Genomic DNA, 288,358 nt, shown 5'->3' on the forward strand with positions numbered 1-288,358 from the left:
GTCATAAAAACCCATCTGGTTCACTAATGTCCTTGAAGGAAGGAAATCTGCCATCCTTACCTAGTCTGGCTTACATGAGGCTCCAGGTTCACAGCAACATGTTTCACTCAACTGCCCTCTGAAATGTTCAGCTCAAGGGCAATTTGGGATGGGCAACAAATGCTGGCTTTGCCAATGACACCCACACCCTGTGAAAGAATAAAGACAAAAACTAGCATACTTTTCTTGATTACTGGCCTGCTGGAAGTCTTTTCAAACATAATTTTAACAATATCAACGTTTAATTTTAAAGTATGTTGACATAATATTCAATTCTTTAAATGTTATTTTTATCCATTTATGGGATGTGGGCGTTGCTGGCTGGGCCAGCATTTATTGCCCATTCCTAATTGCTCTTGAGAAGGTGGTGGTGAGCTGCCTCCTTGAACCGCTGTTAATAGGAACTTACTGAGTTTGTGATTTCCTATCTCATGGTATAATGAAGCTTAGTAAATATTATGAAGTAGCTGAATTTGGAAAAAATATTCAACAGATTAAACAGCTGCTATAAACTTACCGGAAACTGACACCAATGTAGATGCTTTGTTCATGTCTTTACAGGTTAAAGCTTACTCGTGGAAGAAATGGGCCAACATGTTGTCAGGCTGTAATTTCTGGTAAAATTATCTGTGGATACATAGATATGCAAGTAATTTGAGATACAACCGAGCATGTTCAAACAGGAACATAATTATTTTATGCCATTAATAATCCAGAACCAGCAACACTCTATTTAATTATATTCTCCACAGGAACTCCATCAGTATTTGTGAACTCAAAGGTTCACACTATTTTGTAATTAATTGCTGAAAGTAATAAAATCACGGACGCTTTTCTGAACATCAATAAACTGTCTCAATGGAGAAAAGGCGACTCTAATTAGCCATAGTTCTCAACTCTTGTTATTATCAGCAATTCTATACTCAGAGTACTATGATCATAGAAAATTCAAAAAAAATACAGCGCAAGTAATGGCAGTAAAGAGGTCAGCTAAGCTAGGAGGAAGAGGGGCTTGATGTTAAACAACAAGGATCCTATGATGAGGGCATCGATTGGTATAAAGAAAGACCATTAAATGTCTTAAAAAATACACAATAGGTCTTGTGGGGAAAAAAAAAACAGATCACATGAGCAGGGTATTCTGGAAGCTAAATGTGATCTGAAAATGAACAATTCCAGGTTTGCAATATGGTTATGAAAGTTGGATCCAGATTTAAGGGCTTGAAAATATATAGCTGAGCAATTATATGCTTAATCATCATCCTCTACGGGGATAGGCTGTATAACATGATTAAAAAAAAAACTCCCAGTGTATCTTAAAGAGTTCGAAAGGGAGCATTGCATTAAAAAAGAAGGTTCAACAGATTCCATTGGTGACAGCAGGATCTGAAAGTTACCAGGATCATCAATCTTTTATGTAAGAGCTCTGTTAAAATGAGGCTATTGCAACGTTGTGGAGTTCTCAGGCAGGTTAAACACTGGAACAGTTTGTTCCTTAAATTAGTCGAAATTTGTTACTTTGGCTGACAAAGGTAACTTTGTGTTGCAGATGACAGCACTATATCGGTCAATGTGGAAACTTTAACAAAGTTTGGTTTGTTTTTATTGTTAGAATCGAGTGGAACAGACAAAAGGTTATGGTATGCCCTTGATCATATCATTTCACACTCAGTTGGCAATGTTGCTAAAGGTCTAGCGAAGACAGTTCTAATGCTGTACTGACAAGGCTTCTTCAGCTTTTCAATTTGTAGCATGCAGTTTGTCATATTTGACTAGGATCTAGGCATCAAATTGCAAACCAGCAAGTACTATCAGATAAAAATAAAACACATTTTGACTTTTTGCTTTGAATTTCCAGAAAGTTATTAATATACAAGTTTCTGTTTGACCTCATAGCTTCTCCCCCTGCCTCCTAAGCTACATACTGATTTGATCGAAAGCTTTGCTTTAAGGCATTGTTAATTTAAGTACAATAATAGATTCAATGATAACTTGCAATAAGGACAAAGATACAAATAATTTTGTCAAACTAAGTTTCAAACAACCTTAAATTTAAGAAGACTAATTTTCTGCACTAATCTTTGCAAGCGTCATAAGATTCTATACTTATGAAGAGATCACTTCTCCACAAGGTCATCAAATTTAAACTTTCGGAGGTAAAAACAGAAAATGCTGGAAATACAGAGCTGGTCAGGCAGCATTTGTGGAGAGAAAAACAGAGTTAATGTTTTGGGTTGATGACCTTTCATCCTGGCTTTGCTGACCTTTCACTGCCATTACACGCACTGTTTTTTCACAAGTTCTATATGACAATAGCATATTGAGTATAGACTTGTTTGCAATAACAATAGCTGAGAACCGTGGCAAATTGGAATTATTCTGCCTCCGCTGAGACAGTTAACTGATGCTCAAAAAAGTATCTGTTCTGTTGAAAGGTCATTGAACCTGAAACGTTGGGCACAATTCAAACAAGGCAACGAGCGTCTTGCCTGCTGGTGGGGGAGTCAGTGTCACCTCCTTTGGGGAAGGCCTGCCGTATTAGGTGCCAATTAGGTACTTAAGTGGTCAGTTCTGGGCCTTCCCCAAGATCAAGGACTGCGGGGGGGGATCCTGCCCCTGCGAGCTGCCGGCCATTCAGCGACCGGTAGCATATTGCAGGCGTTACCAACGGGAGCAGTCGCGGCTGCCGGGAATGCACCCATTAGAGCCCCAGAATCAACAAGAAGAGTGAGGGGGGGGATGCAGGTTCGCGGGGTGGGGATTGCATGAGAGGGTCGAGGGAGGTTGGCAGCACTTTGTCGATGTCGGATCCCTCGATCAGGCACTGAGTACTTGACAACGGCGGACCCAGCCCCATCCCCACCCCCACCCAGGAGCCAGCAAGCAAACCCAACAGGGTTTTGCTTTGCAGACTTCCTGCACAGCAAATCCTCTGCCCGCTGTTCATTGGTTACATTAATAGCCCACTTAAGGATGTCAATTGGCATCAAGGTGGGAGGACCATCCACGAGCCTTCCCACCCTGGACTTAATTGGGCCAGAGACAGGAAGGCAGCAGGGTATCCACCCGGCACCTCCCCTCCCAATTAGATGCCCCCCCCCTCCCCCTGCCTCCCACTCGCCTCAGAGAAGTTCATGAAATTCCACCATTATCTGTTTCTCTCTCCACAGAAGATTCCTGACCTGCTGAGTAAGATTTCCAGCATCTGCAGTATTTTGCTTTTACCTTCTAGACTGTGTTTCTGCTGATTACTTTTTTGGAGTTTTCTTATTCCTACAGACCAAAGGTCACTACATGAATGTCCAAACTCAGTTCCCATTTCCTACAAACCATTTCTTCTCCGAAATAAGTAAATTGTGAAAAGAATTCCTGGTGAATTGTTCCTAAAATGTAGATGTCATTAAGTAAGATTGTTTTTTCCTGTTGAAACTGATTAACTCTTTGAGTAACAACCTATTATACAAGGCACTAGAGAGTGTTACCAAATCACACCCAGCTTTCTGTTTATTGTGAAATATTTTATGTGCTTTCGTTTTTCAGTGCAGATCATTATTTTTATAATTTGATGAAGAAATGCATTTCAATTTTATCAGCTGGAGGATGACTGTGCTCTCTATGACAGCAACAATACTGTTGAAATCTTGATAGTTACCCAGAAGAAGAAGCCTTACGCCACTCCAAAAATCACATAAGGCCGTAGAAACAGGAGTCAGCCATTTAGCCCCTCAAGCCTATTTCTCCATTCAGTGAGATGCTGGCTAATATGCAACCTAACTTCACATACTCAACTTTGCCGCATATCCCTCAATATCTTTGGTTAACAAAAATCTATCAATCTTAAATTTAAAATTAACTATTGATCTAACATCAATTAACCATACTTTGTGTGTGTAGAAGTATTTCCTAATTTCAGTCTGAAAAATCTGGCTCTAGATTCTAGACTATGGCTCCTAGGCCTGGACTATCCAAGTAGCGGAAATGGTTTATCTCTATCTACCCTCTCTGTTTTGTTTAATATTGTGAAAGCCTTGGGTGGAATGCGGAGAGCCGTTCAAAACTCCATTGACTTCGGCAGGACCATAAAATCCCACCGGTATAAAATTCCACCCATGGATCAAATCAACACTTAACCTTCTAAATTCTAGGGAATCCAATCCTGAGACGGAATTTTATGCCGGCGGGATTTTATGGTTCCGCCAAAGTCAATAGACTTTTGAACGGCTCACCGCATTTTGTGGCCCTGCCCCAGCCACGATGGGGCTATAAAATTCCACCCCTAGCTTGTGTAATATATCCCCATAATTTAACACTTTGAATCCAGATATCATCCTGGTAAATCTATGCTGAACTGCCTCCAGGTCAAAATATCCTTCATAAGATGTGGTGCCCAGGACTGCCAACAGTACTCCAGGTGTGATATGAGCAGGGCTTTGTATAGCTGAAGCAATCATCTACTCCATGGATTCTACCCCTCTAGACATAAAGGCCATTGTCATTTTTTATTTTTCTTTTGCATCTGTTTATCAAATGTTAATGTTTTAGGCACCTGGGCCCCAAGTCTCTTTGGGGCCTCCATTGCTTCCAACTTTCTACCATTTAGAAAATAAAAACTGAATTCAAATTCACAAAATGCCATGGTGGGATTTGAACTCACCTTCTCTGGATTATTAATCAAACCTCTGGATTACAAAAACCAAGCACCGTGGATGCTGAAAACCTGAAATAAAAACAGAAAATGCTGGAAACACTCAGCAGTTCTGCCAGCATCTGTGGAGGGAGAGAAACAGAATTAACGTTTTAGGTCAATGACCTTTCATTGGAACTAGAAAATGTGACAAATGTGACAGAGGCAAGAACAGCAGAGGGGAGGGAGAGAAAGAAAAGGGAAGCTCAGTGACAGGGTGGAAGGTAGGAGCAATTAAATGACAAAAGGGATAATGGTGCAAGGAAAGGAGGTAATAATGGGACAAGTAAAGCGAAACAAGAGGTAGGTCTAGAGTAGGTAGAAATGGCAATAGAAAGTCACCAAGGAATTCACCAAGCCTCCTTAGACAGCACCTTCCAAACCCACGACCACTAGCACCTAGAAGGACAAGGGCAGTAGATAGATGGGAACACTACCACCAGAAGTTCTCCTCCAAGTCACTCAACATCCTGACTTGGAAATATATTGCCATTCCTTCACTGTTGCTGGGTCAAAATCCTGGAATTCCCTCCCTAACAGCACTGTGGGTATACCCACACCACATGGACTGCAGCATTTCAAGAAGGCAGCTCACCACCACCTTCTCAAGGGCAATTAGGGATGGGCAATAAATGCTGGCGCATCCTGCAAAGCCCACATCCTGTGAATGAATGAAAAAAAAATTCTGTTGAAAAGAATGGCAGCAATGGTTATGATCTGAAATTGCTGAAATTGATGTTCAGTCCAGAAGGTTCCAGAGTACTCATCAAAAGTTGATGAGCTGAGATTCTGTTAAGCTTCACTGGATTAATGTAGGAGGTTGAGTCAGAGTGGACTGAGACTTCAAATGGCAAGTGACCTAAAGCGCAGGGTCATGTTTGCAGACTGAATAGAGGTGTTCAGCAAATCTCCATCTTTTAGAGAAAAACTTGGAGAAGGAGGGGCGGGGAAGGATCCAATTGTTGCGTTTCCTGAGTGTATGTGTACTTGCATAACCAGAGATTGCAACATTAATAGACAGGATCACGTGCAAAGTGGGAAGTTGATAATTTGGTGAGAGAGGGAATTCAGTGCTGAGAGGGAAGAATGTGCTCCTATTTGCCACTAACACCTGTAGTGGCTTGTGTAAGCTCGAGGTAGTAAGTATTAAACGTTTTGTTTAGTGTTTTAGCGCTTAGTGCAAGTTAGTGTGTTTAAAATAAAACAAAAAAAGACTAAAAGTTAATTACCCATCAATAAATCTAAACTAAGATATGGTAGAGACCAAAGTTAAAGAATTAGGGAAACTAAACTGGATTTCAAAAAGCGTGAGATTTTCCAGTGATGTCCAGTTAATTGGGATAAACAACCCTGAACCCTCATCCCTGGAACCTCTCATTAATCTTTTCTGCAGTCTCTCTAATGCCTTCACATCTTTACTAAAGTGTCCTTTTCAAGTTCTACACTATCCTCCTCATGGTTTACAATGCTTCCGAGTTTCGTATCATCCACAAGCTTTAAAATTGTACCTTGTACACCAAGGTCTAGGCCATTAATATATATCACGAAGAGCAAGGTTCCTAACACGGATCCCTGGGGAGCTCCACTACCTTCCTCCAGTCCGAAAAAGAACTGTTTACTACTACTCGCTGTTTCCTATCATTCAGCCAATTTCATATCCATGTTGTTACTGTCCCTCACATTCCATGAGCTATAATTTTGTTCACAAGCCTATTGTGTGGCACTTTATCAAATGCCTTTTAGAAGTCCATGGGCACAACATCAACAGCATTACCCTCATCAACCCGCTCCATTACTTCATCAAAATCTCAAGCAAGTTAGCTAAACACGATTTGACCTTAACAAATCCATGCTGAATTTCCTTAATTAGCCTGCAATTGCCCAAGTGACTGTTAAGTTTGTCCCAAATTAACGTTTCTAAAAGCTTCCCCACCACCGAGGTTAAACTAACTGGTCTGTAGTTGCAGGGCTTATCTTTACATCCTTTTTTGAACAAACGTGTAACATTTGCAATTCTCCAGTCCTTTGGCACCACCCATGAGTCTAAGGAAGACTGGAAAATTATGACTAGTGCCTCCAGAATTTCCACTCTCATTTCCTTCAGTATCCTTGGTTATGTCTCACCCGGTCCTAGTGCCTTATCAACTTTTAAGTACAGACAGCCTAACCAATACCTCCTCCTTATCAATTTCAAACCCTTCAAGTGACTGAACTACCACCTCTTCCAACATTACATAGGAAACATCTTCTTCCTTGGTAAAGACAGGTACAAGGTATTAATTTAATACCTGAGCCATGCTCACTATCACCATGTGTAAATCCCCTTTTTTGGTCCCTGAGCGGCCCCACTCCTCCTTTTACCACCCTTTTCCTATTTATGCGCTTATAGGACACTTCATGTTAGCTGTCAGTCCCTTCTCATACTCTCCTCTCTTATTTGCTTTTCAATACCTATCTGAACCTTGTATATTTGACTTTTTTCTCTATTGTGTTATCCGCTTAACATAAGGTTTCATTTTAATCTATGTCTTTTTCGCCATCCTGGGAGCTCTGGATTTGTTTCCTCTATGTATCCTCTTCATTGGAACATACCTTGACTGTACTTGAATTATCTCTTATTCAAAGGCAACCCATCATTCAGTTACAGCTTTGCCTGCTAATCTTTGATTTCAATTTATTTGGATCAGATCCATTCTTACCCCATTGAAGTTGGCTCTCCTCCAGTAATTATTCTTCTCTGGATTGTTCCTTGTCTTTTCCCATAGCCAATCTAAGCCTATACAATGATAACTGTCCACTTAATGCTCCCTTACTGACACTTGATCCACGTGGCCCATCTCATTCCCAGGAACCCTGGTCCAGCAATGCATCCTTTATTGTTGAACTGGAAATATTTTCAGTAGAAAATTCTCCTGAACACACTCTGGGAACTCTTGTCCCTCTCTGCCCTTTACACTTCCATTATCTCAGTCTATATTTGGATAATTAACCCCCCCCCCCCCCATTATAACTACTCAATAATTCTTGAACTTCTCTGTAGCTTCCTTGCAAATTTCATCCTCTGTATCTTTCCCACTAACTGGTGGCGTATAGGCTACACCGAGCAATGTCATTGGGCCTTTTTTGTTCCTTAGTTCTAGCTAAATAGATTCTGTCCTTGACCTCTCTGGGATCTCTGCAGCATTGCAATGTTCTCCTTAATCAATAATGCCACCCCAACTCTTTTCCTATCTTTACGGAACACCTTGTATCCAGGAATATTTAATACACAGTCCTGCCCTTCTTTCAGCCACATCTTCATTATCACCACAACATCATATTTCCATGTTTCTATCTGTGTCTGCAGCTCACCAATCTTATTTACCACACTCCAAGCATTCACATACATGCACTGTAATGCTAGTTTAGACTTTATTACTTTCCATCCTATGCTGAACCCATCTAATACCTTACTATTTCCTTCTCTAGTAATATCTGTTTCTCCTAATATTCTTTGCACCTTGGTATCCTTCACTAGTATTACCTCCTTGACCCCACACCTGAGCCAAGTTAGTTTAAACTCTCCCCAATAGCATTAGTAAATTGGCCCTCAAGGAAATTAGTCCCGGCTCTGTTTAGGTGCAACCCATCTGGCCAGTACAGGTCCCTTACCCCCAGAACTGACACAAATGTCCCAAGAATCTAAAGCCTTTCCTCCTGCACCTCCTCAGCCACACATTCATCTGCTCTATCCTCCTATTTCAAGCACATGGTGCTGGGAGTAATTAGCAAATTACTACTTTTGAGGCCCTGCTTGCTCATTTCCTACCTAGCTCCCTAAATTCTGACTGCAGGAACATATCCCTCTTTTTACCTATGTCGTTGGTATTGATGTGAACAATAACTACTGGATGTTCATCTCTCCCTCCAGGGAGCCATTCAGTGACATCCTTGACCACGGCACAAGGGGGCTATCAATCCATGCCAGATACACATCTATGACCACAGAAACATCTGTGTGTTCCCCTAATTATTGAATCTCCTATCACTATTGCTCTTAAAGTCTTCTTTGTACCTCCCTGTACAGCTGAGCAACTCATGACTTGGCTCTGGCTGCATTCTCCATGTTTAGAATTGAATACTGGTTGGAGAATGAGATGCACTCAGGGCTCTCCTGCACTACCTAATTATTTCTTCTTGACTGCCTGATGGTTGACAGTCCCTCTCTCTCTGTGCATGCTCTTATGCTGTGGGGTAATCACATCTATAATGCAGCTCACCACCACATTCTCAAGGGCAACTAGGGATGGGCAATAAATGCTGGCCCAGCCAGCAAAGCCCACATCCTGTGAATGAATAAAAAAAAACATGCTATTCAGGAAGCTTTCAACCTTGTAGATGCGCTACAGTGATGCCAACTGATGCTCAAGCTCCAAAAGCTGGACTTTGAACTGCTACAGCTGATAACACTTCCTGCACCTATGGTTATCCAGGACACAAGAAATATCATAGAGTTCCCACATGGAACAGGATGTGCACTCCAAGGGTCAGAACTGCCCTCCCATTCCTCTATCTACTAGATAATAAAACTTACTACTTAAAAAAAATAAAAACTCACCAGTTACTCACTTCTTGTCTTTTGTTGTCATGTAAATATAGGGAAGTTAATTTAAATGCTTTACTTAACTCATTAAAAAAATGAAATTTTTAATTTATCAGCTCCTTAGACTAATTTCCTAACTTTGAAGAAAGGGAACCAATGCTACATTAATCATTTTGGTCTTCCGTGATTTCACAATTTGATTTTTTTCTCATTCACTTCAGTGATCTTGATCTGCTTCACAGTGATCCTGACCTATTTCACACTCGTCCCAGTCTGCTTCACTTTAATTAAGTAAATATATAAAACATGGTTGAACAGAGATAGCTGTGTATGAGGTGTGCTGCATCTGCAGTATGTGGGACTGGCAATCATATCTGAAATAAGTATCTGCAACTTAGGCTTAGAAATGGTGATCTGGAGTCCAAGGTGCAGACATTACAATGCATCAGGGAGGAAGAGAAATAAATAGATATTTTGGCCCAGGAAGCCGTCCCAACCTTAGTGGTTTAGATTTGGTTCATTGTCAAGGACAATAGGATATCATTGCATCTCAGACAGGTGCAGATGCAACAACAGAGGCTTATTTAAAATTAGTTTAGCTGCTCTAAACCTCCATAGCAGCACTGCTATTGCCACTACAGGAGGGAATTTTACATCCAGAATAATGGATTAATCATGGTAATAGAGCATTAGCAAATAAGGCTACAATAGGGAAACACAGCCAAACTTAAAATTAAAATAAAATGAAATTAACAATGCTATAATGCAAGAAGAGGAGGTCTTGTGGCACAGCAGGTAGCATCCCTGCCTCTGAACCAGAAGTCCCACTTCAGGAATGGCTGGCCAAGGAAGGTGCACTCACAATGCAGCCAAAGAGGTATTAAATTGTAAATCCTTCTAACATACACCAATGGTAGGCGATAAGAATGGGAGAGACTCCTGGTCAGCCAGGAAGTGATGGAAAGAAATTGGAGCCGCTACCATCACTATCCATAGCTCCATGCTACAACATGTGTGTGAAGATGTATGTAACCACAGCAACTTGGACTCCTTGACGGGCTGGTTGTTTCAGTTGGCTGGATAGCCGGTGTGGATCAGATTGGTGCCAACAGCACAGGATTCGATCCCCATTCCAGATGGGGTGGATTTGAGACTTGCCTCTTTGCTCTACCCGTGGTGGAGATCGCAGTACTGTGGGTTGGACCTCCCTTCAGGCAGAAAATTCAAGAAGTTGATCATGCATGAAACATTCATAATAAGACATAACAAGAGATTAATGGGTTTGATCCAATAGCCATTACTGAGATGTGGCTGCAAGTGACCAGGGTTGGAAACTAAACATTCCAGGTACTTGACATTCAGAGAAGATAGGAAAAATGGAAGAGAAGGCGGGATATCCCTCATGATAAAGGCAGCAGTGAGAAAGGATCTTAGTTCAGAAAATGAGGATGTAGCATCAGTATGGATGGAGCTAAGAAATAACAAATGGCATAAAAACCTGTTGGGAGAGTGTTGGACAGGGTATAAATCAGCAAATTAGAAGAACATGTAATAAGAGTAATGTTATAATTCTGGGGAACTTTAATACACTTTAAAGGTCAGGCAAACCAAATTTGGAGGACGCGTTCATGGAATGCATTTAAGAGGGCAGAATCGTCGCTGAATTGCAGTAAGGGTGGTAGCGGGTGTGAAAAATAACACTTTACCTGTGGGCTGCAATGGCGGGTTTTCGGGGCATGTTGTTAGCTTCCCGGCGCATCCCACCTCATTAGTAATGCATTCTGAGGAAACACACCGGATGGCTGGCGGGTGGGCTTGGATTTTCCCGCCACACTGTGACCTCAGCGCTTCCTCGCTCCGGGCGCCAGACCAGGACTGCTCCAGGCAACAGGTGGCCCTGAAAGCAAAGGTCACGGCAGCCCCCAAATTTAGTGACGCCTCCCTGGGGCACTTGCTGGACACTGGAAGGCTGCTGCTCTGGCCGCAGGAAGTCCACCAGAGTCACCAATCCGGCCTGGGAGGCAGTGGCAGCAGTGGTCAGCACCAACAGAGGCAGTGCAGGGAGAGGATGAATGATCTCTTTCGTTCCACCTGGGTAAGTCAACCACTGCATCACCCTCAACACACACTCCCAAACCCATCACATTTTTTAAAAAATTACTCATGTGATGTGGGCATTGCTGGTCATGCCAGCATTTATTGCCCATCCATAATCTAAGAATCAACCATATTGCTGTGAGTCTGGAGTCACATGTAGACCAGACCAGGTAAGGATGGCAGATTTCCTTCCCTAAAGGACATTAGTGAACCAGATGGGTTTTTACAACAATCGACAATGGTTTCATGGTCATCATTTTGAGCACTTGGCATGTCATAACATTCAAGGTTATGGGCCAATTGCTGGTAAATGGGGTTAGGTAGGTGGTGAGGTGTTTCTCATGTGTCGGTGCAGACTTGATGGGCCGAAGGGTCTCTTCTGCACTGTGATTCTGTAATCAGACTTTTAATTGCAGATTTTTATTGAATTCAAATTCCTCCACCCCGGGTCCCCAGAGCATTACCCTGGGTCTCTGGATTACTAGTCCAGTGACAATAGCACTACGCCACTGCCTCCCCATATTCACTTTCACTGAATAATGTGTAATGTTGTCTTTCAGCTTCATTTACAGGCTTTGTGAGTGTTCCACCTGCACAGCTTTTCTAAAACTTATTCATTCAAATCATTTTTAGCACAAAGAATAGCTTTTGAATAATAAGTTGTATCAAATAATTGTTCTTGCCATTTTACCACACTTAACCAATTCCATCATCTCATCTACCCCTCCCTTGCCATCCCCATCCTATTATTTCCATTCATCTCATGCCACCCCCACTCCACTCTTTCTATACCCATCCCTCCCATTAATCCCAGTCTCTTCAGCCAGGTTAACTTTGTGGTTGGGCTCCCCTTACCTTCCGCTGTTTGTGTTCTTCATCAAAAACCCACCAACTGTTGGCACCTGCACATGCGTTAAGCAGTCCAGTAATCCGTGCACTTCATGTACTTCCACATGCCAGGCACCACCCACCAAATAAATCCATTAACAAGCATGACCCTTAAACTGTCCAACAAAACAGTTTGGACAGATGAAAACAGAATATTATTATTATAGAAGGTTTCATGTTAAATTGGAGAACAATGCGGTTAGTTCCAAAACTAGGGTCTTTAATTTAACCAAAGCCAATTATAGAGGTATGGGGAGTGAGTCGGCTGAGGCAGATTGGGAAATTAGATCAAAAGATACAATGGTAGACTGGCAATGGCTAACATTGAAAGAAATAATTCATAACTCTCAATGCATATGTACTCCCTTGAGGGAAAAGTGGAACAACTGCTTAACTGGGGAAGTTAAGAATAGTATTAGATTTAAAAAAGTGGCTTACAGTGTTGCCAAAAACACAGTAAGCCTGAGGATGCGTTTTATTAAATCACTATATGATGGACATGAAATTGATAGAGGAGAAAATAAAATAGAGTAAACTAGCAAGAAATATATAAACAGATTGTAACAGCTTTTACACAATGCAAAAGGAAGAGTTTAGCGGAAGTTAATGTTGTCCCTTGAGACAGGGATGGGTGTAATTATAATGGCACATGAATAAATTGTTAAGATATTAAACAAATATCTTGTGTCTGGCTCCAAAGTAAAAGACTCAAGGAATGTACTGGAACTTGCAGGAACCTAGGGTCTAATGAAGTAGAGAATTTAAAAAATAAGTATTAGAAAAGGTATGGGAGAAATTAATAGGACTAAAAGCTAACAATACCCTGAATGTAGTAAAAAACAAAAAAACTGCGGATGCTGGAAATCCAAAACAAAAACAGAATAAAAAAAAAACCCCACTAGAGCTATACCTTGAGTGCCCTACCATCCATTCTTAATTAGCACATTCGTTTAGATAATATCACCAACTTTAACTTTAACACCTATGTGTTCTATTGTACTATTGTCGTTGACATCTTTTGATGATCTGCTTCTTTCACTGCTTGTTTGTCCCTACAACCACACCCCCCCCTCCACCTCTCTCTCTCTCTATCTCTATCTCTCCGCCCCCCCACACACACACCTTAAACCAGCTTATATTTCAACTCTTTCTTGGACTCGAACTCAAGTTCTGTCGAAGGGTCATGAGGACTCGAAACGTCAACTCTTTTCTTCTCCGCCGATGCTGCCAGACCTGCTGAGTTTTTCCAGGTAATTCTGTTTTTGCCCTGAATGTAGTAAATGCATGGTTTTTGATCTTCTAGAATTCCCTAGATTTTATAACAGTCTATGGATGCACTTGGTGTATTGTTTTCCTCCTTCCTCGCTGCCCATTTGTTGTTTTTGGGGACAGCTGTATATGGGTTTAAATTCACCACTTCCCTGGCTCCTCTACACTTTTGCAGTTGCACTATTTTCCTGGATTCTCTCTCACTGCACCTTTACAGTCTATGGGTGCAGTTGCACTATTATCCTGAATTCTCTCTCCCTGAACCTTTGCAGTCTATGAGTGCAGCTGCACTATTTTCCTGAATTGTCTCTCTCTCCCTGCACCTTTGCAGCCTATGAGTGCAGTTGCACTATTGTCCTGAATTCTCTCTCCCTGAACCTTTGCAGCCTATGAGTGCAGTTACACTATTATCCTGAATTCTCTCTGCATCTTTGCAGTCTGAGTGCAGTGGCACTATTTTCCTGAATTCTCTCTCTCTCTCTCTGCACCTTTGCAGTCTATGGGTGCAGTTGCATTATTTTCCTGGATTCTCCCTCTGTCTACATGCCCTTCTTTTGCAGCGCTGCTGTTCCAGGGTTTGAGTCATTGAGCTGGAGGCTGGACTGATCCCAGAATACACTGTGAGTTCGAGCTGACAGCAGCAGCTGGAAATGGCTGAAGTGAGCAGCAGCCTCCTGGAGCAACTCAAATCCTGCATCGTCTGGTCCTGGACCTACTTGTGGACGCTGTGGTTTTTCCTGATGCTTTTTCTAGTTTACATCCTGCGGGTTCCTCTGAAAATCAACGACAATCTGAGTACAGGTAAAGGAAGGGGAGGCTCTGATCCTCCGCTGGGGAAAAGTTTAACAAGTTTTCTGTTGTGTTGTTTTTGTAGGGGAGGGGTGGGGGGGTGCTGTGAGACTCGGGGCTGGTAAAGTGTGAGCATCGCCTGCTGAAGCCTTCCCCGGACACACAATCGGCTAAATCACCGCCAGCCCCGCCATCACAACACAACTTCACTGAAACCAGTGAGTTTCACCAAAAAATAAAACTGGTTAAAGATCGATACAGCCGTAGATTGCAGCTCCCCAGCCGGGTCCTAAAGCCTGCAGCCAGCATTAAACCCAAACACTCCCCCTCCCACTCTCCATTCTCCCCCCCCCCTCCATCCCCCCTCCCTCCATCCCCCCAACTTTGCATTCCCCCCCCACTCACATCACCCCCATTCTCCAGCCCCACACACTGTCCATCCCCGCCGCTTTCCATTCCCCCCCTCACATCCCTCCCACTCTCCCACACCCCCCACTCTCCCAACCCCCCCACTCTCCCAACCCCCCCACTCTCCATTCCCCCCACTCTCCCACCTCCCTCACTCTCCATCTCCCCCCCACTCTCCATCCCTCCCCACTCTCCATCCCCCCGCTCTCCAAACCCCTCCGCACTCTCCACCCCCACGCCACACCCGATCTCCCCCCCGATCTCCCACCATCCCACCAAGTCTCCCCCAAACCTCCTCCCCCATACCCCCTACCCCATACATCCCTCCCTCACCACTCCACCTCCCTCTCCCCGCCTGCAGACCCCCTCTCCCCCCTGTGCCCCCCTCTCCCCCTGCATCCCTCCTATCCACCCCTTCACCCCCCTGCAACCCCCTCTCTCCCCCGCATCCCTTCTATCCACCCCTGCACCCCACCCCGGCACCCCCACACCCCTTCCTGCACCACCCTGCGCCCACGCCTCTCCCCCGCATCCCTCCTCTCCACCCCTGCATCCCCCGCCCCCCCTGCAACCCCCCCAACCCCCCTGCACCCCCCTCAACCCCCCTGCACCTCCCCAACACCCTGCACACACTCCACCCCCCTGCGCCCGCGCCTCTCCCCCGCATCCCTCCTCCACCCCGCATCCTGCACCCCCCCAACCCCCCTGCACCTCCCCAACCCCCCTGCACCCCCCAACCCCCTGCACCCCTTCTCCCCCTGCACCCCTTCTCCCACTGCACCCCCCTCTCCCACTGCACCCCCCCTCTCCCACTGCACCCCCCCTCTCCCACTGCACCCCCCTCTCCCCCACATCCCCCCTGCATCCCCTCCCCCCGCATCCCCCCTGCACCCCTCTCCCGCCCGCACCCCCTGCACCCCCCTCCCGCCTGCACCCCCCTCCCGCCCGCACCCCCCTCCCGCCCGCATCCCCCTCCCGCCCGCATCCCCCTGCACCCCCCTCCCGCCCGCACCCCCCTCCCGCCCGCATCCCCCTCCCGCCCGCATCCCCCTGCACCCCCCTCGTACCCTGCACCCCTTCACTCCCTTGCATTCCCCTTCTCCCCCCTTGCACCCCCTCCCCCTTTGTACCCCCTTCCTCCTAGTACCCCACCATGCACCCCCTTCCCCATGCACCCCCCTCCCCCTTGCACCCCCCCTTCCCCCCTTGCACCCTCCTTCCCCCTGCACCCACCCTCACCCCCTGCACCCACCCTCACCCCCTGCACCCACCCTCACCCCCTGCACCCCCACTCTCTCACCCCCTGCATACCCTTCCCCCCACCAGCACCCCCTCTCCACCCAGTACCCCCTCTCTCCCACCCTACCCCCCCCCAGCACCCGCCCCTCTCTCCCCCCCAGCTCCCCCCAGCATGCCCTCTCCCCCCCCCCCAGCATCCCCTCTCTCCACACAGCACGCCCCTCTCTCTACCCCCAGCACCCACCCCTCTCTCCCCCCCAGCTCCCCCCAGCATTCCCTCTCTTCCCCCCCCAGCATTCCCTCTCTTCCCCCCCCAGCATTCCCTCTCTTCCCCACCAGCACCCCCTCTCTCCACACAGCACCCCCTCTCTCCCACTGTGCCCCCCCCCCAGCAACGCCTCTCTCCACCCCAGCACCTCCCTCTCTCCACCCACATCTCCCCCGCGCGTCCCCCCCTCTGCCCCCCCGTGTATCCCCCACCTACCCCATGTGTGCCCCCCCTCCCCCATGTGTGTCCCCCCTTCTCCCCCATGTGTGTCCCCCGTCTCCCCCCCCGTGCGTCCCCCCTTTCTTCCTGTGTGACCCCCCTCCCACCCGTGCGTCCCCCCTCCCACCCGTGCGTCCCCCACTCCTCCCCGTGCATTCCCCCCTCCCCCTGTGCGTCCCCCTCCCCTCCACGTGCACCCCCTCTCCCCCCTGTGCCTTCCCCCCTCCCCTCTCCCCCTGCCTGTGCACCTCCCTCCACCCCCCCCATGCACCCCCTCTCTCCCCACCTTGTGCACCCCCTCTCTCCCTTCGTGCACCCTCCTCCCCCAGTGCTCCCCCTACCTCCAGTGCACCCCCTCCCCCCATGCATTCCCCTGTTGCCCCCCCCGTGCATCCCCCTCCCCCCCCAACCGTACATCCCCCTCCCCCCCACCGTGCGTCCCCCTCTCCCCTCCCCCCTCCCCATTCACTGGAATCTGGTTTTTGCATAATTTTCTTTTTCTCACTTTCTGTCTTTGTTCACCTCGTTGTCTCTTTCTGTACCCAGTCACATTTTCACATGTTCACCTTTTCTCCCTCTCAAACTTAATTGTTAATTTCCTTTTCCCCAGCATATTTTCTTTTGTTCTATTCTCTCTATTTTTGTCAGCCATATTTAATGTTACTTCCTCTCTCTCTCTCTCTCTCTCATACATTTTTTTTCCAGGTTAAATCTAATTTATCCTTTCAGATACAAGCTTGAGGTCATGTATGTTTGACTATTGCTGAGTTTGTGTTTATGTGCGAGCAGCTGGTGCTGTGGGCCACTGAGATTTCTTGGTTAGAATTGTGGAACATGAGGACCAAAAGCCCAGCAGAAATATTGTAGTTCTGGGAATGCAGCAGAAAGGAAAAGGGGCCCATGTGAGTGAAAGTTTGGATTGGCCTGAATTTCACATTTACAAGAAAGTGTTAGTGTGCCTCATGCCCCACAGTTTTATTGCCACACAGATCGCACCAATTGCAAAACATGTAATTACATAGATTAGTGGATTTCCTGCGAGTTATACATGGAAAGTCAAATTACACACTTTTTGAACAGGAAAATTATAAAGTAACAGGCGATGCATTATGCTGGGCTCTCCTCTCAGGTTTTGCTGTACATAAATCCCAATTCATCTGAAACTGCTGCCTATGTGTTGTCCCGAAGTAAAGTCTGCTCACTCATCATTTCATCCTTGCAGACCTCCCTGTCCTCGATCCATCAAATTCAAAATACGTCCTCATTTTCCGATCTCTCCATGGCCTCATCTCCTTCATGCCTGCCTTCCAACCCTATATTGCAGCTTCCTGTGCACCCACCTCACAGCTTCTCCTGCCACATTCTGTGGTGCTGCTCCTCTATTCATTGGAATTCCTTCAGCCATCTCGGCCCTACTTTCCACAGTTCCCTCCATAATCCTCTGCCTTGTTACTTCTCCCTCCAATTCTAAAACACATCTTTTCAACCAAGCATTCAGGTATCTTAGCTCTTTATACGAATGGGTTTTATGCAACAAATGTTCCTCCTCTGTGAAGCATCTTGGGATTGATTTCTATGCGAAAGGTGCACTCTAAATGCAGTTGTATTGCTGCTAAAATGAAGCAATGTTTAAACTGAGCTGTCCTTTTCAAAGCTCCAAAGTCTAATTACTGTAAATGCCCAGGTCAGTTGTTTGTGATGGAAATCTGCGTTGGCAGTTGCTTATAAATTTTTTGGGTTGGAAGGCAACAAAATGGAATTTTTCTCTAACATAAATTTTGACATTTTGAAATGTGACAACTGGAATGCGACAGACATGCAAGTTGCAAGACATATTATCTAAACTAAAGTATATAAATTAAAAGTACCATCTGCCTGGCGTTTTCAATACTTAAAAGTGTCTTCATTTGTCCTGCCTGAAATATTGCACTGAAAATGTTGTGATATTCTGTCATTTGCTGAATATTTTATGGACGATTTATGGTATTTTCACTTCTACCAGCTATAATAATTGCCTCACCGCTGACTGTCCCTTTCCCAAAGCATGCTGTGGGCGTTGTAGCAACTGCTTTGTATCATTAAGTTTGCAATGTGATGAGAAAAGGGTGGTAAATGGTTAGATGCTTCTGCTTGAGAAGAAGCAATGATGGTGTTGTGCCACCAAATAGTACTGTACTTCAAGCTTCCAATTTTAGACCTCAGCTGGTACATTGTAGAGTGATGTCTAACTAAGATTTTTCACTTTGTGAATGACGGAGAAAACGTTAAGAGAATCACTCTGGCTTACTTTCATGAGTTTCCTAACAGCTGGTTATGGAGATGAGGTGGAAAAGGCTTTAGACCAGGTTGCCTATCCCTTTGCCTTGTGATATACTTGGGGAAAGGACAAAGGTGTAAAAGGGGAAGAAAAAACCGAGTCAAAGAAGAGAGATTTTTTTTGTTGTATTTAAACAAGTGGCGCTTCATGGCAATGACAGCAAATCAAAAAGGAAAACCTGCCTGGTCAGTGCAGCATGGAATGCATTGTTGCTAAGAATCCCATGCCCAAGTACTGTAGTAATACATAAAAAGTGATACAAATAAAATTCCTTTTTTTATATTTATAATCTTCAGAGAATGAGCCCTTTATCCCTACTCTTATGGGCTCATTCTTTGACTGGCAGAATGCGACAAGTGGTGTTCCCCAGGGTATTTGCAGTGGGGTCTCGGCTTTTCATCATATATATGCTACGAGGTACAGTTAAGTTATGGACAGGAGTAGGAACTTATAAAGGAACATAGACAGATTAGATGAGTGGGCAAAACTATGACAGATTCAGGTTAATGTGGGGAACTGTGATGTCTTCATTTTGGATCTGAGAAACATGAATCAGAATATTTCCTAAATGTTGAGGGGCCAGAAGCTGTAGCAGAAGCAAGGAGATTTAGGTGCCCATGTATATAAACCACTAAAAGCTAGGGCGCAACTACGAAATGAATCTAACAGTCTATGTTTGCCTTTATTTCAAAAGGGTTTGAATACAACAGCGAGGAAGTGATGCTCCAGTTGCACAGAGCCTTGGACAGGCCTCAACTGGTGAACAGTATTACCAAACATTCAGTTTTGACCATCAAACTACAGGAAAGATATATTGGCCTTTGGGTACTGTGCAGGTTCATCAGGTTGATACTAGGGCTAAAACTTTGGGTTAAATGATGAGGACTGTTTCATAAACTTGGTTTGTATTTCCTTGAGGTCAGAAGGACGAGGGTGATCTGAACAAAGTGTTTAAAATGCTTATACCAGATTGGGTAGGGTAGAAACAAAGTAAAGATGATTTTCTCTGGTGGGGAAATCTGGAACAAGAGTGCACTAAATCTTAAAATTAGAATGTGAAATCAGAAAGCACCTTTTTTACACAAAGGGTAGTAGAAATTGGAAACTTGATGATGGATTTTGGGTCAAATGGAATGGATAGATTTTTGTTAGGTAAGGGATTCAAGGGATAGGGACAAATGTGGGTGAATAGAGTTGAAGGACAGATTAGCCATCATTTCTTTGACTGCTGGAAATATTGTGAGGAGCTGATGACCTACTCCAGTTTCTATGTTCCTATGTAAGCATAAATTTAGTGTTTGAAAGTTTAAGAACATCAATTCCAAAATGGGTGCCTAAATTGACTCATGAATTCATCAGTTTGCAACTGCCAATGAGGCAACACACCAAGAGATAATAATAAACTAAAGGGCTTCCGAGTGTGTGAGGTAACTTGGTGGAATCCAAGAACATGAGTTAAAAATAATCTGGGTGAACCATGTTATTTGAATTTTCCATGGTGGTTAGGGCAGTGCTGGTATTTACGTTTTCTACTGCAATATTTAGCTTTAACCTTCACTCATGACAGGCTTTTGGACCATTTATTGTAAAGTGGTGGTTTCAAATATGTTAACATTAAATTTTGCATGGATTTATTGGTGTACATTGATTCTGAAGTGAGAATTACCTTATGCTTCAAAGTGACATCAATTCCTATTCTGCTGGAGGGTGAGAAACAGTGCAGTGTAGTATCTTACCTTGCATTGGAGTGAGGCATTTTGTTTTTACGGCATAATCTTCTTCTTTGTAATGTAAAACACAAACATCCACTTATCTTAATGTGATCTATGTTGCTCTGTATGCATTTGTGTGAGTGTGTGTATGTTTATATCGTATACACAGAGTGCAGCTTTGCTTTATTAAGAACTCTCTGATTTTTGGTTATAATGGGTCTGGTCAGTAATTATTGCCAATTGTGTTTTAAAAGTATCAGAAGCTACATGCTTTAATTCTTTAGGGGAGGTCATGGCAACTAACATAATATCATACATCCAGTACAGATAAGAATATTTTAGCAGTTCAATTCATTGAATTCTCAAGGTGTTTTAATCTCTTTAACTATATAGACGGCCTGGTAATATATTATCTGTGAAGTTTCATTAACTTCCCTAGCATTGAATGTTATAAATTGGAATGTATGGAGTCAGGTAATATTTCTGAGAACTGTACGTTCCTTTAAATGTAATTATATTTTATAAGTCTTTAAGCTAATTATTGAATTCTGAGATGGGGTGGGGAAGTAACTCATTTAATTTTTTTTATAGGTCCAAAAGTCCTATTGTTTCCAAACTAAGTTTGCTTTCGGTTTGTAAAAAGCTGGCTGTCCATCACAGATGACTCACTGCAATGTTCTCATGACTCCACCTGTATTAATTAGACGCCACCTTGTGTTGTCAGACTGCTTGCCCAATATCCAGTTTTCACCAGTTAAAGATTGGAGAGACTAACCATCGTCATTGGTTCCACGCCATAAACTCCATCTCCCCATCATGGATTCCATCCCGCTCACCAGTCACTGTCTCAGATTGAACCAGGTTTTTAGTGACTTGGAGTCCTTTTCAATTCTGAGATGGATTTCCATCCCCATATGCTCTCCATATAAAACAAAGACCGCCTACTTCCGTCTCCATAACATCGCCTTCCTTAGCCTATATACTTCTGAAACCTTCAGCTATGCTTTTGTCACATTGCTGTCTTACTCGCTCATCCTCCACCCTCTGTAACCATTATCTCATTCAAATCTCTGCCAGTTGTATCCCAGCCCTGCTTACCCGTCATCCCATCCTTGGCTAATCTGCATTGGAAAGTGGAAACCCCAGCGTGTCAAAATTAAAATATTTGTCTGTGTTATATCCCATCATTGGCTTCGCCCATGTTTATTTCTTAAACAAACTCTGTTGTGTGTACAATTGTTACCAGGGATTTGTTTGGAAGAATTTGTAAAGCCTGTTATTCACTGCTGTACATGTTCTTCAGACTGTGTTGAATGCCCTTTGTAAAAGCTGTTACCAATGGCATTGTAATAGTTTATTTTCTGTAGAGCAGGGCTTAGCCTAGTCAGTGTTGAACAGACATTTTTATTTTTTTAATATTTTAAGTATTATGAATGTTTTAAATATTTTAAGTCACTTGTGCACTTATGAAATTTTAAATAATATGCTTCACTGCCTTGTGATTCTGATAAAGCAGTGTAGTGCACAGCAGTGCAGTGCATTGTCTTGTACTTGGCGATGATGACTCACCTATAATGTATGGTTCATAATTGTCAGGATACCACTTCTCCCCTTCCGGAATTAAATTGTGAATGGTGTGAGGTTAAGCAGCCATTATGTAAGATGAAGAAGGAAAGCTGAACGGGAGTATTTTCATTACTAAGTACTTCCCCACACACAATTCAAACAAAAATCATTACCTACTCGGGAGATGTCTTCAGTGACCAATTTTATTTCCTTTGGAAAGTGGCCGTTTGAACACTAAATTTGATGGATTACATATGGAATTGAGATCAGGTATCTGGAAATTCCATTACTTATTTGCCTAATCATCCTGGTAGAAGGAGACCTCAGATGCTGGGGTCTCCTGAGTTAAAATAAACACATAATGCTGGACTCGAGCAAAACTGTGGAGTTTCATACGTGTTTACTTACTCATGCCAGGGTGAAGGATAATATGGAGTGGCAGAAAAATGTTCAGAAAGAAAGAGAAAGGGGCCAGAAATGGCATCCATATTCAAACCAATGACAAAGATAGAATTATGTTTGAAATCTTGCAACAGGGTTGAAGAACAGTACCTCAACAGTTTTAATCTCTGGTTTGTATCCTTTGGCTTGTACTGGACAGGTTAATAGGAGCAAAAGGGAGGTGGGTGAATGGGACTTGGTGGATAAGTCACTGGGTCTTGATGGCCAATGCTATTATATATTATATATATCTTGATGCCAAAACAAATTAAACACTAGTGAGACTCCATAGGTAAATAACACAAGAACACAATAAATAGGAACAGGAGTAGACCACATGGCCCACTGAGCCCGCTTCACCATTTAATATGATTGTGGCTGATCTTGGGCTTCAACTCCATCCTGCTCCCCATATCCCTTAATTCCCTGAGAGACCAAAAATCTTTTTATCTCAGCCTTATCTGTATTCAACCATGGAGCGTCCACAACCCTCTGGGGCAGAGGATTCCAAAGATTCACAATATTTGAGTGAAGTTATTTCACCTAAATGATTGGGCTTGGGACTTGTACCCCGTGTGCTAAATTCCCTGACCAGCAGAAACAACCTATCAGTGTTCACCTTATCGAACCCCTCCAGAATTTTGTAGGTTTCAGTGAGTTTGCCTCTCATTTTTCCAAACTCCAGAGAATATAAGCCCAATTTACTTAGCCGCTCATCACAGGACAACCCTCTCATCCCAGATACCAATTTAGTGAACCTTCGCTGTACCGCCTTGAATGCAAGTATGTGCTTTCTTAAATGTGGAGACCAAAGGTGTACACACTACTCCAGATGACGGCTAACCAAAACCCTGTACAACTGTAGCAAGACCTCTTTATTCTTGTACTCCAATTCCCTTGCAATAATGGCCAGCATGCCATTTAGATTCCTAACTGCTCGCTGCACCTGCATGCTAACTTTGTGTCCCATGTATGAGCACACAGATGTCTCTTTGAACATCATGTTTCTCACTTTTTAAAAAATTTTGCTTTTTTATTCTTATGACCAAAGTGAGTAACTTCACACTTCCCTATGTTATTCTCCATTCGCCATCTTGTTGCCTACTCACTTAACCTGCCTATATCTCTTTGCAGCCTCTCTGTGTCCTCTCCACAGCTTACCTTTCCACCTAGCTTGGTATCATCAGCAAATGTAATGTCTGTCTCTTCACCTGAGTCATTAATATGGATTGCAAGTAGCTGAGGCCCCAGCATTGATCCTTGCACTACTCCACTATTCACTGCCTACCATCTTGAAAAAGCCCCGTTTATGACCACTCTATTTTCTATCCATTCACATATCCTTTATCCATGCTGGAACCTATCTAATCGAGTCCCATTCAAAAGCATCTTCCTCCTTCACGGTTTCACAGGAATGTAAACCCTATGAATAGCAGGACTTCACTGTACTTATAAAAGCTCTTGCAATCTGTTTTTATATTTCTGGCTCGTTTGCTGTCATATTCTGTTTTTTCCCTAAAGATGTAAGGGAGCAATTAAGGGTTAGGAAAGAGGTATACATTATATACACAGCAGAGGAGTGCCCGATAAGAGAGAATACAAAGAGATTAGGAGAGAAGTTAAAAAGCAATTAGGAAGGCAAAGATAAGTTATGAAATTAAGTTATCAAGGAACATAAAACAAAATACTAAAATATTTTATAGGCATAGCAATAAAAAAAGGATAACTGTGATGGAAATAAGACAATTAAGGAATGAACAGGATAATACCACAGGTAACAATGGAGAGATTGAAGAAATATTAAATAATTAATCTGCTTTTGTATTTACCAGGGAGATAGAACAGGTAGACATGACATTGAATGAGGGAGAGAATCTCTTAATGTCCTTTAGGGAAGGAGATTTGCTGTCTTTATCTGGTTTGGCCTACATGTGACTCCAGATCCACAGTAATGTGGTTGACTCTTAAATGCCCTCTGAGCAATGGCAATGCGGGATGGGCAATAAATGCTGGTCTAGCCAGTGATGCCCACATCCCATGAATGAATAAAAAAGAACAATGAAATAAATGCATCTAAAATAAAAAAGGGGCATATTGAATTTTTAAAAATTCATTCAGGGGATGTGGGCTTTGCTGGCTGGGCCAGCATTTATTGCCCATCCCTAGTTGCCCTTGAGAAGATGCTGGTGAGCTGCCTTCTTGAACTGCTGCAGTCCATGTGATGTAGGTACACCCACAGTGCTGTTAGGAAGGGAGCTCCAGGATTTTGACCCAGCGACAGTGAAGGAACAGTGATTTATTTCCAAGTCAGGATGGTGAATAACTTGGAGGGGAACTTCCAGGTGGTGGTGTTCCCATCTATCTGCTGCCCTTGTCCTTCTAGATGGTAGTGGTCGTGGGTTTGGAAGGTGCTGTCTAAGGAGCCTTGGTGAATGCCTGCAGTGCATCCTGTAGATGGTACACACTACTGCTGCTGTGCATCGGTGGTGGAGGGAGTGAATGTTTGTGGATGGGATACCAATCAAGCAGGCTGCTTTGACCTGGATTGTGTCAAGCTTCTTGAGTGTTGTTGGAGCTGCACTCATCCAGGCAAATGGAGAGTTTTCCATCACACTCCTTGTGTCTTGTAGATGGTGGACAGGCTTTGGGGAGTCAGGAGATGAGTGACCCGCCACAAAATTCCTAACCTCTGACCTGCTCTTGTAGCCACGGTATTTATATGGTTAGTCAATTCAGTTTCTGATCAGTGGTAACCCCCAGGATGTTGATAGTGGGGGAATTCAGTGATGGTAATGCCATTGAATGTCAAGGGGCGATGGTTAGATTCGCTCTTGTTGGAGATGGTCATTGACTGCCACTTGTGTGGCGCGATTGTTACTTGCCACTTGTCAGCCCAAGCCTGGATATTGTCCAGGTGTTGCTGCATTTGGACATGGACCGCTTCAGTATCTGAGGAGTCGCGAATGGTGCTGAACATTGTGCAATCATCAGTGAACATCCCCACTTCTGACCTTATGATGGAGGGAAGGTTATTGATGAAGCAGCTTATGATGGTTGGGCCTAGGACACTACCTTGAGGAACTCCTGCAGGTTTGTCCTGGGGCTGAGATGACTGACCTCCAACAACCATTACCATCTTCCTTTGTGCTGGGTATGACTCCAACCAGTGGAGAGTTTCCCCCCTGATTCCCATTTACTCCAATTTTGCTAGGGTTCCTTGATGTTGCAGTCAGAGGATAAAGCCCCTGGTTTAGATGGATTTCATCCATGTATTTTAAAATAATCTAGGGAAGAAGTAGCAGAGGAGTCACACCACACACTTTACAATTTATTAGAAAAGATGCAGTGCTAGAAGACTGATGGATGGTTAAAGTAATTCCTTAATTTAAGGAGAGGACAGAACATAGCCAGGGAATTATAGCCCAGTCAGCTTAAATCAGTAGTGTGATACATAATGGAATCCCTGCTCAAGGGGAGAATAGAAGAACATCTCTCTCTCTCTCCAGGTAACATCCTCATGGTCCGAGGGTTGCTAATCTTGACTTATGCCATAATATTCCTTTGGGTAAAGGCAAGGAGGCAGTCCCCAAGAACTACTGTTGTTCTGCATCACACTCTAGCCATCTAGCCAACTGATTCTGTTAAACATTGAGAAATGAAAATTATAATAACCATAAAAATATAATAATATAATAAATGAATAATCAGCATGGATTTCAAAAGGGTAAATCTTGCCTTACCAACCTTATTGAAATTTTTGAGGAGCTAATGGAGAAAGTAGACAATGGCAATGCAGTTTATCTCTGTCTCTCTCCCTCTCTCTGTCTGTCTATCTGTCTCTCTGACTCTCCCCCTCCCTCCCTAAAGGGGCAAGAGGCAAACCATTGTTTACTTTTTCCTTCAACAGGTTGTTAGCCTGAAGCCAGAAGCTATAGCTTGAGGGATGCCACTTCACATCAATCATGGCTGACCAGGAATCTCTTCCACTCTTACCATCTGGGCTAAGGAAGGATTTGCAGTTGATAATCAATCTCTTTGGCTGCCCTATTAACACATCACCTATGGTTATCAAGCACTGGAATAGGATGCGAACCCAGAGCATTTGGCTCAGAAGCAGGGAAGCACCCACTGTGCCACAGGATCCTTGCCCCAACTAGAGGAATAGAATTGAAAAGTTGGGAAGTTATGCTAAACTTGTGCTGAATTTTTGGTTAGACCACACTTAGAATACTGCGTGCAGTTCTGGTTGCCATATCATACAAAGGATTCCGAGGGACTGGAGAGGCTGCAGAGAAGATTTACAGGGATGATATGAGAAATGCGTGGATATGCATATTAGGAAAGCATTGACAGGCTGGGTCGCATTGTTCTTGAAGAAAGAACACTGAGGGGTGACCTAATAGAGGTCTTTAAAATTATGAGAGGTTTTCACATAACGGGTACAGAGAGAATGTTTCCTCTTGTGAGGAAGAGCATGATTATAGGCTGTCAATACAGGATAGTCAAGAAATCGAAAGGGGAATTCAGAAAGAACTTCTTTACCCAAAGAGTGGTGAGAATATGGAACTCACTGCTACAGCGAGTGGTTGAAGCAAATAGAATCAATATATTTAAGGGGAAGCTACACAAGAATATGAGGGAGAAGGGAATAGAGGCTTACAATGATAGAGTTAGATGAGGAAAGATGTGAGGAGTCTTCAATGAGCATAAAAGCTTGCATGAATGGCTTGGGCTGAATGAGGGCCTCCCAGCTGCCTGGTGACAGAATTAAATATCAGCTACATGGCATTCAACAGTCATTCATATTGACATGATGTCAGCAGCAAGTGAAATATGATCATGCCCATAATGATTACTTAAAACATTCTCACCTTGACATTTCTAATTCACGTCTTTAAAGTTCCACAGGGCCTTCAAGCATCCCGCAGGAGGGCTCCTCAGAGGAGGTCACTCACTCTGAGGGTGCACCATCACGGGACTCATGCAAACCATGCATCTGCTCAGGTATTCACACTGCGGAGGCTCCAGTAAGATTGATAGCTAGGTTCTAACTTGGTGACTCACAGATTACAAGTGAGCAAGAGTAGATTATACAGAGTCTGCTTGGGAGGTCACAGGACGCTCCCAGCTCTGCTCAGCTGGACGCAGATTCTGTGCCTCAGGTTCTGTCACTGAAAAGGATGTTTCTGGAGTGGCAGCAGAGAATGTGTGATATACTGGCAGGTATTGCAGCCTTACTGTACATGTTTATAGAGAGATTGGAAGGTTCTCTCTCAAGTAGGAGTGGCAGGCTGTCACAGGCCTTTACCGTGACGTCTTTGTGCATGGAAAGAGTGGCCTGCATTAGCAGTATCAGGTGCAGCAATCAAATGAATGCCCGCAGGGCCTCACCAATGGCTGGCACACTCTGAATGCCACCTTAAATAGGATGGATGGTGCCCTAATCTTGGCCATTCATCATACCACAGATCTGCAGCAAAGTGTTCTCCAGCTCATTGCTGCAAGGTAGGTGTGGCTGGGCCAAGAGAGGGAGAATGGTGGAAGGGGATATGGAAATGGGAACTCGGCTCAAAGTGTTTTGACTTTTCACCCATTGTTACCCCCCTCCAGCTCAGTTGGTGCCCCACATGCTGCCTTGTGTTGTGATGACCAAGCCAGACCCAGCACAAGTGCATGTAGGACAGTCTTTGGTGGGGCCCTCATGGGTTCAAAACCCAGAGGACGTCAACCAAGAGCATCTCGGCGGTCAGAGCCAGGACCTGAGCAGCCTGCCTCTCTCTGCTGAAACTACAGGGGTAGTTATGAAGAAGAAGAGTAAAGATTTGTAGTTGCACAGGGGTGTGCACATGGTTGTGTTGCACAATGTTGGATTGTTAAGTTTCTGGTTTATTTTTGAGCCACATAAATAGTATTTCTTGTCACCATTTTCCAATGATACCCGTTTTTGCTTCCTGGAAAGTGGCCTTTTATGATGAATGGTAGGACAAGAATCGACACCGGGAACTGGGGAGCTGTGATGCTTGTTTGTTTGAAGGTCTGCTCTGTGTCGGGGGCATTGTCCGGGGCGGGGGGTGGGGTGCAGTGTTGGTAGGGCATGTGTGTTGGAAAGTGGCTTTTGCATCTGATTGTCAGATGGGTGAACTGGTGAGACCTAAATGAACCTCACAATAATGAGGGCATCCCAGGCAGCAGGGAGCGCTGTTGCCTTGGCTGTGTCATGTTGCTTCTTCTACTCGGAATTGTTTGAAGAGGCTCTGTGCCTTATGTTTCCTGCAGGTCCAAACCTCACTGTTGTGAAATATTGTGCAGGTTGTAGCACTCCATGACCATTCTGGAAACCCTGCCTGGTGCATACTGAAAGAGGGCTCCAAATCTGTCCAGACATCTGAATCGTACCTTCAGCATTCTGAAGGTTCACTCAATTACATATCTGGTTGTCATATGGCTTTACATTGGATGGCTCCTGGGCCTCATAGATTGGGTTCCTCACGGGTATCATCAGCCACATTTTACTTGAGTAACCCTTTTCTCCGAGCAGCTAGATGGTAAATCTGCTTCGAGATGTGAAGATATTAGGGAGAGGTAGACTGCCGCAGGATGAAAGCATTGTGAAAGTGGCCTGGAGATCCGGTGCGCAGCTGCATAAAGAGCATTTTGCAGTTGCACACAAGCTGTACAATAATGGTGTGGAAACTCGTGTGGTTGGTGAATATTCCAGGGCGATCTGGGGGTGCGGTGCTGTAATTACCACGTGTGCAGTTGATGACACCTTTCACTTGTGGGAAACCAGCTAGAGATGCAAATCTGATTGCCCGCTCATTCTGATAGCATCATTGGTTGACCTAGTTGCTGACCCTAGCAAACAAGGCATCAGCCACCTGCCAATTGTGAGATCCTGCAAATGTTCCTGGCAGAGCCCTGAAAGGATCCAGAGGCAAAAACATTGAGAGTGATGGCGACCTTGATAGCGACTGGTAGCCAGGTCCAGTTGGCAACAGGTAAATGCTGCAAATGTCTGTCAAACATCTGGTGCAAGACTGCGAACCTCCTCAGACACGAGTTATGAAATGTTGAGGAAGTTTGTCCTCTGTCTGTACAGGGCCTTCTGTATACCTCTGTCGATCCCCTCTCTCTGGTGGAGCTGCAGGTCTGTAAACAGTAGGCTGTTGCTAATACTGCTGCTCCTGTTGCTGCCCACCCTGCTGGTGCTGCCCCCTCCTGCTGGTGCTGCCCCCTCCTGCTGGTGCTGCCCCCTCCTGCTGGTGCTGCCCCCTCCTGCTGGTGCTGCTCTCCCTGCTGGTTGCTCCTTGTGCTGCTGCTCTTGCTGGTTCTGGTCATTTTGGTTCTCGTCTGAGATCCAAAATAACATAATGTGCATCCATGGTGAACGGATGGATCGGATCAACAAAATGGAGATGAGACCTGCAAACCACCAAGTGTGTAAAACAATCTCTCAGCACAAGCGTTGTGACCAAAGTCTTTCGCGCAATCAGGCAAGAAAGCAGTTGTGAAGTTTTAATACTCATTGGCACATTTCCTTATCATGTCTTCAGCCCCCTCAGTTGCCATTATGCTCTTGCCCTGTTTTCACTGAAATGTCCACACTGTCAGGGAAATCTGTGGGAACGCAGTCAAACTGTAAAAGTCTTGTTAACCTCACTGTAATTGAGCACTTAACTGCTTGAACCTGACAACCTGCCTCTCCTAAGTGGGGTTCTCACGTGTGACAGAGTTGGAGCTGGCTTCCTGACACACTGTCAGTTTCCCTGGCTTTAACACCACTCCCCCCCCCACACCTCCACCTCCACCGCCACTGCCCAACCCACATGCTCCTGCACATTAAAATTCAGCCCATAGGTTCAAATGTGCAATTTTGTGAAAGCAGATTGATAAAGCTCTAAAAAGGTCTCAGTATTTTTTTCTTCTTCTTATATCTCTGTGGAGTTCCTTGGCACCTATTTCTATGTTAAAGCTGAAGTAAGGTTGCAAGTTGTTGTTTAGAAATGTGAACATAGAGTGTAAGAGTAAAAAGAGATTGCATTTGTACAAAATATTGGTAAGGCCACATTTGCATTATTGTGTACCATTTTGGGCACCCATTATAAAAGGGCATTAAAGTTGTAGAGAGTGTACAGTGTCCATTCATCAGGATGATGCCAGGAATAAAGGAACTATGGCTGCAAGTAGAGTCTTTCGATACTGAACCTGTTTCCATTGGAAACAAAGATGGTTAAGTGAAGATTTAAGAGGATTTTATGAGTTTTTGTGTATTCTGTGATTTTACAGCATTACAGGAATAATGTAAGAGTAAGAACAAAATTCACCCGGTAAGCCGGAACAGTCTGTGTCCAGTGAATGAGGATTTTTAATAAATACAACCTATTCTTAATTTAGCGATTTGAAACTGGCTTCTTGGCACACTCCTTTCATTATAAACTCTTTCCCATGTGAATTACTAATCAGTAGCATCTCTGTACATTTTCTTACATTTAGTCATGGGATGTGAGCATCGCTGGCAAGGCCAGCATTTATTGACTTTGAGAAGATGGTGAATTGCCTTTTTGAAGCACTGCAGTCCATTTGGTATAAGCACACCCACAGTGCTGTTAGGGAGGATGTTCCAGGATTTTGACCTAACGATAGTGAAGGAGCAGCGATGTATTTCTAATTCAGGGTGGAGGGTGTGTGACTGAAAGGGAACTGAAAAGGTGGCGGGTTCTCATGTGCCTTCTGCCCTTGTCCTTCTAGGTGGTAGAGGTCATGGGTTTGGAAGGTGCTGTTGAAGGAAACTTGAGTTGATTCAGTGCATTTTATATATGGTACATGCTGCTGTCATAGTGCACTGGTGGTGGAAGGAGTGAATATTTAAGATAATGGGTGGGGTGACAATCAAGCAGGCTGCTTTTTCCTGGATGATGTTGGGATTCTTGAGAATTGTTGGAGCTGCACACATCCAGGGAAGTGGAGAGTATTCCATCACACGCGTAACTTGTGCTTTGCAGATGGTGGACAGGCTGTAGGCATTCAAGAGGTGAGTTACTCGCAAATGAATTCCTAGCCAACTCTTGTAGCCACAATATATACCCGGTGTAGTTCAGTTTCTGGTCAATGGTAACCGCCCAGGTTGTTGATAGTGGGGGATTCAGTGATGGTAATGAATGTCAGGGGCTGATGGTTAGATTCTCTCTTGTTGGAGATGGTCATTGCCTGGCACTTGTGTTACTTGCCACTTATCAGCCCAAGCTGGAATGTTGTCCAGGCCTTACTGAATGTGGGCATGGACTGCTTCAGTATCAGAATCCCGAATGGTGCTGAACATTGTGCAATCATCAGCGAACAACCCCACTCCTGATCTTATGATGGAGGGAAGATCATTGATGAAGTTCAAGATGATTGGGCCTAGGACACTATCCTGAGAAACCCCTGCAGCAATTTCTTTCCATCATAGAATTTTATACTCTACTGGCAGTGAATGGTGGAGTTTCAGTGCTGGTGTGAAGTTGGCTTCAGACATGACCTGTCCCATTGTTTATCTCGAACCTGACTCTGAGCATGATGTACAGATGCTATAAAAACCTCAGTCACCTTTCAATACCTTAGTGCAGAATTGCTGTTGCACACAAATTGTCAATGAGACACCAGGAAGTGTGTGTTGCGCAACAATAGGCTGGATTTAATCCTTCCCTGCTGGTTTGTCTGAAGGCATGGGGTGCTCTTAAGTTGCAGTGTGTGGCCTTCCCACCCGCCCTGACCTGTCACCCATTTTACAGGGGCTGTGGGGGGGCGGGATTAGTGCAAGGTGGAGCCGTTGGGTGGCCCACCCTCCCTTGGGCCTATTGAGGCCCTTAAGTGGCCAATTAATGGCCATTTAAGTGCCTCATCCTGCTCTCGCCGCTGCTTTACCCTTGGGAGGGAGAGGCCCACAGCAAGCTGGTAGCCCGACAGCTTTTACTGGAAGGGCTGGTGCTGGGCGAAGGGTAGAAGATAGCCCCTTGTGGGGTCCCATGTATGTTTGGAGGCACATCCCTAAGGTCATATCCCCTGCTTGACCCGCACCCCAGCCTCTCAAACCTGACTCCCCTCACAGAGGCCTGTTAGCCGTGCCCTGTCAATACCTCGGATTTACCATCAGTCATAACCTCCTCTTCTTTGGGGATCAGTTGTAGTCCCAGCAGTGGGCACTGCTGTGACCCAAGGTGGGACTTCCTCCCGAGATGGTGGCAGCAGCCCCGCCCTGAGCCAGTTAATGCCCCCTGTAAAATGACTGCAGGCCAGTCAGCTTTTTGATGGGCGGGCTGCAGATCGACTTTTTAGTCTGGGGGTGGGTGGTATGGGGAAGACAGTGCCCTGGAAAAATCCAGCCCAGTATGAGACTGACAATTATATAGCAAGTGCGTGTTAGTTTCCTTATATTTAACATTGATTCAGCCCTTGAGATTGCTGGAAACCTACCACTACATTTGAATATACCACCGCCGACATAGCTGGGATATTTGTGGTCAAGTTGTCAGTACACACTTGTTTTTTTAAAGAGAAACACATACTGATCTGTATAGACTGCGGTTCTTTAGGCTAATGGATATCCTGCTGTCTCGGAATTAATACTGGGCAGTCCAACCTAACAGCAACAGCAGAATCAGGCACATTCATCCTTGTTGCACTGGGAAGTCATGCTTAGCTCTCCAAAGGATTATAGTAACTTCCACAAAAAAAAGTACATTTTAAAGTTGTAACTGAAAAGTCAGAGAGTTGTTGAATATTCTGATTTTTCTGTTCTAGTAATTTAATTTTTTTTTTTGGAGAGGACCTGCCCTAATAATCTGGTGCTGTGTGGTATAATGTTGAGCCATCTATATCAGGAAGGTCTCTGTTGTGTCCGCTGAACTCAGCTGGCTCTGTGGTAGTGGTGCTTTGGCTGGTTTCTGTGTCCCCCTGCTTTGGTGGGGGGTGGCGGGGTTTGGGAGAATAATTAATAAGGGTTCCTTGTTCTAATTGTATCCAGTGACCAATGCACTGTAGCCCGCGGCCAATTCATTTAAGTGCGAGGATCCTTTAAATTTTCTTTTGCATGCATGGCCAGTGAAAGAGGTCACTGTGTGCATGGCCTGCATGGGAACTTCCAGGCTGCTGTGTGGCCACGCAGCTTAGAGGGAACATTGCCAGTGGCTTGACGGAAAAGGCATTGATTCGATGTCAGGTAAGAACTTGCAGACATGTGATGCACTTCGCGGTTAAATCGTTCACTCGTACTTACTGTCTAAACTGGGATCTGTGAGTCACTGCCTTCGGAAGGAAGAAAATTAATCCTTCCTTTTTTAAGTACATCACCTATATGGCTGTAAAATCTTCTGTATGCTATTTGCACTTACTGTCCAACTATTTGCTGGCATGACTTTGGACTATCACTTGGGGAAATGTTTAATATTCAAACTGCCGATGTAAGCATCTAACGTAGAAATCTCATGTTTCGGGCTGTTGCCTGTAATGCCATAGTTACATGCTCTCACCAGGAGGTGGTGGTGTGGAGTGAATTTCTGAATTCACTGTTGTGTCATTGCCATTTTGTACATAATGAGCTTGTGTTTATCAAGTGACCATGGGAAATGCCAAAGGCAATTTAGCTGTGATAAGATCTCACTGAAAAGCACTGATATTGTGTGCAGTTTTTTTTTGTACTGGCTCTGTGCATTGGGCAACAGGAGCAGCCTTTGTGTTCCTAGCAAAGGTGTGTGTACCTGAATTACCTGTCTTACACACTAGCAACGCCTGTGTCAGTAAATGTTTCCATTACAGATATTGTCACCTCTGACATCTTGTAGCTCCTCCTGTAGGACTTGTCTCCCATTCATCTGTACAGACCTTCCTCAGTTACAAGGGACAGTTATCTAAACTAAAGAAAAAAGTTTAAAAAAGAGCTTGAAAGCACTTGTGAGCTGCAGTGATTTGGCTATATGCTGCTGTTTAGAAAAAGTGTTCAAATGTCATAGGCATTTGGCTGCCTGTGATTGATTTAGTGAAATTCTGTGTATCGAAAATGGGATTTTTTCAGATTATTTTTGACGATTGAATTCTTGCGATTCTGTTTATAGTTAGCATAATTGATTTCAAGTAACTGGATAGGTCAAATTATGTTTATGTGGTATGGAATTTTTCCTTCTGATTTGGACATTTTGTTTAGTTCCCCACCAGCCTCTTTCTACACCATACAAACTTAGAAATAGGACTGAATTCATTCAGGCTGAGAATGGCCATCCTATACCTTTATCTTTAAATTGTGTGCCATTTCTCTTTTTTTATTTATTCGTTCATGGGGAATGTGGGCATTACTGGCTAGTCCAGCATTTATTGCACATCCCTAATTGCCGTTGAGAAGGTGGTGGTGAGCTGCCAGGGACTGCAGTGCTTCAAGAAGGCAGCTCACCACTACTTTCTCAAGGGCAATTAGGGATGCACAATAAATACTGGCCCAGCCAGCGATGCCCACATCCCATGAACTAATAAAAAAAGAGACAACAGCACCAATAATAGAACTCATATCAAAGTACAGCTGAAGCAGAATGATTTAATACCTCCCTTGTGCTATAATACTACTGCCAGTAGCGGTGTTGTATTGTACTGAGCGGGTTGTCCTAGAGCAATTGAAGTAGCATTCAAGGGACTACAAATGTGCTAGGTTGCAAAGATAACTCACTGTTATTAGGGATATTCTAGCTTTCTATCTCAACAGAGATAGAGCAGCTTCTGGCAAACTACAGATCAGAGATGTGGTTTTTATATGTTGGTTGGAATCGGTATACACACAACGCGTTATCTGCAATTTAGCTGGTCTCCTGCCAACTCTCGCCAGGTAGCCTAGCAACACACACTTGTCAGTCAACATGAGCACAGATGAATTGTGTTACTGCTCAGACCTATGTTATGCTTAAATTGATAGGCAAGAATGGCATGTTCAGGTGCAACACCCTGATTCCATTTATTCCCACTAGGGCAAAATGGTCCTCTTCTGAACCTAACCCATACACCTAAGGGAGTGTATGGGGGAAAATATAGGGAACACTTGTACCCTGGTGCAGGAAATTAACACACCAACACACTGCACCAACCAGTCACCTCAAATAGTATTCAATTGAAATAGAGTCATATATCAGGAGGAGGAGAAAAAACACTAAAACATTACCTGTTTCCTTAATTTAAGATAATAAAATGTTCTTTTAGTCTATTTTGCCCCTTAAAATTAATTGAACTGGTTTCTTGCCCAAATGCACATGTTTATCTAGAACATCATTCTTACATCACCAGAGGTGTGTTGTATTGTATTGTACTGCTCTGTATTTGGAAATACAGAGCAGACCTGTCAACATGTCAAGGCATTCTCTATATTATTGCAATTATACATGCTAGTATACCACCTCCAAATGCGATTGACAGAAAACATGTAAATTTCCAGAATATAAACACCCCCACCCTGGGAAAATGGCGCCATTGCAGAGTCACTAAAATGTTTGTGCTAATGTGCAGTGGGAGCTGGTCTCTGATAGTAGCAAACTAAAAGTAAAATACTGAGGATGCTGGAAACCTGAAACAAAAACAGAAAATGCTGGAAAAACTCAGCAGGTCTAGCAGCACCTGTGGAGAGAGAAACAGAGTTAAGGTTACGAGTCCATATGACCCTTCTTCAGAGCCCTCTTGAGTTTTTCTCTATTGAAGCCTCCCTCGATCTTGACATCCTCTATTACGTCATCCCTTAACCTTCTCTGTTCCAAGAACAGCTCTGGCTTTTCTAACCTCTCCTTAAGGAGGTCTTAACAATTCACTTAAAAAAAATCAGAGTATAATTAGACATAGTCACACGGTTTTACAAAAGGGAAAATTGTGTTTATTAAGTTTATTAGTTTTTTTAAGGAAATAATTTGTATGATAGATAAAGAATAGATACAGTAATCTTGGATTTCCAAAAAAACATTCAGTAAGGTGTCACACAATATGCAAAATACAGGCTCATGGAGGTGGTATATTAGCATGGATGGAGGATCGGTCAATAGACAGGAAACAGAAAGTAGGAATAAATGGGGTATTTTCATGTTGACAGGCTGTAACTAGTGGAGTGCTGCAAAGATCAGTGCCAGGGCCTTAGAGATTTTACAGTCTATTTTAATGACTTGGTCAAAGAGACCGAGAGTAATGTATCTAATTTTGCTGATGATACAAATGTAGGTGGAAATGTAAACTGTGAGGAGGACACAGAGAGGCTGCAAAGGGAAGTAAATGGGTTAATAGAGTGGGCAACAGGATGGCAGATGGACTATAATGTGGGGAAGTGTGAGCTTCGGCTGCAAGCATAAAAAAGCAGGATCGAAAGATTAAATGAGGACTTAGTTGTTTGATGTAGATGGAGTGAGAAATAATGTGATACCCTGTTGACGCAAGTGAGGGCAGAGCTTATGAATTCTATCAATGCCAACTACTGAATTTCTATTTGTACTTGGTAGTGAAGAGTGGCACATATAATGGGTAATGAAGTATATCTGAAAACATATAGACGTGTTATGTCGTTCAGTACCTTTCCATGTCAACTTAAAGTTGTATGAAATTGTATTGGAGAGGGTGGAGGGCATGTTATCTCTCACTCCATCTATTTCATAAAATCAAGATCAAACATCAAACAGGTAAGTTCTCATTTAACCTTTTGATTTTATTTCATAACAGTGATTGTTCAAAGTAATGTGAGATTTTCAAAGCAAAATTCTGGCCTTGCAATGCCAGCTCAAAACAAATATACAGGTGCTATTACATTTAAAATTCGTATAGCGCACATAAATAACAAATCTAGTCAAATTTGTGGCTTCTAGAACACTTTTGATGTAATCTGTTGATAGGTGCACCTGTAAAAAAAAAAGATACAATAATGCCCAAGACTGTGCTTCACCTGTTTGTAAATCCAAGTACGTGTAGAAAATAGAAATATACTCTCAGACAGTTTCCCTTGCCTGAGGCTCAAGTTACTCCAATTCAAAAAGCAAAGAGCAGTTTAAGTCTTTCATTTTGAAAACACTATTCGTACAAGCATGTCCCTTAATTAAAGCAGACACAAGTGTACTTTCTAGTCCTACAGTAATGCCAGTAATGCTCCATCCTATGTGTTGCGTAATGTCCAGAACTGGGATCGTGGCTAACTTAGCTTTGGATGTGACTGCACCTCTTGTAGAATGAGGTTTGAACACATTGACGTCAATTCCAGCTTTGATCATGACGTGACATATCCATCTGGCTACAGCGTCCATTGTCCACCATTTTGTGTGGTTTTCTGAAATTCACGAAATAGTATTTAGCATCATTTTGAAGGTGTTCAGAACGAAGCAAATATTGTCGCAGATGTTTGCTAACACAAACATGGGTCTGATAGGTATGCTGTCAGCACAAGCTGGCAACCAGTTTGGTTTGCTTTGCTTCAAAAGACCATTCGCTTGAAAAAGAAAGAATTTGGGAGGTTTTTGCATATTGCTTGTGTCTGGTAGATGTATGGTCTGCTGACGCTTTGCAGGCACCAAGGTAATTAACATAAATGTTTTCATTGACAATTCTTGAAGCGTGAGTGGTGAACCAGGTGAAAGCTCTTGGAGGTAGCCTATCAAAGGCTTCACAGCCCGTGTGGCATTATATTTTGGCACTGGTGGTTTGAGGTTATACACACACCTCATGAAACAAGTGAGCAGTGGAAGTGAGCCCAAAGTGTGCCACTCTGGCAATACAGCCAAAGAAGACTTTGCTGTGTTCATGACACTGTAGCCCAGTCTGTGAAATAATTAGGTCAAAAATTCCAAGACAGCTTCCACAGATGTTTGCAATGGATTAATTTGTTGTCTACTGATAAACCCCATCTGTTGTTTGTTGGAAGTAACATACTGCTTCCTGGTCAATGGTCACCAGGCAGATAGGATGATGTCGACAGTTTCTGCTGAAAGACCCTTGTTTTATAGGTTTTTCCTGAGAACCTGCAGGACATAGAGTTAAGACACTCACAAAGTGGATGGGATGTTGTTGAATTAGTTGAGAAATTAAATGCTTCATTGTTAGGAGTATTTCTGGTTCTTGCATTAGCAAATTTAACAACCTTGCAAACCATGGCTGTGTTGTCTATCTTGGTAATATCATAAACCATCAGCTTCTGCCTTTCCAATTTTCTGTAAGCATTTACTCATCAAGCAAAACGGGGGAAATGCATAGAAAAAAACAGCTTTGCCAGGTGATTGAAAAAGCATCTGTTCCCATGGCATCCGGGTCTGGTAGCCAAGAAACATAGTTTTCTACCTGTGCATCTAAACGTGATGGAAAAAGATCAACATCTGGTTTCACATTCAGATTACATGGATGTAGGAAAAGAGTCCCATCTAACTTCCATTCAAGCTGGCCATTGAATACCCTTGATTTATCATTAGCTATTTGTTCCAAGTCACCAGGTCATTTTTTTTTTTGCAGTGACCCAGATGTTTCTAGATATGCACCACTCCCAGAAATTCTTGGCTAGTTCATGACATGCCTGTAATTTTGTTCTTCACATGTTGTTTATGAATGCCACTGCAGTTGTGTTGTCTAGATGCAAATCAATATGTACATGACTGTTGTGTGTTCAGAAACCTTGTAAAGCAAAGAAAGCTGCCTTCAATTCTAAGTATTTAATTTAATTTCTTTCTGCTTGTGCTTTCTCTTCAGCATTCCATCTTCCTCCAGTGTGTGCGGTACCATTGGATGCACCCCATCCTAATCCTGAGGCATTGCTTGTGATGTGCATTGTTAGTGTCCCCTTATCAATGTTATGGACTGTGGTTGACACATTGTCAACCCATCAAGTTAGCTCTTCACAAGCTGCAGGGGAAAGGATAATTTTTCTGTCAAAATGCCCTTTGTTTGCTTTCAAAGCCCTTGCCTTCTTTCTGTAATGTAGTGGCCCATATTGTACACCAGGGAAAGCGGCCACCAATTTGCCATTCACAGAGGAAACAAATTGTGTTGATGATGAATGTGAGGCCAATGAATGTTTGCAGAGACAACATATTTCCTCTGATTTTGCTTCAGTGAGGCTGACTTGCATTGTGGAGGAGTTCAATATAAATCCTAGAAAGGTAATTTTGTGTATTAGGTCAAGGATTGATTTGTGTGGCTGTATGATGAAACCAAGGATAGTGTTTGGGCACTTTCTTTGACCACATTCAATGCCTCCTGTTACGTTTTGGCAACCAGTAAGGTATCATCTATGTATGCCACTACAGTATGACCGTTGCTCCTCATAGTTGCAAATGATGGTTTCAACAACATTGTGAACACACGAGATCCTGAGCTCAGCCCATTTGGTAATCAATGTCTAAAGCATCCATTTTAAAATGGTGGTATTTTATATGTTTGTTCAGATTTGATAGATCTAGAATCATGCGATATCTACCATTTTTTCTGACAAGTGAAAATATTTGAGACAAAGTTTCCATGTTTGGGCATAGTCTTTTTATTCATCCCTTTGCATTGAAGTTTAAAAATGTCCTCATTAACAGCTTTAATTCGCTATTCAGATTGTATGGTTGAGGTACCAAAACGTGCTCGGCTGAGTTATTAACTTCAAATTCCAATTCATTTCCAGTAACAATGTTCAATATGGCTTGATCCGATGTAATAGTTTCCCAAGAATCTTTATGGTTGCTCTGTCGACCTCCAATGTGCTCAGTTTCAGTTGTGACAAGAAAATAAGGCTGTGCACTTTCACTTTTTTGAGGTGCATTAATACAGGCAGATTCTGGCTCAGCTGACGTCTGTCTGACGGCTAGTGGGTGGCGGGTAGTTTTCCACACTTAATTGTGCCTTGGGAGTCTTCCTCGCTGTCCATGCCTGTTTTGAAGATAGTGTGGGTGGCTTGATTGGTGTTTGACCCCTAAAAAAGGCTGAAGCACTTTCCCCGTGGACGGCACTAACCCAGAATCTTGTTATTGCTGGTGAGGAAAAAGCCTGCTTGGGACTGCAATATGGATTGTAGCTGTAAACTGAGTGTGCCTTCTCATCACACTTGCTGTCTTTTGATCCTCATCCGTTTCATTCACAAACTTATGGAGATCGTCTCCCAACAGTCGTTGTGTTGTCTTACAGTCGGTTTACAGATGTGTGTATCTCACTTTGAGATCAGGCTTTACCAGGTCTTTCCTGAGCTGATTCATCTTGAAGCTGGCGTTGACTAGCGGAGCAACAGCATCCTGTTGAGTTTCACTAAGGGTATTGTCACTTGTGGATTTCACGAAAGCTGTGATCCCCTTCACAAGGGGCCTTTGGCTCCTCTGAAGTTTCATGTCCAAACTGCCGACCGAGTGATTCAAGTTTTCCCAAATCGAGGGATTCACCTTTGGGAGGAACAGGTTGCAGTTACCTGGCTTGTTTCTGGCAGATTTCCAACATGTACTTCACCTGAAGGGGACATGTTAGAAGAACGTTCCCGCTCCCTGCACGTTCATCACTCAGAGGGTCTCCCCCTTCAAAGGGGGATGCAAATCTCAATGCAAAACCACTCAATTGTTATTCTTGCCGTTTTGTAGTTTTGTCACCAACAGCTGATTGGGTGGTCCATCTTTGATCAGAAGAGCACTAGATCTAGATCCGTCAGTATCAGCTGGTCCATCAGAATCTGGATTGGAACCATTGCTCCAGTGACTGCTCCACTTGGGGGTATGAAATAATCATACTCGTGTTCAGTGCTCCCATGTTCCTGTTCAACATAGACATCATAGGAGATCGAGTCAGAGTGTTGCTCATAATCAGCCAAGTCATAAAGACAGGCCTGCTTGACTGTGGTGACTTCTTCTCGTCTGATGTGACCGATTAGCACCACTTGCACTCCTGCTGGCACTGCCATGACTGCCACAGCCGGCACTGTTGTTGACGTAGAGAGCTTCAACCATTATTTTCAGCTGCTTGCTTTCCTGTCTTGACTCCAAAAGCAGCCCACGCCGAACGTTCCATGCATGAGTCAATAGTCCCTTTCTGTCTTTCAGACTGCTTGGGCCTGGCAGCTTTGACTTTGGTTTTCCCACCTAACTCCATAGAGCCAGTTGCTGCGGCCTTATCCTTTGGCTTTCCTGAGCCAGCAGGTGCCAGCCCGGCTGGGGGCTTGTGCTTCAAGCTGGCTGCTGACTCATTGCCTGGCTCTGTGGGGTTGGCCTTGCTCTGACACTTGGGCTCTGCTTGTTGTGCTTCTTTCATTGTCCTTTTCCTCCCTCAAGAACAATATCTCCAAAACATTGGCAAAGTAGCAACGTTCACCTCTAGTTTCCGCAAATACTTTGATAAAATCCCTCACATTATCCTGTTTAACATGAGTGAGCTGTCTGTGCGTGTGCGAATCGGGTATTACGTTATTTTGAATGAACACCATTACAGAATAAAATACTTCTTAAAGGTGAGAGACTTCTAAATGTTGATGTTCAGAGAGACTTGAGTGTGCTTGTACAAGAAACACACAAAGTTAGTTTGCAAGTATATGAAATAATTAGGAAGGCAATTGGCTTGTTGGCCTTTATTGCAAATGGCTTGGAGTATTTTGTATTTTTAAATTTATTTTATTTTAAAAGTTATTTCTTTACAATATAGAAATGTAGCAATGTAAAGTATTGCAACTTACAGGTTATAATGTTTTAATCTTTTTCTGATGAGGAAGGTCTTACAGAACTTACTTAAGTTTGTAGTTGTATTCCTGAACATCGCGACTTTAAGAAATGACTAAGTGAATCACATTTTCTCATTAAAACCGATGTAAAAGCTGTAGTTAGGCTCTGTAAGACCTTCCTCATCAGAAAAAATTAAAACGTTATACCCTGTAAGTTGCAATACTTTACATTGCTAAATTTCTATATTGTAAAGAAATAACTTTTTTAAAAATAAAATACATTTAAAAATACTTACGCTTCTTACGCTATCTCCGACTTGCCACAGATCCTGCTTCCTGCTTCCCGAACCTCCTATTTGCTACACATCCCGCTCTCTGACCCTCTGGTCACTGTGGACCCTTCCTCTTGCCGACTCTCTGACTTGTGGTCTCTTCCGCCCCCTAACTCACCCCTTTGCTGCTGACCCTCTGACTTGCAGCCTCTGCTGCCTCCTGACTTGCCGCTTCCCTCTCTTGAATGTACTTTCCTGTTCAAGTTCCAGACCCAGATCTGATCTGGAGTCGGAGCTCAGGAGTTGTGAAAAGTGCAGGTTGTGTCGTTGCAGAAATGTAAAGCCGGGGCTGTTATAATCCGTGTTTTTTTTTAAAAAATGATTCCACTCGCTGCTTCCCTCTCCTGTGAGCGAGGCCGCTGGAGATGAGCAGTAAGAGGCAGGAGGAGCAGCTTCGAGTCTAGTCTTTGACTCAAATCGCTTAAAAAAAAAAACCCTGTGGCATATTTAGCCTTGAATATCGAAAGGAGGAAGCTGGTTTGCATAGGGCTCGTGGGAGAATTGACCCTGGAAATAAGTAGCTGCGGTTGTGCTAGGACCCTGGGGACGTGACTGCTGTGATGAATGGTGGAACTGTGTACAGCAGACAGCGATATGGAGCAAAAGTATACTCGTTCTTGGTTTCTCATACTATTGTTTGCATCTTTAAAAAAAACATCAATTATAAGAGCCCCAGCCCAGCACTTCTGCACTGTCAGGACTTACACTTTCACAACCTTGGAGCTCCGGCTTCAGATCAGATCTGGATCTGGACCTAGGACCTTCCTTGAACGGGAATGCAGATTCAGGAGAAGAAACTAGCAAGCGGGAGGGTCAGGGGACAGGATGTTAGGTGAGGAGATGAGTCAGGGAGCGGCAGAGGCTGCAAATCAGAGGGTTGGCAGCAAGAATGTGGGCTGGGGAAGGGTAGAGACCACTCCAAAATAGCGCCAATCCGGTCATACAGCTCTATGTCAGACTTTAGAATAAATCTCACAATTCTAAATGAGAATACAGGCCTCATTAACTGAGCAACAATAAAGCAGAACAACTTCAACGGGGCAATATTAAACGGGGCCTCTCTGTAAAAGAATTAGGAAGTCTTGCTACAATTGTGCAGGGTTTTGGTGAGATCATATCTGGAGTGCTATATGCAGTTGGGGTCTCCATATCTAAGGAAGGATATATTTGCATTGGAGCCAGTACAGTGAAGGTTCATTAGATTGCTTCCTGGGATGAGAGGATTGTCCCATGATGAGAGGCTGACTAAATTGGGTCTATACTCTCTGGAGTTTAGAAGAATCAGAGATGATCTCATTGAAATATTGAACGTTCTGAAGAGGCTTGATAGGGTGGATGCTAAGAGGTTGTTTCCCCTGGCTGGGCAATCTAGCACATGGGGGCATAGTCTCAGGATCAGGGGCTGTTCATTTAGGACTCAGGCGAGGAGAATTTTTTTCACTCAGTGTGTTGTGAATCTTCAGAATTCTCTACCTCAGAGGGCTGTGGATGCTCCATTGATGAATATGTTTAAGGCTGAGATAGACAGATTTTTGGCGTGGGATTGTCCCAGATTTGCTCTAAGTGCAGTAGTGGGCGGGAAAAAGGTGGTTTTACCCGCTGGCCACCATGGTGGGTTTTCGCACCGTATCACCCCAATCCCACCTCATTAATCATGCATTGCCAGGAAACATGATGCTTCGCTGGCGGGCGGCCTCTGATTGGCCCTCCACACTGTCAGCTCACTGCCTCCTTACGCCGGGTGTCATATTTAAAGTGCAGCCACTCGCACACCTCTCAGTGCTTCCAGCCCAGGACTGCTGCACAGGAGACATGACCCCGAAGGCAAGAAGACTGCAGCCACCCTCCCCCCCTCCGATTCTGTGACACATCCCTGGGACACCTTCTGGAGACCGTTGGAGCCCACCGCGATGTCCTCTACCCCACTCTGGCCACAGGAGGCCCAACAGTGTCACCGCTCCAACTTGGGAGGCGGTGGCAGTGGTGGTCAGTGCCAGTGCTGAACAGAAGAGGTTCACCATCCAGTTCGGTAAGAGAATGAATGATCTCATTTGTGCCTCCACCCTCACCCTCTTAAGGCCACTCGCACAGATCAACACGCACCCTGAGATACCCCACCTTCCCCAATAATACCCTAGCCCTGCAGCCTCTTCCCTTGCTTGAGACCACTTTTCCCCCTTCCCTAAGCAAGTCGTAGCCCTGCAGCTGTTGAAAAGCCATCCTGCCTTATGGCTGGTCTCATAAGTAGAAACCTGTCCGCGAACCCCCTTAAAATCGATGTGGTGCTGTCTGCTAAGCCTAGCGTTGATAATTACAAGTGCTGCCCGAAGCAAGATAGGCAAACAAGCCTCAAATTCCTGAGTGAAGCACAGCTCCCCAGGTGCATATCGCTTATGTTCAGTTGTAAAGCACATCGGCGTGCTTGTGCCCAGGTGATCCGGGGGTGGGGCGGGGGTGATGATTCCGGTGAGCTGGGCTTATAATGATATGCAGACGTATTACGATGAAGTTCCCGACATGCGGCGGTGGGAAACGCTGCCCGCCATTAACGGGCGGGGCGGCCAATTGCAAACTGGTTGCAAGACATCGTGAAAGTGATGTTTGGCCTTCCCGTCATACTGTCCGCTCACATCCACCATGCTCCTGACGCCGTCGAGCACGGATAATTCCTTGGTCTTGGGCAATCAAGGGTTATGGAGAGCAGGCGGGAAAGTGGAGCTGAGGCAAGAGATCAGACATGATCATATTGAATGGCGGAAGTGGCTTGAGAGGTCATATGGTCTCCTCTTATTTCTCATGTTATTATATTCTGTCCTCATAACTGAAATCCCTCCACCCCCAGAACATTCTGCAAACTTTCTCTGCATCCTTAACATCGGTCCTGAAGTGTTCTGCCCAGAATGTTCCTGCTGAGGCCTAACCAGCAGTGTATAAAGCTCCAGCATGATCTCTTTGCTTTTATATTCTATACCTATCTTTTTAAATGCAAGTAACCCATATGCTTTTTTTAATCACCTTATCCACTTACTTGCCACCTTCAAGAATTTGTCTACATGGACAATGACCAAGGCCCCTCTGCTAATCTCCACATTTCAAAATTGTGCCATTTACAGTGTAGTCTTTGCACTTTAGTCTTCCTAAAGTGATCACTTCACATCAGATTTCAGCTTTTTGATGGTGTTCTTTATTTTAACTGCACGGCAATTTAGGAAAGCAGAAAATCTCCAACTGTTACTAGCGTCTCCAATTTTATTGTATCTGCAGTTTAAATGTATTTATAACTACGCCTCAAAGTATGTATTGACTAATAAATAGCCCTGGTCATGTTACCTTCCTGACAGAGCCTGCTGCCAAATTAACAGCCACTTGTCACACAAACTGGAGAAACTGTGTGACCCTGGCAGAGAGATGTTGGGCTGAAGAATGAAATGTCAGAGGGGAAAGGAAATAAGAACTACTGGCCTCATTCCTATTCCAATTGTGAAGTGTTTTAAACGGCCGCGTTTATAAATTGTGCAAGTCATGTTTTATTCAGTGTTGTATACAGAATGAGAACTGGTTCACAAACGCATTCAAGAATCAAATGACAATCAGATGCCGCATTCATAATGGTTGCACTGGGCCGCTTTGCAAAAAGAGCCTTGCGATTACTGCTGATCCCCCTCCACCTTTCACAATAACTTCTCGTATTCCCACAGGCATACGTTTTGAAGAAAAGTGTGATCCAAAATTTCCTAAAAATGACACGTCTGAAATGCAGGCTGAGAATTTTAACTCGACAAGGTGGGTGAATTTGTGAGTGGGCAGCAAGTTGAAAGAGCAGAATTTGCTGGTGGGTCAGGAAACTGACAGGAATACGTTGACTTCCACCTTTAACCTGAGTACAGTGTGCAGTACACAGGAAACCCCCGTGGGATAGGGTCGGTTATTTATATACCCGAGCTGCTAAGTATCTGCTTTTCTCGCTCTGAATTCCAACTTGAACCTTGTGTGCACAGATTTCCGGGGCTTCCTGGAACTCATCAGGCAAAATGAGGCGAAAGGATGCCGCGTATGCAGTTCACAATTGATGAGGCCATTCAGAATGAGAGGGTGCTCAGATTTACTCTGACTGGATTCCTGCAGGTCCAGGCAGTCATCGAATGCACACATATAGCAATCAGGTTGCTCCCAGATTGCTCTGGAGTCTCCGTCAAGCAAAAGGGATGCCATCAATGTTCAGCACCTGCAACGACCAAAAAAATCATCATTCATGTCCGTGCATGATCCCCACGGAGCTGCATGACATTTCACCCTGCACCAGCCAAGCCACCCTGGCCCCATGGTGACCAGGTCTGCCTTCTGATGACACTTGTGAGGAACCCCCACAATGAAAGGTACCACGTAAGCCATCTGACTACCAGAGCTGCTTTAGAGCAAGTGGTCAGGATGCTGAAGGTGTGCTTCAGCTGCCCAGCTGACCAGGGACATCCTTCAGAATGCAATAGCCAGGGTTTCCAGAATGATAGTGGTCTGATGCACCTTGCACATCATTGTAGAGCAGCGAGAACTGGAGATCCAGCAAGAATGAGATGCTGAGTGCTCCATCACTTTGGAGGAAGAGGAGGAGGAGTTTGATGCAGCAAGGGCAGCTGGCTGCCAGGGATGTCCGAGGCAGCCTCATTCAGGCATGCTTCGCTTAAACTGAGCTCATCGGACGCACACATTCTGCATCCATTGGATGCCTCCCCCAGCGCCAGCACAAAGCAGTCCCACGACCAACAATTCATCCCTTTCACAAACGCTCATTGCTCGTCTTTAATCCTGGCCCTATCATTCTTCATAGTCAGAAGGCCACTTGGCATGTGTCAAGCAAAAATGGGAACAATAGAGGAGTGAAGTAAATGTCATGGTGTGTAAACATGCAACAGAACTGTAACACTATGACACTATTATAATCACACAAGTGAACACTCTTGTGCAACTGCAAATCCTTTATCTCCCTTTTTTCCAATTACTTCTACGCAGTGCTAACTCTGTGACTTTAGCAGAGCTAGAGGCAGGCTGCTCAGATCCCTGCTCTGACCTCAGATGTTCTTGGCTGATGTCCTCTGGGTTTTGGACTGTGTGAAGGCCCTGCCAACGACTGCCCCACCGTCCCCTAAGCAGAGGCAAGCTTGGCCATCGGAACAGGGGGCAGCATGTGGGATTCTGACTGAGGTGGGAGGCAAGGGAATTAGATGTGGAAGTACTTTGGCAAGTTCCCACTTCCATATGCCCTTTTTCCATCTCCACCCTTATGGCCCACCTACACTTCCCTGCTGACCAAGGGCTGGAGGGACGCTTTGCTACACTACAGTGAGGCATTGAACAGCAAAAGTGAGGCTTTTCTCCGTTTTGAGAACTGGCAGGCCACTGGCGGGGGCCAATGTGATTGGTTACCTATCGCGTATGATTCTTCTTCAGGTGGCCACAATTTCTTTGGACGTGGATATCAGCGAGTAGGTCTGAGACATCATGGCATTCATGTGAAAGACAGACTCTCCAATCTCTCTCTAATCAAGCACTGTGTGGTTAGAAAGTCTGACAGAACCTCTCACATTTTCCGCTGCTGCTCCAGCCCCCAAGGCTCAGCATCTCCACGTAGCGGAGCAGAACCTGGAGTGTCTGATGCCCTTCAACAGGGGCTCTCCACTCTTCTTCCTGCCACTGTCACCTGCTCCTCCCCACTTGTGAAGTTTAAGACATGTGACAATTCAACTACCTGCCTTGGCTACCCCACCACGGTTTGCATATGGAGTTAGTGGGCGGTGTACTTGAGTCCCTTGATGTGCTTCCTTAGAGGAGTCTTTGACCTCTTTGCTCCTGAGGGGGCACTTGAAAAGCCTCTGGGAGATGAAAGGCATGAATTAGAACTGTCAAGTTGATAGGATTCGAAGTTATCATTGTACACAGTGGCTTTTTCAGTGGCTGCTGACATGAAGTCACCATGAGTGAGTGTTGTATGCCATGTGGCTGCGTGATATGTAATTCTGTCATCATGTAGCAGGTAGACGCCTATCACCGATAGCCAGGCATGCTAAGACCTGGTTTATCTCCAGCACTGCCTCCACATCTGTCTAGAGCTGACTGGAAGGTCACCCCCTAATCTCCGCCACTCCCTGGTTTTCTACGCTGTCCTCCTGCAAGGAGAGAAAGAAAAGACCTATGAGAGTGAGCTGTGAAACCTTTTGAGAGGATGGAAGACCAACATTTGTGGAGGGTCGCTGTGAGGGATGGGTGACATTGCATTAAGATGAGAGTGAGTGTCAGGGGTTGGTTAGGTGGAGATATGAGCAAGTGCCTAGACAGAGGATGGATGTATTAGCAAAGTGTGTTGGTCATTGGAGTAATGTACAGGAGAAGGTTTGGGAAGGCAAAGTGAAGGCTCTAGGATATAGTTTAATGCACTATGCCACTCACTTTTTTGCCTTGATTAGATCATTGAACCTCTTGCGGCACTATCCAGAAGCTGCCCATCTCCTCTGGCACTTCTGACCATGCCTGCCTGTTTTCAGAGGCAGACTTTATCCTCCTGTCTGTAGTGGGAAGATTCTCCCTGTGGGAACATGCAGAACACAGCATCACATCCAGAGACGTGTTACTGAAGCTTGGTGCTGCCTTGTTTCTTTGTGTCTCCATTGCTGTGGCTTCTGGCTCCGTCTGAAGATCTCTACCATGCATCAACTCTGATCCAAGCATAGTCCCTTTAAATACTTCACCTGAAATAGACAGCTGTCATTATGCTCGCTCACTCTAGTTGGGAACTCCGAAAGTCAGGTGCAGTTGCAGTGACTGAGTTTAAAAAGTCACCGACAAATGTGCAGCTGAAACTTCCATGATGCCAATGAGCTGCTTTTTCCCCCCACCCTCCACTGTGAGGGGGTTAGAGGTTTAACATTGAGCCCATTAACTTGACTCTACTCTCCATGGGCGCTGACTGATCTGCTGAGTGTTTCCAGAATTCTCTGTTTTTGTTCAATGCCTTGTTTTTTGTTTAACAGTTTGTCTAGTTCCTTTGTGATATGATAGGAGGTGGCCCATTCTTCAGCATGCAATGGCCAAACCCATTTTGAGGGCAGTACCTTTCTTAGAAGAGCCACATGTCTTTTGCAACCCTGCACAGCAAAGAAAGATGAACTACAGCCAGAAACAGTCCATTTTACCCATAATCAGATCTGTGAAATTGTTCAAACATTACATTTAAAGGATATGAATGCTCTCACTTTCACTTTGTGTAGCTGCTGGAAAATTGCACCAACCCATAACCAGGTGAGCCAATAGAGCCTTCCTCGATTTGTACTGGATTCACAACATTAGCTGTAGTAACGCTAAGGAATCCTCGCTGAGGTAAATAACTCCTTTACAAAACAAAATGTTAATATGGTGACATTTCACGTTCATTTTGTTTCTCCCGGAATGTGAAGGATGAAAGGCCTCAAGATGGCCTGACCCTAATGCAGGCGTGATTGATGCTTTTGGTGCTTGACTCTTAGCTTTTCTCGTCTGAACTTGCTTATAGTCTCTTTTCTTCCCCTTCCTGAGGCAAATCTGTCATCGTCTGTTACTTCTAACCCACTGAAACTTGCTCACAGACAAATTGTGCCTGGGGCAGTAAATCTGAAAAATTATCTAGTGAGGTTTGGAGTAAGTGGGTGGGCACCAGTGCTGGTTTAACAGAGTTTGCAAGAGTGATTCTTTGGAGAACTGACAGATAAAGGCCTAAGGGTGGTGGCATATGTCTGGATGTTAATTGAAAAGCTGATTGGAATGTCCTGGTATTTCATTTGGTCTGTGATTTACAGATGACCTGCTGAATTAAAGTTCAGGGACCCATCCTCATCTGTATGTGTCGGCCACTCCTTCCATTAATCAGCTGATCTATTAGGAGGGCCATGAAAGAGCATATTTGTGAACTGTTTGCACTGGTGCTGTGGATCACATCTAATTTCGTAAGTTCATTTGTTGAACCATGCCTATCAGTAAATGTAGCTCCTGAACTTATTATTTTTGCACTGAGCAGGAGTTTCCCCCCTCCCTCCCCCAATAAAATATGCATCTACTAATACAAAAAGAAGTACTCTTAAGTATAATGTGGGAATATCTAAAATATCACGCAGCAGGAAATACCACTAGCCTCGATAAATCACCATCTTTTAGTTTGAATCTTTAAAGGGACGTCATTTTTCTTTCCTGGTGTTGCAGAAAAGCTGAGTTCCTGCATTTACTTCAAAAAATAAGGCTGCTATACATACTCTGTTGGAAAAGTTTCCAGGAGTGGTAAGTTTTTAATAAATCATGAAATCAGTGGCAGAAATCATTGATGTGGTAGTCGTTAAGCCAAGAATCATAATTGTTTAGAAATATTTGGTACAGCTATTGTTTGGAGAGTTCTACTCTAATATTGTAAGGACTCTTGAATTTAGAGTATTAACTGGTACCCTCTACATTGGAGGGTATGAGGTTTCTGTCAGTTTATCAATCATAGATTGTACTCTTGGTTCCGATTGGAAATTGCACCCTTTAAAACTGCTCTTACTTTTAAAAACTGGAGTGTTAACCCATTTTGCCATTGAATGGAATTGATTAGAGATATATTAATTTTTACCAAGAACTGTAGTCCATAGATTACAAGGAGGTAGTTTGCAAGGAGAATATTGCGCATGAATTAGGAAAAAATTATGATTTATTAAATGTATGGGCCATGCATTGAAAGTTGTTAATGCCAACTTTTAATAGTCTGAAATGAATGCCTATACAGTAACGTTTTGTTGGTGCACTATGTATTTTATACCAGGTCTACTCTTAAGGAATTCCTAGCAGCAGACCACAGATATGTAGCCTGCTGTTAAAGGAGAGTTAATTTGACTTGGGAGGTGAAGCTACTTTTCCGGAACCAGCCGTAAACTAGTAATAGTTATTGTTAGTGAGGTTGATGTGCACTTCCATTGGGAACAAGTTCCCTTGATTGGCATGGTGAAGTTATCAATGCCTGTGAAAGTGAAAGTCGCCATAGTTCTAGAGGACCATAGGCTGCTCTCTCATTGCAGAGAGACGACTGGTGGTGAGTTTAACCTGAGGGTCACCACACCTCAGGTGAGGGGTGAGGTTGAGAAGGTGGGACCTTCATGGAAGACCCCAGCTGGTATGGGAATTGAATGTGCGCTGTTGGTGTCACTCTGCATCACAAAACAGCCATCCAGCTAACTGGGCTAACCGACCCCCTTTAAGATTGTTGCTGCACCTCCTTTATCTGGGGCAGATTGTAGCCTCTGTTCCATAGAAAAATCATGAGTACTGATCCACTATTTGCAATGCGCTTGGCTCATTTTTGAACATCAGTGCTATTCCAATGAGCCTGAATTGTTCAATCTCTTGATTGCTTAATTTGCAAAGTGCTAGTTCAGAAGCCTGAAGTATAGAGGAGATGCTTCACTAACAGAAAAAGGAGGGATGCATGCTTTATAATTGGAACTGGTGACGAGTTGCTCTCAATTGAATGGCCTCTGTTAATTATTCACACTCCTTTTGTCAGATTTATTCTCTACATTGAAAGTGAGTGGTGTGCAGAAAGTCTGCTTAATGTAGCAACTTTAACGGAGAACGTTTTTAAAGACTTTGGAAAGATGCATCACTAAATAATTACACAAACAGGGAAATGACAGGTTTTGTGCAGAAGTGAGGCATGTCTGCAAGATTTAAAATGAAAGGAATCTGAGGGCCACAGCATTCTGTGCTAAAAGCTAAATGTTTGTGTCTCTTTAGTTTTAGTGTTTTGGATATCTGTGTATCAATCCCATCTTTTCCTCATTTGTTTCCCTCTCCCTGGCAAAAGTCTGAGATTAAACCGAGCTGCTCATATCCTTGATGTCATATTTGACCCCGAGTTGAGTTTCCAGCTACACACATTCACGCCATCACTAAGATCATCTGTGTAACATCCCACCCAACTTTGCCATCCTTTGCCCGTGTCTCAGCTCATCTGCTGCTAAAGCCCTCATTCATGTCTTTGTTACCTCTAGACTTGACTATTCCATTGTACTACTGGCTGGCCTCCCACATTCTCCTTCTGTAAACTTGAGGTTGTAAAAAAAACTCTGCTGCCTGTGTCTTAATTTGCCCCAAGCCTAGCTCGTCTGTCACCCCTGTGCCTGTGGACACGCTCTGGCTCCCGGCCAAGCAAAATCTTGATTTTAAAATTCTTACCTTTTTTTTCAACTTCCTCTTTAGCCTTTCCGCTCCCTATCTCTGTAATCTCCTCCAGCTCCACAACCCTCCAAGACATCTGCATTCATCAATTTCTGGCCTCTTGTGACTCCTTAGTTTTAACTGCTTCACAGTGGGTGGCCATGCCTTCAGAGGCCTAGGCCTTAAGCTCTGGAATTGCTTCCCTGTACCTTACTGCCTTTCTACCTCACTTTCCTCCTTTAAGACGGTCTATAAAACTTAGCTCTGACAAAGCTTTTGGTCTTCTGCCCTAATAATTATGTTAACGAGTTAAATTACTTAATATAACTACAAATCATTGTTGAATAATACTTCTAAACTTGAAACCTAATTAGTTAAATAAAACAATAAAGATGGCAGGACAGGTGATGTGTTGCAGCTGTAGCATGTGGGGGCTGGTGGGCACTTGTGTGACCCATGGCAACCACAGCTGAAGTAAATGTCTGCAGCTTGAGGAACTTGGACTTGGAGTTGATGAGCTGGAGTCTGAGCTTCAGACACTGCGATACATCAGGGAAGAGGGAAGTCAGCTAGACTTCCAGGAGGCAGCCACACCTCTTAGGTAAGGTGCTTCTGACTTGGTTTGTGGTCAGGAACAGGAGGGAATGACTCCAAGTGAGGCAGGTATGGGGATCTGGAAAGTTACAATGAAGGAACCTCAGCCCTTGCACTTGTCCAACAGATTCACTGTTCTTGCACCTTGTGTGGACGAGAGCAGAGACTGCCAGGAGAATGAGCAAACTGCCAGGAAGCCATTCAAGTTGGGAGAGTTAAAATGAATGTAGCAATAGTAGGGGACAGTATAGTGAGGGAGATAGATGCTGTTCTCTGCAGCCGAGAGCATGAACCCAGAATGCTGTGTTGCCTGTTTGCTGCTAGGTTTAAGGACATCTCCTTGGGGATGGAGAAGAACTTGGAGTGGGAGGGAAACATCCAGTTGTTGTGGTCCACGTGGGTACCAATGACATAAGTAGGAAAGAGATTTTCTTAAGGGAATATGAGCAACTTCAAGCTAAATAAAAAGACGGAACCACAAAGGTAATAGTTTTTGGATTATGACCTGAGCCATGAGCAAATTGGCATAGGGTAAATAAGATCAGAGAGTCGAATATGTGGTTCAAAGATTGGTGTGGGAAAAGTGGGTTTTGATTCATAGGGCACTGACACCAGTACTGGGGAAAGAGGGAGCTGTACCATTGGGCTAGTCTGTAGCTGAGCCGCACTGGGACCAGTGCCCTGATGAGTCATATAGCTAGAGCTGTAGAGAGGACTTTAAACTAAACAGGGCAGGGGAGGGTTCACGTGAGGGGAGATTTGGAAAGTTAAAGAGAAAGTACAAATCAATAATGCAATGTAACAATATGGATAATGATAACCAGAGTGTGAAAGGAAGGGACAGTGTACAAAAATTATAGAGCACCAGCAAATAAGGTCAGAGTAGGGAAAAATTGTAAAAGGATAGAATTAAAGCCCCTTATTTGAATGCTCGCAGCATTCATAACAAGCTGGATGAACTGATAGCACAATAGAAATAAATATGTATGATAGCCATTAGAAAGATGTCGTTACAAGACTGGGACCTGAATATTCAAGAGTATTTGATATTTTGGAAGTGCAGGAAGAAAGGAAAAGGCAGTGGGTAGCTCTGTTAATAAAGACTAGAAAAGTACAGCCATAAAAAATGACCTTGGTTCGGAGGAGCAAGGTATAGAATCAGTTTGAGTGATGATAAGAAGTAGCAAAGGAAGGAAGTCACTGGTGGGAGCAGTTTATCGGCCCCTAGCTGTAGCTACAGTGTAGAATTGAGTATAAATCAAAAAATAATGGGACTTGTAAGAAAGGTACCCTGGAGGATGAGTTAATAGAGTGTATTTGTGAAAGTTTCTTGGAACAATACGTTCTCGAACCAACTGGGAAGCTGGTGATTTTAGACCTGGTAATATTTAATAAGACAGGATTAATTAATGACTGCATGGTAAAGGATCCTCTAGGCAAGAGTGATCATAACATGATAGGATTTCACATTCAGTTTGAGAGTGAGAAATGTGGGCCTAAAACTAGTGTCTTAAACTTGAAAATCAAGTGGTGACAGGGAGGGATGAGCTTAATGCAGTCACTATTACCAGGGAAAGGGTGCAAGGAAAATTCTTGGGCCTAAAGGCTAGCAAGTCCCCAGGTCCAAATGGCCTGCATCATAGGGTCTTAGAAGAAGTGGCAGCACAGATAACAGATGCATAGGTCATAATCTTTCAAAATTCCTTAGATTCTGGAAGGGTTCCAACGGATTGGAAACTGGCTAATGTAACACCTTTATTTAAGAAAGGAGGAAGGCTGAAAGGAGGCAATTATACAACAACAACAACAAAAATTGCTGGAAAAACTCAGCAGGTCTGACAGCATCTGTGGAGAGAAAGACGTTTCAAGTCTGTATGATTTCTTCATAGCTAGTAGAATTAAAAATGTGGCGAAGTTTGTACTGTTTAAGGGGGGTGGAGCAGGTGAAGCTGGATAGAAGGCCAGCGATAGGTGGAGGCAAAGGAGAGATTGCCAAAGATGTCATAAACAAAAGATCAAAGGGGTGTTGATGGTAGTGGTACTGGCTTAAGGGGGTGCAAATGGTGACATTAAGGGTAGAAAGCATGTTGGGACATTTGGACGGTGAAGAAGAGGGAGGTAAAGGGGCAGGTGTTACACCTTCTGCAATTGCATGGGAATGTGCTGTGGGAGGGGTTTGAGGTGTTGGGGGTGATGGAGGAGTGGATCAGGGTGTCCCAGAGAGAACGGTCCCTACGGAATGCCGACAAGGGGGGTGAAGGGAAGATGTGTTTGGTGGTGACATCGTGCTAGAGTTGGCTGAAATGGAGGAGGATGACCCTTTGAATGCGGAGGCTGGTGGGGTGAAAAGTGAGGACAAGGGGGACACTATCATTGTTCTGGGAAGGAAAGGAAGATGTGAGGGCAGAGGCGTGGGAGGTGGGTTGGACATGGTTGAGGGTCCTGTCAGTCGCTGTGGATGGAAAACCTCAGTTAAGGAAGAAGGAAGACATGTCAGAAGCACCGTTTTGGGAAGTGGCATCATTGGAACAGATGTGACGGAGGCAAAGGAACTGAGAGAATGGGTTGGAGTCCTTACAGGAAGCAGGGTGTGAGGAGCTATGGGAGTCAGTGGGCTTGTAATGAATACTGGTGGATAGTCCTTCACCAAAAATTGAGACAGAAAGGCCAAGGAAGGGAAGCGTGTTGGAGATAGACCACGTGAAAACGATGGAGGGGTGGAAATTGGAAGCAAAGTTGATAAAATTTTTACAGGTCCAGACGAGAGCATGAAGTGGCACAAAAACAGTCATTGAAGTACCAAAAAAAGAGTTGTGGGAGGGGGCCTGAGTAGGTCTGGAACAAGGAATGTTCCACATACCCCATAAAGAGACAGGCATAACTGGGGCCCATTGGGTACCCTAGCCACACCTTTTATTTGGAAGAACTGAGACAAGTTTAAGGAGAAATTATTCAGTGAGAGAACAAATTCAGCCAGATGGAGGAGAGTAGTGGTGGATGAGGATTGTTCGGGTCTCTGTTCGAGGAAGAAGTGGAGAGCCCTCAGATCATCCTGGTGGGGGATGGAGGTGTAGAGGGATTGGATGTCCATGGTGAAGAGGAGGTGTTTAGGGCCAGGGAACTGGAAATTGTTGATATGATGTAGGGCATCAGAGGTGGATGTAGGTGAGAAGAGACTGGACAAGGGGAGAGAGAATGGAGTCAAGATAGGAAGAAATGAGTTCTGTGGGGCAGGAACAGGCTGACACGATCAGTCTGCCAGGACAGTCCTGTTTGTGGATTTTGGGTAGGAGGTAGAAGCGGGCTGTCCGAGGCTGGGAGACTATGAGGTTGGAAGCTGTGGAGGAAAGATCTCCAGAGGAGTTGAGGTCAGTGATAGTCCTGGAAACAATAGCTTGATGTTCAGTGGTGGGGTCATGGTCCAGGGGGAGGTAGGAGGAAGTTTCTGAGAGTTGACGCTCAGCCTCTGCGAGTTAGAGGCCAGTACGCCAGACAACAACAGCACCACCCTTGTCGACAGGTTTGATAACAAAGTCAGGGTTGGACCTGAGACAACGGAGTGCGGCAAGTTCAGAAGGAAATTATAAGCCAGTTAGCCTACCATCTATCGTAGGGAAAGTGCTAGAATTCATTATTAAGGAGGTTATAGCAGGATACTTGGATAATCATGACTTGATCAGGCAGAGCCAACATGGCTTTGTGAAAGGGAAATTGTGTTTCACTAATCTGTTAGAGTTTTTTGATAAAGTAACATTTGAGATGGATCAAGGGGAACTAGTAGATGTGGTGTACTAGGATTTCCAAAAGGCATTTGAAAGCGTACCACATCAAAGGTCACTACACAAGATAAGAACACATGGTGTAGTGTGTAACATATTAGCATGGATAAAGGATTGGTTGGCTAACAGGAAGCAGAGTGTAAGGATAAGTGGGTCTTTTTCAGATTGGCAAACTGTAACTAATGGATTGCCACAGCTGGGTCCTCAACTATTTACAATCTATATCGATGTCTTGGATGGAGGGGCTGAATATTTGCTAAATTTGCTGATGTCACCAAGATAGGCAGGAAAGTAAGTTGTCGAGAGGAGGTAGAGAGTCTGCAAAGGGATAAAGACAGGTTAAGTGAGTGGGAAAAATTTGGCAGATGGACTATAACGTAGGTAAATGTGAACTTGTTCACTTTGGCAGGAAGAATAGAAAAGCAGTATACTTTTTTATTTGTTCATGGGATGTATTTAAGTGGAGAAAGATTGCGGAACTCAGTGGTGCAGAGGGACTTAGGTGTCCTGGTACATGAACCACATAAAATTAGTATGCAGGTACAGCAAGTGTTTAGGAAAGCAAATGGAATGCTGGCGTTTATTGCAAGAAGAATTGAATGTAAGAGTAGGGAAGTTTTACTGCAGCTGTACAGGGCCTTGCTGAGACCACATCTGGATTACTGTGTACAGCTTCGGCCTCCTTATTTTAAAAAAAATATGTAATTGCTTTAGGAGCAGTTCAAAGAAGGTTCATTGGAGTCATTCCTGGGATGAAGGGGTTGTCTTATGAAGAAAGATTGAACAGGTTAGGCCTGTACTCTTTGGAGTTTAGATGAATGAGAGATGGTCTTATTGAAGCATTGAGGGGACTAGTTAGGGTGGATACCCGGAGGATGTTTCCTCTTGTGGGGAGACTAAAACTAGGGGACACAATTTAAAAATAAGACATCTCCCTTTTAAGACACAGATGAAGAGAATTTTTTCCCCCCATAGGGTCGTTGGTGTCTGGAATTCCTGCTCCTGGAAAGTAGTGGAAGTTGGGTTATTGAATTTATTCAAGGCAGAGTTAGATTTTTGTTTAGGCAAGGGAGTTGAGCGTTACGGGGGGCAGAAAGGAAAGTGGAGCTGAGACCAAAACCAGATCAGCCATGATCTTATTGAATGGTGGAGCAGGCTTCAGGGGCCTAATGCCCTACTCCTGCTGCCATGTTCCTAAAGAGAGAGTTGCCTAAGGTGGACTGGGAAAATAGGTTAAAAGGTAAGATGATAAATAAGCAGTGGCAGACATTTAAGATGATATTTCATAACTCCTAATGAAGATATTTTCCATGGAGAAAAAAAAAGGAATCTATGAGAAGGATACACCACCCATGGCTAACAAAGGAAGTAAAGGATGGTATTAAATTAAAACAAAAGGCTTACAATGCTTTGAAGATTAGTATGCCAGACATTTAGGAAACCTTTAGAAAACAGCAAAGGATGACTAAAAAAGACAGAGGGAAAAATTAGAGTATGAAAGAAAACGAGGAAGAAATAATTAAATAATAATAAAAAGAATAATAAGAAATAATGGACAATAAAAGGTTCTACAAGTATGTAAAAAGGAAAAGAATAGCTATAATAAGCATTGGCCCCTTATGGCTTGAGACTAGGAAATTAATAATGGGAAATGGCAGAGACTTTGAACAAGCACTCATATTCATACTCTAAAATTATGAACATTTAAGTATACAAATAATTACAAAATAATTACAAAACATTGCAAAATGCAGGTCTCCTTAATAGAATAAAAATGAATGGTCTACTGCACTCTGCAGTTTTATTAAAGTCCATAGATCATACGTTGTTAGATTGAGTTCATTAAATGCTCAATCATTTACATACTATTTATGAGTTTTATAAAATAGGGGATTGGGCTGTTTTGTAGTCTGTTTGTTCTACATCTTTTTTGCAGAATGTGTCTTTTCTCCTTAATTCCATCATATGTTTAAATTTATGTGGTTTTGGCAAGAGAGAGTGCCAATGGGAAGTGGGATTCAAGAGTTTTCTAGCAAACTCCAAACAGAACTTTTCCACCCTTCAGTAAGGGAATACATGTTCAGTTGTTTGATTGTGTCAGAGTAGCTTTGGTTTGCATTACCCAGGATTGGTTTCAGTGCTTGTTTCTGTATGCTGTCAAGTTTGTTCACATGGTCTTTGTCCAACATTCCAAACAGGTGCGGTGTATTCAACAGTGACCGGGATTTTCCTGCCCCGACACTGACGAGTATTATGGCGGGCAGGACAGGAAAATGTGGAGAGCCACTCGGCTCTCTCAATTTCCCTATCCTGCCTGCGATGATGCCCGCTGCTGGCGGGACTGAAAATTCCTGGCCGTTGCCATAATGCATAACCATTAAACATAGTTAATAGGTCAGTTTGAGATGTATTGTGATGCTTCTGAAGACAGATCATGTGAAGTCTTCCATTTGTGCTCTCAAGCATTTCACACACTTGGTAGTCCCATTAGAGATCACTTTGAATGTAGATTCCGAATAGATTAATGCACACTTGTTGCACACTCTCAGCATTGTCCGAGTTGATGAGAGGGGAATCAAGAGAGTTGTGGATGAAGCACAATTCCATGACGTTGCACTTTTTGGGGTTCAGTCTCATGTGATTTGCTGGTGCCCATTGGCTCACTGAAGTGATTTCCCCTTGCATGTGAGACACGTCGCCTTGAACTCAACACTCCAAGAGAGTCAGGTCATCCACATGTTTATAGAGATGCATAGGGGTAATGATAACAATACAGGCATTGTTTATGATGGCGAAAAATATAATGGGCCTAACTTGGTTCCTTATGGGATCCCAGCATGTAGTGTTATCCAACTGGAAGCACTTGATTCATGTCGAATACAAAGTTGTTGGTTATTGAGAAAATCTGAGATCCAGTGTACCCATGATGGGCTCTCTCCTAATGGTAGCAGATTATTGATTGTGATGTGTTACTCATGACAAGTGCTTGTTGTGGAAGAATGAGTCCAAGCTAGTCTTTTCCTTCAAGCTGGTTTACTCTCAAGACAGCTCTGCAGTGTCGCAGACTCTCCCAATCCCTTCACACTGGAGTGTAACAGCTGTACCCAATTATACTATTTTGATAACTCTTTTTGATTAAACAATTAAACTAAATTAACAAAATAAGGGACAAATTAAAAAGCAGCCCCTTAAAGGGATACTGCAAAAAGAAAAGCAAAACCTGAAAGAAAACTTACAAACATCAAATTAATACATAATTAAAGGTTTCGCTGAAGCACCCTAGTCCCCGCGGTGCCCACTGAGCACAGAAGGCCTCAATCATGCCAGTAGGCACCACGTGCTCCCTCTCTAGGGACACCCGGGCCACGAATGCAGCCGCAGAAGAGGGTCAGACAGTTGGACCAGACAGCCCCCTTGATCACCCGGTGCCTGGACCTGTTGATGGCCAACTTGGCCAGGCTCAGGAGCAGGCTTACGAGGAGGTCCTACTCCCTCCCTGCCCTTCTCTGCACTGGGTGCTCGAAGATCAAGAGCGGTACCCATTTAGAGGCAAACCAATGCCCATCACCTGTTTTAACAAGCAGTTGTAGGAACAATGTAATTACTATACAAAGTAATTACCAGTCAACAAGAAGGTTATTATTGGACTTTAACAATATAAATATTGATAAATTGACACGATGTTATGATCTACACTGTCAAGTGCTTTGCTAAGATCGGTTAGCACTACTGTTGATGGTATTTTCTGTTTTGTCAGTGTTAAGACCAACAAGGATGCCTAGAGACAATCAGGAAGGTGGAGTTCAGGTCACAATGACATCAGCCATGGTTGTATTGAATGATGAAGCAGGCTCAAAGTGTCAAATGGCCTATTTCTCCTATGTTCTTAAATCTCCTTATGTGGCTTCGTACCAAATTTTGTTTCATAACTCTCATTGCAACATTATGTTAAAGGTGTGATGTACGTATAAGTTCTTCTTGTTTGTTGATTGAAGAGATCCACAAGACAGTGGATTGTGGACAGTCCCATTCTATTACCAAAATGCTCTTGGTCAAAATGTTTCTTAAAACAAACTTAAACAATCACTAAAAAATGCTACTGGGAAAATCTCTCCTTTGCTCCCTGCCTGAAGGCAGGTCCAACCCACAGCTCTGCGATCTCCACCACGGATATGGCAAGGAGGCAGGTCCCGAATCCACCACAGCCAGAACGGGGATCGAACCCCATTTTGTTGGTACCCATCCAATCCACATCGTTTGCTGAGCCAATTGGCTCCCCAAGGAGTCTGAGTTGCTGTGCACTTTTACATGCACGTTGTAGTCTGGAGCTATGAGTAGCGATGGTCGAGGCTCCAATTTTTTTCCCATCACATGGGAAGTCTTGCTGCAACACTGCAGGGGATTGATGAAACTATACCTAGGGGATTGTATGTAGTTTTGGTCTCCTTTCTTAAGGAAGGATATATTCCTATTGGAAGTGGTTCAGAAAAGGTTCACTCAGCTGATTCCTGGGATGTAGAGGTTATCTTAGGAGGAAAGGTTGAGCCCATACTCATTGAAGTTTAGAAGAATGAGAGGTGATCTTATTGAAACACATAAGATTCTGAGGGGCTTTATGTGTTAGATGCTGAGGGGCTGTTTTCCCTCATGGGGGAATCTAGAACTAGGGCACACAGTTTTAAAATAATGCATCTCCCATTTAAGGCTGAGATGAGAGGATTTTTTTTTCTCAGAGGATCTTCAACCTTGGGAATTCTCTTCTGCAGAGAGCAGTGGTGACTGGTCATTGAATATATTCAGGGCCGAGCTAGACAGATTTTTGATCAACAAGGATGCCTAGGATTATGGGAGACAGGCAGGAAAGTGGAGTTCAGGTCACAATAACATCAGCCATGATGGTATTGCATGACGAAGCAGGCTTAAAGGGCCAATTGGCCTACTTTTCCAATATTCTTAAACCTCCTTATGTGGCTCGGTATCAAATTTTGTTTTATAATTCTCCATGTAGCATCTTGTTAAAGGCGTGATGTAAATATAAGTTCTTATTTGTTTCCCACCCCACTGTCTCTTACACCTTGAATCAATCTAATATAGACTAAGTGCTGAGTAAAATGCCAGGGAACTTGATTGAAAGCAGAAAATTGAAAACTGAAGGCAATGGGTAAAAATGGAGTCAGCACCTCAACCCACATATGAACAGATTTGAAAGAATATAGCCATTTGTTACCATACAGTTAGAGAATAGTTTTACTTTACAGTAAATAGTTCATCCGCAAAGAAGGGAATTTTCTGTTCAAAAGAAGTATGGTGAGGAACAGTGGATTGGGCTGTACTGAAAGTAGAAGCAGTGGAGACTGATGACTGGCGCACATAGAGATACTGTACCCATTTTTGGCACTAAGAGGAAATTAAATCTGAAGTTCATTTAGTCCTTCACTGCAGTAAATAATTGATGAAATTTGAGTTGGTCAGGCTAAGAGAGGTGTTGCTGTTAAATCTCTGAAGTGGATGGATCCAGATTATCCAAATGAAGTGTTTTGAGGATGAGGGGGCGGATGAGAGTTTGGTTGCCTTTTTGTCTCTCATCAGCACTGCGGCCACCCCTCCCACCTGCAGGTTGGTGTGGTGCTTCAGGCTGTCAATCACCCTGAGGGTGGGAGCGACTCCACTGCAGTCATGTGTGATTTTATCTTCACCACAGCCTAAAGTGATCTTATTTTTTCCCCCTCACCATGACGGGGAGTTATTTTCTTTTTCTTTGCAAAAAAAGTAATAAATATTCATAATCAACTGGAGAGTTTCTGTGGGAGTGAAGTCCTTCTTTTGATGCCCCCATCAACTGACTGAGACTTGCTTTGTTTTTCTTCATTTCTCTTGATCTAATTTAAGATTCACATTCTATAGGCAAAAATTATGTAGTAAGAGGTTTCGTTTATCATTTCCCGCTGTCGTTATGAAGTCTGACAATTGTGGGTTGATTTCCTCAAGGTCAATGCCAAGACAGAGAGTGAAGACAAAATTGGATTCGGTCCTAATTTTTCATATGCATTGGCAAGTTTATGCAATTGGAAATGGGTAAAAAAAATTCATTTTTACAGAGTATGGGAGATTTATTTTTAATAAATTTAGAATGTAATGTTACGACATGAGTGTATCACCTAATAAAGGAGTTAATAGGAATGACAAAAGAACCCACGAAAACTAGAAAGTTTAAACTGAAACAGGATATTGATATTTTATCTTGTAACTCTCCTATTAACATACTTGAGATATATTCTATGTTCAGAGTGCTATATAAATGAAAGTTGTGGATAAGAAAATTAACACATCATTATATTTGAAAGTTAAGAAAATAAATGTGGTAGTTAATTTGGTACCACAAGTTCTCAGTCAGCTGACAATGCAGGGACAGATATAGTGGGCTATCTATATTGTGTCACGGCTAAAACCAGAGGTTGCGTTGAAAGAATGTGGGGCTTAGCTAATTAGTTACTTTAACAAGCTGAACCCATATTAAGCTTCCAATTTAAAGTATACATAAGTTTCAGGGATTTGAGGGGATAGAGAGATTTCCAGTCCAGGATTCTGCATTAGTATATTTGTAAGTGATAAGAATGTCCAGAGACTACATGCTACACAGCGCAAACCACATCAGGTTTTCTTTTAAAAGATGGTAACTGATTAAAATGGAGGGGAACGTGTTCCATCTTGGGAGATAAGAAGAAAAAGGTTGAGCTCTTCACTGTCTGCTCTAAATGCAATTATATTTCAGATACTTGCCTACTTTAGGTGTCAGTAAAGAAAGACTCGATGAATTGAGTAAAATGTGTACACCCATTATCATTGAGGCTTGAACTCTTGAACCAGGAGGGAAAAAACAAAATACAAAATGAGTAACACAGCAATAAAAAGCCAGTCTGATGTAAACCACTGTGCCTTGTTATATCGAGCTGATTTTTGTTGAACAACTCTGTCTGGTTTTCCTGAATAACCTTGCTCACCAACTAAATATTTTAAAGAATCTTGAACTCCATTTTGTGAGCATTGTGAAGAAGTGAAACTTGTAATATTGTTCACTACCAGGAAATGGTAGGGATAGTATCACTTAGCCTGGGTATTGTTCAATATCTGTATGCGGATGGCAGCATGTTGGTTATGGTATTAGACTAGTAATCAAGAGTCTTAGATTAATACAAAAACAGAAAATGCTGGAAAACTCAGCAGGCCTAACAACATCTGTGGAGAGAAAGGCAGAGTTAACGTTTCGAGTCTGTGTGACTTCTTCAGAGCTAAAGAGAAGTAAAACTGATGAAATTTATACTGTTTAAGGAGGGTGGAGCAGGTGAAGCTGGATAGAAGGCCAGTGATAGATGGAAGCAAAGGAGAGATTTGCAAAGATGTCATGAACCATAGGACAAAGGGGTGTTAATGGTAGTGGTGAGGGCGAAAGGAGGTGCTGATGGTGGCATTAAGGTCAGAAAGCAGAATGTGGTAATAGCAGGACAAGGGCAAGCATTCTGGAAAGAACAAGCATTCCAGCATCCGCAGTATTTTGCTTTGTCTTAGACTAATGGTCTGGATATATTTGAATTACACAATTGCAACTGGGGAATTTAAACTCAGTTAATTACATAAAATTGGAATAAAAATCTATGGCCCGGATTTCCCAACCCTGTGGCGGGTGAGAAGTCCATTGACTTGCGGCGAGACTGGAAGATCACGGTGGTGGGTGGGTGTGGAATATCCCGCCCTATATAACAGTGGGTGGCTGAGGGGGTTTCACTTCAATTTCTTTGATCCTGTTGACCAGCCAAATAATTCCCAGATTGTTGTAAAAACCCATCTGGTTTATTAATGCCGTTAAGGCAAGGAAATAAGCTGTCCTTACAGGGCCTGGCCTATACGTTGACTTTGAGATGGCCCTACAAGTCACTCAGCTGTTTTCAAGGTGGTAGCTCATCATCATCTTCTCAAGGACAGTTAGACATGGGCAATAAATGCTGGTGTTGCCACCAACGCTGACATCCTGTAAATGAATAAATGTGCTAAAAGACGCTGTAGAAATTTGGCTTATAAAACAGTGTCCATTAAGGTCTCCAGTTTAAGTAGTTAGAATTGTAGTACAGTCATATCCTGTCAAGTTAGCCAGCATAGCTACCATAGATACGGAATATAACCCTAGGGTGAGAACCTCCAGAATACATCGAAGAGGAAGTAAACTGCTTGGAGCCCAGCTGTGGAGAAGTTGGTGGGGCATGGGGATTGTGATAGTGGAATTACAAACTGGATTCCTTTCACATATATTTCTTTCCATATTTTTTCACAGTACTGCCAAATTAAATAGCCCCTTCACATTTCAGAATATCCAACAATGGTTTTGTTTAGGCATAGACGTTAATTTCTATAGCTATTAAATAAAGTTGGGTAATATTCCTTGGGTTGTATTCCTTAATATTTGGCCTTGTGGTCAGTAGAACTGCTAATATTTCTACAACTAACAACCTCCATAATGAAAGCACTGCAGCTGTCTCACAAGGATTGTCATATAACAGATGGATGGCTGAGTAGTTTTTCACTCTGACCCCGTTCCCCAGACAGCTCGTGGTACAGTCACAGATACAATAGGCTTACTTCACGACTGTGACTCGAAATGACCCTGAGGCCCGTAAGTCTGGCTAGACCTGGGAACTGAGTAATTAAATCTTTTTTTTAAAGAATATATGCCCAAGAGGAATAAGGGCAAATTAAATTTACACTTTGTACATTAAAAGGAACTGTTTGTCAGTTTTTCTTCAGATCACTGGATAAGCTTTGCTGTTAATTTTTAGTCGATTACCAAATATTTTATGATTTAAGTTTTTAATTAAGTTTTGTCTGATAGTTCTTAACATTGAAAGCTGAAATTTCATATATTGGCCCAGATTTTGTGTTGGATGGTTATGGTGAAACTGTCAGCATTTGCCGTCATTGTTCCACTGAAGCTGACAGCAGCTTCTGGAGTTTGTACATGCACAGAGCAACATGGAAATCCAGAAGGTACTGTCGGTGATTTTACACTTCTTCAGAGGGTGTACTGTTGAGGTTTCCCCGGAGAAGCATCTGGGGAATCTAGTAGATGGGGGTACAGTCTCAGGAAAAGGGGTCGATCATTTAGGACTAAGATGAAGAAAAATTTATTCGTTCAAAGAGTTGTGTATCTTTGGAATTTTTACCCCAGGGGGTTGTGGATGCTCCATCGTTGATCATATTAAAGGCTGGGAAGGACGAATATTTGGCCTTTCAGGGAAACAAGGGTGAGAAAGTGGAGTTGAAGCCCAAGATCAGTCATAATTGTATTGAATGATGGGCTGTATGGTGTTCTCTGGGTCCTATCTCTTGTGTTCCAAGCAATCAGTGAGTTGACGAGAACTGTACACTATAAACTTTAAAAAGCAATAAAATGTTATGCCTTATTGAATAAGGTGTAACTGAGATTTTAATGTTGTACTAAGTTCATAATTACTGCTAAGCACCCTCAATGGCCCTGGAAATCTGATTTTAGATTTGTAGAATATAAAATTTCTCCATATAATAAAGCCATTTATTTTTAAAGCATTAATTTTTGAGAAATGTTTGTACATGTTGCTATTTTAGCTTCCATCTAAATCCAACCATAATTATTTATTTTTCTACTTGAAAATTTCAATTAAATGTGAAAGATAAAGTGCTTTTAAATTCCTGGTTTGCTGTTGGTAAGAATACTTCAATGTGATTGGCTGCTTGCTGACACCTGGAGATCCCCTTGTCTTGATACCAGATATAAGCTGCCACTGAGAAGGGGAAAATCTATGCCACAGAGATCACTAGATCTTTAAGGGCATCTTCCTTCAAGTTCAGCGGAGAGTGGCTTTGCTTTGCCACTGATTGCAAAATCCAGCCCACTGGATTTTGAACAATTATTATTGAAAATCATAAGCAATTCCCAGTGAATAATAGATGAGTGAGAATGATAATTTACTGCTCACGGCATTTTCACTAAAATTATCATATATCCATATCAATCACTGCTTGGAGACATACCAAGCATAAAGGAAGATGATTGTGGTTGTTGGAGGCCAGTTACCTCAGTCCCAGGACATTGTTGCAGGAATTCCTCAGGGTAGTGTCCTTGGTCGAACCATCTTCAGCTGCTTCATCAATGACCTTCCCTCCTTCATAAGGTTAGAAGTGGGGATGTTCGCTGATGATTGCACAATGTTAAGTACCATTCGTGACTCAGATAATGAAGCAGCCTGTGTCCATAGGCAGCAAGATCTGGACAACATTCAGGCTTGGGCTGAGAAGTGGCAAGTAACATTCAAGCCACACAAGTGCCAGGCAATGACCATCTCCAACAAGAGAGAAGCTAACCATCTCCCCTTTAATTCAATGACTTTACCATCACTGAATTCCCCATTATCATTATCCTGGGGGGGTTACCATTGACCAGAAACTGAACTGAACCAACCATGTAAATACAATGGCTACAAGAGCAGGTCAGAGGCTGGGAATTCTGTGGCAAGTAACTTGCCTCCTGACTCCCCAAAGCCTGTCCATCATTTACAAGGCACAAGTCAAGAGTGTGATGAAATACTCTCCACTTGCTTGGATGAGACTGGATCCAAGGACTCTCAAGAAGCTCGATGCCATCCAGGATAAAGCAGTCTGCTTTATCAACACCCCGTCCACCAATTTTAACATTCCCTCCCTCCACCACCGATGCGCAATGACAGCAGTTTGTTCTATATACAAGATACACTGCAGCAACTCACCAAGGCTTCTTCAACAGCACCTTCCAAATCTGTTATCTCTACCACCTAGAAGCACAAGGGCAGCAGATGCATGTGAACAGCAACACTTGGCATTTCCCCTCCACGCCACACACCATTCTGACTTGGAATGATATTGCCTTCCCTTTACTGTTGCTGGATCAAAATCTTGGAATTTTCTTTCCTAACAGCATTGTGGGGGTACTCTCACCAGATGGAGTGCAGCAATTCAAGAAGGTAGCTCACCACCTTCTGAAGAGCAATTGGAGATGGGCAACAAATACTGGCCTTGCCAGCAATGCCAAGAATCCAAGAAAGAATAAAAAAGACCAAGCCCAGTTACTGAGAGAAGCTGGACATAAAAAATGTCACCAATGTATGAAAAAGCACAAAAGAACAATTCACTAGCCAAATGTATTCATATAGTTGTGATTTCTTTTTTTAACCTTACATTTTGTTTAAACTCTTGTTTTGAATATCAGAAATATCAGTTACTGAGGAAAAAATGTGAGAAAATTTTTTCAGAAAGCAGTTGGAATAATTTGTGGGCAAAAACATAATTCAGCACCAGCAAGTAATGTGGCAGCTGAGGGTTACAGGTAAATGTTGATGTTTTAACATTGGAATTCTCATTGGAAATGTTTTTGTATGGCAAGTTACAGAAGTGCATGGGCCCATGTCTCTTATGTCAGTGTGAAATGCTACAAACATGGTCTTCCTATTCCTCCCTCTGTGACATCCCTCCCTTTCTAAGGGACCTCTCATCTCCACACTGTCTCACTGCCCTTTCTTTTTGACCCCATATCCTCTCCCTCTATTTCACCCTTATCTGCTAAACTTTTTGTTATCCTAGGATCTCATCCCAAATGGTTTTAAGAAGAAATTAGCTCTTTGAAGTACTTAAATGCTAGAAGAGGTACTGCAGATACTTCTACTTTTTCCAAAGTGCTTGTTGTTGGCAGGAAATATTAATGCCAGTAAGACCAAAGAAGGGGAAACACAGACATCATTGGCTCAGTCGGGGTTGGAGAAACCAGAACTGACAAAAATAGGAAAGGAGCATCGAGGAACATCAGGGCAGAATGGGAATAGAAGCAGCCATCAGAGTTGGACACTTGAGCCAGCGGCATTGTTAGGCCAGTGGGAGTTACCGGAACTGGTCCCACTGAAGGTAGAAGAGGAGGCCAGGATGCCATTGGGTCCAAGGGAGCAACAGTAAGAGAGAGCAGGAGCAGACATTGAAGAAGGTGGAGGAGGGCTTAGGCAGCAAGGATTTGGGCAGCGATATTGCCCAGAGTTGTTTTTTTTTGAAGTGTTTCAAAAGTTGAGTGGATTGGAGATGAGCTTGATTCGAATTGTTGGAAGCTTTCAAAGAATGATAGGCTGGAGTAGCTCTTACAATTAGAAAAAACTATGAGAAGAAAGTGAATATATAAAGTTGTCTATACAAGAATTACTTGCCTTATAGATTGAAACCTTTCTTTTTTTAATTTGAGGTTGCCAGTATAACCTCTGTTTAAGTATCCATAATACATTATTGTTCCAGTAGCTTCTTCATCTTTTGTTCAACAAAGGCAAATGTTGTAATGCTCTGTTGCTTTTTGAAGATAGAATGAAATTGCTGTGGTGGCAGGAATAGTTAACAAAAAGGTTCTTTTTGTGGGCTATCAGAAAATTACCTAAGTATCAGAGGTGCTTGCGGTACTGTAGGGAGTTTAGATCCATCTATGGTGGAAGTCTACTTCTGCAAAGTGTACACTCTGTTTCCTGTACGGATCACTCCACTTGCTTAAATCCAGTTCTATGGTGCTTGGTACAGTTACCAATTTAGCTGTTGGGAGCCCAGAGATGCATTGTGCAATGGTGACTGGATTATTGTCTGTCTTTTTGTTTATTCAAATAAAGGTTGTGCTAATTAGTAATGAGATTGAGATTCAGATTCATGTCCAATATTCATGAAATACTTGTGGTGGAATGCCACTGAAAATGGTGATCTTCCTTTCTACAGGTTTGAATAGAATGGTTGCCTGTACAAAATGTCAGCGTTTAAAGAGGAAACTCTGGATTTGTCATCGAACTTCAGCTAAAGATGTCAAGTCTAGAGTTTCCTTGCTCATTATCATGGTCCCAAAAGATTTTGCTTAATTGAGAGGACCAGAACTCATGCCTCTGGAAGTTCTGTTTTATAACTAACTTCTAAAGGATTCATACAAGCGACCTTGGTAGTGTGTCATGCAGTTTTATCTTTCCCTCCTTCACTGGTTTCCTTCTCCCAGTAAATAACCTGATTTTGTGAATTAATGTGGAATTATAGGAGCAGATGTTGGCTGCATTAATATCTGATGTCTGATCTTAGCCATCGGACCAATTTCAAATTTATATTAGCCTGATATTAAAGCTAACTTGTCTAGGATGTAAGATGTGAAACAAAGGTATAGACAAATGTTGTCTTCAACAAAGTAAAGAGATTCAATGCAATTTGGATATGCTCTACAAAAACTTGTGCTCTTTATTAGTAGAATCAAATCTGTGCACATAGGCCTTGCACTATTGGGCTGCAGAGTCAGTGAGTTACCTGTGAGTTAAACTGTGACTTCAGTGTTCCTTCAAACCCAAAACTGCTTCACCAGTGATTTTAAAACTGCAGCGAATAAAATCTGGTGTCGGAATAGCAGGTTGTAAATGTACTGAAGTGATACTGTAGCTGTAACAATGCACTGGAGTACCATATGCAATCCTGGCCACCACTTTATCAAAGGGATGTGTAAGTATTGGAGAAGACTCTGAGAATAACAAGAATGATTCAAAATGTGAGGCTGAGGTGCAGAGGTGATGAGATATGTAGAAAGTTTAACAAAGTTGATCGCAACAGGAACAGGGTAAGTGGAATGTATAAAATATTAAAGAGCTTTGAAACAGTCTATGCAGACCATTATTTTGAACAGCGACAGGCTAGTAACACTAGAGATTGGAAATACAAACTACCGAAAAACAAATTTAGACCACATTAGCGGTATTTTTTTTCTCACAATGGGCTTCAGACGGCTGGAGTAATCTATCTGGCAGGGCAGTGTACAGAAACCGGTTTGCAGGGGATTCAAAATGTAGCTGAGGATTGGACAGGAAGAGTTGGGATACTGAAAGGACAAACTTTGATCTATATGGCACAAAACAAAAACAAAAATACCTGGAAAAGCTCAGCAGGTCTGGCAGCATCAGTGGAGAGGAGCACAGTTGACATTTCGAGTCCTCATGACCCTTCAACAGAACAGGATTTCCAGCATCCGCAGTTCTTTGCTTTGATCTATATGGCCTTCTTTTGCCTTTTGCTTATATTTGCATATTTAAGCCTCAATATTCTAGAGGTTTAAATAATCCTGGAAATATTTGATTAGACCATTGATTTTAGTTTCTCTCTGTCATGATCCCAATTTTTCTTCAGAATATCTGTGGCAATTAGTTCCATTAGGCAGGGGATTCCTAATGGGTGCAGGACTAATCTGAATGTTCTTGCAAAACGGCTAGAAGATCATGAAATAGTGTGGCAGGCAGTGCCTGCTATTTCTTCACCTCTATAACATTGGGTTTATTTAATCCACCTCCAAAAGGCAAAATGCGAGTGAACCCTACCTGGATTTGGACCCAGAATCTTCTGGTCCAAATCTGACGCTGAACCTGCTGAGTTACCTGACGACTTAAACATTGATTGAAAGAAGAACATTGGAAGTTTCTAGCACAGAATGAAGCTCAATCAGCCCAACATGTCTGTGCTGAATTCTTGTAGGAAAATTCAAATCTCATCCCACAGTCCTCCTATCTTCCCAGAGTTCTGTGCCTTCCTCTGCTTCAAATACTTATCCAAGTTTCATTAAAAGAAGCAATGGTGCAAGACGCAATCTCAACCGCTCCCTGTAGTGCAATATTCCATATGTGTTCCAACAAGTCTCTGTGTAAAAAGAAAATGCCGTAACCTCTTCGCACTCACCTAGTGATAATTTTAAAGTGGTGACCACTTGCCACTGATCCCAAACTTGATGAAATAGTCTTTCCTTATTTTATCAAAAAGCTCATAATGATAAAAATCTATATCGTATCTTATCATAGACTTCTCTGCACCAGTGGAAATATTTCCAGTATCTCACACTTTTACTTATAACTATAAGTTTCCCAACCCTACAAGCATCTTTGTGGTTCCATGCTGTAAACTCTCTATGGCTATAGTGTCCTTGCTATAATGGGGTGTCCGCAGAGTCTGATGATTCTAAATCTAGGCCTAATCATTGCTTCATACAAATTTATCAGCTTTTCTTTACTGTCATTCTTTATCTTCTACTTTTAAAACCTTAAATGCTGTTGGCCTCTGTTATGGCTCCATCTATGTGGACTATCGCTTTCAGGGAATGATGTATTTGAACCGCTAGATCCTAACTGTTTTGAAACTATGGAAACCTGGAAAAGGCTAGGAATGCCACAGCCCACATCTTTCACCATGTTTGGAAGCGAGATGGCATGGGCAGGTCTTATCTGTACCGGAGGCATGCAGAGTGGGCAGATTGAGACATCAATCAGCGTTAAACTCTGATTTGGTGCCCACTCTGCAATTTTGGACCTATTGATGTCCCATCTTAAACACACAGCTAAATATGTTTTCAGTTACATGTGAACACTATTCAAAATGAGCAGTCTGGGACTTTCAGGTGTGGTGCTTTGGACTTCCTTTAGCTGCTGCAGACATACCGGAATACTGTGTTCTGTGTTGTTGGAGGCGCTCATGTGAGTTGTTTGATTCAGGAGGAAGTGGTGCTGGACCCTTGCAAGAAGTTGACTGGTTTTTGAAGGCCCTTGTGTAGGAAACATGCGTTCACTCATGGAGGTTATAGTCGCAGTTCCTCTTGGGTGCAGCCCCACAGGGAGATGGAGCACGGGCAGCAAGCAGAGAGGGGGAAGCTTTTCACAGAGGGAGGAGGAGGCAGGGGAGAGGCATTCGGAACATCATCACTCCAACAGGCTTTCTGAAAGCGGCTCATCACACTCTGAATCCCCTGAGAACATCCACACATCACCGCTGCTCTACAATTCCCGCATTTCAATCCAATGCCACAGCGACCTGAATTTTACATTCCGAGGTTGGGCATGCACCTGACCTGAATGCATGTAAAATTGTGCGAATGACGTTGGGCGTGTGTCCCGATGTTGTTTCACACGTGTGCAATATTGAGGTTGGGAGGCGTGCGCAGGGGTCGTAGTCACGCCTGCCGACAATTAAAGGGCCAATTAAGGCCACTAAAAATCCTAATGACTGAGATTTTACATTGCCTGCCACGGATAGGCAGGCAGCACGTTTTTATCAAATTGTCAGCCAAGGGCAGGATAAAAGGCCCCTGGAGCACAAGCACTTTTGTTTTCTTTGCAGGTTTTACTGCTGTCATATTTCTGAGTTTTTCCAGATTTCCTTTTGATTACCCTAGCTTTCTAAGCTGGTTCACCTATAAATCTATGCCAAAGTTCTAACAAAATAGGGCAGCCTGTACAAACCATGGGCAACATTGTCTTTTACAAAAGATATTGGCATTGAAAATCCATGGTCATTTGGCATATTGCTACTGGAGTTATATTGGGGGGCGGGGGGCAGAGGGGGCGGAATACCATTGGACCCAGCGCCCAACTTGTTCCCACTCCTCACACCATCAGGCCAACTGGAAGACGTGTTTCACGCTAGGCTGGCCTTAATTGGCCACCCAGCGTGAAATTGTGCTGAGAACACGATCTCGCCCTGGAGCAGATTCTACATCTGCTTCCGGGCCCGCTGTCTTCGCGTGCATGCCAAGTGTGAAATTCAGGCCAGTGTCCTCTGGTCCAAAACCTTGCAATAAAAGGCACCACAAAAAAACCTTACTTAACAGCTTTATCCAAAAACACATCCAATAATATATACAAAAACTGAAAAATTCACCCTTGTGCGTTCCCTCAGTGCCTGTCTTGTGAGTGCCTTTGCCTGTCTTAATGTTCCTACACTGTGTTACCCCAGGATCCACAGCATAGCTGGTGCAAAGCTGCTGACTTCCACTGGGGGAGACTTTAGATGGCCTTGCAGGATGCCATTGAGCAGCTCTGGGCCTTGTGAGCTCAGCTTTGGAAAGGTATCGGCTGGCGGAGTGGCAGGATGAGAGCATGAATGTTGTTACTCCTGAGAGGACAGCAGCTTCATGCGCCAGAGAGTCACTGCCATTCCTCAGGGTCAGCACCTCAGCATTCTTAGTAATCTGCTGGAGCATAGATTGTTGGACCGTCACATAACCCTGCAAGTCCTTTTGAGCACGCTATCTGATCCTGCATGGTAGCAAGCTAGGCCTGCATGGCCCATGAGAGACCTGGTGTTGCAATGAATGTTGATACATCGACGACTGGATGTTGCATCATGGCTGGCTCCAGATTGTCCAACACTTACATGCTGGAAAGGATAGACTTCAAGCTCTGCACAAAGCCCTATGCCAATTTGGAGTTAGTCTCTTTCATACTCCTTGGCAGTGAAAACAGGTTTTGTAGCAGACTGCCCAGTGCACCAAGCATCTCCATTTGTATGCCCATCAACCTTATCCTGTACTCTACTCTATCCAAGTGCTTATCTGTGTACTTTGCGGAGGAATTTGTATACAACCTCACTGCCAGGGAATTGGCAAATGCACTATTCTTTCTTCCTGCAGCCCACTCTTGCCTGGTGACTCGTGGATGCAGATCCCACCTCTGTACTATCCTCTAAAATATGCACATTGCCAGTATCTGCCCACGAGCATCAGATTGAGCGATGGTGTTTCTTAATTAGGCTCTTCTTGGTCTTCATGGTGAGGCTGCACTGGCTGGCCAAGTAGCAGGCCTTGGGTAGCTGAAAGTATAAATGTAGAAGGGACGGGGTTGGAATGAGGTAAATGGGATAATATGGAAAATAAAAGGTGCATGGTCACGTCATCTGCAGCTTGTACTTCATGTGCCACATTGCAGGATGAGGGTGAAATGGGATTTTACAAGATTCATATGGAGGAGCATAACATCAATCTGAATCGTTTCAGTGATGCCACTCGCCACGGCCTCTGACTACCATGCCAGTGCTCTCAGGCGATGCCTGTCCACTGGTGGTTTTCTGTTGCTCCTTCCTCAAATGGGCCACCTTGGCCTGCAAGAGTGGGGGAAGAGTGCCAGTGATCATGTTGCAATATGTGTGGCTGAGCTGCGTTTCTTGGCTGAAAACGTGGAAGTATGTGGAGACTGCTGGATGTGGCTGTGAGGCTTGCAGCAGTGGTAAGTGTGTGAGGGTGGTGGATTATCTGAATGTTAGGCATTGAGTCCTGGTTGCTAGAGATTGCTGATGGGGTTGAGGTGCATTGAGCAGGGCATGAGGTTGCTGGTGGTATGGTGATCATGGAGGTGAGCAGACAGAATGACGTTTTTGTGCTGCCTGCATCACTTCAGTCGGGCACAGGGTCATTGAGCATTGTGATCCTTGTACCCGCAATCTGCCATATTGAATTTTTGGCTGTATTGTTCACCCAAATCCTTCAGCCTCTTTCTGTTGAGAGTGTAATCCAATTCTTTGATCTTTGAACTCTCAAAATATATTAACATACACTTAGCCACACTGAATTTCATGTTCTATCTATCCACACCTTGCTCCAATTTGCCTGCGTGTCTTGAAATATTTGGCAGTCATTCTTACTGTTTATCAAACTCCCTATTTTCATGCCACAGGCAAACTTCAAGCTTGTGCTCCATTAACCTAGAACAAAAGTGGACCCATCACAAACCCCTGGGTTACACCACACCCATTCTTTCCCCAATTTGAGCAACACTCACTAACTTGTGCTGTTTGTTTCCTCTCTGTTAAGCATCCCCCTATCCTTGTTGCCGTATTTCCTTTTACATGATATGCCTGAATTTTTCCAACAAGTCTCTAAGGAAACAACTTTCTGAAGAACCATAGGCTGGATTTTACGTGCCCCAGCTGGGCATTATCATGGTCAATTGGCTTGTTAACAAGCTCAATTGAGCCTTGATTATTTATTTAAATATGGTGGATGAGCTGCCAATTTCGGCACCCGCCCATCTGCTGTGTAATGGGGGTGAGCTTGGAGGTGTGGCAGGAAGGCACATAAAATGGGGCAGGTGCCCACCCACCACCTTCCTGCCACACCTCCAAGCTCACCCCCATTACACAGCAGATGGGCGGGTGCCGAAATTGGCAGCTCATCCACCATATTTAAATAATCAAGGCTCAGTTGAGCTTGTTAATAAACCGATTGACCATGATAATACATTGCCCATGCCATAATAATTTTGGCCTGGGCAGTCGGGCTGCAGTGGGCAGGCCCTTTTTTAAAAAAAGTTTTTGAAAGGGCAAGATACTATCTTCGATGGGTGCTCTTTGTGCATCAGGGGGCAGCCCCCCTAAAATAGTACAGCCCCTCCTTCCCACCCGCCTGCTCGCCAAAATCCACCACCCCCACTCACCTCACCCCGCTCCCTAACTGGCCATCCAATCCCCTAGACATACCTTACGCCAGGATCCATTGGGCTGCCTTCTTGGGGCTGGTCGCAGTCCTGGCAGCGCCCACTACATTGCTCTTGGCACTGCTGGAGCTGCCGGCTAATCCGATTGGCTGGCAGCTCCCTGGGGCAGGACTTCCTACCCAGCGACAGGTGGAAGACCCACTGGCAGGTGATGGAGCCTGGCCTCAGAGCGTTACGGCTGCAAGACAGGCTGGCGTGGAACACGTCAGCTTCCCACCGGCTTTGCTTCCTGGCTGGCAAGCCATCCGCGACCCCATAATATGCAGTCCCATATTTGCTGCATCGACTGAATATCCTTTCTGTAATCAGTTTGTCACTCCTTCAAAAAACTCTGTAGATTTGTCGCACATAATCATACCATAACAGTTCAGTGCTAGTTATCTACGATTATATTTTTATGTTCTTAAGCCATACGTTAATATTTGCTCATTAATTTTGTCTAAAATTATTTTTTTGTGATGACATTTATTTAGAAATCTCTAACTACTTGTAGGATTTATTTTAATGTCTTATCGGAGAAAGACTGATCCATTTAAACTATCTGCATATTGTAGAATTGACGAGGGAGTCTGCTTTACAAATAACAAGGGGGATTTTGAAATGCTGAGACCCTTGCACTGTGCAATTGTATTGCACACTGCACAGCATCTACAGTTTTCTTACAAGTTCTCTTCATTTTAGGAACTCATTAACATGTCCCTAATTATTTTATGGCTTTGTATGACTGAAAAAATATAAAATAGAAGTGCTCTGCAGTGGAATATATGTTCTCAGAGGAGAATGTATAGCCTTTGGATATTTTAACAACAGTCTGTCTCCTGAATCTCGTCTTCCATTCATTCTCTTTCGGCTGCTGGTCCTGGTTAGCAGGAATCAGTCTTTGCAGTAAGTGTCTTTGACGTCACTCAATGTATGCAGCCTGTGCTATTGTCTTACTCTGAGCAGTACTGTGTATCGTAGTGTCTGGGCTCAGCTCTTCATTCAGACTCACTGCAACAAGACAAGAGAGTACTTGGTCTTTCATTTCTGTTGAATTTCCAGCAGAAGCTTTTGGCTTTCACTTGTGAGAGAAGTATAAACAGCATTTTGTTGAGGGCTGCTGTGTGTTGTATCAGCTTTCAGGCTTGAACAAGGCAGCTGGCAGCCGCAGAGCCTGGGCTGCATTGTCTAGTCTCATGACCCCTGCTGTGTAGCTGCCTCATCTTTTTGCAGCATCTGAACCAGCCATGTTCGGCACGGAGTCCTCATGTAAGTACAGTATTGTAACACTCCAATGATTAGTAACATCTTTAACGTTGTGCCAAAGCTTTGTTTTATTGCACAGAACGCAGGCTGCGGTCAGGGCCACTTCAAACAATGAATTCACAGCTTCTCTTAGAATAGAATTCATGCAGTGTGAATCAGATCTGAAAGATTCATGTCACTGTATCTATTTTTGAGAATTCGAGAGAATTATTTTCTGGGTGATTTTATATGAAATGTATTAACAGCACAAATGCGATTGAAATGCACAAAATAACAAAAATATAAGGCCTTTCTGGCAAAAAGCAATAAATCACGGCAAGGAGTGGAATGGCTGACTTTGTTACAGAAGTGCACTGCATAGAATCCACTCGGTCATAAATTATACAGTGAATTTATTGAAATACATTTTGTTGTATAATCCGAGGCCTAGTAACAGGACTGAGTACGAGAGTTCATGAAGTTTAAGAACCCTAAAGCTCCTAATAAGATCTGTAACCTGCACCCATAAATGATCATATTCTCAGCAGAGAATTGGTGACTGGGAAACAGAGACTGCTCCCCCGGCCCCACTCCCACCCACCCCATTATTTTTACTGTTGTTGTTATTGACAGAAGATCGAGACGTTGTATACAGGACCCTGAGTGCTCTGGCGCCATAGTTGTCTGTTTGATAAGATGCTACAGCATGGAGTTGCATGGAATCGGTTGAGCAGCTGGGCAAATGATATTTGTGCTGTCGTGAGCTGTCCATCTTGAAAGAACACTGTTGTTTGCGTGAGGCTGGAGAGGGCCTGTTATCACAAAGTGAACTGTTATTTACAGCGCTCCCTTGTTTGATAAAGCTGTCTACGGTTTGCCCGGTACACCCTTGTGTTTGCTGATGTCTCTTGCTGCTGTGGTAACCAGATTGGGATGGCTGAAAATTAATATCTCCTGCAAGCTGGCATACTAAGTATGGGCTTTTGATGAAGTCCGTGGGTGTTAAATGGCCCTAGCTTTTCATCCGGGAGGAGGGAGTTTGGCTGCTCGTCGGCAATGTGGCTCACATTCAAAATAAAATGGAATCAGGTTGCTACATAAAATAGTGTTTTAGATATTGTTCACAGCAAAAATATTGTATTCTTCTCATGAGGTGTGATGATACTGTGACATAGGTAATAATTTTTCTCTTAATTAGAACAACCTGGATGAAATAGGAGGATGTGCAGAAATGTTTATACTGGTTTCGCACTTTCATCCTTTGAGGAGTGGAGGAACAATTTGACAAAATGGCAGGTTTTCAATGAGTTACTTTCACTTTTAGTCCTGCAACTGAGCTTTGACACATTTCTTTAATTCCGCCGTTAAATTTCATTTTCCAGACTTGCAGAAAAAAAGGTTTCTCCTGCTGTTCTGAAAAAAAGGATGAGAACCTCCATGTATTTAAAATCACGTAACAAGAACTCTGCTTAAAGTATTAAAATAGTGTCAGTTTCTGGACAGAATTGGTCAGACATGGTTCTCAGGTCTGACAGCTCCGACTTTTATCTTTTGTCACCCAAATAGGAATCCACCATATCCCTTTTCAAACAACACAAATGCCAATAAAAATGTCTGTTCTATATATATACTAATTCTTGCCTAATGTCTAGTTGGAGGGATCATAATGGAGACAGAAGGAAACATTTTATTGAGTGTTTATAAGTTTTGCATTTAATCTTTTTTAAAGAATGAAAATTACTCTGAACCAATGAATTACTGTACTTTCATTCTTAACTAATTGACTTTTCCTCATATAAAATGGTGCCTCGTACATATCCATGGCTTGGCATGTTATTTTCACTTCTGTATTTCAACTGCTTCTGAAAGAATGTAAAGAAATATAAGGTAAATTAGTGAAACAAAGAGCATCATCTTTCATTTGGATTGTTGCATTTTTGACGTTTGTGATTCGTGCTTTTTATTTGCACCAGCCCTTAGCAGGAAGCCAAAGGATAATAATTAAAATAGGTAGAAGCTAACCTGTCTGTGGAATCTCATGTAATTAAGTTGTTTGAACTTAGGCAGTTGAGTAAATAGTTGTTTTACGTAGGATGTGCTGAATGGTCACTCTGACCTTAGACTAATCAAGTGACTTATGGCGTGTTGGGCTATGATATAAGTACTGATTTGTTGTTGGGATCAAGCAGCCGATGATTGGTGTTCTCCAGCTTGTTTTCATGAGGATCATAATTAAAAAGATTGCCCCCATAAGTATTGAGAGTATAAGTTAAACTGAGAACACATTATTATTTTGTAGTGAATGTTAATATGGACCAGTAAAGTGTGTTGTGTCATAGTACAGTTTAAGTTGTTTAAATACCTATGTTTATGATGTAGAAGATTCATTCGAGATTAGACAGAATTATTGAATGAAATAGTGATAAGTCAATTGTATGCCTCCTGCTGCTAAACTGGAAGAACGTATATAATATTGATTTGAATTATGTTTATCAACTTAAAGTATGGTGATGAGGATTTAAAACCTGAAATGTCACATGTCTTCCCTAGTGGCTTAGTGTGCTCCAGTTGAAGTACAGGCATTACAAATGCTTCAGTCACTTGAGTAAGGGAGGAAAAATAAACCAGGTTTTGCTCTTGTGGTTACCATTTAGTGACCTGTGCTTGTGTCTTGATGTGAAGGGAGGATTGGATGGGCTCAGTCAACTATACTGCTCTTTGCAGTCAATAGCCTGCGGACACTCTCTGCCAAGGCTCATAAAGGAAAGTGGCCACTTGGGTGAGATTCTGGAGGATCAGTGGAGCTGATGGAACTGTAACCGAAGAAAGAGTCAACAGCTTCAGGAGAGGAGATAAGAGATGGTGAGAAAATTGATTAGAAAAAAGATACCTAAAATGGTTGTGACAGTGTCAAACACAAAATGTGAGATCAACTTCCTTCAACTAGATTTTTCTTATAGATATTGAAAACACTATTCTGGCCATTGTCTCTCCTGGAAAAATTCCAGTAAGAAGGAGTTACATAATGGAGGCTCCTGGGAAATGAGCTTTCCACATGGAGCATTTTATTGAAACGCAAATCCCAGGGATGATGGTGGGATTGAAGTAGGTGGAGTGAATGGGAAGCGTTGTGACAAGAGCTGAGGATGGGCTATTCATTGATGTGACTGCAAATGATTATACTGCACTGGCCAGGCTTGTTTGCAAACATGTGTTGATGAAAAAAATCTCAAGGAGCCTTCTTTGTAAAACAATGAAGAGGTAATGTGGGCCACTAGGGAAATTAAGCAGGATGTTAGGAAGGATATGCAACTTCTGTATTCCTCCCTGGTGAGATGTGACTGCTGTCTTATAACAGTCCTTACAGCGGAACAGATATGGATCTGGATGATTCAGATTTACATGTTCAGCCACGAAACAAGATCTGCCAGAGAATCTCAAAGATGCTTCTTCACTGAGAGTGTAAAAAAAGGCTTTAATTTGAACTATGATTACAGAACTAATATTGTGAACATACTACGGCTATGTTCACTAACAGTGGTATAACAGGAAATCCTCCTAGTTTAAGAAACATGCAATCAACTTATACCTGCTTGATCTTCTGTTGTTGACTTTACTATATTTAATGTGTATATAGTTGGCTGTCAGGGAGTCTATGTTTACTCGTGCTGTTAAATGAGGTATTTCTGCATCGCCTCCTGCATAGAACAATTTAGTAAGAATAAGTCAGGGAAAGACACAGAACTCTGTTGTATCACTGCAGCTTTTTTCACCCTCCAATATTTCCCTCCTTTGTTTGTTGAAGGCATCAACTTATGTTGGTCTGCTTTGCCATATGTATCAGCAATCCTCCCACATCGTGCTCAAAAGGCAGCTCAAATACGTTAGGTCATGAGGGCTGGATTTTCACTACTGAGGCGGGGGAGGTCTAATCAGGAAATTTCCTGGGTTGCCGGGCCCACCTACAGTACCCTGAGTCGTGCAGCTTTCGCTCTGGGAGGGTGAGTGCAGCATGGATTCCGGCCCGCCTACCCTGAAAGCAGTGTTTAGGTGGCCACAGGGATGGCCAAGGACTGAGGTGGGCTGGTTAGAAGGCCTGCCTCGGTTCTCAGAGACTTTGTCCCAGTTGTTTCAGAAGCTGTCAGGTACTCTAGCCTTCACCTCCTCAGGCCCTCACACCCTCACCCACACCCCATGGCCCCTCAAACCCTCCATGCCAACTCAAGCCCAGAAACCACCCTCCATGGCCCCTCATACCCTCCATGCCACCTCCATAGCCACTCACCCAGTAACCACCATGAGCAGACCTCAGGAGCCATGTGGAGATGAAAAAAGATAAACTTCTAACAATCTAATACAGTTCTTACCCAGGCATGCTTGAGAGTGAAAAAATGCCTCCCATTCATAGAACCCATTCAAATCTTTTAAATCTCTTCAAGTGGTTAATTTCTTATAAAAGCAAACTTTTATTCAGACAGAATATCAAAGAAAGCTGATTCTTTAATAGCTTCTTTAAACATTCAGTCAAACTGAGCTCAGAACCCCCTGCTGAGATAATTGCACCTTTAAAAATTCAGCCACTGTCCTTGGAGAATGTCAACAAAGAACTCTATTGAAATTGGGCAGCTGTAACTGCATTTTTCTAACCTGCAACAGATGGTCTGTCGATCAAAGCAGTCCAATAGAAGATTTTTTTTTAAACAACCTGTGACAGTTTCAGCCTTTGTTTTGAAAGTTAAAGGGCAAGGGACTTAAAAATCTTCAGATCATGACTGTTATCCAGACCTTTTCCACACTTCAAGAGTGTTTAGATTTATTCCATCAATTCATACCTTCCACACTGTGGATTAAGACCTTTGCAACAGTGAAAATGTGGCCTGTTTGAACTTATCACCACTAAGTTCAAATGGCCCTGCTGAGTTTGGCTTTCCCTCCTGTGTAAATCATGCCCGGTTCCCTTTTCCCTACAGGCAAAAATTGGACCTGACGGAAATGGGGGTGGGACTTCTCCATTGGAGTCCCAGCCACCATTTTTAAAAGTCCATGGAATTGGAAAGACTCTGAAAATCTGTCCCTGAGTGTTAGCAGGCTTTCTGACTGTGGATAAGCAGTTGAAAGCCGTACCCTCCTCACCCCAAAACCCATAGACAGTGCACTTTACAACAGGACAGTGCTTAGGGGTAGCATCCTTTCAGATCTCCAATTTAGCCTCAACACAGAAATTATGGAGACAATTGTTGATTCCCCACTATCTAAATTAGGAGTTTAGGCTCATATCTTCCTGGTTGTATAGCTCAGTACCTCATTCCAGGAGCCACTGGGGCAGCTCAGCTTTTAAATTAGGGTTGTGGTTTTATGCGTTTACCATTGAGTATTTTAAAAGCATTACATGGAGTTCCCTCTGATAGCTCAGCAGATTGAATTTATGAAGTAATTAGCTGGGTTTCATAAATCAGATAGGCCTCAGGTTCAACCCCTGTTCTCTGCTAAGTTATTTCTCAGCTTGGCTTGGTGACTGGATTCTACATTTGGCCCCAGAGCCCAGGGAGGGGCAAATCAATCAGTGATCCTGCAGCCAAGTGTTATCCATTGACTCATTCTGGAAGGGCATGTCTAGACACTGGATGTTTTAAATAGACAATTGTGATGACCACTATTCAGCTGACAGGAGGGCAACTGGTACCTGCAGAATAATATGTGAGCCAAGAGTCAATATCGTCAGCTTAGGAGGGGAGAAAATCATCAAAGAAAGATCCTTAAGAAAACCTCCTCCGCACTATTCATGAGGCCTAAGTACATGAATTGCACAATCCTAAAATGAATATCTACTGCAGAAATATGAATATCTTTATGATGGATTGCAGTGGGAGGATTTTAATAAAACATGTAAGTAGGCTCACTTTGATCCTGCTACTATACTAAATGGAGATGTTTTTATATTGCTGTTGAGCCTTTGTATTCCTTTGTAATAAGTGCATTTGTAGATTAATAATATCTATGAAAAGTATTATTTTAAAGCTAAACACCCAAGACCTGCATCAACATACCTGGCTATTTTACCTTTATAATGTTTTCGATAGGAACTCAAATCACATTTCCAGTCATTTTGTTTACTTTTTATGTGTCTTATCAGTATGTAGTCTCCTGTCTCTCAAATTATTATTGCAGATGGAAAAATGCCTGCTTGCCCCACAAATTTGTCCAGATCCTTGGAAAATCATTATAGTTGCAGCACCTTGCAATCGTTGCTGCCTTTCCATCAATGTGCGGGTAGAAGTCGAGGAAATGTTCCAGTTTGAATATATGTTGTCAGTGCCATCTGCTGACCTTTGTGGTGACTTTTTGGTTATGTCTCTGTAACTGACAGGAACCCTGGAGCGAGGAACAGAGGTCATTGGCAAAAGCGCAGTTTTGAAATTGATATCCAATGTTAAAACATGAATATCTTTATGGTAGATGCTGAGGAAGTCAGCTTATTAAAATAAAGACCTCTACTGCACCACCTACCTTTGTGCTGGAAGGAAGAGAAAGTGCTTTTCAATAATGGTGGGACATTGGTACATTTTAAAACAGAAATGCCAAAAAATCCAGGAACAGCCTTGTAAAGCTTAGTTCTAAGCTCTTAGTTTAGGGGAGTTTAAGCTGTAATTAAAATAATGATGAAAATACTAAAATTGTTTCCCTTTTGCAGTTTTGCTCTATAGATTGGGTTTGAAGTACTCTGAAATTTAAAAAAAAAAATCTGTGACATTCTCTCCTCTACTGAAGTTGGTGACTAAAAGAAAGGAGAGATCTTGTATTTAGAAGCACCTTTCATGACCTCTGCATGTCCCAAAGCACCTTACAGCTAATGAAATGCTTTTGAATGTAGCCATTGTGGTAATGTAGGGAAATGTGATGGCCAATTTGAGCACACCGAGCCCCCAAAAACAATAATCGGATACATCAGATACCAAGTAATCAATGTTTAGGTATTAGCTGAAGGATAAATATCATTCAGGACACCAATAGAACTGCCTGCTCATCTAATACTGGCACAGGATCTTTTATATCCGCTTGAGGGTGAAGACAGAGCCTCGGTTTAATGGCTTACCTGGAAGACAGCAATTCCAACAGTGCAGCACTCCCTCGGTGCCACACTGAAGTATCAGCCTAGATTACTGTATATACTCATGTAAAAGCCAAAAAATTGTGACTTTTTTTTTCAGACAAAAAATTAGGAGGTTGACTTTTAGACTGGTAATGTTTTTGAGGGGCTTACTTTCAACTAACAGGTAATGGGGAAAGTCAACATTGAGGCATACAGGAATGCCTAATCAGCACACTCATATTTTGGGTATGTGTAAACGAATAGTCCTAACCCATGGAACTTTGCTTCCAAACACGGTGCCTGGGCTTAATCGGTCCTTTGTGTGCCCAGATAGCTACCTCGTCACAGTGAAGATTCTTTTTCTCAGCCCTGTGAACTTTGAACTGGATGTAGAGCTCCCAGCCTTTCAGGTAGCATGGCACTTGGTTCTAGATTGATCCACTTTTACTGCGCTTATCGGGTGTCAGGCGAATGTAACCACTCATCAACATGGTGCTGTCACCAAAATCCCATAGAGGCCTCAAACTTGAGCTCACTCCCTCATGTGGTGTCATCAGGCTGGTCTGTCGCTTCAGGGAGCATTCCCCCCGCCCCCCACACAACTCAGGAGAGGAAGCAGCGGAACTGAGGCTGCGATTTCAATTTTCTGCAATTTTCTTCCTTACCCGAGGTTTTCCACCCATGGTGGTTGACAGGGCCCTCAACCGTGTCTGGCCCATCTCCCGCGCATCTGCCCTCACGCCTTTTCCTCCTTCCCAGAAACATGATAGGGTCCCCCTTGTCCTCACTTATCACTCCACCAGCCTCGCATTCAAAGGATCGTCCTCCGCCATTTCCACCAACTCCAGCATGATGCCACCACCAAGCACATCTTCCCTTCACCCCCTCTGGCGGCATTCCGTAGGGATCGTTCCCTCCGGGACACCCTGGTCCACTCTTCCATCACCCCCTACTCCTCAACCCCCACCTACGGCACCTCTCGGTGCAAAAGCAAAAGATGCAACACCTGCCCCTTCACTTCCTCTCTCCTCACCGTCCAAGGGCCCAAACACTCCTCTCAAGTGAAGCAGCATTTCACTTGCATTTCCCCCAACTTAGTCTACTGCATTCGTTGCTCTCAATGCGGTCTCCTCTACGTTGGAGAGACCAAACGCAAACTGGGCGACCGCTTTGCAGAACACCTGCGGTCTGTCTGCAAGAATGACCCAAACCTCCCTGTCACTTGCCATTTTAACACTCCACCCTGCTCTCTTGCCCACATGTCTGTCCTTGGCTTGCTGCATTGTTCCAATGAACCTCAACGCAAACTGGAGGAACAGCACCTCATCTTCCGACTAGGCACTTTACAGCCTTCCGGACTGAATATTGAATTCAACAACTTTAGATCTTGAACTCCCTCCTCCATCCCCACCCCCTTTCCGTTTCTTCCCCCTCCCTTTTGTTTTCAACAATAATTTATATAGATTTTTCTTTTCCCACCTATTTCCATTATTTTTAAATCTATACCTTTTATGCCCTGTTAGTCTCATTTCACCCCACCCCCACTAGAGCTGTACCTTGAGTGCCCTGCCATCCATTCTTAATTATCACATTCTTTTAGATAATATCACCACCTTCAACACCTCTTTGTTCTTTTGTCTGTGACATCTTTTGATTATCTGCTCCTATCACTGCTTACTTGTTTCCCCCCCCCCCCCCCCCGGCCCCCACCTTAGACCAGCTTATATTTCACCCCTCTCCTAATTTTACTCACTTCTGTTGAAGGGTCATGAGGACTCGAAACGTCAACTTTGCTCTTCTCCGCTGATGCTGCCAGACCTGCTGAGTTTTCCAGGTAATTCTGTTTTTGTTCTGCAATTTCAATGCTGCTCTGGGATCAGGGGATGGGAAGAAAAGGGGAGGGCCATGCCATTGGAATGCTTGAAGCTGATGGCACTCAAACCTAAGCATTGGTGCAGGGGCATTTCACCTGAGTTAGCATTTGCAAGTACAGATTTAATGAATGATGAATTGGGGTTTTATAAAAAATTAAGAATTTTAATAAAAAATTAAGGATTTTTTGGACAAAAGTTGGGGATCAACCTTTACACAGGGTCAATTATTACTTGAGTTTATACATCATATGCTCAGACCTCTCAAGTGGAATTTGAACTCACGACCTTCTGTCTCAAAGGCAAGTGCACCACCACTGAGCCAAGGTCGACTAGCTGCTTGTGTGCATCACTATTCTTATTTCTCGCCTACATGGTATTTTGATTCACCTGAGATGGGTCTGTAAATGTTCAAAGCCCACAAGAAATTACAGGGCATCTCAACTCAGCCTGACCCTGTCCTGAATGAGGCACCCACATAATTACACTTTCTAACAGCAATTACTAGATAGCAGTTGCTGGTGATATTAGTTTTCCTTTATCCCTTCCTAGCCTGTGCACGCTGCCACCAATTGTTGACACCATACCATCACCCTAGCTGATATCAACTTGAACCTGGGACCTTCATGGTATGGCATGATACTTCACCACATAGTGCTTTCATCTAATTAAAGGAATCCCATCAAAATTGATTGGGAGCAAGGAGAATAAATGGGATCAGAGCAGCCACACAGGATTACAACTATTGCTTGTGTGGAGAATGAACACCAAACCAGAGTGATTGAGTTTATGTATTTGGATGTAATTATTTTAAACGTGAATCAATGACAGATATCACCACTGTACCTTAAGATTACAGATTAGTAAGAGGCATGCACCCTCTGCCAGTTACTCAACATTCTCTTCGTTAGTACACATAGTGAGGTAATTAAAGTGACCTAAGATTTCATGGGTTTTTCTTTTGCCTTATTTAAGTTTGCATCTCAGTGGGACTTTGGGAGTGAAGCAAGTTTCTACAAGTTTTAGAATCCGCTCAACCTTGATTTTTTTTAAAAACAATAAAGACTGTGTCTATTTGTAATGTTCAAGTCCTTAGCGGGGAGGTTTCCACCCTATTGTATAACTAATATCTGCTGAAGTTCATCTTGCTATGTAGGGCTTGTTGAGGTGAATTTGCAGCCAAAAGGGAAATGTTCAGATGCCATCACTTCTAATAAATCCATTACTTTATAAACAGTGCTTCTGAATAATAAAAACATAAAAGTGTGGAGTAACTTGAATTGTTACTAATGAGAACCCATTTGTTCTTTTTCTTTATTGAGTGAGCAACTATTGGTTGCAGTAGAAAGTTGCTCCTTGATCTTGTGGGCTGTTTCAAACTTAAGCAGTGGAACTCTGAGGATCTGCCTGCATGCCCTGAATTTTGTCCTAGGCAAATGCTAAGCAACAACTAGAGATGCTGCATTTAAAAAATACTGTTTTCAGTCGGCATTCCATCCCAGAGCCTCATGGAACCACTTCCCCATGACCTGCATCCCCTTTCACCCAAATATCAGATAAAGTTCTGATTGTGTATAGATCATCATTTCTTATATTTCATGCTAGTTTTAAACTGAGGTGTAAGCACAGCATGTGTAATCTTGTTTGCTTATTCGTCCATGGCACACAGCTAGAGTCACTTCCTACATTTTACTGAGTCTCCAACCAACCGCCATCTCTCACCTCTCCTTCACGCTCTTTTCATACCAAATTTTAAAGTGTTATCTGCAGCTTCTTGCCCTAAAACCTGAAGTTCTGCATCAACTACTTTTTTTTAAATGGCCCTTGACAATGGAATGATGACGCTGGTTATTTCTAACACTAAAGTTTGAATCCAGCCTAAGCACAAGACCATAAGGTATAGGAGCAGAAGTAGGCCCTTCGGCCCATCGAGTCTGCTCCACCATTCAATGAGATCGTGGCTGATCTGATAATTCTCAACTCTGCTTTCCTTCCTTTTCCCCATAGCCCTTGATTCCCTTACTTATTAAAAATCTGCCTTGAATATACTTAACGACCCAGCCTCTACAGCTCTCTGCGGCAAAGAATTCCACAGATTCATTAACCTCTGAGAGAAGAAATTCCTCCTCATATCTGTCTTCAATGGGCAACCCCTTACTCTGAGATTATCCCTCTGGTCCTAGACTCTCCTACTAGGGGAAACAACCTCTCAGCATCTACCCTGTCAAGCCCCATAAAAGTCTTATATGTTTCAATAAGGTCGCCTCACATTCTTCTAAACTCCAGTGAGTACAGGCCCAACCTACTCGACCTCTCCTCATAAGAAAGTCCCTCCATACCAGGGACAACCTAGTGAATCTTCTCTGGATTGCCTCCAATGCCAGTATATCTTTTCTTAGGTAAGGGGACCAAAACTGTTCACAATATTCTAGGTGTGGTCTAACTAGTGCCTTGTATAGTTTTAGCAAGATTTCCCTATTTTTATACTCCACTCCCTTTGAAATAAATACCAACATTCCATTTGCCTTCCCAATGACCTGCTGAACTTGTGTGCTAGCTTTTTGGGATTCATGCACGAGGCCCCCAAATCCCTCTGTGCTGCAGCTTTCTGCAGTCTTTCTCCATTTAAATAATATTCAGCTCTTAAATTTTTCCTGCCAAAGTGCATAACCTCATATTTTCCCACATTATATTCCATCTGCCAAGTTTTTGCCCATTCACCTGACCTGTTATATCCCTCTGTGACTCTTTGTGTCATCCTCACCACTTAATTTCCCACCTATTTTTGTGTCATCCACAAACTTGGCTATAGTACATTCACTTCCTTCATCCAAGTCATTGATATATATTGTAAATAATTGTGGCCCCAGCACTGACCCCTGTGGCACTCCACTAGTTACAGTTACCATCCTGAAAATGCCCCCCATCCCAACTCTGTCTCCTATTAGTTAGCCAATCCTCTATCCATGCTAATATACTAACCCAACACCGTGGGCTCTTATCTTATTAAGTAGCCTTATGTGTGGTACCCTATCAAGCACCTCACATGTTTGTGAGAGCTTTATTTGGAACCTTCTATGGAATAAAAGCAAAATACTGTGGATGCTGGAAATCTGAAAAAAAAAACTCAGCAGGCCTTGCAGCACCTGTAGAGAGAGAAACAGAATTAATGTTTTGAGCCCAATAAGACTCTTCTTTGGAACTGTTCCGAAGAAGTCATACTGGATTCAAAATGTTAACTCTGTTTCTCTCTCCACAGATGCTGCCAGACCTGCTGAGTTTTCCTTTCTATGGGATAGGTTTCAAACCGTGTCCTAGGGATTCATGAGCGCACAACACAAATTGCACACTATCGAGAATGAAGTAGCAGTCACACCAGACAGATATGAGGATGGCTATCCATATGAAGGATAAATCAACCAATGAGGATTTTGAACACTGTCCATTGAGGGTTTTGGACTCCAGTTGTCACATGTTAATTTTATATCCAGAAATCTCAATGCTTTCAGTACTTCATCAGGAAGCTCATACAGTAATAGTGAGCTACATTTGATAGACAGCTTGAAAGTTTCATTCCTCCTTAGCTTTCCAGCAGATGTGTGATTATTATAAGCATAAGGTAACCACTGTTTGAGTTTTCAAATGACAGAAGTACAGTAGATGGTATGATCCTGGACCAGACTCCCCAAGTTTTTGGTACAATCCGGTTAGAGACCAGTAACTTTTTGTTTAAAGTAGACTAATTTTGAGATCCAAGACATTTGTTAAGCGAATAAAGCCACAAAATGCCACAAACATGAACAAACAAAATAAACTTTAGTATACAAGACCAGAAAAGTAAAACAATTTACAATATCTATCTTATACTCCAACATTCCAAAGGGTTACCTTTTCCCCAGTGGCCTGCAGCATGGAATCACCAACATCCTGATGCCTCCTCAGATCTTCAGGGCTTCTCCCAAGTCCTTGCTACTTGAAGGTCACTAACTGCAGCTCTGCTACTACTTGAAGCCTCTTTCTTTGCTCCCCTTCCTTGTGGTTCCTACCAGTGGTGGTCTTCTCTTCCCTGTGGTTCCTTCCCCAATTCGTTCCTTCTCTCTCGCTCGCGGGCTCTCTCTCTCTCGTTTTCTTGCGCTCTCTGGGACCTCTCCCTGTCCCATCTCCCTGGGTTCCCACTTTGGGACTGCTCTCTGTCCCCTGTCTGGTACTCCTCTCAGGCCTGGTGTCCTGCTCCTGGGTCATATGATCAGGGTTTTTGCACCATTTCCTTATTCATGCAAGCACCCTGAGAACGTGTCGCTGGCTCGAAGAACTCCAGATACGCCTTCGGCGCTCATGCACCAACTCCTGGGGGCTGTCAGGATTTGTAGTTCCCGACCTCCACAAGGTCAGTTTGGATCTCGTAACATAGGTCAAAAAAGCATCGCTAATGCGGACATTGATTTGTGAACTGGTGAAATTAGAAAAATATTGATATATTTTCTCAAAACCTTATAACTAGCGGGAGAACTTCCCCAGGGAAAAAGAAATGACAATAATACCGTGGAGACCAGCTTGAAAAAACAGTAACAGTTGTGATGTTAGAAAATTACTTCAGGAAAAGTCTATTTCAACACAAATTCATGCACATCATGCTTCAGTGCCGAAAGCAATTTGACAGCTGCCCCAGACATCCAGCACAGTCAGTTTTATGAGTTTAACCCTTTTGACTTGGTTGAGTGGTATGTTTTTATTGCCACAAAATATATAGAATGTTAAAATATACCTGCATTTATCAGTTTTGTCAATTAGGGAACAGGCTCATTTTAAACAAACAATGGACACCAAGTGCTCTCCCTATCTTTATTTGGCAAGACACTTCATACACAGATCATTAAAGTATTCGATCAGGTTTCATTTTTAAAAATTTCTGTACAAAATCATGGCAACAATCTAAAGCCTTTAAACTTCACTAACCCAGTGGACACTGTGAACCATTATTTTCTCATTTTTGTTCTCGACATTGTAGGACCAAACTCTACATCTTTATAAGTTTGCAGCTTTGGAAGAGAATGAAAGCCGAATGCCGTGCAATTGAGACAGCCTCCCCCCTTTTGGATGTGGTTTAATCCAATGTGACCTTAAAGCATGATTGATGTCAAAGCATCATCAGGCTGGCTCAGCTGATGCCTTTCACTCAGTTATGGCATTAAAATGGTCAGGACTGGGAACTAAACATATCAGATTATAAAGCCTACAGGAAAGAATAGAAAAATGGGAGAAGGGGAGGAGTATCCTTAGTGACTAACAATGAAATCATTTAAATGATAAGAGAGGAAATAATAAGAGATGTACAGGCAGTGGAAACTTTATGGGTATAACTAAGAAATTTAAAAAAATTTAAGACTTCAGTGAGGATTGACGCCCTGGTAAATGACGTGAAGCAGTTGATTTTATAAATGCAGAGATTAGACAAGCATCCTACATGAATGAATATAAAAAGCATGGAACAAGGGCAGAGTTGGTTTAATGGGGAATTTTAACTTTCTTATAGATTAGGATAAGCAGACTGGTACATGTCAGAATGGTGGTGAATTTATCAGGTGTTATAAAGGATAGCTTTCTGCAGCTAGAAGCAACAAGGAAATCAAACAATTGTGAATGACGACAGAGACAACATGAAACTAAAAAGAAAACACACACACAAATGCAAAAATGGTACAAATCCTAACAAATTGGAGCGATTCAAAGAACAGCAGAAGGTGACAAAGCACATTAAGAGCAATAAAAATAAAGTATAAAAAGAAACTTGCAAAGAATATAAAAATCATTACAATTTTCATTTCACAAATCTATAAGGAAAAGGAGGCTGGTCAGGAGCAATGTGGGCCCCTTAAACTGATAACAGTGATATTGCCAATGAAAATAAGGAAATAGTGTACATGTTGAATAATTACTTTGCATCAATATTTACAGTGGAAGAAGAGGTCAGCATTGCTGGACACGCAATGAAAATTAATACTGAATCAGGGACAGGAACTGACTAAAATTGAAGTAGGCAAAATAATAGTAATGAAGAAAGTAATGGCAGTAAAGAGTGACACATCTCCAGGACCAAATGGCTTCTATCCCAGGATTTTAAAGGGACCAGGTGTGAACATTGCAGATGCTGGAACTATAATCTTAAAAGTCCTCTAGATTCGGGAACTGTTCATTTAGATTGAAAAATTGCATATGTTACTCCTCTATCTAAGAAAGATGAGTAATGGAAACTAGCCAATTATAGACGAGTTAGTCTGACACCTGTTGTTGGGAAATTATTTAAAGCCTATAATGAGGTATAGAGCAGTTGAACATCATGAAATTTTTCAGATGCTAAGCATAGATTCCAAATATACCTTTCAAAAGCTTTACTGAGATAGATTCTTCTTTACCCTTTTTTCTAAAATGTCAATAGTTTGTGTGTTTGTGTGCATGTATGTTTAGTGAGTGAGAGAGGGAAAGAATAGCAGTGTTCTGAAATAGCTGCTGTGTGATAAAATATTGTGTTATTTATACAAATATAATAATGGATAACATCTACCTGGAAAAATCAACAACTTTGACACTGGACTGTTAGTGGAGATCAACACATATTTATCCTACTTAGTATTAGCTTCCAGCTGTGGCTCAGTTGGTAGTACTCTTGCCTGTGAGTCAAAAGGTTGTTGTTTCAAGTCCCACTCCAGAGACTTGAGTGCAATAGTCAAGGCTGACTCCCTAGTGCAATACTGAAGGAGAACTGGACTCTCAGGTGAGATTTTAAACCAAAGGCCCTCCTGAGCTTTGGAGTAGATGTAAAAGATCCTATGGTACTATTTTGAAGAAGAGCAATATTTATCCCTTAGTTAACTTAACAAAAACAGATTATGCTGTTATCACATTACTATTTATGGGAGCTAGCTGTGAATTTCTACATTACCGCAGTGGCAACACTTAAAAAATATTGGAAAACTCTGTAGTCCTGATGGCCTGAGGTCATGAATAGTGCCATACAAATGTAAATTTTCTTTTCTGTGTTCAAAAACTAGTGCTTCTAACTAACGCATTGCATATATATAACATTCTAATGTATTAAGTATAAGGGTCTGTTTCATATTAATTTTGTTTAACATAATGAAATGATTGCCCCTCAATACTATGTCCCTTACACGAACAATGTCAGATATTGTCAGTTCTTTCTCTCTCTCACCCACATTCTTTAAATTTTATAAAGGATAAAGCTGTGTGTGTGTGTGTGTGTGTGTGTGTGTGTGTGTGTGTGTGTGTGTGTGTGTTGGGGGGGGTGGGGGGGTCGCGGAGGAGGGGGGGTGCAGGTGGCAAAGCAGGGTGAGGAGAAAGTGTGTGTCTTTCGTTACAATCTCTGTAGAGACCAATAATTTTTAAAAAGAAATTCATACTTCAAGTTAGGAGCTGAAAGGATGGCATAAAAAGATTTAATGTTTTAAGACTTTTACTATAACAAAAAACAAAAAGCACCAGAGACGAAACACTATCTTTGTAGGCAACTTATACTTTAAACCATAAAAAAGAAAATTCCCCTTTTTCCTACGGCACAATGGAGAGCACATTTCACAGGTATACTTTACACTTCTCTTTAAGTAGACATTCAATTCTCCCAAAAGCACCCCAAGGTGATTCTTAGCTCCCAAAGGTCTTGTTCTGTTCTTTTCCTTTCTTCCTGGAGATTCTTCTTTTAGCACGAGCTAGGCAAAACTTCCAGCCTCATTTTAACTCCTCATGAATTTGGTCTTTTCAATCAGAATACGAGCTGCTTTTCACATTCCTGTGTTGTAAACCGTAATCCCTTGCTACCTATAGCTGCTCTCCTTCTTCTCCCGGATCTTGCCAGACTAACCTTGTCTGTGAGTTTTCAGGGATATCTTGGACTCTGTCCCTCCATATTACTTGCATTTATATGGCACCTTTCATGACTTCAGGGCATCAGGACTAAAGAGCTTTCCGGACATTTTTGAAGTGTTGTCACTACTGTAATGTAGAAACTCACAACTAGCTCCCACAGACAGTATTGTGTTAACAGCATAATCTGTTTTTGTTATGTTAGACCCATCTCCATGACCACATGAATCACATGGGCCTTGTATCCAGGTAGAAATGCTGATTAGCTACCCTTGAGACCCCAACTCTCTTTTATCTTGGAAGTAAATGGACAGCTTAAAGCACCACTGCTTACAACCCTGCATTCTCAACACCTTTCTGAGAATTTGAAGACTCACAGTCTAACCACTGTTAGCACACTCGCAATTTCCATTGCCTCCAAGTGTATACTTCTTGCAACTTCTTCCCAGTAAAACAGAATAGGCCCCCTATAATCTCTAACAATCAAACCAACCAGGCTTGCAATCAGGCAGACATCAGAACAGGTCACCTTAGTTCCCTGGTGCACTCGCATGGCAACATCTTGACCCCTTTCTGCCACAGGTGTATGTGAAGAGCTAATTCAAGTGTGATACCAGTGTGCTCAACTCCAGATCCTCATTCAGCAACAGTTCCACGCTCCTGTGTCGCTGACCATCTCTTGGTTGCATGCAAAAAACAATGCTGATGTAATATAAACATTCCAGACCAAATTTATGGCTGAAATCACGCCATATTGCTTATAAACTTAAAAGAAAAGCAAACTACTGTCGATGCTGGATATCTGAAATAAACCCCAAAAAATGCTAGAAATGCTTGGCAGGTCAGGCAGCATCTGTGGAGAGAAACAGAGTTGACTTTTCAGGTCAAGTTGACCTTTCCTTTGGTGCCCATCTTCCGCTTGCCTTTGCCTGAACCTAGTGTCCCTATGCAGTGCTCCTCCAGTGATGAAGCATCGCTGGTGGAAGGCTGCTGACTTTCAGTGGGGAGACGGCAGATGACCTTGGAGGGTGAACTTGCGCAGCTCTAAGCCAAGAAGGCCTGACTGCAGACAGCAAGATTTTGACAAAGGCACTAGCGGAGTGGTAGGGGGTGGGAGCACGAATGCTATCATCCTGAGAGAGGGCAGCAGGTTGTGAACCACGGACACACTGTCACCCCCTTGGGGTGGTGCTTCAGCAGTCCTAGAAGTCTGTTGGAGAACAGATTGCAGGATTGCTGTGACACCCTTCAAGACCCTTTGAAATTGAAACCTACAGCCATGATGACTGCATTCTATGCTTGCATGGCTACAGGCTGAGCTTCTGCTGCTGCACTCTGACTTCTGGTGGAAGTTACTTTACTGAAACGGAAGCTGAGACATTGGCCGTCAGATGCTGCAGGGTCCACAAGTTGCAAACAGAGCTGGTCACCACTACCATGCTGGAAAGGATGGGCTTCAAAACTGTGCTAAGTCGTGTGTAAAGTGATGGACTCCTTCTTACACCTGAACATTGACCACACAGGCTTTTGATCGGCTTCCCAATGGACCAAGCATTTTGTTTTTGTTTACCCATCCGCTGCCGCCTTCTGTAGCGTGCTCCATTTTGAGGTCCTCATTGGAGTCCTCTGCCACTGAACTTGTGTGCGATCTTGCCCTCTGTCGGGTTGGTACTTGTGTTGTCTTTGCCCCTGGTCCTGGCTACCGTGCATTTGCAGAAGATGTCTCACAGTGTGCAGATTCTGCCTCTAATCTTCTAAGATATGCATAGTATCAGTAACTGAGTTGACGGCTATGAGTGTGAAATCAGTAAGAGTGTGCTTTTATTGTCACTGCATTCTTGGCCTTCATTCACTGTCTGGTCAGGTGGTACTTTTTGGGTATCTGAATGGAAAAAGGCAGAAGAGAAACTTGGTGATGAGGTGAGGGAGAAAGTAGGAGGTGTTTGGTTACACCATCTGCAGCTTGTGAATCTAAAGAGATAGTGAGATGAGGTGGACATGGGATATGGGAAGGAGGATTAGGTATAGCTATACTGTCATCTTCAATGGATTCAGCCTTGCTACTGGCCATTGCCTCAGCAATTGCCCATCTGACAATGGCTAGCACTGTCTCCTTTGCAAGGGTTAGAGTGTACAGGCATGTTTCTCTCTTCCAGTTAGCTCCTGCTGCCTTTGGTTGTTTGTCACGTTGTCCTACAAGAGAGAGGGATATGTATCAGTGAGTGTCGTGTAATCTATTTGGCTGACGTGGTTGTCATGGTTGGATAGCTGGCAGTTTGAGCAAGTTGTGAAATGTGGGTGTGAGCTTGCAGCAGTGATATGTACGTGAGGTGAAGCATATGAATGTCAGTATGGTCCTGACTAACAGAGATTGTTGGTACATGAGTGATGGGAGACTCGTGATTTGAGCATTGGCTGAGATAGGTGCTGTTGCAGTTGGTAGGATATGGCATTTACAGATGCATTCACTCACTTTGACCACTCGTGAGGACATTAAACTTGTTGCAACATTTATCTAGGTCCTTGAGGCTGCACTTGTGGCATCGACCTCCACGGCTCTTTGCTCCCACTGCCTTTTCACATGTGCCTGGAGGGCCTCCTGTGGATGCCTCTCTTCCTTTCCACCTCCTCCTCTAAGACGTTCAGTGCATCATCGGAAAACCTGGGTGCCCATCTTCTCCTATTGAGCCAGCCTTCTCCCTTTCTCAGGTCAGGTTTAGCTCACAAAGGTCTCCCAGCAGCTGCTGCAGCCACAGTGCACCTCCTCTTTAAGCAGCTTTAAGTGGTGCTAACAATTTGCGTTTTAGGGCCCCATGTTGATGTGTGCAGGCAATCAACGCAGTTACCTCTGACTGCTCACAGAAATCATGATAATGAGCAGGCAGCATGCAGATGCTGTTGTGCCTTCATTATATCAAACAAGTCCAGGGTAATTACACATCAACCCTGTTTTCGGGGGCTATGCAATTTAACCCCCTTAATGTTTACAACGCTTATAGAATAGTTTAGCAAATTTTGAAAAAGCAATAGGAAACCTTGAGATCTGTCATTTTGTATTTTGTCTTCTCTCGCAGGGTAGTCCCTGCTGAACTCTGCAGTGCAGCCATTTTGTTGCTAACCAATTGAAGGAATTGTACTAATAAATATATTGTAAGTATTAATCACAAACTCTACTCTAGACCTATGGCTGTAAACTTAATACTTAATTTGATTAGTTCCACGTAGAGTACATTTATCCTTTGTCTATGACTAGCAAATCATTGTCTTGTATTTGGAATAACCATACGTAGAATGGATGACAGATTTGATTTACTTATAAATAAATATTCCAGGTGTCAATGTAGGGCAAATAGTTAATGCAGTCTCATATACCTTGTGGATGCTTTGAGACTATGAAAGGTCACTAGAACCATCTGACACTTATGACACCCGATTCACATGATTTCAGAATTGTGCTAGCGTTGCTGACAGAATTTTAAGGTTCAGAGAGGTTGCAATCCTCGGCATTTCTGTTGGGAAGGTAAGAGCCAAATTGCTGCTGTTTGGTTTGCTGTCCTGTAATCGAGGAATAGCATAGCGAAGTTTCTTTTGCTAGAGAAACAGCAAAGAATGGACTTATTCTAGATTTGCTTTTATTCAATTCTGTGGGGGCCTTGAACCTTGCTGGCTCCTTTCAGTATGGGGAAGGGGCTTTTTTGGGAGGTGCCAGTTTGAGTAGCTCAGCTTTGTTGTTGTGACCGCTGCCTGTCACAGATGTTATAAGATATATAAGGCCTGATTTATGGGCCAGTGAACTCTCAATCTTGCATTTAAGAATTGCCTTGTCTCCACCTAAAAGTTTGCTTCTTTTAGGCATTAACACAATTCATGTTTGTCAGTGAACCTTCAGCTGATTAATGACCTCTGTGTACTTGGAATAAAATTAAACCTAAAATTTTATGCTGCGTTAGTGGTTCTTAAATTACAAGTAGCACATTTAGAGCTGGCACAGTTACAATACTATCTCGTAGTGTCTGAAGCTACAGTCTTAATAGGTCTGCTTTCAAATACAGCACTTAGAGAGCAAGGGGACCTATTCCTCTGATCTCCTAGATAGGACCAAGCTCTGAAGATGTAGCTCCATGGCATTGCAACTGATGTTTGTTGTATTTATTGATGTGAACGAAGAGAGTTACTATCATTCATCAGTGAAACTATTCTAACTGTTGATGTTTCAGCTGCATGTTTAATAATTGGGACTCTTCATTTACTTATTGTGGGAGACATATATAAGTGGGGCAAGGGTTTGGACACTATTTCCTAATTTATTCCCACAAATATATTTGATAACTTTCAATTTATGAATGAACTCTGCACCCATGATAAACCGTATTGTAGACCAAAACAGAAAATCCTGGAAACACTCAGCAGGTCAGGTAGCATCTGTAGAGAGAAGAAATGAACACAAGAAGTAGGGGCTAGAGTAGGTTATTTGGCCCGTAGAACCCGCTCTGCCAATCAACAAGATCAAGGCTGACCTTCTACAGCAACTCTGCCTTCCTGCACTATCCCCAAATCTCATAATTGCCTTAATACCCAAAAACGTAAGAACATTAGAAAGAGAAGCAGAGGTAACGGGCTGGATTGAATGCAGCTCGTCATGTGGGGAACATTGGCGGCTGGGCGCAGTTAATTGCAGGAGAGGACCAGCATATGCCTCCCGGTGGGGCCAAAACCTTCCCCGCTTAATTTAGAGGGTGGAAAGGGCTGATGTGGGATTCCTGCCGCTGGCAGAGGGATGTCAACCTGGTCCATTAACCCCAGAGCCCACCACAATTCAGTAGTTGCTCAGGGATTAAATTGGAGCCGCAAGGCTATCTCATGCCCTCGGAAGGCTGTCCAGCAAATCCTGTCGGATTGGCCAATGGCCTTGTAGGGGGATGGGGGTTGTGGGTAGCTGGGAGGCCTTGATATCAGGCACTCTGTGTCTAATGGAGGGACCCCACATCGGGAGGAGGTGTGTCTGTTGAAAGCTACCCGCCTGCTTTTGCCTCCGAACCCGCCTTGGCACTCCACCCCGCACCCTCGCAACCCCTATCCTGCCTTCACTTACCTTTGGCTCATGGTTCCATGATGATCCTGGGCCTCTGGTGGGTGCATTGCCACCACCTACCACTACTCTGACTGGCACTGGTGTCATGGGGAGTTGCTGGCCTCTGATTGACCAACGTTGGGTGGGACCTGCACTGCTCGGTCCTCAATTTGGGGAAAGTCTGAAGGACACCTGATTCTGTTGCATCTCCCACACAGAACTGATCAGGGCTCCCCAACAGCCCTCCGACTGGTGGACAAGACCTCGACTCCATTGATCCGACAGAATCCCGGTCAATGTTTCAAATCGATGACCCTCGTCAAACGTTAGCCCTGTTTTTCCCTCCGCAGGTGCGGTCGAATATACTGAGTATTCTTTTCTTCAAATTTCCAGCATCCACAGTATTTGCTTTCGTATTGTAGGTCATATCACTACAAAGCAAGATAGAATATTTACAGCACAAATACAAGCCATTTGACCCAACGGATCCATGCCAATGTTTATGCTTCACACGAGTCTCCTTCCACTTTTCTAACCCCATCCATATATCTCTCTATTCCTTTCTGTCTTGCGCTGATTTTAGCTTCCCCTTAAAAGCATTTAACCTTCTCACCTCAACTACACCTTGCGGTAGTGAGTTCTATGTTCTAGCTACTTTCTGGGTGAAGAACGTTCTCCTGAATTCCCATAGAATTTATTAGTGACCCTCTTACAGTTATAGCCTCTCCTTCTTGCCTCCAAACGTACCTTCTCAAACCTTTCCAAAACCTTAAGAACCTCTAGCAGGTCACCCCTCAATCCTCTGTTTCCTATAGAAAAGAGCCCCAGCTTGTTCAATCTTTCCACCTGCGTAAAACTTCTTAGCTCAGCTAACATTCTGCTAAATCATTTTTACTCCTTCTCCAATGTCTCTAAATCTTATTTTTCTCATATGGAGACCAGAACAATTCACAGTATCTCAAGTATGGTCCAATCAATGTTAATGTAACATTTCTGCTTTTCAATTCTATCCCTCTCAAAAAGCATCCCAGTGTTTTGTCGGCTTTTTATGACCTTATTAGCCTGTGTCAGTACTCTCTCTGTGGCTGCTTTTGCTGATTGGAAAGTCTTGACACTGTTTTTGGTGATGAATCATCATTTTTGTCGTGATTGAGTGACTACTTCCCATCTGTTGATGTTACTAGATTAAGACCTTCATGGACATTTTGAGATTGTCTTTGAAACCTTTCCTTTGGCCTCCAGCATAGCTCTGAGGAGAACATCTTTTTGGGCAGTCTTGAGTTGTTCTGATGACATGTCCCATCCATCTCAGCTGATATGAGATTATCATGACCTCAATACTTGGCATACCTATGTGTCTTTGAGGATGCTCATGTTTGTTCTTTGGTCCTCCCACTGTATTTGCAAGTTCCTTTTAAGACACTGTTAATGATGTTGCCCTAGGGCCTTAATCAGTCATCCATTAAGTTGTTCAAGTTTCAACACTGTAGAGAAGTGTGGGCACAACCACTGCTCATTAGATTTTGAGTTTATTGTCGGGTCTGATATCGTGATTCTCAAAAACTCAAGTACATAATGTACCTTAGGCTGAGCTAGCTGACTGGATTTGGTGGTGCACCTCTTTGTCGATGTCAGATTTTAGGATAGATACTTTCCAAGACATGGGAAGGGAGGAACATCTGCAACATTTCACCATGAATATCAGTTGAGGGCATTGGATTTGATACATTTGATGTGAGTTGGGAGAGGACTTTACTCTTCCTGGTGTTCAGGGTGGGTGCCTTGCTTGCGTAGACTTCAGCGAATACGTCAACTATCTGTTGTAACTATTCACAGTCAGCACTAACTTCTGCATCGTCAGCTTATTATAGTTCTGTAACAGAAGTGGTTACGGTCTTGGCTTTGACACTCAGACAGTTGAGGTTGAAGAGTTTATCATAAGTATTGCTGAAAAAAGAGACCTGCCTGAGCTTTTCATGTTGCACTCATCAGGACAATGCTCAGCAGTTAACTGTCAGTCACCATCACTGGTGCATTCTCCATGGCAATGCCATTTGCCAACCAATCATCACACCCTTCTCAAACAGTATTAGTTCTTGTTTTCCCCTTATATTGGTATTCTTGCGAAGTCCCCTGATGAGCGCAAGACAAAAAGCTTAGGCATGTCTCTTTTTTCAGTAATACTCAAGTTCTGCACTCCAAACGACTATTAGTTTAGCATCAGTGAGATAAGTTGTTATCACATTTGGGGGAAGCCTGTCAGTAGTAAATTACTGCAAGAAAGATTGAGAATTGTTTTGGTGCAGTGACACACCCCTGTTATTGCCTGTTTTGACAGGGAAGGGTCCTTTAGTGAAGCCATTGCATAATGCTGTTATATGCATGTTGGCATGTATGAGACAAATTATGTTTTTGAACTTAGCTAGGTATCTGTACCGCTGTAGCACCTTCTAAAGGGCAGTTCAATTCACTGAACATAGGCTTTTGTGAGCATTCACCGAGTTGAAGGCTTTTGTGAGACTTTTCCAGCAAGAACCACTGGATATCAACCAGGAGCAGGAACCCTTAGTGATTTCTTCCCCACACCACTTATGGACACATGGTTAACTGTACTGACCTTGCGGTTATCCTGGCTGAGATGAGATAACTCCACACAAATGGAGAATCAAACTTAGGAATGTTCTGACATGTATTTTTTAGACATATACCAGACAGTTTTTCACCTAGTTAATCAAGGATGCCTGGAGAATATTACTCAAAGGTGTGTCAAAGTCAAGTTTGTTTTTAAAAAGGTGGCATTTTTTGATCTAGCTTGGAGCTTTTAATGCGGTTGTTAAAGGACCCAATTCTCTGAAAATCCGCTAATGTGCCTAAAGAAGCTAATCTAATAGTGTAATTGGCTTGGTATGGATCAGATTTCTGCTGATTAACCTTGACTATGCTTGGGGGTAAAGAGTAGTTGAAATCTAAACAGTCAGTCTTTCATAGACACAAACCTAGAATTCGGTTTGAAGAATTACTCCTGAACAGCAAGCCTTGTTTTGTTTTATTTGTATGTGTCACCTTAATTGAACAATTTTCTCAGTAAGATAGGAAGCAGGTCTATTATGCTAGGGTGATCAAATAATTGTTAAAACATGGCTACAATGCAGCAAAAACAACAATTTGCATTAATATAGTGCCTTTTAAAGTAGTAAAATGACCCAAGGCACTTTACAGGAGTGTTATCAGACAAAATTTGGCACTGAGCCACAAGTGAAAATGTTAGGACAGATGACCAAAAGCTTGGCCCAAGAGATAGATTTTTATGAAATGTCTTAAAGTAAAGAGAAAGGTTGAGGATAGGAGACAGCCATATCAATTACTGAGACTGCAGAATGCAATCAATTCTTTAATTTGCTCCCCCTCCAGAAGCACCTTTGAATTCAAAATGATTTTTGTGAATCTTGAAGATCTTATCGATTGTGTATGTGAGGGTGAGAATATTGTGATCTTGTTTTTAACTGAATGTTTTCCAACACTCCTGATGGAGAGGAGTTAGACTGCGCAAATGGTTGAACACCAAACTCTAAACAAAACTGTAGACTTACCGGAATGAATAGAAACAGCTCTTCCTGCTGACCTAGCAAAGTGAAGCTTTGGTCCAATGTATTTGGAGAATTACCTATTACAGCAACTTCATGGCTGGAGCAAGGTACAAAAGTGGTGAGCAGTCAATGAAGGGGGAGGCAGAGGGATGGAAAGAAAGACAGGGGTTTTACTGGTGGAAGAATATACTAAAAGATCAACTGATAGCTTTGGTGTCCAACAGTGCAATATTTTAATTGTGAATATGTCATAATGAGCATCTATAGTAATTGAAGCTGTATGGTTGTTAATGTGCAGAGGCTAGGTGCTTTAAAATTATTATTCTTCTCTAAATCCTTTTTAACCACTATTTGTGCCTCCTTCTTAAAAAAGTAGCGGATTTTTTCTCTGCCCCCCCCCCCCCCCCCATGGCCTGGCTCCATCCTGCCTTTGCATGTCATTTCTTTCTTTGATCCCATTGTGGCTTGTCTATTTTTCTGTATCTGAACTTTTGTTCACTTCTATCCCCGGCTGTTCTTCAACATTGGCAGAGCCACAACGCACCATGGTCCTGTCTACTGAAACCCGGCCCTAGACATAGTTGTGCCCCTGCTACATCTGCCATCAACTGTAAATGCCTGTACCAAACCTAACTTGTTATCTGCATTGTTGTAGTAGAGGATTGTTTAATGTACACCCCATTCGTGACGTATTTCTCCCAGACTTTCATTCCTTTATTTGGGGCCCTTGTGTAAGTATAATTGTAGAACGTGAGCAGTGTGCAAACCCTGGCCTGGATACTCGCTCCTGGGTTGGGAGCACAGTGTCGGGTCATTTCCCAGGCCTGCAAACCGGACCTGGCAGAAAGTGCTCTGGAAGGTTGAATTTTTGTTCCTGGCTGGTGGGGTTCTCTGGGAGGCAGGGCCATTACCCTCCTGGAAATTGTGCGGAGGCTGCTGGGCGCAGAGGTGGGCTGAGCGGAAGGTCTGTCTCTGTGATCAGGCACTGTGTCAAAGATTTTAAAAAAGATAAATAAAGCAAATAACAGCCCTCACCCCTCACAACCCTTCATCCCTCCCCCCACACACACTCCCTATGCCACATCCATGCCAGCCTATGCCCCTCTACCCACCCCCATGGCCCTTTTATAGCCCCTATTATAACCACATGAGAAGAGGTAAAAAAGGCTCCCTCATTATACCACTCCAAGCCTGACTGTATCAACGCCTATGCTGAGCCATTTATGTGCTGATTGTAAATAAACTGGCCTGACAGGCTTTCTTGAGTTTAAAACTAAAAAGGGTTAGTTTTAAACGAGTTAAAAGCCCACCCAGATAAAGATATAAAAACATTCAAAAAGATAAATCCACACCAACCTTCGCAACCCACTCACAGACACTAGCAAGCATGTGGAATTACAAGTTATATAGTAGGAAGTTACTTTTTGGCCAAATTAAAATTAATTGCTAAAAGTTAACAAAAAAATTGCTGCCATCTGTGCTTATGGCAGATTTTTCTGCAAGGTGGTCTTGAAATTCCAGGAGTTGAAGCCCATGTAAACTGCAATTGTTGGAGACAATTTCTTTGAAAACGTAACTTGCCTTTTCCACAAGTCAGTGATCTTTGCATCTGAGGTTTCTTTCGATGGGAATTCTCTATCTCTTTGCTGGATTTCAAATTGTATCGTGATAGGGTCTTTGAACTTGGAAGAGTAGAGGAGAGGAAGAGCATTACTGCTCCTTTGAAGGTTTCTTCCAGACTACACCTTAGCAGCTGGTCGGTTATAATAAAGGAGATCTAAAAAAATGGTTATTCTAGCCACATGACCTCCCTCTCTCCATAATGATTTCAGAAGTTATTTAATTAGCTTACGTCTGGACAGACAATGGCTATTGACCCATGGCCTAGTGTTATGACCGATGCAGTTGGTAAAGCGGTGTTATTTAAAAATCCCAGAGGGAAACTTTAAACAACTGTCATGGCCTATAATTTTAAGTGTTATGTTTGAGATGTGACTCTAAATTCAGGAATCAGACCACCAGTTCTCGAGGCTTTACACTAAACTAAATGAAACATTGTATTAATTTACACAGATTAAAATACATGGCAACAAATTATTTCTAGCATAACTTTTAACAAATTCCCAAACTAATCTCCATTAAGGCAACAGCAACCCATAGACTTAACCAAACACCAGGTAAAGCATTTTCATCTTACAAGTTCAAAATGAGGTTCATTTCACTTTGGTTCCTGTGGAGAGAGTTAGAGTCTTGCAGCTGCCTTTTGATTTCACATTGCCTCTGCTCTGCACACCCAAAAACTACTGAAAGTATACCTACTACCACTGACTGAATACAAATTCTCATTGTATCAACAACCTCTGAACTAAACCTCTCTAACAGTAAAACCCCTTTCATAGTACCAATTTTATTAGTAATGTAAACATTTGCTTGATAGCTGCTAGAAAGATGTCATTTTTCACCCCACTTCTTGAATGCTCTATTCAAAAAAATGCAAATGCATGCCTTCTCTCTTATTTATCAAAACTAGTACATATCAAAGCACCCAGACGAGCTGGCTCTAATCCAATTAAGACACACCCACAGACTAAACCTCTATTTTAAAAGAAAAACCTTTCCAATAATGTTATATATATTAATAGCTTCATGACATCTAGGTGATTAAATTTTTTAATGTCCCAGCCATTAGCTTCTGAATGATTCATTATCCATCCTGGTGAGATAGGAAAAACACTTTTCCATATAGCTATTGTCCTGGTAGCCTTTGTCTCTGCTTAAGAGGTAGCTTTATAGAAATGTGAATGTGAGGTCCAGTATATTTTCAGTAAGCCTTTTGAAATAGTTCTTGACATCAGCAGATGTGAAATTTCATAGGAGAATGTCTGAGCATTTCTTAATTGTATACCACGTTGGAATCTTCCAGAAGACTGGTCAATTTGAAATACCAGACATCAAGTGACTTGCGGCAGCTATCTTAAGTCAATGTCTTTGCTTGCTTTTTAAAATTCCTTTTTAAACAGTTCAATGTATGTTTGAAAAGCTGGTGAAATTAGAATATCACACTTGCATGAGTCACATCAACATGACACTATGTCACCCCACCCATCACCCTTTGTCCTCAGTCATGCCAACTCACCCAGTTTCCACCATGGACAGGCCATAGGAGCCATGCTGAGATTAAATAAAGTGAAGTTCTAAGTGGCTGATGCAGAGTTTATTTTTTTTAAAAACTCATTCATAAAACCTTGTTCACTATATTTACATTCCTTCAACTACATCCTTATAAAAACAATTATTTCATTCAAGTGCTTAATTGTTTGTAAAACAAACATTGGAATTCATAGTCCCACTTCAAAGAGTCTATAACCAGTCTATAACCACTGTCAATCAAACTGTGAAATGGCAGACACCCTACTGTGACAATTGAAGGTTATGAAATAAGTCATGCAACAATAATCCAGTAATAGAAGCCCTCAGGCTTATGTCAACAGGTAAAGTGAAATAGCAAGCAATGATTCTTTAAAACATTTCAAACATTTTTTTCAAAGATTTAAAGAGCATGAGTTTTAATTGCATTGACAGCTTGACAGTAGCCTTTGACAGTTCATGTTGACACTTCTGCCAATTCCAATGAGCCCAACAGTTTACGCACATTCATGCCTAATTTTAACTATACCAAGGGGCACCTGACCTTCCCCCAAAGGTGTCATGGGACCATATCCAAAGGGGTACGCTACCTCCCCAAAGGACTCTGCAAAGTTCAGACCTGCTCCTACCAGGTCTAACCTGCACATGTGTTTCACAAACCTGGGTTACCAAAATTAGACATGAGAGGAGGCAGCTGCAGATTTATATAGGCAGCTATCTCCACAAAATGCACATGCAACAATCCCGACCCAGGCCCATTCCTGCCCCCACAAAAATGGTAGGTGCCGTGTTCGGTGGGGGCACTTCCGATTTTTTGGCCCCATCCACCATTTTCGCAACAACATAGAGATTGTCCATTGTTGTGAAAATCCAGGCCACTGTAGCCAAAGTTAATAGCATTTGAAGGGCAGCCCTCTGGACAACTGAATAATGCAACACGCAATCCTACTTTTAAATAAAGTATTAAACTGCTTGGTTTGGGCTGAAGGCTTTCTCCATACCTGCTATAATGTCACTCCTCTAATGTCATTCCTCTGCCAATTGATTTGAATTACACTTCATGATGCAACTAGTTTTTTTTTTTATCATGCTCCAGGATGGAAACATTTACTACAATACGATGCTGTATTTAGGTTCATTGTCACTGTTTAGTTAAAAAAAATTGAAAATGTTTTTGGCTTAAAAAAAAGTAAAAGAGATTTGGGGCTGGATTTTCACCCTTGAGGCTGTAGCAAGAGTCAGGAAAATTACCGGCTTGGCCCGCCCACCTTGGGAGAAAGTACCAGCAAATTTGGGATTTTCCTTCTGTGAGGGGGTGTGTGGGCTGCAGTTGGGCCAGCTGACCTGGGAAGAAGTTCAGAGGCAGCCACAGGGGCTGCCAGGAGCTGAGATAGGCTGTTTAAAAGGCCCACCTTGGTGCTGTGGGACTTGGCTCAGTTATAATAAAAACAGAAAGACTCTCCAGCTTTCACCTCTCTCACTCCCTCACTCAACACACACTCCCCATTCCCTATCTATGCCCCCACCCACCTCCTATGGCCTCCCATGCCCCCTTACCCACCGCTATAACCCCAAATTTTCCTCCCCATGCCAAGCTTTGGCACTTGCATGCCCAAACATTGCATAGAACCATAGACCCAATTGCGAATAGGATGTGTAAAAAATGCTTTAAAAAGAACAGACATTCATTGATAATTTAAAAACCTCCTTTTTACTATAGGCCTATAAAGCATCTGTAGCAGAAACTGCAAGCTGTTGAAACCTCTATCTTGTGTAAATAAACATTGTGCAATTGCCAGCATAAATATGCAAACCAGAGCTGTCAATCAAGCAATGTTTTCCCTGGGCCTCAGGCGTTTAGGCTAGTGGATGTCTGGGCTGTCAGCTAGAAATGCATAATGAGGCTTGGCTGAGAGCCCAGAATTCCATTAGAATACTAAAGTGGGGAAAAACGCACCAACAACCATTTTGAAATGCCTTTGGTGTGACAGGAACAAATTGTGCAAACGAGAAGAATGTCACATGGGGGCACAGAGTGCCACAACTGTGGAAAAATAGGCTACTTCAAAATTGTTTATCACTTGAAAATGCTGACAACCTGTAAAACGAGAGAGAAAACTTCAAAGCAGAGCCACGTACAAGAAGTGGAAGAACCACAAGCAAGGGAACTGACCTTCCTGAGGGAGGTAAATGACACTGAAACAAGAATTGGAGTATAAAACTCAAAGTGGATGGATACCCCCGTAGGGTTTAATCTAGACACAGCAGCAAGGGTTCCTGTTTTATCAGGTGAAGTCAAATGGCTCAAACTGATTACATTGCAACCATCATCTATCAAATTACAAGGTCATGGTGGGGCAACATTAAAAGTGAAAGGCCAGCTCATGGCAAAGCTGAAATATAAAGACTGAGAAATCCTTGAGCCTCTCTATGTCGTTCAAAATCAAGAGTGCTCCCTACTAAGCAGAAGGGCATGCCTAAAACTGAATTCTATTAAGTGGATGAAGTTGCTGATGAAAACTACACATTTCGAAACAAGTTTCCAAAATTATTTACAGACTGAAGGAAGTTAAAGATGACATACCGTACCATCCTATGAGCTAATGCTAAACCATTTTGCCTCTGACACAAGGAAAGTCCCTCACCCACTATTGCACAAACTCAAGGGTGAAACTGAGATAATGCAGCAGCAAAGGGTTATCTCATGCCAATAAAATGGTGCTCAGGAATGCTTACGGTCCCAAAGCCAAATGGCTGTATAAGAATCTGCATGGATTTAACTCAACTAAACAAACCAGTAGAGGATGAGATCCACCCAGTGGCCTCAGCAGATGACAGCCTTGCTAAACTAGCCAAGAGTATTTTCTTTACCAAATTGGATGCAAACAGTGGGTTTTGGCAATTACCTCTGGACAAAGAATCCAGCTTGCTGACCACATTTATAACACCATTTGGAGCACAATTGTTTCAATAGATTGCCCTTTGGAATAGCATCCGCTCAAGAAATTTTCCAGAGAACAATGCCTCACATTCTAGAAGGCATAATTGGCCATATGGACGACATACTTCTATATGGCTCCAAGAGGGAAGAGCATGTTTACAGAGTCAGAGCAATCCTGAGAGCCTTACAGGATGCAGACCTAATTGAATGAAAAATAAAGTTCCTAGGTCAAATAGCACAAACCACTGGAATCACAGTTGATCCGCAAAAATCAAACATAATAAGAGAATTTCCACAAGCCAGGAACATAACTGAGTTTCAGAAATTCCTCAGGATGGTCAACCAAGTTGGAAAGTTGCAGCCAAATTTAGTAGGGGTCACTGAACCTTTGAGACAGCTGTTAAGATGGGGTCAAAGGGGTGCTAGAATGTGGACCAGCAAAATGCTTTTGAAAGGATTAAATAACCTGAAATCTCTTCTGAAATATTGACACATTATGACCCAGAATTACTGACCATAGCAGCAGATGCATTGTCTACAGTTCCGGGGGCAATTTTATTTCAAATGTCAAGAGACAATAAGTGTAAGCCAGTTTACTATGCCTCCAGGTCACTAACAGAAACAGAACAATGATACACTACAATAGAAAAAGAAGCATTGTCACCAATATGGGCATGCAAAAGATGTTTGCACTGTTATGGGATTGCATTTCAAAATCAAAACAGACCATGAGCCACTAGAGACATTTCTGAACATAAAAGAAATTGCTAAGATGCAGTCCAGAATCCAGCAGTTCAGATTAAGATTGATGAGGTATGACTCCATCACTGAGTAAGTGCAAGGGAGGTATCAAAGAACGACAGACATACTGTCATGAATACCACATGAGGAACTAAACAAGAGGACTTACACTTCATCATACATCCTTAATCACTCAGTACTTAACCAGCTCCTGCTTAGAAATTGCAGGAAATAAAACAAGCCCAGGAACGAGATGAAGAATGTCTCCAAATCCGAGAATATTGCATGGAGGGATGGCCAGGCTATATCTTCACTAAATCCGATACTACAGCAGTACTTTGAACAGCACAAGTACCTCACCATCATTGACAACCTATTAGTCTTCAACAAAAGAATAGTCATACTGAGAGCATTTCAGCTTGATATTCTTCGAAAACTTAACCAAGGTAATCTAGGAATAGCAGAATCTCATGCAGGAGCACAGCAGTGAGTCTGGTGACCTTGCATTACGCACTGTACAAAAGAAATGAATTCTAACTATCTTACTTGAGCCATAAACAGCCAAGAACGAAAAGAACCACTATTACCATTACTTTTAAAATTACTTTTACTATCACTATTACTTTTCCATCAAGGCTATGGGAGAACCTGGGAATGGGCTTATTTGAATTCATTGATTACTACTTAGGGTGAATTGAAAGAAAACCGATTGCATAGCATTACAGCAGAAACAGTCATTCAATCCCTCGAGAATTTATACAACACATGGCATCCTGGACATTGTAGTGTCCAACAATGGGATGCAGATTGTTAATGAGCTATACCACAATTTCTTTTGCAAATGAATATGACTTCATTCATGTCACCATTTCACCTCACTATGCGCAAGCAAATGGAGAAGCTGGGAGAGGGGTTTGAACCATTAAAGATTTATTGAAGAAAAACGAAGACCTTAATCTAGCTCTTTTGAGTTATCAAACCTCACCACTACAAAATGGTTTCTCATCATCGGAGTCATTTATGGGTAGGACAGCTTCCATCTCTAGCACAAAAACCCAAGCCCAGTATCACCATGAATGACCACAAGAGGGTAAAACAACATGAGGAAGAAAAGAGAAGCAACCAGGTCAGAACTTTAATCCCAGGCATCGAGCCCAGGAAGAGAGAGTATGGGTCCAAGACCAACAGAAGGAAGTAACAATCATTAAAAATCTCCACAACCAAGATCATACAGGATTGAGACAGACCAGCATATCATAAGGAGAAACCACAGCACCATAATATCCTTGGAGAGAAAGCCAATAGAAACTTGGGCTTACTACTCAGATCCTGATGAAGAACAAGAAAGACTTACTACAAGCTCTACAGCCACCCAGGAAAAGATCACTCATACCGACAGAAGGGAGAGAACGGAATATCCTCATCCTCAAGAGGAGATCAGAATGAGATAAGGGAAATTAGTCAAGGCACCTCAGAGTCTAACGCTGTGAAATCTGACACTTACGGGCGAGATACAGGAGGATGTAAATATGATAGGGATAAAGACTTGGGGAGAGATGTGGAACAAAGGGTTAATATCAGAAGCATACATGATACTGACATAATAATGCTGTCAGATCACATGGCTGCAAAGTAAGAGAGATCCGGAAGGAGAAGCTCCAACCTCGTGTAGAGGTCTGAATATTTAAAGACTTGCTGTAAATAAAGAATAATGGTTTTAAGAAACTACAGATTTGAGTAGCATACTTTGGGAGAATAGACGATCCCCAAAACCCCTAACTAGACTACGACCACACAAGAATACAATATCAGGCTTTCTTTGAACAAATAAGTTATTAATTGTATATTAATAGGAAGCACCTTGAGCTATCCTTGAAGTCTTTGATTTCTAAAGTTGATATTTCCTTATCCATATGCTGTTTAAAAAAAGTATCACTTGAAAGGTTATTGTTTTTTGGATTAAATTTAGATGTTTCTGACTTGAAGTCAGTATCAAATATAACCAGAGCAAAGCCACATCACTTGTAAAGTGTAAAAAGCAAAATACTGCAGATGTTTGAAACCTGAAACAAAACAGGAAAAGCAAGAAATACTGAACAGGTCAAACAGCATCTGTGGAAAGAACTGGTAAGTTCATGTTTCAGGTGTAAATCTTTCATCAAACTCTGACAACATTTCTACATGTGAAACGTTAAGCCATCTGTTCTCTCCAAATATTCTGTTCAACCTGTTGACTGTTTCCAGATCTTGTTTCAGGTGTAACTAGTTCCTTATGTCAATGGATTCATAAAGCATGATAGAAAATCATGAAACGTGTGAAGTTAATCTGTTGGTCAAGTTAGCATGTTACCATTGTAGGAAACTATTAAAATCATCGGCAATGAATTATTCTGTGTTTCAAAAAAGCACATTTAGACACTTACTTTTGGTAGCTATCATGCTGATTTTGACAACTGCCAGCATTTGCACAGAAGTTCTTTGAGCATTCCTTGAATGTTAATCGTGCATGACACTGTTTGATTTTGCACAAGGTTGACTGAGCTTGGTAACATATATAGGGTAGCTATGAAAGTTAAAATTTGTGAATCAAATTGAAATAATTGCAGAGCAACACTCGACCATGGAATTGGCATTTCTGTGAATTCTATTCTGTAGATGTACGTCATTTTGCTTTTGAAGCTCAGTCCAAGAACAACAAACACTTTTGAACAGTAAATACTGGAGAACATTTTCCCACACCCTAAAATGTTGATCTACAGACAACCCGTTAACCAGAAACAGATGGGAAAACATGTCTACTACCCTCCTCAGCTAACAGTGAAATGCTGCTTGGGACACTGCCTTCCACAAGTATCATGGGCCAGATTTTCATTTGCCAGTGGGGATGTAAATGTTGCGGGCAATATTTGTAAATTGCATTTCTGGAGGGGTGACACTGGATTGCACCACCTCTGGGGCAGTTTGCAATTTTCAAAGGGCCTGCAAGTGGGAGGAAATGGGAAACTCTTTTGCCACCAAGTAACAGAGCCTTAAGCTCCTCAGAGAGCTTGTTAAGGGGCCTGTCTGGAACTGAATGGGATTTTCAATCTTTCTTCTGGACGAAACCGAGCTGTCTGGTGCATTTTAGTGCAGAGCTGTTGGGGTTGCCATGAGGCGGAAGGAAGTACTTTTTAAATTAAATTTGAGAGGTCAAACTAGCGCTGGTTTGAGTGCTGCGCTTGGACTTGGCATCCATGGCCACTTTGCGCTGCCTTTATCCTTCTAACCCTTACAGGAGTTGCCTGCTCTCCTCAGCAAGCCAGCAGCAGCCTCCAACATGGCTGCCTCCTGTCTTTGTCACTGTCACCAGACAGGCAGTTCCTCCCTCCAAGAGGCTCTTGACACCCGTAATTGGATGCTGAGCTCAGCTCCTGACCAACCTATTTACATTTTAAAATAGGGTTGTTACAGTGACGTTGTTCAGGCGTAGTGTCAGGACCTTATATTCGTCCGGGTTTCAGGCTCCTTACCTTGCTTTGAAAATCCAGCCCGTTAAGTCCACATATTTACAAGTTTCCCGTTACAACAGCAGTAGTGTGCTGCAGTGCAAATACAATGTTACAAGCTTCAACCACAATCTTAATCCAATCTGATACAATGTTTTAAAAAAATTTTAAAGCTGTTCTCTCCCAGCCTTCATTTCAAATATGTGTACATCTTAAAAAAAACAATAGGGCTTTATAGGGAAGAAATTAAAGAAGACAGGAGCACTAAAAGATGGACTGTGATTTGAAAACGACATTTATTCTCCAGGGCACTTGTCTATAAAATATGAAAACAGTCTGGTCACTGTGCATCTATTTCTTGGGTGCAAATAGATGCACAGGCATTGACCCACTATTTTAATGGCCGCCGACAGTAAGCAGAGTGATTAAGATGCAGTACAAGGAAGAGGAGAGGTTGGTGATTGGTTTAAGAATTTGATTTCTGGATAGTTTTCTTAAACTTTCCTTGAATTCTTTGAAGCCCCTTTGGTTTACTTTATTCTTCTGCATTACAGAGGTTGCTGAAGATGGAGGTAGTTAGCTGGTGATTATGTGGTTTGGAGCTACTTCTACAATCACCATTCTGATTTTCCATTGGAAAGCTATTTCATCATGGGAAATACCAGAGTCAAGACTGTTCCTGCCCACACATGAACATTATCAGGGGCCACTAAATATCGATCAGTAGCAGAAATCCTGACTGATTTTCTCTGCTCGGGACTTTAGTTGCTCAATACAGATGTGATACTCCCAGAGCTGCCCCAGCTGAGATCAACTCATTTAACACAGACTATTGATTGAATCTGGAACCTTCGTAGTCTGTTGACCTAATAGCACCATAAGCTGCTTTTAACTATTGAGCATCAGGAGATTTTCTTCCTTGTTGATCGACATTTCAAGAAAGAAGTTCCTCAGTTTAAGCATATCTGCCCCTGGGGCCACAGAAAACATTTTTTCTACTGGTCTTTGCAAATAAATAGCAGATTCAGCAGACATGACAGTGCTTGCACACGAGCAGGGTAGAAACCTCATCCTGAGTGAGACACAGTCAGATTGAGTGTGGGTATTGGCAATTTGGTGCACAGTGGGAATTCAATGCAGAGGGGAAGAAGTGCTCTTTACAATTTTTCTTTGCTATCCAACTTCTTAAATCTTCAGAGAGTGGTCTTGCCCTGCTGCAGCAGTAGAGGCTACAAGGGAGAGAAATGACTGGTAAGTAGTGGATAAGGGCGGGTAAATATTTACTACTTGATCGCTTATAGTTTAAGGTCTTTTTGTGGGTTATAGTTTGTATATTCTGTAGTAATGAGGATCAGGAAAGAAGAGCCCTAGAGTAATTGATTTAAAAAGTTTAATTTAAAGGGATAAGTCATGGCAGGAGAGCTCAAAGCCGTGGTGTGCTCCTCGTGCTCCATGTGGGAAGCCGGGAATATTTCCAGTGCCCGGCACCAGCATGTGTACAGGAGGTGTGTCCAGCTGCAGCTCCTGGAAGCTCGGGTTTCAAAGCTGGAACGGCAGCTGGGGCCATTGTGGAGAACTGTGAGTCTGAGAGCATCGTGGATAGCATATTTAGAGAGGTGGTCACACTACAGCTGAAGGAACTTGAGGAAGGAAGGGAATGGGTGACCAGCAGGCAGTCCAAGAAAAACAGGCAGGTAGTTCAGGAGTCCCCTGGGGTCCTGCTCACAAATCGGTATTCCATTTTGGAGACTGATGAGGGCACTGGTTCCTCCAGGGAGTGCAGACAGAGCCAAGCTTCTGGCACCACAAGCAGCCTGTCTGTACAGGAGGGGAGGAAGAGCAACAGTAACAGTGGATTCTATAGTCAGGGGAACAGATAGGCCCTACTATGGCCATCAACGTGACTCCACGATGGTGTGTTGCCTCCCTGGTGCCAGGGTCTGGGATGTCATTGAACAGCTGCAGAGTATCCTGAAGGGAGAGGGTGAAAAGGCAGAGGTCATAGTACATGGTGGTACCTATGACATAGGTAGAAAGAGGGTTGAGGTCTTGCATCAAGAATTCAAGGAATTAGGCGGTAGACTGAAAAGCAGGATCTCTCGGGTTGTAATCTCTGGATTACTCCCAGTGCCATGTGCTAGCGAGCACAGAAATAGAAGAATAGCGCAGATGAACATGTGGCTTCAGAGTAGGTGGAGGAGGGAGGGTTTTAGATCCCTGGATCACTGGGACTGTTTCTGGGGAAGGTGGGACCTGTACAAGTGGGACAGTCTACATCTGAACCAGAGCGGGACTAACATCCTTGTGGGCGGGTTTGCTAGTGCTGTTGGGAGGAGTTTAAACTAATTTGGCAGCGGGATGGGACACACAATGTTAGCAGAATAGGGACACATCATAATACAGTAAAACAATCAAGTCAGAGAGAGTACAGCTGCATTAAGTTTCAGGGGAGTAAGGCAAGGCTGGATGGCTTCTAATGCCAGGAGTATTACAGGTAAAACAAATGAGTTAAGGGTGAGGATTGACATGTGGAATTGTGATATGGTAACCATCACAGAGACATGGTTGAGGGAGGAGCAGGATTGGCAGCTCAACATTCCGGGATATGGAATGTTCAGGCAAGACAGGGGAGGAGGTAAAAGAGGAGGAGGCATTGCATTATTAGTTAAGGAGTCAGTTACTGAAGTAAGGAGAGATGGTATCTTGGAGGGGGCATCGAATGAAGCTTTGTGGGTAGAGCTTAGGAATAAAAAAGGGGCAGCCACATTGCTAGGTGTTTATTATAGACCCCCAGATAGTCAGTGGGAAATTGAGGAGCAAATATATGCACAATTTGCGGAGGTGTGTAAAAACAATAATAGGGTAATTATATTAGGTGATTTCAACTTTCCCAACATTAATTGGGACAGACATAGTGTTAAGGGTTTGGATGGAGTGGATTTCTTGAAATGTTTACAGGAGAACTTTTTAGGTCAACATGTAGAGGGTCCAACAAGTGACGGCGCATTGCTGGACCTAATTCTGGGGAATGAAGGCGGACAGGTGGCTGAGGTGGTGGTGGAGAAGCATTTTAGTGATAGCGACCACAACATGGTACAGTTTAAGCATGTTATGGAAAAAGAAATAGACAAGTTACAAAGAAATAGACAAGTTGCAAAAAAATGTTTTGGATTGGGAGAGAGCGGATTTTAGTAAAATAAGGCAGGATCTGGCCAAGGTACACTGGGAACAGCTACTTGTGGGCAAATCTACAGAAGAGCAATGTGGGGCATTCAAAAAGGAAATGGGGAGAGAACAGGCTCAACATGTTCCCTCTAGGGTGATAGGAAGGAGTAAAAAGCCCAGAGAACCATGGATGACCAGAGATATTCAGGATACGATGAGAAGGAAAGGAGAGGCTTTTAGGAGGTACAAGGGGAGCAAATCAGCGGAGGCATTAGTGGAGTACAGAAAGTGCAGGGTGGAGCTTAAGAAAACAATTCGAAGAGCAAAGAGGGGATATGAGAAAGCTCTGGCTGGTAAAAGTAGGGAAAATCCCAAGATATTCTATAAGTATATCAATGGGAAGAGGATAACGGAAAGAGTAGGGCCCATTAGGGACCAAGGGGCAATCTGTGGGTGGAGCCAGAGGACATTGGTAAGAGTGTTGAATGAATACTTCACATCCGTCTTCACCCAAGAGAATGAGGATGAAGATATGGAACTCGAGGAGAGGGACTGCGAGGTTCTTGAGCAAATTGATATATGGAGTGACAAGGTATTGGAGGTATTGGCAGGCTTAAAAGTGGACAAATCTCCAGGTCCAGATGATTTGTGTCCCAGACTGCTGAGGGAGGCAAGAGAGGAGATCGCAGGGGCTCTGACCCGAATTTTTAATTCCTCTCTGGCCATGGGGGAGGTGCCAGAGGACTGGAGAACAGCTAATGTGGTTTTGCTATTTAAGAAGGGTTGTAGAGATAAGCCAGGGAACTACAGACCAGTGAGTCTCATGTCATTGGTAGGGAAACTATTAGAGAAAATTCTGAAGGAGAGAATCTATCTCAACTTGGAGAAGCAAAGTTTGATCAGGGATAGTCAGCATGGCTTTGTCAGAGGGAGGTCTTGCCTAACAAATTTGATTGAATTTTTTGAGGAGGTGACCAGGTGTGTAGATGAGGGTAGTGTAGTTGATGTAGTTGATATGGATTTCAGCAAAGCCTTTGACAAGGTCCCACATGGGAGACTTATAAAGAAGGCAAATGCACATAGGATACAGAGTAATTCAGGTGGATACAGATGGATTCAAAATTGGCTTAGTTGTAGGAAACAGAGGGTGATGACAGAAGGTTGCTTTAGTGACTGGAAGCCAGTGTCCATTGCTGTACCACAGGGATCTGTGCTCGGTCCCCTATTATTTGTCAATTATATAAACGACATAGATGACTATGTGGGGGGTAGGATTAGTAAGTTTGGGATGACACAAAGATTGGCCTGGTGGTTAACAATGAGTTTGAGTGTCTTGGGCTACAGGAAGATATAGACGAGATGGTCAAATGGGCAGATAAGTGTGAGGTGATACACTTTGGAAGGAGTAATTTGACAAGGAAGTATTCAATGAACGGCATGGCACTAGGAAGTTCTGAGGAACAAAGGCACCTTGGCGTGTGTGTCCAGAGATCACTGAAGGTGGAGGGGCTTGTTAGTGGGATGGTGAAAAATGCATTTGGGACACTTGCCTTTATCAATCGAGGCATAGGTTACAAAAGTAAGGAGGTCATGTTGAAGTTGTATAGAACCTTGGTGAGGCCACAGCTGGAGTACTATGTGCAGTTCTGGTCGCCACGTTATAGGAAGGATGCGATTGCATGAGGGAGTGCAGAGGAGATTCACCAGGATGTTGCCTGGGATGAAACATTTAAGTTATGAAGAGAGGTTGGATAGACTTGGGTTGTTTTTGTTGGAGCAGAGAAGACTGATAGGTGACCTGATCAAGGTATACAAGATTATGAGGGGCATGGACAGGGTGGATAGGGAGCAGCTGTTCCCCTTAGTTGTAGGGGCCAGTCAAAAGGGGACACAAGTTCAAGGTGAGGGGCAGGAGATTTAGGGGGGATGTGAGGAAAAACTTTTTTACCCAGAGGGTGGTGATGGTCTGGAATGCGCTGCCTGGGAAGGTGGTGGAGGCAGGTTGCCTCACATCTTTTAAAAAGTACCTGGATGAGCACTTGGCACGTCATAACATTCAAGGCTATGGGTCAAGTCCTGGTAAATGGGATTAGCTAGGTAGGTCAGGTGTTTCTCAGTGTCAGTGCAGACTCGATGGGCCAAAGGGCCTTTTCTGCACTGTGTGATTCTGTGATAACCATCGAGCAGTTTTTCATGCATTAATACTACTAGCTTTTTTCCATAAAAGCAGGACTTTGGTGAAAATTATTTGACAACTCTTTCTTCATTTGCACGTAATGATTTAATTTACATTGCAATGTGTCATTTGGTGATCTCATCATTCCAGCGAAAATAACACATGACTCTTCTTGCCATTCTCACTTCCTAAATAAAAATATTTGAGCACTTCTTGAAGAAAGATTTTCGTCCTCACTGCCTGGGCCATAACACTGCGAGGTGAATCACGCACACCATTCATAGCATCCACCTGATTCTCCCTCCATTGAAATGCCCTGCCAGATTAACATCCAGGTTCTGAAGATCAAAAATATATTCTGTAATCTCTTTTCAAATAATACTGCATTCTTTTCTATCACAAGATAATTAGAGACGAGGAAGGCCATTTCGCCCATCTTAATTCATCCACTCAGAGAGATCCCTGTGTACCAGCACTACCCCCCTACCCCCCACACCAACCATGAAGCTAAAGTCAAAACAAAATGTAGAGAAGCATTGGTGTTGTACAACCTTGCAGAAATGACACCTGTTGCAAATGTTAAATTAGTGTGGTAAATTGTCGAGCCACAAGTTGACGAAATCGGAACAGGCCAATGGCAAACAAAAGGCTTTGTTGTCAGCAGCTAGCTAACTTGTTTCATTTATTACACAAAACTGATGCATTTGTTTGTCCAGAACACAGTTTATTAAATCACTCCATTCGTGCCAACTTCTTCTGTAGTTTTAATCTGTTAAATTGTTATGCATTATGTTTGTCTTGTGCTGCCAATTTTGCTTCATCAATTCACAGATAATTACAGTGTGTTCAGCTGGAGCAGATGAGCTTTCCATTTGGCTCATTCGAAAGCGTATTACTGCATGAGCTTTTAGGATGAAAATGGTCCTGTTTGTCAGGCGTTTTTATTTCTTGAAAGCAAGACAGATGTGCAGAGAAGGTGGTGCAGTGGTAACATCACTAGACTAGTAATCCAGAAGCCCAACACTCTGGGGACATGGGTTCAATGCCCACCACATCAACTGGTGTGTACTTAATTTATAATTTAAATTCAATTAATAAATCTGGAATATAAAGCTAGTTTCAGTAATGGTAACTATGACAACCATCATCAATTGTTGTAAAAACGCATCTGGTTCACTGATGTCCTTTAGGAAAGAAATCTGCTATCCCTACCACTCTAGATCCACAGCAATGTGATTCTTATCTGGCCTAGCAATTCACTCAGTTCAAGCACAATTAGGGATGGGCAACAAATGCTGGCCCTGCCAGTGACACCCATGTCCCATGAAAGAATTAAAAAAGACCAAATATTTTAAACAATATTCCTCTGGCACATCATTATAGTAATTAGTGTTTTTAGCTTTTGAGTCTTTTCCACATCCTAAAACGTTCTGATAATTCTATTTCTGTAGACAGAGACTTGATAATCTTTTGTTCTGGGATGAAGCAGTACAGTACTGTGAGGTAGTTGGTGGCTTAGATTAGAGTTAATGAGCCTGATTTTGCTGCAGCAGGAAATCTAATGGCATCTGGCATTAGATAGACTTGCCCTTGCACCCTTCAGTTCAAAAGATCTTTCCCCACAAAGTTGCTGAATGTGAGAGTTTTGATTGGAGAAGTGAAGGTTGAGAGGAGATTTGATTGAGGTATTCAAAATCATGAGGGATCTGGACAGAGTAAGTAGATTGGGAGAAGCTGTTCCCATTGATGCTTGGCAAAAGAACTTGAGGAACAACCTTTTTACGCAATGAGTGGTTAGGATCTGGAATGCATTGTCTGAGGTTGGCTTTCTAAAGAGAATTGAATAATTCTCTGATTTGCAGGTCTCCGGGGAAAAAGCACAGAGTGGCACTAGGTGAGTTGCTCTTAGAGAGTCAGCATATATATAATGGGCTGAATGGCCTCCTTCTGTGCTGTAATCATTCCATAATTCTATAATGGTACTGCAAGCGAGACAGCGCAGCGCACCTGAGACCTGCTTGAATAGGGCAACCAATAGGAGATCTCATTAACCAGCGAGCATTAAGTTTGGGAAATCGATGAAGGAATGATATGGAGGGTGAATTAGACCGGGCAAATTCATATTAAATTAGGCTTAGAAAGATAAATAAAGAGGGAAAAATTGGATTAAGAGAGAGAAGACGACAAAAACGGAAAAGTTAGAAAACTTTTTTGACATTTTTAAAATCTCAAAAAATTGAAAAATTGGAGGAATGAGACATCACTCTTATAATAGTTAATTTTCAGTGCCAAGGATGTCGGTTGGAAATAATTAACACCTATCACATCACTAAAAGGGTACTTGCTCTTGTAATTAAATATTTGTGGCTGGTTTTGGTTGCAGCCTCCATGCAAATATAGCAACTTCACGCCAGTTAATGCATGTCAGTAGTGGTACAGGCAGTAAGTTGCTGCTTTTCTGAAGCTAAAGGACATCATCTTTTGGATATTAGCATTTAACTGCAGATCTGTTTCCTGCCCAAGTTGCTGTACCATTTATGCACAAATAACAGAGCATAATTAGCCCCACTGTTATTTTGAGAACAACTTCTGGCCCATTTAAATTCTGCAATTGAAAGAAATTAATTTGAAATGATAAGGGATGCAATTTGAATTTCTGCCTTTTACAAGCTATCAACATTGATGGAATGCAACAAATGATATTTATGATAGCTTTGATGATGGCATATCTTACAGTGAAAGCTTTGAATCTGATTATCCTTCTTTCATAAGAGCCTGTTCCTGACCTGATGTACAGAATCTGTTTGTGTTCTTTTATTCCTGATCATATGCCTATCAGAGGATTCTAGAAGACAATGTAATCTATGGTTTAAAAAAAATAACAGATGTGTGAGGAGAAGAGGACTTATTTTTGGACAGTACTGTTGTTTTAATATGGCCTGGCCATTCTGTATCTAATGAGACTTGATGCATCTTGTTCAATTTTGGTCATTTTCAAAAGTAGCATTGATCTGGATATTTTTATGCAGTTCATGAATAAGTGATAAAAGACCTGATATTTTAGCAATGCAAACCAGCCTTTCTTTTAAAATTATTTCCTAAAGTCTATCATTGATAAATGCTTATTTAAACTTGTTATAGAGAGGAGAGAGGAAAAACTGAACTATTTTATTCTTTTGCCGTCTGTCCATAAGCAGAGGTGTTTTTTGTTTCAAAAATAATCTGTGATGCTTATTCCAAAAACCCTTTGCTTGTGTAGTCAATTTTTAAAGTAACTAACTCTTAGGATTACATTAGAAGTTTAGTTTATTCACACATTCAAACCTGGGGGGTGGGGGAAGGGGGAGGGTGTGGGTAGGTGGGGATGATTGCAACTTCACATGCACACACAAATATACAGTAAGGGGAGAAAAGAGGATGTTTTGAAACCATGAATATCTTAACAATAAAAAAAAACACAGATTGATATCAGTTCACATGTTTGCCAGAATCCAGAAAGTCAAAATCCAGAGGGAGGAGGTCCTTCATGGAGAAAATCCAGTTCAGGTGGGTTCCAGGCTGAAGACCGAAGTGCAGAATTCCTTCAAAGTGGATGGTGATGCAGTGAGCTGAGGTTGATGTACATAGACTTATGCTGCTTGGCAGGCGGTGGCCATTGGCTTCCAGATAAATAGGCTTTGAGAAGGGCTTGTTGTAGGCTGCTTTAGTCAGCATTGAACCCTGCTGTCGGATGTTTACAGGTTGGAGGTATATCATGTTTCTGAGTTCTCAACTGTATATGGAGATTTCAAAATGGTTATGAGTCATGTGATCTCCTTGCTCCACAGTGATTTCATAAAGGAATGTTTATCTGGTGTCTGGAACTGGCTTTTGTTTTGTGACTTATAATGTCCCAGTCATTAACCTCTGAAAGGATTCACATTGATGAAACCGTTCCAGGTAGCCATTGCCTTGGTTGACCCTCGGACTCCGCTAGAGGGTAAGCTTATAAAGATGCAAATGACGCCCATTTCCTTTCACATTTCCTTGACAGTCCCAGGCGTGAGATTCCATGAGCAACATGTCAGGGCATGTCTCCAGTGCAATCTATATAAAGGCTTAATGGTCACCTTACAATTCCAGACATCAGGTAACTTATGGTGGCTATCTTTTGGTTCAGCAAAGCTCATTTTTAAATGAGCAAAAAAAAAAATAAAGTTTGATTTACATAGTTTATGATTCCTTCCATGTCTTACTGATATGTGACTTAACTCTGCAATAAATTACTCAGTGAATGTTGTACTGTTGGCGTGCCATCTTTTGAATGAAACATAAATGAAACATGATTGAGACCTTGTCTATTTCTTCACGTGGATGGTAAAGATCTCATTCATTAATCATTCATTAAGGATGTCCTTCTGGTGTTTTTTTGCCACCATTGATATCAAACAAAACAATGAAAAACTGATAAACCTGGCAGTGGTTTCTATGTTTGTAAGATATTGCTAGCACATATCTACCTGATGAGAATCAATACACCTCAAATGTAGTTTACAATATGAAAAACTTTGTGATGTTTTAACACAAAAGGAAGGGACTATATATACACAAGTATTTGTTTCCCAACCTGGTTACTGTCTGAGTTTAGGGCATCAGGCATTTGCTTCACAAAGTTGGCAGCTGCATATTCATTGGTAGAATTTAACACAGGTCAAGGGGTAGCATCATTATTTAACTTTGGGATCAATTGCATTAACTGTTGAATCACCCACAATAAACTAGAAGGAAGCCTTTGATGGAATGTAAAATATTTCTACTTCTCAGCAGATTTAGCCTTCAATCAACTTGCTGCCTTTTCCTATATAACAAAAGAACATAAGAATTAGGAGCAGGAGTAGGCCATTCAACCCCTCAAGCCTGCCCCACAATTCAATAAGATCATGGCTGATCTGCCCCAGGCCTCAACTCCTCTTTCATGCCAGCTCCTCATAGCCCTCAACTCGCTGATATTTCAAAAGTCTATCTACCTCCTCTTTAAATACTTTCAGTGATCTAGCCTCCAGAACTCTCTGGAGTAGAGAATTCCAGACATTCACCCTTTGAGAGAAGAAATTCCTTCGCATCTCAGTTTTAAATGAGTGTCCCCTTATTCTGTAACTACGTCCCCTAGTTAGAGATTCTCCGACTAGTGGAAACATCTTCTCAACATCTAACCTGTCAAGCCCCCTCAGAATCTTGTACGTTTCAATAAGATCACCCCTCATTCATCTAAACTCTAATGAGTAAAGGCCTAACCTATTTAGCTATTTTTGATAAGTCAACCACTTCATCCCAGGAACAGCCTAGTGAATCTCTTTTGAGCTGCCTCCAATGCCAGTATATCCTTTCTTAAGTACGGGGACCAAAACTGTACACAGTACTCCAGGTGCGGCTTCACCAATACCCTGTACAGTTGCAACAAGACTTCCCTATTTTTAAACTCCAACCCCTTAGCAATACAGGCCAAAATCCCATTTTTCTTCTTAATTACTTGTTGTACCTGCATGCTAACTTTGTGTTTCATGCACAAGAGCACCCAGATCCCTCTGTACTGCATTTTTTTGGAGTCTCTCTCCACTTATATAATAGCCTGCCTTTTGATTCTTCCTACCAAAGTGCATGACCTTACACTTTCCTACATTAAACTCTACCTGCCAAGTATTTGCCCACTCACTCAATCAATCTATATCCCCTTGCAGATTCCTTATGTCGTCATCACAAACATGCCATCCCACCTATTTTTGTATTATCAGCAAATTTGGATACATTATGCTCTGCTTCCTCCTGCAATTCATCATAAAGATAGTAAATAATTGAGGCCCTAGGACTGATCCTTGTGCACTCCACTAGTTACGTCTTTCCAACCTGAAAAAGGCCCATTAATCCCGAATCTCTGTCTTCTGTGTGTTAACCAATCCTTGCTCCATGCTAATATATTACCCCCAATACCATGAGCTCCTATCTTGTTCAATAATGTAGCACCTTTTCGAATACTTTCTGGAAATCCAAATACACTACATCTACCGGTTCCCCTTTATAACTCTGCTTGTTAATATCCTCAAAGAACTCTTAGCAAATTTGTGAAACTTGATTTCCCTTTCACAAAACCATGTTGACACTGTTTGATTGCATTAAGCTTTTCTAAATGTCTTGATATTTCTTGCTTAATAATGGACTCTAGCATTTTTCCAATGACAGATGTTAGGCTGACTAGCCTATAGTTTCTTGCTTTTTGTCTCCCTCCCTTCTTGAACAGGGGGGTCACAATAGCGGTTTTCCAATCCGCTGGGACCCTCCTGGAATCCAGTGAGTTCTGGAATATTTCGACCAATGCCTCCACTATCTCTGCAGCCACTTCCTTTAAAACACTTGGATGCTGCCATCAGGCCCTGGTGACTTGTCTGCCTTTAGTCCCATTAGTTTGTCAAATACTTTGTCCCTCGTGATAGGGACTGTTAGAAGATCTTTCCTCCCATTAGCTCCTTGCTTATCAGATATCTCTGAGATGTTTATAATGTCCTCCACCGTAAAGACTGATGCAGAATATTGGTTTAAATTATCTGGCATTTCCCTGTTCCCTGTTATCAATTCTCCAGTCACATCCTCCAAGGGTCCCATGCTCACTTCAGCTACTCTCTTTCTTAAATACCTGTAGAAGCTCTCGCTGTTTGTTTTTATATTTTTTGCCAATTTACTTCCATACTCAATTTTCTTCCTCTTTATTAGCTTTTTAGTCATCTGCTGGTTCCTAAAAAAAAAACAATCTTCTGGCCTACCACTAGTTTTTGCTGCTTTGTATGCCTTTGTTTTTGATTGGAGACTCTCCTTGACCATCTTTGTCAACCATAGGTGGTTCATCCTTCTCATTGAGTCCTCCTTTTTGACCAGGATAAATTTTTGCTGAGCATTATGAAATATCTGCTTCAACGTCTGCCACTGCTCATCCACTGACCTTCCCATTAGTCTATTTTCCCAACCCGCTTTAGACAACTCTTTCTTCGTACCTCTGTAATTGCCCTTATTTAAGCTGAGGACACTAGTTTGAGACCGGAGTTGCTTGCCCTGAAACTGAATTTGAAACTACCATGTTGTGATGGCTAACCCCTAGAGGATCCTTAACTACGATATCTCTTATTAATCCCACCCCATTACACATTACTAGATCTAAAATAGCCTGTTCCTGGATCGTTTTTGCAACTTATTGCTCTAAGAAACAATCCTTGATGCACTGTACAAATTTGTCTTCTGTGTTACCCCGCCAATCTGATTTGTCCAGTCAATATGCAGATTAAAATCACCAATGACAATTGTAGCGCCCTTCTTACATACCTCCATTATTTCCTGATTTGCGCTTTGTCCTACTCTTCAGGGGCCTATAGAAGACTCCCGCCTTAACTTCTTCCCCTTGTTATATCTTATTTCCACCCAAACTGATTCCACATCACATTCTATTGCGCCTATGTCACTACTCACCACTGCACTGATACCTCCATTTATTAACAAAGCTACCCCACCTCCTTTTCCTTTTTGCTTATTTTTCTGGAAGGTTGAATACCCTTGAATATTGTGTTTCTAGTCTTGGTCTCCCTGTAACCATGTCTCTGTAATAGTTATCAAGTCATATTTACTTCTATTTATGCCATCAACTCATCTATCTTGTTACAAATGCTGTGTGCATTCAGATAAAGAACCATAAGCTTTGACTTTTTACCATTATTGCTCATTCTGGTTCTAATTTCTGATGCACTCTCCTGTTTATTTTTTCTGCCCCTCCTGTCAAACTTTGATTATTGTTCGTCTTTTCACTACCCTGCACCTCTCCACTCTCCTTTCATTTTGATTCTTTAAACTTTGCTTCAATTGACCCTCCTGTCCATCCCCCCGCCCTACCCCACCACTCATTTGTTTAAAGTCCTATCTGCAACCCTAGTTATATGATTCGCCAGGACACTGGTCCCAGCTTGGTACAGATGAAGCCCGTCCCAATGGAACATCTCTCTCCTTCCCCAGTACTAGTGCCAGTGCTCCATGAATTGGAACCCATTTCTCCTACACCAACCTCTGAGCCACACATTTACCTCTCTAATCTTATTTACCCTAAGCTAATTTGCAGTGGCTCATGTAGTAATCCGAAGATTATTACCTTTGTGGCTCTTTTTAATTTAGCCCCGAGCTGCTCGTATTCCCTCAGCGGATCCTCTTTCCTACTCTTACCCATGTCGTTGGTACCTACGTGGACCATGACAACTGGATCCTTCCCCTCCCACTCCAAGTTCCTCTCCAGGACAGAAGAGATGCCCTTAACTTTGGCACCAGGTAGACAAGGCACCCCTTGGCTCTCTCTGTCTTTGCTGTAGAGAACAGTATCTATTCCCCCAGCTGTGCTATCCCCCCAAAAAGATGTGTCACAGTGTCCGCAGCTCGGACTCCAGCTCATCGACTCTGAGCCGAAGTTCCTCGAGCAGCCAACACTTGCTGCAGATATGGTCAGGGTGGATCACACTGTAATACACCAGCTCCAACATACTACAGCTGCAACACGTCGCCTTCCCAGCCATCTTTGTTCTAATTAATTAATTAATTTGGATGGTAAATATTTTAAAAGTGAATTTCTTAACTGTACCCCTCAGCTTTAATAATGTCTCCTGATTTAAACCACTTGGCCAATCAAAAGCGGGACGGAAAAGATACCTGCCAATCACCTACCTGTTTTCCTCTGACGTCACACTTTAGCTGTGATAGGTAGAAACAGGATAATGGGGCTCTCTGCCACTGTTTTTTATCTTCCACCTCCGCTGTCCTTCTCATGCACGTCCGCTCTCCGTGTGCTGGGCCTCCCTCCCTGCTGCCGGTTTTTGTCTCCTGCTGCCCTCCTCACGCAGGTCCGCTCTCCTATTGCAGCCATCAACAAATATAAACTTCATAGCATCCCCTACAAACAACTAAAAAAAAGACACGAGACTGGTGCAGATTAAAACAATGGCATTCATGAATTTCAACAGTAATCAGACTAAAATTAGCATGGCTAATTTACCTACAGAAAAAAAAATGCTGCTTAGCCAGAGTTTTGTTGAAAAGAGATTTGTTTCCAATGGATGACAGGGCTCATAGCATATGGAGAAAAGTTATAGAATAACCTTTTTTATAGAGGGAGACATTTTGAAAATTTAATGGTGTTTTTGATCAACCACTTCATTTCTCATCACTTTTTTTTAGTGTGATGATTCTAAAACTGCCGAAGGATAAGAGTCAACCTTTAACATCCAAATTATTGCAAAGAAACTTTCTCTGAGTTCTCCACACTGTATGGCTATCAGGAGAAAATTTGGATTTGCTCATGTTGGAAATCTCATTGATAATTTTTAATCATGCTTACTGAGGGACCTTGAGGGAGATTTGCAGCATCAAACTGGTGAAACCCTTAAATTAAGGACTTTGTGTATTGGGAACTGTTTCTGTTTGTCAAGCCGCATTAAACCTTTTGTAAAGGAGCGGGGTACTGCTCACAAATTGTAATCTTCAGTAAAGCCGTTTGATCCTGGAGAATTCCATACAGTGGTGTGTTGGATTCCTTTTTTGCATTCTTCTAAAGTGAAGAATGCCCCATAAATTTATTTCAGACTCATTGGCACAAAACCTTGGACATTGTGAAGTAAAATGAAACCAATATAGGAAGGGCAAAATACATCAAGTGTTTGTAGTAGTATTTGAATAAGTTAGGCCTACCACTGCTGTGTGAGATGCACCACATGTTTGCCCACATGCAATTAGCATAATCTTTTACAGAGCTAATTGATCATCCTTTTTTACACTCTATCAGTAACAGTTCCTGTTTCTTTTTTTTAATAAAAGAAATAACTATTGAACGTCAGCTTGGTTTTGTAGCGAGCAGGTTCATGGTTCAACCCTGCTTTAATAATTGGACAATATAGCCTAGCTGATGCTTCTGTAAAACACTGAGGAAGTGCTGCATTGTTGGAAATGCAGTCTTTCCAATAAGATATTAAAACTAAGATTCTATCCACTTGCTTAGGTGGATGTAGAATAGCCATGGCACAGTTTGAATAAGAGAAGAGTAGCTCTTGTCTTGTCTAGTTCTTTTCCCTTAAACAAAAGCATCAAATAAACTGAGAGTTCATCACATTGCTTTTTGTAAGACCTTACTGTTTGCAATTTGGTTGCTGGACTTTCGTGTCATACTACAGCGACTACACTTCAAAAGCACCATCACTAATTAGATATAAAGTACTTTGGAATGTCCCAAGAATGTGGAAGACAGTACATAAATGTAAATTCTTCTTATTTTCTTATTGTATGACATTGTGGCTCATCATGGACTGCCCATAGCCCATAATGGGGATCATTTAGTTGATTACTGTATTATAAACTAATTATTCACTGACATTAAAGAACTTCAATAGATGTAGATCACCAGTTTAAACTGTTTATTTGGAACAGTAGCTGTATGAGTAAAACATTGACTATCTTTATGATGTTTGAGCTTGCCTTGGAGGGCACTTTGAACTAACCTATTAGTATTTCAAAGTAACAGACTAATTAGATATTTCTTATTAGTTTGGTGAGTAGGTGGAAGAGAAAGGGAAAGAGAAAATAACTGGGCCTTGGTTACGGTTGAATTCCTACTTCTAGGACTAAAGTTCAACTCCAGACCTTCACTGACATTCAAACTAAGGTTTGGGGGATGGGTGGGGATGGTTGTAGAGAGGGGTGGATGGTGCGTATCAAAGTATATGATGTTAGTACTGAGGAATGGAATATTCCCTCATTTTTAAGCCACTATTGTCACCCAGACTTCCAAGTAGAACAAAAATACGATATTTTGAGAGTATAAAACTAGGCCATCTACAGTGCTGCTTCTGTCAGCACTGCTTTGGGCTACATTAGAGTGCTTAAGTTGGTGTTTGGTGAGTGAGGAATTCAATGAAGAAGGAAGGAGGTGATCCTTTCATTTTCTGCCTTTCCTCAGAAAGAAGAGCGGGGGCCTTGGTAAGTTGGACCTGGTGAGTATTTCTACTGTCCTTAATATTCTCTTAAACTAGAGGAAGTAAAAGTAAAGGGAGTAATATAAGGGAAAGTCATGGCAGGGCAGCTCAGCCATGTGGAATGTTCCTCCTGTGCAATGTGGGAAGTCAGGGACACTGCTAGGGGAGATGCATTCTCAGGGAGCTGCAGCAGCAGCCAAGTCCATGGGACCACAAGTGGCTCAGCTGCATAGGAAGGGAGAACAAAAGAGTGGGCGAGCAATAGTAATAGGGAATTCTATCATAAGAAGATCAGATATATGTTTCTGCAGCTGCAGATGTGACACCAGGATGGTATGTTGCCTCCCTGGTGCCAGGGTTAAGGATGTTGCTGAATGGGTACAGAATATTCTGAAGAGGGAGGGTGAACAGCCAGAGTTTGTAGTCCATATCGGTATCAATGACATACGTTAAAAAAAGGGATGGGGTCCTGCAAGCTGAATATAGGGAGCTAGGAAATAAATTAAAAATCAGGACCTCAAAGGTAGTAACCTCAGGATTGCTGCCAGTGCTATGTGCTAGGAGAATAGACCAGATGAATGCGTGGCTGGGGAGATGGTGTAGGAGGGAGGGATTTAGACTCCTGGGGCATTGGGACCAATTATGGGGAAGATGGGACCTGTACAAGCTGGACCGGTTGCGCCCCAACAGGACTGGGCCCAATATCCTCGTAGGGTATTCGCTAGTACTGTGGGGGAGGGTTTAAACTAGACTGGCAGGGGAATGGGAACCTGAGTGCGGAGACACAAGAGCGGGAAACAAAGATAGGAATGAAAGACAGAAAAGTAGAAAGCAAAAGTGGAGGGCAGAGGAAACAAGGGCTAGCAGGAAACTAAGGCCATAGTAGAAGAAAAGACGTGTAAAAATTGTAAAAAGACAAGTTTAAAGGCACTGGGTCTAAATGCACAGAGCATTCACAATAAGGTAGACAAATTAACAGCGCAAATCGATGTAAATGGGAATGATATGATTGTGATTATGGAGACATAGCTGCAGGGTGACCGAGGCTGGGAACTGAATATCCAAGGGTATTCTATATTTAGGAAGGATAGGCAAAAAGGAAAAGGAGGTGGGGTGGCATTGTTAATTAAGGGTGAAATCAGTGCAATAGTGAGAGAGGATATTGGCTCAGAAAACCTAGATGTAGAATTAGTCTGGGTGGAGCTAAGAGGGAACACGTGGCGGAAAACATTAGTGGGGCTTGTCTATAGGCCCCAAACAGTAGTGGTAAAGTAGGTGACGGCATTAAACAGGAAATTAGAAATGCATGTAATAAGGATGCTGCAGTAACCATGGTGACTTTATTCTAGATATAGACTGGGCAAACCAAATTAGCATTCATTCTGTGGTGGATGAATTCCTGGAGGGTGTACGAGTTTTTTTTAGACCAGCACATTGAGGAACTGACTAGGAAACAGGCTATCCTAGATTTGGTATTGTGCAATGAGAAGAGGTTATTTAATAATCTTGTTGCACAGGGTCCTTTAGGGAAGTGACCATGACATGATAGAATTCCTCATTAGGATGGAAAGTGAAGTAGTCCAATCTGAAACTAGTGTCCTAAATCTAAACAAAGGAAACTATGAATGTATGAGGGGTGAGTTGGCTAAGAGATTGTGGAACTTCATTAAGAGGCGATGGTGGATAGGAAATGGTTAATATTCAAGGGACGAATGTATGCATTGCAACAGTTATACATTCCTTTCTGGCTCAAAAACACAACAGGAAAAGCAGCCCAACTATGGCTAACAAAAGAAATTAAGGATAATATTAGATCCAAAGAAGAGTCATATAAAGTTGCTAGAAAAAGTAGCAAGCCTGAGGATTGGGAGCATTGTTGAATTCAGCAAAGAAGGACCAAGAGATTGATTAAGAGGGGGAAAATAGAGTGAGAGTAAACTTGCAAGGAACATAAAAATGGACTATAAAAGCTTCTATAAGTATGTAATAAGAAAAGGATCAGTGAAGACAAATGTAGGTCCTTTACAGTCTGAAATGGGAGAATTTATAATAGAAAACAAGGAAATGGCAGAGCAATTAAACAGCTACTTTAGTTCTGTCTTCACAGAGGAAGATACAAACAACTTCCCAGAAATGCTAGGGAACCAAGGGTCTAGTGAAAAGGAGGCATTGAAGCAAATTAGTACTACTAAAAATATAGTGCTGGAGAAATTAATGGGACTGAAAGCTGATAAATCTCCAGGGACTGATCATCTACATCCCAGGGTACTAAAGGAGGTGGCCGTGGAAATAGTTGGTTGTCATCTTCCAAAGTTCTGTAGATTCTGGAACATTCCTGGCAGATTGGAGGATGGCAAATGTAACCCCATTATTTAAAAAAAGATAATTAATAATCTTGTTGCACAAGGTCCTTTAGGGAAGTGACCATGACATGATAGAATTCTTCATTAGGATGGAAAGTGAAGTAGTCCAATCCAAACTAGGGTCCTAAATCTAAACAAAGGAAACTGTGAAGGTATGAGGAAACAAGGGCTACCACGAAAATAGGGCCATAGTAGAAGAAAAGATGTGTAAAAATGTTAAAAAGACAAGTTTAAAGGTACTGTGTCTGAATGCACAGAGCATTCACAATAAGGTAGATGAATTAACAGCACAAATCGATGTAAATGGGTATGATATGATTGTGATTATGGAGACATGGCTGCAGGGTGACCGAGGCTGGGAACTGAATATCCAAGGGCACTCTATATTTAGGAAGGATAGGCAAAAAGGAAAACGCGGTGGGGTTTGGTGAGTGAGGGACTTTTAAGGGTTAATTTCTATCTAAAGTCTTGTCTTTCTTTAATTTAGCAATTAACTAAAAGTTGCTGTTTGGGTTGGGAGAAGGTGAGTTTTAGTTCAACTTTAAAACAGGGGTTATACAGGCTCTGTTGCAGCTACAGCTAGTTAATTAGATAACTGGCTTAAACAGGTTTTCAGAAGCTATATTCAGTGAGTATAAAAGTTGGGCATCTACAGTGCTGCATCTGTGTGTACTTCTTTGGGCTACATTAGAGTGCTTAAGTTGGAGTTTGGTGAGTGAGGAGTTTAGTGGAGAGTGAAGGAGGTGATCCTTTCATTTTCTGCCTTTCCCCAGAAAGAAGAGCAGGGGCCTTGGTCAGTTGGACCTGGTGAGTATTTCTACTGTCCTTAATATTCTCTTAAACTAGAGGAAGTAAAAGTAAAGGGAGTAATATAAGGGTAAGTCATGGCAGGGCAGCTCAGCCACGTGGAATGTTCCTCCTGTGCGATGTGGGAAGCCAGGGACATTGCTGGGGGAGATGCATTCTCAGGGGGCTGCAGCAGCAGCCAAGTCCATGGCACCATGAGTGGCTCAGCTGTACAGGAAGGGAAAAAAAAGAGTGAGCGTGCAGCTACAGCTAGTTAGTTAGATAACTGGCTTAAACAAGTTTTCAGAAGCTATATTCAGAGAGTATAAAAGCAGGCCATCTACACAGGATGCTCCACAGTAACTCCAACAGCAGCTTCAGCTCCAAGTTGCGGATTTCGAGTAGCTGCAGCTGGAGATACTTCCTGCATACGTAGTCACTAGCAGTGTCCCTGACTGTTCAAACAATGGGGAGGAAGCAAACAGGGAATTACAGACTGGTTAGCCTATCGCTAGTAGTAGGGAAGATGCTAGGATCTATTATGAAGTATATGATAACAGGACACTTAGAAAATATCAATGGGATTAGACAAAGTCAACATGGATTTATGAAAAGGAAATCATTTTTGAAAAACTTGCTGGAGTTTTTTGAGGATGGAACTAGCAGGATAGATAAGGGAGAACCAGTGGATGTGGTGTATTTGAATTTTCAGAAAGCTTTTGATAAAAGTTCCACACAAGAGGTTAGTCTGCAAAATTAAAGCACATGAGTTTGGGGGTAGAATATTGGCATACATTGGATTGTGAATTGGTTAGCAGACAGGAAACAGAGTCGGAATAAATGTGTCTTTTTTGGAGTGGAAGGCGGTGACTAGCAGGGATCGGTGCTTGGGCCCCAGCTATTCACGATATATATCAATGATTTGGATGAGGGAACCAAATGTAATATTCCAAGGTTGCTGATGACACAAAACTTGGTGGGAATGTGAGTGGTGAGGAGGATGTCAAGAGGCTTCAAGGTGATTTAGACAAGTTGTGTGAGTGGGCAAATACTTGGAAGATGCAGTGTAATGTGGATAAATGTGGAAAAACACATAGGAAAAACAGAATGGCAGAATATTATTTAAATGGTGATAAGTTGGGAAATATTGATGTACAAAGGGACCTGGGTGTCCTTGTACAGCAGTCACTGAAAACAAGCATGCAGGTGCAGGAAGCAGTTAAGAATGCAAATGGTATGCTGGTTTTCATTGTAAGAGGACTTGAGTACAGGAGCAAGGTTGTCTTACTACAGCTGTACAGGATTTTGGTGAGACCATACCTGGAGTATTATGTGCAGATTTGGTCCCCTTACCTAAGAAAGGATATACTTGCCTTGAGGGAGTGCAGCAAAGATTCACCAGACTGATTCCTGGGATGGTAGAATTGTCGTATGAGGAGAGATTGGATTATCTAGGCCTATATTCACTGGAGTTTAGAAGAATGAGAGTGGATCTCACTGAAACATATGAAATTCTGACAGGCCTGGACAGACTGGACGCAGGGATGATGTTTCCTCTGGCTGAAGGTTCTAGAACAAGGGGTCACCATCTCAGGATATGGGGTAGGCCATTTAGGACTGAGATGAAGAGAAACGCCTCCACTGATAGGGTAGTGAATCTGTGGAATTCTCTACCACAGAAGGCTGTGGAAACCAATGCACTGAATACATTTAAGAAGGACATCAAAGGGTATGGGGAGAGAGCGGGAGCATGGCGTTGAGATAGAGGATCAGCAATGATCATATTGAATGACAGAGCAGGCTCGAAGGGCCAATTGACCTACTCCTCCTATTTTCTGTTTCTTGTCAGCTGATGGCTCTGCCCACAATGATTAGACAACAGAAGGGGAGAAACTGACAAGGCCAGAATCTGAGGACTGGTGGATACAGGAGATAACAGGCTCATGGAGATTGTAAAGATAAGGTGGGATGAGTGTGTAAGGATTTGTAGTTGCAGATGTCAATATGAAATTCAATTCCTTGGAGGACAGGAAGTCAGTGTAGATTGGTGAGGATGACAAATACAATCTGACAATGTTGGGGAACCACCTTAGAAGAGACTGGTTCCCCAGGATGAATGGAAGAGGAAAGACTTGCATCAAATCTAGGCCATTGATGAGAGTTCAAAGCTTTAGCCTGCCTTGTCACCATTGACTTTCACCTGCTCCTGACCAGATTGCTACACAAACCAATGGACAGAAGCACAAGGAAAAATGATGAGCGCAGTGCACAAATGTTAATTATAAAATTGTATAAGGAGTGGTTATATTGAAATTTGTGGGTAGGGAGTATTTTAGTCGAGTTTAGTTGATTTTTTTTGTCTTTAATGATATGGTGAGTAAAATGATCAAAATAAAATTAGTGCCTTGCTCAAAAGCCCAATCATCTTTCAGTTTTATGGGAGAAGCATTAAGAACTGATAGCCATTTATTTCTCAACTCACCTTGTCCTCCTTGCTGGAGGAGGAAACATAATTAAGGTCGCCTTCTGCACCAATAAGAATGTAGTGATGGGTGTAACATATTGCACATTTTATCTGTCTTGTACGTTGTGTCATGAACTGTGGAAGCCAAGGTTGATCTTTTCTGGGTCCTGAAAGACTGCACAGGTCCAAATGATTCTTGGTGGCCTCCGCCTTGACACCAACCTGGAGGAATTCTCGATTGGGAATCCCTCAGGGCTGTCTTCACATCAAAGTTTTCATCTGACCAGACTGTAGACCCAAACATCCATTTACCAGAGAAGACTGTGTACAGTGTAAGGAAGCAGCATAATGAGTGTTGCAGCTGTTTTTAATCTATGCAACACAGTGGTGCATAACTCCAGCAATTGAAACGTTCACATGATTTTGCAACCAGCCTGAAGAAATCACATCTCAGATATGAGAAATGAGATTTATTGGATAAAGTCATTGCCATCTGTCATGTAGTGAGTAAGACAGATTTCTGGTTGAGTTAAAAATCGGTTTTAAACTGCTCACTTAGTTGAATGAATCTGTACAGTTTGAGGGAGCTCAGCTATCGTAAATAATCTCATGCAGACTTCTGCTAACTGCCATGAATGTCAACTGTCCATAGTGTAAATCAGAGGGAAAACAGTGTCTCCTCTTAGTAAGTTTAATGTTCATATTTCCTTCCTGGAATGGCGCACATTATGTCACTTGCTTATCAAATAAGTTCAGACTATTGTAACTCTTCCCAGCCTGATTTCTTTGTATTGGTCTTCCTCTGCACTTCTGCTTCTCTCTCTTTGATGGTGACATATGGCATACATACCTAGCATCATACCATACATCCCAAAGTCTGGCAGATCATATCAAACAGCATGTCCCTTCCGCTGTTTGCAACAGGCAACATTCGGACCGCTCCCAAACAGCCAGTGCTTGCAAGACTCAAAACATAGTGCCGACATTAGATGTGATTCTGTGATGGGACAGCATTTGCTAAATAATCCTGAGTGTGCTAAGAATTACGCAGGCAGCCAGTTTACGTTGTCAGCCAGGCTCGCCGTGCAGTGCATTTGTGTGTACTGGAAGCTACATATATTAATACACAGGGCCTTGATCTTTTCGGACAGAAAGAACATGAGCACACATTATGCCTGTTTCAGCAAAACAAAATAAGTGACAGCCATTTGCTGGTTCATTCCCCAGGGCAATGTCTTATCCAATCAGAGTCAAGCTACCTGGTTTAAAATTCAAACAATGTTTGGCAGTTAACTGCCAGTTGCCATCAACTGGTGCATTCTCCATGGCTATGCCTTTACCAATCAGAGTCCACCTGCTATCTAATCAGCACTCTCTTCTCATAGAGTATAAACCTGTTGTCTCCACTGACATTGGTATTTTCTTGCAAATTGTCCTGATGAGTGCAAGATGAAAAGCTTTGACAAAAAGATTTTTTTTCAACAGTACTCAAATTCAGTACTACCAAATGACTAGTTATAAGGAATATTAATCAAAGTACTCTGGTTTAACCCTTAAACCCTGATCTTAACTCTGTATGAAACAATCATCTGGGATATACTGTCTACATTTTGCAGAGTATTAAATGCTTGAATTTAACTTACATGAATAGTCTTACATCAAATGGTCCAAATTATACTGACACACACATGAACAGTCTTCTATTGGCTTGCCCAATTCATCAAAGGGAAAGACTGAAATCTTGAACCAAATAATTCAATTAGAAGCTTTTGGATACCAGTGTTCCTTATAGGTAGTCATTTGCTCGTACAGAACTTGAGTATTGCTGGAGAAAAAAAGACTCTTTTTGTCAAAGCTTTTCGTCTTGCACTCATCAGGACAATTTGCAAGAAAATACCAATGTCAAGGGAGACAACAGGTTTATACTCTGAGAAGAGAGTGCTGATTAGTTGGCAAGTGGACTCTGATTGGTAAAAGCATTGCCATGGAGAATGCACCAGTAACGCCTGGGTTTTTGCTGCCGGGTCGGGTACGCAGAGTTGGGACATTTACCTGCTCTGCAAACACAGCTCGGGAGCAAGTGGCCCGGATGTCAGATTTTCGATCCGGAGTGGCGGGGTTCCCTGGGAGTCGGGTGACACCAAGTGCGAAGGCTGCCTGATGCAGAGACGGGTATCAAAGTTTTAAAAAGCCAGAAAAATGTAAAACAGCACTCCAGCCCTCACACCCCCTCTCACTCACCATGTCCCATCCATGCCAACCCATGCCACCTCATGCTCCCTACCCAACCCTATGCCCTTTCACCCTCCATGCCAACCGATAGCCCTACCCACCCACATGGCCCTCCTAATCCCTATGCCAACCTAGTACTGTCCCATCCAGAAGACAGGAAGAAAAAAATATATATATATCTACGTCAACCTGGCCATTTTATAAAATTATTATTTATATTTTTAAAATGGACAAGGCTTCCGCTTGACTAGCCATGACTCATAGCAGAGGGATTTCTAACCTTCAGAAACCAGCAGAAACTTGTTATCTCTTAAAAGGCGCTAATGCAACCCCCCCCCCCCCCCCCCCCCCCCCCCCCCCGACCCATCTGGAACTGCACAAAGCTTCTTTACGTTGCCAACAAAGAATTCTAGCCACTGGAGACAGTATGTTTGCAAAGGACAAAAGGGACCCTGGCTCCTCTATTAAATTGCTCAAGATTATATACCAGGGAAAATACATCTTTTGTTCAACAACCAGGAGAAGTGGTGGGAGGTATGTCATATGGCCTCCCCCAAGCTGCTTGAACCTGTAGTATAGCCGTGTGGAACTGTGTCCAGGCAGTCTACCATTTTATCATCTAACAGGTAGCAGGAGAAGGAGCTCTGGCCAGATGAAGTGCCTGGCCCCCATCTACACTGTGAACAACTGGAACATTGGAACTTCTTTATCTGTGCCTTCAAGACTAATTCATCTCTACGTGCCTTCTCCCATTGTGGAAGTCCTCGCTTCCGGAAAGTTGGATCACCCAGCAACAGTTTCAGCCTGCTAACCTCTGAAGGAATGTGCCAAAGGAATTTTGATTCTGGCCTCCTGACTCATGTGAAGGCATAACTCTTATTTTTATTGTGGTCTTGCATGGTACCACTTTATTTCTCTCCAAAACTGAAGGGTTGGGGAAAATATGCCACTACCTAGGGGGAGATCAAAAATCAAAAACACCTTTCTGTTTACAGACGGGTAGTGAGAGGAGAAATCAGGACTGTTTAAATTAATCGCCCTCCAGTCTGTAACAGTACCAATTCATGCCAACCCATGCCCACCCACCAGCCTTTTTCCTTACACCTACCATGCTAACTCAGTCAGTACCCAGCTTGGGAATGCCTCAGGACCCATGCTGAGATTAAATAAAATAAAGTTCCAGGTGGATTATAGACTTTATTTTTTAAATTCTCATTTGCTTAAACCCATTTATTATATTTACATTCCTTCAACCACATTATCCCTTATAACAGCTAAGATTTCATTCAATTGCATAATCCCTTATAAAAACAAGCATTGGAATTCATAGTCCCACCACCACTTGGGAGCTGTCAATCAAACTTTAACATGCCTGGCCCCCTACCTTACCTCACCTCGGGAATTCTGCTCTTTTGTCCGTGTTTGAACAAAAGGCTGTAATGAGGTCAGGAGCTGAATGGCCCTGGCAGAACCCAAACTATGTGTCAGTGAGCAGGTTATTGCTAAGCAAATGCCGCTTGATAGCACTGTTGATGACCCCTTCCATTACTTTACTAATGATGGAGAGCAGACTGATGGGGCGGTAATTGGCCGGGTCAGATTTGTCCTGCTTTTTGTGTACACAACATACCTGGGCAATTTTCTAAATGACCGAGTAGATGCCTGTGATGCAGCTGTACTGGAACAGCTTGGCTAGGGGCGCGGCAAGTTCTGGAGCACAAGTCTTCAGTACTATTTCCAGAATATTGTCAGGGCCCATAGCCTTTGCAGAATCCAGTGCCTTCAGCCATTTCTTGATGTCATGTGGAGTGAATTGAATTGGCTGAAGACTGGCACCTGTGATGCTGGGGACCTTTGGAGGAGGCCGAGATGGATCATCTGCTCTGCACTTCGGCTGAAGATAGTAGCAAATGCATCAGCCTTATCTTTTGCAGTAATGTGGTGGCGACCCCCATCATTGAGCGTGGGACTGTTTTTGGAGCTTCCCCCTTCAGTGAGTTCCTTAATTGTCCACCACCATTCACGACTGGATGTGGCAGGACTGCAGAGCTTAGATCTGATCCGTTGGTTGTGGGATCGCCTAGTTCTGTCTTATCATTTGCTGATTATGCTGTTTGGCATGCAAGTAGCCCTGTGTTGTTGCTTCACCAGTTTGATACCTCATTTTTTAGATATGCCTGGTGCTGCTCCTGGCATGACCTGCTGCACTTTTCATTGAAGAGTGCAGGAGGGCATAGATGAGGTTACAGATTGTGTTAGAGTACAGTTCTGTTGCTGCTGATGGCCCACAGGGCCTCACGGATGCCCAGTCCTGAGCTGTTAGATCTGTTCGGATTTTATCCCATTGAGCACAGTGGTAGTGCCACACGACACGGAGGATATCCTCATTGTGAAGGTGGGACTTGGCTTCCACAAGGACTGTGCGGCGGTCACTTCTACCAATACTGTCTTGGACAGGTGTGTCTGCGGCAGGCAGGTTGGTGAGGATGAGGTCAAGTATGTTTTGCCCTCTGGTTGGTTCCCTCACCACCTGCCGCAGACCCAGTCTAGCAGCTATGTCCTTTAGGACTCACCCAGCTCGGTCAGTAGTGGTGCTACCGAGCCACTCTTGGTGATGGATATTGAAGTCCCCCATCCCAGAGTACATTCTGCGCCCTTGCCACCCTCAGTGCTTCCTCCAAGTGGTTTTCAACATGGAGGAACACTGATTTATCAGCCAAGGGAGGGTGGGACATGATAATCAGCAGGATGGTAATCAAGTCCGATGCCATCAGACTTCATGGGGTCTGGAGTCAATGTTGAGGACTTCCAGGGCAACTCCCTCCCGACTGTATACCACTGTGCTGCCACCTCTGCCCTCCTGGTGGGACAGGACATACCCAGGGATGTTCTATAAACTATGATTCTTTGTGTGACTGTGTCAGGCTGTTGCTTGACTTGCCTGGGACACAGCTCTCCCAATTTTGGCGCTAGCACCGAGACGTTAGTAAGGAGGACTTTGCAGGGTCGACAGGGCTGAGTTTGCCGTTGCTATTTCCAGTGCCTAGGTCGATGCCGGGTGGTCCGTCCGGTTTCATTGTAGCAGTTTGATACTACTGAGTGGCTTGCTAGGCCATTTCGGAGGCCAGACCAAGGAAGGACATCAGATTTCCTTCCCTAAAAGGTATTTGTGAACCAGATGGGCTTTTACGACATGGTCATCTTTTAATTCCAGTTTTTTTTTTTAAATTTAATTCAAATTCCACCATCTGCCATGGCGGGATTCGAACCCAGGTCCCCAGAGCAATACCCTGAGTCTCTGGATTACTACATTACCACGATGCTGTCGCCTCCCCCTATCAGAACAAATCCACAAAGTTCAGACCCTTTGCTACCAGGCCTAACCTGCCCAGGTCGGGTTCTAGACACCTCTCACGTCAAAATCACACGACTGGAGGCAGTTACTGATTTCTGTGGGCAGCTGCCTCTGTGAAACGTGCATGAGTGAAACGCAGTCCGACCCCATTCCTGACCCCACGAATATGGTGGATGCCGTATTCGGGGGCGGGACTTCCGATTTTCAGTCGATTTGCCATTTTCGGAGAGGCTTTCCGTTGTTGCGAAAATTCAGACCTAAGTGTGTGGCAAGTACTTGGATATTATCAACTGGCAGAGCTAATATGAGGCTACAAAGGCATTTTAAGCGCTTCTTAATATATATTCCATGAAGAAGGATGTCACAGTCTTTGTTTAAATTTTTAAAATACTTTTGTAAATGGAGAATAAATCAGTGCAGTTTTCAATTTGCATAAATGCACAGACAAAGCTGAGAGGTCTTGCTGCAACCCTGAAACTAATTAGGAAAATATTGTTCTGAGTTTATAGCAGAGGCCTACTCAAGCGACTTACAGTATGGCATTTACAATGGCTAGCCAGATCTGTAGGTCGACTAGCGTTGAAAATTTTCAGCCTGAAGCTGAGCACGTAACTGGATATTATTCTGAATGTTCAAGAATTTACATAATCAGGTTACAGTAGAAATCAATGCGGTAATTTGTCTTTTTTTTACTGAAACAAGTAGGTATGCACAAGGTAGAGTGCCTGGTATATTAGAGTGCAAAATGTTACCAGAGTTTAAACAGACCTGAAATTTTGTTGGCTTATGTCACATTTTTGAGCGACGTCTAACTCAGATAAATTGCTGGGAAGGAATGGCCTGAAAATTATTTTGCCCCACTCAGATTGGATCATTAGTGCCCCCTTGTGTTAGCAATGAGGTGGTAGAGGTTTTAAATCCTTTGTGCAAATTTGGTCCACAATTCATTGCCAAATTGGAATAATTGACTGAACCGAATGTTAAGATTTTACTTTTAAAAGTTCGCTTTTCAAACCTTAAACTTTAAAAATTGTATTAAACGAAAGCAAGTATTAACTTTTAGGCTTCTTCGTTAATTTACTCAATTTGTACCTTTTATCTTTTTGAAAGCTTAGGGCTTACAACAAGATGGTAGTAATTGTCTGGGTCCGAGAGAGTGGGGAGACGGCAGAAAGTTGTAGCTGTGGCTGGCACCTGGTAGGGAGAAACTGAACCAGGAGCTGCTGCAGCAACACCTCTGTGTGAGAAAGCGAGAGCAGGCACGATTAGTTGGCCTTAAGAGGGTAAGTGGTTTGTCTGGACAAATGTTATAGATGTGTCACTAGTATCTCAGCCATGGCCAACTTTCTTCAGGTCTTCAGAAATGCAGCTAGTCTTAACTGGTATTTCAAGAAATTTTAAATGGACACAGGCAGCAGAATTTTGGATTATCTTAATTTTATGGAGGGTAGTAGATGGGAGGACAGACAGGAGAGCATTCGTATAATAACACCTGGAGCTAACAAAAGCATAGATGTGGGATACAGCAGCAGATGAGCGGAGACAGGGCAGATAGGGGCAATGCTGCGGATGTGGACATAGAGAGAATTTATGACAGAGAGGTTATGGCACCATGTGTGGAGCATTTAACACACAAAGTGTCAATATAAAGTGCTGTAAATTGGTAAGACCTGTACCTTTGAGAAGAATGTACTTATTATTGATGAATTGGATCAGGACACTGTCTGGATTTGTAGCTACTTGCAGCCTGGAAAGACTATTTTGTGTTCTACTTCTATTCTTTAATGTAAAAGTCAAAATCAGCTTGTGAATGTTCTCCAGCAGCCAAAAGCTGAATATATCACACTATTATTAAGCCATACAAATCAGAAAGACCTAAGTCCGCTTTCACAATCATGGATATGTTGGCTAATCTATAATTTGACATTAATTGGCATGTTATAAATGGTCTGTGCTAAGAAGAGGAAAGTTCAGCTATGCTTCTTGCTCCATCGTGCGATTCAGTGACCAATGCAAGACCTCTTTTCTTGAGGTCAGATGAGGATAGCATTAGTCTTGAGTGTGATGTAAAATAGCTTGCAGACATCCACTACCTAAGCGCAAGCAAAGGAATAACCATTTGGATGAGATACCAGAGGATCACCAACATTCATTGAATTGTATTCCAGCACAATAGGTGGGTATTTATCAATCTAAGCACTTGTAGTCCAGCTAAGGCCTCAAGTAAGTTGGAATCCAGTCCTTATAACAGTAAATGAGAACTGGTGACTGGAATCTAGGTTGTTGGTGCGGTGCTGTGATTGTGAAGCAGTCAATAACAACAAAGAAGCAGAAGGTAAAAGCAAAAGACTGCGGATGCTGGAAATCTGAAACAAAAACAGAAAATGCTGAAAAAACTCAGCAGGCCTGACAGCATCTGCGGAGAGAGAGTTAACGTTTCGAGTCCGTATGACTCTTCTTCAGAGCTACAGAGAAGTAGAAATGTGATAAAATTTATACTGTTTAAGGGGGTTGGAGCATGTGAAGCTGGATAGGAGGCCAGTGATAGATGGGGGCAATGGAGAAATTGACAAAGATGTCATGGACAAAGGGAGTGTTAATGGTATTGGTAAGGGCTAAAAAAGGTGCTGATAGTGGCATTAAGGTAAGAAAGCAGAATGTGATAATAGCAGGACAAGGGTAAGCACTCTGAAAAGAACAACATGAACAAGTAACAGATGGCCCTTGTGGGAGTGGGGAGGGGGCGGTGGTGGGGGAAAAAAGGGATTGAAAATAAGATAAAAGGGGGGGGCTAAAAATGAGGGATAAAACAATGAATAAATGAATGAAAATAAAAATAAAAATGTGGAGAAAAAATAAAAATGAATTTTGAAAAAAGGGATAAAAAAAGTGGTGTAGATATAGGGGAGAGTTCACGGTGTGAAGTTGTGGAACTCAGTGTTAAGTCCGGAAGGCTGTAGAGTGCCTAACTGGAAAATCAGGTGCTGTTCCTCCAGTTTGCCACAAGGGCCATCTGTTACTTGTTCATGTTGTTCTTTTCAGAGTGCTTACCGTTGTCCTGCTAATACCACATTCTGCTTTCTTACCTTAATGCCACTATCAGCATTTTTTTTTAGCCCTCACCACCACCATTAACACTCCTTTTGTCCTTTTGTTCATGACATCTTTGTCAATCTCTCCTTTGCCCCCATCTATCGCTGGCCTCCTATCCAGCTTCACCTGCTCCACCCCCCTTGATCAGTATAAATTTCATCATATTTCTACTTCTCTGTAGCTCTGAAGAAGAGTCATATGGACTTGAAGCGTCAACTCTGTTTCTCTCTCCACAGATGCTGTCAGGCCTGCTGCATTTTTCCAGCATTTTCTGTTTTTGTTTAAGAAGCAGAAGTGTTTGTGTCACTTGTAAACTTAGGAATACAGTTTTTAAGCTTGCATTAGACAGATGAGAACAACGAAAAGCCTGTTGCTGAAGGTCATGCTTCAGAACTATATTTGATGCATTTGAATCAGTTTTGCTGGATGCTTGTATTTGTTGGTGTATCAAGGTTGTATCTTTTGAAATTAATCAATCATGTTGGAAATATAATGGGGGACGGTGAGGGTCTCAACCTAGCTGATGCCATTTGTATTTGCTATCCAAGTGTTTTTTTGTGTGGGCATCACTGGCAAGGCCAACATTTGTTGCCCAACCCAAGTTGACCTTGAACTGAGTGATGTGTTAGACCATTTCAGAGGGAAGTTAAGAATCATGTTGTGGATTTGGGGTCACACATAGACCCGACCAGGTAAAGGTGGAAGACTTCCTTCCCTGAACAACATTCGTGAACCAGATGTTTTTTTTTAACAACAATTGATGGTAGTTCCATGTTCTGAGACTAGTTTTCAATTCCAGATTTTATTAATTGATTTAAATTCCACCAGCTGCCATGGTGGGATTTGAACCTCTGTCCCCAGAACATTAGCCTCAGCCTCTGGATCATTAGTTCAGTGACATTACCAGTACACCACCGTCTCCCCGTTATTCACTAGTCTAGTTTGCATTCAATAATTTCTGGCTTGCAAGCCAGGAGTTCTTGGCATGAAATGACCCTTTTAACTTTGTAAAGTTCTTATCTGAGTTTATGTTTGAGTGCATTTTAAAAGGCAAGTGTTGATTATCTGCACACCTTTAGCAAAATGGCAATACCAATGCACAGGTAGTCAATAAGTGGTCTTCAGCTTTGCTCTTGTACTAAATAAGCATTCAGAATGTGTGGCAGCCAGGAGTATACACGGTTGGTACTCAACAGAGAATGGTAGGATCTACTTCTCAAGCAGAGATGTATTAACTCATGAGTGGGGTAAACTGTGTGTCTGGCTGTGTACCTGATGATACAATGTTGGAAGGTGTAGGACCAAATGAGACCATTTCAGGTCATCTGGCCAAATTCTGTTTATGCAATGTGTTTAATGTTTAAGAAATAGCTTGCACTGCTTAATAAATATACAAATCATAAAACTCATGGTGAATATTTCTCACCCATAAATGTGACGACAGTTGACCACATTTGTGCATCAATGATTCCGTGATTCTGCTTGATAGATTCTGCGTCATACCTTTAGTACCTACTGCTCTTGTGACATGGTAAATCAAGAAAGTAAAAATAAAACTTAATAGTTTTGGAAAATTATTCTCTGGATATGGACATTGCTAGTAAGGCTAACATTTGTTGCCCATCCCTAAATTGCCATGAGAAGGTGGTAGTGGGGTGCCTTCTTGAACCACAATAGTTTGACGCAACTGAATGTTGTTTGTTAGGATACTTCAGGAGACAATTAAGAGTCAGCCAGCCACATATAAACCAAGTTTCATTCTTTACAGAGAAGGAATTAGTGAACTAGTTGGGTTTTTACAATCTCCAGTTTTATGGTTACTGACATTAGTTTATTTCCAGGCTTTTTTCAAAAATACTAAATTCATATTCTCAAGCATGATATTGGAACTCAGGCTCTCTGGATTATTCAAGCAGGCCTCTAGTTTAGAGAAAAACAAAATACTGCAGATACTGGAAATCTAGAACAAAAACAAAATTACCTGGAAAAGCTCAGCAGGTCTGACAGCATCTGCAGAGAGGGGTATAGTTAACGTTTCGAGTCCATATGACCTTTCATCAGAACTAAGACATATGTTTTAGTTCTGATGAAGGGTCATACGGATTCGAAACGTCAACTGTATCCCTCTAGTTTAGAGAGCTCAGTAACAGAACCAGTACACAACTATAACCAGCAGTTAAACTCTGAGACAAGCACAGTTTTTGAAGAGTATTCATAATTGTAAATTGTGGGATAATAAATTGAAATCTGTAGTACACATATGCATGTTCCATACAATGATTGTTACATGAAGTTGGGTAAAATTGTAATCCAAGACACTTTATAAGTTTTATTAAAATGCTGTAGAACTGTGCTTTTGCCTTTGAAGATGAATGTTAATGCTTCTTTCTCTTCTTTCTTTTGCAGTGAGTATGTTTTTGAATACATTAACCCCCAAATTCTACGTTGCTCTGACAGGCACATCATCTTTGATCTCCGGGCTTATTTTGGTGAGTAAATATCATCATTAATATTAATAAAAATAATAATAGGGACGTAAATAATGGTTGCAGAATCAGATGGAGGATTATCCAGCCTGCTGGTGAGTCTGTCTAACATTCTGAACCTTTTCAGTTTTTCCACCTATTGTAATTTCTTGATTTTTTTTTTTGCAAGCATTTTAATACTAATGCTTCGATAGACTGTCACTAAAGACATGGATTTGCCTGCCACTGCAATCAAGAAGGCTCACAAATTCAGTTCTTCAGAATTTTCTGCCCCTGCCAGTGGTGGGATTTGTGGCAGGCGGAGCATTTAATTTGACATGATTGGAAAAAGTCAGTTTCCCACCAGCGGAAAAGTTTGGAATTTTGTTTCTCCCGACTTTGGTGGCAGGTTAAAGACAGATCAAGTTTCATGAAGAACAATGTTGGGACCCCCATTTGCAATCATTTAACATCTCATGCATGCATCTTCAAAGGCCATCTGGTCAGTATTAAGTTTGTCCTCCAAATTAAGCTCCCTGCCAGTGAGAATTTAGAGCACTCAGTTTTACAACTCTATATAAGTGGCATGCACCTGGCAAGCTTCACCTGTTCCACAACTTTGAGGTCAGTAGATGTTGCTTTTGCCTTCTTGGGGACCTCATACAACTTCACTCGAATGCTGGTAGCAAATGCAGCGCCAAGGCTGGAAATGGGAGACACAGGAAGGCTGGATTTTGGGGGTGGGGGGTCTGGCAGAAGGGTGGAATGAAGGCTGGACAGGGGAGGCAGGCTTACCGAGGAAGGGAGGGAGAGCGACTGGGGAAGGGGGTGGGGTTTAGGGTTAGGGTTATGCCGTTCACCGTGGACCATTTGCCATTGGCTGCTCTCAGAGGCAGGGAGGGAGGAAGATGGATGTGTGCAAGGGGCAGGGCTGGTGGAGGGCAGCCATTCTCCTGGGTAAATGGTCTTGGCCAAAGAGGACTCATGCGGTTAGTCTTTCTATGTTTCCAAGGCAAAGATGTCTCTATAGAGCCTCTAGGGTAGTGGAGACAAGCGGAATAGTGTCAGAGGGAGGCTGCTTGCACATGGCTGTCATCAACCTGGTCACAGAGCAATGTCTCCATAGGCAGACATGTATGAATGGGGGGATCACCCAGCGCTGGCCCTCCAGGATATCCTTTACATAGAAGGGGTGGGATGGGGATGCCATGTCTAGACGGAGGCCAGGCAAAGGGCTTAGCACTGGCCTGCTGGCTTTGAGATAGAGGAAAGCCTGTAAAGGACATGCTCACTAAATGTATCAGTTCAATTTGTTCATACGTCCACTCAGATCTCGCTGATGCAGGCTGCAGGCAAATCCACCTTAGTAATGGCTCCCGTCCAGATGTGGAGAAAGAGGGCCCTTCCCAGTTGGCACTGAGCATCAAAAGGCAGTGGGGCCTCTGTAAGGTCAAGCAACTGGTGAACATGGATCACTGCAATGGCGAGCATTGGCCCAAGCATGGATGTATCGCCAGCGGTGCTCTGATCTGGAGGTGAGCAAAGGGTAATGCAGGAGGTGCCCGCTGATGTCCCAGGATGTTGTGGTTCACATCTGCCAACTTCTCCATTACGAGCTGCAGTCGCAAGGACTCTGGAGGAATAACATGGAGTTCCTAGCCTGTAATGAGCGAATGTCTATCTGGCTGCCTTTTAAATATGGTGCCAGGACCTTTGACCCCATGAGGTGATGGCGGGACGGGCAACTTCCTGCCCACCTGCCATGAGTTTCGCCGTGCTTACCACGTTTGCATGCTTAATGAGCTGAACAGTGGAAGATCCCACATGTTTAGTTGTGCCGCCATCCAGCAGGAACCACACCGACTTTCCCAACCGCCACCAGACTTAGTCACCAGAATGGAAAATTCCGCCCAAGGAATACCTACTGCTGCTGAAATCAGATAGGATTCTTGGAACTGCTTCTTCACTGGAACCACAAGATCTCTGGATTCAAGTCCTGGAGCTGCCTGCCTCTTTTTCAATTACAGAGAAATAAAAACTTGCATTTATACAACACACTTCATGACCCCGGGACATCTTGAAGCACTTCACAGCCAATAAAGTACTTTTGAAGTGTAGTAATGGTGGAAACATTACACCGTTGCAATGAAAAAATTGCAGCAGAAAATTTGCACACAACAAGCTTCAACAAACAGTAACGTGTTGATAACTGGATCATTCATTTTAGTGATTTTAATTGAGGGATGGATATTGGGCAGGACAACACGGATAACTCCCCTGCTCTTCTTCAAAATCAAACCATGGGATGTTTTTACCTAAGAAAGAGGATTGGGCCTTGTTTTTAACACTTCATTTGAAAAACCGCACCTCTGACAGTGCAGCCCATCCTCAGTACTGCACTGGATTGTCAGCCTACCTTTCTGCACTCCAGTCTCTGGAATGTGACTTGAACTGATGGCCTTCTGACCAAGTGGTGAGAGTATTGTAAGCTGAACTGCTTCCAGTTGTGAGTTTTGTGTGTTTTCATTTGTGCCACTGGTTGGACTCCTCTCCATTTTGCAAATGACTAAATATCTTTAGGATGGTGAATAATTAAAAGGGAAGGAGGCACAGCAGTGGACAGTACTCATTTCATTTAGGATAGTTTATTAGCACACTATTTATTAGCACACTATTACACTTTCTGTACTTCTTTACGCATCTGCTGCTGATTTCAAGGCACTCCATCCTTAGCTTCTTGAAACATGATGTAGTATTTTGATGCATTTCCAAACAATTCATCTCAGATCATATTATCTGTTCGACAGAAATGGAGGTCAGCCTTTAATGGATTTTGAAGCCTTCTATCCAGACTGAAGCTGAGCCTGCTGAAGACAGTGTTATGTTGTTAAACATTATGGTTAACATCTATCAATCTATATAGAGGAAAGGAAAGGAGTTATTAGCACAATTACCAGAGATATATACTATTTTGCTGCACTATTTTGCTGCACAGGACCAGTGTGGCTGTAGTCATCTATATTCAATGTTTTTGATGCCATTCTGCAGTTAGTATAGTTTTTTTTTATTCACCATGGGATGCTGACCAGGCCAGAATTTATTGCCTATCACAAATTGCCCTTGAGAAGGCGGTGGTGAGCTGCCTTCTTGAACCGCAGCAGTCCATGTGGTGTAGGTCAACCCACAGTGCTCTTAATGAGGGAGTTCCAGTATTTTTACCCAGTGACAGTGAAGGAAAGGCGATATATTTTCAAGTCAGGATGATGAGTGTCTTGGAGGGGAACTTCCAGGTGGTGGAGTTTCCCTGTATCTGCTGCCCTTGTCCTTCTGGATGGTAGTGGTCGTGGGTTTGGAAGGTGCTGTCAAAGGAGGCTTGGTGAGTTCCTACAGTGCATCTTGTAGATGGTACACATTGCTGCCACTGTACGTAGGTGGTGGAAGGAGTGAATGTTTGCAGATGGGGTGCAATCAAGCAGGCTGTTTTGTCCTGGATAGTGCCAAGCTTCTTGAATGTTGTTGGAGCTGGATTCATCCAGGCAAGTGGAGGGTATTCCATCACACTCCTGACTTGTGCCTTGTAGATGGTGAACAGGCTTTGGGGAGTCAGGAAGTGATTAATTACTGCAGGATTTCTAGCCTCTAACCTGCTCTTGTAGTCACAGTATTTATATGGTTAGTCCAGTTCATTTTCTGGTCAATGGAAGCTCCCAGGGTGTTGTTAGTTGGGAATTCAGTGATGGTAATGCCATTGAATGCCAAGGGGGTGACACTTAGATTCTCTGTCATTGGAGATGGTCAATGCCCGGCACTTGTGTGGCGCGAACATTACTTGCCACTTTTCAGCCCAAACCTGGATATTGTCCAAGTCTTGCTGCATTTGGACATGGACTGCTTCCGTATCTGAGGAGTCACAAATGGTGCTGAACATTGTGCAATTGTCAGTAAACATCCCCACTTCTGACCTTATGATGGAAGGAAGGTCATTAATGAAGCAGCTGAAGATGGTTGGGCCGAGGACACTATCCTGAGGAACTGCTGCAGTGATGCCTGGAACTGAGATGATTGATCTCCAACAACCACAACTATCTTCCTTTGTGTTAGGTATGACTCCAACCAGCAGAGATTTTTCCCCCGATTCTCATTGACTCCAGTTCTTGATGCCACATTCAGTCAAATGCTGCCTGCTTATTAATTATTCATTTGACTTAATTCCTCTCCCAGTTCAAACGCTTGTCTTATTACCATATCTGGAGCTTGGCATTGGCTCTATTGTCATCTCCACTGCTGGGACATTGTTAACTGCCTGATGTGATGGTTTGCTTGTACTTGTCATTCCCTAGCTTGTCGTAATCTAGTTCCCCTGCATTAAAAGAGCAGTGTTGCTGTGTTTGTGCTGCATTGAGCTGCTTCACTACTGTCTAAATTCTCATCGAAACAGAAAATGCTGGATATATTCAGCAGGTCTGGCAGTACCTGGGGAGAGAGAAACAGAGTTAACGGCCAAGATGGTCACAGCTGCTGAAAATCCCAGCCAGTGTTTCAAGTCGTATATGACTCTTACTCAGAATAAAGAGAGTTCTGTAAAAAGCCGTAATTTGACTCGAAACATTAACTGTTTCTCTCTCCACAGATGCTGCCAGACCTGCTGAGTGTTTCCAGTTTTTGCTATTTTTATCTCAGATCTCCGGCATCTGCAGATTTTTGCTTTTAAATTCTCATTGAGTTTGCCTCATGGGTCTGCAATGCACTCACTTGTGAAACCCTGTATGGATGAGTTTTAGAATTCAGGCTGGAATGTGAGGCTGTGGCATTCCTGTGCTTGTTTTTTTCTCTATTAATTTGGAATCAATTTGTGTAAAGGTAATTTGAGCCTTTTGGATTTAAAGGCTTTGCTGTTATTTTGGAGGGTGATCACCCACCTCTTCATTGAGCACACATCCCACAGCATTGAGTGTGGGGTGAGCAAGACCCAAGTTTGTGTAAAGTTTTTTTTGGTTCAATACTTCTGAACTTAAAAAGACATTTGTTGAGACAGGTGAATAGATAAGCTTACTGTACAATCCTCTCTATTCAGAGGTAGTAAAGTGGGCTGGCAGGCAGTAATGCACAGGAAGTGGTGAAGGATAAACATTATTTATTTGAAGGATACATTATTTATTTGACCTGGGAAGGTACAGTACTGGGAGTATGTCACATTGATCACTAATGAGATAAAGACTTCATACCAATAAGCAATGGATCAAAGATAATATAGTGCCACCTGACAGACTCCATAACTTGTGTTCTCTTCAGCTCTGTATGTCATGTGGATGATGCTGAGTGTTTTACTTCAGGCAATTCACCACTTACTGCCCTGCCCTGCTGGGTGTCCTTTGATAAATGCAGGATCTGTCAGGATATTTCACATGGATCTTTTTTAATATAAATACTTTTCAAAGTGATTTTGAAATGTCTGTTTTATTACAGAATCACATTGTGTTCTGAAATCCAATGAATGGTCACAATGTAAACAGTCCCTCCTGTTCGGTAACGCCATGTATTATTTATGTTAGGCTGAAGGTGTTTACTGTTGGGTGTATTCAACACATCAAGGCATGGCAGCAAAATTCTCCCCCTCACATTTCACACACCTGCGTGCACATACACTCTCATAAACTAAAAAGATTTATTAAACATATTTTCACCAATATGGTACAGCTTGAATATTTTTAAACAATCCTTCACCCCCTGTCGGGTGTTTAAAACACAATAGTAAATCCACGGGTAGAATTTGTGCAGGTGTTCTCCCAGTCATCTGCTAAAACTTTGGCAGTAGTCCCTGGGAAGCAACATAAACTGCCCTTTACACTGTTCCTCCGGGGATTCTCCTGAGTTCCACTAAGAGATTGGGAGAACCCCATTGAAATTCTACCCCATTGCCCCTGTTGATGTACAATTACCTATGTCCCGTGAATGAATAAAAAAAAATGAATGCCCATGCCTCAAGGCTGCCAGTAATGCTGATCTAGTCAAAGATGGAGAAAAGATAAATTATTTTTAAATGACATTTTTATTTGATAGAGTATTAGAATTCTAGTTTTGGCCATTCTTTCACTAGCAGGAAAGAAGAAACTTGCATTATATAGCGCCTTCACGAACTCAGGACTTCCCAAAGCACTTCATAGCCAATTACATAGGTTTGAAATGTAGTCCCTGTTGTAATACAGGAGTCAATTTGTGCAGAGGACGTTCAAAAATCAATAAGACCCATGACCAGGTAACCTGATTTAGTGGAGTTTGTTGAGAATAAATATTGACCGGACCCACTCCTGACAAATGAAGGCTGACAAAACCTTAATAATTCTTATCGGAAAATGACTGGGGCAGAGAGAAGTATGTTGTAAACAACACCATCTGAAGAAAGGCAACAAAAAATTGCCAATATCTCTGACGTGAAGATGACCAGTTTTGAATTTTGTAACTGCATCTGACTGATTATCAATATCTCTAAGTGCAGACTAGGTAGGATACTGTCCTAGTGGTCGACTTTGCTTTAACCAAAATAATGTGTGTGTTAAGTATATGCTAGCAGAGATTTGCAAAACATTTGCATGAAATTAGTATCTTTAAATACTCATCTCATTCCACTCCATCCCTCCTATGCTATCCTTCTCATGCCATACCCATCCCATTCCTTTCATCCCTCCCATATCATCCCCAACCCATCTCTTTTTTACTATGCCATTTACAACCCCCAGCCACTCCTCATCGTCATCAAGAGCACAGTAGGTGAGGCTTGTGGGTGGCGGGGGCTGGGGGCAGTAATCAGGACCAGGGAACAGCGAGAAATAGAGCCCAGTAACCAAGGCCAGATGCACCAAGAGCTAGGGAGTTGCAGTAACGGAGGCTGGGGAGTGGCTGGAGTTGGAGCACAGTAACTAAGGCACTTGCGTAGGCTCCACCCACCAAATGGAACTGCCGACCAATGCAGCCAGAATGTGGATTTCCTAAGGAGTCGTTGAGATGAATAGCATGCATGCATTTAAGCAAAAGCTCATGGACCTGTGGAACTGAATGGCCTGTTTCTTTCCTCTAAATACTATGTAATGATACATAATCCTTTAAAAATATTAAACCTGTTCATTCAAGTTGATGGGCCATATTCTTTCTGTTGCCAAAAACCTTGAATTACTTTTAATTGGCTGACTACACACGTACTAATCCTCTTGCACGGTCAGCAGAGAAAAATGGAACCTCTTCCCATTTATCTTTGAATAAATTTATTATTAATGTCACATTAACTTTAAGTTGTGCATGACTTTTTAACACTAAATAATTGCTTTAGACTTAGGGGCGGGTGTCCACTACAGAAGCAATCTTAAAGGTTGTTCCAGATTTTCAGGTTTAATCAACACTGATTTTTTTCCTTTGATCCACAGATATTTGAATGGTGGTATTTTCGAAAGTATGGAACATCATTTATTGAGCAAGTTTCAGTCAGCCACTTACGACCATTGCTTGGTGGGGTGGACAATACTGCCCCCAGCAACTCCACCTCCAATAATGGAGATACTGATTCCAACAGGCAAAGTGTATCAGGTAACCAGCAGCATGATCTTTTGTGAAAATGTCTGTTCTTTGAGTATATTTGCAGTGGACACTTGCTATTTCTCCCAGCTCTCCTGCTTAAGATATTTTTCTCATTAAAAGACCTGTTAGCTTTTACTGATGCAGGATACCATAGTTGAGGTTAAAGCATGCAACAGATGTACTCCACCAGTCATGGCTTCAGCTTTAGGAAATTCTTCCCCACAGCTTTCTTCCTCAGCACCTCCCTGCTTTTTAAAGTTTCCTTAACATCCTTCTCTTTGCCTTTTCCTTTGCCTCGTCCCCAAAACATTTGCCTACCTTTCCCTATTGCGTAGGGACCACTATTTGTCCATCATCCTGTAAAATTCTCAGATAGTGCCCTATATGTGGGAAAGCAATATAGAAATGTAAGTAGAAATGATGTGTTAGGGTGAAGTAATGTTCACAGAATTAATGGGCATCCAAGTGAATTATAAATATCCCTAAATGCTGTTAAGCTGATATTAAACATAGTAAAACTTATAGAATTAGGGGTGTATTGTCGCGTGTAAGTAGATAGAATGTCCAGTGAATTGATGCTGACCCTCTGAAAATGGTAAGTGGCATTTAATGTTGAATGCCAGGTACAAACCTTTGTAGCATTTGATTGTTCTCAGCTTCTCAGTTTCTCTGGGTTTGCAAAATTTAGTTTGGGTAGATTTTATGAAAGACTTTGAATTCCTTTGCTAAATGTGGCAAATTGACATTGCTGAACTATGAGGGCCAATTGCAGATTTGCACAATAGATCTATGTTGTAAAAATCTGAAAAGTTCACTAAAGGGTTTATTTCTGAATGAACAAGGAGCAATGGGACGAGGTCAGAATAATTCCTGAAACAGAATCTTGATGAAGTGAATTGGAATCTCATTGCTTCATTCCTGTATTCTAAAAGTCTGTAAATTATTGTGCAGTTTTATTTATGGCTGCTTCACACGTTCACATCAAATTCCTCAGACCATTATTTTAACAAAACACAATCTGATTATTTTAATGGATAATGTCTCAGTTAAAATATACAACAAAAGAATTTGATGTGAATGCATTAAATACATAACATAATATCTCACAGTGTAATTTTTAGGCCAAAGACTTACAGACTTTTAGCAGTGAGAACTGTGGCCACTCAGTGATATCTTTCATGGAGTCAGAATGGTGGCGAATGAAATCGTAATTTCACCAAAAGCTTTTGCCCAGAATAAGGTCAATATATAAATTCCAACAATACTATTGTGTAAAATATTTATATTTAAAATTCACAATACAGAAAAGTAAAGAGCTTCTTAAGAATTCTATAAATCCATACTTAATAGGACGAGCACATTAACATTCCCTCTTTTTTTTTAAAGCTTGGCCAGCAGGGATGCATTTGTACAGATAGCAATCAAAGCCCCAATTATGGGAATCTTGTCAAGGTGGACTTTAAATCCTTTGCAGACTTGAATATAGTTTAGGAGTGTATAGTGTGTTGGGTTATGTCCTGTTTTCTATCCTGGAAGTTGTTTAGTGAACACATATTGGAAGAATATTTGTCCTGTAAAGTATTATTTTTTTATTCTTTTGTGGGATCTGGGTGTCGATCACAAGGCAGCCACCATTCTGACTCCATTAAAGACATCGATACGAGTGGCCACAGTTTTCACTGCTAAAATTGTCGATGACAATTTGTTGTCCATCCCTAATTGCCCTTGGTGTGCTAGGCCATTTCTGAGGGTAGCTAAGAGTCAACCAGATTGCTGTGGGTCTGGATTCACATGTAGGCCAAACTGGGTAAGGGCAGCAGATTTCCTTCCCTGAAGGACAATAGTGAACCAAATTGAAGATATATTTTCATGGTTGCCATTACTGAGACTAGCTTTCAATTCCAGATTTATTAATTGAACTTAAATTCCACCAACTACCATGGTGGGATTTGTACCCACATACCCCAGATCATTAACCTGGGCCTCTGGATTATTAGTCCAGTGACATTACCACTACAATGCCTTCCTATGTTTAACATATTTGAAAAGTAGCACTAGAAAGTTTATACTTTGGCTCCATTTAGTGATTAAGATAACACAGTAGATTTCCTACCAAACTATTTTGAGAAATCTACAAAACGCTTGTTTTGTCACAAGAGGACTGTGAAAGAGAAATGTTATGTAGACGCCCTGTCAACGCTAATGGTGTATCTGATATATTATTTACTTTGCAGGATAAACCTGCTTTATCAATAAATATTGCTATCTTTCACCGACTAATGCTGTTTAATGAAAAGTTCATATTTCCAGACAGTGCTGCAGCTGTTGCAGATTCTTGTTGGAAACGTAACTTTATCTGATGTCCTTGATAAACTGATGTTTTGCTTTTAGGACATCTTTTCCCCTTATGAATTACAATATGAGCAGACTCTTTCAGTTTTATTTGGGATTATGAAAGCTAGGCTTATTGTTTTACTGTAAATTAATCCAACAATCAGCTGGCTTTTGTAACACTGTGTGACGAGAGTGAGGTCAGCAAAAATGCCCTGATCCAGGGGACTTTAATAGATTGATCCAGTGGGCTTTGTCTGCTATTTAGCAATGACTTGCATATTGATCAGCTTTAATCTTTTAAGATTTGCAGATTTCTTTGCAACTGGACTGAAGGAAAAGATTTAGAAAGAAATGATAATGTTAAAGTGATTTAGAAGAAGATTATACATAGTTGTTTCAATGCCTTGAGCATTTGTCTTAAATAATAAATGAACTGTAAGCCTTGGAAGATACTAGTTTGTGACAAAAGTATAATAATTTTCATAATATTATCTGGTTTACTGTGAAGTAGGTTTATGCATGTGATTATAGTTGGGTCTGTATGATTTAATTACTTTTGGAGTCAAGTAGACTGCAAGCTTAAAATCATCAAAAGAAGCTAGGTGTAGGAATGTGCTTGACATGCTAATAAGTAAACATGGATGTTGGCTCAACATGTAAGGTGTGAAGGGAATTTGTATTTTTAGATAAATGAAAGGATTGTTGGATTTCAAAGTCTGTTTACAACTAGCCAGATAAGCAAGGCTAAGGAGTGTGTTTATTTTTCCCAAAGGTTACTGACAATATTGGCAACATGAAAGTTTTTCTATTATGAGGAAGATACAATTTCAAAGACATATGGAACAATTGAATTTATATATTAAAAAGAAAGAAACATATATAAAGGAGAATGAAAGGCTAGGTGGAAAAGGCCATATAAGATAAAACAGGAATGTGTGAAAGCCTCCAGCCATTTGTGCATAAGTCTGCTACCTAAAGTAACTGACGTTGGAGACAAACCATTTGGAATTCCACTGTCAAGTGGATACTGTGTCAATCTGCTGGGTTTGTTTTAAATCTAAAATCTATTTTGTCTTAAAGGGGATGTGTAACTGGGATTCAGGTCAATTAGGAATTTTAGGATTTGTTATCGTAGTAAGTAATTGTAGTCTTATGTATGTGCTTGAAATCTTTTATTTTGTTACTAAATTTTTTAATTTAATTTTTTAACAATCTCTAAAGGTCTTGGTGGACTCATTACTTCTGAACTCAGTGCACTCATCTCGTAATAAATACAATACAATAGTGCAACCAAGGCCAGAACCTTCGGGTCAGCGTGTGGGGACGGGCTCCGCTTGCCAACACGCAGAATGACATGTGACGCCAGGCGTGTGTCCCGATGTCACTGCGCGTCATTCAGATCTTCAGTTCGGCAGGCGCACACTGGAGTCGGCTACATGCCCGCCAAACTGTCAAAGGCCTATTAAGGCCATTTAAAAACGAATTAAAATTGTTAACTGAGCTGCCCATCCAACCTTAAGGTTGGTGGGCAGGCGAAGAGCCTAGGTGGCCTTTGCATTTACCATGAAACCTCATCTACAGGCAGGATGAGGTTTCATGAAAGATTTCTAATTCAAATAAATTTTTTTATTAAAGTTCATTGACATGCCCCAGCTCATGCGACACTGTCACATGAGGGGACATGTTTTTAAAAAAAAATTTTTCACTTTATTAAAATTTTTGAAAATCAAACTAATCTTCCTGAGGCAGTTCTGTGCCTCAGGAAGATTTCTGCGCTCTGACTCAGCCTTCTCCACCCCCACCCACACAGGGAGCGCACAGCGCTTCTGGGTGCGTGTCATGCTGGGTGGGGCTTAATTGGCCCGCCCACATAAAACAGCAGCACACAGCTGATCGCGGGCGGCGATCAGCTAAGTGTCCACCCATGCCCGCTCCTGCCCAGCACCCCGGACAGGGAAAAATTCTCCAAGTTTCCCTTTGGTCTGCCTGGTACATGTCATCTGCCACATCATAAGTTGCAGAACTATTTCTAATGTACCAGTGATGCATGCTATCTAAAACAGAGTGAATGTGCAAATACTCAATGGTAAATGAGTTTTTTTGTGCTTTCATTGTTTAAGGGATTATTATTGAAGGACTTCAGTTTGTGTTATGATAAGGCTGGTGATTATGAGATTGTAAAAAGCCAATTTTCTCGAATTACTGGGGTTAGCTCAGTATAGAGAGAGAGTCATCAGCTGCATTTTATGTCTTGCAGCTCTCGAATCCGAATTGAATGTTCCTTTCTTCTCACTCTTCCATCTACACGCCCTTTTCAGATGGGAGGGTGTTGGAAATCTGTGTGCATTCTCCCCGTGTGTTCCATCTCTATTTTGTGCAGAGTGAAATGGATAAGAAACTTCCAGGAGGTCTTCAAAACATGGCCTTCACTTGGCTTTAGTTTGTTAGTGAGGCTGTCATTCGACATTGATCAGAAAAGGGAATGTACTAGCCCTCTTATACACCATGGTGGACCTAGAAAGCAATAAACTCTGAATTAGATTAGAATAAAGGGGTGAATTTCCATTGGGATTCTCCTACTCATTTGCTGGAATTTCATCAGAAGAGTGGATGATACATCAGAGGAATTGCATAAACGGTGTTTACATACTTTTATGGGGTTTGTGCGATTCTTTTACTGAAGTTGCAGTGGACGAATGGGTGATTCTCCATAGAAATTCATGCCTTATGCCAATGGGAGCTTGAAACTACATTCAGTATCCCAATACTCAATCCCAACTACTGTCCAAGCAAAAGTAGTTTTTAGAGGTAGAACCAGTCTCCTATTAACTGGAACTTGCAATGTTATGCCATGATTTGGATACAGTATATCAGAGACCATTCGTGATGACCATATTTACTGGCGCCTGTTCCAAGCCAGACCATTGCATACAGGTTAAGTCAATAGCCACATTTAGAGTCATGGAGTTATACAGCACAGAAACAGGCCCTTCGGCCCATTGTGTTCATGCCGGCCATCAAGCACCTATGTATTCTAACCCCATTTTCCAGCACTTGGCCGGTAGCTCTGGTATGCTATGGCGCGTCAAGTGCTCATCTAAATACTTCTTAAATGTTGTGAGGGTTCCTGCCTCTACTGCCCCCTCAGGCAGTGTGTCCCAGATTCCAACCACCCTCTGGGTGAAAAATGTTTTTCCTCAAATCCCCTCTAAACCTCCTGCCCCCTTACCTTAAATCTACGCCCCCTGGTTATTGACACCTCCGCTAAGAGGAAAAGTTTCTTCCTATCTCCGCCCCTCATAATTTTGTATACCTCTATCAGTCTCCCCTCAGCCATCTCTGCTCTAAGGAAAACAGCCCTAGCCTATCCAGTCTCTCTTCATAGCTGAAATAGTCCAGCCCATATGCCAATGGGAGCTTTTGTTTGGACAGTAGTTGAATCTATTGGGAGAAAGCCCACATCTAGTTTCAAGCTCCCACTGGCATAAGGCGTGAATTTCCACGGAGAATCACCAATTGTCCACTGTAACTTTAGTAAAATAACCGCACAAACCCCATAAAATTATGTAAACACCGTTAATGCAATTTCTCTGACGTATCATCCACATTTCTAATGAAATTCCAGCCGAGGCAACGTCCTGTTGGCTCTGCTCTGCACCCTCTCCAGTGCAATCACATCCTTCCTGTAGAGTGGCGATCAGAACTGCACACAGTACTCCAGCTGTGACCTAACTAGTGTTTTATACAGCTCCAACATAACCTCCCTGCTCTTATATTCTATGCCTCAGCTAATAAAGTCAAGTATCCCATATGCCTGCCTTCAGGGATCTGTGGACGTATACATCAAGGTCCTTCTGATCCTCTGTACTTCGTAGGGTCCTACCATTCACTGTGTATTCCCTTGCCGTGTTAGTCCTCCCAAAATGCATCACCTCACACTTCTCAGGATTAAATTCTATTTGCCACTGCTCTGCCCATCTATATGCCCCATCTATATTTTCCTGTAATGTTAGGCTTTCCTCCTCATTATTTACAACACCACCAATTTTTGTGTCATCTGCGAACTTACCAATCATACCTCCTATGTTCACGCCTATATCATTAATGTACACTACAAAGAACAAGGGTCCCAGCACTGATCCTTGCAGTACACAGCTCGTCACCGGCTTCCAATCACAAAAACAACCTTCGACCATCACCCTCTACTTCCTGCCACTAAGCCAGTTTTGGATCCAATTTGTCAAATTGCCCTGGATCCTATGGGCTCTTATCTTCTTGACCATTCTCCCATGTGGGACATTGTCAAAAGCCTTACTGAAGTCCATGTTGACTACATCAACTGCACTACCCTCATCAACACAACAAATCACCTCCTCGAAAAATTCAGTCGAATTTGTTATACGTGATCTCCCCCTGACAAAGCCATGCTGACTATCCCTGATTAATCCATACCTCTCCAAGTGAAGATTAATCCTGTCCGTCAGAACTTTTTCCAGTAGTTTCCCTACCACTGATGTTAGACTCACTAGCCTGTAATTACCTGGTTTATACCTACTACCCTTCTTGAATAATGATACCACATCGCTGTCCTCCAGCCCTCTGGCACCTTCCCTGTGGCCAGAGAGGATTTGAAAATTAGTGTCAGAGCCTGCAATCTCCTCCCTCATCTCATATAGCAGTCTGGGATACATCTCATCTGGGCCTGGGGATTTATCCATTTTTAAGCCCTCCAAAACTGCTAATACCTCTTCTCTTTCAATGCTAATTTGTTCAAGTATATCACAGTCCCCCTCCCTGATTTCTACACCTACATCGTCCTTCTCCATAGTAAGCACAGATTAAAAGTAATCATTTAAAATTTCACCTACATCCTCCGGCTCCATGCACAGATTGCCACTTTGGTCCCTAGTGGGCCCTACTCTTTCCCTGGTTATCCTCAGTATATTTATAAAATGCCTTGGGATTTTCCTTTATCTTGCCTGCCAGTATTTTTTCATGCCCCCTCTTCGCTCTCTTAATTACTTTTTCTAAGTACCCCCTACACTTTCTATACTCCTCTAGGGCTTCTGCTGTTTTCAGCCCTCTGTATCTGCCATAAGTCGCCTTTTTTTTCCTTATCCTTGACATCCAGGGTTCCCTAGACTTGTTGGTCCTACCCTTCACCTTTACAGGAACACTTTGACCCTGAACTCTCACTATTTCCTTTTTGAATGACTCCCACTAGTCTGATGTAGATTTTCCTACAAGTAGCTGCTCCCTGTCACCCTTGTCCACTTTGGCCAGATCCTGTCTTATCATACTGAAATCGGCCTTCCCCCAATTCAGAACCTTTATTTCCGGTCCATCTTTGTCCTTTTCCATAACTACCTTAAATTTTACAGATGGTCACTATCCCTGAAATGTTCTCCCATTGACACTCCCACCGCTTGCCTGACTTCATTCCCTAAGATTAGCCCCTTCTCTTGTAGGACTTTCTACTTTTGCTGGCTCAAAATGTAGATGTATTTTAAGAATTCTGCCCTCTAATCCTTTCACACTTAAGACTATCCCATGTAATATTGGGGAAGTTGAAATCCCCTGCTATTACCACCCTATTGTTTTTACACTTCTCTTCATATCTGCTCCTCCTGACTGTTTGGAGGCCTATAGTACACTCCCAGCAAAGTAATTGCCCCATTTTTGTTTTTAAGTTCTACCCATATGGCCTCATTTGAGGAACCTTCTAAGATACCATCCCTCCTTACTGCAGTAATTGACTCTCTGATCCATAGTGCAATGCTGCCTCCTCTTTTACAACCCCACCCCAGGTCAGATCTGAAGATTCTATACCCTGGAATATTGAACTGCCAGACCTGCCCTTCCCACAACCATGTCTCTGTGATAGTAACAATATCATAATTCCATGTGTTAATCAACGCCCTCAATTCATCTGCCTTACTTGTGAGACTCCTTGCATTAAGATAGATGCAATCCAGCCTTGTATTATTCCCTTGTGCCTTAATAGGTCTACGTTTGCTCTGCCTTCCAGACTGACTTAGTTTCTCTTCTATATTGGCTGTGCTTCACCTGCTGTGATCACCACACTGTATCCCAACCCCTGCCAAATTAGTTTAAAAACCCCCCAAACAGCACTAGCAAACCTTCCCACAAGGATGTAGGTCCCGTTCCGGTTCAGATGCAACCCATCCGACTTGTACAGGCCCCACCTTCACCAGAAACAGACCCACTAATCCAGGAAACTAAAGTGCTCCCTCCTGCACCATCTCTTCAGCCACACATTCATCCTCTGTATCCTCCTAATCCTATACTCACTAGCATGTGGCACAGGGAGTAATCCAGAGATCACAACCTTTGAGTTCCTGCATTCTAATCTGCCACCTAGCTCCCTAAATTCTTGTTGCAGGACCTCATCCCTCTTTCTATCTATGTCATTGGTACCAATGTGAACTATGACCCCTAACTGTTCGTCCTCCCCCTTCAGAATGCCGTGCAGCTGTTCTGTGACATCCTTGACCCTGGCACCAGGGAGGCAACACACCATCCTGGAGTCACATCTTTGGCCATGGAAACACCTGTCTGCACCCCTCACTATTGAGTCTCCTACCACTGTTGCTCTTGCACTCTTACTTCTCCCCTTTGTGCAGCTGAGCCACCTATAGTGCCATGAACTTGGCTCTGGCTGCACTCTCCAGAGGAACCTTCACCCTCACTGTTTTCCAATACAGAAAAACAGTTCTTGAGTGAGATGCACTCTAGGGCTTTCCTGACTACCTGCCTGCCTTCCTTCTTCTGACTGTTGGTCACCCATTCCCTCTCTGACTGCACCTCCTTAAGCTGCAGAGTGACCACATCTAAAAACGTGCTATTGTTTATGTTACGGGATGCTTGTGCAGATGCAGTAAAACACAGCAAGTTAATATTGGTGCAGTTACTTAGGAAACAAAGGTAAAATCTGTTCAGAGATGTAATATCTTCTTCGTAGCAGTTATCATATTGTCTGATAGTGTGCAAGACACTTAGAGGAAGCAATCCTCATTAGACTCTTTAATGCGATGTGAGTTCAGACAGTACTACCCAATGCATTGAGTCTAAGAGTCGCGGTCAATTCTATTGGAACAAAACTGAAAATGTTAAGAAAGGTCTGCGATAAATCACAGCCAGAGGCCTCGAAACAAAGAGCTGTCAATCAAGTTCAAACACACAGGTTTGAATTTCCACTCCCGGGTTGAGTGCACAGAGTCGGGACAAATCCCAGCTCCGCAAGGCCAACCTGTGGAAAAGTGCCCCGGTACTTCCAATTTTTAGCCAGGGTAGGGGGACATGGGTGAAAATGAGAGTTGTGGCGGGTGACACTGGAAGGATTTCAAAGGCTGTTGGCTTCAAAGGTGGGCTGACGGAAGATCTGCCTCAGTGCTCTGGCACTTTGTCAAAGATATTGAAAAATGATAAAACTCACACTCCCTCACCCCATCCATGCCACCTCATGCCCCCCACCTACCCCCTCATGCCTTTCATACCCTCCATGCCAACCTATGCCCCTACACACCCCCATGCCAACCTATGTCTCTCCACCCACCCCTACGGCCCCTTATATGCTCTGTGCCAACCTATACCCCTCCACACACCCCAGTTGCCCTTTATATCCCTAATGCCCACCTATGCCCCTGCAAACAGTCCTAACTCATGCTAACCCCCACCCACCACTCTTTGCCCTTATACCTATCATGCCAACTCACACAGTATCTACGTCGGGCAAATGTCAGGACCCACATTGAGATTAAATACAATTATTAAGTGTCAGTTGATGAATTCACTATTTCCAAAAAAAACTATTTTTGATTAAAAAAAAGCATGCACTGCATTTAAATTCCTTTAACCACTTAATCCCTTATAACAATAAGCATTTGTATTCATAAACCCACTTCAAAGAATTTAGTGGCACTTGGAGTTGTCAATCAAACTATGAACTGACAGGCAACCAAATGTGATAATGATAGCTTGTGAAATCAGTCATGCAGTTCTAATCCTTTTGTGATATCCCTAAGGGTTATGCCAACAGTAGAGTGAAATAGGAAGCACTTTTTTTTATTACTGCTGTTTTGTTTCTAATGTCTAAAGGGCAGGACATTTAAATGCCCTCTCAGTTTGACAGTTCCTTTGACAGTTCCAATGAGTTTATGCACCTTTTATGCACATACATGTCTACTTTGAACAACCCCAAAGGGCATTTTACCCTCTTCCAAAGGGCACCAGAACTCTCCCAAAGGTGTCCCACAACCATATCCAAAAGGGTACCCTATCTTTCCAAAGAACTCTGGCAGCTTTGGACTTTCTCCTCCCAGACTTAAAGTCATGTTTTGGACATTCCACTAACCAAAATCAGATCTGACTGAGGCAGCTGCACTTAAACATGTGCAGTTGGCTCCGTAAATCATGGATGTGTACGTTAGAACCTGTCCCCATTCCCCCACTGCAAAAATGGTGGAGGCCTGGCTCATGGGCAGAACTTCCAGATATGGGCCTCCGTCGCCATTTTCACTAATCTGTCTACGTGTAAATTCTGGCCATAATGGTGCATTCTATGTACATATAATCACTTAAACAGCAGGAGCTTATAGATTGATTTAATGCACATGTAATTAGCTTAGCAGCTTGGCAAAACATCAAAACTCTTGCCCATCTATAGATCAAAACACCTGTTGTAGCCTTGTAAATAGGCTCCAACTTGTAAAGAAAGACAGCTTTCACTGTAACTCGAATTATCCCCTTGTGTTGCCTTAATAAAAACTACAAAGCTAATCTTAAGTGCAGTATTCTTTGAAAGTATGACGTATCTTTCTCTTGAAAATGTAACAATGAAAACACGACATTTTCTAGGCTGTGTGTATTTTTCCGTCTTCTCCCCTACCCCTTTCTCAGATGAGAGGAGGCCTGTGTGACATGCCAAGCTGAAGGCACCAGTAACCTGAGTTAATTCAAATTGCAGTTTCCCTTCTTCACATTTTACCTTTTTTGCTACGGGAAATCTGTGGTCTCCTCAGCACCTTTGCACAGAAACAGAGGTGAGATCATCAGCTCAACACATAAAGGATTGAAGGAACATGTAAATACAAAGGCATGGCTGACGCTTGGGTAATTTTCTTTTCCTCCCTCTTCCCTGTTTACCTGGCACTATACACCAGTGGAAGGCATATTCCCGGAAAGTCTGCAGTATCATTATGAATTGGCTTCTGGGGTAGGCACAGATGTACCCATTTCCCCCCTTCATTTGAAGAGAGCAGCCAAGACTTAACTTTATGTCTTTTCACAATAACAGCACTATGATTGGGCAGCAAGTGTAAAATTCAGATCCATAGCTAGATCTCATTACATGTATTCCTGTGCTATGCTATTTATTAACCTAATGAACAGAATTTTACAAGCCCCTGCCAGTGGGTTGCAGGCATTGTGGGCGGTGGGTGGGAAGCCCTGTGAAACAACCTAGTTGGCCTCTCACTGCCTACCCACCCTCCCTAACCTGTCCACAATTTTAAAGGGAACGGGCAAGGGCTAGGGTGACCTACCAGCCTTCGTCCCATTTGAGGCCCATAAGTTGACCAAGTATTGACTACTTAAGGGCCACTTCCCATCTGCCCTCAATTTTAAGGGCAACAGGAGGAGTTCAGGGAAGGTTGGGAGGAATCCCTGCAGATAAGCTTGCTTGGAATTCAAGCAAGAAAGTTCGGGGGTGGCGGGGGAGAGGTGCACCTCCATCACTGGTCTCTTTTCGAGATCGGGCACCCACCTTAAGGTCTGCCCTCCTCTGACTGCTTCCTTCCTGACTGGCCTTGCCATCACAGGCCCCACCCCTTAACCACCGGCCTTCCTTCCCGTCCCCGCCGTGAGAGTCTGGACTCACCTGGTCCCGTGGGCTCTGATACTTAAGACTGGTGAGACTGCATGTAGTCTCAGCAGTGCACTATGCTCCCAAAGGCACTGCTGGGACTGCAGAGCTGTCAACCAATCAGATTGGCTGGCAGCCCCCTGATTCAGTATTTCTCCCAAATGAATGGTGGAAATCTCACCTCCAGCCAATTAATGCTCCACTGAGCATTAAATGGCTGTGGGGCTGCCTTGATTGGCAGAGTTAGGTGCTCTGCTGACTATTTCATTGGCATGCTGTCTAAAAAATCCTGTGTAACGTTTTATAGTTGCAGTTGTTACACTCTCCCTTTGAAAACCTCAATACCGAATGAGCGATTGAAAAATGACATCCTGATCCTTATAAATTACTGTGATAATTCATTTCTTCTACAAAATAAATACTATTTTTTGTTACATACAACATTAAAATAAAAGTGAAGGAAAGCAAAAGTCACACTTTAGCTTACACCAAGAGCGACAATGCCACAAGCATCTATTAGCCCCCACTGCCTTCCCCACACTCAGTAGGAAGAAATAAATGATCAAAAAATGCTTAATGATGCAAAACCAAAAGCAATGTACAATGAAATATTGCCTTGCTGTCACCAGGGTAGACTGCTCCCCTCTATAAAGTGCTAAATAAAAATTATCTTTTTATTTCCTTCTCTTTTAAGGTAACTGTCCAGCTGCACACATGCATGGCCATAAACATTCTGCACCCTGAGGGTTTACCCACTCGTTCTTCACATTTAATTAAGTCTCATTCGTTCATTGCGCCTAAAATCAATCATTCCAAATGTTATGACGTGGCAGGTGATATGTGCCTGGTAGACTAAATCCACAAAGGAATCTTGGCCACGCTATTACAATGGTTTTGCAATTTGTATTTATTACGAGAAGGCTTACGCACTGAATTCAGAAGAATTGAGCACTAACACCTTTCGAGATTTAAAAAAATAAATTAAAATATTAATGGGAAAAAAACAATAAATACACACGAGGTTACAATTACATGGTTAATTAGTCTTAACAGTTCCCAAACCCTTAATTAAACAGGCTCCTAACTACACACTCCCTTTACGCAACAGTCCAAATCAGATTTGAAATTATAAAATCAACCAGTAAGGTTACCACAGCAACCACTCAACAGTGGAATTCCAAAGGCTTATAACACAAGTACTGGCGACAGTAGACTTCTGCAAAAGTGGCTGGAGGCTTATTCCTTAAGGCTGTTATACACGGTCACAGAATCTCACAGTACGGAAGAGGCCCTTCGGCCCATCGACTCTGCACCGACACGTGAGAAACAACGGACCTACCTACCTAATCCCATTTACCAGCACTTGACCCATAGCCTTGAATGTTATGACATGCCAAGTGCTCATCCAGGTACTTTTTAAAGGATGTGAGGCAACCCGCCTCCACCACCCTCCCAGGCAATGCATTCCAGGCTGTCACCACCCTCTGGGTAAGAAGAGTTTTCACTCACATCCCCACTAAACCTCCTGCCCCTCACCTTGAACTTATGTCCCCTCGTGACTGACCCTTCAACTAAGGGGAACAGCTGCTCCCTATTCACCCTGTTCATGCCCCTCATAATCTTGTACACTGCCCCTTATAATCTTGTACACTTTTAGAACTTACATGGCCCCCCAACATAGCCTTCCATCCTTCTTTATATATGTTTCCCTCTTTTAATCTGTAACTTCCACTGTTCTATGTGTCTTTGGAAATTTACTTTTCTCATCATATAAAAATTTTTCATGTTGCCAGTTAGGTCAGTACCTTTGGGAAAATAAACAAACTGCTTGGCCTTGCTTATCTTGTTAGTTATAAACATCCTATCATCCCTTTGAAACCTGAACAACCCCTTCACTTATCTAAAAATGCAAATTTCCTTCACACTCTACATGCTGCCCTCATCCATGTTTACTCATTAGCATTTCAAATGCCTTTTACACCTAACTTCCTTTGACAATTTCAACTTTGCAGTCTATCAGACTCCAATTCAATTAAATCATACAGACAGAACCATATACGCACTCACATAAACCTACTTTACAATAAACCACCATATCATGAAAAATATGATAGTTTCATGACAGATTAATATCTTGTAATTATTTTTGCGCAGCGAAATATATTTATTTATGGTAGCCCATCTTTCCATGTGATTTGTCCTTTTTTTTTCAAAAAGAATCCTTTAGACAGACAACAGATCTCAGGAGCAGTTTTGAAGTGTTGACATGAAGTTCCAAAAAATTACCCTCGACAATTTTCAGCCTTACCAACAAAGAGGAAAGAGAGAAGAAAATTTGGTGTGGGTGCTAAATTCTTGCTTAGGGAAAGCCATGCATCAGAACGAGATTACTGTAGACTGTAGCTGCTCTGTTATGTAATCATTTTTCCCCACCCCTAATGTGCAACCTCTACCACCAAGGACAAGGACAGCAGATGCATGGGAACGTCACCACCTGCACTTCCCCTCCCAGCCACATGCCATCCTGTCTTGGAACTATATTGCCATTCCCTGTTGCTGGGTCAAAATCCTGGAACTGCCCTCCTAACAGTACTGTGGGTGCACCTACACCACATGGACTGCAGCGGTTCAGGAAGGTGGCTCACCATCACCTTCTCAAGAGCACTTAGGAATGAGTAATAAATTCTGACCTAGTCAGCAATGCCCACAACCTGTGAAAGAATACAAAAAAAAAATCAACGTCTTGATTTCAAAATTCTTATCTTTGTTTTCAAATCCCACCCTGGCCTTGCCCCTGCCTACCTCTGTAATCTCCTCCAGCCCCAAAACTGTCTGAGATATCTGCATTTCTCAAATTCTGGCCTCCTGAACATGCCCAATTTTAAACGCACCTCCATTAGTGGCCATGCCTTCAAGTTGCCTAAGCCCCAAGCTTTGGAACCCCCTCCTTATATCTCTCTGCCTTGCTACCTCGCTTTCCTTGTTTAAGGCACTCCTTGAAACCTACCTCTTTGACCAAGCTTTGGTTCTCTGACCTACTATCTCTTTATGTAGTTCAGTGTCATACTTTGTTTTCTAATGCTTCTGTGAAGCACCTTGGGATGTTTCATTATGTTAAAGGTGCTACGTAAATATAAGTTGTTATATTTTCCACCATTGGGAATTATGAAGTTAAGAAACTCTAAATGGGCTTTTGGAATATAGTACAGTTTTATTTATAATAATAATGTGTTATATTCACTCCAGAGCAATAGACAATAATCACATGCTGGTACTTGGTTTCTTTTTAATCTGACAGAATGCAAGGTATGGCGTAATCCACTAAATTTATTTAGAGGAGCAGAATACAATCGGTGAGTAATTTTGCATTCGGTGCTTAGTACCACAATGTGTACAGATGATTCTCATTTTAAGCTGCATAAATAACTTTGTAATATGTTGCACCACAAGAGGCAGCTATAATCCTCAACTATATTTCTGAGATGCTTAGTTTTCTGCCAGCATAGTTAATATTGTAAAGGAATCTATTTGCTATATGTGTACCTGTAAAATTATCCCAGAAGTGCGATGCTGACTGAAGCACTGACTGAACAAATACTTATATTTTGATCCATAAGAAAGAATTATGCAATTAGGATTTGTGTCCCCCATGGACTGTTTTTTCTGTTGGTATAACATAGAATATTAGGCTTTTATTCTTTAATGGAAACGAGATTAATTGAGCTTTCATGTTTGGGCTAAGTACTTATATTCTTTGCATTCTGTGGTTAATTTGCAATTTTGTTTTCGGAAGCAACAGAATTTCTAGTAATCACCTTTTTGTATTATTAATTGCGGCAATATTTGCTCTTTAGAATTGGGAGTTAAAGGGTGTATTGATTGCCAGTATTCAGCTCATCTTGGCTCAAGCATATAGAATGTTTGTTCAGTGATTTCTTTTACTTTGCTTCATTCTTTTTTGAAGGTATACGTGGGTAACAGGAAGAGAGCCTCTGACATATTATGATATGAATCTTTCTGCACAAGATCATCAGACCTTCTTCACTTGTGAGACCGACCACTTACGGCCTGCAGACGCTAGTAAGAAGGACTGTAAGATCTAGAATTCAGACATTCATGAATATTGTATTTTTGATTTATTGTTTGCCTGTCTGACATGTAATGCAAAAATCAGGATCAGTTTTGCAACCCCTAAAAAAAAATCTTTTTGGTTTCTTTTTAGACATTGCAAACTAATCTCACTTTGAACCTCATTTAAGCTTAGCAGGTACAAAGCCCTCCAATTTTAGAAGAAGGAACTTGCCTGTATTTTTAAAAGTTTTGATTTGTTTTCTGCCCTTGGTTTTCTTTTCAACTTTGTTCACTTCATCCATTAGACATGCTGATTTGTGTTGGCGTATTTTTCCACAAGCTGTGAACTCCCTCTGGGACCTGGCCGAAGCTCATACTTAATATGTGAATGGTGTAAACCTGCTGCTCAACTGAGGGAGATTTCAGCCAAGCTCGTTTCTGTCCTCACTCTGCATGTCTGCACTTTTTTGAAGGATACTAGATCTTAATCTTGAATGGAAAACCTTGACAAATTGGTTCTTCCTTTTTCCTTGTTAGAAGAGGTTCAGGCCGGTTGTGACCCTTACTGCCACCCTTAGTACCTTAGTGTAACCTGGGAGCAAACTTGACAGGTTATTGTTCTGTATAGCTCAATACCATACTAGTCTGCACATTTACCAAGTTGCCTTTGGTGAAGCTCCTTATCAATATTAGTCAAATTCCTAGTGACAAGTAACATTGCAAAAGTGAAAAAAAAAAATTCTTTTTTCAGGCTGTTAGAATTCCTCTTTCTACAGTAGTTTTTTATTGTTAAATTTATAATTGGTCGCTATATGAGCAGGTTAATTTTCACAAAAGAAAACTTAGATGCATAATGACACTGAGCAATGGAACTTATCTAAGATAGAGTGTGAGTGATATTGAGTTCTGCCATCACAGAGGCAGCCATCTAAAGATATAGGGGGTTATTTTGATGAAAGAGTAAAAACAGGCACCAATTGGATTTTGTGCTGATAAGACATGCCTGTTTGAAAGTCTGGTTTTAGCATGCAACTTTGGGCCTAATGTTCACCATAATTTGAACTTACCTGGAGGTGCTAAATCAGAAACCTGCAGGCCCAGCCCTCAAATGCTGATTAGACACAATTATTCATGGAGCAGTATATGTGGGCTCCACTCATCCACTTCCACTGAAGGTGTGAAGTGCACTAGCTGACGCACATCGTGAGGTTTCAGAATTACTCAGGGACTAATTGAGAAGGTGCACAGGTTCTCAAAAGGATCATAGAAGCCATGTTGGGAAGGTGACCTGTACCCATGGGGTGGGGAGGGGGGGAAATGGATCCACCTAGACCAACTAGCCCCCCCTCTCCTGACTGCCTCATGCCCTCCTCCCATCCCTCCTGCACGCCAAGGGGGTTCTTAGCAAGATGTCGATGATTGAGCACTCTCTTTCACTGTGGTGATGCCCAATAAGATAGAGTAACACAGCACTCACACTTTTTAGGTGAAGCCCTCAGAATTTCCAGAATAAATCTTGACAGATTGACAATCTACTGGTTGGTGTTAAGAGAAGGTGTTGCCAAGCACCAGCCTCCAAAATACCATGCAGCCTTGTTAATAAGCGCGAGTAGGCAATTTAAGTGGCAATCAACTGCTTAAGGATCCTCTGGGCAACAGTTCCTAATGTAATATTCAGCTCTGTAACCAAGATGGTGTCTTGCACTAAATACGGACTAAACCAGTGTAACAGCTTAAGACCACATCTTGGTCACCTCGGAGGCTCGTTAGTCCTAATGCATCTGGGGAAAATCCCCCACCCCACCGCCCCCTGTCTTTCAAACCTCTCAAATTGTACTACACTATGTAATTTAGGATTTTTTTTACTACTACTTGTTCCTAAGTTACACCGTTCTCTGAATGTTTTTGATTCTTGTACAACTAAGCAAACATTTTGCTCCTTATTTGTGACTGATGTTAATCTTGCTTTGCTGTGTGATGATCTGAAAAAATATTGTATTTATTGAAACGCTGATCCGTCTTGTGTATTCTGATAATTAGATTCCAAATTCGTAAATATCAGCAGTTGCATTTCTGTCAACAGACTGGATGTTTTAAATCTAGAACTTCTCTTTGTCTATCTTACTCATATCCATGAGAGGCAATAATTCCTGTTAAGTGAATACACCCCTCCACAGTTTAAAAAGGAGTATTTCACAAAGCAAAGCAAAAAATTGATTTGAAGTTTTACAAAAGCAGAAAAATACGACAAGTTGCAATGAACTTTTGAAAATCGTTAGTATTGGCCCAGATTTCACTGTCAGCAGCAAAGTGATGGTGCTCGCTGCTGACCTCCAAGAAAGCTGCCCATTAAAATCTAGCGATCTCTGTGGTGTGCATTTTCCCTTTCCTGACATTAGTTTGAATCTGGCAATAAGTCAAGGGAATCTCTGGGTGTTCAGCAGTAGTGGCATCATAAAACGGGTACACAGCCACTCACTTCGAAGCTTCTTCACAGACAGCAAACCAGGAAGTAAAATGCACTGATTATCTTCCACTTTTAATTAAATTTTACCCAGTGTGAAGTAAATGATTGGGACATTACACAGGATTAAGGTAGAAGGTGAAATATTATTTTAAAAATTTTAAAGCGATTTTTTTTATCATAATGGAGAAATTTGTCATTCTACAAATATAAAATTAGTTTCTCAGGGCCAGTGAACTTAGTACACCCTTAAAAATTGAATTTTACCTCATTCAACAAGGTGTAACTTTTTCAAGGATTTTTACAGTGAGGCTAATAGTGTAAAGGGGCAAGTTTCCATCAGTTCAATGATTGCCACGATTCAATAGGGAATTTGGGGGCCTCAAAGGTGCTCTGGAGCAGCATAAAATACTGACAGCAACTTCTAGATTTCCGTGTTTAGCTGTGCATGTGCGGACTCCAGAAGTTGTTCTCTGAAATTGACGGTGGCAAATGCTGACAGTCTTGCCATTATTAATCCCTCAAAATCCGCACCATTAATTCCATATGCACAAATTAGTGGAATGTAATCTCCTAACCCTGATATCTAGATATGAAATAATTGATGTTTTTTAAAACTACTTGCACCTAAGTTGAACTATTTATATTAAAAAAATTAGAGGCTCAGAGGTATGAAAATGGGAAAACCTGCCGGCGGTAAGTAACCTGCAAATTAATTCCCTTGAACGTATCCCTGCATTAAAGCGGCTGTTTTATTCAGCAATATGTGGCATCAGTCTGCATTGCCAAATAAATAGTTGAGTTCATTGTGTGTTTCTAATATTTGTTAATGGTAGCAGACTGGAATTCACTTGGTGAGGATTTTTTAATTAATTCATTCTCAGGTAATAGGCATCAATAGCAAAGCCAGTCTTTATTGCCCATCTTGAAATGCCAATGAGAAGCTGATGGTGGGCTTTCTTCTTAAATCTCTGTGGTCTGTGGGGGCGATGGTACTCCCACAGCGTGGGGAGTTCCAAGATTTTGACTCAGTGATGGTATAGGAATGGTTTGATATATGTCCAGGTCAGGATGGCGTCTAACTTGGAAGTGATGGTGTTTTCATCCACCTGTTACTCTTGGCCATTTAGCTGGTGAAGATTGTATATTTGGGAGGTGCTGCAGAAGACGTCCTGGAGATAGTAAACATTGGAGATATGGCACAATGAAGAAAGAAGTCCAGGCGAGTGGATAATCAGCTGATCAAGTGGACTGCTTTATCCTGAATGATATAGAGTTTCTAGAGTTTTATTGCAGCTGCACCCATCCAAGCAAATGGAGTGCATTCCATCACACTACTTGTTTGTACCTTGTAAGTGGTAGCAAGGCTTTGGGGAACTGGAGGTGAGTCGCTTGGTGCAGAATACCCAACCTCTTGTGCTCTGATAGCATCGGCGATGGTGCAGTTGAGCTTCTGGTCAGTGGTGAAGCCCAAATGTTCGTGATAAGGGATCGCGAAAGTTGGTGATTAGAGATCGTGAAGATGATGCAGTTGAATGTCTTGGGGAGCTGGTTAGGTGCTCTCTTGCCTGGCATTTATGCGGTATAAAAAATGTTGCTTGCTGCTTAGCCGCCCAAGCCTAGTATGGACAGCTTCATTATCTGAGGAGCTGCAAATGGAGCTGTACAATTTACAACTATCAGTAAACAGTTCTAACCTGATGGAGGGAAGGCCATTGATAAGCAGCTGAAGATGGTTGGGCCTATGACACTGATCTGAGGAACTCCTGCGGCGATGTCTGGGGACTGAGATGATTGGCCTCCAACAGGCACACCATCTTGCTTTGTGCCAGGCATGTCGAGCCACTGGAGAGATTTCCCCCAATCCCCCTTGACTTTAATTTGACTAGGACTCCTCGGAGCAACACTTAGTACAATGCTGCTCTGATGCCAAGAACATTTATTCTCGCCTGATCTCTAGGGTTCAATTCTTACGTTTACATTTGGCCCAAAGCTTTAATTGGGTCTGGAATCAAGAGGTCCAGGCAGAACTCAAGCTGAGCATCAGTGAACATGATATTGCTGAGTATATGCTCCTTGATAGCGCTGTGGACGTCCCCTTCTTTCACTTCACTGCCAATTGGGAGAAGGCTGACAGAGCAGTAATTAGCTGGGTAAGACTTGTACTGTTTTTTGAGAACAGCACATACCTAAATGGTCCAAAATAAATTTGAAAACCAGTTCTAACTGAATCAGATTCATAACATTTTGCAAAAGTGACCATGCTCAGCTTCCAGATTGCTATCCAACAAGACGGTGTTTTCGTCTTCTGAAGTGATGCAGGTTTATCTCAGCATTGGGTGGCTTGATTCAGTGAAATGCTAGAACCAGGGTAGTGAAGCTAATCTTGAGGTTAACATGTCTTTATTTTTCATGAGAGATTGTTATTTTGAGAGTTTTGCCGCAGTCTACATTATCATTTAGTTTTTCATTTAGTGGAATACTACCAAAGTCTTTATCAATTTTCACACATTGAAAATAAGTCAGGTTAGATGAAACTCAATTGGAATTTGTATGTAGAGTAGTGCCAGAGAAAGGGTAGGAAAGCTTTCTAGTGATATGTTCCACCCAGGACATTAATCTTGTTTTAAAAAGTGCTCTTGTTTTGTTTGAGCAGTAATGCAGAAAGCTTGGAGAGAGAGGAACCCGCAAGCAAGAATTTCAGCAGCGCATGAAGCCTTAGAATTAAATGAGTGAGTGACTTTTTTTGCATTGTGGGCTCAAATCCCTTTTTATTTCATCTGTTCCAGCAATTCAGTGTGTACTCCTAACATGTCCTTTCTACCTGGTACTTCTGTACACAGTTTTTTTTAGCAATATATTTTACAGATACCATAAGGACGGATGGTTGTTTTAATGCTGATTGTAGTATGATCAACTTTTGTACAGTTTTCTCATTTCCACTGTTCTGATGAGACCCCTGTCCGCTTTTCACCCAGGATATTTTACCATTGGCGTCCACTGCTACAGCCGCTGCAAGCAAAAAGAAGGACCCAAAATGGAATAAACTTCACAATGTATGTTCTTAAAAAGTCACCTGGGAGTGATTTCAAGGCTGTGATCTTAGTTCAAAAGTAGGATGGTGATTATAAACTGCTCGAGCTCTGCTCTTGTGATTTGTGACATTATCTGAACTACTCAAAGAAATGACTGCGTCTTAATCACTCCTGGGTGTCCATTATTCCCCATTTCACTTTATTTGCTTTGGCACCACATTAGCCAGGCTGAGAGTTGTACAATCTGGCACTCATGTTTAATTCACTTACTTAGATCCTGTTCCACTGATGACTTCTGACATCATTGCAGTAACAGAAGGTTTCAGTGTTTGGCTTCTTAGCTTCTCATGAACATGTATACATTAAGAACTAACAGCAAGCTACAGCTTGTTCGGCATGACACCAACATGCCCCTATGTGCACATGTAACTGGAATTAATATCTTTATAACCCCTGTTTGATTAATCATTTCAGTAATCACTAAAACATTCATTGACCATAGCAGTTGGCAGTTAATGTATCCCCACTGTTAAACACTATTTGACTTTGTATTTCAAGATGAAAGCTCTCAACATTGCTGGTATCCTGTAATCTGTTCTGGCGCTAAACATTCCACTGGCTGTCAACTGGCTCAGTAGATAAATTTTCCATTAAAATGACAAAGTTGCTGTTCTTCGAGCGTGAGCTTGGATGGTTAAACTGAGATTTTCCGATTGGAGTTGAAGTAACAGCAAATGGGAAATCTAGCCCTGAGTCAGCCCGAGTCCCAGCAGCCTATTTCACATAATCTCACATTTTCTAGCAGTGCTAGGAAATTTAGCTCTAAATTCATTCCTTCCTAATCTCTTGGACCTGTGACTTGGTAAACAGGGTTAGTTGTCAGTGTATACATGTCCTTGAGCAGCAACTTGAAAGAATTGCCCTCGATTTGAATATTTTTTGCCTTCTTCATATTTTGCAGGAAGCAAAATTAGCCTCATGGTGCCATATATCTTTTATCTAATTGTATACAATATAAATAAATGTGTGTACATATATATATATATCTTCTTCACTGCCATCTTTATTACCCATTAGCTAAGTCATAGTGTCTCTGTCTCACTCAGGGCATTCACTTTATAACAGTTACAAATATTCTCAAATTAAATTGGAGAAAATATTGTAAAGAGTGGCAGTGAGTTATTAGCTGGTAACATGCTGGGGCTACTGTAGCCTAGTTGTCATGGTACTGGGTTAGCAACTCAAGATGTCATGAGTTCAAATCCCACAATGGCACAGTATGAAATGCATCCAGTGAAATTTGGTGATTTGTGGGCTGATACCAGGAAAATGCAGCCGGTTAGCTCAGTTGGCTAGATGGCTAACGTTTGGTTCAGATTAAAGGCATCATTGTGGGTTCAATTCCCATTCTGGCTTGGGACCAGCCTCCTTGCCCTGCCCCTGAGAGTGGAAAGCAATGGCCAACCACCACTGACAAAAATCTGCCAAGGTGAAGCATCAGGAGACAGTGAGCCAAGGACCTGCCTTTGGGTAGAGAGCAGAGGAATGAATGAACCAGAAAAATCACACAAATGTTCTTCAGGGAGGGAACCTAAAATCTCTGTCCAGTTTGCCCTCCACATGATGCTTTCTGAGGTGACCTCCTCACCTACTCAGAGTGACCAGGATTGGGTAATAAATGCAGCTTTTTCAGCATTGCCCACCTTCTGAATATAATTAACTGTATTTTTAAAAAATAATTCTTGGGGATTCAGCCACTGTTCAGAGAGGTTTAATTGAATCATGGCACTGTAAGCTCACTGCCACCTCTTTTACCCTTATGGAATGTACTTTTCACTTGTGCTATGATTCTACTTTGCTTAAACAGGATCTTTTAAACATTTGAAATTGCGATGTATTTAGCCTAAAGCTTAGATTGATCTGTACATTATGATGTGTGTAGAGTGATTCCATATCCATCAGTTCATGTCTAATGTCAGTCTTGTGTAATACAAGGAGAGCACTTTTAAAGTGGACCTGTGGGGTTAAGATTTCCCCTGTTAAGCAGGCTGCAGTGAAATTATAAACCAATTTATAATGAATTATTTTCTCATTTGTTTTGGTCTCCATTACTTGCATTGAAGGCAGTACAACGTAGGTTCACTAGATTGTACGCTGGGCTGAGAGGGTTTCCCTGTGATGAAAGGTTGAGTAAATTGGGCCTATATTCGGTGGAGTTTAGAAGCATGAGAGGTGACTTTATTGGATCTGAAGGGGCTTGATAGGGTGGATGCTAAGAGATTGTTTCTGTTAGCTGGGGAATCTGGAACAAAGGGACACAGTCTCAGGATAAGGGGCTAGTCATTTAGGACTGAGATGAGAAGAAATCTTCACTCAAGGGGTTGTGAATCTTTGGAATTCTCTTCCCCAGAAGATTGTGGATGCTCCATCGTTAACTATATTTAAGGCTGAGATTTACATGATTTTGGCCTCTCAAAGGATTTGGGGACCAGGCGGGAAAGGGGAGTTAAAGCCCAAGATCAGCCATGGTCGTGTTAAATGGCGGAGCTGGCTCAATGGGCCATATGGTCTACTCCTGTTCCAAGCTCATGTGTTCTTGTGAACTTGTAATGAATGTAACTAAATCTAAAAATAAGCATTGATAAATATCATGTAATGGATTTATCAGCATGTAGCTATAAGCCAAGGTAGAGAAAATTGATTGGTTCAAAAACCAATCTACATTCTGAAACCTTATATTATTGCAATAGATAGTTTACCTATTAAGAGACACAGATCTAACAAATCCCAATGGATTCCTTTCGGGGTTCTAACCAATGCCATGTTAATACACGGAGGACAAGCCTTCATGTGGCTTTTCATCAAATCAACAAATACATTTTCAGAAGTTTGCAATCTTTCAAAATCTCAGGCCTAAAATGAGAAGTTTATTAAATACCATGGGTGTCTTAATTTGTTTCCTCTTTTTATGAAGCTGCTGGCCCGTGCTTGGGTTACAGCTTCATGATTGCCTGCATAGCTCTCAATACTTTGCCCAAGTAGCCATTTTTTTGGGAGGTATGTAGCCAGTGAACGTCGGCAAGCTGTACTACTAAAAGGGGTATTTCAGACATGTATGACCCTGCAAGCACCTAACTGCCAACATTAATTTTTTATATTTCCCAACAATGGCACTAGACAATCATTGGGAATGTGATTTGTTCCTGTTTAAATTTCCTTCCCTTTTGTAGTTGGTGCGTACTGAGGCGACTTCTAGCCTGCCAACTACTGCGTTTTGATGTCAACTAACCCAGCATAGACTTGGAATGGAACCTGACAGGTTTTGGTTCAGACGCAGTTAAAAAAATGAATTTAAGGACTGATGCAGTTGTTGTTGCAATCATGCCATTATGGCACCAATTTGCATAATTTATGTTTTTCTTATTTGCGGCCCTGAATAAATTATATGGTCATCTTTTCCCTAGGATAAATACAGTCCTTTTGGTGGCACACCACTGAACTTTCACAGATTTATCTGCCAAGGTGTCCAGTACACATGGGAAGTAGAACACATTATTTAGATGCAGAGAAGTGGGCATGCAGTTTTTAATCTAGGCCTAAGATGTCTGCTTTTCTACCTAAAGGGAAAAAAATCTATTTATGGATGTTACTTTATAATTTTATCAGCGCAATAGCATCAAATGAAACCAAGAGTAATCGGAGATGAATCTTTTTCAGGTGTGCCACCGCCTACATTCTTTTGGCTGAAGAGGAAGCTACTACCATTGTGGAAGCAGAAAGGCTTTTTAAACAGGCACTAAAAGCAGGGGAGGTTTGTTACAGACGTAGTCAACAACTGCAGCACCACGGAGCTCAGTATGAAGCACAGCACAGTAAGTAGAGAGTTAAAACTATTCATATTGATGACCAGCAATCTTAATTCCAGTTTGCCTCACTTTCTTCATTCTTTTGGAGGTGCTAAGTAGAAGTTGCAGAATGTCACTATGTGGGGGGAGAGAGAAGTAGGAAATATAAATCGTGCCTCAGGAGTTACATGGGGATTATTGTTGGTGGTCGTGGAGAAGACTGTTTGCCCAGTACCTTGGCATCATAGGTGTGAGTGCCAGCAGGACACAGGCAACCGCAAAGAAAAATTGCATCAAAGGTTTCATGTGGAAATACTTCACCAGTCTCACTGCTTTTCACTTGTGTTCAGAAGTTTGCAAGTATTGCTTTTATAGCATCTGTACAGAGTTGAGGAAGACGAGTAGCTATTGTTTTGTTTACAAGTCAAAGAAAACTTTTAAGAAAATGCTTCACTTACTTGGTTAAATGGAGATCTATGAAAATATGAGCTTGGAGAGAAACTGGCATTTTCTAATTTGAAGAGAATGAGACCCCACCATCAAATCTTTTTTATTTTTTCAGGGCATGTGGACATCACTGGCAAAGCCAGCATTTGTATGCATCCCTAGTTGCCCTTGAGAAGGTGGTGGTGAGCTGCCTTCTTGAACCACTGCAGTCTATGTGGTGTAGGTGCACCCACAGTGCTGTTAGGAAGGGAGTTCCAGGATTTTGCCCAGTGCCAGCAAAGGAACGGTGATATATTTCCAAGTCAGGATAGTGTGTAACTTGGAGGGGAATTTGCAGGTGGTGGTCCATGCACCTGCTGCCCTTTTCCTTCTAGGTGATAGAAGTCGTGGTTTGGAAGGTGTTGTCAAAGAGCCTTGGTGAGTTGCTGCAGCGCATCTTGTATGCCGGTATTCAAGGGAGTGAATGTTTGAGGTGGTGGATGGGGTGCCAATCAAGTGGACTGCTTTGTCCTTAATAGTGTCGAGCTTCTTGAGTGTTGTTGGAGTTGGATTCATCCGGGCAAATGGAAAGTATTTCATCACACTGTTTGTAGATAGTGGACAGACTTTGGGGACTCAGGAGGTGTGTTACTCACCACAAAATTCCCAGCCTCTGACCTGCTCTTGTAACCACAGTATTTATATGGCTAGTCTGGTTCAGTTTCTGGTCAATAGTAAACCCCAGGATGTTGATATTGGGGGATCCAGCAATGGTAATGCCACTGAACACCAAGAAGTGATGGTTAGATTCTCTCTTGTTGAAGATGGTCATTGCCTGGCACTTGTGTGGCGTGAATGTTGCTTGCCCTTCTCACTTCTCACCCTAAGCCTGGATATTGTCAAGGTCTTGCTGCATGTGGAGACAGACTGCTTCCTTATTTGAGGATTTGCGAATGGTACTGAACGCTGTCCAATCATCGGTGAACATTCCCACTTCTGACCTTATGATGGAGGGAAGGTCATTAATGAAGCTGATGAAGATGGTTGGGCCTAGAACACTACCCTGAGGAACTCCTGTAGCAATACCCTGGGACTGAGATGATTGCCCTCCAACAACCACAACCATCTTCTTTTCTGCTTGGCATGACTCCAACCAGAGGAGGGTTTTCCACCTGATTCATATTAACTTCAGTTTTGTTAGGGCTCCTTGATGCCACACTTCGTCAAAAGCTGAAATTGTAAAAACTCAGCAGGTCCGGCAGCATCTGTGGAGAGTTAACATTTTGAGTCCGTATGACCCTTCTTCTTACCCTTGTTCTGCTATTAACACATTCTGTTTTCTTACCTTCATGCCACTGTCATCATCTTCTTTAGTCTTTACCACTACAGTTATCACTCCCTTTGTCCTGTGTCCATGTCATCTTTGTCAATCTCTCTTTAAGTCCCACCTATCACTGACCTTCTATTTTGCTCCACCTATTCACCCCTCTTATACAGTAGAAAATCCATCATATTTCTGCTTCTCTTTAGCTGTGAAGAAAGATCATACGGACTCAAAATGTTAACTCTGTTTCTCTCTCCACAGATGCTGCCAGACCAGAAGAGTTTTTCCAGCATTTTCTGTTTTTATTTTTGATTTCCAGCATCCGCAGTATTTTGTCTTCATCAAAAGCTGCCTTGATATCAAGGACAGCAACTGTCACTTCACATCTGGAGTTCAGCTCTTTATCCATGTTTGAACCAAGGTTGTAATGAGGTCAGGAGTCGAATGGCCATGTGAAAACCAAACTGGGCATCAGTGAGCAGGTTATTTCAGTGATGCTTGATAACACTGTTGGCTACACTTCCCATCATTTTGCTGATGGTGGAGAGTAGACTGATGGGGCGTTAATTGTTCAGTTTGTCCTACATTTTGTGGACAGGACATACTTGGGCAATTTTCCACATTGTCAGGTAGCCGTCCTGGAACAGCTTGGCTAGGGGCGCAGCTTATTCCACACTTCTGACAGAATGTTGTCAGGGCCCGTAGCCTTTGCAGTATCCAGTATATTCAGCCATTTCTTGATATCACGTGGAGTGAATCAAATTAGCTGAAGACTGGCTTGGGTGATGCTGGCAACCTCAGGAGGAGGGCAAGATGGATCCTCCACTCGACACCTCTGGCTGAAGGTGGCTGCAGATGCGTCAACCTTGCCTTTTGCACTGATGTGCTGGGCTCCCCCATCATTGAGGATAGGGATATTCGTGGAGCCTCCTCCTCTGGTCACTTGTCCATCACCATTCATGACTGGATGTGGCGGGGCTGCTGAACTTTGATCTGATCCCTTGGTTGTGGGATCGCTTAGCGCTCTCTATCGCATACTGCTTCTGCTGTTTTGCATGCAAGTAGTCCTGTGTTGTAGCTTCATCTGGGAAAGGATGAGGAAACCACTTGAAAAGAGGCTTAGAATGTGGAGATCCTTCACTTAAGAAAATAACTTACTTACACATATTTGTTCAGAATCCAACTATCCCTCTTGGAATAAGAGAATATAGGGGTTCCATGATGGGGGCACTGAAACTTCTGTAGGATGGGATGGAGTTTTTTATTGGAATTTTATTGAGGCATGGTTTGAGACATTGATATTCTACATATCAGACTGGATATCAACCAAGGTCTGTTGAATGTTTAATGGGTTGAGCCTAAACAAATGTAAGGATTCTTTCATTCAAAAAAGCATTGAATCTCAGCTAAATACCTCTATTAATTCTGCAGCAGACTGGTGTAACCAGTAGTATTCTGGTTTGAAGTAGCTGTGCTCATTTAATCTTCAATTAGGAGATTTGCAAGGAAGCTATTGGTCATTCCTTTTGGAAGGTGAGAAACATGACCTAATGTGGAATATTAAAGCAACTGTTGTGCTTGTAACAGCCCAATTAAAACTGAATAAATAAAACTACCCAATTAAATAACCTTTTGTGTTTATTGAAAACCATTGGAGTGTTCTAAATTGAATCTGCAGGGACATGGCAGTAAGTATTGTATCACTACTTACAAGTCAGGGCATTACTCTGATGCCCTAATTAATGCCCTACTTCATTTCCCTCTGCAATATGTCATGTATTTATTGTACAAGATTTAAATAAGTATTTGCACAACAGCTCATGAGAACATACCTGGAAAATTCCAGACCCTATCATATTAGGTTCTGTGGTAATTAGGAGAGAAAACTACAGAGTAAGGAACTCCTGTCCTTTCTTGCCCTGCTCTAGCAGCTAAATGGGATAAGATGTTTGCAGCTGCTTTTGTCAGGTAATTGTTTGTAACATAAAGCAGAAAATAAATAAAGACCAATGCCAAACAAAGAAATTGCAACAGAATGTGGGACAGAGAATTGTGCGACACTGACAGATATCTCTGGCCATAATTTCTTCATTATTACATTAAGATGTACTCTAACTTTTCTAATTATTCCCTCAAGAAAATATAACCACGATTTCTCTGAGGGGTAAGGCTGATGTATCAGATAGATAATGGGTGTGCGTCCCAACGTCACTACGCGTCGTTCTGATCTTTCATTTGGCGGGCATGCACCAGAGTAAGCTGTGTGCGCGCCAAGCTGTCAAAGGCCTGTTAAGACCATTAATAAACCAGTTAACCAAATTGATGGGGTTGCCTATCCAACCTTAAGGTTGATGGGCAGGCAAAGAGCCCAAGTGGCCTTCGCATTTTTTATGAAACCTCATCCACGGATGGGATGAGGTTTCATGAAGCGTTTATTAAATTAATAAATATTTTCCGAACATTTCATAAACATATCCCAGCTCATGTGATGCTGTCACATGAGAGGACACATGTAAACAATTTTTTAATCCTCCTTATTAAAAATTCTCATTATGAAATTAATCTCCCTGAGACAGCTCCATGCCTCAGGGAGATTTCTGCGCTCTTTTGCACACATGCGTGAAGGAGTGCAGGCTCCGACCCTCCCTCCTCCCCCCCCCGGCCCACACATGTAACGCTGAGCGCTACTAGGCGTGTATCACGCTGGGCGGGCCTTAATTGGCCTGCCCATGTAAAATGGCGGCGCGCAGCCGATCGCAGGCGGCAGTCGGCTCCGCGCCCACTCCCGACCGGCCTGCCCGACAGGCAACAGATCCTGCCCAATGTGCTAATGCCCACATTTATTTATTTTGCTTCCCACTTCTAACTCTTTCTAATCAGGTTATCAAATGAGTAAATTGCTGAATAATTAGGTGAGGGCGATTGCTAAATGGAGACTTTATAAAGCCCGGCAGTTCTGTTGCGTCAGACTGGTTACTGGACAAATGGCTGTTAATTCAGATCAAGGGATCAGAGGCAAGTGAGCCCTATATCCAATTGAGTATGGAATGCATCCTTTGCAGCCTTCTAGACAAGACATATTTTGTATTCATTTTGACATATGTTTGTACAAATTTGTAACAGTTACACACAAGAAAGGCGAAACTGAAGAAAGCACAGACTCTGTGAATCCATTCAGGGGTATATTAGTCCGCTAATATAATTCATCGCGTCATTTTTTTAAAATTAGAATGTGGTTTGAATGAAGCCCTCTGTAGCTGTCAGTTTAACTAGCATTATAACATAATCCTTACCCTTTTATAAAGGTACAGTTTTTCGAACTGCACTATTTTAAAAGAAAACTGCTTTGGAAGTGTACAATATTTTCCAGATACTCTAATGATTAATTTACAACATCCTGTGATTGAAGTAAAATAAAACGGTTGCTTTTTTTGAATTCTGAGTTTTGATGCAAGGAATTAACTGAATGATGAAGGAGATAGATCAATCCTTACCTAATGGAATAGAGGAACAGGCTTGAGGGGCTGAATGGCCAACTTCTGCTCCTCGATTCATAGTTAAACCATTGTCTTCACCACTGAAAACGTACATACAGGATGTTCTGTCTTTCAGGGAGGGACACAAATGTGTTAGTTTACATTAAAAGAAGATTGGCAATGTGTTCGAGAAAACTGGGAAGGACAAGAGAAGCAGTAAAGATGATGCGGGATGTGAGTAAAAGTGGACATTGACAGAACACTGCAGTTGTGGCTGGTTGTTTGTGATAATCTGGTGAAAAGGACTGAAATGTTTGAATGGATTATTAGAAAGGTGGACTATTCCTATTCAGTCAGCAATCTGGAGACAATGGCCTGGGTTTTCATCACCGAGGTGGGAAGCAAGAGCCAGGAAAATTCCCGGCCTGGCCAGCCCACCTCAGGAGAAAGTGTCTACAAAGGTGGGATCTTCATTTCCAGGAGGCGGGAAGCAAGAGTCAAGAAAATTCCCGGCTCGGCCTGTCTGCCTCAGGAGAAAGTGTCTACAAAGGTGGGGTCTTCATTGCCAAGGGCAGGTTTGGGCTGCGGTTGAGCCAGCCAACTTGGGAAAGAGTCCAAATCAGCCACTGGGCTTGCCGGGTGCAGAGGCGTGCTATTTATAAGGACCACCTCCGTGCTGTGGGACTTCATCCCAGTTAAAATAAAACCACAGAGGCCCTTCAGCCCTCACACCCCCTCCTTCCTGCACGCACTCCTCATGTCCCCTATGCTAAGGTATGCCCTCCACTCACCCAGGTGGCCCCGCATGTGTCCCGAGGCCAAGCTATGCCCTCCATGTTTTTTTTCTAGTCTGAGAGCCCAGACATCCATGACTCTAATAAAACACCTGAGCCCCAGGGAAAACGTTGCTTGATTGTCAGTTCTGGCTCTCTGATCTCTGCTACCAATTTCACAATATCTATTTACAGAAGGTTAAGAGGTTTCAAGTGCCTGCAGTTTCTGTAATTGATATTTTAAAGGTTTGCATGATTGTCACTTTTTTATTGCACTGTAGTGAAAGGACTTTTTTCTAGCATAGTAGAAATTAATAAATGAATGACTTTTTTGACTTTCATGTATTTTTACACATCCTATTGCCACTGTAGAGTTCGTTGATTCTATACAGTATATAGTGGGTGAATGGCATGGAAATGTCAGAGTTTGGCATGAGGGCATGCAGGGCCATGGGGGAATGGGTGCAGGGACATAACCTGGCATAGGAGCATGAGGGGACATGGGAGGGGTGGAGTGGTATAGCTTAGTAGAAGGAGCATGAGCAGCCATGGGGGCAAGTGGGGGGCCACCTTGGCATATGGGTCATAAGGAGCCATGGGGGTGGGTGGAGGGCATACTTAGGCATGGGGGATGGCGGGTGGAGGACATAGCTTGGCATTGATTGCATGAGGAGGACTTTTTGATCTTTCCTTTTCAAAGGTCCGCTCATACAGACTCTCGTTCATGACACCTCTGAGGTGCTGTGAATCACAAGTCTCGCCTGATAATTGTGGAGGACTTGGCGATGCCTATCGTCGTAATGGAGCTGACCAGGTCGGGCATGCTGGGTGAGGGTTCACGATAAACCAGCCCACACACTTATAAGGCACTCCTGAAAATCGCACAGCCAGGTGGGGTCGGGAATCCCAGAATCGGGACCTGCCTGCCATTTGCAAAGGGTTCCCGAGTCATCCTGACTTGGTGAAAATCCAGGCCAAAGGCTGAAATTTTTAAAACGACCTGATGTTCCCACAATTTCCTGCTACCTGCTGGTATGTTCCTGGAAATATCCTGATTCAGAGGGTAAATAGATAACTGCCCGCAAGCGGAACGTAGAGCAGCCGATTTCTCACGGCTGGATGGCCTCCCGTTGGCCCTCCAGTCTCAGGAGCTGGCCCGCTGTCCTCCAATGAATGGTGAGCGCACTCCTTGGCCACTAATTGACCAGCTTGTAAAAATTCACGTTGGGTGTCAGGTGCCAGCACAGTGTGGGGGTCAGGACCCAGAAATGCACCCGATGTCCCAACCCAGAAAGTCCCAGAACTAAAATCCAGCCCAATGTGACCAGTCCCACCAGCCATTTGAGACTGCATCCAGTAATAACAATATTGGCCATAGCACCTGACTGAAAACATGCAGAAGTCAGCGTGATATTGTTGACACATGATGCTCTCCTTCTGCACTATTTATCATTTAAGAACACAAGCATATCAACATGAGCATAATATTGAATTCAAATTAAAAATAATCCTCCAGCATAATATTCAAAGCATGTTATGCTTCTCCATGGATAACATAAATCTGTAAACAATAAATATTACCATTTTACCTTGTAAAACATTGTACCAGTCTCCTTCGATAAGCCATTGTTGTGTTACATCAGCATTGTGCACAACAGATTAAGTATTTTAAAGAATAACTAATTTAACCATTCACATTTGTCGAAGTTAGGTTCTGGAATCTCAGCAAACCAGCTGAATAAATCAACCCAGCCTGTACTAGTTATAACATAAAATTCAGATGCTGCAAGGTTAGCAGAGAATCCGAATTAAACTTACATATGCTGGTTTAAAAACTTGAACTATTATTTAAAAACTATTAACACAAGTGGACAAAAGTTCTGATCTGTTGAAATTACGTAATCCAAATGGGTCAGTTTACCCTTAATGTCTTTTTATTTTACAAATCCCAAGCTTATTACCAACTGTTTTTCTCAGTCTAACTGTCAATTTGTTTTACAGTTGATGAAGGAGTTCCCTCTTCTCAGTATGTTCAACATCCATGAAAATTTACTGGAGGCACTTTTAGAGCTACAGGCCTATGCTGATGTGCAAGCAGTTTTAGCCAAATATGATGGTGAGTCCTTGTTAAGTGATAAAATCAGAGCATTCTTGTACACTGGAGGAAAGATGGGAAAATAGTTGGCAGATAGTTTGGTTAACAGCAACAACTGCAACTTGTACTCATATGGTGCCTTTAAACATAGTGAAACATCCCAAGGTGCTTCACTGAAGCGTTAATAATTTTGTCTGATAGCAAGTAAGTGCAGAGATACTTCTTTGAGCTCTCTGTCCAGTCAGAGTCTGAAGGTGCTGTTTCATGTTCATATTTCTGCCTTTATTTCCAAGGGATTTTCCCTAACCTGTTCTCCTCAAGGTCCTGCCTCTTGCTGGGAACATTGTTCCACAAATTCTGGCAGCCTTTCCTTACCTTATCAACTTAAGCTTTCGTCATAGGTGGAACTGGACAATGAGAATTGAAATAAAAACAGAAAATGCTGGAAAAACTCAGCAGGTCTGGCAGCATCTACAGAGAGAGAAACAGAGTTAACGTTTCAAAACCATATGACTCTTGTTCTTTAATGAGAATTGAAAGCTATTCATTCATGGAGGGTATGTTGGCTGAACCCAGTTGCACTCTCATCCACCGTCCTTAAATATAAACTTCCAGCAGGGTTCCTTGGATAGCCAACAGGTTTGCGAATCCTCTCAACATTTTCTTCTCTCCAATCTAGGTGTGTTGAGACTAATTGTAATGCTCCATTGCTGTTGGTTGAGAGAAGCTCACTCAGACAGACCACAGATCAAGCTTGGGATCTTTTATCTGAATGGCTTAGTATAGAATCATGTGGTCCATTCTAAAAGGAATGACCCTAACAGTACTGTGGATGTACCTGCATCACATGGGCTGCAGCGGTTCAAGAAGGCACCAACACCTTCTCAAGGGCACTTGGGGATGGGCATTAAAAAAGCTGGCCTAGCCAGTGATGCCCACATCCCATGAACAAATAGAAAATAAATTCTCCAACTTGGCCACTGGGGATGCTTCTGGGGTCATTTTCAATTTAAGAATTAAATTCATGTTGCAAATGAGACGGTCATGAAAGTAACAGTAATTCACACGAGACCAGATGAAAAAGGTATAATTATCCCTCTCTTTGTGATCATGCTGCACTTTTGTAGTTAATGCTCCTGGATGAGCAATCCAGACCATCCAAAGAATGAGAGTTTAAATCCTACCATGCCAGTTTGAGAATTTGAATTCCGTTTTAAAAATCTGGAAATAGAAAGCCGGTTTCAGTAAAAGTGGCCATGGAGCTGTTGGATTGACTTAAAAACCCAACTGCTTCACTAATGCCTTTTATGGAAAGAAACCTGCCGTCCTTATCCAGTCTGGCTGATGTGTGACTTCAGACCCACTCTCATGGGACAGGACTTTTCACTGAGCGGGCAGGCTTGCGCCAGACTTGCTCGAACATAAATTGACACGCAATAATGTTGGGCGAGTGTCCTGATGTCATCGCGCACTCGCGCGATATTTCGGTCAGTGGGCGTATGCAGGAGTCAGCACCATACCCGCCGACAATTAACAGGCCGATGAAGGCCATTCATTAAAGTATTAATTAAATGCAATTTTTTGCTGAAAGGCAAAATTGTCAAGCAGCCTTTGCATTTTTTGTGAAACCTCATCCACAGGCGGGATGAGGTTTCGATCCGTCATTTCAAACAAACATTTTTAAAATTTCATCCTAATTTCTAACATGTCCCTGCACAGGTGACAGACTCACATGAGCGGGGACATGTGTTTTAACATTTTAAAAATCTCCATTTTTAATTTTCAAAACTCTTCATCTCCCTGGGGCAGCTCGGTGTGAACTTATGCTCTCGCCCTCCTTCCAACCCCCCTCACCCCCACACAGGCATCGCTGAAGCATGCATTTCACGCATTGTCCTGCCAGCGCGAAATCGCGCTCCAGCCCCGATAAGGGCAGGTCGGCTTCGCCCACCCGATAAGGGCAAAATTCTGCCCTTAATTGCACTGTGGGGTAGCCTAGCAAGCCACTCAGTTGTATTAAACCATAGAAAAAGAATAATTGCATCAGTTCAAGAAAAAGGCTCGCCACCAGCCTCTTAGGGCAACTGGAGATGAGCAGTAAATGCAGACTTGCTAGCAACACCCACATCCTGATCGAGGTGTACAAAATTATGAGGGGCATGGACAGGGTGGATAGGGAACAGCTGTTCCCTTTAGTTGAAGGGTCAGTCACGACGGGATATCAGTTCAAGGTGAGGGGCAGGCGGTTTAGGGGGGATATGAGGAAAATTTTTTGACCCAGAGGGTGGTGACGGTCTGGGAGGGTGGTGGAGGCGGGTTGCCTCACATCCTTTAAAAAGTACCCGGATGAGCACTTGGCACCTCATAACATTCAAGGCTATGGGCCAAGTGCTGGTAAATGGGGTTGGTTAGGTAGGTTGGGTGTTTCTCACATGTCGGTGCAGACTCGATGGGCCGAAGGGCCTCTTCTGCACTCTGTGATTCTGTGAATAAACAAAAGAATGGAAATTGACTTTTTGTGGTTGGAAAACAAAGAATTAAGACAAGAATCTTTGATTCAACTAAGGAATGAAAAATAAACATAACTTCAGGAGAATTGAGTTTAAGTAAACTTTAAATCTCTATTGAAATTCAAATATACAGAAGAAAAATATTTTTAATTTGCAAGACTGACATAAACATTGTAGTTTTGTTTACGTATTATTGATACTGTTTTATATGTTAAAGTTCTCAGATAAGTTCTGCACAGAAATACAGTTGGTTGGTAATTCTTGTTTCAGGTACAATTTGAGGAATAAATTCTTGTGCACTTTGTGGGCTTTCAGATGTCAACTCTGTTTTGCTCTATTTTGCCTGAACACTGTAGACCAGCAGATTGAAACCATCACCGAGCAAGAATTTGTTTGTTCCAGGCTTAAATACTCTGATCTTACATTCTATTGAAGATGTTGCATTCATTGTTGCTAAATACTGTGCTAAGCAACAGCAGTGAATGTGCTGTGCATTCAAAGGAACATTGCCTAATTTATAACGTCATGACTGATTTTTGAAGGTCAGTCTGTATCAGATAGGCTTTTTAAACCTTTGCTTTTGAAGAATTGAACCCAAAATATGGAGAAGAGCTGCCTCTTTCACTTAAAACACCTAAATGTTGTTGTATTTTGGAAACCATTACATCGCTAGTATTTTGTGCCGTAGTTCATTCAGTGTAATACTAGCATTTACTGTAATGCTGCGGTATTGTTTCTTTGCTAGGCCAATTAGTTGTTGTCAGGCTGGTGTGCGGCAGTTACCAAGGTGATAAGTTAATCTTTACCTCATTTTGCTTTTGGGAAGCTAACTCAGCTGTTTTTTAGTATTTAGTCCAGTGCTTCCCAAACTATTTTCCAATATGACCCAATTTTAACACATGAAGATTAATGTGACCTCAGATGCCAGCAAACAAAAGACAGCAATAAGTAGTAATGTTCAGTATATAAGCATTAAAGTTTGCTTACTATAGGTCAACGGTCTGAATCCTCAAAGCAGGAGCAATCACTGTCAGATTGCTACTCCACTCCTGCTTTCCTGTGCCACGCCAGAGCTCCGCGTTTCTAGCCGGGACTTTCGATCCCGGCTTCTCCAGAAATGTGGAGCGTGTCCCGAAATTGAACCATTTATTTGTAGCAATAGATTATAAGGGGAAGACAAGCCTTGTCCTCTTTTTATGGCACTAGCTGCAGTATTCTGGTAAATAAAGAGTTTAAATGTCCCGAAGTCTCTTTGAAAAGCTACAGAGAGAAGCTAAGTGTGTAAGGGTTAGGATGGCAGGTGGGTGGGGTGGCAGGTGGGTAGGGTGGCAGGTGGGTGAGGTAGTAGGATGGGCAGGGTGGCAGCTGGATAGGTGGGTCAGTTTTGGTGGGGTTAGGTTTGGGGTTACGGTTGAGGGCTAGTCAGATCAGGTCGGTGTGGGGGGAAATTGGATGGTGGGGGCTCATCAAGTTGGGGGAGATGTGGGTTGGGGGTGTGGGTCATTGGGAGTGATTGGGGGTCAGTTGTATAGTTACCCTGTAGTTAGACTAGGATTTTTCTGTCTGATATTTCCTGGGTAACTAACTATCCAGGTAAGTAAGACAGATACTGGTTGTATCTCAGAGTTTGAGACTTTTGCGCAGGGCCCCTGGGAGCAGGGTAATTGCCCATCGGAAGTTCTGACTTCCCGGGCAATTTCCACAGAATCATTGCACTGAGACTCTGGTAAACCAAATAAATAATTTAAACCCTCTTATTGAGGCAGCGGTAGACATCCTGTCTCTACCATGACACCCAGAGAGGTAGCCCGTTGTTTAGTTTCCAATACTTCCCACTGTCGCCTTATAAACGAACATAGGCCATCTTTGATTTGCAATTACTTCAGGTTTATTTACCAGCTTCTCAAGGCTGCATTTAAAAATTTCAATTCCCAAATTATAAGTTACACTCCTAAAACATATCAATCATAAAATTAGATATTCATAACACGTGACAGAGTTAAAGAGTCCGACAAAGACCATTGACAGAACAAAGGATTCCTGACGTCCCCTATCAGCCTCCCCTCTACATGTGAAGATGTGTAAAGATAAAATTAAGCCTATTGACTATGCCTACATCGATGGTCACATGTGTAAAGTACCAGAGAGTGACCAGTATTCATGGTATCATACTTCCTCAAGGAGAGGAGGAAGACAAAAAGGGAAAGATGGAAGATAAAGGAGAAATAAAAGTATTGAACTGTTCAACTGTGCTCATAATGGCCGTTAATAGATTCATTATAAATTGTTTTGATTGGATGGACATTTGTGACCGATTCCTGATGTGGTCTCACAATAGAGATGATTCATTTTAAAATTGCACTGACTGATGAAAAGATTTTCAGGTTGACATTTTAACCATGTTGTCAGAATTGCAGGTTGCAGAGAATCAAAAGAGTCACTTAGATTGCTTGTAGAGACCACGTAGGAGGCAGTTTACAAGCAGCCAAATGACACTGAAACATTCAGTGCTAACGTATTCATATTGTGCTAATAGAGCATCAGCCATGACCAGGGATTTAAATCTTTTTTAAAAATTCAAACAGTTAGTAGACTTTGGTGCCAGTGTTAGTAGGGAGCTCCTGCCAATCCACCTGTGTGGGTTGGATTGTGGAGATTAGATTCTAACATGAGTTCTCAGCATTAGCAGAGTTTAGTAGCCTGTACTCTAAACCCACAGCTACTTTTGGACACCTGGGGTGGATTCTTGATGTGCTGGCGATGGTCTCGCCTGCCGGCTGGAGAGCCCGCGAGGGAGCCTCGGTGCTTCTTCAGGAAGGCCCGCTGAACCCCCATACACCCATCAGGCAATGTGAGGCCACTGAGGGACCTTGCCCTGGAATCAGGACCCTGGGGTCAGAAGTCTCACCTATCAAGCAGCCCTTGCACTCAGCAGCGCCACTGAGAAGGCCATGGCTGGTGCTGAAGGACACCCCTGAGTCCCAGGGTTGCAGAGGACCTAGGCTACAAGAAAGTAATGTGTGGGTGGGGGGAAAGGTTATGTGGGGTGGGGATTGCGGGGGGGGGGGGTGGAGGGGGGGGTGTTGGTGGGGGCATGCAAGAGGCCAGATGCAAGGGAAGAGGAGTGGCTGTCAGCGCAGCCCCCCCCCCCCCGCCCCCCCCGATGTCCAATACCTCCTCCCTTGATCAGGCACTGATTGCCTTCGTGGGACTTGAGAGCAACCTACCCCTTAATTGGCGAAGGGGCAGGAAGGTCGGCCATAGGCCTTCCTGCCTAGAACTTAATTCTGGTGGAGGCAGAAAGGCAGCAGGTTTCAGGTACGCCACCACCCTGCCTAAGTACATGCCCTTCCCATCTCCTGGCTCGCCACCAACAAGAGCAGAAGATTCCAACCCTTGTTTACAGAACAGCAGCAGAGACCACTTATTCCAGAATCCAGTGAGCAACTTTTGCATTTAGTCTCCAGCAATTCATATTGGCAAAGGGCTATTAATTGCGTTACACTTGTTGTTTGTGTTTGAGTTTAGCAATATATGGATTGCCAGGCTATAACTCACGCCTTCCATCTGAATTCATACTGAAATAGTTTGGAGTTGGTCCACCAGGAAGCCCTTCATGTTTGCTGTAATAAATTTACCCTATTTTTTCACTATGTGTCTTAAACTTACTTCCAGCGCCTGCCAACTCCATGACTCTTAACACTTGGAGAACCATGTGTTCCAAGTTCGCCCAAAGTCATACACCATGCTGATTGGATGTGTATAACTGTTACTTCACTGTGCTGGGTCAAAGTCCTTGAATTCCTACTTTACACTCTTGTGAGCACCATCACCACAAGGGCTGCAACAGTACAAGAAGGCAGTGAGGACTGGCTCTAAGGACAGTAAAGAATAGGCATTAAATTCTGCCTTCCAAGAAGGGAGAAACAGTTTGGACCAGTACTCTTATTTCCCAGTTTTTACTGGTGTTCCATTTTAAGTATACAAGACCAGTTCAGACTAGTATTCTTCTTCCCCAGTTTTTACTGCTTTTTTCCTTCTGGCTTGCTAGTGTTATCCACATTCTGAGAACAAATAAAACTAACAATCTCAGTCTAGATCAATCCTGAATCTGCAGGAATCCTGAGCATGTATATAAGTAAGTATTTAGTATCAGTAAGCACATCAGAGCATCTACCTCCCTAAGTTCAAGCTAACTGAAAATGTTTTGGCTTGAAGTTTCATGGGGAAAAAATGCATTCATTTCCTTGTATGGGCTCAAATTGAAGGAAATTGTACGTTAATTTCAGAAGTTCAGGTGCAGACACTGAGGCCTTCACCAAAGATTTGGTGAATGATCTGTAGTTATGGTACAGGGCCGGGAGAATGGTTTCTCATACAAAAATATTTCTATTTTCATGTAAAATGCTGTCATCCTTGGGAGAATATGAAAATTGCAGTTTACAGTCAATACAGATTGCAATCTAAATTTATCGCACTGAGATGCTTTTATACTTTTAAGATTTCCAAAAGTCTACAGAGCAGAATGAATCAATATAAAATCTGTCAAGCCCTGTACGGTAATCCAGGCACCATGAATTGATGACAATGTGAACAATTCTTTCTATGATGGATTACTTACTGGGTTTTTTCTGCATGGAGTTTTTCTGAGTTTTGGATCAGTTAAGAAAAATGGAAAAAGAAACTCCTGAAAGGTAGTCTCGGCTAAGAGCAAATGTTTTGTGGGAAAATTCATTCCACTGTTAAGAGAAATGGAGTGCCTTGATTTTTGTTGTGTGTTGACGTCATTTAATGATGGATTTCTTCTCTCTTTTATGACAGATATTAGCTTACCAAAGTCAGCAACAATATGTTACACAGCGGCACTACTTAAAGCAAGAGCAGTCTCTGACAAGTAGGTATTCTCAATATAGTTAATCCTAGCATAATGTCAAGAATGACATTATTGATCAAAAAGACTGAAACAGATTAAATATGTATGGCATAATATTCAGATATGTAGTGCAGAAAAAATGCGCACGAAGAGTAGCCTTGGAGGTCCAGAGTGGAATCCATGGCACATGTGCTAACTTCTGGTGCGAACCATGCTTGGTGCCATATTGGTGAAAGTGTTAGTATACCTTCAGTGAGCGTCCTCCAGAAGTATTCAGAGTTGGCAGATCATGTTGTAATTTAGCAAGTAACACTGAATTAATGCCATTTCTGCCATTTTGGAGCTCAACGCTCCAAGCTGTCTCTTGATTATGTACAATTAAACACGTGTTCAGCAGCAGGAGAGTACTGACACTAGTGATATTTAAAGGATCATCAACTACTTTCAGGCTAGTTGCTGATTGATTTCTACTGGATGTTGCTATGATTGGATGAGCCTTTGGTGCTTTTTGGAGTTGTTTAAAATTGCTAAAGTCTACACTGAGTGGTGTGGCGCATGCTAAAGGACATGGCCCTGACTTCAAGGCTTCTGCACAAACCACTTGCTCTCAGACGTAGGTATTCTACTTGGAATACAGCATGATTGGGAGAATGAGCAGAAGGCATGCAGAACAGGACAAGCTGCCTGAAGAGGGAGGAGGAGAAGGAAGGGAAGAAGTACACTCAACAGGAGGCCATATTTGCCCAAAGTATTCAGGGAGCAAATCTCTTATCTGAACCTCAGCAAAGAACAATGTGCAAGCCATCTGTGCTTCAGTAAAGATGTCCTCACTAAAATTTGCCACCTGTTGTAGCCACAACTGCAATCTCTGAGCATGACAAAGACTGCATTGCCAGTGACTCTGAAGATGACCGTGGGTTGTGAGCTTTTAAACATCGGATCGTTCTGAGCTGGTGGTAGATATTTAAAACACCTTGCAGTTTCCCATTCAATGTCCTGTAGGGGAGGTAACTGATGCTCTCTATTCAAAGAGCTGAATATATTTCATCCTCTGTTGCCAGAGAACAACAAGCAGAGTGAGCATGTGACTTTACAATGATTGCAGGCTCCCTCATGGTACAGGGTGCCATACATAGCACACACATTACTTTGCCGGCACTGAATATCTACTCTGAGTTGTACTGGAACCGGAAGGCATTTCACTCACTTAGTGACCAGTTGGTGTGCGACTGGTCAGTGCAGGTCAATGCCCAGTATCCTGGCAATTGTCATGATGGCTTCATTCTGTGGCAGTCTGATGTATCATCAGCATTTGAGCCACCACAACAAACCAGAGGGTGGCTCCTGGGTGATAAGAGCGATCTACTGATCACATGGCTGTTGCCTGAGAGCTTTTTTCTGACTCTGCTGCCCAAGAAGAACTTATCCAGCTGCAATAACAAGAAACGCAACCCTAATTCCCCATTCACCAATCGCCCTACACCTTCCCTCTGTCATCAACCATTACTGCATCTGCTTAGCCACAATGTAATAATAATAATAATCATCATATGGTATTTTATTCAAGAAACACATTTAAAGCCCAAAGGCTGAATTGCAGTGTAACTTGCATAAAAAATTCATTTGCAGGCTGTAATCAGGTTATAAACATGGAAACATGTAACAATCAAATGTGAGAATGAAGCGGAGCCTAGTACCTCAAATGGAATAAATCAAACCTTAACATTATGAACAACATAAAATAAATATTCTGAACAAATTTTAAAATCAAAAATATTGAATATTGCTTACAAATGTCAACTAATTGACCGTGTGCATTCCCATAGTGTCTTCCCTGTGCCTTTCCTAGTGCTCCTACACAGTGCTACCCCAGTGGTTACAGTATGGCTGGTTGAAGGCTGTCGACTTGTGCTGCAGACTGCTGATGGCCTGGGACTGCACCAACTTGACATGGATGGCAACAGTCTCTGGGCAGGCTGGCTGACAGGCATCAGCAAGGGCACTGTTGGTGAGCTGGCATCAGCGCTTTCCTTTCCCTTTGCCCTGGCTATAAGCCACTCGTATCTGGTGCCTCACCAAGTGCATATCCAGCCTGTGTGCTCCCCTCTAATGTACACACTGTGCACCATTTCAGCTGGCAGCTGCAAGTGTGACAATGAGTGACAATGTTTCTTCACAATTTTCTTGCTGTTCCACCACTGCCTGGCCAGGTTGTACTACTTTGCTTTCTGAAAACAGAAAGTCAGAAGGGTAGGGTTGTGGTGAGGGGATGGGGAGAAAGTAAGAGATGCAGATTTACACCATCAACAGCTTGTAAATCAGAAGGAAGTGTGGAATGAGGGGAACATGGGTGTTGCACTCCAAATAGCCACGTGGTGAAGGTTAGAACTGGACCCTAATTTTTACACAATTTATAAGCAATATACAAGCTCAAGTGAACTCCCAGTTAATGGCTGCCACCTGGACACAATTAAACACTCAATTACTATACACTGGGACGTGGGAAGAAAGATTATGTATGAGCATAATGTCATTTTTAGTTGTTTCAGCTCTGCCACTGTTTATGGTCTCATCAATAGCTGCTCCAATGATAGCCTTCAATCTCCTGGATAGGGATAATAACATGCAGGGGTGCCGTTCCCCCTCTGGTTAGCTCCTGCCGCTCTGGCTGTGTGCTACCTTGTCCTGCAAGGCAGAGGGAGGTGTGTCAGTTTGCAGCAATCTGTTTGGAAGATGTGGCTGTCATGATTGAATAGCTGGCAATGTGTGCAGACTGGGAGATGTGGGTATGAGGCTTGGAACAGTTCTAAGCATGCGAGGGTGAGGTGAATCTATGAATGTGACGTATGAGCCCTGATTGATAGAGATTGTTGGTGGGTGAGTGATGGGGGTGTGAAACATCAAATAGTGTCAGAGGCGAGTGGTGCAGTTTGTGGAATATAGCATCTGAAGATGAAATCAATGACCTTATCTATTTGTGTGAGGCCATTGAACTTTTTGCAGCCCTGCATCCAGATTCACAGGGTCTGACTCCTGGAATTGACCACCACAGCTATCTGCCCTCACTGCCTTGTGAGAGCTTGTCTGGATTGCCTGCTGGTCCCCTGCCGGAATAACCCATCTCTCCTTCCCAGCACCTCCTTGGCTAAGGCCTCCAGTGCAGCGACTGAAAATCTTGCAGCCCACCCTTTCATGTGTTATGCACTTCATGTGCCTATCTCAGGTCAGAATCAGCTCTAGATTTGCTTTCAGCACCTGCTTCAGCCACCCCTGCTTTGAAGAGCTGCTGGCTGGATTTAACTGATGCTAGCCTCTCATAATTTTGGGCCCCCTGTTGAAGCGTGCAGCCACTATACAGTGCTTCGTGCCGGCTGCACGCTGCAATCATGTTAATTAGCAGGCAATGCTTGGCATGCTGCCAGCAGCAAAGCAACTGGCTTAGGTTAACCCCACATCGTAATCACACATTTGCTTTCGTAGGCTGTCGAATTTAGTCCCCATTAATTCATTAAATATTGTGTTCATGGTTTATGACATCATTTGAATTTGAGGATGAGGTGACACATAGTCGTGTCTCCCAAATGTTCATTATTTATTCTATACATAAACCATCTGATAGATCAACGGTTCAAATGGAGACCCTCCCTCAGAACTGATAAAGTAAGGCAAATAGGTCCTTTATAGGATGGATTAAAACAAGGGGGAGAGAGAGAAACAAGAAATAAAGTCACAATTTAATAGAAAGGAAAATTAAATGGTCTGTAGAGCAGGTGGCTGATCTGCTACTGTTAGTTGGCCAACTGTGCTCAAATTGAAAATTAGTCCGTAATATAATATTTTGGGGCACCAGTATCTCTTGATACTTTCAGGACTTCTGTGAGAGTGGATCAATAGCAGATGGTGCAATGAGATGTAAAGAGTCCCTTTCTTGGGTACTGGGTTTCTGGGAACCCGGTGTGTCATTCTGCATGTTCTTCAGTGGTCCACAAAGTCGTGCGGTTTCATGATGTAAACTGTGATGAATGGTTTTGCTGTTGTTGTAGATTCTCACCAGAGGCTGCCTCCAGGCGAGGGCTGAGTACTGCAGAGATGAATGCTGTAGAAGCAATACACAGGGCAGTAGAATTTAACCCACATGTACCCAAAGTGAGTGGCTGCTCTTTTCTCCATTAGTTCACAAACTAATAGCTTTGTTTGTAAATGCTAATTGTAATGTTTTATGATTTGTAATTGGCTTGCAATCTCTTACCATTTGTCAGTAGAAAAGGGATGAAGGAGGAGTTGTTTGTAATTTTGGGGAAGTGGAAGGCAATGAGGGCAATCTCTGTGACTGACATGTCTGTCTAAAACTGACAGTTAAGTTAATTCTAAAATAGTGCTATTAAACACTTGATGCCTGACAAGTCGAATAGCAAATAGGCTATTTAGTCATTTACAGACAAAAAAAAATTCATGTGAAACATGCTAAGGTTTCAAAGAGTTAATGACTCTATTTACAGTTCTTGGTCTTCCAACAGTGTCTTTTATAAAAATTACTTTTTTTTCTTTTTTTTTAGTATTTATTAGAAATGAAAAGTTTAATACTGCCACCAGAACATATTTTGAAGAGAGGGGACAGTGAAGCAATAGCATATGCATTCTTCCATCTTCAACACTGGAAACGGGTAGAAGGAGCTCTCAACCTATTACATTGTACCTGGGAGGGAAGTAAGTGCCTTTCAGAAGTTGGTTATCTGAGTTGCTTAGTCCATCTGCAGTGTACTTCATTAGTTCTTTGATATACTCCTTCCCTAGTAAAATTGCCACAGTCATTTTCACAGTCCTGACCACCACAAGTCTAAAGTCTACTAACTGGCATGTACCTATTGAAATGAAATTCTTCAATTTATCAGGTTGCTCCTGTAGAGTGAAATACATTGGAAATCAATTATTGCCTTTGGAAAATGTCTCCAGCATTTCCATTATTTGAAAGAAAGTTTAACTTACCTTTCACAACCTCAGGACATAACAAAGTGCTTTACAACAAATGAAGTACTACTGAAGTGACTGTTGTCATGTGGGGAAAACTGCAGTTAACTTACACGCAGCACAGTCCCACAAACATCAGTGGGATAATGACAGAGAATCTCTTTGAAGTGATGTTGGTAAAAGGGTAAATATTAGCCAGGACACTGGGTGGAATTTCCCTGCTTATTTTCAAAACACTGTCATGGGATCTTTTACACCCACCTGGGAGGACAGATGGAGCCGCAATTTAATGCTTCATATGAAAGACTGCACCTTCAACAGTGCAGTGCTCCCTTGGTTATGCACTGGAATTCCAGCTGAGATTGTGCTTAAGTCTCTGGAGTGGAACTTGTACACACAACCTTATGATTCAGAGGTGACTGTGCTACACAGAGAACTACAGAATAGTATACTGTGACCTTTGTACAGTCTGGAATATTGCTGAAAATGTTTCTGATTATCTGTAACTCACCTTGCAAGATTAGATATAAGATATTTCCTTTAAGTTGTCTATGGCTTTGTTTTCCTCAGAGGTGGAACTGTTCTTAACTACTGAGTGCATTAAATGGGAGCTAATATTTTTGCCCATTATTCTCAAAGCACTCACAGGAACCTCCAGCTTTTCATTCTTCTAGAAGCTTGGGTGCATTATGAAGCTAAAAAGAAACACAGCTGGCTGGCCAGTTAGAAAACATGAGCAAAAATGCTGCTCAGCCTGCTCAAAAAGTCACTTAGCCAACATGTATAGTATATTCAGACCTGTCCAGTATGAAGTGTACAATTTCTTTAGGAAATGGATGGAGAATACAGAAGGCATAAAGCAAGATTTATGGATCAGAATCTGCAGATTATAGTAGACAACCTGAAAGCATTGAAGTGCTTTCTACAGATAGAGGAGCCATCTACCTGTGCTGAGAGGAAAAAAAAACAAGGGTGGGAGTTCTTCACACAAGGGGTCATTATGGCACCACATACAAGAACAGTTTGGAAGGATGTCCAGAAGAATGTGTCAGACTTGAAGAGAAATGCCAAGGTAAGAAATTAGAATGAAGGTGAATATATGTAGCCTACTGGTAACTACTGACAACAATCAAAGTTACAATGTGACACAAGCGCAAATGAAAAAATAACCGACTACAAATGCAGTGTAAGGGGAAGCAATGAACATGATTAAAGAAGAACCTGGAATGATGCAGCAGAGAAGGATTGGAATTGGTTATGTTTCATGCATATCGCTGTATAGCACGCTCACATATTCTCACACATTTTTCTAGATAAGGTACTTTCCTTTCAGATGGGCTACGCTTTAGGCCACAAAACTGCTGCTTCCTATATCATGCAGAACAGAATATTCCATAATTTATTTCCTATCTATCTTCTCTTTACAGAAATAAAACAGAAAGCACAGAGCACAAATGGGCACAGGTTTCAACAGGTCAAACATTTCACCCCCTCCGACAATGCTATAATTAACAAGAAGTTATACATGGCATGGATTATGCACAAATTGGAGGAGAGGCACATCACTAAGTAGAGATATAGCATCACCACTGACTTTTTTGGGATTCCAATCTCAAGGAATAGCTAGAAAATAGTCATGAGCATGAATGTGTGCAACAGTTCATTGCCTCCTCGTACACCATGTTACAAATTGGTTTGATATACCACAATTCTATTAACCATTTGCACGTTGTGATGAAGGAAGAGTCGATTGTTCTGCTTCCTGCCACTAGCAACATTCAGCATCAGTGGCAATGATGGAAGACCTCAGTTATGTAGGTGGCAAGTACAGTTGGAGCATCTCTCAGGAAAACCCTCACTAATGATGTCAAGGCGTTGAGTCCCCAATGCCATGACTTGAAAAAAATCTGCTATAATGCAACACATTCTAAAGCAACATAACTGAGGGATTCAGACAATGTAATGTTCTGAGGACTCGACTTCCAGTGGGGCATTGTGACTAGAAGCACAGAGGCAAGCATATATTTAGCTGTCAAATTGCTGACAGTCTGTCATTTGCTCCTTGCAGACAAGGATCAGGAAAAATCCATAAAAGCATGTCATATCACAAATCACGTCTTGAACAAGTAACACATTGTATGATTAAGGTTAAGGATTGATTAAGCATCTTGAGTACATATAAAAAGAGATTTCTGGGACACTGGGTGTTGGTTAGGGAGAAGGCAGACATTTATAATGTTGCATTCTGTAAATAAATTTAGTATTAAGTAAAAGATTGATGTCTGGTTTCCTACTTTACCATCTTGCAGTCAGAAGTTTAACATGGTAGCAGAGAATGTTGTCTAGGGGTAAAGATTGGAAATGAAGAATGGCTGAAAGCAAGTGTAAATTGGTAGCTTATAGGTACCCACTGATGTTCCCTGAATCTGAACCTTATGACCAATGGAAAACCGAAGTGTGTATGTGGACACAGGTTACATCTTTATGGAACAGAAAACAATGTATGGCCTTGTCATTATTGTTTCCTAATAAAAGTAAAATCAGAAGCAAAGTATTTTGTGGGCTGGGTGCCCGTCATTTGGATACTGGTGAATGTTTGGATCTTCTATTAATCTTCATGGATGAAATTTATAAGAAACATGATCTTTTGGATGCCTACAAGGCATGGTCAGACTAATAGATTTCAAAAGACGGATGGTCATTCCATAAAGGAATATATCATGGACTTAACAGATTGTCTGAAAGATTGCAGAAATTCAATTTGGAGATTCGTAATTTAGAGCGCATATTTTAAACTGCTGGGTTATGCTAAGGTGTCACATATAGATAGGCTCCTAGTCTTAATTCGGATGCGGTTCTCAGCACAAGACACCCTTTTGGATCAAATGTCTGCTGCTTTAAACAAAAATTTCTGGGGAAGCAGTCATTTCCAGCAACCTTAATAGCGCAAGTGGGACATTCTGAAGTATCACAAAGGATGGAGGACTCATGGGTGTCAGTACAACAGAAGAGTTACAGGCAGAAGGAATGAGGATGAAGGCATTCTTAGCAGATCTGGACATCACAGCAGACAACAGGATTGGCGTTGCAATAATAGACAAATGAGCTCCAGGAATGCCCGGGAAACAGTTAACATGTGCTTAAGATGTAATTCAAAATATCATTGTGATGAACTTCCCAAAGTGGAATAGCTGGGTTTTCAAAGTGGTGCTTGACACACAGAATTTGGAAGTTGAAGGTGATGATAATAATCCATCTGAGGGAATTGTGCTAATCACGAGAAGCTTTAGTCCAGTAATGAGTGTATTAATCACTGATTAATTTAATTGTGCCATGTTAGATAGTGGATGCTCCTCAACAGTGTGTGGATCAAATTGGCTAAAATGTTATTTAGATTCACTCAGTAGTAAGGATCAAAGCAAGGTACGGGAGTATAAAAGATCAACTTGTTTCAGGTTTGGGGATAACACATTAAGGTCACTAGTAAGACTGGTGATTCCGTGAAAAAAGGCTGGAGCAAGCCACTTTATTAGTACTGATGTAGTCTCACCTTGCTGGTGAGCAAGCTTTCTATGAAAAAGGCACAAATGAAACTGGACACGGAACATGATAAAGCAATTATTTTCGTAAAATCAGTGGATCTGCAGTTTACCCAAGCAGGGCATTATTGCATCCCTTTACCAAAATCTGACATTTCTAAAGACGTGTTAATAGCATCAGGTGATAAGAATCAGAGAAAAAAAGCAAATTGCCTTAAAGTTACATTGACAATTTGCTCACCTTTCTTGTCAAAGATTAAAAATCCTACTAAAGGATGCAGGTGTGGTTGACGATGAGTACACAATGCTCATTGAAGAGATTACTGCAAAATGTGGCATACATAAAAAGTATTGGAGGATGCTGCCACGTCCCATTGTAAATCTTCCATTAGCACGAGATTTTAATGAAGTAGGAGCCTTGAATTTAAAGGCATAGGACAAAGACAGAAATACTTTCACTTTACACGGTGAATAGAAAAGGATGATTGTAGGTAAGTCATGGAGAAATGGAAAGGGACCAGACTGGGAGCACCGGGTAAATTTATGACTGACAATGACAGTGCTCATGATAATTTTAGAGATTTCTGTGAAAATATGAACATTTTGGTTATGAACATTGCAGCTGAAAGTCCTTTCAGCAATGGACTCTGAGAAAGAAATCACACAGCGTTTAATGAGATGATCATGCTCCATAAGATCTTAGCCGATCAACCGAACTGCAAGTTAACAACTGCCCTGATATGGACGGTCCACACAATGAATTGCTTCAGATGGTTGTTATAGTTCTTATCAATTAGTCTATGGGAGGAATCACAAATTACCTTCTATGCTGTGTGATAACCTCCTGCTCTAGAAGGGACTACACTTAGCTTCATTTATCTCTGCATACTTGAATGCCTTACTTGCAGAGAGAAGGCTTGAAGTCTCAGCAAAAATTCGGAGAGCCCTAAGGCATGTAAGGCTGTCCAAGATAAACAGAACTTATCCTGGGAATTTAGCATACTGTAAGTGAGGATCATAAAGATTGGAAAGGTCTGGTTAAAGTGATAACGTGTGACTGTAAGACAATAGCTCGCCAGCATGTTAGTTGAACTATTAAGGTCCATTCATCAAGTTTAGCTGGGATTGATTACAAACTTTCAGAATCTCAGTAATTAATAGAAGATAATGAGGAATCCTGAACCTCTCATAATCATGTGAAGGGACAGAATAGGGTAGATCAGGGGCAGGATGGCAACAGGCTGGATGGCCATAGGCCATACAATGTCCATCATCTTGAACACTAGCCAATATTTGAATTTGCTTGTAGCTTTCCCTGCTGCTTCTAGAAGAAGAACTGGAGATCACTACCCTTTATACACCAGGAGCAGTTCCTTAATAGCTGAAGACTTGTCCCGTTTTGCAATTAATGTCTATCTTTCATTTCAGATCCCCTGCTCTTAATTTCCATAAGCAGGTAGATTATTCAGATAAAGTGAAAGTCTTGCCTCGCAAACTTCAAGGAAACAGAAACCCTCTCTAATTGCTGATGTTGGCATTCCCATTCAATGGCTAAATGTAGACCCAGTGTTGCGAGTATCTCAAACACAGGGCTTTAGAGTCTTTTCTTAAAAAATGCCTCAAGGTGACAGATACTGCAGCAGTGGCTTTTCCCCTGTTTGCCACTTGGTGGCATTGTCAATTGTGCTTTATGGTTTCAGATAGTAACGGTCAGTTTTTTAACAAAACTCAGTGAAGAGCAGACAATTCCTGGAGAACATTTATTTTTAACAAAAACACAGAGAAGATAAGAGTGCTTTCCTTGAATCTAATGGTGGAGTAATATTTCTGATCATAAATAAAGACAGTTCTTTGTTACTGCTCTGCTCGATGGTATGAGCAAACTATTAGTTACTTCCTTACCTTAACAAGTTCAGTTCAGTAACTAAGTCGTTCTTAAGCCTGAGCTGGTCACATAACCAGTAGTTGCTTAGTTGGTTGTATATGTGGTTCTTGTTTATTCTGCAAATATTGGCCTATAGCACTGTCAAAACAAGGGCAAGACTCATCGGCTAATAATTAACTATTAGCGCATCATTAAAAAGAATCTCCAGCTGTTAATCCCAGTTTAATTAACTATGCACACACCTTAAAATAGCTCCAAAACATGCTCCCTCCGCCACTTCAGTCCAGCTGCAACTTTGTGACAAGTTTAAATTGTCTGTACTGTGAAAGTGCAGTAACTTTACACTGCTCAATGCATTTCAGTAGTGAGCCAGACAGTGAACATTAAACCATGTTCCTCAATACAATTGTTTTAGCTTTACCCTTCTATAATTTTTTTCAACATATCAATTTTGTAAATAATTCATGGTTGAAACAACGAATGCACCCTAGTTACAAAAATAGAAAAGGCTGGAAAATTGAGCACCTCAAAAATACTGAGTTACGGAACTCAAAAGAAGTTATCCTCAAAGTATTATGTTAAAATGGGTAACTAGTTTTGAATTTATTAAAAAATGAGGCCCATGTTAAAGTTTTAACTAAGTGCATGCAGTTCAAGCAGCAGATCTAAAGTCTAAACAATATGAGGTTTCTTTTAAATATCCCACATATTTTCCTTCGTTTGTAGTTTTTGGTAATTCAAGTAAGTTATTAGTTACTGAGCAGTATGGAATTATAAATATTTACTTAGCAAGGGAACTTTATGCATTAAACTGGAGATTTTTTTTAAGACTATGTATAATTTTGTTGATTTTTACAACTCGCAGTTAACAATAATGGAATAAAACATTTTTCCTCAGCTTTCCGAATGATCCCCTATCCCTTGGAAAAAGGTCATCTTTTTTATCCATATCCAATCTGCACAGAGACTGCAGACAGAGAACTGCTTCCATGTAAGTTAATGAAGAAATCCATGTTTCTTTCACTCTATTGTCACAGCTCTGTTAATTATTTCTAAATTCCTATTTAGAATTTAATGAACCAACCTGTTTTCTTGTTAGACAAAGGGTTAACCCATTCTTCATTATATCAGATTTGTTTCTGGTAGACTTTAGCTTTATATGTAGACACAAACATGAATGGATGCCCACAATCATCATCATCTCGCAGTCCATTTAAGTGAGGAGGATGCTTGTCACGGAGTACAACCAATGGCAAGAACCTGCATGTGGAGTCTTTTAATGTGGGGAGGCTGTTGCACAAGCTACCACACATAGGGTTCTGGCTGATCAGGAGATCTCCCGCTCTTACCACCTGCCATAGGTGTATTACAAGGATTTACAGGTTGATAATCAACCTGTTTGGCCAAGTCATGAACGCACCTTCCATGGCCATCAAGTCCTGAAGTGAGACTTGAACACGGAGCTTCTGGCTCACAGGCAGGAATGCTACCCGCTGCACCACAAAATTTCCAATTGCCTACAATCTACAGTTGGTTGTTTTGGCAGAAAAACAGCCCATTCACTCTATTAATTCCACAACATCTAATTTAATCCCACTGTCCTGTTCATTCCCCAATCCAGTTAATCTTTTTTTAAAGCAACTATCTAATAATTATTTAAAATAATATATGGATTCTACTTAAACAGTGATTTATGGAATTGCACATTATAATCATCCTCTGCTTAAAGATACTTGAAAAATCTCCCTTTTAATCCATGTTGTGATAATCTAAAAAAAAATTTCCTCTGATTATCATTTTCCAAGCAGTAACAACATTCTATCACTATTTACCATAATTATTCGTAATTTTTACGACAACTATGGATTGTCCATTAACCTCCTGAACAAAGCTCTTCTCAAGATTTTCTTTGTAACCATAACTCGTCATCCCTGATAATATTCTAACGAATCCACATTGTACTTGTTCAATTGCTTTCATATTCTTTCGATAAGTGGAGGCCCAAAATTGCACATGATACTCCCAACCATTGCCTAATCTTAGGTCTTATACAATTTCAATGTTACCTCCTTGGATTTACATTCTATGCCTCTATATGCAAAACCAAGGATGTTCTTTGTCTTCTTATGTTTTTTATCTACTCATGTTGAATTTAATGCCATGTGTACCTACAAACAAATCCACTCTGCCTCTCTCAAATCCATGTAAAATTTTACCATTTTTTATTTCCTTTCCCTGTTTTGCTTATATGTACTGTTTCACATCTTCTGCATTGTTCAGTCTCATCACCTATCTACCCACTTACTATTCATGTCCACCTATAATCCTTCAAAATCCTTGCCAAATATTCTATACTCCCCAATTGTTCAAATCTTTATTGCACCTATTCTTTTACCTCTTAAATTCCCTATTTTTACTCAGTTCTGTTGAAGGGTCATGAGGACTCGAAACGTCGACTGTGCTCTTCTCCACCGATGCTGCCAGACCTGCTGAGTTTTTCCAGGTATTTCTGTTTTTGTTTTTGTTTTGGATTTCCAGCATCCGCAATTCTTTGCTTTTATCTCACACTTTGGAATTCATTCCCTAATCTGCTCTCCCTCTTCTCCTTCAAAATCAAGTCAAAGCCATCTCTTCAATTGCCTTGAGTCACCCCTTCTAATCTCTCCCATATTAACTTGGCATCTGTTTTTCATAAACCTATATGAAGTGCCTTTAGGCATTCTTGAAATTAAAGGCATTGAATAATGAAAGTTGTTACAGCTACCATCCCCATTGTATCACTAAACCTCTGCATCAAGCAACTTCTCAGCTACATAGCTTCCATCTTGGCCTAAACCCCCTCTTCACTTCTGTCTTTTCCTCATTATTTTTTCATTCACAGAACATGAGGGTCACCAGTAAAGCCAACATTTATTGCCCAGCACTAATTGCCCTTAAGAAAGTGATGATGCACTGCTTTCTTGAATACAACTGAGTGGCTTGCTAGGCCATTGCAGAGGCCAGTAAGAGTCAACCACATTGCTGCAGCTCTAGAGTCATGTATATAAGACAGATTGGGTAAGGATGGCAGATATCCTTCCCTAGTGAACAAAAATCTAGTAGTTTCAAGTTCAGCAATATTGATACTAGCTTTTTAATTCCAGATTTTATTTAATTAACTGAATTTAAATTCCCCAACCACCATGATGGAATTTGAACTTATATCTCCAGGCTTTTGGATTACTAACCCAGTAAAAAAAAAACACTAGGTTACCATACCCACATAAGCATCCCTTTTGAGTATCTTTAGTATCCTGACCTTTTCTTTTCCTTTTGAATTGTATTTGATTCATAGACCGGATCCAAAGATGGCCATTTACTTATGTCTGCATTTAAAAAGACTTACTTAAGACAAGAAGGATTATGTAGCAGTACATAACATGCAGTTATTTAGTAAAGATGTATTTTTATATCTGTCTTCCTTTCTGACTCTTTCCTGTCTTCTTATGTCTTTGTTTCTGACTGTTTCTTTCTCTTTATGTTACTGTTTTTTTTACTTTCTTCCTGGCCATCTGTTTCTTTTTGTCTCCTTTCACTTTATTTCTATTTCTTTCTCTCTACCTATCTGATGCTATCTGTTCATATCCAGCGTTTCATGAAGTTTCAGTGTATCCCAAGAAGGAGCTGCCATTCTTCATCCTCTTCACAGCCGGCCTGTGCTCCTTCACCGCCATGTTGGCGCTCCTCACACATCAGTTTCCAGAGCTCATGGGCGTCTTTGCAAAAGCTGTAAGTATCTCTTCAGGTCAATTATAACACTGTACATTAGTTTCCTGCACTTTACCAGCTCTTTACCAGAATGTTTTCCTTGCATGTTATTGGCAGTACAAGTTTAGACATTTGTTGGAACTGTGGCATTAATCTTATTTCAAACATTGAGAAATTGTAATTATATAGAGTTCTTTTCATATTCTGAAACTAGGGACAGGGTAGGTCATTCAGCTCCTCAAACCTGTTCCCCCTATGGAGGAAGTCAATTTGCCTATTCCTCTGAGATTACTTTGGGAATACAGTGCAACACTGTGTTTATCATAAAAATAAAAACAAAAAACTGCGGATGCTGGAAATCCAAAAGAAAAACAGAAATACCTGGAAAAACTCAGCAGGTCTGGCAGCATCAGCAGAGAAGAACAAAGTTGACGTTTCGAGTCCTCATTACCCTTCAACAGAACTGAGTAAAAATAGGAGAGGGGTTACATATAAGCTGGTTTAAGGAGGGGGGGTGGGGGGAGAGAAGTGTTGGGGGGGTGGTTATAGGGACAAGCAAGCAGTGATAGGAGCAGATAATCAAAAGAACAAAGAGGTGTTGAAGGTGGTGATATTATCTAAAAGAATGTGCTAATTAAGAATGGATGGTAGGGCACTCGAGGTATAGCTCTAGTGGGGGTGAGGTGAAATAAGACTAACAGGGCATAAAAGGTATAGATTTAAAAATAATGGAAATAGGTGGGAAAAGAAAAATCTATATAAATTATTGGAAAAAACAAAAGGGAGGGGGAAGAAACGGAAAGGGGGTGGGGATGGAGGAGGGAGTTCAAGATCTAAAGTTGTTGAACTCAATATTCAATCCGGAAGGCTGTAAAGTGCCTAGTCAGAAGATGAGGTGCTGTTCCTCCAGTTTGCGTTGAGCTTCACTGGAACAATGCAGCAAGCCAAGGACAGACATGTGGGCAAGAGAGCAGGGTGGAGTGTTAAAATGGCAAGCAACAGGGAGGTCTGGGTCATTCTTACGGACAGACTGAAAGTGTTCTGCAAAGCGGTCGCCCAGTCTGCGTTTGGTCTCTCCAATGTAGAGGAGACCGCATTGGGAGCAACAAATGCAGTAGACTAAGTTGGGGGAAATGCAAGTGAAATGCTGCTTCACTTGAAAGGAGTGTTTGGGCCCTTGGACGGTGAGGAGAGAGGAAGTGAAGGGGCAGGTGTTGCATCTTTTGCGTATGCATGGGGAGGTGCCGTAGGTGGGGGTTGAGGAGTAGGGGGTGATGGACGAGTGGACCAGGGTGTCCCGGAGGGAACGATCCCTACGGAATACTGCCAGAGCGGGTGAAGGGAAGGTGTGTTTGGTGGTGGCATCATGCTGGAGTTGGCGGAAATGGCAGAGGATGATCCTTTGAATGCGGAGGCTGGTGGGGTGATAAGTGAGGACTAGGGGGACCCTACCACATTTCTGGGAGGGAGGAGAAGGCGTGAAGGCGGATGCGCGGGAAATGGGTCGGACACGGTTGAGGGCCCTGTCAACCACCGTGGGTGGAAAACCTCGGTTAAGGAAGAAGGAGGACAGGTCAGAGGAACTGTTTTTGAAGGTAGCATCACCAGAACAGATGCAACGGAGGCGAAGGAACTGAGAGAATGGGATGGAGTCCTTTCAAGAAGCAGGGTGTGAGGAGCTGTAGTCGAGGTAGCTGTGGGAGTTGGTAGGCTTGTAATGGATATTGGTGGACAGTCTATCACCAGAAATTGAGACAGAGAGGTCAAGGAAGGGAAGGGAAGTGTCAGAGATGGACCATGTGAAAATGATGGAGGGGTGCAGATTGGAAGCAAAATTAATAAATTTTTCCAGGTCCCGACGAGAGCATGAAGCAGCACCGAAGTAATCATCGATGTACCGGAGAAAGAGTTGTGGGAGGGGGCCGGAGTAGGACTGGAACAAGGAATGTTCCACATACCCCATAAAGAGACAGGCATAGCTGGGGCCCATGTGGGTACCCATAGCCATACCTTTTACTTGGAGGCAGTAAGAGGATTTAAAGGAGAAGTTGTTCAGTGTGAGAACAAGTTCATCCAGACGGAGGAGAGCAGTGGTGGATGGGGATTGTTCAGGCCTCTGTTCGAGGAAGAAGCAGAGAGCCCTCAGACCATCCTGGTGGGGGATGGAGGTGTAGAGGGATTGGACGTCCATGGTGAAGAGGAGGCGGTTGGGGCCAGGGAACTGGAAATTGTTGATGTGATGTAAGGTATTAGAGGAATCACCAATGTAGGTGGGAAGGGACTAGACAAGGGGAGAGAGAAGGGAGTCAAGATAACGAGAAATGAGTTCCGTTGGGCAGGAGCAAGCTGAGACGATCGTTCTACCGGGACAGTCCTGTTTGTGGATTTTGGGTAGGAGGGCGGGATGAAATCTCCGTGGGGGAATAAAATAAAAAGGGATGTCTGGGGACTTTTTTATGAGGTGCTTTCAGGTGCTTGATTGTGCTGCATGGAAATATTTTGCAGCATTTATCCTGTGGAGGTCTGCAGCTCCCTACCTTCAGGGAGTGCAATGGTATTTGTCATTTAAGTTGACTTTTCTCTTGCCTGTATTGAAGTTGAGAAAGAACATGCATTTATGTAGCCCCTTTCAAGATCTCAGGATGTCAAAAGCTCTTTATGACCAACAAAGTAGTTTTGAAGTGTAATCTATTCTAATGTAGACAAATGCAGCAGCCAAATTGTGCATGGCAACCACAAACAGCAATGAAATAAAAGTCTACATCATCAGTGCTGGTGCAGGGATAACTGGTGGCCAAAGCTCCCAAATCCCTACCCAAACCCTTCAACATTCCTCGAGCTTCTCTCTCTCCTGTTGCTGCCGCAGGCTTGACTCCCTCTTAAAATTTCCAAGCCCACGAGCTTGGAAAAAACAAACAGACCTCCAAAACCACCTCCAAAACCACTTGTTAGAAAAAGAATGAGCACAAAACAAAATAGCAGGTGAAGCGAGAAGAACTATTCAAGAATGCCTCCCAGTAGACTGTACGCAGACAGTAGACAGTAGACGCTCTGAACCCTCTCCTACAAGCAGAATAGAAGATGACGCCACAGGTGGCAACTTATTATAGGTACACTGCATTTATTATTCAGTGTTACATCTTACTTTTCTAGCCATTTTATTGACTTTAGACCATAGCCAGCCTGGGCTTAAGCCATTGTAATGTAAGTAGGCCTAGTCCTATATGCCGTATCAGAAAACCAAAGTTATCTAAAATCCGAAACACAATCGGCCTCAAGGATTTTGGATAATGGATACGCAGCCTGTAAAATGTTGTATAATGAAATTCTAGCTACTCTAAAGACTAATGATTCAAAATACCACACATTTCAAAATAAAATGCCTACCACTTACCGGCATTAATATTTTTCACTTAAAAAGCATAGTTTACTGATTTTTGGGGACTCAAATGATTAATACATAGCTCCTGCACCTCAAAATCTCCCACTACACCACTGCCTACCACCTGTTGAGATCTCTGCACCACTTCAATCCTGACCTTTTGCTCATTCCCAATTTATTAGCTCCACCACTAGCTGCTGAAACCTCAGCTACCTAGGCCCTAAATTTTGGAAATCCCTTCATAAACCTCTCTGGCTTTCTACTTCTTTTGAAGATGCCCCTTAACATGTATCTCTTCAACCAAGCTGTTGGTCATCTGTCCTAATATTGTTTTGCCAAGGCTCCTGTGATGCACCTTTGGGTGTTTTGCTACATTGAAAGCATTGTGTAAATGCAGATTGTTGTAGATGTTATTGCTGTTGATGAGAATTTCCCTGTTCTTCTTTAGATATTGGTGTGTGACCTCTTTTACATCCAACTAAGAGGGCTAGGTTTAAGGTCTCAGCCAAAAGATTGCACCTTATTCAGTGCAGCATTCTCCCAGTACTGCATTGGAATTCCAATTAGGTTATGTGTTCCATTCTCTGGAATGCAGCTTTAATTCATGACCCTCTCGCTCAGAGGAAAGAGTGCTATTAGCGAGCCCTGGCTCAATTTTATGTTGTTTACGGTTCTCAAGGTTTTTTTTTCCTTTATGACCCGGTGGGAAAGTTTTTTTTTAACTTCTTTTCTGCATATTAATTAGTTTCTGGTTTTACTATAAAGTCAGGTTAGAGAGTTTCTTGAGCTAAGTAAGATAAGAATTCTACACATTTCTTTGCCATCTCAAAAGAAGTCAAGAATGGAGCCATGTTTGGATCTTAGATCACAGAAATTGCACAGCTCTTCAGAAGGCAAAGGAAGAAGATAATAGTGCCAATCTTCAAGTCAGCCTTCTGTGCAAATCAAAACACTTCATTAGGATGACGTTCTTTTATGTAAATTTTGTGAATAGATTTTCAGCAGTACAGCTAAAACATCGGGACATAACAATCCAAAATAGTATATATAAATTATTTCAAACAATAGCGTGGATCAAGAATTCATGATTCTCAGATATTTAGTGGAGATAACTGAAGATTCACGCACATTGCACAAAGTAAAATATGTGCCCATTTTGAAACTGGGAAGGTTTTTCAGTGTTTATAACACTTACCTTTTTATGGGGTAGAATTTTAAGCACCCCCTCCTCCCTACAATGGACTGGATTGCAGCCAGAGAGCCTATAAAATTCTGCGGGTGACTTTCCCACTGCCTGCGGCTCCCAACCTTGCCACAATTTAACGGGTGGCAGGCAAGCAAACCCCCTCCCTCCCCAGTGCCCGATGTCCACTCCTTCCCTGGCTTTTGTACCCTGACTACCGCCGCCATCATCAGCCTCCCCAGCCCCACCTCAGAGACTCTTAGCCCTGCTATGAGACCCCAGACTCACCTCCCATCCGGCTCCTTACTCTTCTTCAGTGGGACTGGATGCACTCTCAGCAATGGCCACCACTCCCAGTGGCGCTGCTGGGACCAGAGGGCTGTCAGCCAATCAGATGGCCAGCAGCTCTGGGTGGTGGGATGTCCTCCCCAGATGGGTTGGAAGGCATGCCTCCAGCCAGTCGATGCTCCTTTAAATGGCAGTGGGGCAGCTGTCAGGAGTGGGGGTGAGTTCCCCACCGACTTTCTTGGTGGCAGAGTGGGAACTCCTGCCATCCGTTAAATGCTATCAAGTATTTTCTTCGGGAACAATGACGCAAATATCCATCAATGTGTCAGGTTGTTTAGAGGTCACAATAATACTGAAATACATGCTTTTATAACTAAAGTAAAATGAAAGGAACAAAGCCAAAAGGCATTGGTTGCCGGTGTAGTAGCTCAATCATTTGAGTCATGATTTCAAGCAGAAAGCTGCAAAACTGAATGGCAGATTCAGTCTATTTTCCACAGAGGATGACTTGCAAAGATTCATAGTCAGCCCAGTAAATGAAGAAGCAAGAAATTGCATCTTTTTGTGACTGGGTGAGCAGACCAAGGAAAAATTGAGCTTTCAGCTCATGGCAGTCAGTCATAGTGTTGCAATAATAACTGTTCTGTACACATTACTGACTGGAATTGAGTGCTTACAGCAAATTGCCTGTTAAGAGAGAAAATTTAAAAAAATAAAAACCATTGCACTTGAGGTATTGCAAAGAGCTGCTGGAACTTACAGATCTTTAATTTTAGTAATATGGACATATCATATGAGCCAGAGACCTTGAGCTGACAAATTTATTTTAGAAAGTCTTCAGCCTCAGGTAACAGCTGTGCTCTGATGTCAAAGTTTTGTCAAAATCTGAACCCAGGTCACAACATGAAAGTCAGTGACCTTAACGCATTGAACCACCTGAGCCCTCGGTGCATAGTTTCTGACTTTCTTGTCCGGAGTAGTGTGCGTCCATTGTGTTACTCAATAAGTCTAATGATAGAAGTTCCCTTGACTCCAAAGTGATGATGTTTGTGTGTGGGTGCCTAAAGGACCCCTGTGACTACTGTAGACATATCAAAATCACAATTCTTTGATCTTTCTCTGACCCTTACCTTGGCTGATAGCACGAGTTCCAGTAGAACTAAACTGTGTCAAGCACAAATGCCTTTTTTGAGTTCGACAGTTAAGATCTGATTTGGCAGCAGTGTGACTGAAGTAGTAGTTTACATTGACAAGTACTGAAAGATGGCTGTTGACTCACCACCACTGCTGTTAAGAATGTATCTATCTATCACTTGTGTAGTATACAAAGTGATAAAATGACCATCTGCTAGAGAAATGGGATAGCTCTGATATAAAAATGGGCAGAACTCATTAACCATAATGTACATTATTACATTCACTTTCTAAAATTTAATTTAAAATGAAATTTTTGCACCTGGTCTTAATGGTGATTTAATACATTTGCAGATCAATGGGCTTAAGAACATCGAATGAGCAAACAATTCAGAATTACTTTTGTGTCCTTAAGGTGCAAGCCTTTTTGATCTTATCCTTATCTTTCTGATCGGTTTTGCTAAGAAAGGAGCAAGGTTTTGTTAGGTCACCCTTATGTGCAAAAGATGTTGGACGGAAATACTACAGAATCTTCTGATTTTACCAAACTGGGGCTGCTTAATTGCTATTTTTTCATTTTTGTTTTTATTTTTTTACATGAAGGCGGCCTTATAAAACCCAGATGCAAAGGGGCAGTTGGAAAGATCAAGGAAACTCAGATCAAAGGATTTTCACCTCTGTGCCATGGTTATCCTTAGTCTGTGGAGTGAGCTTTGATTCGTGAATGGAATATTGTTCAAAGTCTCAATAATACAAGCTGGTTATTTTGGCTCTGTGCGTGCCAGGTCCCAACTATCTTTAAAATGATGGGCCATGTGCTATATATAATGTGTATGTGGTAGTGCCAGATAAAGCCAGTTTTTGCTACAGTTTCTTGCATAGCTTTTAATTATCCAAATTCAGGATATGACTAAAGATATAAGATGCCAAGTTCGGGTGATTATTAACTCACAGTGGCAGAGGTTCAAGCTTCAGTGAGGTGCAGATACCCTTAGTTCAATCTTAATGCTAGTTTAAGTGTTCTCTAATCTGACATATAGAAGGGTATTTTAACTCACTGCCCCCACACGCCTGTGGAAACTGGGCAGTTGAAATGGATTTGGAGACACAGCCACTGGCCTCCCGACTTGTGCTGATAGACTGCAATTTTAGACCAGAGGTGGCAAGACCACCTGCCCAAAGCCTTTGGAGTCCTCCTTTAAATGCACAGATAGGAATCGCAGTCAAGGCCTGGGTGCCACATTTAACCTGAGGCCTGAGCAACGGAGCAGTGGTGGCTTGCCTGCCAGGCCAACCCGCTGGGAATTACATCAAGGGCTGGAAGAGGTCCAGCAAACTAAGTTCTTTTTTAAAAATGAGTTTCCTTGTGGGCCTAGAGTAACAGAATTTCTTGGGCTGCTCTTACCTTCAATCTCCAGCACCAACTCCCGCCCCCCCCAAATCCCAATCGCAGGTCCTCAGTGGTGACAAACTGAGACTTGGTTGTTAAAAATCATCTAAGCCTTGTGTCATTCCTGACTTCCATGTTCCTTCCTCACTTCAGGTCCCTCATGAAGCAATCCTGCAAGAACTTGTATCTTTTAAGATGCAAACCCTTTCTGATCTGGGCTTTCCCATTTTCTCTCTGATTAGTTTTGTTAAACCAAGAACAGAGATTTCCAGGCTGACCCATATTGCATGGATAAGTACATTTTATGTTTGACATTTTAGAAGCAATACCACAGATTGTTTAATACAGAAACAGAAAATGTAGGTCAAGTCTGATTGTTTAAAATTTAATGTCCATTCTTATCTACCTAGCTGTATCCAAAGAATCGCCTGCAATGGGTGCTCTTTCCGTCCCTGCACTATTATCTTTGGAAACCCTAAAGGATCTATCTACCTTCTCATTCACTGGGCACCATCATCTGAAAACATATCAGATTCTACATGAATACTGATGACATGATGACACCCAGGTCTACCTCACCACCACCTCATTTGGCTTTTCCACTGTCTCTAAATTTCCTGGCTGCTCATCTAAACATCCAGTACTGGGTGAACAGAAATCTCCTCTAACTATAAATATTGGGAAGACCAAAGCCATTGTCCTTGACTCCCATCAAAAATACTATTCCCTACCCTCTCCCTGGGAACTTGAGGTTGAACCAGACCGTTTGCAGCCTTGGGGCTGAGTTTTATGGGCCACCCATGGGGTGGAGGAGAACACAAGTCCCACCTCATACTAACTAAAGAGCCCAAAAAAATTAAAGCAGGTTGAGCCAACTAGCAGAGGCGGGCTCGTCCCCGAAATTTACACTGGGGTGCGGAGAGTCTGCCCTCAGCATAGGACCCAGACCTTGGTGTCAGACTTAATGCCAAGATGAGCTTCTGGCCCCAAATCCATGCCCAAAGTGCCAAAACTACCTGTTTTCCATAGGTTACCAAAACTGCCTATTTTTAACTCCATAACATTGCCCGACTCCACCTTTGTCTCTGCCTGTCTGCTGTTGAAACTCTCACCCATGCATTTGTTACCTTAGATTTGTTTATTCCAATGCTCACCTGGCCAACCTTCCATCCTGCATAAACTTTAGCACACCTAATACTCTGCTTCCTGTATCTTAATGAATACCAAGCCACCCTTGTGCCCTCTAATCTACATTGGCTCCCACCTGGTAACATATCAATTTAAAAAAACACATTGTTTTCCAAATTGCTCCTAGCCTTCGCCCCTCCCTATCTATGTAATCTCCTTTGGTCCTATGACCTCCTATGCTCTCCTGGTCCTGCAACTCTAGCCTCTTGCATATCCTCTGTTTCAGTGGCAGAATGCCTTCAGCTGCCTGGCTTAGACTCTGGAATTCCCTCCATAAATAAACCTCTCCACCACTTTGCCTCTCTCTCCTTTATACGTCACTTCTTGAACCTTACCTCTGACCAAGCTCGATCCTGACATCCCCTTATGTGACTTGGTGTCAAATTTGGTCAGAAGGCTCTGGTAAAGTGCCTTGGAAAATTTCACTGAACTGAGGTTGCAGTATTGAAAAGACTCCCAACTGCAGGAAGAGAAAATAAAAATGGGTTGAGTAATGACTGAATTGAATAATTAGAGCATAAATCGATTGTTTTAGAAACTATTCCTTAGTGATTTTTTTCTCTTTTCTTGTCAGTTCCCGCACCCACCCACCTCCCTCTCCATTGTGCTTAAGATGTTAAAATAGAGCATTAACATCTGTGATTGATTAGTAATTGATTCTCCCTCATTAGCCACAACACACATGGTTAAAAGTAAGCTGTCTTTAAAGAAAACTAGAACAGGCTTTCTCATAGTGCTAAATGATTCAAATGATTGTCTCCCTCTCCCTGGCATTTATGTTAGGCACATATTTGTAAATTGTTTTTTTTGTACCAGATAGGCTCGTCCATTCAGTTCAATGCAGCTAATAATAGTTTTTCTGCTGCCTGCAGGTGGGACAGGATATTTTGTTCAGAGGCAGCGAGTGAAGCTTTTCTATTCAAAGATGCCGTGTGATTGACTCCAGGGATTTATTTGTTGTTGTTTTGAAGTAACTGGTTTGATTGATAGCTGTATCAATGTTGAATACATTTCGAGTTCGTGAGAGACTAGGGCCATGATTCTTTGATGGACAGCTGTGCGCTCAGGAGCTTTCACTTGTAGGATGCGATTTGATTGCCTGGGCTCAGTCTGTTTGCAGCTGTCACATTGAGCCTGGTCAGAAGACCCAGTGGTTGCAATGGGCCATGTCAGAAATAAGAAATAATGTTTAGAGGGTCATACTTAGGTTAGAGTTGGTGCAGGAGATGCACTTTAGTTGTTTTTGACAGTTAAAGGAGAATAGTAAAAATTTGTAATTGCTGCTTGTGCTGAATACTGGTCATTTACCTGCCTTATGTTAAATCAATCTGATCATTGGTCTGATATTGTGCATAATCTTCTACCAAGTTTGAGGAGATCACATGGAAGCTTGTGATATATTCACTAAGCTGGAATAAGGGTTTTCTCACTCTGACCCTGATCTTAGACAATTAAAGGCACACTCTGGTTTGGCGTTCCTAAATCTCCAAGATCATGCTGGAGTCTCGAGGAATTAGAGATTTGTCTCCTGACCATTGCTCTGTGCAACTCATCCAACCCCGCACCCCCCCACCCACCTCAAAAAATGCCACCTTCATTTCTTTTTGTTTATTATTTGTAAAAATATTGGAGATGGGAATAAAAATTGTTTGACTGGGCCACGCAAATGATCATGTGATAAAACTTCCAGGAATCTGCCCGACCAGAGTTGCCATCGGTGGCAGGTTCTTGGGTGCAAAGTCCGTCGACAGAAGTGATCCCTAGCATATATCCCAAATTTGTAGTAGCCATCCTGAAAGCAGTGACACCTCTCTAGGGTAGATTTCCACAGGCACCAGTTGCTTTCCAGCACCTCACCAAGTAGCTGTCAGTTTTCTGTAAGCCTTGGCAGTGAGTTGGGAGCTATTATATCGGCGGGGGGGGGGGGGGGGGGGGGGGGGGGGGGGTGATGGCAGCGGCACCAAAACCAGGCCCATTAGTGGTATCTGACGTTGCACACCTTTCCAGCAGAAGCTGTTGGATAGTAATTTGGTACAGGACTCTTGGTTGATATTTCTCCTTAATCCAGGGACACTGGGGCTAATTTGTAGTGAACTAGCTCAATGTAGACTGGAGAGCAACCTGGGACTTTGCTTGCTTAGATGGCTAGTTTAATCATTGGACTAATTAATTCATACATTGGGAACCCTTGTTGTTGATTTCAAACCTGATTTAATTCATTGATGAAGAAGAAAAATGTTATCTTGTTTCAGACTTTAAATCTTATTTTTAGTTACTCAGGAAAATTGATTCAAATTATAATGAATTGTAATTTACAATAGTTGAGAAAGTTTTGGTCAACTTTTAACCCTGATTGTTTGAACTTATTCCTAAAAGACAAAGTCTCAGTATACAAGATGTATCCAAGGGATTGGTTTACAAAGCCATGCAGTGTTGTTGTGCATAAGTCAATTGAGATGTAGAAAATAAAGATGATCATATTTGAAGTGTCACCATTCTGGGCCCAGTTACTTGTGAACAGGGATGAAATGTTTTTTTTAGGAACTTAAGAATGATTTAGTTTTGACTTAGCAGATACTCAGTGTTTTGGCAATGTGTGCTGGATCAATTTCTTGGGCACAAGAGTTATTTCCACAATTATTACTGTAATATTATGTGCCAACTGAAATGTGCAGTCATGATACTTACATTTCTGCCGTGCCATTCCCAGTCTTAGGATGCCTCAAAGTGCTTTACAGATGATGATCTCTTTTGAAGTATTCTCATTGCTGTCATGTGTGGATTTGGTGTTAAGATTAAAAGCCCTTCCTTCATCTATCCTCATCATTAAAAGCAAATCCTTGACAACCTTTTACATTTAATTATGCTAAGTTTGCTGTCTTCTGTAAAGTGCATTATAAAAAATGATGCTGGCACAGTGTGTCATTTAGCATCTGTTTTTAAAATGGGTGTGTTTAGCTGTACAGAGCAGCAGTGGAGTGAATGTCAATGTTGCCCACGGCCAGATAAAGCAGTAAAACTGTTGGTACAATAATTATCTGCTAGTCTTGTATTCTTGAATGTTATCTGAAAGATGTGGAGCTTTCCAGACTACATGTCATGCGAGGAAACGACAGTTGCTTTGAATAAGATCAGGCATTTTACTCCATAATACCTAATTCCCACTTTAGTGCCTCAATGGGTGTTTCATTTGCTAGAATTTGCGCACAAATCTGATACCTGCTTGGCTTGCTCCCATCCACCCTACTCTGATATTCTGAACAGAATTCAGTGGAAAAATGCGGAGCCAATTTTCCTCTGCTTTATGCAGGCGCAGTGCAAAGCAGAGAATAAAGTGTAAAGAGCCATTAAGCCGGTTCTCTTACTCTTTTGCACTTGATACACATTTCCAGCAGTATGCCTGGCTGTGGGTGAAATGTTTCCATCAAAAACAGATGGGAACATTTAAATCGAAGATCGATCATGTGAGATTGACGGCAGACTACATCCCCTGTCATTTTCCTGGGTTTCTGTCTGGCAGGGCCAAACACAGAAGACCAGGTGAAAACGGGCCTCCGAGGATGTGTTCTGCCCCCTTGGGAAAGTTTTTATATTTCTGGACCTGTAAGGAGGATCCGTGGGGCTGGAGGCCATTTGGTTGATTACGGACAGCAGCTCCTGGGGAGCAGCTGTCGCCACAGCAGCAGCTCTGTGAAGCCTGCAGCAGTGGCTGTGTTTACACCCCCAATATGCCCATTTCAAGGGGTACTCCTGCTCCCGGGGTAAGCCAAAGCATGGGAATGAGAGATAACTGTCTGATTTGTGTACAGTGGGGAGGAAGAACAATTGCGCTTTTGAGGTTTTGTTATATTTAAAAGATCACATCTGCAAATACAGTATGAGTGTACCCTCTCACACATGCTAGTTCTACTCGCACTGCACTTTTTCCTTAATTTTTACACTTTGTATTTCTTCAGTGTTTTTCCCAGTGGGAGTGGATCTCAGCCAAGGTCTGGTGGGTCTGGACATGCTTGGAGTTTTGTTGGAGATACAAAATTTAGACATTAGTTTCCCAATCAATAGTTGGATTCAACAGAATTAGCATTCAAATCTAATGTCACTATAGAACAAGAAGTAAAGTGCTATTAATTACTAATTAACTGCAGCAAACTGATCCCTTGACTAATCAGTGAATTTCTGAATGTGATCTTGTGACCTGAAATAGTATGATCTATTGACTGGTTGCACTGAGGAGGTGCCACAAACATGGCTAAATCTTACAGCGATTAACCATTACTGCATCAGATGAAGGGAAAAAAAAAAATTTGCATTTAAGTAGGAGCCTATCACATCCTCGGACATCCTGAAGCACTTCACATCCAGTTGATACCTGAAGTGCCATCATTCTTGCTTTTGAAGGTAAATGAAAAGCCTCTTTGTGCCCAGCAAGGTCATGTAAACAGCAAATTAAATGAGGGACCAGTTCATTTATTTTGGCGATGTTGCTTTATGGAGAACTGTTGGCCCAGATACCAAGAGAACTCTATGCCCTTCTTCCATTAGTGCGACCTCATCCAAAATTTGATGCTGACAACTGTCTCGGTATTGCACCAAAGACAGAATGTCATTAAATGTGACATTGCGACCTGAGTCCTATTGAAATATTGTACATAGAACTGCAATGCTTTCTAAGGAATGAAACGTGGGCACAGATTGCACTTAGTTGCTCCAAAGAAAAGTCTGTAAAAGCTCTTAACTTTTGTATGTGTGTTGAAGCAATCTGTAATTAATTGAATGAGTAGTTACCAAAATATCCTTTTAAATCAATGTCTCTCAGGTTGAATTTCTGTATCTGTAGTTTACTGCACTAAATTCTAAATTCTCTCCTTAAGTGAGTTTTTTTTTCCATTATTTTTTCCCCACAGTTTCTCAGTACACTGTTTGCTCCATTAAATTTTGTGATGGAAAAGGTTGAAAGCATTTTACCTTCTAGCCTGTGGCATCAATTGACACGGATCTGAGAAGAAAGGAGCTGTAATAGACTGACTTACCATGACACCTGTGCCAAGCTCACATCTTGCAGAGTGCAAAACAGCATGAAAAAAGGATGGAAATCTGTGACTTTAAGACTCTATATGCTATGTTTTGTTCTTATGTGAACATGTTTTCTGTTGTACCAAACAAAGTTGTTGTTGTTTTATTTTATTATTTTGCCGTTAGCAAAATTCTACAAAAATGAACAAAAAAGGTCCCAAAAATAAAGTTTAAATTTTGTGTAATACAAGTGGAATGGAACGTTTCTTTACCATTGGATTTTTCTTCCTCTTTTTTTCCCATTTTTTTTATTGTACTTTCTCCCCTCCCACAGGCAACATACCATTTCCTACTCAATGGGAAGGACAGTCATTCCTGAGCTCTGCCAATTCCAGTTTTTATAATGAACTAATCTCTTGGAGGAGGTTATATTTTGGAGCATAGTGAGATACGAATGCTGGGGAGGGAGGATGGGAACACTTCGTTTTTAGTGTCAACTATCGCCACGGCCAAATGCAAAGTGAAACTCTCTACTGTGCCTTAATCCCAGTCTCATCACACTGTCCGTACTCACAGAACTAAGATTTACCACACCAGTGTTCTGAATGATCTCTCTAAGACTGCGTTTTGTAGAAATTAAGGAGAGATTTGTTTTGTGGAGCCTTGATGACTAGAAACAGGTTAAATACCAAAGTGTCACCAATTTTTAACAGCTGATATACAAGCAATCTGAGTGCACTAATGCATTATGCCACTTGTTCTATCAGGATGACACTTTTGATCAGGTTACTAGAAGGCATGAAGAGTGAATCGAAGTGCCTTGCCCCAAGTCTTCAATTATTTTCTTCATTCCAATGGGAAACAGTTCAATCGCTTCTCATAGCACAGCTGAAATCAATGACTCCCACCCTGAGCCACATGACAAATCTTTGTCTTGTTACTTTTTCTTATTAGTTTGGTAGATTACCGAAAGAATGGCCTAGTACGGGGTCCCATCTGAAAGTCAGATCTGTGAGGTAAGCATTATGACTGGCCATCATTAAAACATTATTAGTGGCTGAGAGCTGAAGCTAAGATTTATAATAAAAACATTTTAAAATTGTACTTCATGATAATATGACTAAATTTACTTTTAATTTTTGAAAACGTAATAATCTGTAGCGTGTCCTTGCTATGCATGCGTCTAAGAAATTGGGTATTAATATTTAGTTCAGTAGTGTTGGTTGTGGGAGTTCATAGAGGATAAACCATATTGAGTGTAGGAACAGGAGTTAAGATCTCCTAACATCATTGCTATGACAGTTTTGTCAGTAAAACCCAGCACAGAAATTCGTTGTGCCGGCTTTTTGTCATGCATTGGTGCTGAAGAAGGGAAGATGTTGTGAAGCATAAAACCCTGGATGTCGCTGTCAAGTTAACACAACTCGGCCAACCATTGTTTTAGGCCAGTGGTGTGGGTCCAGAATCTACTGAGTCTTTCAATCTTTATCAAACTGGTGCCTTTGTCAAATAATTTACCAGATTTTGCAGGTTGCATAAGAGGTTTTAGTGGGTTTTTCTATACAATACAGGCACATTTCAGAATCATAAATTGCTGCAAAGTATTGTGGATTCAAAGAAAAACTAAGAACATAAAACCATAAATAGGAGCAGCAGTGAACCCCTCCAGTTTGAGTCATGATTTAATAGGATCATGGCTGATCTTTGACCCCAATTCAACTTTCCTGCCCAATCCCTATATTCCTGGATTCTCCTGAAGTCCAAAAGTCTACCCATCTCAGCCTTGAATATACTCAACCACTGAACAGCCATCAGGGATGGAGAATTCCAAAGATTCACTTCAGTGAAGAAATTCCTCCTCATCTCAGTTTTAAATGATGGTTCCCCCCTATCCCGAGACTGTGCCTCCTTAGTTCTGGATTCTCCAGCCAGGGGAAACAAGCACTTAGCATTTCTCTGGCTGAGTTGCATGTTTACTTCCTAAAACTGTCAGATAAAATATATTTTAAAAAAACATTTATACTGGAAAGGGTATGTGACATGTTTCAGGAAATGAGCTGACCATCCCTAAATGGCTTTTAATTTTCGCTTTTAAGGATGATTTCATCAGCGATTCTTCGGCTTAATTTAAACAGAATTCGAGATTGTTGTGGCGTTACTGAAATTGTCTCAAAACCAAGCCCAACTGGTTCCCAGCCTGATTTTACGATTAAACTGCTTACCCGTGTAAGGGCTACAATTTCAAGGAATATTTTATGTAAGCCTAATTGTAGTTCCTGCTGCAAAAAAAAACAAAAATTGCTGGAAAAACCCAGCGGGTCTGACAGCATCTGTGGAAAGGAAGACTAGAGTTAACGTTTCGAGTCCGTAAGACTCTTCATCAGTAGTTTCTGCTGGACTGCCTGGGCAGTAAACCCATTTTCACTCCCGTGGCACTGAATGGGTCTCGTACCTACGATGGAAATGAACCATTCGTGGGGCGAATTGTGTGATTACCTAACCATCCTTTACTTTTTCAGTCTCCCTGAACAATTGGCAAAGTTTAACTTTCCCCAGTTCAAAATGTTTCAGTTGAAAAAAATCCCAAAACTGAGTAGCGGAGAAAGGGAGGAAGAATTTGGGGTAAGTGTTTATTCAGGTGGACATAAATCTTTCAACTGTAACTGATGGACCCTCCTCGCAGTGTGATCACACTGACTTTCAGAAGACGCAGTGGAAATGACTCGAAAGCAGATCCACTCATTCAATTCTTTTGCAAAGCTGTCAATGGCGTGTTTCTACTAGCTTAGCCAACCATCGATGTTTGTATTTTTGTTTTGAACTACAGTGCTCAAAAACCATTGCTTAATCATTTCAGTTAATATTGAGGATGAATTATTGCGGGGCGTTCCACTCATCCACCGTTACTCAAAAGGAAGGGAACCCTGGATCTCACAGAGCTTAAAACAGAGATGCACCCTCAATACGAGTCAAAACCAGTTAAATATGCATTTTTTGTGTAAAGAATGCAAAGCTTTGCCTTTACCTTTATGTAAAGATCAGAAGTCTCTGCTTTGATTTACAGCCAGGAAGCTCATTCTGGGCAATGACTTGATCAACAAGTGATTATGTTACCAGACGGAAATTCGATCTCCACCAACAATCGATTAAAGCAGGAGGTTTTGTCTGAAAACTAGGTGGTACACAGCAGGGAGGGAAAGGAAATTAGTGCGTGTCACCAACACTTGCTGACCACAACCTTATTTTAAAGTTTAAGCTGAAGCGTGTTCCCCAGAAATAAACAGCACCAGATGACTTGGACAGAATGGTAGAATTGGCTTATTTTGGGGGCAAGAATGAGCTCTTCCAGCCAGCACAAAAAATAATGTTGGTTTCTGTGCGTGCATTGATTTTCTAGACCCCAGACTTCCTCCACAGACAGACGTCTACACTGATAGTACCATTTATATTGCCATTTTCTGTTGATTAATAATATTTAAGGTAACTTTAAATTAGTATTAAAATAATTAGGGAAAATTAGACCCATTCATAGAACGCTGGGAACAGTGATTTATTTTTCACGGATTCTCAACCACTATCCGTAGTTTAGGAAAGCAGTCATAAAATAGATAAGTTTTTATAAATCCTCACAAAGCAAAATATTTCAGCTCAAAGCAGCCACCCAGTGAATAATGATATATCAGAACGCAATAAGTACCGAAGACTGCGGTAAATCTGAAGGGGTAGTGTGCAAAAATTAAACATCATTAACGATTCAAGTCTTCATAAAAAAAACACAGCCATTCACTTTTTTTTGGAAGAACATAAACAAACATTTAATGAGAAAGGTTTCGGCTCACCAAGCCTACTCTCCAATCTACCCTGTCATGGAGTGTACCTAACAATTTACCTCAAGAGAAAGTTCTCCATAATTACTCCCTGATCTTGAAGGTAAGTGCTTCAGTGGCTAACTGTCCCCCGAAGAAATAAAGGAGGCCAGCCAAGTTTCCAGCGCGGAGTTGGGAACCCTACAGCCGAATGGATTTCGGCTCCCGAAAGGCGCCGCTCTCACGCCGTTATGTATGGCTTCTTTGGCCAGGAGGCAGGAGCGAGCCTGCCTGACGCCAGCGGCAAAACCATGTTAGAGGCTCCTCTAGGCAGAAAGCCTCCGTGGACAAGAAGCGCAGGAGCGGCTCTGCGGACCCACAGAGTTGAGTTAAAATTCAAAATTAAAACAAAGCAACTTAACCTGGGCCCAACATCGAGTCAGACAACTATCGGGTCTTTCAATACCAACAGTTGAGGTTTTTTTTTAATGTATGGTTACGCAACTTAAACTGTAAATTAATCTCTCTAAATCCATCATGCAAAACTGTGTGTTAGCATATCGGCTGCAAAAAACATTTTTTCCCCAAAAACAAGATCAGACTTTAAACTTTAAAAGAATGATGTTAGATATTTATATTATAAAGCAAAAAGCCTTATCCCCAACTTGAAATGACAAAAGACACAAGTTTTTCTCTTGCAGTGGTTATCACCAGACCTGCCGATGAAAAGTATTTTCTGGTGAATGGCGCCAGCCATCCTTTTTTCTCTACCCAAAAACTCCACGAGTTGATGCTCTCCCTCATATTTAAAAAGTGGATGGCTCTGAAATTGCCCCAAATCAGGTGAGGTTTAACATAAGTTGCCTCACAAGATAATACTTTTGGACCTTGTGTGACAAACTTCTTTTAATTTCTAAAGTCTTAAAAAAAACCTATGGCATTTTAAGTTTCAATATTCAACATTTATCGAACATTATTGTGGAAATATAAAATACATAGTTGAATAAACTTAAGCACCAGGGTTACAGCTCGAAGGTACTGTGCTATGGATTTGCAGATGAGATCAGAAATGAAGAATATCTTATATTAATTAAAGCATGTGGATCGACAAAAAACTAGATTGCTAAAAGCATGGTAAACTTGATATTTATAAATGTAGGAATTAGATTCCAGTGCAGATAAAGATTATATAAAACTCAATGTATTATCATTATCCTGATAATTAGTGTATGAGTTACAGTGGAAGGAATGACCGTTGTAGACCACTAGGACAGAATAATTAAATGAACAGTAACTTTAACTTCCCCCTTTACAGTCAGGCAGTAGTGAAGTTCAAATCCTGATGATGATTATATCACGTATAATGCATCTCATCACTTATTTTTTGAACCATGAAAACTGCAACAGTTACGGCAGTGCGAACTAACTCCTGGTAAATCTGAAGTAAGGAAGGTACATTAGTAGGAAATACATCATTCTTGCCTTCTCTTTAATAGGTGTGCAGGAATCAAGTTGACATCATGTTGCTGTGTTTACACAAAGTACTGATAAGTCCAGAATGTGCCATTATTTTCATGTTCCAAAAAGGCAAAGTATAAATTTTAATGTACAGTGGAGATGATAGTCCAAAGCAAACAAGCTAAGCTTGTTTTTCAAACATGCGGGTGTATAACATTATTTTTTTTAATCCTTTATCAAGTCTGTTTCTCTGGTTCCTGCAATTGTAGACTTTCCTTCTCTTCCCTACATCTTACTTCTCTTCTGTGACCTCTCTCTTTTCACATCTGCTCCCCTATTCTTCCACTTTACACAGGAATGTACTTCTTACACCTAGGACTAATCTAGGAAAATTGAGTATAAATGGACCATTTCCATTTCAGCCCACCCATATCCTGTCAATCATCATTCTTGTGCGAGACAAGAGGAAAATCTATATTATCTCTAATGGCTCAGCCATCAGGGATTATGCTTTGGAAGAAAATAGTTAACAACTCAACATTGACATCTGTGACATGCAAGGTTTTTTAATATTTATATTTAACTTTATTTCACTTTTGAAGTGGAATTTTGAAATAAAGCTAAGAATTATATTGCTGTTGTATGTCATTGCAACAGCAAGTTAATGAATGTTATTTTCATATACAAATCTTATAGTTTATTGCGTGCATTTTAGAGATGGTGCTTTAGTAATTCTGATTGCTAGATGCATCTGAACATAATCATTTGACATTATGGTATTTTAAACCTTTCTGAAAAGATAGGAGACATGATTGGCTTCCCAGGTAATCTTCAATACAATATTTAAAGAGTAATTGTTAGTCATTGTATGATAACCTATTCACTGCACACAGGAAGGAACAACTTCCAGTTCTAGGAAACTCAACTGCTTACGTAAACCGTGTTAGGAGAAAACCCAAACTACAATAACTGGTGAGGGATAAAGTGAACCAGACCACTTGCTGATCACAATCTTATTTTAAAGTTTAAACTGAAGCATGTTCTCCAGAAATATACAGCACCAGATAACTTGCACACAAAGATAGAATTGGCTTATATTGGAGGCAAGAATGCTCTTCCAGCCTGCACAAAAATAATGTGGGTTTCTGTGCATGCATTGATTTTCTAGCCCCCTTATTTTTTCCACAGACAGACATCTACACTGATAGCACCATTTATATTACAATTTCTGTTGATTAATAATATTTAAGATAACTTTAAACTAGTATTAAAAGAATTAGGGAAAATTAGACCTATTCTTACCATAAGTATCTTTGATAATGCGTTAATTTTCAAGATTATCTCGCTCTCCACATGATCTTAATTGTTTCCTGTTAAACTGGCTTCTGTATGGACAGATGAGGTTTCCACTACAATTATCCCATGGCAGATGGTAGTGTAGTAGTAATGTTGTTGGACTAGTAATCTAAAGATCCAGGCTCATTGCCTGGGAACAAGCGTTCAAATCCCATTATAGCAGTTGGCAGAATTACAAGCTAGTCTCAGTAATTGTGACCATGAAGCTATTATTGATTGGACCTCTTTTTGCCTCCACTGGCATTTTACAAGCAGCTGGAGAGCCTGCCACCATGTGGAGAAACTGCAGGGTAAACCATGGTGGTCTCCCAGTGGACCCAGGGGAGGGGTGGAACCTCCTTTTTGGGCACTCTTTTGCCCATGGAAGGACCCCCTTTACAATGGCACTGTTCATTAGTGAGCCTTCCATCTCATTGGGGCCTGCCTACCTGACCCTGGTGACCCCAGCCCCCACTTCAATGAGCCCTCATCCTCCAAGTGCAGCTGCAGCAATGGCCGCACCTTGCAATGGCGCTGCTGAGTTGCCAGCCCTCAGATTCTCATAGACTCATAGACATCTACAGCACAGAAGGAGGCCATTCAGCCCATCATGTCCACAACAGTCAACAAAGACCTGACGACACTCATTTTCCAGCGCTTGACCCATAGCCCTGGAGGCTATGGCAACGCAAGTGAATATCTAAATACTTCTTAAATGTTACGAGAGTTTCTGACTCAACCAACCTTTCAGGCAGTGACTTCCAGACTCCCACTACCCCGGGTGCAAAAGTTTGTCCTTAACTCCCCTCATAGCCTTTTACCTCTTACCTGAAATCTATGCCCCCTGGCTATTGCCCCTCTACTAATGGAAAAATGCCTTCCTATCCACCCTTTCTATGCCCTTCATAATCTTATACACCTCTATCAGATCCCCTCTCAACCATTGCTGCTCCAAGGAAAACAACCCCAGTCTATCCAACTTTTCCTCATAGCTCAGAGCCTCCAGCCCAGGCAGCATCCTGGTAAATCTCCTCTGCACTCTCTCCAGTGCAATCACTTCCTTCCTACAATGTGGTGACCAGAACCGCACGCAGTATTCTGTTGTGGTCTAACCAGCATTTTATACAGTTCCAGCATAAGCCCCCGTGCCCTTGTATTCTACACCTCAGCTAATAAAGGCAAGTATCCTATATGCCTTCTTAACCACCTTATCTACCTGCCCTGCTACCTTCAAGGGTCTGTGGATATGCACACCAAGGTCTGATCTTCAGCATCTTCCAGGGTCCTACCATTCATAGTGTAATCCCTTGCCTTGTTAGCCCTCCCCAAGTGCATTATTTCACACTTTTCTGTTTGAATTCCATTTGCCACTGCTCTGCCACCTGACCAGTCCATTGATATCCTCCTGCAGTTTACAGCTATCCTCCCCACTATTTACCACCCTACCAATTTTCATGTCATCTGCAAACTTTTTGATCGTACCCTCAACATTTAAGTCCAAATAATTTACGTGCACCACAAATAAGGGCCCCAGCACTAGCCCTGTGGAACCCCACTGGAAACAGACTTCCAGTCACAGAAACATCTGTCTACCATTGCCCTCTGCTTCCTGCCTCTCAGCCAATTTTGGATCCAATGTGTCATTTTGCCTTGGGTCCCATGAGTTTACTTTCTTGACCAGTCTGCTATGAGGGACCTTATCAAAAGCTTTGCAAAAGTCCATGTAGACCACATCAAATAACCCTCATCGACACTCATGGTTACCTCCTCAAAAAATTCAATCAAATTTGTCAAACACGACCTTCCCTGAACAAATCCATGCCAACAATCCCTGATTAATCCATGTCTCTCTGAGTGCAGATAAATTCTATCCGTCAGAATTCTTTCTCCCCACCACCGAGGTTAGACTGACTGGCCTGTAATTTCCTGGTCTATCCCTTCCTCCCTTTTTTAATAATGAGACAACATTAGCAGTCCTCCAGTCCTCTGGCACCTCACCTATGGCCAGAGAGGATTTGAAAATTACTGCCAAGGCCCTTGAATTCTCTTCCCTTGCCTCCTTCAACAGCCTGGGATACATTTCATCCAGGCCCGCGGATTTATTCACTTTTAAGGCCACTAAACCCGCTAGTACCTCCTCTCCATCTTAATTTCCTCTAATACTTCACAGTCCTCTACCCTGATGTCTATACCTATGTCATCCTTTTCCATTGTGAAGACCGATGCAAAGGATTAATTGAGGACTGCACCCACATCTTCCGGGTCCACACACAGATTACCTCTTTGGTCCCTAATTGGCCCTACTCTTTCCCTAGTTATTCTCTTGCTCTTTATATATTTTTTTTAACTCCTTAGGGTTTTCCTTTATTCTACCCACCAATGCTTTCTCATGCACTCTCTTAGCTTTCCTAATTTCCTCCTTAAGTTCCCCTCTGCGCTATTTATACTCTCCTAGGGACTCTGCCATATTGAGCCCTCAGTATGTGTCATAAGCTTCTCTTTTTTTCTTAATCCTAACCTTTATGTTCCTTGACATCCAGGGTTCTCCAGACTTGGTCCCCCCTGTTGTCTTTACAGGAACATATTTGCCCTGTACTCTTGCTGTTTCCTCCTTGAATGCCTCCCACTGCTCTGACACTGTTTATCTGTAAGTAGTTGCTCCCAGTCCACCTGGGCTGAATCACATCTCATCTTAGTAAAAATAGCCTTTTCCCAGTTTAGAACTTTTATTCCCAGCCCAACCTTATCCTTTTCCACAACTATCATAGATTTAACTGACTTATGGTCACTATCTCCAAAATGCTCCCCTACTGATACGCCTTCCACCTGCCTGGGCTCATTTCCGAATATTAGGCCCAGAACTGCTCCTTCCCTTGTTGGGCTTTCTATGTACTGGCTAAAAAAATTCTCCTAATTGCAACTTAAAAATTTTGTTCTCTCCCTACCTTGCACACTAAAACTATCCCAGTTAATACTTGGGCAGCCCTGGTAGTAGCAATTTAATTGGCTGCTGCTGGCAAGATCGGGCCACAGGTCCTGCAGCTGGCTCGCTACAGCAGCGGCACTCCTGCCATGTTTGCAGAATTCTGGCCAACATTACAGTCGATGAGTATTTCCAGCGTTTTCTCTTTTTATTTCAGATTTCCAGTATCCAGAGTATTTTGATTATGTACAAAATATTGCAAGTGAAGCAACTGGAGATTGCCACTGAGTATGGACTCTGGATGCGAGGAGAATTAATATTCAATTATGGGTTAACCAAAGGATAAACGGGCACAATTCTCCAAAAGGTTTGGGAATGACCATGATGAAAATATTGTAATAATTTGCCTCATAATTAGCAGACAAGTGATCATCAACTTGAACCTCCTAAAGATCTTCTAATGATTTTCTACAACCCTACATTTGGAATGATTATTGCAGTATAAATGAGTAAGTATCCATGCCTCTAGAGGCCCAAACTTATTTTGAGAGGTGGTTTTGCTCCTGACTATGAGGCAAAATATAAAGGAAGCATTTGGCATATAATCTACCATTTTATTTCAGTTCCAGAGACACAAGTCAACAATGCATTTTTAACATTGTTAGGTTGCACACGTACATGGGAGAAGGTTCACTGCTAGAAAAACAATTCAAAAATACCTTCATAATAACTGCACATTCACAATTTTACACATGGTATTATAATCATGTCATTAATAAGCATTATCTACATGTATGCATTTTAGCAACAAGCTTGTGGGTAGACAATAGGCACCACTATCTTTCAATGCAAATGTACATACTGCACAACTATTTTGAAATGGTATTATGTTTTCCAGAATTGAGGGAAAAGGCCTGAAAAATGATCAAAAATAACATATTCTTTGCAAATTCTTCAATGAAAAGGGTCAAAAAATTATATTTTCACAAAATAAAATGGTTAGTGATTAGCTAACTAACAATTTAGTAGAAATATTCTGAGCACTGCTTGAAGTATGCCTGGGAAGCAATGTCAGTCCAAGCATCCACAAAACATTCAGCTCCTGAATTTCACTAAGACGTAAAGGAATAGATGAGAAATAGCAAGGGAAAGAAGCCACTTGTGGGAGTAGTTTACACGCCCCCTAGCACTTTAGGACAGAGTATACATTAAGGTGTATTGAGGGCTTGTAAGAAAGGTACTACAATAATTGTGAGTGATTTTAATCTTGCAGATTGGATAATCAAATTGGCAAAGATGACCTTGATGATAAGTTCATAAAGTGTATTCAGGACAGTTTCCTAGAAGAATATGCTCTCAGACCAACCAGAGAACAGGATATTTTAGACCTGGTAATGTATAACGAGACATGAATAATTAATGATCTCATAATAAAGGATCATCTAGGCAAGATTGATCAGAACAAGATAGGATCTCACATTCAGTTTGAGGGTAAAAAACTTCGGTCTGAAACTAGTTTCTTAAACTTAAGTAAAGGCAATAACAAAGGTATGAAGACGCAGTTAGTTATAGTGGACTGGGAAAATAGGTTATAAGTTAAGGCTGTAGATAAGCAGTGTCAGACATTTAAGGAGATATATCATAACTTACAACAAAGATATATTCCAATGAGAATGCAAGCCTCTACGGGAAGGATGCACCATCTCCGGCTAAGGAAGTTAAGGATGGTACCAAATTGAAAGAAAAGATGTACAATGTTGCAAAGATTAGTGATAGGCCAGCAGATTGGGAACATTTTACAAACCAGTAAAGGATGACTAAAAAAAAGAGTGAGAAATTAGAATATTATTAAACTAGAAGAAATATAAAAAAACAGACAGTAACACTTTCTACAAGTATATAAAAAGGAAGAGAGTAGCTAAAGTAAATGTTGGTCCCTTAGCGAATGAGACTGGGGAATTAATAATGGGAAACAAGGAAATGACAGAGACTTTGAACATGTATTCACAGTAGAAGACACAAAAAAGCATTCCAGGAATAATAGAATATTAAGGGGAAAAGAGAGGGAGGGAGCAACTCAAAAATATCATTATCACTAGAGAAAAAGTACTAGGAAAACTAATGGGACTAAAGGCTGACAAGACCCTCAGAATTGATGGCCTACATTTGAGGCACTTAAAAGAAGTGGATGCATTGGTTGTAATCTTCCAAAATTTGATAGGTCCTGGAAAGTTCCCAAGGGATCAGAAAACCACAAATGTAACACCTCTATTCAAAAAAGAAGAGACAAAAAAAGCAGGAAACTATAGGCCAGTTAGTTTAACATATGTCATTGGGAACATGCTAGAATCTATTATTAAGTAAGTAGTAGCAGGACTTTTTAAGGGGGCAGGTTAGCACAGTTGGCTATCATGTGGTTCAGAATAATGCCAACAGGGTTCATTTCCTGTTCCCGCTGAGGTAGATTCGGGTCTGTCTCCTCACCCTGCCCCAAAGAATGGAAGGCGATGGTAAATCACCACTGACAAAAACTGCCAAGAAAATGATTCAGGATGAAGTGTCCACAGACAATGAGCCAAGGATCCGCCTTTGGGCAGAGCACAGATAACATGATGAGCAGGACATTTAGAAAATCAAAATACAAATCAGGCAGTGCAGCATGGTTTTATGAAAGGGAAATCATGTTTGACAAATTTATCGGAATTCTTTGAGGATGTAACAAGCAGTGTGGATAAAGGGGAGCCAGTAGATGTATTACATTTTATTTCCAAAAGGCATTTGATAAGATGCCACATAAAAGGTTGATACACAATATTTAAGCTCATGTAGTTGGAGATAATATATTGTCATGAATAGAGGGTTGCCTAACTAGAAACAGTCAGGATAAATGTGTCATTTTTGTTTTCAGGTTGGCAAACTGTAATTAATGTTGTGCAACAGGGTGCTAGTGCCTCAAGTATTTACAATCCATATTAATGACATCAATAAAGGAACAGAGTGTTTTGTAGCCAGAGTGTATTGTATTGTTCACCATGGATGTCCAATCCCTCTACACCTCCATCCCCCATCAAGATGGCCTGAGGGCTCTCCGCTTCTTCCTCGAACAGAGGCCGGAACAATCCCCATCCACCACTACTCTCCTCCATCTGGCTGACTTTGTTCTCTCACTGAACAATTTCTCCTTAACCTCCTCTCGCTTCCTCCAAATAAAAGGTGTGGCTATAGGTATCCGCATGGGCCCCAGCTATTCCTGTCTCTTTAAGGGGTATGTGGAACATTCCTTGTTCCAATCCTACTCTGGCCCCCTCCCACAACTCTTTCTCCAGTACATCGATGACTGCTTTGGTGCTGCTTCATGCTCTCGTCTGGACCTGGAAAAATGTATTAATTTTGCTTCCAATTTCCACCCCTCCATCATTTTCACGTGGCCCATCTCTGACACTTCCCTTCCCTTCCTTGACCTCACTGTCTCAATTTCTGGTGATAGACTGTCCACCAATATCCATTACAAGCCTACCGACTCCCACAGCTACCTCGACTACAGCTCCTCACACCCAGCTTCCGGTAAGGACTCCATCCCATTCTCTCAGTTCCTTCACCTCCGTTGCATCTGTTCTGATGATGCCACTTTCAAAAACAGTTCCTCTGACATGTCTTCCTTCTTCCTTAACTGAAGTTTTCCACCCACGGTGGTTGACAGGGCCCTCAACCGTGTCCAGCCCATCTCCTGCGCATCCGCCCTCACACCTTCCTCTCCCTCCCAAAAACATGATAGGATCCCCCTTGTCCTCACTTATCACCCCACCAGCCTCCACATTCAAAGGATCATCCTCCGCCATTTCCGCCAACTACAGCATGATGCCACCACCAAACACACCTTCCCTTCACCCCCCTGGTGGCATTCTGCAGGGATCGTTCCCTCCCGGACACCCTGGTCCACCCCTCCATCACCGCCTACACCTCAACCCCCTCCCATGGCACCTTCCCATGCAACCGCAGAAGGTGCAACACCTGCCCCTTTACTTCCCCCCTTCTCACTGTCCAAGGGCCCAAACACTCCTTTTAAGTGAAGCAGCATTTCACTTGCACTTCCCTCAATTTAGTCTACTGCATTTGCTGCTCCTAATGCAATTTCCTCTACATTGGAGAGACCAAATGCAGACTGGGTGACTGCTTTGTGGAACACCTTTGGTCTGTCCACAAGCATGACCCTGACCTCCCTGTCGCTTGCCATTTCAACACACCACCCTGCTCTCATTCTCAGATGTCCATCCTTGGCCTGCTGCATTGTTCCAGTAAAGCTCTACGCAAACTGGAGGAACAGCACCTCATCTTCCGACTAGGCACTTTACAGCCTTCCGGACTGAATATTGAGTTCAACAACTTTAGATCATGAACTCTCTCCTCCATCCCCACCTCCTTTTTGATCCCCCCTTTTTGCAATAATTCATATGTATTTTTCTTTTTCCACCTTTTTCCATTATTTTTAAATGTATTTCCATCCATTGTTTTATCTCTACCTTTTAGCCTATTTCGATCCCTTCCCCCCCACCCACCTCCACTAGGGCTATCTGTACCTTGCTCGTCCTGCTTTCTACCCTTAATGTCACCTATTAGCACATTTCTTAACTAATATCACCACCGTCAACACCTCTTTGTCCTTTTGTCTATGACATCTTTTGGTTATCTCCACCTATCACTGGCCCTCTATCCAGCTCTACCTATCCCACCCCCACTTAAACCAGCTTATACTTCACCTCTCTTCTATTTTTCCTTAGTTCTGTTGAAGAGTCATACAGACTCAAAACGTTAGCTGTGTTCCTCTCCACAGATGCTGTCAGACCTGCTGAGTTTTTCCAGGTATTCTTATTTTTGTTTTTATATTGTAGCCAGATTTGCTGATGATAAAAAGATAGATAGAAAAGCAAATTGTGAGTAGGACACAAAGGGCTGAATTTTCTGGCTCCCAGGAGGCTGGAGGGCTGGTAAAATAGCCGGGAGTCGAGTTAGATCAGCTTCCCAAAGTGGGGCCACGGTCACAGCATTTTACTGACAAGAGGACCGGATACAGGCTGGCTGCCCGTACCAAGGGGGTGGGCAGCCAATTTCCATAATCAATACCATGCCGTTGGCATTTTGCCAACAACAGGGTGACTTCCTGTCATGTGAGGGGGAGAGGCAGCAAAATGGAGGCGGCCTTCCAGTGCCAGCCCAGAGGGACGGCGTCATGGGCCAAAGAAGGGGCCACGGGCATGGAAGGCAGCACCCAGGGCCCAGTGACCTCCCTGAAGTTGTTTCCCTTCCAGCCTTGGGCCCCGTGAATATTTAAAGAAAATTTGTCACTTACCTGCCTGTGATTCTGAGGTCTTCTGCATTCCTCGTAGCAACCACTGCTCCTGGTGGCAGTGCTGAGGCTTCAGATCTGCCGGCCCTCTAGGCCATCACCACGGAGAGCCATTCTTAGTTGGTGGCTGTCTGTGGTAACATTGCTGAGCAGGCCCCACTACCAGCAAGTGTAGTCTCGGGACTGACAATGACTCACTGCGAGGTTGGGGTCCCCACTCAGCTGATAAAATTCAGCCCAAAGTGGCTGCAAAGAGACATTGATAGGTTAAGTGAGTGGGCAGAAATTTGGCAAATGGAATGGGCAGAATGAAAATAATAGGCAGAATTTTCCAGTCAGCGATTTGGGGGCGGGGCCCACTTGCCGACGGGAAAATGACGCGGGATGACATCGGTAGGAACCCCTGATGTCATCCCGGTCCATTTAAATATTGAGGAAGGCAGGCGGACAGCGAAATCAGCTGTCCGCCTGTCAACCTGGGGTCAATGGCCAATTAAGGCTAATTAAGCTTGTTAAAGTCCCTGCCCATCCAACCTTAAGGCTGGCGGGCAGGCCAGGAGCCCCAATGGGCTTCTGAAAATACATGAAACCTCATCCACTGGCGGGATGAAGTTTCATGTCCGTTTTTTAAAAATTCAATAAAGTTTATGTGCTTCTTATTAACACGTCCCATCTTGTGTGACATTGTCACATGAGGGAGACATGTTAATAATTTTAACATTTTTCTATTTTTAAAGATTTTTATATTGTCAATAATCTCCCTGAGACAGCTCTTAGTCTCAGGGAGATGTGCACTTTTTCGTGCACATGCATGAAACAGCGCACTTTGACAGATGGGGATTCCCTGCAAACTCCCCCCCCCCACCCCGTACAGGAAGTGCACAGCGCTTCCTGTCGGACAGGGCACTGGACGGGCTTTAATTGGCCCGCCCACTCAAAATGGCGGCAGGCCCCGTTTCGGTGGTGGAGCTCAGCTGCCTGCCCACTGCCAAGCTGGTGGCCCCCCTCCCCGCTCATCAAGGTGAAAATTCTGGCCAATGTAGGGAAAATGTGAGGTTTGGTGGGAGGATTACAAAAGCAGAATATTATTTAAATAGAGAGAGACGGCAGAATGCAGCGATACAGAGGGATCTGGGTATCCTCATGAATCACAAAAAGTTAACATGCAGGTACAGCAAGTAATTAGGAAGGCAAATGAAACAATGGCCTTTATTAGAAGGGGATTGAAGTGTAAAAGTAGAGAAGTCTTGCTATAACTGTACAGGGCACTGGCGAGACCATACCTGGAGCACCAAATACCGTTTTGGTCTCCTTATTTAAGGAGGGATATACTTGTATCAGAAGCAGCTCAGAGAAAGTTCACTAGGTTGATTGCTGGGATGAAGGGGTTGTCTTATGAGGAAATTTTGGGCCATGTGCATTGATGTTTAGAAGAATGAGAGATCATCTTACTGAGACATATAGGGGAGAATTTTCTCCTCGTTGGGGGTGGTTGGGCAGGTACGAGCGCTGGTGGATGCATGGCCGATTGCCGCCCGCGATCGGCTGTGTGCTGCCACTTTACATGGGCGGGCCAATTAAGGCCCGCCCAGTGTGACGCGCACCCGGAAACGCTGAGCGCCCCCTGTGCGGGCGGGGGGAGGATGCTGAGCCGGGGCCTGAGCTCTTTTGCACATGAGCACATAAGAATGCAGAAATCTCACTGAGGCACAGAGTTGCCTCAGGGAGATTAGTTTGATTTTTAAAAATTTTAATAAAGAAAAGTTTTTAAAGACATGTCCCATTATGTGACAGTGTCACATGAGCTGGGACATGTCAATTAACTTTAATAAAAGCTTTCATTCAATTTATAAACACTTCATGAAACCTCACCCCGCCCGTGGATGAGGGTTCATGATAAATGTGAAAGCTGCCTGGGCTCTTCGCCTGCCCGCCAACCTTAAGGTTGGATGGGCAGCTCAGTTAATCACTTTAATTAGTTTTTAAATGGCCTTAATAGGCCTTTGACAGTTCAGCAGGCGCACAGCCGAGTCAGCTGCGTGCCTGCCGAACTGAGGATCAGAATGACGCACGGTGACATTGGGATGCACGCCCAACGTCACCGCACGTCATTTTATGTCTGCTCGCCGACCCGAAGATTCTGGCCATAGAATTCTGAGGGAACTTAACAAGATGAATGCTGAGAGGATGTTTCCCCTCATGTGGAATCTAGATCTAGGTGGCACAGTTTCAAAATAAGTGATCTGCCATTTAAAGCAGAGATGAGGAGGAACTTCTTCTGTCACAGGGTTGTTAACCTTTGGAATTCTCTTCCACAGAGGACAGTGGAGACTGCATATTGAATATATTCAAAACTGAGTTAGACAGATTTTTGATCTAGAATGGAGTCAAAGGTTATTGGGGACTGGGCAGGAAAGTGGAGTTTCAAGGTCACAATTAGACCAGCCATCTGAATGGTGGAGCAAGCTTGAGGGGCCGAATGGCCTACTCCTGCTATTATTTCTTATGTTCTTATGCTCTAGAACAGATCTGACCACCGACATGCAGAGGAAGGCATCTGCTAGCATACTAGTGCAGTCTAAAGATCGATGAAAGTGTTAACCTGCTCGACCTGGCATGGTTTTGGAACTAGATTTCAAGCTGCTAGTGACTTGTTTAAAGCACCATTATAGAAGCAGACCAAGAAATAGGAGGGAGGGAATAAATCATAGAAAGTAAAGACTTCCTTTACAAGCTGACCAGCACTGTCTGAAAAGGATTAACTAGCCTGATCTCTTTCTATCTAACCCTACTGATCCCCCCGCTTCGCTGCACCACCCCCCCACCCCCCCACCCCACCCCCCATCTCCACTCTCATTGAAGGCTACCTCCATTTGTTTGTCACAGCCCAATGATGTTGATGTTGATTTGGCTAAATTCGATTCAGAGAGTCATTTATTTATTTATTCACACTGGCAGCATGAAATGGTTTTGCTGGTCCCACTGGAAATATTTCAGAGGTGTAGGAGCGGAATTCAGAAGTGAAGGACACATAGGGCTAGGTTTCTTATTTCAAACAAATATTCCTGGGCATTAATATCAATAGTGATCTGATCTCTCCACAGGGAGACAGGAATCATTCATGTTCTTTAACTTTTCCTTGTAACTGCATCATTCGCGGCATTCTGTATTTTGAAAGAAATAGTTATTTGAGCTTTCAGCATGAATGAAGGCAAGCAGATTTGAGGTAAGAGTAACGTTCCTCTTTTTTGATACCTGCTGAATCATCTTTGATAGCAATAGACATTAGAAAACATTAGCACTGATAGCACCAAAGTTTCTTAGATTGATAGTATACAATAACAAAAGCAATGTGGAAAAGTATAGCTTAAAGGAAGTATTTTGCAGTCTTCTGGTAAATTCAGGTATAATCCATTTTTTATGTATACTGTAAAAATGAGATAATCTGCATTATTTTTGTGCTTGACTCAGTAGTGATATTCTTGCCTATGAGTCAAAAGGCTTTGAATTCAAACCCTTGTCCAGGTACAGTATGAAAAACTACTGCATTGACAAGATGTGCCATCTTTGAGATGAGACATAAGAATGAGGCCACTTCTGCCTGTTCAGATGGACATAAAGGATCCCATGCTACTACTTGAAAAAAAAACAGGGAAGCTTTCCCGTGAACTGAAGCCATTACAGGAGGCTCACTGCTTACAATTAAATAGGTATGAGTGGAATCAGATGAGGACTGATCCATATAGTTGGACCATGGTGGAAAGGCATTGGAGAATGGTGTGGTTGACTATGTCAAAAGCTGCAGAAAAGTCAAGAAAAATGTAGAAGAGAAGAGGATATTATTTGTGTTTAAAGCCACTTCAATGGTTTGGTGAGGGAGAAACATGATTTGAAGGGGTCAAACTGGAATTGCTGGAAAGGTGGACACAGATTTGGGATAAAAGCAAAATACTGTGGATGCTGGAAATCTGAAAAAAAAAAATAGAAAATGCTGGCAAAACTCAGCAGGTCTGACAGAATCTGTGGAGAGAGAAACAGAGTTAAATTTTCGAGTCCGTATCACTCTTCTTCAGAGCTGATTTGGGAGGTGACAGATTTGGAAGGCAACAATACTTTCAACAATTTTGGAGAGGAAAAATCATTTGTACATTGGACAATAGTTTGAGAAAGCAGAGGGATCAAAAATGCTTTTTGAGGGGGGGTGGTGATGATGATGATTGATTTGAAAAGGACTGTACCTGAAGAACTTGATAATTATTCACAATGTCAACTAGTCTGAGGTCCAGGAAGGGAATTTAGGCAAATAAAATAGTTTGAAGAACATCACAAAGCCAATTAATTTCATTATGAAACTGTTCACAAAACCCTGGAATGCAAAAACCTGCAGTGAGAATAGGGTCAAGAGAGCAGGAGATGCATTTTGTGTACAAGATGAGCTAACAGAGGCCACGATGGGAAATAGAAGAGAGATTAAAGAAAAATACAAGTTCAGGACTAGGGCAGGGATAACCCGGGTGGAATCTAGTTTTGGTTGACAAGGGGAAGAGGAAATGTAGCAGAGGCAGCTAAATGGATGGTCTCAATCTCAGTGACAAAGAAACCCTTGGACAAAGAAAGGGGTTACCTGGTGCAGTGACCTGGTTGGGAGAGAGCAAAAGCTTTATACAAACCAGGGGTACCAAAGGGAACAAACAAGGGAATTATTAAAGAGATTGACAGCTGCAAAAATGTCCTCTCTATCCACCCTATCAATTTCCCTTATTATCTTATAGGGACAATGAATTTTTATAAAGAATTTTATTCAATTTGCGGATGAGGTTCCATGAAAAATGCGAAGGCCGCCTGGTCTCTTCGCCTGCCCGCCAGCCTTAAGGTTGGATGGGCAGCTCAGTTTATTAGTTTAACTGATATTTAAATGGCCTTAATAGGCCTTTGACAGTTTGGCAGGTGCGCAGCCGACTCTGCTGTGCGCCCGCCAAGCTGAAAATCTAAATGACGCGTGTTGATGTTGGGATGCACGCCTGCCCAATGTCACTGTGTGTCATTTTAAGCCTTGACGAGCAGGCCTCGCCCCTGTTCACCGAGCCAAAGATTCAGGCCATAAAGGTAGATCAAATGCCCCCTTAACTTTCTAAATTCCAGGGATTACAACCTTAGTTTGTATAATTTCTTCTCCTTTAGGGTCCAGCAATCATTCTGGTAAATCTAAATTGATCTTCCTCCAGGGCCAGTATATCCTTCCTAAAGTGTGATGCCCTGCTCACAGTACTACAATACTCCAAGTGTGGCCTAACTAGGCTTTATATTAGCTTTGGTAAAACCTTTATCCATTTGTATTCTGGTCCACTAGATATAAAGACTTTTTTCCATAAGTCTTTTTAATTATTTTATGTAACTGTTCATGGCATTTTAATAACCTACATGGATTCCTAAGACACTTTGGACCTCCACTGTTCTAACACTTCACTATTTGGAAAGTACCTGGTTTTATCCTTTTTTCATCCCAAAGTGGATGACTTCACATTTACTTATATTGAAATCCATTTGCCACAGTTTTGCCCATTTACCCAATTTACTAACATCTCTTTTGTAACGTTATGCTTCCATGCACACTGCTGTCTATCTTTATGTCATCAGCAACTTGGATATATGGTTTTTCTATCCCAATGTCTTTGTCATTAATAAATACAGTGAGTGACTGAGGCCCAACACCGAACCTTGTGGGGCACCATTAGTCACAACCTGCCAATTAGAGCACATGTCCATTATTCCAACACTCTATCTCCTGCCACTTAGCCAATTTCCTACCCAGGTCAACAGCTTGTTTCCAATTCCATGAGCTTCAACTTCAGCTAACAGAATCTTATGAGTAATTTTGTGAAATGCCTTCTGGAATTCCATAGAAATAATATCCCTAAGCATTCCCCCATTCACTACTTTAGTCACCTCTTCAAAAAATACAGTCGGGTTTATCAGGCATGACCTATCCTTCACCAATCCATGCTGGCTTTCACTGATCAACTGAAAATTTTCAAGGTTTTCAGTCGCAATATCCTTAATTATAGACTACTAATTTCCAGCAACTAATGGTTTATAATTCCCTAGTTTCCCTCTCTCATCCTTCTTAAATAGTAAAGTGATGTGCAATTAAAGGAACAGTTCGCAAATCAAGAGGACTTTGTAAGATTGTACTTAGGGCATCTGCAACATTCACACCTATCTCCTTTAAAACCCGGGATAGAAATGATCTGGTTCTGGGAATTTGTCACTCTTTAGTACCATTACTTTCTTTGTGACTGTTATTTTGCTTATGTTAACTTATGTGAGTCCTCGTCCCTCATTCAACATTAATTTTCTTGGGATTTGTACTGAAAATACTGATGCACAGTATTGACAATATCACTGTTACCAGTTTTCAAGGAGCCCAAATTGCTCCTGACCACTCAATTTTTCTTAATCTAAGTGTAAAAAGAATTCTGTTTAGTTTTATATGCCTGACATGTTTCTTCTCATGCATCCTTTCTGTATTGTTACTATCTGTTTTGTCACCCTTTGCTGTTCTTTGTATCTCCCCCATTCACAAGGACATGTACTATTTCTTGCATTTTTGTAAGTAGAGACTCAGGAGTTTAAATTGTTTCTGTATCACACTGAATTCTTTTTTGAACAATACACCTAAAGTGCTGTAACCTGCAAGGCTAGGGACTAGGTGCTGGAAGATGGGATTAGAATGGGCAGCTAGTTTTTTAATTTTTTATTTTTCAGCTGGCGCAGGCACAATGGGCTGAATGGCCTCTTTCTGTGCTGTAACTTTTCTATGGTTCTATGGTTCTACCTCCCACTATCTTCTGATTTACCCATTAACAGATTTTTCCAATTTTCTGTGGACAATCTCTGTCTCGTCACATTGAGGTCAACTGTATCAAAATCTAGAGTATTAGCAGCTATACCACATTCTCCCTTTTAAGCATAATGTTGAGCTCAGTCATATTATGATTGCTATTAGATAAATGTTCACACACCATGTTAACTTATTCAGGCTCATATTAAGTCTAATATGGCATGACCCTTGTTGGTTATAAGATGCAGTGTTGCAGAAAACTATCCTGAAAACACTCAAAAAGTTCACCTTTCTGAAATGAGCTAGTCTACTCATCCAAAGTCAAAATTCCCTACTAAAACCACACAGTCCTTGCTACACACTTGTCTATTTATACAATCTACTACTTCACATCTGCTACCAGACGCCCTATATATATCTCCTACTGCAGTCCAATTTCTTATTTCTTATTTCTAGCCATAGCTGCTTACCTCTCATTATATCCTATCTTGAAGTGTTTTCATCCTTAATTACTACAGCTACTCCTCCACCTTTCCATTTTCCCTATCTCTCCTGTGGACCTTAAGTGACATATATAGTTTCCAGTCCTGATTGTAAGGTCTCAGTAATAGTTACCATGTCACTTTCTTAACATTGAATTTGTGGCTACAGTTCATTCTGTTTGTTCCTTGTATTCTGTCTGTTTGTGTAAAGAATGCTTATTTGGGTAATACACACAAGCCAGTCCTGCCCTAAAATTTTACTCGCGCATTTCTCTCTTCTGGTTGAATTACTTTGCCTTTTTTAGTTTTCCCTTTACCATCATGCCTAAAGCATAGGCCAGGATTTTACCGTTGGCAGGCAGGCTGGGTGGGAGCAGGCACGGAGCCGATTGCTGCCCACGATCGACTCCGCACCGCCATTTTACAGGGGCCGGCCAATTAAGGCCCACCCAGTGTAAGTTGCGGCTCCTGAGATCAGCAAGAAGGGCTGGGCGGTGGAGGGGGGCGATGACTGCTGAGTCCAATGGTGACTCAGCAGCCTGTTCAAAAATGGCACAGGCAGCCGCCTTAAGTCTGCCACTGATGTCGGACAGGAGGGTGTCAGGCAGCATCCTCGGAGAGCAACCCAGGTGGGAGAGCAGGTCGGCGGGGCAGTTGGCTCTGAGGTTTTCGGATGAGTGCCTCGCTGCCCTCCTCGAGGAGGTGGCAGCACGCTGTGAGATCCTTGTGCCAAGGGACGGGAGGAGGAGGACCACCCCCTCACATGACGAAATGTGCCTGGGGGGAGGTGGCAGAATGGGTCAGCTCCCACGATGTGGTGAGATGTACCTGGGTGCAGTGTCGCAAGCGGTTTAATGATCTCCTGCGGTCGGGAAGGGTGGGTACCCTGTTGGCATGGTTCACTTAACACAGCACTTAGATCGCCCCCCCCCCCCCCTCACCCACTGCTGGCCACCCCCACTACCACCACCCCCTGCTGGCCCCCCACACCCCATGTCGGACCCCCACCCCCACCAACTCAGAATTTTGTTTTTGTATTCATTCATTCATGGCATGTGGCCTTCGCTGGGTGGGCCAGCATTTATTGCCCATCCCTAGTTGCCCCTGAGAGGGTGGTGGTGAGCTGCATGTGGTAGAGGAACACCCACAGTACTGTTTAAGGGCGAGTTCCAGGGTTTTGACGTGGCGTCAGTGGTGGAGTACTGAAGCATTTCAAAGTCAGGATGCTGAGTGACTTGGAGGGGAACTTCAGGATGTCGGTATACCCATCTATCTGCTGCCCTTGTCCTTCTAGGTGATAGCGTTCATGGGTTTGGAAGGTCTTAGAGTGTGAGTGGTAAATGTGATAGAGGTAGCATCTGTGCAAAAGGGTCAGTCCTAGCTGCTTGGAGTGAGTGTATGGCAGCTCTAGGGTCACAATTCGGACGAGCCCTGCAAGGTTTTCCTCAGGTGGGGTTGGCCAGGCTGCAATGGCAATGCAGGTACAGGGTGGACTAATCAATGCTCCTCTCTCCTTTCAGGAGAAGACAGCACACAAAAATGCCAAGCGGCTGTGGACTAGTGGAGGGCAGCCCCACCTTCTCATCATGACCAGATACGAGCAAGAGGCACTGGAGCTGGAGAGGTGCCATGCGCCCGGGTCAACCCAAGGTTGGGGTGCCTCTGGGAGGTAAGAGTGCCATGCACTGAGGTCACATAGTCTGTCAGTGCAACCATTCCACTGTTGACTGTACTGATTTCAGCCTCCAACATGGGATCCCCATTGATAATGGAAGGAGGAGCACATCCTGATCCGGGTGCCAGGCTTGCACATTAACAGTGTTATGACTTCTACTAATCAAATGTCCTTGTTCTTCTTGTCAACCTCACCGGAGCATGTCTAGACTCAGGAGGCAGAGTGGCTGCTGCTGACCCCTGAGGGCTCAGAAGTTATAAATGCAACAGTGTCACACCCTCTCAGTCAGGCAGGCACCAGCACTTTGTGGGGGTAAGATCGTCGGCTAGTATCTCGGTGCACAGCAGTGAGGGCACTTCACACTGCTTGAGGTGCAGGTGGAGACAGAGAGTGCCCAAGGCGCCAACAGTTGGAGGACAGCTCGGGACCAGGCACATGCTCAGTTGATGGCTGATGATGGGCCTTTGGAGTCATCCCTGAGGCAGCAGATGCTGGAAGTCCAGCAGGGTGTGTGGGAGGATCTGGTAGAGATACATGAGGGAATGTGTGCAATGGTGTGCGTGATGGAGGAGTCCATGCAGAGCATGAGCAATCCAATGACCCTCATGGCCAAGCGCAATGCCTCCTCCATGGAGAGAGTGGCGACTCTCATGGAGAGGCTCCTCCAGCAGAACAATCAGGGCTTCCTGGGGATGCATTCGGACCAGTAAGCCCTCACACTGGCAATGACCTCATGTGGTCAATGGCAGTGTGGGAGATGGATTGGGCACCCAGTATCCCAGGTAGGTGTCCATCCATCAATGGTGAGCAGGGAGGTCCAAAGTGACCTCACATTGGCGCATAAGCTGCCTGTCATCTCTGCCGGCTCCTCTCAGGGCACTCTGGATGACGGCTGCAGCTCCTCCGCCCCTCTGCCAGTGACTGTGACATCTGATGAGGCTGCGGTGACTGGGGAGATGCCAGCTGTGCCACTGACCACTCCCTCCCAGTTGGGGCCAGCGCAGGCTCCATGGACCAGAGGACACCCGTCAAGGTCATCAAGGCCAATAGGACAACAGAGTCAGCAGGCTGTCTCCAATGCCAGTGCCAGCAAGGGGGGAGCACCGAGACGTAGCACCTGCAAGAGTAAGTGCAAATCACTTTATGCACAACAAGGGTTGATTACTGGTGATTTTCTTTTGCCCCACGTTTCAGTTGTTTTTAAGTAGGTGTGCTGTTCAACACCTTTAATGGACTTTTATTTTCGTATGCAAGTTGGCAATCATTAAATGTTCTGGTTCTCAACAAGCCTCTGGGTGCTTCATTAGTTCTGCAGGTGTAGGGGAACCCATGATGTTATGAGTGAGTTATTTGTCATTGAGCTTTATTGAAAAGGCACATAGTTAATGTTCCTGACCAGGCAAATGTTGCTTTCAGGTATCGAGTATGGAGCCTGCAGCCCTGGCATGTGTTGGTGGTTCATCTTTGGGCTAGCTGAAGGAGCATTGGATTAAAGCCTCCCTGGAGGTTCCCCGGGTTGGTGTCTATCCCCTCAGCATTCTCCTGTGTGTGCTCATCCTCAAACTCACTCCTGGACTCATCGTTTGTAGCCAGAGCATCTGTGTCTACATCTTCTTCCTCCACTGTGTCCCCCCCCTCGCCTTTCCAGCGCCAGATTGTGGAGAGCGCAGTACAACCACTATCAGCAATACATGATTTGGGGGGTATTGCAGTGCGCCCCCTGAACAGTCCAGGTATTGGAAACGATGTTGAGAAGACCAATGGGGTTCTCTCTACCACAGCCTTTGTGGAGCCATGGCTCCTGTTGTACTGCTGCTCGGCCTCTGTTCTTGGATGGCGGAGAGGTGTCATGAGACACCTTTTGAGGGGATAGCCATTGTCACCCAGCAACCATCCATCCAGCCGAGCTGGAGCACTGAAGAGCCTCGGCACCTGGGAATGTCTGAGGATCTGGGCATCGTGGGAGCTGCCTAGGTACCTTGCACAAACTTGTAGAATCAGCATCCTGTGATCACACACTATCTGCATGTTCATGGAGTGGAAGCCCTTCCTGTTGACGAAGGCACCGGGCTCACCTGCTGGCGCCTTGATGGCCACACGTGTGCAGTCTATTGCACCCTGGACACGGGGGAAGCCAGCAATCACTGCAAAGCCTCTGGCTCGCTCTGCCTGGCTGGCCTCGTCCAAGCAGTAGTGGATGAAAGTCAATGTATGCCTGAATACAACTGTGTCACCTGCTTGACACAACTGTGGACAGCTGACTGGGAGACACCACAAAGATCGCCCACTGACCCTTGGAAAGGGCTGGAGGCACAGAGGTTGAGGGCAACTGTGACCTTCAGCGCCACTGGCATGGGCTGTCCACCCACACAGTTGGTGCTGATCTCAGGGCCGATCATCTGACAGATAGAGGTCACTGTCTCCCTTGAGAGGCAGAGCCTCCTTTGGCACTGCACCTCAGGCATATTGAGGTAGCTGCATCACCGCCTATAAACCCTGGCAGCAGGATAGAGGCATCTTCTGCAGCCCCTTCTGCCTTGCACTTCCTGTTGGCCCTGTGCCCCTTGTGCCTGTGCCTCTCCTCCCACAGGTGGCTCACCTGGAGGCTGAATATGGACTCCTACCCTCCTCCCCCTTCTGGTCCTCTCTTCCTCCTCAGAGAAGGTGCCTCCAGTGGAGACCACAATCCACATTCCCAGGGTAAGGGAAGGCTGTCTGATACCTGCAGGGACCCAAGTGTTATGATTCCTCCAGAGTCCTGAACCGAAGCCTGTTATTCCTGTCAAAGCAGCTCTGAAGAGAATTGAAGTTGTCCTGTTCACACAAGCAAGTAGCAGTAAGTAATGAACTAAAGTTCTAACAGCTCGCATTAGCGAGCTCACTCACCCCTCCTATCCTGCCAGTGGACGAGGTTTTTAAACATGTGGCCTACCTGCCTGCCCGTTGTACCCATGCGATGCTATGAAAATTGCATGGGCTGCGAAAAATCATTCTCAATTGCTGCCTCAAGGGCCTTAACTGGCCTATTAATAAATGGCGGGTGCGCCTCGGAACTCATAGCACGCCTTCCAAAATATCACAATGGCGCATGGTGACTTCGGGATGCATGGCTGACGTCATTGTGCGTCATGTTACACGTCGGCGTGTTGGGCCCACCCCCGCATGTCAACTGAAAATTCTGCGCATAATTTCTGACTGATATTCCACCCTCTTCCTTTTCATTTGTCTTCATGATGTTTTACACCTACCCTTCCTCTGCTCCCAATTTACTAGTTCAAAGTCTTCATGACCACCCTATTTATCCTTTCTGCCAAGACCCCAGTCCTAACCCAGTTCAAGTGGAGCCCACCTCAACGGTACAGTTCCTTCTGTCTCAATCCTGGTGCCAGCGTCCCATGAAATGGAAGCACTTTTTCCACACCACTCCTTCAACCATGTGTTAATTTCTCTAATCTGTTTATCTTTACATCAATTTACATGTGGTTAGGGTAATAATCCAGGGATTATAAACCTTGAAGTTCAATCCTTTAATTAAGCTCCTACTTCCTGGTATTCTCTAAACAGGGCCTCCTGTCTACTCTCTCCTATGATGCTGGTCCCAACATGGATATTTGACTAAGTATACTTAGAAAAGATAGTCTTCAAAATGAATGATAATTATTTGTGTAGTGGGGCAAGGATGAATCACAATGTGACAGTCAAGTCTCCTAATTGAAAACAGATTCATCTTTAAACAAATGTTTCATTGCATTAAATGAGGTTCAAAATTTCATTTTTGGTAGATCCTCAGGAATATTAAAAAGTTGTGATTTGATGTTTTTCCTCATAACCATATAATAGTAAAATACACAAAATCCAACAAATATAATCATTTATGGCAGTTTCTGCAGAGTCACAGTCAATCATAATCCAACAGGAAACTTAAAATCTTCCTAAAATGGATTTATCACAATAATTTTGATCCTTCTTGCTAACCATTACAATTTTATTTAGGAGTTTTAATGTCCTGTGGTAATATTTCTATAGTTGAAAACTTGACTTCATATTTACCACAGCAAGAGATGACTGAAAATGGCAAAAGTATTCTTAAATAATACAATATGGACAGTAGTTAATGTATTTCAAATAAATACAGTGTTGGCTTATTGTAATATTAATAATCTAATGATTTCAAAACAAATTTAACAAAGTAATTTTGTGCTTTATTTTTATGGATATTTTTCAACTTAAAGTACACATTTCTGAAATGTTATAGATTTACTTGTTCAGCAACAGAGATTAATAAAACATGCTATATAAAGCAAAATTATCACTACAATTACAAAATATCATTTGATATCAATATCAGATAAGCGAAGAAATAAAGCTTTAGTATATCGCTTCAACAAAGCCCATCAATTTGATTTCACTGTGTTGGGACTCAACTGGTACCTGAGAAAATGTAAGTTACTACACCTATTAGCCATGCCCTCAACTGCATTGTAAAGACAACAAAATTATAAAGAACTTTTTCATTTATAGTAGTTTTTGAAATTACTTTTTTAAAACTCAAATGCAAAAGAGTCTTTTTATTCTTCAAAGATAATTCTTCTTCCAAATAGAACTCCTAATTCACAATATCAAATTTGGACATTATGAAAAACTGCATAATTTAGTGATTTCCTGAGTATGTTTGTGGGTTTTACATTCATATATATTAAATATATGTTACCCATTGGAGAGCTCCTACAGTGCTAATATTGAGGGCACATTAATGTCAGATAATTTCCTTTGCTTTATTCAAGGTGGCCTTATTGCTAAAGCTGCCATTCACTTGCCTGTGCTTGTCGATAAATAAACAGATTCAAATTTCCTAAACTCTCAATGTCACGGTTACAAGCAGAACCCTAGGGCAGCACTGTTTTAATTGTCAACCAAGTTCATTCCATTACTTCACAAACTTGGGTTTGTGCAGTGACCACAATTAAAATATCTTCTCCCTTTTCTGCTGACAATTATTGAAGTTGAAATATGCTTCCATGGGCAGTGGTAGGTCCCTAGTTCCTGAAACAATGGCCTTTTTTTCTGTACAGGCTGAGACGGTGAATGGCTGTGAGCTATTTGGCTGCTCAGGAAGGACCCACATCTCATGTCTGTGCACACAGGGCTGATATTTTATGGTGTCTGAAAAAAATGGGATAGGAGCTGTGGGGGTACTGAAAAGTCAGGTGGAAGTGTAGGGATTGGCATTCTCGTCACCTTCCCTTTGCCATGGCATTTTGCCAACAGCAGACAAGGTAGCAGATAGCCCATCCCCCGCAGGAGCCAATTGAGCAATTTAAGTGACCAGTTAAGGGCCTCCTCCTATGGGCCCTCTGGCATGTGGGGAGACTGTTTGGTGAACCCTGTGGGCTCAGGGTGAAGGCTGCCCTCCTAATTGGGCACTCTGCGACCACAATAAGCACCTCTGTGAAAACATTCCTCCTCTCCTCACCAACCACCACACCCTGTCACTCACAGGGACATGCCTGACTGGCCACAGCAACTCTAACCGCTCTTACCTTATTCCGTGGGTGACATCTATGTTGCTTCTGCTGGCTGGGTGCAGTCCCAGCTGTAGCCACTGCACCCAGTGGTATTGCTGGGACTGAAGAGCTTACCAGCCTTCCAACTGGCCAGCAGCTCTTCGAGGCTGGATCTATTCGCCACTCCATACCACCCTTAGAGGGATAGGAGCTCCGATGGCAGCTCATTAGCTGCATGATGGGGCTGCCAGTAATGGCTGTAGCAGTGTTGCCCCCAGCTGTCCACCTTGTTATCGCAGCCACTGCCATCCAGACAAAATGTCAGCCATCCTTTTTCAGCATTAATCACTGGATAGCAATCAGGAACAGGAGACCTTGATGATTTTACCCCTCCTTAGTGCAAGAGCATTGAGGATAATGAATTGTCCCCACCATTGCCCTGGCAGAATTTAACAGATTAGACTGTATCCTGCATTCAGTGCCATTAGTATATTTATCCCATGAGCTACTGGGAGACTTAATGATTGGAACTTTAACATAAAAACCGTATCTACCTGACGCACAATATAGAATGAACACCAAGATTGCAGCACACTGAAAAAAACCTGACTGAAATCCATGAACAATGCAATGAGTTGTGAGTTACCACAGGTATGAAAGAAGTATAACTAGAATCTGACCAAACACTATATGGCAATAGAACATTTAAAATAAAGGAGTCACCAAGCCACCTATGAAGAGGCTGCTGCAGAATATATAAGATCGTGAAGAGGCTGCTGCAGGATATCTAGGGCTGTGAAGATCTTGCTGCAGCATATTTTATTTTATTCATTCAAGGGATGTGGGCTTCGCTGGCTGGGCCAGCATTTATTGCCACCCCTAATTGCCCTTGAGAAGGTGGTGGTGAGCTGCTTTCTTGAACCGCTGCAGTCCATGTGGTGTAGGTACACCCACAGTGCTGTTAGGAAGGGAGTTCCAGGATTTTGACCCAGCGACAGTGAAGGAACAGCAATATATTTCCAAGTCAGGTGTGTGGGGCTTGGGGGGAAACTTGCAGGGGTGGCGTTCCCATGCATCCGCTGCCCTTGTCTTTTATGGTGGTAGAAGTCACGGGTTTGGAAGGTACTGTTGAAGGAACCTTGGTGAGTTGCTGCAGTGCATCTTGTAGATGGTACACACTGCTGTCACTGTGCATTTGTGGTGAAGGGAATGTTGACAGTGGCGGATACGGTGCTAATCAACGGCTGCTTTGATGGGTGGTATCAAGCTTCTTGAGTGCTGTTGGAACTGCAGGACTATGAAGAGGATTCTGCAAGGTATCTGGGAGTACGAAGAGGCTGCTGCAAGATATCTGGGACTGTGAAGAGGCTGCTGTAAGATATATAGGACTGCAAAGAAGCTGCTGCAGGATATGTAGAATTATTTAGTTACCTGAGATCTTCCTAAGCTGATACAAAAACATTGACAAAAGTAAAAACAGTGATTTCATCAGTTGAGTGAATGGTTGGGGAATATGTTTCTTTCAGGACAGGTTTATGGAAAGCAGATAATGTTAGAGAACAAAGACAAACTGACCATTCTAAAATAGGACCATAATATGTTACGGATGATGTCCAACATTTACCTGCATTGAGATACCATCAAAATAAAATAAAATTCAGCACTTTTTTGATCTCAAGAATTTTCCATTTATAATTTCTGAAGTTTGAGCAGTTTGCTGTTTTCAAAATCTTTTGACCTCACACCCTAACTTTACACATTGACTATAATTTATCAAAACTTAATGGTTAAGGGTGAGTGTATATCAGTTACCAAGAACAATATTCTGCATTTCCAGTAAGGAAATTTGTTTCATAATAGCCCTGGTCCAATAATTTCCAAACAAGTACCCTGTTTGTACTGAAAATAACATCAACCTTCAGTATATAAATAATTTAGGATACTAATAAAAGTAGACACTGCTATAAATTCAGAGGATAGAATGAAAATTGGAGACAATTTTGCTTAGTCAATAATGAGAAAACAGGTAAGAGGGTTGTCTGTCCCATGGTCAATGTCCGAGCATCCCCTTGCCATTCATGTCTGATCTAGCCAATCAGCATTCTTAGGAGCTTTGCACGTGTGCACATCTGTCATTTCATGGCATTCCTTACAGCGGACCACACAACACCAGTGAAATTTACATTCACATTTCGTCACTCGCATGACACGGGATGTGTCATAGCCCCGTCCACAACACATCACTTCGCATCCATCCATTCCTCGAGAGGTCCTGTTACACACTCTGCCTGCCGTACCTAAAGAACCTGGCAAATAAGAAATAAATATCACAGTTCTTTACAATGCTGAAAACAAGTAACTGATAGTTGACACAACAATTTCCCTTTAACACTGAAGAATAAGTTCTCACACATGAAGAACCTGCAGTGTGTTTAAAAATGCTGTGCTATATGAACCATGATAAAGATTATATTTCTACTGTTTCTCAGTCCAGTTTTCAGTATCTGATTAGCATGCAGCTGTCTGATATATGATAGCACACAAAGATATCAAACTGTGGCCTGTCATTCTGTTTGACTGTGAATGATTAATGAGGCAATTTATCTCCACTTTACATTGTAATGTTAAAGTTGGCAGGTGATCCATTTTAAAAACTGAACATTTACTGATCTGTTATAAAGTAAAAAGGTATATTCTCTGATGGAAAAGAGTGCATGATTTTGATTGTCTAGGAAAGTAAAGGCTTTGTCTTAGTTTAAAACAGTGGTCAAGGGAAGCTCAGAGGACAGCTTAGGATCTGCTTCAACATTTTCTTGAGTACGTATATATTTTTCTCTCTTAATTGTTTCCCTCTTCCCCTGAAGCCATTGCCTTTTGCTGGGCTGTACATCTGTGTTCATCAGAGCCCTCTGGAACCTCATTCATCTGGTTATTCTTCACTTAGGAACCTAGATAGTGGGTCACAATAAGCTCATTAACCATTAAAAACATCACAGCTGAGTCCCATTTTTTCCTCACCCAGTGGCCAAATCACATGTGCTTTCCAGCAGTGGTCACTGGATAATGATCAGGAGTTGCAGCTCCTCCTGCTTGGATTGGAGTTTCCTTATGTTCTTGGGCTGAGATTCACAAATGCAAGACAGGCTGAAAGTTAAGCCACAATCCCAGGATTGTATGGCCATACCTTTGCCACAAACTGGAAAAACCTTATTAACTAGTTTAAAATTCCAACTACATTATGATAAGAACTCACACTAATTTATTACATACATTTAGAAACCAAGAACAATATTAAATATTTGTAACTTCACTCATAAATCAGCAGAATTGCCAAGCAATTATAGTCTTGTATTTCTTGTTCAAGAGAATGGGTTGGGTGTAAAATTGGTCTACACCAGCAGTGCAAAATGGGCTCACAGTGAATTGGCAGTCAAGTTTTCACCATGCCACTTCTTATTTTTCATTAACTTGGAAAAGATTTTTAATTTCAAGCCATGTAAAAATGAAAGTAGAACTAGGAATCAAGGTACCAAAAAGAAGTTGAACTGTCATTCTGTGACCTTCAGTGAAAAGATGATCAGACACGGTGAAAAATTAGCTGCGAGCCCATTTCGCACTGCTTGCATAGATCAATTTCACTCCCAGTATCTTACTGTCAGGAAGGAACAGAACATACAAACTTAAGAATGCACCATCGGTTAAGGCTAGAGGTTGCAAAAATGATAGAAAGATAGAATCAAAGGCACTCAGTTGAATGCACACAGCATTCGCAACAAGATAGATAAATTGACAACACAAATGGAAATAAGCAGGTATGGACTAATTGCCAATATGGAGACATGGCTCCAGGGTGACCACGGTTGGGAACTGAATGTTCAAGGGTCTTTGACATTTAGGAAGGATAGGCAAGAAGGAAAAGGGGGTGGGCAATGCTGTTAATGAAGGATGAGATTAATACATTAGTGAGAGAGGATCTTAGATCGGAATCTGATCAAGATGTAGAATCAGCTTGGGTGGAGCTAAGAAACAGCAAAGGACAGCAAACATTGGAGGAGTTGTTTATAGGCCACCGAATAATAGTAGTAATGTAGAGCGTGACATAAATCAGGAAATTTGAAGTGCATGTAACAAGGGTACTAAAGTAATTATGGGGGACCTCAAACAACATATAGACTGAGTAAACCTAACTAGCACTAATCCTGTGAAGGATGAATTTCTGGAATGTATACGAGATGGTTTTCTAGAATAGCATGCTGAGGAACCAACTAGACAGCATGCAATTTTAGATCTAGTATTATGCAATGAGAAAGGGCTAATTAATAATCTCACTGTAAAGGAGCCTCTAGGGAAGAATGACCATAATATGATAGAATTTTACATTAAGTTTGAAAGTGATATAGTTCAATCCAAAACTAGAGTCTTAAACCTTATCAAAGGAAACCTCAAAAGAATGAGGGGGCAAGTTGGCTATGATAGATTGGGAAACTACATTAAAACTACATTACCTTAGACAGGCAATGGCTAGTGTTTGAAGAATTAATACATGGTTTACAACAAATATACATTCCTTTGAGGCACAAAAACCCAGCAGGAAAGGTGATCCAACAGAAAACACAGACTAGGAATAAAGGGGTCATTCTCAGGATGGCAGGCTGTGACTAGAGGGATACCGCAAAGAGCGAAGCTTGGGCCCCAGCTATTCACAATCTTTATCAATGGTTTGGAAGTCGGGGGCAAAATGTAATATTTCCAAGTTTGCTAATGACACAAAACTAGGTGGGAATGTAGGCTGAGGAGGCTGCAAAGCGGCTTCAAGGGGGTTTAGACAGGCTAAGTGAGTGAGTAAGAACATGGCAGATGGAGTTTAATGTAGAAAAATGTGAAGTTATCCACTTTGATAGAAAAAACAGAAATGCAGAGTACTTCCTAAATGGTGAGAGATTGGGAAGAGTTGATGTCCAAAGGGACCTGGGTGTCCTTGTTTGTAAGTCCTTGAAAGCTAACATGCAGGTGCAACAAGCAATTAGGAAGGTAAATAAAATGTTGGCCTTTAATACAAGAGTATTCGCATAAAGAAGTCTTGCTGCAATCACGTAGAGCCTTGGTGAGACCACACTAGGAGTATTGTGCATAATTTTTGTCTCCTTGCTTAGGGAAGAATATACAAGTCATAGAGGCAGTGCAAGGAAGAATCACCAGACTGATCCCTGGGATAGTGGGATTGTCCTATGAGGAGAGATTGAGGAGACTGGGCCTGTATTCTCTAGAATTTAGAAGAATGAGAGGCGATCTCATTGAAGCATACAGAATTCTCACAGGACTCAATAGGGTAGTGACAGGAAGGATGTTTCCCCTGGCTGGAGGTAGGGGTGGGGGAGGGGGTGGGGTCTAGAGCCAGGGTACACAACTTCAGAATAAGATGTAGGCCATTTAGAACTGAGATGTGGAGGAATTTCTTCACTCAGGGGGTGTTCAGTCTTTGGAATTCTCTACCCCAGAAGGCTGTGGAGGCTTAGTCATTGAGTATATTCAAGACAGAGACAATAGATTTTTAGATATTAAAGATATCAAGGGATATGGGGATAGTGCAGGAAAATGGAGTTAAGGCAGAGGTTCAGTCATGATCTAATTGAATGGCAGATCAGGCTCGAGGGGCCAAATGGTCTACTCCTGCGCCTTTTTCCTATGTTCCTATGCTTGGGTCTGCATTTCCTAATGGCAGAGACTCAAGCAGGTAGTGCTAATATTACAACGGAACAAATAAGCTTACATTACTACTTTCATTTCACAAGTCCACAATTCACAACTATGACATTCTGACAAATTAACAAAGATTATCTTATAAAGGGACAATGGACATTATCATGTAATATCTCTGACAGGGGGTTCATTTTCAAATTTTGAAATGTTGTTTAATGTTTTAGATGTTAAGTTTCAATTACAAGGGCAGTGTTGATTTATTGACTTATATCCACTGGGAACTGGAAAAAGACGGTTCAAATACATTTAGTTGGAACCTTCATGTTAAAATTTGATTGTAAACTCCTTTGTTTGGACTGACTTTTTAACCCATCATTATGTCAGTATCGCCAATGATTGCGCTGAAACATTTCTACAATCTTCCTTTTAATATCTATTTAGTAGCTCTATATGTTTCTTTTCATCACCTAACCTTTTTTGATAAGCCTGCTAATATCTTAAAGTTTACAGAGGCCACTGTGAGAGCAGATGGTGAACTCCAGCTTTATTCATATGGACAGCATTTCTGGATGCTGTCGTGTGTTAATCTAATGTGATGTGCCGTCAGTCAGCAGAGAAATGATCCATGAAAGTGGAGCTTTTGAAAAGCATTGTGCTTCTAATCCATACCAGCTCAATGTAATCTAGTCATGGTGGCACTTGGTGCTTTTTTTTGACCACACTGGAGGCATAAATGAGTGATACAAACAATTTTCAAATGCATGGTGCTCTAAGCACAGAAAATCAGATTCCCCTTACTTGAGGCTTATAGTGCTTGCAAGTAGCAATTGAAAATAAGTCAACAAATGAAGGTGGAATGTGTAAGAGAACAATGAAATTAAAAACTGGTTTTAGAAAAGAGTTACATTGCTGATTCCACTGTTTATTTTGGCCAGAACCCTAGCTTAGAGATAGATTATTATCATCAATGTCCATATTACTAATTTTTCAGAAAAGCTGTTCTTTCTACTATAAAAATGCAACATTTTAAACAGATTTTTAATTATCTTGCAAGCCCCCATCAACAAAATGACTTAGCACCACCAGAAGCAAAATGCCTGTTGGGATTCATATATGAAAGCACATATCATTGGTAGAAGCAGAGATTGGGTGTCCACGTAGGTACCCTTAAATGATCAACCTGGATTATAAGTCATCATAGTATGGAAGCCAGAAACCATTGATTAAGAACCTATAGATCTTCTGAGTAGAGGAATTTGATGGAAGTTGTCTCTGGAATGCAAGCAAAGAAGGATTGGTTTCAAGCTGGATGTAGTACAAAATGGCCTTGGGTGGCTGAACAAAGCATTATTAGAGTTCTGATTTCCTGTTCCTTTCACAAATATCCCAATGTAATGTATGGTATTCTTGGTTGGTTCTTGTCTGTTCTGAACAGATGCAGCATCTTTTTAACAGTTAGCAAATGAAAACAAGCATTGTGGCACCAAGGCTCGTTGTGGCTTTCCTGCACTGGGAGACAGAAGGGCACTAAAAAAATAGCCACACTACCAAAACGCAATAACTCAAGTTTCGACCAAGCAAAACAAAAAAAAAACTATAAATGCTCAAGTCTAGAGTAAATAAACTAAGGAAGCTGTAGACTGTGGAACCTTGAGACCTGTGAGAACACTGGCTGCCCAAAGAGGTCTCACCAATCCATACTAGAGGTAAATGTTCAAGTTTTATGGATAAGACAGGGAACCCTCTCTGGGAACTGAATTCTGAAGCAGTTAGGGTTGAATTTGAAATAATGCTGCCGTGAAACAGAGTATTAAACTGCAGCTTTAAAAAGTGGAATATTTTGATTAAATTACAGAATGGAAATATGGAATACAACTCTTATAATTTTGATTAAAGCCTTTGATATAAACAGCCTCAAAAATTTATTCCTTCATAAATCTGCCAATAATGAGTGTGTTGGCAATAGTTGAGAAAATGTGGTGCCTGAGTGGCTGCAGTATCTGTGTTTATGCTGTCATAACATGTCACAGAATTAGCAACTGTGCTATCATCATTAGACAGTTAATCATCATTTGTGCCTTCAGACCACAGAATTATTCTCAGATTCCAAAATAAATGAACAGCTGTGTGAACTCTATAAATGTACTGTGGGGTCTTTTTCGGATATTCGTGGAATAAAAGGATCAATAAAAAATGCAGGAAATGGGATCTTGGACACTGGTGGAAAAGGCAGTCATCTTCTCACTCACCATGAATACAGGAATGTGCACAAACCTGACCAATGATAGACACTCCATTGGAATTCAGAACCATAAAAGATGAGAAAAAGGCCAGGAAAAGGGTGTTTAAAAAAAATCAACAAAGTCAATTTTATAGATAAAATTATTCACGTCTAAAATGGCAGTTACATAAGTTTCAGATATGCATTGAGGTAAAAGTGGAGAATCAGTTTGGTGATCTTATCGCACAGTACATGACACGAGGTGCTTCAACTGTAGCCCTGTTTGAAATTAGCTCCCTCAGCACTAACCAAAAGTTGAACCTGCGATCTTACAACTTGGATGGTTTAGCACTTTAACCCATTATATGTTTTTTTTTAAAAAAGATTTGGTGCTAATGGAGAGTCAACAGGCCTATTGTTCTGCCTTAACAATAAAATTACTGAATAGTGTTCTCTTTAGTCAGAGCACAACTTGGGGGGCCAGCGGTATAATGTTGCTATTGGTGGGTACCATCCAGGGACTGGTAGTGTAATGTAACTGGTTTCTAAATGGCTATACACTGTAGATAATATTACCATTACATTCATAAATCTTAAATATCAAAGTCAGTTGTAGTCTCTGAGGTCTACTAAATGCTTACATGTGCAGTCTTTTTGAAAAAGAATACAAAACCATGGGCAGGATTTTTAGGTTGGCGCCTGGGTGCCAATTAATGGCCAGCCAGTGTGAAGCACGTGCTGAAATGTTCAACACTACCAAGGTGGGGGCAGGGTTGCATGGTGGGTGCTGACGTAAGCATGGGTGTGGTCAAGCACTCAGTGAAAGCTCCCTGAAGGCAGAGAGCTGCCTTAGGGAGCTGAAGACTTTAAAACCAAAAAATAAAGTTTTTAAAATCCGAAAAAAAATGTGCATGCATCACAATCGGTCACCTGAAATAAACATGATGAAAATAATAAAAAACAAAAACAGAATTACCTGGAAAAACTCAGCAGGTCTGGCAGCATCGGCGGAGAAGAAAAAAAAAACAAAAAAACTGCGGATGCTGGAAATCCAAAACAAAAACAGAATTACCTGGAAAAACTCAGCAGGTCTGGCAGCATCGGCGGAGAAGAAAAGAGTTAAATAATGTCCATACATTTTTATTTTTTAAATTTAGTAATGGGAGCCTTACCCGCCCTTGGATGAGGTTTGTTGAAAAATGCAAAGGCCGCCCAGCAGATTTGCCCGTCCGCCAACCGTAAGGTTGCTCAGATCGTGGAAAATCGGAGACTATTACAACTTAAATTCCCTTAATTGGCCTCTTAATTGTCAGCGGATGCACACAAAAGTCAGAATCATGCCCGCTGACCAAAATAGCATGCAGGATGACGTTGAGACGCTCGCCTGACATCATCCTGCCTGATTTTGCGACTGATCAGGTCGGGTGCACGCCCACACCGACCTAAAAATTCTGCCCTGTGTTTCATTATTTGGTCAGCGTGCTCTGTGGACACAGAAGAGTTAGCCCCATTAAGAACGCTAGCTGCGTTTGGCATCATTGAACCCCCACTATCAACATCCTGGGGATTACCAATGATGAGCAACTGAACTGGACTAGCCATATAAATACTGTGGCTACAAGAGCAAGTCAGAGACTAGGAATCCAGCAATGAGTAATTCACCATCTGACTCCCCAAAGCTTGTCCACCATCTACAAGGCACAAGTCAGGAGTATGATGGAATACCTGTGTGGCTCGAATGTTACTTGCCACTTGTCAGCCCAAACCTGGATATTGTCCAGGTCTTGCTGCATTTGGACATGAACTGCTTCAGTATCTGAGGAGTCGCGAATGGTGCTGAACATTGTGCAATAATCAGTGAACATCCCCACTTCTGACCTTATGATGAAAGGAAGGTCATTGATGAAACAGCTGAAGACGGTTGGGCCTAGGACACTAACCTGAGGAACTCCTGCAGTGACGCACTGTAATATTCATGCCATACAGGTGCCAGGCATCGACCATCTCCAACAAGAGACAATATAACCATCGCCCCTTGACATTCAATCGCGTTATCATCGCTGAATCCCCTGCTGTCAACAGCCTGGGGGTTACTATTGACCAGAAATTGAACTGGACTAGCCATATAAATACTATGGCTAAAAGAGCAGGTCAGAGGCTCAGAATCTTTCAGTGAGTAAATCACCTCCTGATTCCCCAAAGCCTTGCCCACCATCTACAAGGCACAAGTCAGGAGTGTGATGGAATACTCTCTGCTTGCCTGGATGAATGCATCTCCAACAACACTCAAGAAGCTTGACACAATCCAAGACAAAGCAGCCCACTTGATTGGTACCTCATCTGTAAACATTCACTCCCTCCACCACCGACGCACAGTAACAACAGTGTGTACCATCTACATGATGCACTGCAGCAACTCATTAAGGCTCCTTAGACAGCACCTTCCAAAACCTATGACCACTACCATCTAGAAGGACAAGGGCAGCAGATATATGGGAACACCACCACCTGGAATTTCCCCTCCAAGCCACTCACCATCCTGACTTGGAAATATATTGACATTCCTTCACTGTCGCTGTGTCAAAATCCTGGAACTCCCTTCCTAACAGCACTAGGGTGTACCTACACCACATGGATTGCAGTAGTTCAAGAAGGCAGCTCACCACCACCTTCTCAAGGGCAACTAAGGATGGGCAATAAATGCTGGCCCAGCCAGCAGCACCCACATCCCATGAATGAATAAAAAAATATGCTTTTCCCTGACATTTATTGACAAACAATGCATGCTGAAATGAAAGGCATATTCACCCATCTCAACATTTTCACCATATCGTACTGCCAATTTGATACCAGATTTACATAGGTATTGTTGTAGGCCCAAATCAATGCACCTGTACACTTATAAGTTAAATTACTCTTTTATTCTTTCATGGGACGTGGGCATCACTGGCTAAGCCAGCATTTATTGCCCATTCCTAATTGCCCTTGAGAAGGTGGTGGCGAGCTGCTTTCTTGAACCATTGCAGTTCATCTGGTATCTGGTACAACTTCAGCAGCTTGCTAGGCCATTTCACAGAGGAGTTAAAACTGAACCATGTTGCTGTGGGTCACAAGTCACACGTAGGCCAGACCAGATATGGAGGGCAGATTCTCTTCCCTAAAGGGCATCAGTGAATCAGATGGGTTTTCCAACAATTGATGATAGATTTATGGCATCATTATCAAGATTAACTTTCAATTCCAGATTTACGAAAAATAACAACTTTTAAAAAAAGCTTATTAATTTAGAATTTTAAATTCCACCAATTATTGTGATGGGATTTGCACGCACGCTCCCACAAGCATTAACTTAGACCTCTAGCTTACCAGAGCAGTAACATTACCGCTACATCACCATCTCCCCAATAAATGACTGAATGGCAGAAATCAGAGTGCTGAACAATGGGTGTGACTGAGTTAACTCACCGTATTAACTGAAAGCTTATAATTCCACAATACTAATTTTCGTAAACCTCACCTCAACAACAAGTGACTTGCACATAAAGCCCATCTAGAATTTGTCACATTATCATTCTGCTAAGTGTATGATTATTATGCAACAAAGAATGCTCAATGTAAAGGTTGCTCAACCAGTATAAAAGTTGCTCAGTCAATGTAACTCTTTTGAGTACAAACCCATTTCCATCTGTTTCAGATGAAGTTACATTGTTTCATAGTTTGCCATTGTAAGATTTGAACTCTTGATCTTGGGGTTATAAACCCACTACCATAACCACTTGGCTATTTAGGCCAAGCCTTGCTCAGTCACCTTAAAGGTTGCTCAGTTAATACTGTGTAAACGGTGCTCAGCTGATGCAAAGGTTACTTATGGTAGCTCAAGTTTGAGTTCCAGGGCGACTGCTACTCTTCTCCTCATAGGCAAACTTCAATGATATTTTGATTGGATCATCAAGGAGAGCATCATATGTAAGTGTAATGTTGGAATGGAGATAGGAAACTTACCATCATTTTTATTTATCTAACCTGAATCATGTTCCTACCAGCTGTTAGCAGTGTTGAAACTATGATGACCTGCTGATTGCAGCAAATGAGAAAAAGGAGCAAAAATGGAAGAAAGGAAAAAAAAAGATAGAATTTGATTTTATCTTACGCCTTTCACGGCCACCAAAAGTCTCAAGTGCTTTACAACTAATAAAGTACTTTTGGGGCAGGATTTTTCAGGTGCTGGGGTTTCCTGCACTACCACCTGAAGAGTCAGTGGGAAACACATCCCCGCTAATCATCTGTAACCAGTGACCTGCAGCCATTTAACACTCCTTGTCTAAGTGCCAGGATCCACAGGACCAGGTGGGTATGGGGCCTCACGGTGAGGGTGCAAGAGGAGACCGAGGGGTAGTAGGGAGAGGGGACAAGAGGATTGTGAGGTGAAGGCCCTGCGGGGAGGGATCATCCAGGGGGCAGACCTTGGCAGGGGGCATCAGATCTGGAAAGGGGGCCAGTGATTGAGGCACCCCTCCCCTTTCCCACATGAGGTCCCAGCAAGATGATCTGCCGGGCTTCCCTTCTCACCCTCCACCTCTTCCTGCGGGCTGAAAAATTGTAACCTGGATAAAAGTGACCCAGTAATTAACCACTTAATGGCCTCAGTTGGATTGGTGAGTGGGCAGGCAGGTGGGTGGGAGGTGGTGGGAAGGCCAGCCTTGGAATTTTACAGGCCCACTTGCTTACAAACCCACTAGCAAGAGACTGTAAAAATCTGCCCTTGAAGTGTAGTCACCATTGCAATGTAGGAAACGCAGCAAGCTCCTATAAAGAACTATGTAACAATGATCAAATAATCTGTTTTTTGTGATGTTAATTGAGAGACAATTATTGGCTACGACACCAGGGATAACTCCACTGCTCCTTTTCGATATAATCCCAGGGATCTTTTATGTCCACCTGAGAGGGCAGATGGGGCCTTAGTTTAAGGTCTCATGCAAAATATTGCACCTCCAACAGTGCAGCACTCCCGTTAAACTGCACTGGATTACCAGCCTTGATATTTATGCTCAAGTCCTGGAATGGTACTTGAACCCACAATTTTCTGACTCAGGCAAGAGAGTTACCAACTGAGCCATGGCTGACACTACTCTTACAAAGTAAATAAAGATATTTTGAACTAAAATACATTCTGTATAAAATACAGAAAATTATAAGGTTCAAGTGCCATTGGCAATTGACATTTAAGTTCATTCATATTTAAGGTTCAGAAATGATTTTGGATTTGCATCTATGCTATACTTGTACAGAATAGGTGTCAGAGCCTGATCTGACTTGGAAATGGAGGAAGGATCATATCCCAGAGATTCTCACTCTAACTCTGGAATCTGACTGCAATGATATAATATCTAAAGCATCAATGCACAGTGAAAGTTGCTTTACCTAGCATTATATTTGTAATGAAGGAGAATCATTGATAAATTACTGTGGGCTGAACAGGAGGCTTCCTATCTTGTATACTGCTTGGAACACCTTCGTTGAGCCTCACTTTAACCACCTACTGTCATGCTCAGAAGTCATGAGAAGTCCAAATGTTTGCCAGTGATATTTTTTCAGCTTCCAGCTGCAAGCAGCATAATGAACATTCTGTGGTAGGACAATGTATTGCTTACTGGAATGAGTTATCTGTCCAGTGAAGGAGTCTACACTTACCTACCCTCTCTTTTCTTGTGGCAGTTAGTTACAATCTGACATGGGAGAACAGAGTAGACAGACTAGGGACATTGAAACGTTCAGTACTGAAGTTAACCATATTCTTAAAGTAAATAGGATACTACTGACCATACTCTGCACCAGTTAGACATTTATAATCATTCTTCCATCAGTGTTCAGAAATGATAAAAATCAGATGATTTCTGGTGCTTCTTTCATCAGATAAAATCCTAAATTATTGTTGGTAATATGGTGTCCAGCTATTACTGGCAATAAAATCTTGGGAAAATCATTCTCACTCTTAAGACAGAAGGGAGAAATCTTTGAACTGTATATAACCTATGCTATACTTGATTTGCAAAGCTCAATGCTAACATTGCAAAGATTTGATAACATTTGAATTTCCCAACACTGACATTTCTCACTTTCAGTACAAGTTTTAATCTGATTTTTTAAAAAAATCTTAAAGTGAACTTAATGCAATACTAAATGGCACACTCTATATTGCAGGAGTTTGGGTATAGACCAAAATTCTTCATTGGGATATGCCAGCCATTAGATTATGGAAAGATATGATAGAACTTCTTAAAATTATGAAAGAATGGGACCAAGTAGATGGAAGTAGACTGTGTCCTAGCAAGTGAGGGGTCTATAGTGAGGGGCCATACATTTAAGATTAAATGCAAGAGATTTAGAATAGAAAACAAGAGAAGCTTCTTCACAGTCAATTGTGAGACAGCAGAATTCATTTCCATTATTAGTATTTGAAACAAAACTATGTCAACATTAGATTGGATAGTTGAAGGATGGAATATGGGAACTGGTGGGTCAATTTAATTAGAACAATTTGCTTAGATGGAGGGTAAATGCTGACATAGATTAGCTGAGCCAAATGGATTGTTTCATATTGTATCTTCTATGTATTTCTAAGTCCATTATTTTTAACTGAATTTCACAAATACTAATGGGAGTTTTGGGTTAGGAAAGGGTTAAGCCTATGATGTTCCATTTTGCAATTACAGTTTTCTAGACAGGTCGTTTTTGGTGCTATACCAGTAGAACCTTTCACTTTATACCTATAATACATTGTTGCCAATTCTTGACGGTGCTTTGCATTTCATGGTTCAGTGGGTTGGTGTCTAGCGGATCTGACTGTGAAATTTGTCTTTGACACATTACAGTTCTGCCAGGTCAAGTGAAAGGTATAAAGGAAAGGAAAATCATCAGCAGATGTTGTGGTGGAAATATTCCACAGACATTCTTCATTTTCAACACATTTACTGCTATTTGTATGTAATGAAGCTAACAGATGTCACAAAAATAGACTCAACATGAAGACCATGAATGTCAATTCTTCACGAATGTCATAAATTGCCCTTTAATCTTATTGGTATAATTTTTGCACCCATTTCTATATTTTAATTAAATTATGTACTGCTTAAAAAGTCCCAAAATTTTTGTACAAACTGTTACCTGTATCATTAAATAGTTACAGTTCCTATGGCGCTGCAAAACACAAAGTATATTTTAGTGTCAGCTACCCTTGGCAACAGAGAACATTGCAGAAAATGAAAAAAAAACGTGTGAAAAATTTTCTAATGAAGTAATATTTTCCTGCCATTTGTAACCTTGCAGTTGCATTCTGGCAAACTCGACAGGAGATTGTAATATATTCTGATGGATTACCACATGGACTTTAAAGAAAGCAAGTGTGTGCCAACAAAAAGTGTGAGTAAAACAAAAGCATGAATTTGCAAGATGTTATGCAAACATTTCCAGGGTACACCAATGTTTGCTTTAGGACTGTAAAATTTGCAGAGACGATTGAACACTGTATCTTTGCCAAGAGTTATGTAGACGTAACCTAGTATTAGAAATACTGCTCCCACTGTCAAAAGACTGCCACCCACAGTTACTCAAAACAAAACATTATTGAAGTACAATCTAATTTTTTTCTTTCCAGCAGTCACTGCAATTAAAAATATTGGAAAGATGGAATTTTGGATGGAGTAATACAATGCACTTGGGGAAACCTGTTGCATCCGGTCAAGTTATAACAACTGCGTATTTTGTCCGCTACAAAATTTTCACTAGTGAACGCATGAAAGGTTGTAATTGACACTGACTACTGCATAGTGTGATTGCTGAATTCAAACTGATATCATGGTAAAACATGTATTAAATATGCTGAGATTGAAAGAACCAGGGTGGGGTTATCATTTGATCTTCATTTTCAATGGAACTCTCTCCTGTCTATCTCAAATGCTCTTAAAACTGCATTTGGCATAATAGTATGGAAGTATATCTTTTCATAACAATAGACTCAAAGGTTTCAATACTTCTAGTCTTAAATGATACCCAAGTTATATATGTATATATGGAGTGTAATACATAAGGTCTGTCTCCTGACTTAATTCTCTCCTATGAATATCAGGAAAACTGACTTCTTAGCTTTTCTTCTGTAAGGAAGCCAAAAGTGGCATTTACTGAAGCAAAATCAGCACTGCTACCAACTTGTGAGAGGCAGTGGTGTAGTGGTATTGTCACTAGACTAATAATCCAGAGACCCAGAGTAATGCTCTGGGGACCGAGGTTTGAATCCCACCATGGCAAATGGCAAAATTTAGTTCAAGTCTGATGGTGACCATGGAACCATTGTTGATAGTTGTAAAAACCCACCTGGTTCACTAATGTCCTTTAGGGAAGGAAATTTGCTGTCCTTACCTTGTTTGGCCAATATGTGACTCCAGATCCACTTAACTGCCTTCTGAAATGGCCTCACAAGCCACACAGTTGTATCAAACTGCTAAAAAGCCTAAAAGGAATGAAACCAGATGGACGACCTGGCATCAACCTAGGCACCGGAATTGATAATGGCCAACTCAGTCTTGTTGACCCTGCAAAGTCCTCCTTACTAACATCTGGGGGCTAGTGCCAAAATTGGGAGAGCTGTCTCATACACTAGTCAACTAACAGCCCGACATAGTCATACTCACACTTAATGTCCCAGACACCACCATCACCATCCCTGGGAATGTCCTGTCCCACTGGCAGGACAGACCCAGCAGAGGCAGCACAGTGGTATACAGTCAGGAGGGAGTTGGCATGGGAGTCCTCAACATCGATTCTGGACCCCATGAAGTCTCATGGCATCAGGTCAAACATGGGCAAGAAACATCCAGTTGATTATGACCTACCGCAATGTCCCACCCACCTCCCCTCAGCTGATCAATCAATAGTCCACTATGTTGAACACTGAGGGTGGCAAAGGCGCAGAATGTACTCTGAGTGGGGGGCTTCAAAGTCCATCACCAAGAGTAGCTCGGTACACCACAACAGATCAAGCTGGCTGAGCCCTAAAGGACATAGCTGCTAGACTGGGTCGATGGCAAGTGGCAAGGAAACCAACAAGAGGCAAAAACATACTTGACCTCATCCTCACCAATCTACTTGCCACAGATGCATCTGTCCATGACAGTATCGGTAGGAGTGATCACTCTGTGGAGACAAAGTCGCATCTTCACATTGAGGGTACCCTCATCATGTTTTGTGGCACTACCACTGTGCTAAATGGGATAGATTTCGAACAGATCTAGCAACTCAAGACTGGTCAACCATGAGATATCCTGGGCCACCAGCAGCAGCAAAGTTGTATTCAACAACAATCTGTATCTTCATGGCCCGGCATATCTCCCATTCCACCATTGCCACCAAGCTGTGGGGTCAACCCTGATTCAATGAAGAGTGCAGGAGGACATGCCAGGAGCAGCACCAGACATACTTAAAAATGAGGTATCGACCTGGTGAAGCTATAACACAGGGCTACTTGCATACCAAACAGCATAACCAGCAAGTGATAGACAGAGCTAGGTGATTCCACAACCAACAGATCAGGTCCAAGCTTTGCAGTCCTGTCACATCCAGTCGTGAATGGTGGTGGACAATTAAACAACTCACTGGAGATGGACGCTCCACAAATAGCCCCATCCTTAATGATGGGGGAGCCCAGCACATCAGTGCACAAAATAAGGCTGAAGCATTTGCAACAATCTTCAGCCAGGAGTGCCAAGAGGATGATCCATCTTGATATCCTCCAGAGGTCTCCAGCATCACAGGTGCCAGTCTTCAGCAAATTTGATTCACTCAACGTGATATCCAGAAATGGCTGAAGGTGCTGGATACTGCAAAGGCTATGGGCCCTGACAATGTTCCAGCAATAATGCTGAAGACTTGTGCTCCAGAACTTGCCATTCCCCTAGCTAAGTTGTTCCAGTACATCTACCCGGCCACGTGGAAAATTTGCCAGGTATGTCCTGTACACGAAAAGCAGGACAAATCCAACCTGGCCAATCACTGCTCCATCAGTCCACTTTCAATCATCAGTAAAGTAATGAAAGGGGTCATCAACATTGATATCAAGCAGCACTCGCTTAGCAATAACCTACTCACTAATGCTCAGTTTGGGTTCCACCAGGGCCACTCAGTTCTTGACCTCATTACAGCCTTGGTTCAAACATGGACAAAAGAGCTGCACTCCACAGATGAAATTAGTGTGACTGCCCTTGACACCAAACTAGCATGTGACCAAGTGTGGCATCAAGGAGCCCTAGCAAAATTGGGGTCAATGGGAATCAGGGGGAAAACTCTCCACTGGTTGGAGCCATACCTAGCACAAAGGAAGATAGTTGTTCTTGTTGGAGGTCAATCATCTCAGCTCCAGGACATCACTGCAGGAGTTCCTCAGGGTAATGTCCTCGGCCCAACCATCTTCAGCTGCTTCATCAATGGCCTTCCTTCCATCATAAGGTCAGAAGTGGGGATGTTTGCTGGTGATTGAACAATGTTCAGCACCATTCACAACTCCTCAGATCTGAAGAAGTCCATGTCCAAATGCAGCAAGACCTGGACAATATCAATGTTTGGGCTGACAAGTGGCAAGTAACATTCATGCCAAACAAGTGCTAGGCAATGACCATCTGCAACAAGAGAGAGTCTAACCATCACCTCTTAACTTTCATTAGTATTACCATTGCTAAATCCCCCACTGTCAACATCCAGAAACTGAACTGGACTAGCCATATAAATACTGTGGCTACAGTCAGAGGCTTGGAATTTTGTGGTGAGTAACTCCCATTCTGACTCCCCAAAGCCTGTCCACCATCTATAAGGCACAAGTCAGGAGTGTGATGGAAAACTCTCCACTTGCCTGGATGAGTGGAGCTCCAACAACACTCAAGAAGCTTGACACATCCAGCACAAAGCAGCCCACTTGATTGGCACCCCTTCCACAAACATTCACTCCCTCCACCACCAATGCACAGTATCAGCAGTGTGTACCATCTACAAGATGCACTGCAGGACTCACCAAGCCTCCTGAGACAGCATCTTCTAACTCCATGACCACTACCATCTAGAAGGGCAAGGGCAGCAGACACATGGGAACTGCACCAGTTGGAAGTTCCCCTCCAAGCCACTCCCCATCCTGACTTGGAAATATATTGCTGTTCCTTCACTGTCGCTGGGCCAAAATTCTGGAACTCCCTCCCTAACAGCACTGCGAGTGTACCTACACCACATGGACAGCAGTGGTTCAAGAAGGCAGCTCACCACCACCTTCTCAAGGGCAATTAGGGATGGGCAAGCCCAGCCGTGATATCCACATCTCATGAACAAATAAAAAGAAAAATTCCATCTGCTACGTCAAATGGACAGTTTTGTCAATTAAGTCCAGAAAGCAAATCTGGAGTGAGCATGGTGATATTTTCTTATGCTTCACTCACAGAAGAATATTAGTGCTAAAGAATCGAACAGTTTCTCACTATTTGCACTTTCTGATAACTGCGCTGCTCTCTGGGTTGAATGCAATGTGAAGTTCCCTTTACTTTGCATTTATTGCTTCTAACTCAGAAGAACCTCCTTAATGTATGAATGCAACTTTTCCAATGGTGCTCGAAAGCTGCTATGCAATATGAATTCATGTTACATTGGGAGTCATAAAAACCAGGAGCTTTTATCTATTGTCAATTTGATTGAAATTTCTTTTTAACAGCCTTACTATCCCATCAATTTGAGTTGGATTCAAAGCCAACTCCCATGGGAGAAAGCAAGTCACTGACTCACAAACCATTTAGTTATAGTGCTTCTTATTTAAAAACATTCTGGTACTAATAGGAAACATTTAAGGAAGGGTATGTATTGTAATGTTATAATTTCAGGACAAATACAATATAAAGCTCCAGTGTAGGATTACACTGTGATTGCAGCAACCAGAATGGGTTTATATTCAGTGAAATATAACAAATAGTGGAGTGAGGGATTACCTGCTTCTCTGTCCATGACACAATAGTCTGGTGAATTCTCAAAATACACTAGGTCATTTTTCGTTGGCTTTTTAAAGTTCTTGTTTGCTACAGTAAAACCAGTCCCATCTTGGTTCATGATCACCTGGATAGCTCCATTGTATTTTCTCCGCAGGTAATTACCAGTTTTTTGAAAGTCTGCCATGGCAAGCCAGCAAGTTCGCAATGTACATGATCCGCTAACTCCGTGGCATTTACATTCGAGCTTCAGGAAGCGCTTTACAGCCTGCCAGGAAAATAACACAGTGTCTTCAGTTCTCAAAAACAATATCACTGAGGATCAATTCACTGGAGACATCAGCAGCAATACTCATGGCATAATAAGTAACTAACTGGTACTAGATGGACCTAACTGTAAATTAGATAGTATATACCTTAATTGCTGAGAACTATTACTATTTAATTCCTGTCATAACTCAATAGGCACAGTGGTGTTCTAATCCAATTGTTTGTGAATACATGTGTTGGAATTAAAGTTTTATTTACTTTTTATAAAGTACTTAAAATGTAATATATATTTTTTCTGTCTGTGTTCTCACTCGAAGCCTGGAAATAATGAGCATGAGAAACAGGATGGTTACCACCAAGAATCATTACTGCTGCTGTGCTGATGTTCACAGGGTTGTCAGCAACATTCCTACCCACAAGAATGAAAGATAATTTATTACAAGGAACTGATCTCTTCTCTAACCTATGGGTGGAGAATTAATTGATTGTTATACTTGGCGAGCGTCCTAAAAATGTCACATGCTCCATCCTAAGAGCTCAGAGCACTCTAATTCTGTGCTGGACACCTCAGATTTGGTGTGATTTTGACACTGTGTGGATTTGAAACAAAGCAGTTGATATTTTATCAAACCAGGGAATATCTGAAGTGCATAGCAGATCTATCAACATCAGAAAAGATCAAAGTTGTTAACTCTTCAGTGTTAGGCCCTTCATCAAAACTGACAAAGGGGCTACAGCCAAAACAACTTTTCTCTTTTCAGATGCTGGTTTCTTTCTAGTATTTTATGCTTTCACTTCAGATTTATAGGGCAGAGTTTTTCACTCGGCATGTGGGTGACCTGCTCCAGCATGAAATAGTGTGTTATGACGTTGCGCGAGAGTCGGAGGCGTGCCCGCCAACAATTAAGAGGCCTATTAAGGCCATTAAAGTAGCAATTAATGGAAATTTTTTTGTTGCCGCCCAATGTTACGATTGGTGGGGGGGGGTGAAGAGGCCAGGCGGCCTTTGCATTTTTCAGGAAACTTCACCCATGGGTGGGATGAGGTTTCCGTTATCAAATTTTTAAAAAAAGTATGGGCAGAATTTTCATCTTGTATATGTTCAGGTGACTGATTCTGATGCATGGACATTTTTTCCAGATTTTAAAATCTGTTTTTATTGCAGTTAAACTCTTCAGCATCCTGAGGCAGCTCTCTGCCTTCAGAGAGCTTTCAATCTGCGCTTCACCCGCGCCAGCGCCACTTCAGCACTTGTTTTCCTCCCACCCCCACCCCAGCAGTGCTGAGTCTTTCAGCACACGTTTCACGCTGGCTGACCGTTAAATGGCCAGCCAGCATGAAATGGCAATTGGGGGCCGATTGCGGTTGGGGGGGGTCTGTACTCTGGCCATTCCCAGGCCTGCCAATCGTGGGCGCCCACCGATCTAAAAATCCTGCCCATAGTGTTTTTAGTTTACCCCCCTTTTTGTTTGTGCTGTTAATATACAAAACCACTTGCAGCAAGGAAATGAATTGGACCTTAATCAAATTGGGGTAATTGGATTGAGGTCCAACTTTCAATCTTTTTCAGTTTATGGAAATGTCATTTGGATGCCGTTTACTGTAGCAAATCCACATGTGGGTTTGGAAGAGAATGGAAAGGATCAGTTGGACAGAAAACGTAAGTGCTGTGAGACTGAGCGAACAAAGAAATTTGCTGAACATAATTAGGAAAAGGCAAGAGAGACTGGGCAGGGCACATCTTAAGAGGAAATGAACTTGTAAGAGATGTTATGCAGGGAAGATTTCCAGGAGAAAGAGGAAGGAAGAGAATTTTAATGTTGGATGGATGGAAAATTGAAGGAAGTTATTGGCAAAGGAAAGACTGGCACAGGATAGAGAGACATGGAAAGACTACTGTGAGCCAAGGATCTGTTTTCAGGCAGAGCACACGTGATGACGATGATGGTGATTACTGCAGCAAATATGTCTTTCTGCCTCGCACAAATGTCTATAAGTTGCTGTCAATGTGACTAACATGAGTTAATGTACATCCCGAGGGGTGCATGGACGATCATTAGCAATCTCACCCTGACCGGCCACGGTGTAGCTGGTGCAGAGACTAGTCAAGGTACATGGTTGGAATAAAATAGACAGAGCTTTACTTTTAATGCAACCTTGTTAATTAAACCTGACATGTAGATACTTGATGTTGACTCTGGGTGCCTGAAATAGGGAAAATATTGGTAAGCACAACAATTCATCAAAATGTTAAAAACTCTTCATTCCACTTCTCTGTAGTGACACTGTAACAATGGGCTGTATACCTTTTCTGACATGAAGTCAAAAGGGTTTTGCAAACTTTTTCCTTTATGAAAAAACTTCCCATTGCCAAAACATATGTAAGAAGTACAAAATCCATGCTTTAAAAAATCTGAAGAGTAAGAATGAACACACCTTTCTACCAGCTCGGTTATTATGCAGGTTCATCAGTGCTCTGGCATCCTTTCCTTTCTTTTCCTTGGCATCCACAAATGCTTTAGCAAAGCTAATACCATAGTCAATATTATCACTGCATCCTCCCCAGTCGAAGGTTCCCTTGCTGTCCTTGGAAGTGCCTTTCTTTTGGGGGTCGCAGGAACAGGAGCTGAGTTCTCCTTGACTACAGGCTCTTGTTATGGCAAACACAACCCCAGCAGAGGAGATGGCATAAACAAAGGCGGCTTCTCTGCTACCTGTACCAGGATAGCACAAGATGATTGGTTAAAATGCCTACTGACACAAGGCAAGTCCACATAGACAGAGGTGAACATCCCCTCCACAGGAATCTTTACCATCAGTATCCCTTAAAGTTTAATTTTTTTAATTACCTAATTTTAACTTCAAAGGTGGGAGCTCCAGGAGAAGCAGGGGAATTCCACTCTCCCTGAGCTGAATAGTTTTATACAGTTCAGCAGTGTGATACTGAAACAAACAAGATTACAATAATAAAGGGACTTAAATGTCTAGCGTAGTTTTGTCGGTTTAGCATTGATTTCACAAAAATAAAAACAAATACTTTAAAAATAATGAGAAAAGGAGCCACGGATTCAAAAAATGACGGCAGATGTCTTGGCATAAACTAATGTGATGGTCATTAAAAGTAGAGATACTCTCCAAATCAAGATACAGAAGAACCTAGGCCTGAATTTTTCGGATGGCTGGTCTCCTTTCCAGCGGGGGACACTCCGAGTGCCCTGCAGCCATTTCAAGTTCCAATGAGTGTCAACTGGCAGCAGTCTGATTGGCCAGCAACTCTCCAGTCCCTGCAGTGACAAAAATGGCAGCGGACTGAAGAGGAACTTCAGGAAGATGCCTGAGCATAAGTCCTGGGACCAGAGGACATGACAAGTTTAAGGGGTCCCAGGGTGGGGAGGGTAGGAAACAGCTGGGGGGCACCAGGGGGCGATCGGGGTATCAGGGGAGAGGTTGTGGGAGGGGTATCTCCAGCGGCCACTGGGCCTTAAAGTGAGGGGGGTCCCTGCTGTCAGAAGGGGCTTCTGATGGATGTACCCTTTCCCCCCCTTTCTGCCCAAGATCTAAGCCCATTCTTTCTTGGGTCTCTCCCACGCATGTAAACCCTCCCGCCAGCCTAAAAATTGAGGCTGGGAGGAAACAGCCCTTAAGTGGCCAATAAATGGCCATCTATGGGCCTCAATTGGTGCAAAGTCTGGCCTTGCCCGCTCCAGCATAAAATCGCTGTGATGTCGCGGTGGGCAGGAGCCAAGAGGGAATCCCATTCTTTCAGTTTCACACTTGCGCCACAGCCCCTGCCCCCCACCCCCTGCCTAAAAACCCGCCAATGGGAGAGTCTGAAATGCAGGCCCTAATTTCTAGATAGCAATGGGAAGCTGAGTAAATTGTGTAGATTACATTGAACAGTCGTCTGATTGTAAACCACTCAAGCTTCTTTCATTATTTTGACTGTTTGAACCCATTATTAGTCTTCCTCAAATAAAAGCAAAAAACTGCAGATGCTGGAAATCCAAAACAAAAATAAAAATACCTGGAAAAACTCAGCAGGTCTGGCAGCATCTGCGGAGAGGAACACAGTTAACGTTTCGAGTCTGTATGACTCTTCAATAGAACTGTTGAAGAGTCATACAGACTCGAAACGTTAACTGTTAGTCTTCCTCACTTGTAAATCATTCCCAGTTTGACAATTGTGTTTATTCTATATATAATGAAGTTGAGGTTGATCTTGCTCTAAAAGGAATCATTTATTAAACAAAAACTTGGTATCAAAGCTGAAGATTTTAAAGATCACACAATTGTTAAAACAGAGTAAACACAATAATAGCATGCATGTTTGTATTTCATTATTATTCAAGTAAGAACACAAATTCTCTCAAATAACTTGAGTCTGTCTTTCTCAATTGAAAACATTCATAATTCACTGCTTCGGAGAGGGCAGAATTTTAGTGTCTATTTTTATTGCTATACATCCAAATAAAACTTTACCAAAAGCATGGAAATAAGTTAGGATGTAATGCAAGTCTGCATTTTGTAATCAGAGCAAAAAAGATCTTGTACTGTAGATTTAATATTTAGTAATACATGCAATTAGCCACAGTCCCCTGACATTACAGATTGACAACCCAATGAATGGAATACTACTCATTTGTCCAAGTATGTGAACATAGAGTTTCTTTGTGGCTGACCTTACTGTGACCTGGGCAGATGCACAGCCAGCAGTATAATTTTGGCCTGCCAGCTCTTGGTCACACTTCTCAGCTACCATTGTAATGCCTGTAACCAGCATATAAAATATAAGTGCAGCCTACAAAGACCACCAAATAGAATAAACTGACTATAATAGTTGTGAAGATAATCTCAGAAAACAATTTGGCTTTAGATTCCATATTTTACTTACTTCTGAGCATGACTCTACCAAAGAGCGTGTGGTCTCTGTCCAGGGTGTTACAGTTCCAGCGGTGATGGCGGAATTGATGCTGACATTCTGCAATCCACTCTTTGGCACCATCTCCAATTGACTGCATTGTATCAGGATGTTTGTGACAAAGTTGTCGCTGTCTGCTCACTAAGCCTGGGATGTTGTCACAAATCACCCGGGTTCCAAGGGCACCCATATACCTGCCAGAATTGGTAAAAATAATCATTCAAGGTACAAAATACAACACTGCTGGAGAATGAAATCTTTTATCACATTACAGCTGATAATGATATTAAGCTTTTAAATCACAGATCCAACCCCCCCTCTCCCTCTACTTCTCATGCCCTCCCTGCTTTCCCCTTCTCACTCCTCCTCCTTCCCTATTCTCCAACATTCACTGAACAAAAACTAACCAGGTCTCAAAGCAGCAAGGCCCATCAGCTCAGAGTTCCTGTAATACATACTTATTGGAGGACCTGTTATTTATTTCATATGTAAAGTGTGTCAATTGAAGTTGAAGGATTGTCATCTGTGTGGCATTGATAAGGGCAAGACATCATTTGAACTGATCATCCAAAAAAATCCTAACAATGCTTTGTAGATACCATAACTTACTGGTAAACAAAAATATTAATTCCATTTACCTGCGGCCCTGTAGGAGAACAAATTTCTACTGATTTCTAGTCTCGGTTGGGGATTGGCAATATAATCTTGATGTATTCCAGGTAGGAAAATAGGGCCTAATGATACTTCACCAATGATTGGTGCTATATTTAGGTAGAACTTTGGCACTCATTGAGATCTCTTTTGGCAAACACTACTCTGCAGTTCACATGGAATGTTTTCAAGGGCACTTAGGGTTAGGCAAAAAAATGCTGGCCTTGCCAGCGAAGTCTGCATCCCAAGAATGAATATATCTAAAAAAAAAATGAATACATCCTCTAGCTGGGTCCAAGAGATTCAGTCCTCCATACACCTGATGTAGAAAGATGTATGTTGGCTGATGGCTGCACCGAGTTAGTACTGTTACCTCAATATTTGGCCTTGTAGTAATTATTGAGGCTCTGGTGCTCTTGAAGAGCTTCACTGTAACACTTATGGTATCATTCTGTTTCCTGACACCTCATTTGATCTTACTCCAGACCAAATCAGGCTGCGAGCTAAAAGACCTTAAAAAATAATTTTGTCTTACCTTGAGGAAAAAATAAGAGTTGATTCAGACTTCAAACTTTTACATTGAATCTGAAGAGATGTCAGTTTGCAGTTGAAGTTTCCATATGGGAGGTAAAAGTGATTTGACCTCTGTCTGAAACCCTTCAGAACAGCATCTAATGAACTGATAATTTGAAGGTAACATTTGAATGTTAGTCTGCTTTCTTGCATGCTCCTCTATTGAGCTAATAAATTTACGAAGTCATGGTCTAGGAAAACATACTAAACTGTAGTTGTGGATCATCAGAATGTTAATACAATTCTCAAAACCAGGATTTAGCACGATACAAGCATTTGCAGGAAAAAACTGGAAATGAACTGAAAATGAAAAATAAATGCAGACCTTCCTCCAATATAAGGAGAATGTAAGTATACAATCTTGATGAAAGTTTTTTTCTGTTGGGTGTAATGATCCTAAGTTAAATTAGTAAAGCCAGTTTAATTTAGTAACACATAAAAGCGAATAAGAATAAAATGGTAGTATGGGTGCTCTGCTGAGGTGGGCTGTGGCAATGTTAAATATAGCAGCAATCATTGGTGAAGTATTATTAGGGCTTATTTTCCCACCTGAAAAGCAAGGAGACTATACAACCAATCCTCAATCGAGGCTAGAAATAAGTAGAAATTATTTCTCCTTCAGGGTAGCAGCTACATGGAATTAATATTTTTGTTTACTATTAAGCTATGGTAGCTGCAAATTATGTTTGGAATTGTTTGGATGTTCAGTTCAAATGATTTCTTGCCCTTATCAAGAAAGCCACACATGACAATACTTCAAACTCAAGGCTGTGCTCTACAGTGAACTATGCTGTACCTGAACCGTCTGGGACTTCTGGACTCTGCATCTGGGTGCTTCAATGCTGAAAACTGTCCTATTCTTCAGTATTGGCTTTCACCTCATTGGCAAGTAGAGAAAATGTAAAAATGCCCTAAATAAAATGTTAAAGCTCTCAAAGCAGAAGGTCTATTCCAGAGCACATTGTTGGGACAAACTAAATGATGCTTTTGCAATTGACTACATCATACTATTCTGTCCCTCAAAGTTGAAAAAGTATTCATGAATTATAAATAATATTTATGATTTATTTAAAAAGCATAAAGTAAAAATGCATTGACAGGTAGGACAGCATATTTGTGCTCCGATGTTTTTCCAGAGATTGGTAAAACATCCCATAGAACAAGTTCCTGAGTTTGATCATTACATTATAGTGAGGTTACTGTCCTTCCTAGAGGGAAAGAAAGAATCAGAAGACTAAAAATCCAGTTCATTCTGGCACATCATCATGCTTCAAAACAAAAACAGATGTGGAAGAAAATAATCCCTAACCAAGAGTAAAGGAACAGTGCAGGGAATGAAAGACTTAAACAGTGAGAGAAATTAATATGTTAAAAATTGAATTGACATAATCAAACATCACAAAAAGCCTTCTTCCTGCAGCCATTAGGCTATTGTACATGTGATTGATGCTGCTAGTCAGAAGAAAAACAAGTACCACGTGAACGTGTTCTTTTATGGCTGAGGAAGGAAAAGCCCTATCTCCTGAAAAAAATTACTTTTAGAAGGACATTCCTGAGATTGCAGGTTGCAAGTTAAACTTGCTTAAAGGAGATAGAAAATGAAAAGGAGCAATGTCAGAATGCCAATTTGCGAAGCTGTGGAATTCTATTTTCCTCTTTCTTCCTGTTATAGTTTTCCATCATGCCCTTGTCTTTTTAACCTTTTTAAGGCCATTACTTATGATTGCTGAAGAACATATTCCTCTAAAAGGAAAGAACAAACTCTCACTAAACCAAAAGACTCCATGGGTGAATGAAGAGATACAGAAAAATTTGAGGATTTGGAATGAGGATTAAGTACATAGACTGCAGGGGAGTGCATGATAACAGAGAATGCAAAAGGATTTGGAAAGAAGTAAAATTGACGATTAGGAAAACAAAGAAGAACCATGAAATTAAATTATCAAGGAACATGAAGCAAAATACTAAATATTTTACAAGCATAACATTAAGAAATGAAGACAGTGATGGGACTAGGATCATTAAGGGATAGACAGGATAATACCACAGGTAACAATAGAGATGTGGCAGAAATATTAAATAATTATTTCATTTCAGTGTTTACTGGGGAGATAGAGCAAGTAGACAAGATATTGAATGATGACATGAGCAATGAGATAAGTGTAGTTAAAATAAAAAGGGCATGTATTAAATAAACTAATCAAACTTAAAGAATATAAAGTTCCTGGTCTGGATGGATTGTATCCACATATTTTGGAAGGATCAAGGGAAGAAATTGCAGCGGCATTGCCAAACATATTTAATAATTCACTAGATAAAGGTGTAGTGCCAGAAGACTGGTAGATAGCTAATGCCATCCTTATATTTAAGAAAGAGGACAAAACATACCCAGGGAATTATAAACCGGTCAGCTTAATATTGGTGGTTGGTAAAATAATGGAATCACTACTAAAGGAGTGAATAGAAGAGCATCTAGAAATGAAAATATAATAATGAATAGTCAGCAAGTATTTCAAAAGTGAAAGTCTTGCTTGACCAATCTTATTGATTATTTTGAGGAAGTAACAGAGAGAATAGATAATGGTAATGCAGTAGATATAATTTGTCTGCATTTGCAAAGGCTTTTGATGAGATACCCCATAATAGACTAATGATTAAGGTCAAAGAATGTGGAGTCAGGGGACAAGAGGCAAAATGGATTGCTAGCTGGCTTCAAGACAGGAGACAGAAAGTGGGAATAAATGGTAGTTATTCAGATTGGAAAGCAAGGATCAGTGCTGTTCAGAATTTATATTAACAATTTGGACTTTGGAATCAAAAATACAATTTTTAAATTTGCTGATGACACCAAATTGTTGGCGTGGCGGAATAGTCAATACTGAGGAGGACTGGGACAAATCATAGGGGGATATTAATAAGTAAATAATTGTCAAATTAAGATAAATGTGAGGTAGTACAGTTTGGTAGCAGGAAGAGGAAGATAATTTGTTACTTGGAAGATGCAACTCTATGTGAGTAGAGGACAAAGTGATCTTGAAGTACAAATAAGCCAATCACTGAAGAGTGTATCACAGGTTAGCAAGACCATGATAAAAAACAATTGAAGCACTAGGCCTTATTTCCAGCCGGTTAGAGTGAAAAAGTAGAGAAATTATGTTTAAACTTGTGTCAAACCTTGGTTAGACCACACTTAGACCACTCTGGTCACCATTTTATAAAAAGCATGTAGTGGGCTGGAGAGGGTGCAGAGAAGGTTTATAAAGGTGATAGGTTTTTTTTAAAATTATGAAAGGTTTTGTTAGAGTGGATACAGAGAGCATGTTTCCTCTTGTGGAGAAGAAATAACTAGAGGCCATCGATATAAAGTCAAGAAACACATTAGAGAATTCAGAAAAAAAAACTTCTTTACCAGAGAGTGATGAGAATGTGGAAGTCGCTATCACAGGGAGTTGTTGAAGTGAATAGTATAGATGCATTTAAGGGGAAGTTAGACAAATATTTGAGGGTGATGGGAATAGAGGGTTACGATGAGAGGTTTATACGAGGAAAGATGGGAGGAGGCTCATAAACACCTGTACGGATTGGTTGAGCCGAATGGCCTTTTCCCTATGTAATCCTATGTAACCATTTGTAATGCGTTGTTATACTATGTAGCCCTAATGTAATACCTGTAGTTATGTATTTTAAATATCGAAGTATTTTCTGTTCGGGTACGAGTAAAGATAGTGCCAAATGAAGAGACACATTCACTTGGGTTAAAACCCGTTTTGCTCTATTCTTTCTGCTGTTTGGTGCTTTACTAGTAACTGTTCCCAACATTGATGAGTGGCGCTGTTCGTCAGTGCAATTTCGGCGAGGACAATGCATTTCAGATCAATTCAGGATATTTGTAGAAGATTTCAGAAAACTCCAACATTGCTTCATCCAGGGGACTAGGAAGAATTTTATATCATTTGCTGAATGTTTGAGAAATTGAAGACTTGTTTCCTGATACATTGACAAATGCAGTACGCTTATGTTTAAATATTGAAAGATTTCACATTTAGTATTAGGCGAGGTGGAACTGCTGTATGTTTGTGGACTGAAGCAGTTGAAGGGTCTGGAGAGGAACTCCTCTTACCTATTGGTTTGGAATGAGCCAGATGTGTTGCCACTGAGTGGTGGCCCTTCCCTCATAGAGGGGGCAACAACACTCATTCTCTTTAAGATTGGGAATCGCACAACTTAAATTTTATTTTAAAATTCACGTCCTATCTACCCGCGGATCTTGGTTTTTTTTTCCACCCAGAATTTCGTTGATTTATAATGAATTCGACAGATTAAAGCGAAAACACGCAGGTGCTGGATTTAGTTCGAATAGTTCCAGCTCCGTTTATGCTGCTCAAGGTAGCGAGAGAGCGGTTGGACAAGTTGAAAGAAGCCGAGCACAGAATTGTCCGGATTTTGAAGTTTTGCGTCTTGTCCGTCCCTCACTTCACACTGTCCTCACAATGACAGAGATACAGCAACATTACAATTGTACCATGTAGTTCAGACTGGGAGGGGGGGGCGGGTGGGGGGTGAGGGATGATGCCGCTGCCTGTTTAATGAGGGGGCTTGTGTAGTGTCCGGCTCGCCAATTACAATTGAAGACTTCAGTCATTCCAGTCTGCTGTGTGAAAGTTAATCTGTGGAAGAAACGGGTTTGCGGAGCCCAGTCTGTGGTAGATGTCTCACCGGTGTAGCTTGCAGCCTGTCTCAACATGTTCATTAAGGTATTGCGTTGTGTTGCGAGTGTTGCTACTGGTCTCCTCTCCAAACGAACAACTAACCCACCAACCCCCCACAAACCTTCAGACGTAACCCGTCTCTGCCCCGGGAGGAGAGATTATGGTGGAAGGAGAGTTCCTGGACATTTTTCTATTTTCGGGTTGTGTCCGCAGGCGCTCGGACTTAGAGTCACCCACACCGATATTCCCCAAAGCAAACATACCAGGCTGGAAGCTAAATAAAAACTGATTGTTTTAACTCGCTCTTATTCCGAAATTGGGCCAAGGTTTTTAAGTTTCAAATAAAGTCTGGGGAGATTGTGAAATAGGTGAAAAAAAATTTAAAATGGCATTTTGCAACAAAAAGTAATTGAAGTGTCATCATGTCTCAGGGTGGGCACAGAGGGTATTTCTGTTCTGGCATTATTTCTGCTTTCAGCACTGTTCAGATGGGAGAGCTTTAAAAATCGCGAGGAAGTCGAGTGTGTTAGAAGAATAAGGTGTAAAACCTCAGACTGCCTGCTCCCTCCGGGTGAAGGTGCCTGACAGGGCTGGTGAGGATTGCGGTTTTTTTTATGTGTGGTACTTTTTAAGCTATTCCTGAAACACAAACCCATTGAGTGACTTACCACCATGACGAGTAGACTCGAGGTGAGACCCACACGCCGATCACAAGCAGGGACAGCCAGAGCCCCCGGAGCATGGAGTTCATATTAAAAGGCTTGAATCGGGATCCTGGCCAGATCGCACATGGTCTGGAGAAGTGGTTCCATCGATTGCCTCTTTGAGGTTGTGAAACACCAGGGAGGTAGGGAGGTGGGGAGGTGGGTTGGGAGGGGTGGGGGGTGGGGTTGTGGGGAATGGGGGGAGGGGGTGGGGGGGTAATGACCGGATGAGTGGCTCTTCAGATGCTCCTCGAGTCTTGGCAGAAGCTCACCAGGTCTGGGATCGGAGCGGTCCCTCTTCCACGGGACACGGCATTGCGGACGTCTCCTGGTAACTTTGCCAACAGGAGCATTTCATAAAAGCCTTGAGTCTGGTCCACTTCACAGATGCTGCACTCCCATGTGCTGGCTGCTGGACATAGCAATGTCTTTAAGCAAGCAGATGTCGGCTGCCTTCAGTCCTGTGGTTACAGACGGGGTGAGACGGGCATGTTCTGATGGATGAAGGTTCGAGTTGAAATTATTTAGCGGCGCCCCCCTCCTCCCCTCCCCTCCCCTCTCTAATCCGAGGCGTCAGCAGTTCATCATTCTCATAGGAGGGAACAAGTCCGTCATCCTTCAACTAGACTGGATCTTCCAGTTAGTCAGAGGACAGCAGATTAACCCCTTCCAACCAAAGCAAGGAGTTCGTGTTCAATAATATGTTGAAGACGCTTGTCCGAACTCAATCGTTGAACATGGGACTTCGGACAGATCTGATTATGTGCGACAAAGCTGCAATACATAGAGTACAACATGTTACATGGGACAAAGTGCCAGTGTTCCCGCCATGTTTCACAGGGAGCTCACTATAAAGTCTTTGATCTGAATAAAGACTCGGATTATGTTTCATCATGTAGATTAGACCACCGCTCATTACAGTTTCTGGCAAAATGTGGACTTCGAATTAATGGGGGGGGGGGGGGGTGCTCAAAGTCCCTAAATTAGCGAAAATTACATTGATTAAGACCGAGATAATAATTGAATTACTAAACAAGCGAGATATAGCGGGAGCCCTAAAAATGAATGAGTTGTCTGTATTTTCAGACCTCCAGTTATTAATATTACTGATCTCGCCCTCTTAGAGATAGCGGAGGCGATTTTTGTTTTTGTAATGCAGCCTGTCGGTGCCTGTGCCTGTCGGGTCCTTTGACCTTGAAGAATATCCTGAGGTTTTTGTCACAACTCATTAGATCAGACTTTGATCTCGGTTCTGGAAAGAATGCACAACATTGAGGTTTCTGAGAATGCAGTTCTGTGGTGCTGAAGGAGGGGAGGGATACATAGGTCAGTCACTAGGCCCCGATGAACAACCTGATTAATCAGTGTCCACTTATTTCCAATCAAACTAAACCTACAGAGTAGATGCCGTAGTCAGCAACGTGACAGAATAAATCCATTACCACCCACGACCACTTGCATGTAATCGTGCAACAATAGTCTAGCGAGGTGGCTTATTCAAGTCCGTTAACAAGTATCGCAATATAAGGAATATTTCTTGAACAGTACTTGTATAAAATCCCAACTTGTTTTAGTCGGAATGCCGTGTTAGATTAACATTTTTTTACTGATGTTAGTACTCACATTTCCCACACCAAACAGATCTAATTTTACATTTTTAGCATTGGTATCACTAATAATCTCCTCGGATGATATTGGAGCTTCAATGTAATTTAATCCACGATCAAGTGTATTAATATCACCCAGGACGATGTGAAACTAGCAAGTAAACAGGAGAAGAATAGCCATTCTGGAATGTTGCATGGCTTCATATGTTTTCATGTTTATTTGGGTTAATAGCTCCCCATCTGGAGTAATGGAATAAAATTCCAGGCATTCTTTTTAACAGGAGATAAACGGGAACGCGAGGCACGAGTTCCTTTTCTAATCAAGCTGCCATGTTTTGTTGGGTTGTACAGGCAGATCGGCAAATCCAAACAAATTAAAGTTCCTTTGCCAAAACTCAGTTAGATAAATGAAATAAGTAGTGCATATTGTTGCCTGGAATTTTATTTTATGTCCATAACTGAAATCCAAGAATGAACAGTCACGCATTTTCCGGTCAGTTACACTTTGGTGACTCTCTGCCCAATTTTAGAAGTCGTGCGCTTATTTTAACACCATCGCCTCTCTTCACAATAAGCTTTACCTATAATTTATGTATGTATTGGTTCAGAATGACTTCTACATAATTTGCACACACACATTTTTATGCATCCCAAATTCGGAAAGATGAGCTAGAATAGCTGGGCTTTAAGTTCATAATGCCATCTTAGTTCTCATGGAAGCCCTTTAAAAAGAAACTAAATTTGGAATTTTCCCCCTTCCTGAACCATGGTAGAATAATATAATCTCAGAAAAATCCAGCACAAGCCTTTAGTTCACTTCCGTTACGATAAAATAATTAGGTGAAAATTAATCCAATTTCACTAAAGATCACCTACAGGACAGAAATCTGAAAGATGTAAAGATCTTTGTCAATACGCACTGAGTCTTAAACATTTGTCGCCGTAAAATGAAGCCTAAAATATAGCATAATTATTTTCAAACCGTGCGTATTTCTTTTACAATTGGAGAGCGGCTTCCAATGACCAAATATGCAGCTGCCTTCACAGTAATTCCATCAGATTTTCAAGGTAGAAAAGGTAGTGTAATATTGCATTAATATTATATCAGTAGAAGATGTAGCTCCAAAGGGAAAAAAGCTAATAACTCGATGCATGCTATTCTTCTCTCGGAGTTCAATAAAGGGTCCTTGGATATTCCCTGCAGAAACCTAGATAGGGGTTCCCGCGGGAATCTACAATATTCAGTGTTTCAGTAACGGACACATTGATTAAGTAAAGCTTGTGTTGCCGTAGTATTGATTCATCAGTTCGCGAAACATATTGTTGGGACATTCGGTCAGAATAGAGCCATGTTTATTCCCAGTCTGGTTACGGTCATTAACTTATGTTTGCCAAATGGTTACATTTATTCCACAGAAGCTTTCAGGGTCTTATCCGGGTTTTGCCCCTGAAACGCTGAGTCTGTTCCGTGAAAAAATCACGCAAAGCGTCGTGTCTGCAAACGCCGCTGATGTTCAATCGCCCGCAACAATTGACAATTTCTCTTTGATGTATGCCGATGAGGTTATTTCCTCAGGTGGATGAGTGAATTATTCGGCTCTGTTATGGCCTACAGCGATCAGGAATGAACTCCAGCGACAACAACATCAATGTTCAACTTTCAAGGGATGGCAATTGGAACAGGCTTGTAAGCGCCAATAATTTAATACAGGCCCAATTTGCACCCTGTCTAATTGAGATCATGTTAGCATAGATTGATATAGTTATATTTCTTTCAAATACCCGGTACAGTTAGATGGCCAGCTAGTTTTCGACGTGTGGAGTGGATCTGCATAAACCGAAAAGTTTAAACCCTAGCTGTATAACATTTCTATGATGTACATGTAGAAAGTTAACATCTTACTTGAAGTACATAGTTCTATACAAACTTCATATAAAGCAGTGAAAAGGTAGATCACGTGAACATTATCCACCAAATTTTTATTTACCCTAAAGTAGAAAAATCGAATTATTTTGTATATTGTTTCTCATTCGAACAGTCCTACAAATTTGGCTATTCTCATTGACTCCGGATTTCCTTCTATTGTACTTACAAACTAGATTTTGTTACTATGAAGGTATTTTTTGTAATATTTGTTACTTGGGTTGTAACGACAGCAGCCAAACGTTACAGCACAGGCCTGCTCCTTAAATACTTACACAAATGATAATGAAATTCTAAATTCAAGATACTTCCAGTGAGTGAGCGGAAAATAATCAGATTCTGACTACGAATGAACGTGCTGTCATATATATCTGACAATGGATATCCTGAATGATAAAGTGTGAGAAATCAGATTTGCCTGCCACCGATTTACAGTTAGTGAACTATGCTAGACTTTCAACGTCTTCCTATGTCTCCCTATTTCTAGCAGTTCACGAGGATAAAATAAACGAAAGTGTTGGCACAAAGGCGTCAAACGGCGCACATTTGCTGCAAGTGTCTGCTCACATTTTTTAGCGAAATGTCGAAGCGAGTTCAGCATTAGAGCATTCAAATAATTAAGGAGTTGGGCTTCAGAATGCAGAGCAGCGCTCTTCAGGATGAGCCGAGTGTGATCCCCTGACACTGTGACAATTGACTATTGAAGCCATACTTGCAGCGATTATACCGATAATGCTT

At 42.3% G+C, this 288,358-nt stretch overlaps 2 protein-coding genes across 15 annotated transcripts; one reads left to right on the forward strand and one right to left on the reverse strand.

The window, feature by feature from the left end:
* Positions 1-14,060: 14,060 nt before the first annotated feature.
* On the forward strand, positions 14,061-223,209 carry LOC121293396 (suppressor of tumorigenicity 7 protein homolog). Of its 14 annotated transcripts, none has more exons than XM_041216435.1 (16): positions 14,065-14,360; positions 146,511-146,593; positions 153,988-154,147; positions 169,654-169,708; positions 170,320-170,447; positions 175,547-175,622; positions 175,869-175,946; positions 179,643-179,797; positions 185,133-185,230; positions 187,771-187,885; positions 195,196-195,268; positions 199,291-199,393; positions 199,804-199,954; positions 206,538-206,630; positions 209,286-209,407; positions 222,856-223,209. In XM_041216435.1, the coding sequence occupies exons 1-16, from the start codon at positions 14,210-14,212 to the stop codon at positions 222,949-222,951; spliced, it is 1,737 nt and encodes a 578-aa protein (XP_041072369.1). In that variant the 5' UTR covers positions 14,065-14,209; the 3' UTR covers positions 222,952-223,209. The 14 variants fall into 14 exon arrangements, with proteins under 14 accessions (XP_041072377.1, XP_041072376.1, XP_041072380.1 ...); XM_041216434.1 differs by having other exon boundaries at positions 14,066-14,360; positions 209,280-209,407; XM_041216436.1 differs by having other exon boundaries at positions 14,066-14,360; positions 146,562-146,593; positions 209,268-209,407.
* A 31,199-nt stretch (positions 223,210-254,408) lies between these two features.
* On the reverse strand, positions 254,409-284,136 carry wnt2 (wingless-type MMTV integration site family member 2). Its single transcript, XM_041215934.1, has 5 exons — positions 284,054-284,136; positions 277,426-277,646; positions 274,971-275,248; positions 272,268-272,532; positions 254,409-254,638 (listed from the first exon to the last, which is right to left on the reverse strand). Exons 1-5 carry the CDS (start codon positions 284,134-284,136, stop codon positions 254,409-254,411), a joined length of 1,077 nt encoding a protein of 358 aa, XP_041071868.1.
* Positions 284,137-288,358: the final 4,222 nt, after the last annotated feature.

This window comes from Carcharodon carcharias, chromosome 21 (genome assembly GCF_017639515.1).
Source record: "Carcharodon carcharias isolate sCarCar2 chromosome 21, sCarCar2.pri, whole genome shotgun sequence".
In the NCBI taxonomy this organism is placed as follows: Eukaryota; Metazoa; Chordata; class Chondrichthyes; order Lamniformes; family Lamnidae; genus Carcharodon; species Carcharodon carcharias.

What these genes read in the sequence shown, in the direction of transcription:
- LOC121293396 (XM_041216430.1), top strand. Translation starts at nt 14,210, where the DNA reads ATGGCTGAAGTGAGCAGCAGCCTCCTGGAGCAACTCAAATCCTGCATC. An exon ending in CAACAGGCAAAGTGTATCAG is followed by an intron (nt 154,148 to 169,653) that starts GTAACCAGCAGC and finishes TTAATCTGACAG; the next exon opens with AATGCAAGGTATGGCGTAAT. An exon ending in AATGGAATAAACTTCACAAT is followed by an intron (nt 175,947 to 179,642) that starts GTATGTTCTTAA and finishes AATCTTTTTCAG; the next exon opens with GTGTGCCACCGCCTACATTC.
- wnt2 (XM_041215934.1), bottom strand. Translation starts at nt 284,136, where the DNA reads ATGAACTCCATGCTCCGGGGGCTCTGGCTGTCCCTGCTTGTGATCGGC. An exon ending in CGAGTCTACTCGTCATGGTG is followed by an intron (nt 277,647 to 284,053) that starts GTAAGTCACTCA and finishes CAATTCTGGCAG; the next exon opens with GTATATGGGTGCCCTTGGAA. An exon ending in TGGTAGAGTCATGCTCAGAA is followed by an intron (nt 275,249 to 277,425) that starts GTAAGTAAAATA and finishes ATCCTGGTACAG; the next exon opens with GTAGCAGAGAAGCCGCCTTT.